Source organism: Heterocephalus glaber, unplaced genomic scaffold (assembly GCF_053883595.1).
Source record: "Heterocephalus glaber isolate CG9 unplaced genomic scaffold, H.glaber_assembly_v1.0 deba00001497, whole genome shotgun sequence".
Taxonomy (NCBI): domain Eukaryota; kingdom Metazoa; phylum Chordata; class Mammalia; order Rodentia; family Bathyergidae; genus Heterocephalus; species Heterocephalus glaber.
The window spans coordinates 66,916,450-67,204,807 of NW_028258320.1; the positions used below are offsets into that span (position 1 = coordinate 66,916,450).

At 42.3% G+C, this 288,358-nt stretch overlaps 3 protein-coding genes and 1 long non-coding RNA gene across 6 annotated transcripts; 1 reads left to right on the forward strand and 3 right to left on the reverse strand.

The window, feature by feature from the left end:
* Positions 1 to 55,109: 55,109 nt before the first annotated feature.
* Positions 55,110 to 57,340, reverse strand: LOC110347825 (uncharacterized). Its single transcript, XR_002392681.2, has 2 exons — positions 57,261 to 57,340; positions 55,110 to 56,074 (listed from the first exon to the last, which is right to left on the reverse strand). It is a non-coding gene; the product is annotated as an uncharacterized LOC110347825 (long non-coding RNA).
* Positions 57,341 to 79,168: 21,828 nt separating this feature from the next.
* On the forward strand, positions 79,169 to 190,448 carry Pdzd8 (PDZ domain containing 8). The gene is made up of 5 exons (XM_004838847.4): positions 79,169 to 80,261; positions 119,850 to 119,972; positions 137,100 to 137,202; positions 181,658 to 181,820; positions 187,658 to 190,448. The coding sequence occupies exons 1-5, from the start codon at positions 79,393 to 79,395 to the stop codon at positions 189,859 to 189,861; spliced, it is 3,462 nt and encodes a 1,153-aa protein (XP_004838904.2). The 5' UTR covers positions 79,169 to 79,392; the 3' UTR covers positions 189,862 to 190,448.
* A 3,253-nt stretch (positions 190,449 to 193,701) lies between these two features.
* Positions 193,702 to 225,213, reverse strand: Slc18a2 (solute carrier family 18 member A2). 2 transcript variants are annotated; one of them, XM_004838848.3, is made up of 16 exons: positions 225,109 to 225,213; positions 224,758 to 224,897; positions 222,831 to 223,185; positions 214,155 to 214,213; positions 213,796 to 213,879; positions 212,986 to 213,078; positions 212,204 to 212,293; positions 212,049 to 212,092; positions 211,904 to 211,964; positions 209,829 to 209,924; positions 202,666 to 202,744; positions 202,432 to 202,483; positions 201,779 to 201,842; positions 200,015 to 200,134; positions 199,744 to 199,877; positions 193,702 to 195,918 (listed from the first exon to the last, which is right to left on the reverse strand). In XM_004838848.3, the coding sequence occupies exons 2-16, from the start codon at positions 224,876 to 224,878 to the stop codon at positions 195,814 to 195,816; spliced, it is 1,557 nt and encodes a 518-aa protein (XP_004838905.1). In that variant the 5' UTR covers positions 224,879 to 224,897; positions 225,109 to 225,213; the 3' UTR covers positions 193,702 to 195,813. The 2 variants fall into 2 exon arrangements, with proteins under 2 accessions (XP_004838905.1, XP_021109008.1); XM_021253349.2 differs by lacking the exon at positions 200,015 to 200,134 and having other exon boundaries at positions 195,620 to 195,918; positions 225,109 to 225,208.
* Positions 225,214 to 248,914: 23,701 nt separating this feature from the next.
* Positions 248,915 to 263,199, reverse strand: Kcnk18 (potassium two pore domain channel subfamily K member 18). Of its 2 annotated transcripts, none has more exons than XM_087185247.1 (3): positions 262,810 to 263,199; positions 260,370 to 260,492; positions 248,915 to 252,733 (listed from the first exon to the last, which is right to left on the reverse strand). In XM_087185247.1, exons 1-3 carry the CDS (start codon positions 263,081 to 263,083, stop codon positions 251,934 to 251,936), a joined length of 1,197 nt encoding a protein of 398 aa, XP_087041373.1. In that variant the 5' UTR covers positions 263,084 to 263,199; the 3' UTR covers positions 248,915 to 251,933. The 2 variants fall into 2 exon arrangements, with proteins under 2 accessions (XP_087041373.1, XP_087041372.1); XM_087185246.1 differs by having other exon boundaries at positions 260,370 to 260,495; positions 262,810 to 263,192.
* Positions 263,200 to 288,358: the final 25,159 nt, after the last annotated feature.

Consider the following 288,358-nt stretch of genomic DNA (forward strand, 5'->3'; position numbering starts at 1 on the left):
GCTGGCACTCAGTGAAGCCTTACCAAAGACTGGGGCTACAGCTCACTGGTAGAGCATTTGTCTAGCAAGCATCAGGTCCTGGGTTCTGTCCTCAGCACCATAAAAAAGTGGATTTACTGAGAAGCCATCGGTGAGTGAATCCCATGGGCCTCGGAGCCCTAAGTGGGGCCCTTGGTGCCTGAGTCAGAATTCCATTGTACTTTTTTTTCCCCCGGTACCAGGGATCAAGCTCAGGACCCTGTGCTTGCAGGCAGCCACAGCACCACTGAGCTATCCCCCCAGCCCCTCCATTGCACTTCTGCAGAAGCACCAATGACAGAATGGAGGAGGCAGAATGCAGGAAGTTAGAGTATCTTTACCCGCCCTCTGCCCCAGGGACTCGGAGGGCCCTGGGCTCCAGGCTTCATGAGCTCAGGCCACTGCTTCCTCCATCTCACTGCTCTAGGAGAAGGTAGGGAGGAAGCGGGCAGAGGCAGGGGGTTCCACTGCAAGTGGAACATGGAAACAGTGATTTAAAAACCCCCAAGGTCAGGCTGTGGAAAGTGAATCCCCACCACCAGCGCCTAGGCCCCCAGTTACCTGCCTCAGAAGCAGCTTCTCTCCCTGATGTCCTGAGGGGCCTTGCAGAGATGCTCTGTGCCTCCATAAGAACCTGCATCTGTAGCATTTTTACCCAGATGTGCATGCTGTGCACACTGTTCTGCACCTTGGTCTTGCTGTTGACCATTGGTTTTGCTTTTTAACCAAGTATATACTGGGGCTCATCTGTATGAGCCACCTCATTCCTTCTACCCCAGAATCACACTGGAGTTGTACAATTGATGTTTCACCCTATCAAGGTGGGCCTCTGAGCTATTTCTCAGTGAGATACATGCTGCACGCTTGTAGGAATGTGTCAGATAGACACTCACATGTGGAGTTGCGGGCCAAGAGGCACATCTCTTTCACCTTCTGAGCTACATGGAAGGCCCTCTGAAGAGGCTCTGTCAGCCTGGACTGTTATGCAGGACACCTTCCACAGAGAGCCTGAACCCTGGCTGCCTGCACGCTGCCATCTGCTGACTCATTCCCTCTGGCCTTGGTGGGCTGCTACCCACCCCCCAGCCCACTCCCCTTCCTCCCTGCAGTAGGCTACTAACTGCCCTCTGGCTCTTGCATCCTAGAAGTCTTGGTGTCCAGTCCACATACTCAGTCTGGGACCAAACCCAACACCAACCCCAGGAGGCCCAAGAGTAATCAGGATGCTGCTGCATGAGGGACCGGGCAACCTCACCAAGTAGAAGATAAGGTGTTCCTTTTAGGAAGTGGCCCCACACCCAGGAAAAGAAGCTCCGTGAATGTGTTCAGTGAGGAACACTTGGGTCCACATGGCCCTTTATGGCACGAACACGCTCCTCTGCCATCCCCCAAGAATCGGGGTGGGGGTGGCATCTAGGTTATAATTCAGACACTGGCTTTCAACCCTCACCTCTTGGTGGAGACAGAGTCTTCTTTGCTCATCCTGTACTCAGCTGTGCCTTCCCTTCACCACCCTCACTTACAGTGTGGACGGCACCCTGATGGAAGCCAGCTCCAGGGTCTGAAAGCCGCTCAGGTTTCACATGCCCAAGTGACCAAGGAAAGTCTCTCCCTCCCTGGGCCTCAGATCTTGTTCCTGGAACAGGAGGAATGGCCCCAGGATGGGCCCTGGGCTCCAGTCTCTCAGGGGCCTTTGCAGGGGGTGACAGTGAGGGCCAAGGGAGCCCAACTTCTGCCTTGCCAGGCCTCAGGCCACAGCCAGTCACTGGGAGCTGGGGTGGCTGCCCTGCCTGCTCAGAGGAGCTGATTGGCTCTGCTCTTCTCTATGACCTTTAACCTCTGCAAAGATGCACAGGGGCTCTCCCTGCCCCTGCATGACAATCTGGGAGGGAATCTCAGGTGGCCGAGATCCATCTCATGAAGGGGGCACAGCCTGGAAAGCAGCTCAGGGTTCAGCCAAAGACCCTCAGGATTCCTTAGCCCCTTCTGGCTGCAGAGGGGACTGCATCTTTGGACTCAGCTTGGAGAGAAGGGAGCAGGTGTGCACTCTCTGGGAGTGACTGGGACTGAGGTAGGGCCAGATTCCTAAAGGCCAGCTTCGTAGCACCTGGGAGGTTATGTCTGGCCAGGAAGGAAAGATGCTGCAGTCAGAGGCAACTGGTCTGCTGCAGGTTAATGTTGTGCAAACCTCCATTTCTTTATCTGTAAATTGTGCATCTAATCTTTAGCAAGGGCCTTCTAGTTGCCTGGCCAACCACCAAGCATCCCATGTACATTCTCTCACTGACTCAAGAGTCTTTTGCAATACTGGGGATCAAACCCAGGGCCTCTGACACCTAGGCAACTGCTCTACCACTAAACCGCACCCCTAGCTTTTTTTATTTTTTGAGTTCCTCACAGATTGCCCAAGATGGGTCCAAAGTTACAATCCTCCTGCCTCAGGCTCCAGAATTGCTAGAATTACAGGTGTGCACCAGCACATGGGGTTCTTGCAAGTCTTCTGAGGTTGGCACCATTCTCCAGCTTGTTTTGCAGAAAAGAAAACAGGCCAAAAAAAAAAAAAAGTGAAAGAGACTTTCCTGAGGCCAAGTAGCTTGTTCACAGAAGGGCTTGGATTTGAAAATTGGCCAACTTGATTCTGAAGTCTCACTTGCCCTGAGAAGAACAATGACTGAACTACTTCACGGAGGACTCAAGAATCCCCAGAAAGGAAAAGAATACGTGAGGCAGGAGGAGCGTGTGCAGAACACCTGGTGCAGAAGAGCACAGTCGAGGACATGAGTCATTTGTGTAATTCTGGAATCAAAGAGGCTTTCAAGGTAGCAGTGGGAGATGCAGCTGTGAACGGAGGCAGGTGCAAGATTATAAAAAGCTTTGAATGGCAACTTAAAAAGTGGCATTTCTGCAGGCGACAGGGGGACTTGAAGGTTGTTAGGCAGGAGAGAAAACACCTAAAAGATCACAGAAAGCTGCATTGTCAGTGAATGGTGGCTGTGAGGGAGGTGAAGAGCCTAGGTGAACCAAGCCAAGAACTTTGGGAGGCAGGGCACTGGACCATACCAGTTACGCTCCATTCCGGGCTGAAGGGACCAGGTTGATGGAGGAAAGGTGATTGTCAGAGTAAGCCACGGACAAGGCACATGAAACCTGGAGCATTTTGAACTCAGTTCCAGTTTTGCCCGCATCAACCTCAGCAGGGGGAGTTAAAACAAATAGAAACCATCCAGTTTATTAAAACTGCCCAGGCTTGGAGGCTCTGACTTTCCTGCTATGTAACTAGCTGCTCCATTCAGGCACCCTGCACACCCTCAGAAGAGGGCTCATGCTTCCTGGGCTCCCCCAGCCTTCACCAACCCCACTGAGCTTCCTGACTGACCCCAAGGCCCATCTTCTGACCAGACTTTGGGGTCCTCCCACTCACAGGCCCCTCTTCTCCCTGGGTCTGGATTCCACAAAGAACCACTTGGAACTTGGTATTCTCCTCTTGGAGAAAAGAAAGACTCAATTCTTTCTTTGGCTGGGTTTTTCACCATGACTGGTTTTCATTAGATTTTCCAGGGGAAAATGAAATTTTCCCAATGGAAAGTTGCCACTTATTTGCAAAGAATTATTGTTCCTTTAATATTTTTTATGCTGAATGACCCAAGCCATAATCTGCTGGGACTCTGTTCTGGGTCCCTAGGGAGTATAATTTAGAAACCTTTCTGATAGGCACTGTTGGAAGAGATGGTATCTAGGAACCTCTTGTTACAACTTCGGGGTTGAGGAAACCTGGGAAACATCAGGAATCAGCTCTCTGGTGCCCTACCCTCTCTCCACCCTAGCCTTTCCCTACCAGGCCCAGTCCCAGTATCCCTGGTAGAGAAGCTTAAAGCTGAGGGGCAGTGACTAAACAGGAAAAGGAATCCAGCTGTTAAACTCCAAGCCATGCTGCAGCATACAATCAGAGAAAAGTCCATCTGGGCACAATTCTGTCTCTAAGGAGCCACCTCTGTAGGGACTGAGAGCAAGGATGGTCTGGGCTCCCAGGCCAATCATGGGCCGCTGACCAGCCAGTTCAGATACCCATAAGAAGAAGATAATAGAAAAGCAGTAAGTAGAGAGACAGGAAGTGGAGAAAAAGCAAGTAGAGACAGGAAGTGGAAAGGTGTCCAACAGAGGGCTAATGTTGCTGAACCCTCCTTTGCCAGGTGGGCTCCCCGTGCACACACATACACAAACACATGCACACTTATGCAGAAGGCACTTTCCAAAGGTGAGGTGAAACAGAGAATCACCTACTAGGATGTTCTGCTTTGACCCTTAGAAAAATACCAGGCATCCACAAAGCCCCAGAATGTATTCCCCACTGCTTAGAATGACAGCTCCTCCTCAGAGTAAGTCAAGATTTTTTCCTACTTTTATGTAGATATGAAACCAAAGAATACCATGTATAAAATATTGTATTGGTGTATATATATATATATATGTTTAATTTCCTGATTCCCCCCCTTAATCCCACCCTCCTGAGGATTACTATATTGTTGTATTGGGGGTGGGGATTCCAGGGATGGAACTCAGGACCTTGTACTTAAGAGGCAGGCGTGGTGCCACTGAGCTAGATCCCTGGCCCCACTGTATTGTTGTATATCAATGAAGGATTTTTTTTAATGCTAATACACATTTACCTACTGGGTTTTCCCCCAGAAAAACTAGGGCATCTATTATCCCTAAGTTTGCTTTTTAAAAAATGTAACAATATTTCGCAGCCATTGTTCCAGCCCGTGTGACCCATGTCTGATTCATCCTTTTATCAGTTGTGTCACCCCGTGTGTTGGGTGCCATGACTCTAGTAATCGGTCTCCTGCTGATGGACATGCAGATTGCTTCCAGGTTGGGTTTCAGTTTGGTTGGTTGGTTGGGGATTTTTTGCTATTATCCTCAGTGACCCTAAATAATCCCCATTCATTGCTCCTGCTGTACAGTGAACCCTGCTTTTACAGGACAGAGTCCTACAAGTGAGATTTCAGTGCCAGAGGCGCCGAGAGTTCAAATTATAGTAGGAGCCACAGCTCGGGACTCAGGATGATCTTGTGATTCACACCCCTCCAGAATGTCTTAAGCTTATTCTGTTGTATCCAAACTGGAAGGTGAAATTTCTCAGGCAAAGCCTTTTGTTGTGGTAGTGGTGGTTTGTTTTGTTTTGTTTTACTTCTTCTTCTTTTTTTTTTTGGTAGAACATGTGAAATTACTTTACAAGCTCTAAAGCATTTACAGCTGATATGTCAGCTGGGGATGGCTTGCTCTTAAATTCTGCATTATAATGCTTGCGATCCAGATCCACAGACAGCCCAAGGCAGTCCTCCTCCAACTTTCTGGAAGTTCCTGTGGGAGGGGGAGGAGTTTGCAGTTTTACCATCACCTCTAACTCTTCACTCTAGCTGAGTCCGAAATGATTCCATCTGGGTTCTCCCTGTGTCCCATGTCACATTACCCCAACTTGAGTCTGAGCCTTTTGCTACAATACACACATGAGTGTGCGCCTGTAAACACACACACACACACACACACGCACACCTCATACCTAGTTATTCCTAGTGTGAAGACTACTGACGCTCTTGAGGAGCTGGAAGAATTTACAGCTCAGGATACACACAACTAATACTTCAAAGTTCAATAAGCTCATTTTTTAAAAAGGCCTCCTAACATTTCCAAGACACAACTCTCCTCTTCTGATCTTTACTTGGCCTGTTTCTCTCTCCCCACATCCCTACCTACTCTCTCAGAAGAACAATTGCCAAAAATCATAATAAATCCTTCCCTTTTCTTGTACACTGAAATTCAGTTCTGCCAGCCTCTGCTCCCAGATTTTGCCAGTGCCAGACAAAAAGGTCTTTCGTACAATGGGATCCACCCTCCTTAAAAAGAACCAAGAGCTGCAAGTAGCAAAAAGCTTTCCCTCCTTTCAACACCCAAAAGCCTCATTCATTTAATCCATTCCCTACCCTTAGCAGAGTGGTCTTGAAAGACGTAACTCAGACTTTATCACCTGGCTCTGTCCCCACCAGCTTCCCCCGCCATTAGAATAGAATTAGAATCCAAATCCTTCTCTACCTGAGTGGCTCCTGTCCATCTCTGGAGCTTCATCTCCCTCCGCTCTCTTCCTTTATGGCTGACCTTAGCGTCAATGATTGGCTCAAAGCAGGTGACCTCAGTTGGTCCAATCAAACTTTGCACAATCACGGACCACTCACTAACTCCTCTACCTTCTCCTTCATGAACATTCTTAATCCTTAACCCCCACCCAAGAAGAAATGCTAATTTTAGAGATGAGGAAACTAAGGCTTGGAGCACTTGACCTTCATGCTGAGACCACCAAGCTTCAAAGGCAGAACGAGTTTTAAAGCCAAGCCTATCTGAAGTCCATGGTCCTTCCAACATGCCAAGCCACCAGCTCAAAGGTGGAGAGGAAGTGCAGTGATTTATCTGCATAGAGCAAGAGCATCTTAGCCCAAGTTATCCCAGGACCCCGAGGACAAGTAGTTTTGCTCCTGGGATAGAGTCAAGAAGATCTAGAAAGACAAATGTTATGTAATTCTACTGACATGAGGTACCTAGAGTGGTTAAATTCATAGACAGAAAGCAGAATGGTGACTGCCAGGGCTGGAGTGGAGAAATTGGAGCTTTATGGGTACAGATTCAGTCACGCACGACGAAGGAGCTCTGGTGGTGACTGTTGTACTACAACATGATTATATGTACTGCTGCTGAACTGTGCACTTAAATGTAGTTGAGGTTAAATGTTGTATTTGTGTATTTTACCACATTGTTATATTGTTTAAAATCATCCAATTAAATTACAGGACTCGTGGAAAAATGGAGTTAAAGAGTAGCATTCAAAAATGTTGTCAATCATACACTGAAAAGAGATAAGATCCTCGTAAAAACAGTAGCAGAGTTTTACATATGGTAAATGATTAAGAAATACATAAATATTGCAACAAATCTGGCACTCTGCCTTGAAGAAAAAAAATGATTTAGAACAGAGATTCTCAAATGTTTTGATCTCAAGATCCCTTTACATTCTTACAACATAATTAAGAACCCCAAAGACCTTATGTTTACATGGTTCATATCTCTCTCCATTTTCTATATTCAGAATTAAAACTGGAAAATGTTTAACAAACTAGAATATCCAGGCACATATCTCATCAGCCCCTATGATGTTCAGGCTGTGGAAAATTCCACTGATTCCTTTGCTCCCTGATGAGAGAAGGAAAGAGGAAGGGAGAAAAGGTCATAATGTCCTTGTGAAAGTAGCCTTGACCTTGTGGATCTTCTGATAGGCTCCCAGGGGATACCTAGACATCCCAGAAAACACTGTGGGAACTGGTGATTGATTCTCGGATGAAGGCAGGATCTCAGTAACGCCACTGGGAGGTGGGCAAGGGGCAGCAAGGTCACCCCAGTGGGAGGTCCCTGCCATAGAAAGGCTGATGGCTTCAGAGAGGACACTGAGCAAGGCTTGCCCATGACCTCCCCGAAGTGTTTCCAGCAACTTAACCATGGACCCAAGGCTGCCCAGGTAGCCGCTCGGGGGGCCATGGCTTTGGACCTCCTCCAGGGCCCAGGACAGCAGTGAGTCTTTCTGGATTATTCTTGAATTTGGAGCAGGCAGCAGCAGTTATGTGAAAGCAGCTTTACTGTCTGCAAGCCCAGGAAGTCACAGCCCTGCCCCGTGACGCTCCCGCGGATCCCATACGAGTGGCACCCAGTTTTTAATAAGGCTTATTTAAAAACAAAAACAAATCAGCTTATTTTCGGTGTGAAATGAGTTGCGTTCGGCCCTAATCCCCTGTGGTCAGTCAGCATTCGGCTGTGAAGCCAGCTGGCCCAGTCCCCACAGACCACCTTAGTGAAGGTTACGTCCCCTTTCTAATGACAAGAAGCAGAAATCCAGTAATGCATTCAGCGCAGTGAAAACTTAATCCCAAATATAATTTTTACTCACATGAGAACAGTTAACCCACTGAAGATTCAATTCAACAAACACTCTCCAAATTGAGGTCATCTCTTCATTTCACATCGCTGCTTCTCAAAGGGGCCTCTGAGCAGCAGGGAGTCAGGCTGTCCGGTGGGTTTAACTGTCGGATTTGCTGGTCCTTCCCGGGACCAGAAGCCGGGAGGAGTGGGTACGGCTGTGTGCTCCCATGATGCCACACACAGTTTCCAAGATGCCTGTGCATTTACAGGTGAGGGGTCACAGGCCCAAGGGAGTCTAAGGACATATGTCCCTTCATCCTAAGATTTTGCAGAGGCTCATGAGGACAAAAAGAGTGGTGCTCGCTCTGAAGCCAGGGGGAGCTGAAAACTGGGTTCCTCACCTCTTGCTGGTGGGCATGTCCAGGGCCGGGGCTGAGGAGCTTTGCTGTGGGAGTTCTTCCTGGGGATCAGGACTGGAAGAAAGGCCAGCTCTGTAGGGCCTGCAGGGGCTGTGACAGTGAGCAGGCCAGATGTTGGGCAGCCACCTCACTCTCAGGCCCAAGCCCAAGCAGGGCTGCCCCAGCTGCAGACTCTCAAGAGGAGGGCACATTGCAGACCAACAGGCTCCCCTCCCCATTACACTTCTATGGTTTTCTTAATTAATGGTGAGTCTGTAGACAAACAATAGGAGAAAAGAACTTTCACCACGAGAAATGGAAGCAATGAGAATACCAAGACCAGCTCCAGACCCCATACCAGGCAGAACTTTCCAAGTATCGCCTTATTTAACAGATGAGAAGACCCAAGGTCATGGGGATTTCCTGTAATCATAAGGAAATATGACATTGTAATCAACATAACTGAGGGCCTATGATAAGGCTGACCCTGTGCTTTATGTTAATGACATTAATGGAACAACCCTCAAGATGGGAGCCATCATCCTCCCTATTTCAGGGATGACAGAGTAAGGCAACCTGAAATAAGTCACATTGCCTGGGGCCATCCAACCACTGCAGGGTGAAGGTAGGGTCTGGATCCAAAGAGGCCTCTGGAAATGACCATTCCACTTTTCCTGTGAATGGATCACATATGCGGGGTACCCTGGGTTTGGATTATACCCAGGGCACCCAGGAGCTGGCCCAAAGGAGGTAAAAGCCAGCTTCCAAGGCTGAAAGGAGCTGACCAGCCTGGCAGCTGGGAACTCTCTGGCCCTGCATTCCTCTCCCTGGCTGCAAGATTTGCTAGGAGAGGATTTCAGCAATGGGGGTGGGAGCAGGTGAATGAGGCCAGGAGAGGGTGACCTGCCTGCAGGGAGCTTACCTGCAGGAGTGGAGGGGGCACAGGATGCCCCTGTCTGGCCATGCTTCAGGTTCCCACCCCTGCAGATGCCCACAGGGGACATTTGTGAAGCCCACGTGACCGCGACCGAGACCCTGTCACCTCTCAGGTTACAGCAGACAGTCATCACCCGCAGACCCCATCCAAACTCCTCCTCTGCCCAGCCTGAGGCTTCTCTTTTTCCCTAAGGAGAAGAGCTAAGTCTGCCTTCCAATCAGAACAAGCTTCACATTTTAATTCTGAATCTAATTCCATGGGCTTAAGCCAGGAGCCACTTGGAGATGGATTACCAGCCCTGACTTTCAGCCTCTCATCTTTGGAAAAGCAGCCTAAACTGGCATCCACCAAACCCAGTCCTCCCTGAGGCTTAGGTGGGGTTCCACGGACTGATCCTCTGAGATGTATCACCCCCTTTTGGGGAACACTCAGCTCAGCCTCCACCCAGATGGGGACAATGTGAGGGGAGAGCAGGAAGAACACAGCACATTATCTAAGAGGTTGGAAACCAATGGCCACAGCTTTCTGAGATGGGAGATTTTCTCCTTTTGGTCCTTGCTGGGCCCCAGCATATCATCCAAGGAGAGCAAAGGAGGCTGCAGAGCTGGGGCTTGCAACAGCCAGAGTTGTCCAGAAATGGAGCCAAGAGGAGACATGGGGTATGGGGCGGATTATAAGGAATTAGTTCGCATGATTACAGAGGCTGAGACAACCCCTGATCTTCAGCTGCCAAGCTGGAAATGGTGCTCTAGTCAGAGGCCAAAGGCCTGGGAGCCAAGAGAGCCAGACTGGACATTCCACTGCTCTAGCTAGACCTCGGACCAAAGGACAGTCGACCTTTCAGTCAAAGGCTGTAAACAGGAAAAACTGATGTCAAGGCAGGCACGCAAAGGAAGTTTCCTCTTATGCTTGGGATGGGCAGACTTTGTGATCTATTCAGGTCAACAAGGGGATGGGACACCTGAGGGAGGGCAGTCTGCTTCCCTGGGTCTACTGATGCAACTGTGAATCTCACACAAAACACAGAAATACACCGAGTACTGTTCGAGTGAGTATCTGTCACCTCATGGCCCAGTCCACATAAAATAAGCTATGTCAGCACTCAAGGTGGAAAAAGAGGGGACACTTAGCACAAAAAGACATAAGGGCTGTGCAGGAGAAGGGGCTGGAGAAAGGACTGACTGTCCTGAAACTGTCCCAACTGAGGCCAGGGCAGGTGCAAAGGCAGGTGGCCCTGAGTATATGTACAAGCCAGGAGACAGCCTGGGGCTATCACTGATTAATAGAGCCATCAGAATTTTAAAGAATATGAAAGTATGCTGAAATTGCTTGGTTTTGTTTTTGTTTCTTTTTTCTTTTTTGGGTTTTTTAAAAAAAACTTTATTATCATTCACTAAACACACATATACACAAAAATTAAAATTATTAAAGAAAAGCAATGCAAAGGAAAAAACTATAATAATATTCAAATATAATAGAACTCACCCAAAGCAAAACTGAAAAGTACTTAAACATTTTTCCATATAATTAAAAAAACATTTCAAGCATTAATAAGAAAGACATCAAAGGATGTGATTTGTTTTAGAAAGATTTTCAAACTAATACTGAACAAATAGTGGTCTGGAAAAAAATTCTAATAAGCTAATAGACTCCACATAGGCCAAATTTTTTAAATTTAAATTTCAATATAGTCATGTGACACGTGATGGAAATATAATCTGACAAATATGTTATTAGGCAATTTCATCCATGTATATCACAAAGTACCACACAGAGTGCCAACTTCTAAGTGCCAACTGAGAAGGTATACGTCAATCACCTGTGATGGCCCCTTGATATTATCCAGATACGCAGTTAAACACGAGATGCATGAGGCTACCACTGGCAAAGCAGCACACTGTCTTACAGTAAACTTTTATATAAGTAGGATTATGCTCTAAAGGATGAAAAGCACAGCATGTTATGACAAGGACCTAAAACAGTAACAGTCGTTTATCACACTATCCAGTACTGTGTACTGCACATAGTTGTATGTGCTTCTTCTGGAAACACACCCTTCTCTCCTTTGATCTCAGTGACTCTTCCTTCCCAACCCACTGATGTGCTCCAGCTTAGTCTCTATCTACATCTCTTCCTATAGTTTTAAACACAATCTATATATGGACTTTTTCCAGATTCCAGCCTGTAACTCTGATATCTCCCCTTACCTTCGTGCCACCTCTACCGCTTTGAACCTTTTCTTCCTATTTCAAATTATCAATTATTCATTTTAATCATTTTAATCCTTAATTACACTTTCAGTTTCTCACACTAGAGAAACTATTCGGTATTTACACATGTGTATCCTATTTATTTCACTGAAGAGTATGGCCTCGATATGCATCCATTTAGTTATAAGTGTCTCTAGTTTCTCATTCTTTATGGCTGAGTAGTACTCCATTTAATTAAAAAAACCACATCTTCTTTATTCAGTTTCCAGTTAATAAGCACTTGGGCTGTTTCCAAGCTTTAGCTATTACAAACTGTGCCACTGTAAACATGGGTGCACATATATCGCTGTGGTATGATTTTTTAAATTATTTTGGGAAGATCCCCAGCAGGGGAATAGCTGGGTCAAATGGGACCTCTAGCCCTAGTTCTTTGAGGTATCTCCATACTGATTTCCACAGTGGTTGCAACAGTCTACACTCCCACCAACAATGGAAAAGGATTCCTTTCTCCCCACATCCCCACCAGAATTTGTTATTGAATGATTTCTTGATAACAGCCACTCTTTCTGGGGTGAGGTGGAATCTCAGTGTTGTTTTCATGTGCATCTCTGGAATGACCAGTGATGTTGAACATTTTTTCATATGTTTATTTGCTGCTTTTACTTCTTTGTCTGAGAAATGTCTGTTCATTTCAGATGCCCATTTTTGAATTGGGTCTTTATATTTGGAGGGTCTGCTTTTTTTGAGTTCTTTATATGTTCTAGATAGTAGACCTTTGTAAGAGGAACAGCTGGTAAAAGTTTTTTCCCACATTGTAGGTTGTCTCTTAGCTCTGTTAGTGGTTTCTCTTGCACTGTAGAACCTTTTTAATAAGATGAGATCCCAGTTGTTGATTCTTTGTGCTAGTTCCTGTGCTTCTGAGGTTTTGTTCATAAAGTCTTTACCTATGCCAATGTCTTCAAGAGTTCTACCTAATTTATCTTCCAGAATATTTAGTGTTTCTGTCTTAATATTTAGATCTTTAATCCACTTCAATCTTAGTTTAGTGCATGGTGACAGGTATGGGTCTAGTTTTAATCTTTGGCAGGTTGAAATCCAGTTTTTTCAACACCATTTATTAAATAGGCTATCTTTCCTCCAATGAGGGTGGTTGGCTCCTTTGTCAAAGGTGAGGTGGCTGAGTATGTCTGGAGTTGTTTCTGCATCGTCTAATCTATTCCACTGATCCTCAGGTCTGTTTCTTTGCCAGTACCATGCTGTTTTTATCAGAGTAGCTTTGTAGTATAGTTTCAAGTTGGGGATTGTGATGTCCACAGCCATGTCTCTGTTGCCTAGAATTGCTTGTGCTATTCTAGGTCTCTTCTGGTTCCAAATGAAATTTTGGCTTGTTTTCTCTAGTTCTGTGAAGTATATTGTTGGAATTTCAATTGGCATTGCAATAAATCTATATAGCAGTTTTGGAAGTATGGCCATTTTCACTATATTGGTTCTTCCTACCCAGGAACAAGGGATGTCTTTCTATTTTCTTATATCCTCCTCAATCTCCTTTTTTAGAGTGCTGTAGTTTTCAGTGTAGAGGCCTTTTGCTTCCTTTGTGAGACTGATTCCTAGATATTTCTCTTTTTTTTTTTTTTTTGGATGCTATTATAAAAGGAATTATTTCCCTAATTTCTCTCTCAGTGAGTCTATTTGTGAATAAGAAGACTATTGTTTTTTGAGCATTAACCTTATATCCAGCAACTCTACTGAATCTGTCAATTAAGTCTAGAAGTCTTTTGGCAGAATATTTTGGGTCTTCTATGTAAAATATCATATCATCAGCAAATAAAGAGAGTTATTCTTCCTTTCCTATCTTTATTTCTTTTATTTCTTTCTCTTTTCTAATTACTGTGGCTAATGTTTCCAGAACAATATTGAACAGGAGTGGTGATAGTGGGCATCCTTGTCTTGTTCCTGATTTTAGCATGAAAGTTTTCAGTTTTTGACCATTTAGTATGATGTTGGCTGATGATTTTTCAGATACCCTTAATCTTGAGATAAAGACCTTCTATTCCAATTTTCTGTAGGGTTTTTATCATGAATAGGTGTTGGATTTTGTCAAATGCCTTTTCTGCATCTATTGAGATGATCATATGGTTTTTGTCCTTGTCTCTGTTATATAGTGTATTACATGTATTGATTTTCGAATGTTGAACCATCCCTGCATCCGTGGGATAAATCTGACTTGGTCAGGGTGTATGATCTTCTTGATGACCCTCTGTATTCTGTTTGCCAGTATCTTGTTGAGGATTTTTGCATCTATGTTCATTAGGGAGATTGGCCTGTAGTTCTCTTTTTGAGTTGGGTCTTTCCCTGGTTTTGGAATCAAAGTCACACTTGCTTCCAGGAATGAATTTGGAAGCCTTGCTTCCCTTTCAATTTCCTTGATGAGTTTAAAGAATAATGGTGATAGTTCTTCTTTAAATGTCTTGTAGAATTCAGCAGTGAAGCCATCAGGACCTGGGCTTTTCTTTGCTGGTAAATTTTTTTATTACATTTTCAATTTCACTCATTGTAATTGGTATGTTTAGAATTTCTATATCTTCCTCATTTAACTTTGTCAATTCCTATGTATCTAGGAATCTGTCCATTTCTTCTGTGTTTTCCATTTTATTAGAGTACAGCTTCTCAAAGTAGGTATTTAGGATCCTCTGGATTTCTGCTGGGTCTGTTGTGACTTCACCTTTTTCATTCTTAATTGCATGGATTTGAGCCTTTTCTTTCCTTTTTTTGATAAGGTTGGCTAAAGGTTTATCAATTTTATTTATTCTTTCAAAAAACCAACTCTTTGATTCATTAATTTTCTGTATCATTCTCTTAGTCTCTATTGCACTGATTTCTGCTCTGATCCTTATAATTTCCTCTCTTGTAAGAGCTTTGGGTTTGTTCTGCTCTTCTTTTTCTAGGAGCTTGAGGTTCTGCCTTAGGTTATCTATCTGAGTTCTCTCTGTTTTCCTAATATGGACATTCACTGCTATCAATTTCCCACATAGAACTGCTTTCATTGTGTCCCATAGATTCCTGTATGTTGTACTGGCATTATCATTTACTTATATAAACTGTCTAATTTCTTCTTTAATTTCCTCTGTGACCCATTGGTTATTCAGGAAGGTGTTATTTAACTTCCATGTGTTTGTGGGAGTTTTGAAATTTCTTATGTCATTGATCTCCAATTTTATGCACTATGGTCTGATAATATACAGGGAGTAACTTCAATTCTTTTACATTTACTTAGACATGTCCTATGAACTAACATGTGGTCTATTTTGGAGAATGACCCGTGTGCAGCTGAAAAGAATGTGTATTCTGATTTTATGGGGTGGAACACTCTGTAAACATCTATTAAGTCCATTTGTTCAATAGCTTGGTTCAGTTCTAGAATTTCGTTGTTAATTTTTTGTCTAGATGATCTGTCTATTTGTGATAATGGGGTATTGAGGTCCCCCACTACAATTGTATTAGTGCTTATTTGGTTTTTCATGTCCATTAATATTTGTTTTGTATAGTTGGGGGCATTCGTATTTGGTGCATATATATTTATGATTGTCATCTCTTCCTCTTGTATTGTTCCCTTCACAAGGACATAGTGACCATCTTTGTCGCTCTTAATTAATTTTGGTTTGAAATCTACTTTGTCTGCAAATAAGACTGCTACCCCTGCTTTTTTCTGGGTTCCTGTGGTGTGGAGAAGTGTTTTCCATCCTTTTACTTTCAGTCTATGTATTTCCTTTTGAGTTAGGTGTGTTTCTTGTATACAGCATAGTGCTGGATTTTGCTTCTTAATCCATTCTGTCAGTGTACTTCTTTTGATTGGTGAATTGAGACCATTAACATTGACAGATATTGACTCATGCTTGTCATGATATTTTACTGTTGTTGGCTCTTTTATTTCTTATTTTTCCCCCTTTCCTTTTAGTGTCTTACCTTGCCTGGTGGCTTCCCTCTGTTGGGCCTCATGGAGTTGTGACCTTCATTGTCTTTTTCCAGGATATTGCTTAGAACTGTTTGGCATGCTGGTTTTGTGTTCATGAAATTTCTCAGGTGTTCTTTGTCATGGAAGTATCTAATTTCCCCATCAATTTTGAAAGATAATTTTGCAGGATACAACAGTCTAGGTTGGAAGTTATTTTCTTTTAGGGCTTGAAATTCTTCGCTCCAGGGTCTCCTTAATTTGAGGGTTTGTGTTGAGAAGTCTGCCATGATTCTGATGGGCTTTCCTTTGTAGGTGACTTGTTTCTTTTCTCTAACTGCCTGTAGGATTTTGTTCTTCTGTTGGGTTTCTGGGATCTTAACTATTATATATCAGGTGTAGATTTTTTTTAATCATAGCTAGTTGGAGTTCTATATGCCTCACTTACCTGTATGTCCAATTCTCCACCTCTGTCTGGGAAGTGTTCTACTATTACTTCTGTGAACAGTTTTTTTATGTCAATTGTACTTTTTCCTGTTTTTTCATGGACTCCTATCAGTCTTACGTTATTCTTCTTTGCATCATCTAGCAGCTGCTGGATTGATTTCTCGTGGTTCCTTACTATTTTTAAGAAATCTCTGTTTCCATGGTCCTTAACTGCAATCCTGTCTTCTATATTTGATATTCTATCTGCACATTCCCTTAATCTGCTGTGAATACTTTCAATGGAGTTTTTAGTCTCCTGAATATCTGTTTGAATCTGTTTCATGGGGTCCATTTCTTTCTTATGTTGGGCATTCATGGCTTCCAACATGTTTCTGAGCTCATCTATTTGTTTTATCAGTTTCTGTTCTAGAGCCTCTAACCATGTCTTTCACTCTGCTCACCATCTCTGTGATTATCTGGGAGATTTTTTCTGCTTTGTATTTTTCTAGAGCCTCATTAATCTGTTTTGCTACTTTCTGTGCTATCAGTTCAGGGTGTCCAGGTGGTTGATTATCAGACTTTTCCACCTTGTTTCCCACAGAATTTGCCTTTTCTGGGGTGAAAGTCTGAGTTTGTGACTTGCTTAAATGTCTTCTCATTTTTGTTTTTGGTACTGTCCTTGGTTTAGTTCCTGGGTTGATACTTTGAAGTTGCTTATTGTAAGTATCTTTGTTGATGTATTTAGAACCCTTATGGAATGATTGCTTCTCAGAGGTGTCTTCAGGTATAGCTGGTCTTTAGATTTTGAGTCTCTAATGGCTCTGAGGCTATCTCATTTTCATTATACCAGGAAGGACAACTGATTAGATCCATCACAACACCTGAGCCCAAGTGATACACTCAGCAACACAATAGCATCAAGTACCTCTTAGAAAATGACAATTTGTGGTAGTTATTAACCTATCACCTTTAGCTGTGTGAATTAAATCAAGATCAAAGACCAACCTAACGTATGTTTATAGTGAATAAACTCTTCGATATAGCAACTTTACCCTTTGCGATGGGGAGTTAAAAGGACTTGGGGAGGGAAGAATAGGTAGGAAGAGGGATAGGGGAAGGTTAACAGTGAGGCCAGAGGCCACAGGCAAGAGAAGGAAAGAGGAGAAAAGACAAATAAAGAAGAAATACAAATTAGGGCCAGAAGAGGAACACAAAAGGAAATGAAGAACAATGTGGGACAGCAAGGGAGCGAGGAAGAGAGAAAGAAAAGAGAAAAAGAAAAGTTTTAAAAGAGTAGAAAAAGAAGAAAAAAAATAAGAGAAAAAAATAATGGCAATTTTGAAAATAACAAATAAAAGATAAAAGTGAAGGGCCTCCTTCAGGATATGTCTCTGCTGTCACAATAGACAACGTGGGCAGCAGTATGCAGTTGTAAGTCAGTGAGTCTCAGTAAGCCTGTCACAGACCCGTGAGATTCAGGCAGATTTCTGGTTGCAAGACCCAAGTTGAGCTCCCTGGCCTCATGCAGGGTTGTACTCTGCAAGGTTCTATTGCAGGTTCCAGCTGCCCTTCCCCTGAAGGTACAGGTTCTGATGGGAGCTGATGATCCCTCCAACTTATCAAGCACGGTGGTCTGGTGTGCCTTTATTGCAGAGATTCTCTTCACTTTTCCAGTGGGCTTCAGTTTTCATCAGGGAGCCTGAGAGAGGCCCTCTCTCTGTTGTTCACTTCTGCAGCTCAAGACGATGGCCTTTATGTCCCCCTGTGCCTCTGTAGTGTGGAACCAGGTAGCTGCAAGAGGCCAGAGGCAGGAGGAGGAGGGGTCTGTTGTTGCAGGAGCCCATGCAGCTAAGCTGGTGGCTGGTGGGAGTCTCAGCAAGTAATTTTTAAAATGTGAGTCTTAGTATTCATTCTTGTCTCCGGCTTTCAGACATGTCCAAAAGCCTGGCCCCCTTTTTTTTTTTTGGTTTTTTGAGACGGGGTCTTGCTATGTAGTTCAGGCTGGGCCTAAACTCATGGCGATCCTCCGCCTCTGCCTCCCAAGTGCTGGGATTACAGGCTTACGCCACCACATCCGATTGAAATTGCTTGTTAATGATAAACATTGTAGCACAAGTCATTCATTAAATCCATGTAAAAATCAACATCTCACTTATAGGGTGATTTTTATCCAGCTGAGAGGCCCCATCTGAGCCTCATTTGGCTACAGGGACTGCCACAAAGTCTTCCAAGGGCAATCCCATAAGTAATGGTCACTGGGTTCCAGATCCCTGGAACTCTGTGCAGCTACAGCTGCCTGGAACCCTGGCCGCACATCGTTGCTGGAACACAGATGCTTCCTATGTGGTCCGAACCGCTGGCATAGAGCTGCCTGCCCTACCAGCTGTGTTGCTCCCCGACAAGGTTAGCTGCTCTGGAGCAGTGGCTAGGTGTGGCAGCCATCCTTACTGCTGCCACCCACTTGGTTCCTCCCAGGGCTGCCAACAGTCTCTCTAACACCACACAGCCCTGAAAACCTCTTAGAGGCTGCTGGGGACAATGCTATTAGGTGATTTAACTTGCACTCTTTACCATCTGGTAGGAGATGATTTCAATATTTTAATCACAGTGAAGCCTTGGCAGTATATCCTCACCAAGGAGCAGCCGAGTGCGCCAGCCCTGGGAATCCAGAACAAAGCCACCCATACTCTAGAGTAAGCCAGAAAGAGAAGTTGGAAGTACAGATGTGCTTTGAACATGTAGACTCTATGTTCTTAACCCCCAATGGCCAGAATAAAGGGTAGAGTGCTGGGCATATATATGATGCTATACATATCATGCTATGTTCCATCCATTCACAGCATGCCAGGCCCTAGGGACAGCATCTCATAACAGTTTCCTTTAAAAGTCTCAAAAACACCTCTCCAAAGAATATGTTATTATCTCACACTTCATTTGAGAATTTGAATTTGTTCCTCACCCATTGAACAGATGAGCATACAGGCACTGTGCTGAGTCCTGGGTGGTAGCTGACCCCTAAGACATGGTTCCCTCATTGAGCTTAGCATCTGGCATTAAAGGAATGCCCAAAAATAAATATGCAATTATACATCATCATAAAATGCAACAAAGGAAGAGCCAAGAGCACCATGTGAGACGATGAGATGGGTCCTAAATTTGATAGGGGACACAAGGAAAGTTTCCTTCTGGGGAGCCTAATGCCACCGAGCTAGTGAGCTCCAAAGTCAGATTCTAACCCAAGACCTGGCTCCTCCCACCATGGCCACCTGTGTCCCATTTCTAGGCAAGTGGGAGTGGAGAACTCATCAACTTCCCTCCACTATTCAGTCAGCATGTCTTGAACGATCTCAGGTCACCAGGGCCCAGGTTCCCACTGCTTCCGTGTATGGGGTTGTCCCGTCACCCATAAGAAACTGGTGATGAGCCCATACAGATAATGTATCTTAGGTGTAGCAAGATTCTCTGAAGCTCAGATTCTATCCCTAACTCTAGTATTTAACCAGAATGAGACTAAGACATGTGCTTTGCACAGACTGCAGGGGTCATCCAATGACCATCATTGCTATTTCGTAAGCCCCTGCCACATGTCCGGAGCTGAGTTCTATTTTCCATGAGCACTGTCATGTGTGGTTGATGGAATAAGCAGCCTGATTTTCATCTCTCATCTCCTCCCTGCATCCACTGTCTCACCATGAGCTAAATGTGGGCAGAGTACATTCCCTATCCCTATCATTGGGCTCAGCCATGTGACTTGTTCTAGCCAATGGGATGTTAGTAAATAAGATGCAAATAAGCGCTTGAAATGTGCTTTGCAGTGGGGTTTGCCCTTTTCTGTGCCTTGTCAGTGCTGTCAGAAGAGCTGTTGCCACTCCTGCCTGGATGCACAGTGAGATTCAAGGAGTAGACATGAGTCAGCCAGACCTGCAACTTGAAGCAAACTGGATCCAGAGAAACCCAGCTACATCAGCTGGTTCCAGACAACCCTCAGAAGCATTAGCAATAAACACTCATTGTTGGATGTCACCAAGGTGTGATGGCCACTTGTTACCCAGCCATAGCTGACTGATACCATTTTAAACCTCACAGCTCCATGAGATGAGCATTTTTCTCTACCATTTCACAGATGAAGAATCTGGAATTGATGGTTATATAATGGCCTGTGTCATGTAATTAGTAAGTGCCATAGCTGAGATGTAAATTTAGCACTTTGTGGGGTTAAAGTCCAAAATGTAGGTGTTGGCGCTGCTCCAGCAAAATGTCCCAATCATCCACGCATGACAATGGAAATTTGGATGTGACATCAGTGACAACTGGCCCCAGAGCCTGGAGCTGCCCAGATGCACAGACTCCCCCAAGGTATTCTGTAAAGTGTTCATCGTATGCCCTCACCTTGCCTGCATGGGAATTTTCAGTTCCGATTTAATAGTGTCACAGTAGACCTTACCATATTATAGCTAGCTAGAAGTCAAGAGCAATGTTAGTACAAAAAAAAAAATCAGTGTATGCTGGGAAAGAAGAAAAAGAGAAATGAAGGAAATGAACTGTATTTGAGAAGAGTCCCAAAGAGAAGAGGAAGGAGAAAACTATTCTTCTTTAAATCAAGGGGCTGGAGTGGAATCCTTGTCCCCGCGGGAAGTCAGTGAGGTGACTTCTGTAGCTAGTCGGGAACTGAGAGTGGTGACTGGGCCCACGTGGAGAGTTTAGTGAGGACCTGGAAAATGAAGCACATGACCCGACCGAGGTGCCCCAGAACCACACTCTGAAGGAACTAGTTGGTAACCCCGGCAATAGTTCTCTGTTACCTGGGCTCCTCATATGTTCCACCCTGGGTCAGGGACCTTTAAGTGAGCTGGGCAGAGGGCCAGGAAGCAGAAAGAGGGTCCCCATGTCTTTGCCGCCTCCAACAGCAGGGTGACCTCCTGCCCGCTGGAGCACCTCAGGCCCCTCAGGCTCTGCTGTGCCAGCTGGGCAGAGGTGTCACTGTTACTCCATCTGGGCCACTGGGGTAAGGAGGCTGGGTTTTCACAGAGGCTCGTGGAAGGAAGAGGTAGTGATGGGAACAGGAGTTCTGGTTGAGTTTTTCTGGGTCCAGGCTTGGACTTCTGCTTTCATTTGAGGACCGGGAAGCTGGGCAGAAGCTCTGTCCACCTGTCAGAGGACCCACCTCCTCCTCCCCTTCAGGCTTAGTTTCTAAGGAGGACCTCGGGGATCAGTTGCCTTGGCCTGTGTCAGGCTGTCTCAGATGGCAACAGCCATCTACTTCCTACACCCTAAAAACTCAGAAGTGAGACCTGGGAAAAATAAAAGACAACAGCCTGTTCACCAAAGTGCACCAGGCCACAGGCCTGCTCATCCCAAGTGCAGTCCCTTGGCTCTGGAAGCCGTCTCCGCCGAGGGTGTGGTGTGCCTTGCTCAGCTCAAGCATCTGGGTCACGGCTTTGCTATGTGTTTGTTTCTGGACAGGCTGACTTAAGCAGTGACTCAGCTTGGAAGTCATAAAGCTGTCAGTGAGGCTGGCAGCCCAGCCAAGAGGCAGACCCAGGGTGTCTTCTGCAGCTGGGCAGACCTCTTGCTTCTAACTCCAATGAGGGCCTCAGGCAACCCTACCTGAAGCTCCCTGCAATCCTCGGGGCTCACAAGGTCCTTTGGGATGGTCCAGAGCATCCAGCTTAACTCAGTTCAACAGCAGGGCCATGCCAGGTTGGGGGAAGGCCAAGGTCAGTGTGGCTGCATGGCCTTAGCTCAGGCATTCTCTGAGACCCCTCTTGAAGCCATTGCTAGAAACCGTGGGATTTGACAGAGGAGCTGCCCCTCTGGGGATCTGTGACCTATGAAGATTTTCACAGTGTCCATGTAGCCCAGAGTAGAAACAGATCTCATCTCAGCCGGGCCATGTAACTTGGCCAGGAAGCATCTTCTAAGTTTCGTTTTTTCTTTCAGCTATAAAACGGGAATGATAACACCACTTGCCCTGTCTGCCCTGGGCACTTGACAGGGCTCAGATGAAATACTGTGTTCAGAGGCTTTGGAAAAGTGCCAGGTGCCACGTACCCATGAAGACTAGCAAGCCTGGAGTTCAACCCTCTAGACTTTTACCCTCACCAGCCTCCAGCCAGCCAGCATTCGGGCACCGGAGATGCATAGATGAGAGGGACAGTTCTCACCCTCTTGGGCCCACCACTCTGCAGGCTGCCTAGAGGAAACAGAAGTCTATGGCAATAGTGACGCTAACGTGGTATCCCTCACAGAGCACTCCCCAAGGCCTGGGCTTCACCAAGGAGCTTCACATACATTTAACCCTTGATCAACAGTGCAAGGTGGGCATTGTTATTTCACTTTGCAGATGAGGAAATTGAAGCTTGGTAGGATGAAGTCATTTTCCATGACCACTCAGCCAAGGAGTGGCAGGTCACGTGCTCCCAAAATCCCCTCTCCAAGTGCTCACCATCTTGTGCGCTTTCAAGCACACACGCTTTGTAGCTTTGTACAGTGTTTCCTAACTAAAGGGCTCTGGCATCAATGCAGCAGTAGATAAGGGGATATGTGCATGTGTCATCTTGCTGTCACATCCTTGGTCACACCACAGCACTGGCCATATGAGGTCAGCCCTCTCTAGGTGTCCCCAGCTAGCTCAATGACCCGGCACGACCCTCTCTGCTCCTCAGCCCACTCATCTGTAGAATCAAAAGACTGGAGGAAGGGATCCCTACAGGGCCCTCACTCTTCTAAAAACCTTCAGTAATGGTCATGAAACACATCTCTCCTTGAACAAGAAAATGAAGAATTTAAAACACCTGTTCCAGCTCACCTTCCAATTGGCTGTGTGATATTAGGAAAGTTACCTCTGACCCATCTGGGCTTCAATTTCTCCACCTGTGATCTAGGGACAAAATGTATCGGTCTCACCAGTGCACAGGCTTGCAATAAGAATCAAGTTAAACAGAGGCCCTGAAAGCAGTTTGAAGTTGCTCTACCCATACAGGCAGGACATTATTAATGATATTAATTATGATTGAGGGAGGGGAAGAGATGCCCCAGAAGGAGACTGGAAGGAAGGCAGCAGCCAGGAGGGGACCTTGGCTTCCCTTGGCATCGCTCTGTGCTTCCCTCCACTGTTCCTGTCAGGGAGTTGGCTGTTTTCATTCTTTTCCTGACAGTCATTGGCTGCCTACCATGCACAATGCTCAACCAAACCTATGTGTAGCTGCGGCCGTCTAAGGTCAAACCAAAGCAACTCCTGGTCACTGAAACTGTTTTTTCATCTAATTAGGTCAAAAGAGTTTATGGGAGGGACCAGACTTAAGAACATGAGTCAGGCAGCCTTCGCCTCCCATCTCAGCTGTTACTAGTCAACATGACCTTGCGCAGCATAACTTTCAGGCCTCAGCTTACCCATCTGAGAATGAGGGTAATGCCAGCAGTCTCCAAGGGATATTGTGAACCAAGCTCCATGGACAGACAGACACAGGCTAAAGCTTATGTGCTGGCAGCCACCCAGGTGTGTTGGGGACCAGCATGGGTTGCTTATATGGGACAGAAGTTTTTCACCCTGAAAAAAGAGAGGTGCCGTGAAAGCTCTCTAGTACCCAAATCCAGCTGTTCTGTGAGTCACCATCTGCAGCATCATCTCCACCTCCTGGACCAAGATAGCTGCCACGTTCCAGCCATCTCATCTACTTTCAAGCCAGCAAGAAAGAGAAGAGAAGGAAAAAAAGGCCACATTACCTCCCTTAAGGTGACTTCCTGAAAGTTGCACATTATGATTCCCTTCGGTCTCACTGGCCAGAACTTAGTCACAAGGCCACACCCTGTTGCAAGAGAAGCCAGAAAGTGTAGGGGTTTTTTTGTTTTGTTTTGTTTTTTAATATTTTTTAAACTATGCACCACTATACAAGCAGATGGTGTTATTTTTTTTGTTTTGTTTTGTTTTTGGTACTGGGGATAGATCTTGGGTCCTTGCACTTGTGAGGCAGGTGGCGGAACTACTGAGCTAAATCCCAGCCCCAAAAAGTGTAGTTTTTATTCCAACTGATCCTGTAATCAGGAATCACCATCTAAGGAGGAAAAGGAGGGTGAAACTGGGAGACACCTGTAATATGTGCCACATCACGACCTTAGTTAAACAAAGACCTTAAATGATTGAAGATGCCACTTCTTTTTTTAAAGCCTCTTTCTGTGTATTAATTATACTTTAATGAAATGTATGCAAATACCAATGCTCAGTAAATTCTCACAAATAGATACAGAGCGCTTCAATTACAAAACAGGGTGAGGACAGCCTGAACTACACAGCGAGACCCTCTTTCAATAAAATAAAATGGGGCCGGGGATTTAGCTCAGTGGTTTCGCTGCCTGGTGCGCAAGTGCAAGGACCCGAGTTCGATCCCCAGGTACCAAAAAAAAAAATTAAAAATTAAAATAAAATAACATCCCAGGCCAGTAACTGTCAGATTCCTTGCTGATTCTTGAGGCTTGGTCTGTGCCACTCTGCGGCTTGAGTGTTGAGTGCCCCTCCCGAGGAACAGGCAGACACTGCAGCGAATGTCCCTCAGGAGACACCCTGACCACTCAGGGCCACATCCTGGGACTCAGCGGTGCGATCAGACCGACTGTGCGTCTTTCAAGGGGCAGCTCCCGCTTTGCATGAAGCTGCTGCTCTTGAAAACAAGAATGGAGCTCGCATTGCCATCTCTGCTGTGCCCATCCCTGGGTCTGCGGTGGGTAGGGCCTGTGCCCCATCACCGGCCCTGAAGTCAGGAGGCCCAGCTTTCCCTCGGTTTTCTCATCGCCCAAATGGGGAGAATTTGGTTTTGTTTTGGTACTGGGGATTGAACTCAGGACCCTGCACTTGCAAGGCAGATGCGGTGCCACTGAGCTAAATCTCCAGCCCTGAATGAAGAGAATTGTGTGATGGCTGAGACCAGAAGATGCCTTCAGAGCAGTCTGTAAACGGTGACGCACCCTGCCTCAAAGACATCGCTTCCTTCCCAAGGAAGATGAGCTTTCTGACCACGCTCTACTTGCAGGATCGTCGCCGACAGCTCCATGTGTGGGCTGCCTCTCGGCTGCTAAGTGCATGGAGCCAGGAGCCCCGCAGCCCCTTCCCAGAGCTGACAGAGGAGCAAGACTGCAACATCCTCTCCTCGCCCAGGCCCCTTCCTCTCTGGATCTCGGCTGCCACAGCCTGGCTCCGTCTCTGCCTCCCTCCTTCCGTCCCACACCAGCCTGTGTAGGGTGGGCTCTTTGAACCATGCTTCATAAATCATCCCACAAGTCACGACCCCAAAGGGCCTGCAAACGTCTGCAAATACCGACCTCTGATAAATGCACCCTGGCCAGTCCCGCCTCTGAGCCATGGTCATTACCAGGAGGAGGACGAGAGGGAAACTGTGGAGCCGCAAAGACAGTGCCAGTGCTCTGTGTAGCCCTCTGCACCCCCTGCCTTTGAAAGATGCTGCACTCACGTGGAAAGGCCCGGGAGGCTGTGGCCTTGCAGTCTCCACCCTCAAGGTCTCACATGGCAGTTAGACATCTGGGCACCAGCAGCCGAAGGTCTGGGTTCAAATCCTGACTACATCACTTATTTGCCGTAATATTTTGGCTAAGTTATTCCAGTTCTCTGGCACCGACATCCTCAGCTGTAAGATGGGAGCGATGATGAGTGTCTCCCCAAGTAGTTATGAAAATTAAGTGAGACAGTGCTTGAAAAGGGCTTAGCAAGGTGCATGGCACTTGGCAAATGCTCACTAGAGTTAGTGCGTTGCCTGGCTTTTCCTGCGTTCTATACCATACCCACTCTTTTCATCAGTATCATTTACAGAACCTGGATTTTGTGCTAGATGCCAATATGCTCTCATTGAAAAAGTAATAGGGAAAACTTTTTCTGCCTTCTCCTGCAACAAAAAGTTGTCATAGGACACAATTCTTTCCAAAGAGGTAGTAACTGGAGATATGGGTAATACTCCCAGAAAGCTTTTGAAAGATTAACTGCCCTGTGTCTGTCTGCTTTTCTCCTTCTTGTTTAGAATGCGGTGTGATGGCTGGAGCTCCAGCAGTCATAGTGACCGTGAGTCCAATGTGAAATTGGTTATCTTGCACTCAGGACGATGGAACAGAAAGAGATAGGGAACCTTGGGTTCTTCGGCCAGATAATGCTGTGGTGGTTCTGGCCTTTCAATTTCTTGTTACCAAATATATGAATAACTAATAACCCCCAATTACCTTAAGCCCCGATTTGTCCAATTTCTACTAGTAGCAACCACACATAATTCCTACTACTAAAAGCATTAGGCTCTTTCTCCTGAGCAGCAGTGCCAATCTGCGCTGAGTAAGATCCGGAAGCGGAGCTGAGTGAGATGCGGAAGTGGTGAGTGCTCTGCAGGAGCAGAGGGGCCAGGGGTGGGGAGAGGGTGGAGTCTGGGTGTCTCTCCTCACCCCATCTTTTTATTAACTTTTTAAAATGTATTTTAGGGGGAGAGGTGGCCCATATGGGTTTTGTTTCAAGAACAGATTCTAAGACCAAAAACATAAAATAAAATAAAAGGTTTGGAAACCACCGTTCTTGTCCAAGTCCCTCATTTTCCAGATGAGTGATCCAGAGCCCACAGTGCTTCGCCCCTGTCTACGTCAGCCAAGAGGAGAACCCAAGTTTCTGCTCTGCCCGGGGCCCCTGCCAAGTGGGACTGCCAGAAAAAAGCAGATGCAAAGCAGTTCCAGTCAGTCAGGAAGCCCCGGAGCCAAGGGCCCAGAGAGGCTGCCTGGGAATTTGGATGGGGCCCTCTGGGAATGCACTTCAGGGCCTGGGCAGCCCATCTCCCTCCTGCAGGGACCAAGTTGGACCTGCTTCCTCTTCTGGCCCTACACTAATTCATTAGCTGCTTGTTTATTTTTTTTTTTAAGTACACACACAGTGGATGTGTGGGACAAGGGGGAGGGGTGAGGGGGGTGTGAACTTCTCCACACATCGGGCTCTTTGTCCCAGCGCCCTGGTAGCTCTCCTTGGCAGAATGCTCGCTCAATTCGAGATCAATGGCTGCCGAGCCTCCACTGTAAACACCGCTCCATTCAGTCAGTGTCCATTAGAGAGCAGCCCTGCGCTCTGGGCAGGAAGTCTCTCCTGGGCGGGGCTCCAGCGGCACTTAACACCCCAGGCCTCTGCAACTGTTTGAGGCCCATTGCCCTGGGTCTGGCCTACTTGGGCACAGTGGCTCCACTCAGTGGGAAACACACGGCTGCTTGAGTAGAAAAACCAAGTGTTAACACAGTTCAGAACGTCTCACTCCAGGCCTGTAACTAGAAGCTCTTCCCCATACTTCTATTCCATCCATCCGTCAGTCTGTCCATCCATCTCTATTATTTATTAAGCAATTCCTCACAGGTCTAGCACCAAGAGAGAAGAAAACATGCAAGGTCCTTGAGGGAGTGGGAGGAACTGAAAACCAAATGCGAGCAGCCAAACAAGGCAGCCCATGGTCAGCTGTTGTTGGCAGCAGGGCGAGCTGCCTTGAGTAGGGCACACGGCACCCCTGGGGGGCACAGGAGAGGGCAGCCCCACCTCACCTCCAACCCCTCTCCCCCACAGCTCAGACTGAGAGCTCTGATCAGTGTTGACTGAGGATCACGGGCTAGGCCCAGGGTTAAGACTCCCCAGTTCTTCTGCTTAACTTCTTTTGGAAGTAAGCTTTCTTCCCAGCCCTCTCCTAGTCCCCCACTGAGAGAAAGGGGACCCTGAGCTCTCAGAGAAGCTCAGTATCAGGCTGAGTTCAGGATCACTTGGCTTTATGAGCAATGAGCAAGAGCCAGGCTACTTACGGACTCCTATTTATGAACTCAGATATTCAGAAGAGCCCCAGGATCCAGTCACTGCGCTCTTTCATGAGCTCACTTAGCTACTCTAAGGCAGGGGATGGGAGTCAGAGCCCAAACTAGACTTAGAATGGGAAACCCAAGTTCAAATCCTCTACCTTGGGCCTGTGCCCTCGAGCAAGCTCTTAACTTGTTGCAGCTCAGAGCAGTGATAATACTGTCCCACTCCTGGGGCTGTCAGGAGAATTTTTAGAGTGATGTTAGGTACATTCTGGTGTAGAGTGGGGGCTCCGTAGCTGGTGGCCAATCTACCTCAGAGGCAGACTTATTAGAAGGTTGGGGAGGTAGCTTACTGCCAGTGGACCAAGCATGGGACCCAAGGAGGGAACATTGCAATGAGAATAGGGGTTGGAAGATGGGAGTGGGGACACACCTGTGTAAGGGCAAGGAAGATGGGAGAGGCTGGGAAGGCTGGGGGGGCGCGGGTGCCACTGACCAAGAGCACACAAGAGAAATGCTCAGCTGGGGAGACCAAGCAGAGCAAAGTAGGCATCTGCTAGCTGGGCCGTGGAAACCATCCACACCATGATAGCTGCAGAAGCCAAGGGCATGAGTGAGCCCTTGTAGGAGTCATGCACTGCTAACTGGCACACCACCCCTCTGACAACTCTCTTCTATGTCCACCATGAGTATGGGTGGACCCCAGGACTGACCTGCCCAAGATGTGCCTCCCAGCATGCAGCTCCCTTGGCCACATGATATCCCTGGGGTGAGAATATGTCCTTCTGCCTGAGGGACACCCGCTGAAAGCCCCCCCAGGCGAGAAGCACCTGACTCACCTTTTTCCTGTGCAGGAGAGGAGGGTGTGGTTGGCCAACAGCTGTCACATTGCTCCTCCTCCCTTCCCTTCCTCAGGGTCCCCCGAGGAGGGGCTGGGACAGCTTGCAAAATGTCCTCCCACCTCGACTCCCAGTGTAGTATCTCCAGATGTACCCCCAAACCACTAACTGCTGCCACACCCCACGCCTACTCGGAAATGTCACCCTCACTGCAGAGGAGTCAAATTTGAACAAAGACTTGAGTTCAAGTCAATTTGCATCAATGGGCAGACCTGATGAATCACAGGCCTGCAGCTGCTTTACAAGCAGCACTCCTCTTACGCTGTCGGTCTAGGAGGGCTGTGTGGCATAGCGACCCCTTTGTGCTGTAACACAACGCCTTTCAAATGAAGCCTCACTTCAGAGGCCTGGTAAATCTATTGATAATTTATTTGTTAGATAATTTATTTGTAGTGTGGGTTCAGAAGGTCCTATATGTCTTTTTGGGATCCTTAAGCCTGAGTAGTGTGGAAAGGGGTTACAAAGGCAGAAAAGACAAAGAAATGCTTTCCTGTGCTCAGCACCCCCAGAAGGAAATGCTGCCCTGCTGACACCCAGATCTTAGCCCTGGTACATGTGCATGCCAGACTTCTGTCCTCTAGAACTGTAAGATAAGCTTGTATTTCTCTAAGCCACTAAGTTTTTGGTAATCTGTTACAACTGCCATGATAAGCAGTGGAACATTTCAAATACAGGAATGATTAAAAGCAGCAGGAAGCCCATTGGATAGGAGACAGAGGGGATGTGGGAGAACACTGGCCCAAGAGCCAAGTGATGTGTGAAACCCCAGACTGCCTATCACGGAGCCATCCCTGCCTGCCCTCCTTGAGCTTTAGCATTCCCATCTGTGACATGAGGGAGGGAGCCATCTGAGGGCTCTGGCACCCTTGGCACTCTGACTTCACAGGCACTCTGACTCCCTGGCTTTGCAGCCATACCATCAAACTGCACACCAAGTCTGCCTCTGGCAGGTCCCACAAGGGGCACTGGCTTTGTCTTTAGTTTGTCAGAGTCTGTGCTGCCTGAGGACAATGGCAAAGGAAGCTTAGCTGCTTCCACCACAGCAGGAACATGGAAGGGGTTTAGGATTCCATCTACCACAATCAGCGCAAGACCTCTCTCTCCTCTGTGAGGTTCCCCTCTGAGTGTAGGGATAGAGAACATCCACATGGAGGGGCACTGCCACTCTGTCGACTCCTCTTGGCAGACATCGATTGCTAACAAGCTTGCACCTGCAACACCACCAACTGAGGAGAACTCAACAGCAGCCTCAGGTGAGGCATCGCTGACACCAACCTTCTCCTTGAAACCGTAAACACCGCAGGGTTAAGTACGACCTCAAAATGGTTTCAGTCATAAGGAGCCAATGGTGGGTTAATTAGTTCACCAAGGTGCCAGTCAAGCTTCCTGGTTTTAGATGACAGGAACCAATGCTGGCCAAGTGAAGGGAAAAACACCAAATCCTTACTGAAAATATTGGCTTGCTCACAAAATTGTACAAGGACCAGAGAAAAGAGGCAAGACTATGGAAGTTAACAGAGTTAACATGGTGGTGTTCCATGCCACAGGAAAAATTTGATTGAGACATCACAGTTGCCATCACCCACCACTCCCCATCTGGGCACTACATTGGCAGCTCGGCAGCTGCTACCCTGAACAACCTCTTCCTTGCTGTGTTACTCTCCTTATTCAAAGCCCAAGAGAGAACGGGGTTGCCAGGGTGTACATTTGGTGCTGCTCCCTGGTGGCCCTGGGCAGGGAGACAACCCCAGCTCCACCCCAACGGGTGCCCATTTTAACCCACACTATGGGAGAATCCCTCATCCAACACCAAGTGGTTTCATATGCCATGTCTCCTTAAAAGGGCCTAAGACCCTCTGCACTCAGATAATTTACCTTGGGATGTTCCTGTTAGAAAAGACACAAGCTCAGAGGAGCTGACTCGTCAGCACTGGAGCAAAGATCAGCACACAACCTCCGGCTTCCCCTCCTGCCCCACTGCACTGTCCTGAAGTCTGCAATTAGCTTGCTCCAGTTTAGGATCAGGAAACAGAGGACTGAATGTCACTATGCCAACCAAAATTTCCAATTCGTCCAAGATTAGATGAATTTCTTAAACTTTTACTCCTTTGTAAGGGGTCATAGCTCTATGTTAATCTTTATCCCTTTGTAAACATAACTTTGAGATGAATACATTTATGCTGCTGAGAAACTGCCTTTTCCAGGTTCTGTATTACTGCGTGTTTTTCCTGAGAATATGATTGCAGTGGCAATGGGTTCCTAGGGGAGCAGTTCTGTTTGCAGACCCCCAGTGGGGGGCTCTGGGTAGCAGAGCAGCAGGGGAGCCTGAGGGTCTGGGAAGAGTAGAGCAAGAGAAAGCAGGAACCCAGGCCGACATAGCTGGAGCTGGAACTTCTTCTAGTGATTTCATTCTCTTTCAGCAGGCTGGCACAGCAACATGGTGTCTTGGCTGGACCCAGCAATTAACAGCTCCCCAAGCTCCTAACAAGTGGTTTTCTTGAGGTTTAAGCGGCCTGTGAAGTTTCCCCAGGGAATCTATTCCTGGATGCTAACTCCTCAGAAGTGACCTCCCCTGGTGCACCCAGTCAAGGGCTACTGAATTCAGTCCACTTGGTTGAAAACTGGGACTTCACAGCCTGCAGTCTGTATAGAAGGGGAGCAATAGCAGAGCTCAGCCCTAACCCCAGCCTTCTAATACTGCCTGCCAGGGACATGTCCCTTTCTGGGGCAGCTCAGAGTTCCTGCTTCCTCCAAGCCTCTTCGGAGATCCTTTCTCCACAAAGCGTCCACTTGCTTCATATCTGCTTCACCTAGGGATGGACACAGCCCCCCAAGGCAGCAGTTGATGGTTGGCTAAGAGCAAACACTTTGTCCTGTATCAGAGTCTAAACTCTCAGACTGTCTCCTGGAGAACTTGAACTTGAGATATGATTGATAGTGATATAAAAAATTGATATAAAAAATCAATTACCAGGTGGCAGCAAGAGCAGTGGAAACAGAAGCTGAGAGGAGCCCAGTCTCCGGGGGAGAGGAGAAGCCTCACACCCTGTGGAGTGCAGTTTGCAGTCCTGCTGAAGCACCTTGCAATGGGCCCTGCGACGTGAAATAGGCTGAGTTCATCCCTCTCCTCTGTGACCCAGAGGATCCTCATGAACACACTCAAACACATGAACACGTAGCCAGGTGAACAATGGCACGCACTTGCCTGACTAACCCAAGCCCCAAGGATTCCACTTCCACCCGATACTGAGCGCTAGTGTCATTCACAAAATGTCTTCAGTTCTGTACTTTAGTCTCTCTCTGTATCACGGACAGGGTTAAAATCTAGGAGCAACTGATCCTTCGACAAGGAGAAATCTCAGTGGAATATCATTCTTTAAAACAGCAAGGTTTAGCCATTAAAGAATTTCCCTCCGTTCTGAGACAATGGAAGCGGGTGGGAGGCTTCTGGTCCCATGAACAGCACAGACCAAGGTTCCGAGAGCCACATGGCCCTGGCCTACACACTTGAGCATGGACTGCAAAGCATGCTAGTCTGTGTGGCCCTGCAGGGCACCCCACCTCCTACATGCAGCTCCTGCCACAGGACGGTGTCTAGGGTGATGATGCCTCACGCCTCATTCAAACGGTTCTTGCCACTCTGATGCCCTCTCAGGCTTCATATTATGTGGATTAGGAGTCTTAGGGTTGTGAGATATGGAAACTGTCTCTGGATTACTAGAGGCTTTGGGATGCCTCACAGATACAAGAGTTGCACCACCGTATCTCAGTAAAGACAAGGAAAGGGCAGCTTATGAATGTTGGGTCTGTCAAGCTACAGAAATGGTTCCCAACCAGGGGTGATTTTGCCCCTCGGTGCACACTTGGCAAAGTCTAGAGTTATCTACTTGGTGGTTGACAGGGATGCTGCTAGACATTCTGTGGCTCACAGGACTACTCTCCATCCCAGCAAAGAATGAGCAAAGCCAAATGTCACAGTGTCAAGGTTGACAGACCCCTCTAGATGGCTGTTGTCACCATGATTTGAGTCCAGCCTCTGAGAGTCTACATTTCAAATTTCAATTTACTAGGAGAGAACACTTGAATGGCCCACCTTGAGGACTTTCTCACCCCTGGATCTACTGATGATAGCCAGGAAAAGAGAGTCAACTAATATAGACCTGGCCACTTTGGTCTCTTCTTGTACTGTGAGTGTGTGCAGGAAAAAAAAAAGATTTCTTGTAGATTGTACATCCTGGAGCAATGGGGCCAGAGGCTAGACAGACACCATGCCATTCAGGGAGGCTTCCCTATCCCTTTAGGGTTGCATGCCCCACCTGCCCCCTATGAAAAAAATGTGGATCATGAGCCCGTCTCTCCCAAGAGACTTGGAACTCTCAGGATTGAAACTGGTCTTACTCATCCCTGAAAGCCCAAGTCATTGTTCTAGTTACATAATATAATGTTGCTACATAACAAACACCTCAAAACTTAGTCACTTCCAGTAACAATCTTTTCACTTGATTTTGTGAGTCAGAAATCTAGGCAGAACTGAAATTGGTGATTTTTCTGTCCATGTGGACTCAATTGTGTGACTCAGTGATATTCAGCTGGCAGCTGGGCTCAGCTAGAGGGTCCAAGATGGCTTCTCACATAGCTGGTGCCGTGGGGGCTTGGCTGGAGGGCTAGACTCAGCTGAGCCCCTTTCTCCAGCCTCAGGACCTCTCCACATGATCTTTTCAGAAGGATAGTATTTCTTAAGGGGTAGATTGGGGCTCCAAATGCAAATATTTCAAGAAGACCTAGACTAGTGGTGGCGAACCTATGCCACGTGTGTTGTTGTATTTTTCTTTTAAGACAAAAGATGTTAATGTACGAGTTGTTTTGTCTAAACTAAAACTTCAGTATTCAGGTTTAATTGCAGTGTTGGCACTTTGTAATAAATAAGTGGGTTTTGGGTTGCAGTTTGGGCACACAGTCTCCAATAAAAGTTTTGCCATCATTGACCTAGACTGAAATTGGAAAGCTTCTTAAGACCTTGTATTGGAAGGCACCTGACTTATTTCAGTTGTATCCTGTTGGTAAAGCGAGTCACTAAGAACAACCCAGATTTAAGCAAAAGGGAATTAGGCCTCATTTTTAATTTGAGGAACAGTATGCATGAACAGAAAAGGATGTTACTGGTAGTGATCACACTTAGTGATCATCTTCTACAGCCTGATACAGTAACTAATAAACATCTAACAGGTAAATCAATAGGAAGACAAATTAGCCCTACTGGATTTACCCACTTAATGTAATGGTTAAATAAAAATAAAGCTCATGAAAAATGCTTTTGCAACTATCAAATGCTATAAAAAAGAAGTCTCTGTTGGGAGAAAACTTAGTGCAGTGTATATAGATGAATGGTTTCCTCTACCCCTCTCCCTTGCTGCAGACACAGGGCCCTGACAGACATCACTAATCAATCACAGCTCTCTTCTTTACATTCTAGTCATGGTCTCAGAATCCTTTTCAACAAAGTACTTCAGTCTTCTCTACTAATTGTTCAAAGCTGACAAGGGAGTTGATACCTACTTGTTACCCTATTCTTGCCTAAATTCCTATTGCTAAACCATCCCCCAAAAGCCCAAGCTTTTAGTTGCTTTAAACGTACATATAAGCCACTGCTAGTTTTTTTGTTTTTTTTTTGTAAAAGAAAATATAAAGTTGAGGCCCCAAGGAAGATGAAATGACACCATCATCACCTTCCAAAATTGGATTTATAATGGAAACAGAAACTGATTATGGCAGTGAGCTCTGCCATTATGAATTATTTTAAAAGAAAATAACTGCATGCGCGAGTAGTCATCTGACATCTCATAAAGGAGAGAATCTGTCTACCTTGACATATTTTCCTCCATGAAAACTCCAATTTCAAGGTGAGGCAAGCCAAAACTTGCATCTCTAGAAGCAGAAAAGCCATTCTCCATACTTTACACCCACCCACAGACCCCCTCCCACAGTCCTGCTGCCATCCCGCCTTTTAGGGATTTGGAAAATACATCTAAATACATACTCAACCAAAGCCCTCAAGGGAGGACAGAGGACAGCGACACAGGCATCCTGTAGCTCTACAGGGGCTTTCTGCAGTCTGATGGTGGAGGACCCCTAGCCCACTGCCCCAAGAACTGCTTCTTATTCTGTCTAAGCCTCAGAGCCCCACCTCTGACCTCAAGTAAGAAAGCAGCAGGCTGAAAACAGCCAGAAGAGGTTGGAGAGAATAACTCTATGGCTGAAGGCTACAGAATTTAGCAAGTGGTGATATAGGAGATGAAATATGAAAATATTATAACTCCCGACCCATTAGATGTCTGATATGCCGAGTTCATGGTCTCTAAAATCAAAGAATGAATTCTAGGAATAACAGAGGTTCAGGGTAGGAAAATATTTATTGAGAGGATAGCTCCTGAGAGGCAGGAAAGGACCTGAATGGCTACCAAGGGACTCCACTTTGAAGGGAAGTTGTATAGAGCAAAACCCATGTGAGTACAACGTGGGTTACAACTATGATTAACCAATAAGGTTACAAGTATAGTTGCTTAGGTAATAGTGATCCAATGGAGAAACAAGTCATGAAACAAGTATGCATGGAAAGAACAAAGACTTTTTTTCTAGCAAATGATAGGTCCGAAGGGAGGTCTTGGTCACCCACGGGGGTGACTGATATCTACCTAGGCTTCATTAGGCCTGATGTTTTCTTTTGAAGAAGTATGCAGTCCTGATCATTTCATCTGTACCTTGAGGCCTGGTCTCTAACACGTGTGTCTCCCGCCTCAGTTGCAGTGTGCTTCACCTTTGTCTGACTCTCTCAAGGGCCTAGCCCTATCTGACTGCCTGGAATATTTCTACCTAACTTAGCTGCCTATGGTAGTGGGGCTTGAGTCTCAGGGGTGCCATCTAGTATCACAGATCACCTCACATCTCTGAGCCTGTTTACTCATCTGTGCAGTGGGAGCAGTAACAATGACAGAGTTGAGAAAACCGGGCAGGTCCCAGGCCGTGAGCCTGGAGGAACTGGGAGCCCTCTCTGCACAGCTGCACCAGAAGCCACCTGCAAAATGCACAACAATCGGACAATCAACATTGCAAATTTCCAGCTTGGTCAAAGGCGGGGGAAATCCCAGTTGTAGACCTTCCCTTCCCTGTGTGGTACGGATCAGGCCCTGGTGGGTCATGCTTCCTGGATCGGCACTCCAAACCAACTACCTAGCTAAACCTGCTAAGTCTGCATGAAAAACCAGCTCCTGCACTGAGTCCTTTTGCAAACAATCCTATGAGGAAGGTATGAGGTCATACTGCTCTCATGGTCCAGACAAGGAAACTGAGGCATAGAAAAGTTAAGTGGTCAACCCAAGTTTTGCCAGCTATCAAGTAGCAGACTTGGGACTTAACAGATTCTTGACTACTGGCTACAATGTCTTCCCAGAGGATGAGGACAGCTGGAAGAAGCCCAGGCCAAGCAGTTAAGTCAGAAAGAGTCTCTCCCCCTCTACTTTTTATACTTTGGGAGCAGGACTTTTAGCCTTAGGCTCCCGGGAAATAAATGAACCAGAGCAGCAGGTAAACACTTGAGTAAATAAATCTCCCATTTGGTGTCAAGCATTGTGTTGAGTGAAGAAAGAAGAGCGGTACACTATGATGTCATTTAAAGTTTAAAAACACGAAAAGACGATATTACCTAGCGATTCATACATATACAGCAATGGCACCAAGATATCCCAGATAACAAACAGTGAACAAACATCACCTTCAAGACTCACCTTGGGGTCAGAGGAAGGGTTCACAGAAGGCTAAATATATCTGTAATTTTTTAATGCTAAATCAAGGTACACTTTTAGATATCACTGTCCATGATGGATTATAGTAATTTTTTTTCTTTTTTTCCTCTCGTCTGTCTTTTATGTATTAGTAATACAGTTCTTTTTAACTCAAGTTGAATAACAGGAACACAAATGTTCAGAAAAATACTCGTTATGCCTTTCTGTATACCTGAAATGTTTCCAAATTTAGAAAATAATCTTGCAATGCTAACAACTCAACACTGCCATCTGGATCACGTTTTGTCCCTCGGTTTACAGCGGCTCCCACTCCTTCAAGTGAGGGGGCCTTAAGCATCAGCTGTTAATAATAGCTAACAGTTGCTGGGAGCTTACTATGTACTAAGCACTGTTAAAGGCTTTACATCCATCAACTCTGTAAGGTAGAGCCTATTATGTCTTCATGTTACAGATGAGAAAATAGGCTTGACAGAGACGCGGCGACTTTCTATGGATCGTCAGCTAATAGGTGGCAGGGCTGGGATTTGAATCCTTGTCTGTCTGACTCCCAAGTTTGAACTCAAGGAAACTTTGGGTGGAGGGAGAGGCAAGCAGGAGACATGACCCCTTAAGGGGCCTCTAGTCCATGGTGGACACCACAATGCCCACATTTGCCAGCTGCTGAGACTGCTGCCAGCTCTCAGCTAAGTTCCTCTGCAGCCTTTGCCCTGGCCTGGAGGGAGACAAGTTACCCGAGGGCATGGCTCTTCCTGGGACAGCTCTGTCTAGTAGCTGTTGGCCTTGACTGTTGATAGCTCCAGAGTGGAGGTTGGCTGAGACCTTTGTTGCGACTGTGTTGAAGTTCATCTTCTCCTGCTGCCCTCTTCTGTACCTATCACTGCCCAACCCCAAGTTAGCCCCAGGTGCTCTTGCTAAGAAACTGCTGGAACACAAGTCCTATCTCTGGTCCTGCATTCCAGGGTTTGGCCTGTCGTAATCTAATGGGGAAGAAAGAAGGCTCTGGAACAATCTCATACTACATGGTAAATACCCCAGGGAGAAGTGAGGAGGGCCCAGGGCTTCCTGAGGGCAGTGAGGATTAAACTGAACCTTGAAAGACAGGGAAAATTGAATATTATTCAGTAGTGAAAAGAAATGAAGCATTCATACATCTACAACATGGGTAAACCTTGAAAACATAGTGCTAAGTGAAAGAAGCCAAACATAATAATCACAGATATGATTCCATTCACATGAAATGTCCGGGACAGAGAAATATATAGAAACAAAAAAATGAATTAGTGCCTGGCTAGGATTATGGGGCTGGGGGAGTTAGGGGATGACAGCCAAAGGGTACAGGTTTAGGTCGGGGATTTAACTCAGTGGTTCCGGCACCTCCCTCGCAAGCACAAGGTCCCCAGTTCCATCCCCAGTACCCAAGGGTACAGGTTTGTTTCTGAGACAATGAACATATTCTAAAATTGACATGGCAAAGAATGAACATATCTGTGACTATACTAAAAACCACTGGATCTTGTACTTTAAATAGATGCACTGTATGGTATATGGATTACATGTCAATGAAGGTATTTTTTAAAAAATACAGCAGAGAATGTAGGGAGGTTGACAGGAGATAATAAGGAGAGAATCGCAGATTGGCCAAAACATGAGTTAAAGTGTAAGACCTAAGTGTGTGCCTGTGTGTGTCTGTGTGCACGTTGCGGGTGGAACCAGAAAACAGCAGAGTTGGCTGGAAGCTGTGGCCAGGAAGGAAGGCCCAGAGAAGAAATTTGTCCTGGAAGACCTGGGAGTAATGAGAAGAAAGTGGGGTTTTAGGTGAATGGATTTGTGCAGAAAGGATAACAGGGAGAGTGGAGAGGCAGAGCTAGTGGCTGGGATACTATTCTTGTCACAGCAAGACACACACACACACACACACACACAATCACAGTGGTGTAAAATGTCTTTTTATGTCTTTCTCAACTCATTGAGCTCTTTTCTATGTCTCTCCCCCCAGTCCACCTATTGCACAAATTTAACACTCAATCACATCAATTCTACCAGGTATGATGGCACAGTCTTGGAATCCCAGCACCCTGGGAGACTGAGGCAGGAAGATCACAAGTTCAAGTTGAGCCTGGACAACCTACCAATTTAGCAGGATCCTATGTTGAAATTTAAAACAGGCTGGATATGTAGTTCAGAGAAAAGACCCAGGGTTCAATCCCCAGTACCACACTGTGGCACTTAAGAGGGAGTATCAATTTGATTACCTTTGGGATCTGCCCAGGGAATTGGTGGAACACATTCCTGGGTGTGTCTGGGTGGTAATGGAGGCATGGTCTTGGGAATCTATGTCTGGTTCCTGGACCCTTCCTCTCGGGCACTGCTCCTCTGCTCTGTTTTCCAGCTGCCACAAACTAAGTAGCTTTACTCCACAACATCCTTCTACCATGATATATTTACACTGGAGCCAGACCACCATGGACTGAATCCTCTTAAAACATGAGCCAAGTTAAATTTCAAGTTGTGGGTGCCAGCAACAGGAAAGGTAACTAACAGAGAAAATTGGTGCCAGAGAAGTGGGGTCACTGCAGTGACTATACCTGATTGTGTGGATTAGAGGCCTTTGGAAGTAGTATGTGGGCTAAGTTTAGAAAGGTTTGGAGATGTGAGCAAGAGAAGCCCTAGAATACTATAAACACAGCATGATGGGTGTCTCTACTCAGAGATCATAGGATCAGAATGCAAATAGGAATGCTGACAATAAAAGCTAGGCTCAGGAGTTTTCAGCTGGAAACAAGGACTCCATTGGTATTTGGACTATAGGCCATGTGTGTTACATGTTGACAGACAATTGATCTGCATTTTGCCTATGCATGAGTCTCTACAGGAAACTGAGATTAAGAACAGTGCACTAATGCATCTGGTGGAGGAAATTTCAAGGTAATCCAACATTCATCCTATGGCATGAGTGCTGCTGGCTACTTTTAGCTAGATTTATAGAGAATCAGAGCAGAAAAATTTGAAAAACTTAAATGATCCCAGAAGAGACCACATGTAAAATTGGGACCAAAACAAGTATGGTTGCTAAAGAGATTAACACCATTAAAAAAGAAACCAAGTACTTCATACAAGAGCAAGAAGAAAGATCCCTTGAAGGCATCTTGGAAATCAACAAGATCCTATCCATCACAGACCCAGGGATGCAAAAGTGTAAACCTTTTATTAGAGAAGAGATCCACTAGGCTCCCTCTGCTTGAGAAGGACCTCATAGAGAATTGGCCCCTGGAATTTATTTCTCCATGCTCAGCAATCCAAGAACTCAGAGACTGCTGCAGCCATGGTCCAGTGGGGGCCTCGTTTGTGCTCCTGCTAACAGCAGATCCTGGCACTGTCCACATGATGCTGGTTTTACCAGCATGCAAAGTGTAAGAGTTGTGGGATCAGGGAAGCTTCCACATGGATTTCAAAAAATTGCCTGAAAGGCCAGGCAAGGAGCTCCTAAGAGAGCAGTGTGTGAAGCTGTGGGAATGAAGACAAAGGTGAAGCAAAGACCCCACAATATTGATGATGCCAGGAACATGGAATGCCTGCTGAGGAAAGCTGCAGCTCACAAAAGCAGCCAGCCTGAGTGAACTGCAACAAGCAAGGCCATATGGATGGGGCTGCCCAGGACCTTGGAACTCAGATTTTCCCACTTTGTGCCCCAGATGCCCAGTATGAAGTTATAAGACTTAATGTTTGCCTGCTAGATTTTGGTCTTGCTTTGATCTGATTCTTTTCTATCCTTATATTCATCCCTTTTGGAATGGGAATAGTTACCCTGTGCCATTGTATCTTGGGATTACATAATTTTTTTTTTTATTTTTTATAAAGGTTATCAGCTAAGAGTTTGTCTTGAGTCTCAGGAGAGACTTTGACTAGGGCTTCTGAAAAATGCTAGAACTATTGAGACTTTGGAGAAGGGATTGTTGTGTTTCTGGTTGTATCCAGTACAATTGTGTTAGGTGAATTATGAATCTGCTATCATCTTTATTTGGATATTAAGTATAGTTTCAGGAGATGTGTTTAAGTATGAAGTTGACAGGGGGTGGGATGTGATAGGGTGTAGTGTCAACTTGATTGGCTTTGAGTTCTACCCAGGGGATTGGTAGAGCACACTCCTGGATGTGTTGAGATGTGTCATAGAGCCATGGCCTTGGAGTCCATGTCTGCTCCCTCACCCTTTCCTCTCCAGTATTGTTCTTCTGCTCTGCTTCCTGGCTACATGGGCTAAACAGCTTTGCTCCACCATAATGTTTCTGCCTTGGATCCAACTTGCCATCGAAGTGAATCCCCTTAAAAGGTGAGCCAAATTAAGCCTCTCCTTTAAGTTGCCTGTGCCAGATATTTTGTCCAGCAGTGAGAAAGCTGACACACACAAACTCCCACCAACCAAATTTATGTTCCTAAAAAGTCCCACAAGTCTGCCTGGAAATGGCCATGATGCTGGTAGAGTACCCAAGCTCCCTATAAATCTGGTCACTCATTTTGATGATGCTGTCTCACTCCCCAAATCAAAACTTGATTTGGAAATGATTTTTGTTTTTGTAAAGGCAGGGTCATCTCACCCTTCCCCCAGGACTTCATCTACCTGTCATCTTGAGTCTTCACTATTTCACTTTGACCCACTGGCAGAGTGAGCTGAAGTTCTGTCCACCTCTGTCATCATGAATGATGTCAGCTAGTGAGACTACTCAGGTCATGTCGCAAATTTAACTTACCTTAGAAACACAGAATATTGGCAGTCGGTGGCTATGAAAGGTCTCCCAACTCCATCTTGCCATTTGACCAAGGAGGAAATGGGGGCTTCCACCTATCACAGACCAGGAGACTGAGGACCCTCTCCTTCACTTCCATGACAGAGCAGTTTGAGGAAACCTTCTATGCCCAGTGTGGTAGTCTCCCACTATCTCAGAGTGAATAGATCAGAATGCACTTGGTAAGCAGTTTCCAAGGTCCACACTTGCACAGACCATGAGCAAAAGGCTCCTGTTCATGTGCATATCAGATTGTAAGGCCTGGGAGCCTGCATTGAACTGAAGCAATTCCTGAAGGAAGGGAGCTGGATGACAAGCATCATCTGCCAGCTTGGAGCTCAGTAACCCTAGAGTAGGGGTGCAGGCTACAGGAGGGAAGGCAGCAGAGTTCCACAAGTATGAATCATCCAGTGGGCTGGCTGCAGCTGTGATGATGGGCTGATGATCCTGGCTTCCCTCTCCAGAATGGCTGCTTCAGCTGCTAGGGCTCCTCCCAGAGACACAGTGAGGAAACTGGCCATTGGTCCCACTTCCTGTGGTTGTGTCACAGACCTGTGAACAAGGCTCAATGAAGCCATGACAAAAACATTTGAGACAGTTAGGAAACCCCAATACTTAGTCTCTCCCTGCTCTACTTCCCTGTCCTCAAACATTGTGTGATGTTGAACAAGTCCCTTAACTCAGTTCAAGTGGGCAGAGGTGCAAGGAGTCAGGATCAAAAAGCATAATAGATATTCTGAAATAGGAAGAAAAGGTCCAAAGGGGAAGGAGAAGTGGGAGAGATTGGGGAAAGGAAAGAAGGGAATGGAATTAGTATTAGAAAATGAAAAAATGGAAACAAAGTCTTTGTAAATAGGGAGGGATGGAGGGGTTGAAGGGAGGGCAGGGGAAGGGGGAAAAACAAGAACCAAGAGAGATCATGTAAAGGTACAAATTTCCAGTGATGAATGTCATTATATTGTATACCTAAAATGTACCAATAAAATTAATTTTTAAAAAAGGAATGTGAACTCTGGCCATGCATGTGGGTACATGGCTGTAAATCCCAGCTACGGGGGAGGCTGAGGCAGGAGGGTTTCAAGTTTAAGCCCAGCCTTGGCAACTTAGTGAGATCCTGTCTCAAAAGAAAAAAGAAAAAGAGCAGAGCATGTAGCTCAGTAGCAGAACACCCCTTCCACTCAGAAAGAATGAGCTCTGGAGTCAATGAAGCCTCGGTTTGAAATCTAGTTCCACAACTTACGGACTAATCTCTTGAAAACTCAGTTTCCTCATCTAGTACTGTTAGGGTTGCTGGAGGGTTGAAAGAGGGGTGAATGGGTAAATACAAGAGAAACTTCTAGCTCAAGGTCCCCAAAACTCTGGCATCCAGTGTCACTGTGTCCAGCCCATACGTCCACCCTTCCTGCTCTTCTCTTTCCTTTCTTCCACGCATAGCGGCTGCTTTTTGTCACTTTTTTGTTTCTATTTTTACTCACGCTACACTTTCCCAGAGTATAAAGAATCACACAGCTCCCCAAGGCTCTCTCCTCCCGATTTTCCCCATCTCGGCTCTTCCCTCAAACCACTTCAACTCTTTGCTTTCAAGCACTTTCGATGTACCTCGAGTGGTACCATCAACTAACGGAGAGGCTGTTCTAAGCTATGTTTGAAATACTGGTTCTTCTCTCTCATTCCTGTTGATCAGGTCTAGAATAGCTACAACAAGCAATTAGAGGAAGAATCCAAGAACAGAGATGAGACAGGAGAATCCCAACTGTTTATACACTTTACTTTTGGCTAACATATCTCTCTGATTCCATTTTTAACCCTAGTGCCGATAGCTCTGCCTGGCCTGGGAAGAGGCTCAGTTATCAAGCATAGATCAGCACTGACATCCAGTGGTCATAGTGAGTTATCTGCGGGAAGCGCCTCATCTCTCCTCAGAATCCAGTGGGTGTTCAAATAAAGGAGTGGTGGAGGGTGAGAGTCACTTTGGCTGTTAACTTTGGGCATCTGCATTACTGTAGCCAGAGACCAAGCAGCTCAGGACTAGGCCCTACCAGTTTGCAAGATGCCCAGGGATTAGTTGAATGCCGAGTGCAGAGTCATAGGAAGAAATGGAGGCCATTGCTAGCACATGGGGTAAGATCATAAAGAACAAAATGCAAGAGAAAATTTGGGCCGGGGATTTAGCTCAGTGGTTCCACCACCTGCCCTGCAAGCGCAAGGATGTGAGTTCAATCCCTGGTACCAAAAAAAACACAAAAAACAAAAAAACACAAGAGGCCATACAGCCTTCTTGAAAACACACTGGACTTTGAGTTAGAAACCTTGATTCAAGACTTAGAGTTGCCACTATTCCACCTTGAGCAAGTCCCTTAAACTCTCTGTGCTTTGGCTTCCTTGTCCATGAGGTGAGCCTGATGGACTGCTCTACTATCCTCCAAGGGTTGTGGTAATCCCAGTGGCAATGAAGTGCTGCACACCAGAGGCTGCGTGGATGGAGGTGCTGACTGATAGAGCAGGGCAAAGCGGAAGTGGTGAGGAGGTGCTAGGAGGCACTATCACTCTGGGAGTTCAGCCAGATGACAAATAATATATCCACTTTCCAATTTCCCTCAACCTTTGGAGACAGCCTTGGACTTCCAGAGGCACTTTATTAAGATAGACGTGCCTCGTTTTCCTCTGCACACCAGGCTCTGAGATAAACATTGGTAAGAAACTTTGGGGGCTACCAAACTTCAAAAATTAGTACCAACCCAAGGTTGTAAGAGGCTCTCACAGAGGACTCTGAAACCCCAGGGAGTGGTCAGAGGGCTACAGAATCATAACCCAAGGGAAACATATGAGTTGCTATTTATTCTCACATTAAAGGAGGCTATTGTTACTATCAACTATACAGTAGACTACACCCTCTTTCATTTCCTTATCATTCTTTTCCTTGTTTTTCCATTTATATTTGGCCTAGAAAGACTAGTCTTGGAAAGTGGCTCTAAATGAAATTATGGGGTGACCAGAGATAAAGGGTTTGTGCCCAGGAAAGAAAATGTAAAGAAATGATACTGGAGGCCCAAAGGCCTCTTCATTCTCAGCTCTTCATTTCTGTTGGCATCATCAGAATTCATAAATCACTAGAGTGGAATACTGTGAAGTTAGGTCTCCCTAGTTGGGCTTAATTACAACAAACAAAGCTAATTTTCTCATACTTCCTAAGGGTATCAGGGGGCTTTGAAATCAAAGAAATATTATACTGCTTTTTCCAGATTTTCTGATGTGTATCCATCACACACACACACACACACACACACACACACACACACACACACATGCTAGTATAAACAGAAAGGGGTTTTATTACAAAAAATTATAGAATTATAGGAAGGGCTGGAAAAAGGTACCAATCCCAGTCACATGGCAGAACTAGGCTCCCCGGGGCAGTGGGCTCTTCTAACACTAGAAAGCTACCTGCTCAAGCAAAATCCTCCCACGCCACCTTGTGCCACTGCAAACCAGCACATAGTGCCCCATTTGATGTCCCCACAGAGGGAGTCATCAGATGTGAGACCTCAGCCAGCACTGCCTCAGGAAAGCCCAGTTTCCCCTGGCAGTGCTGGTCAGCCCAAAAAACAGCAGAGCAGCTTCTATCTCCCTCACCCCATTCCAAACTCACAGAAAAGGTGTCCAGCAAAATCTAAATCACTTGCAGAGCAACTGCTGCAAAGGACTCAGAAAATTCATTTTGCAGTTTCTAACTTCCATGGTATGGAAGGCACACCAGAAAGAGGGTGTAACAAATGACCTGCACCAACCCACCCTGCCCACCACAATGGCTTGTTTTTATTTTGAGAGTTATTTTAATTTCTCTTTTAATCATTTTTTTCCAGTACAGGAAATTGAATCCAAAGCCTCATACGTGATAGGCAAGCAGTCCATCACTGATTTACATCTCCAGCCCTGTTTTGATCTTTTTTCTTTGCAAAAGTAATACATGCTTGGCCGGGGATTTAGCTAAGTGGTTCTGCCGCCTGCCTCACAAGCGCAAGGTCCCAAGTTCAATCCCCGGTACCCCCCCAAAAAAGTAATACATGCTCATTATCAAAGGTAACAAACAATGTAAAACAAAGTAAAAGAATGAACGTACTCTGCTGCAATCAGAGTCTCCAAAGTGAATTACTATTAACAAATTAGAGTGTAGCCTGTCAGTCTTGTGTATTAATTTAGTGTTGTTCTACAAAATGTTCTGTAATTTTTTTTGTCACTTGAATATATATCCTGGACATCTTTCCACAAGAGGACATGTGACTCTAACCCATTTTTTAAAAAAGAGCTGCTAAGTATTCCAACAGAGAGGTACCCTGCCAAATGATATTTGGGTTGTCTCTAATTATTCCCTGTTACACATATCCAAAAGGAACAGCTGGGCAATTGGAAAGGTCAGATTTCTGGAAATGAAAAATTTAGGCCATATTTTGAAGCTGTATCTTCTAATTAGCACACCACCAGAAGAATCCATTTAGCTATTTTTTTAAAACTCAAAAAATCAGCCTAAGCCCTGAAGATTTTGAAGCAGCTGACAATTGTTTCCTCAATTTTCAGAATGACGGGCTCACACTGGGGGCCTGTTTCCTAACCTTAAGGGGCCTGCTCAGCTAGTTAGTGCCTGGTTCAGGGAAGGAAGGAGCAAAGGGCTAGGAGAGGAAGAGAGGGCATGGCTTTGGCCCTGATTGGCAGTAGAATCTGGACATATTGGAGATCCGGGGTTAAGAATCCTTCTGTGTCACACGGGGGAAGGGGTCAGCAGGAAGGCTGTGTCACACACCATCTGCTAGCTCCTCAGGTGGAATGAAATGAGTGAGCTGTTTGGCGAAGCAGACACCAGCTGCTACAGATCACCCCAAGGTGTATTTCCTGCATAGCCATTTTAAAACCTTCATTTCTGCTTGTCACCATACAAGCTAGGCTGCCCTCTGCAGGTCAGCCAATCCCAGCCTGAGCTGGATACACAGTGACCATAGCAATGACAGTTGCAGGAAGTATGCTCTGCTGTGTCCACTGCCTCCATCTCTGTTTCTTTTCCCAGTAGGATATCTTTTCCCTACTCAGCCATTGTTCAGTTAGTATACCTTCTTTATTGCCTAAGCCAGTTTAAATTGGAGTTTTCTGTCATTTGCATCATAAAGAAGTTTGATGACTAGAGAAGCTTTTTTGTATATCATTCGCAGAAACTTTCCCTTCATATAATTTGTTGTTGTTGTTGTTGTTTTGGTACCGGGGATCCAACTTGGGTCCTTGCGCTTGCGCAGCAGGCGGCGAAACCACTGAGCTAAATCCCCGGCCCCTTCATATGTTTTTTTAGCACAACCTATATACAGCCACTAACACTCTTTGTTCCCACGGAAGCTGGTTCCTCCCGGCCTGTCAGTGAGACCTGTCTGAATGCATGTCCTAGAAGCTAACTCAAACTGGAGGGCAGGAGGAATCAAAAGAAGAGCCTCCAATCCTTTAGGATTGTACATTCTCTCTTGCGTACCTGGCTTGATTCTCCCAAACCTGTTTTTCTTCAAGACTGGAACCCCACACCATCAGCCTGGGCTCTCTCAGAACAGTCACCACTGGAGAGGAAATGGTTCTAATCTTCTAATTCAAAGTATCAGATCCCCTGAGAATGACTCTGATTGGCCATATCTACATTGCTCGGCCAATTGCTGGAGCCAGAGGAAACCAAGATTGGTCCTACTATTTTTATTTTATTTTTCAGTGGGGACCAAGGTTCTTATGACCCTAAAATTAATTCATTGAAGAAGGTATCACTCCTTGAAAGAGCAGAGCAAAGCTGAGAATGAGGGAAAAGGTACTGACAAGCCATAATAAAAATTTCCACAGCATTACATGAGCAGTTGTACAGATCCATTGATAAGGGGAGTGGAAGTGCTCCTTACAATGGCTTTGATTAAAGCACGCTGGGTAACACCTATGTGGACAGAGTCACTGGTGGAGAGGCTAAGTGGCGAGGTGAAGTGAAAGACCCAGGACTTAGTAGCAGTTGCACTTGTGTTGAAACAGTTTCATGACCTAGGCTAATTCACACACCCTCTCCAAGCTCAGTTCCTCTTCCCAACATCTGGATTCTCTTGGCAGCAAATTTGTTAAGCTCAGCTATGGTAGGCTTTTCTGAAGATACCTGCAGGAAGAGACTCCAAGTCTGCCAGACTGAAAAAGGCCCAATTGTCCAAAGTAAGAGCAGATACCAAATCAGTCTGGAAGGTTTTCAACATATTACCCAAAAGCAAAGAAATGCCAATGGGAGGAAGTGCACACTCAATGTGGAGCTGTTTCCCCTCCTTGTGCCATTCTTCATTTGGCACATTTATATTTTTTTCCCTTAAGGCTTAAGAAAAGTTAAGTCTGGCTATCAGTTCTTTGGGTTGCTGGGCCCCAAACCAGCCAGGCCTGAGCTATTCACACATATCTCTCCTTGGCCGTGGCCTGTCACCAGCATGCTGCGTGTATGACCTAATGACATGGGCTTATATTTATGGGTACCATGTGCCCCAGATTTTGTACGACTGTCCCAGTTTCAAATACCCAGTCCTAGGGGCCAGGGATTTAGCTCAGTGGTTTTGCCGCCTGCTGCACAAGTGCAAGGACCCGAGTTTGATCCTCAGTACCAAAAATAAATAAATAAATAAATAAATAAATAAATAAATAAATAAATAAATAAAATACCCTGTACCCTGCCCTACTCTCCTCTCAAGTGAACATCCCCATTTGTTTTCTTCACAGGCCTTCTCTCTATTCAATGTATTTTAAGTTGCTCACTTCTTGGTTTACCTGTTTGTTTGCTGTTATCCCCATTAGAACATCAGATACTTAAGACAACTCTCAGCTTTCCTACTCATGGAATCTTCAGCTCCCAAAATAGAACTGACACGTGGTGGGCACTCATCAAAAGTTATTGCATGGAAGTGGATTGAATCAAATGACCTAAGAGCTGTCAGACCATATGATCTGCTTTTGTTTCACAAGATAGCGTCACTGCTGTGGAATTCAGAATTCACTCTCCTGTGGGCCTCCTAAGGAATTTGAGTTAGGTGATATTCTTTTCCCTGTTTTATAGATGAGAATACAAACTCTCAGAGAAGCTTAGTAGCTTATCTGACATCATGGAGCTGGGAAGGGACAGAACCAGGAATTTCAATTCCATGATCCTCTATCCCAGCACATGCACGTCAAGGTCAGACGATGGACAGCACAGCGGACGTGGCAATGAGGACATGGCAATGAGGAGGTTTTGAAAACAATGGTTAGAGAACGTCAAAAGTTGCGTTTTGTTTATTCATGAACATTTTCCAATGAAGTTAACGTAATTTTGACAGACACTATGAAGTTGCTGAGCTCTCTCATGACATCATCATATACAGAAACAATGGTCTTTCTTAAGGCACAAGTGGGGGTGGAGGGTTTAGGAATAAATGGTGCCTGACATGGCAAATGCCTGACAGGGTTTTGTTTCTTTGAGTCAGAGTACTTTGATCACAAGTGACAAAAATGTGTCTCAGAAGTGAAGGAGATGTCTCACCTAAGCACAGAAAGGATAAGAGCTACAGCTGGCTGGAGGAACAAATGAGATCAAGTACTCAAATGCCGCTTTTCCTCTCTGTTGCTTTCATTCTGTCTTGTTGTGGGCTACTTCTTCCAAGTAGTTGAGAATACGCCATCCCACAGCTTGTCTCACATCCTAACACCTTCCGTCTACAAATGGTTCTGATCTGAAAAATTCCCAGAGAAGGACTCTATTTGGGTTGGCTTTGGTCAGGTGCCTACCAATGAGCCAATGAATTGCATGGGTGTGGCAGGGACATGGGGTCACATGGCTCAGACTCAGTCTTACTTCTTTGTATCTGAGCCTACCAGAGAAGGAGCGGCTGCTGTGATCTGCTGTGATCTGTGATCTGCTGTGATCACCTATATGAACCACTACAATTTGGTGCCTGATCATTTTGACTGTTGTGTAGCCACGTCAGTTACATCCATAACACTAAGAGATTCTTCTTCTTTATAGATAAAAGCAAAGAAAACCCCTCCACACTCAGCATTAGTGAGTAGTAAAACAGAAATGGGCTGCTTGACCCCCCCACCCACACACACATACACACCAAGTTTCTGCCAACTCCTATCCATTTCCAATTTCTGGATGGCAATCTCTACTATCTCAACATTCTCCCCAGACCCGAAGGAGGGACCCAGAGAACCAATGGGAGTGGAGAATAAATTTGGCTGAAGTGGTCAAAATCTGGTTGCACTGTGACCAGAAAGAGGAAACTACTGGCCTACAAATACATCCCTGGGCAGAGTGGGGATCATTCAGCTCCCATTCCAGTGGGACTGCCACCCTTATGATCCCATAGCCTCCGAGGCCTCACTGCCCTAGAAGAGGCATTTGAATGTGTAAGACCCATCTCTTCCAACAGAGGTATCAGTATCCCCTCTCCAGGGAGGCCCAGGGTCTCCTCCAAACACGTTCTTTTTCAGGATATTGGAGCAAATGTGCAAAAGGCTCCAGCTCCACAATGCTGCCTCCCCTTGGCTGAATGGGATAGGGAAAACAATGAGGCAGTTCATGCTCCCCGTCAACAGGGGGCAGCACTCTCAGCAGTTACTGCTGGGTTTAAAATGAAGGCAAATGAATAAGCCCAATTGCTTCTAAGGAATAACAAAAGATGAAAGAAAGTCTGGTGCCTCTGTAACAGATTTTGGGGCCAAAACCAGATGCAGTGCTCACTACCCCTAAGGTGTACCTCTATTCCCCAAATGTTGCCCGAAGTGATACACTACTATCAGACCTTTGGTGTACAGCACTAAACTGGATTTAGCAGTATACTGTGCAGCAGTAGAAAGTGACATTTACCTGCTATTGATAGGACAGACAGGGCAAGATGTGGGGATTCCATCAAGGAAGCCCTTATGAGAGCCAGACAGGAGATGATGCTGGAGCTAAGACTTAAGGGAGGAGTAGTAACTTTCCAAGTAAAGGGAGAGTGGGGGTGAAGTTGCTTGAGCATGGGGCATTCTGGAAAATTCTCCACCTGAGCATAGGATGTAAGGTTAAGGGTAAGATCATCAGACCACGGAGATCTGGATGTCACCTGAGGAGTTTATTCTGTACCCCAAGAAGTAAGCAGCCACAGATCACTTTCCAGGGAGGTCTGTGGCCTGCAAGAGGAGGGATCTTGGGAGGTACACACATTTGGGAGTGCAGCCCGCCTGGACCTCTCTGCCTTCCCTCAGAGCAGCTGCCTCCCTCCTGGTCCCCAGCCTGCCCACTCCCAGCTCCTCACCACAGTCAGCTGCTGGCAGAGGCAAGAGATAAGAAGCCCAGGAAGGACACAGTGTGGAGATCCCCATGACACCCAGCCAGAGAGATGGCAGATAGCAGCTTGGATGCTGGCTGCGGCGCATCAGCCCCAAGTTAGAGCTGCTGGTGGCAGGCCAGGATTAATGGAAGGGGCTTCTTTTGGCCCAGAAAGATGGGTGCCTCCCCAGGGGAGACTGTAGGGTAAGGGACAAGCCCCCAGCTGATCACACTTGGACCAGAGAGACTCCCTGCCAATGCCACCGCTCAAGGAGGAAGAGAGACAGATGTGGTCAGAGCTGCCAGCACTCAGGCAGCCTGGACAGCCACGGGGTGCTTCCTACTCCTGGGAGCCACAGGGACCTCAGGAGAAACACACACAGTCAACAGGAGTTGCTCCTGGTGGCTGAACGCTGCTCTCCCTCTCTTCTCTCCCACCCTTTAGTGAAAGGCAGCCCTCCTGATTAATTTCTGCTTGCCTGTCATCATTCCCAACTTGCAGTCTATCTCCAGGTGTGCCGGGATGCTTCCTGTTTCCTCAGAATCATTGCCTAGGCCTGCTGAGCTAGCAATCCTATTAGCAGAATTTTTTTTCACTGTGTTTGTGAAATGAAATAAAACAAAAAAGGCCCTGTCTCCAGAGAGTTATTTCTGACCCGGGATCTCTGAACACCGCCAGACTCTGGGCAGATCACGAGGCTTTGGGGGCGAGGCCTTCCAGTGCTTATGTACCTTAGTGCTGAGGCGGCCTGAGAGGAGATGTTGCTGGCTTCTCCACCCAGGGGCAGGCAGGTAAAACCCCTTCCTGCCTTCAGTGACAGGATCTTGGCGGGACAGAAGAAGAGATCTGTGACAGGCAAAGTGAAGACACCATGCAGCTAAAATCGTGGCCAGAAGCTGGGATGTAAATCAGGGGATTCCAGGTGGGGAGACAATTTGGTCCCAGTTCTGCCCCTGTTATCCATTAACCTTGGGCAAGTGAGTCAAGCTTTTCATGAGTCCCCTGTGCCGCACTTGCAACGTGGAGAGACAAACTCCTGACTCATTAGGGGGGCATGAGAATTAAATGAAATCTTACCCCCTCAGTCAACACCTCCTCCCCCCAGTCCATGAAGCCCTCCTTTTGATCCTAGAAAGGAACACAGCTTGAAAACCTTACAACAGTCACCAGGCCCATCATATGCAGAACAAAGAAGTGGTTTGGGAAATACGGTTTTGCTGAAAATCTATTTCCATTCAAACAGCCCCGCCCCATCCAGCTGTTTTAGAAACAACCAATAAAGATGTTTTTTACCAAACAAATACATCCTCCGGAAAGAGTGTAAGGTTTGATTTGTGAATACATTTAAGTCTTTGACCTGTCTAGTTGCTACAGGGACCTTACAATTTATGAGAAAATAAAGTTGTGATCATGAGAAGTTGATTCAGCTTATAATAGATTATTTGTTCCTGAGGAGTTTTATGCTGCTATTCAAGGGGGAAAATATACCCTTTTTGATTTGTTTCTACCTAACTGCGTCCTACCTGGAATAACAGGTTGCTATGGGTTTTAGTTTTCTTTTTTGTACAAATGTGAGTTTGTGTATTATTAGAACTCATTTGCAAATATGATCTGAAATATTAAAGGCATGTGTCAGTTCTGTGTTTTGATGATATGACTCTGCTAGGCAACTTGCTGAAGTCTAGATGGTGCTGAATGGGAAGCCCTCAGCAGCCTTCAAACACATATGCGGGGCTCCATCTGTTGGGCCCCTGGGGGCTGAATGGTGCCTTTCTTCTGCTGCAGAGAGAGGCAGCCAAGGCAGCAGGCAGCACCCATCGGAAATACTGGTGCTAGTAAGCACATACAGGGTGCCCTTGGGAGCCCAGCTGAAAACAACCACATAGAGAACGAGAAAGGGTCAGCTGAGATATAGCCTTTCCTGTTTTCCAGGGAGCCAAAAGCCCTGCTGGGGACCCTCTGTGGATGGGTCCACAGCAGACACTCAGCCCCAAAGGTACAGACTCAGACAAAAGACTGCTGGCTTCTCCGTCTATTTCCTGGAGCAAGTTCTTCCTCCTCCTTGAGTCCATCCACTCATTTTTGAAATAGAAATGATCATAATAGCTTGTTTTGATGACCTTTTACATACCACAATGGTATTGTGCGTATGTAAGAAAATGCTTGTCACTTGTAGAGATACTTACAGGATGTACAGAGAGATGAAAGCATCCAAGATCTGATGTTTGCTTTAAAATAATCCAGCAAAAAATAAAGTACAGAATGAGTCCATTTACGTCAAATTCAGGAACACGCAAATCTAATGCATGGTGATAAAAATAAGAGCATTGATTGTCTTTGGAAAAGGGCACCTGGGAGCTTTCTGGAGTACAGAAAATGTTCCACAATCCTACTTGGTTTGAGTGATGATAACATGGGCAAAAACATTTCTCAAAATCATCTACCTGCAAATGGTTCAGAAAGTAGATAGCATTTGTGTATACAGAAAAATATTAACAACAGTATGTATCTATAAAGTATGATAAAATGATGAAACAATTGTGTAAAAATGTTAATATGTGGGGAGTTTTAGTGAAGAGGATGCAGGAATTCTTTGTATTATTTTTGCTTCTCCCTCTATGTAATTATTTCAAAATAGTAAAAGTTTAAAATTCATCAATCTGTTCACTTAAGATTGATGCATTTTACTGCATATATTTACTCATATTTTACATCAGAATAAAAGTTTAAAAAGAGACGTTAGGAAACATTATAGCAAAATCTTGATAAATACCAAATCAGTGATAATTTATAGAAGTTTGTTACACTGTTCCTTCTATTTTGTGTATTTTGATTATGTAAAAATAACTTTAAAAATTAAAACAATCAAAGATATTTGTCCAGCCTCAGTGCAGTACCTGGTACAGGGTGGCTTCCCCTCTGCAAACAGTCCCACCAGGGCTGCCCTGGACCTTCTACCTGGGATGGTTAGAGGTGACATGTAGAGACCTGTCTTGTAGGTTATGCTGCTGATGTAACATTACCTATGACTGTGCTTGACAAAAAATGCTCCCCAAGCTGCTCTTCTCTGACCTTGAGCAAAGGCCAAGGTGAAGCAAATAGGAGATAGATGTGCATCCTTTCCGAATGCCTACTTTGGGCAGTCCCTTTGCCTGGGTGTCTTCCATTTGCAGAAGCTGCTCTGAGGCAGCTGCAGCCACAGCAAGACCACAAGGAAGTCACAGAGAACAAAGACAGAGACGTCTACATACTGGGTAAGGTGAGGAGAAACCATTCTAGATCTAATTTCAGTTGTGTGAGGTAAATATTTGCCGTGGCTAAGGCCAGAGGAAAAAGGCAAGACTTGATGATGTCCTTTGAGGCAAATCCAGCACATTTCTGTGGAAGCCTCGCTCTCTATGAAGAAAATGGCAGCTGAACAGAAGCCCTGAACCACAGAGAGACCTGAATTCTTTCCCCACCCACATCAGTGATCCGTGTGACCTTGGCTGAATCACCTCCTCCTTCCTTGGCCTCTTTATTCTACTGAAAAACAAAGGTTTGGACCAAAAGAACCATGCAGACAGTCCAGCTTTGTGGTTCTTCAGAACAAACACTGAGCCTTCGCTACGAAAGGACTCCAGGGCAAGGAGTGTGCAGCCACTCTGCCCCATGGAGTCCACTGAGACTCAAGAACCCAGAAAGCTTTCAGAATCTGTCTAGCAGGATGGAGGAGGACAGAGGCAGGTGAGGGCTGTGGGGAAGACACCCGGTGTGGTGGAATCTCCAAATCTCCAGAGAAGTTGTATTATCTAGGTTTTTAAAAATCTAACCCCTTCATTTTCAGATGCTAGTAACTAATTCAAAAAATTGTTATGAATGCTACATGCCCCTAACAAAAATATCTGTTAACAGAATTAGGTCCCCAAGCTGTCTTTGATGTGATGTCATTCTCCCCCTGGCTGGGGACTAGAATTGGGGGGGTCTCTGATCTTTCCAACATCAGGGTTTTGGACTAAGTCTCAGAGATCAGCACCTCAAAGCTAAGATAAATGTCAATGAGAAATAGTTTCATCCACATAGCTCTTAGAGAAATGTTTTTCAAACTTTTTTATCATAACCTACTGTAAAGGTCCATTTTACATTGCCAGTGATCACACACACATGCATGCACAGAGTTATATGAAACTAAGAAGACATGTACACTCATAATCCCAGCTACTTGATAAGCTGAGGCTGGAGGATTGCAAGTTTGAGGGCAGCTCAGGCAACTTAGTAGAGCCTGTCTCAAAATTTTAAAAATTAAAAACAAAAAAAGAGTTGGGATATAGTTCGGTGTTAGAGCATCCCTGGGTCCAATCCCTAGTGCTGGGAGAAAGGAAAGAGATTTGCAAAACAGAACTTACCCCTACTCCATGCACTTTTTTTCTATTCCACTTTATCCTATTTCATTTTAATGCTGGTAGCAACCCATTAAACTGATTTCATGCACCATAGTTGAAAAGTATTGCTTTATAGTTCACATTTACTTAATTCCCATTTAATTCTCCCTGTTACCTTCTGAGATAGGAATTATCATCTCCATCTTACAGAAAATAAAAGTGATTCTCAATCTTCATTCTCTGGATCCAGTTTCTCTCTCTTTTACTCTTTTAATCAAGAAGGACAAGAACAGGAAGAATTAAGAAGCTCCAAAAGGCTGGGTCAAAGGGGAAAAGTCCCAGAGGCAAAGCAATCAAGGAGAACCATGGGGAAAATAGAAAAATCAACCAATGGGACCAAGGCTGTATGCTGGGGATTGTGTAATTTAAAGACGCCCTTTGTCTCTCTTGTGCAACCGGCCATAAAATCCTCATGGGAGCCATGGTGAGGAGCTTCTTCTGGGAGGAGCCGGATTCTTCATCCGGTGGCCAAAGCAGACTTGGAGCAAAAGTTGTGCTGGAGCCTTCTAAGTTGCTAATGTCTAGATCACAACCATGAACTTGAAACTCCAGCTTCCAGATTTGTGGGGGTATGTACCTGGCATTGCAGAAGGAAAGAGTGTGGCTAAGACTCAAATCCACATCCAACTGGATCTGCCCAGGCTGGCCTGTGAAACCTCATTACTGAGGATCACTGTTGTTCAACTTGTCGCAAAAGTTCCATGTCTCCTCCACTGGCACAGATCAGAGAGGACAAGAAGACACAGAGGCTAGCCCAGGGATATCAGCTGAGAACAGATATGGAGCAGATTTGGAGATTTAAGACTGATGAACTTTGCTTCTACTTGAACTAATCACCTGAGTCTAATTGTATCATTTCTAATCAGTCTTGTTGCAGCTTTATGGGCTGGGGCAGGGAAGCTAGTTGCAGCCTAGACAGCCCAGCACAGCCCAGTGAGGCCTTCTCTCATCCCACCTCTGGGCTATATTCTCCAATGGTTCAGTCTGTCACTGTCTCTTGTCTCTTTCGCTTTGTGTTCTTTACCTCCAGATTCCTCAAAAGAACTAAGACAAGTGCATAACTTTTTACAAGGCCTCCAGCAAAGATTTCAAGCATCTGCTTTAGTGGCTTTCTGCTTTCTCTGAAGGCAGTTGTTCCTGTGTGATACAAACACAGTTGTTGCATAATGTTGAAAGCCAGTGAGTCTTAGATTAGCATCGCAAAAGTCAATTAACGAGGCAATTTCTTCCCTTGATTTGTATTTGTATATTATTAATGAATTACAGGATCTCCTAGAGCAGTAAATTAGCCTAGGTAACTGGGGAGCAGAATACAAATATTTTTCCCCCTTTAGTGGCCCTAAACATTTATCTCATTCAGAGAAAGCTATACACAAGCCCAGGGAGGACTCCCCACTCCTACAGCTAAGGAAGCTCATCGGAGCAGCTCTGATAAATATTGATGTTTGTTTATCAAAATGCTACAGGCCATCCTGGCTAGCTGCCACCCCCTCCCACCCTGGTGCAGTGCAATCTTAACTGGCAGGACTCGTGATGCAAGGAAGAGATACAGGAACCTCAACTGCCTTTGCCGAAGGACTTCCAGTCCTTGTTTCCTGAATTTAAAAAAATTTTTTTAAATAGTGGAACCAGTGTTCTGACCTACAAAGGTTAGTTGCAAATGATAAGCCCATGTTCTCCTTTAATGAAGGGGCAGAATGTACACTCTTAAGTACAAAGAGAATAGTAATTAGAGCTGTCTGCCTCACTGAAATAACTAGTTTAGGGAGGTCTCAATGCTTCCCCACTGTGCTGCTTTGTTTCAAAATCAATGCCATTAAGAAAGAAACAGTGCTACATACAAGTCGCAGGGCATTAACATGGAGACATCTACAACCATCCACTCAGTAAGACACAACTGAGCACCTACTGTGCATAGGCATGTGAAGAATACCCTTAATGTAATAATTTTGTTCACCTCTTTCTAGGTAGCCTGGGTCAGTCTCAAAGGTTCAGAGACTGGAGTAGAGTAGAAATCAATAAGCCTTATGCATTTATTCTTTCAACAAATATGTATTGAATGCTTATCTTGTAGAGGCCAGGTGCCAGGCACAAAATAAACACTGAAAACACAGAGCCTATCAAGGAGCTTTGTGCCTTGTGGGGCAGCGGACTGGTAGAAAAAGCTATGGGCTGAGATGAGGACAGGCCCCAGGCTCCTGGGACCCACAGGAAGGTGTGGTCCAGGAGAAACAGTTGATAAGGTGTCCAGAGAGAAGTCAGGTGCCTTCTCCTCACACCCACCCCTTTCCCCTTTCTTCCTGCTCTGGGGAGATGAGCTTACCCCTCCAGGTGCATTCTAGGGGACCAGCAGGCTTCACAGGGGCAGATATCAGATGAGCAATCACCCTGGGCATCCTTTCCTGACAAGATACAAGGACACAAAATAGCTCCTTTATTCAAAACTAAGTTTCTTTCTGACAGAATCTCTTGTTTTCTGATTGCTTAGGCCCTTCAGACCCAATGTCCTCATAGATGAGGATGACACAGAGGGAGCTTTGGGGACACTCAATAGAGCCCAGGATTCCAGGGACCTTTACCTTCCAGGGAGAACTACATGGGGCCAAGACCAGGTGGAGAACCCAAGCAGCCTCTTCTGCCTGCAGGTGGCAAAAAAAGGCAGAGCCTATGGGCTGGGGACTTATCTCAGTGGTTCTGGTGCCTGCCTCGAAAGCGCAAGGACCTGAGTTCGATCCCCGGTACCAAGAAAAAAAAAAAAAGGCAGAGCCTAAATGGCTGCTGTCCATTTGGTCCCAAGCCTGTGGGGCTGTGGTGTGCATATTTACATTTGACGTGTTTCTGCTTGGAGGGCATAGTTAACGCCCTTATGCAATGTTCGCTTGACTAGAACATCTCCCCTTCCCCTACACGTCACCCAGTGAAACACCCACTCATCCTTTAGATCTCAGAGAAATGCGCTTCCTCAGAGAAGCCTTCCCTGACCCTTGGCCGAGTTCTATGCTCTCACCTGCCCAGGCGCCTCTCTTTCAAGGCCTTTTATAGCTTGCAATTGTGCATGCATTTGTGTCACCCTCTTTCATCTCTGCCTCCCTCTCCCAAGGTCATAAGCTCCATTTGAGCACAATATCCAGCTTGCTCATCTCTGGAATCCTCACTCTAGCCCATACTCAGCCCTTATAAACCCTCAACAAGTTCTCGTTGACAGCAGAATAAACATTCTGAAAGGGGACTCCCCCCAGAACCCACTACTCCGGTTATGCCCACCCCTGCCTAGCTTCCTTTGCTATTTCCATTGAGGCTTAGCTTTGCTCATGCAAAATACTACAGTCAAAGGTGAAGCCCTCTGACTTCCAATATTTCACGTACACCTGTCCTCAAGGAACACATGAAGACAATGGGAAAAAATAACAAACCAGAAATTGTGTTAAGGTTTGAATCCAAAACAAGGCAAATATTAGGCCAACAGCAGATTCTAGTAGAATCTAGTAGATCCTACTAGTATCTACTAGTTCTAGCAGATTAACTTCATGTTTGGAACGGGAAGAGAATCTAAATGGAAAGATTTTCAGCTGTTCTTTCCCCCTGGGTAATACGACGAAGTTATATTGCTAGAGAAAAGAGTTTGAGGAAACTGAAGGTTAGAAGGCCAAGGACATCATCTAACACAGTGAGAAAGATATGATTAATTCTCCCTGACTTGTCCACCTGGGGGAGAGAAGGAGCTCAGTTTGTTGGTGGTCTGCCCTTCAAGACTTTTCTTGGGACTCAAGTAGAAACCACCAAGGACACTGATCACGACCTCCTGACCCCCAGAGGAAGGCCCTGGACTCAAGAAATGGTCCCCTGAGAATAACTGATTGGCCCGAGGATGAGTGATCCATATGCACGCTCTCTCTCTCTCTCTCTCTCTCTCTCTCTCTCTCTCTCTCTCTCTCTCTCTCTGTCTCTCTCTCTCTTGAATTTGGACCAGGCCACAGAGCCATTTGTTGACCCATTTGACACTGGGAATGGGATAGCAGGACAGGTCAGGTTGAAGGTTTGGCAGCATGAAGAACCAGAAACTCCCAGCCTGTACATGAGGAAGGAAGAATGGCAAGAGAGGGGAGGTTAGGGGTCCATGAAGGAGAGAGTCATGCAGACCATTCCTAACTGTCTGGTCTTGGACTTTCTTCCTTATGAGGCCAGTCGAACTTCCTGTCCTTGGAATCCATAACATTCCCTCAAGTTCTCCTTCAAAAACCCCTCCCACTACTCGCTTGTAGTCAAAGTCGATTCCAGTGCGTTCCTAGTCTTTGAAAATTCATTTCCTGTGGTTGTCATAACAAATTACCATAGATTGCATAGCTTAGAACAGAAACATACCCTGTCACAATTCTGGATTCCAGAAGCCTGAAATCATAACGTTTCCCCAAAGCCTCCAGGACAGAAGCCTGCTTTGCTTCCTCCAACTTCTGGTGGCTTCACCTATCCCTTGGCTTGTGGCTTCATCACTCCAATCTTCGCTTCCATCTTCACGTGAACCTGTCCTTTCCTCTCTGTGTCTTCCCCTCTTCTTCTCTCATAAGAATCCAAGCCAGATTTACCTCATCCTGGATTTGTGCACTGAGCCTGATATTCAGTTCCTTTGGGCCTCACTGCAGGCTGGAGCGAGAGACATCTTTAAGGAGCTGCACAGTGACTACCTCAAGTACCACAAGGCTAAGCAGGAAGGAGAGAGAAGATACACCGCCTAGATGGGCTGCAGGAGCACCACTACTGAGGAGCTGTGCAGTGTCTACCTAACATACCACGAGGCTGAGCAGGCTGAGAGGGAAGATACCATCTAGCTGGGCTATAGAAACACAACAGGGCCACTTTCCAAGGCTTGGCATTGCGGTGAGAGCCTTGGAGGGTGAAGACCTCAGATGCTCTGGTGCACAGAGCTGACCCATGTGGGAAGCCCTTTGGAGCTTGTATATTTCTATAGCATATTTTCCTCACTATTCCCTAATGTATCTTTTTTAGTAATCATTTTCTTTTAGGGTGCTAGGGATTGAGCCAAGGACCTTGTGCCTCCTGAGCATATGCTTTACCCCTTGTGCTACACCCCTGGCCCTAGTATATCTTTTTATAAGTAATTATGAATTAGAATTCTGAAACTGGACCCTGGGATGAGAATTGTTGGCTCTTGTAACTGCCCTGTGTGGCTCTTGGCCTGGGTCAGTGGGCTGGTGTCCCTCTCTCCTGGCTAAGAACAATATAGAACTTGGCATTTTGCTTTCAGTCTACAATTAAATCCCACTTAAATACCTCTGACCTTTAAATTCTTAAGGAGCACAAGAAGCATTCTCAAGATGCTGCGTTTTTTGCCTTTGCTGTGAGACTCTCTGATGGTGCTGGAGGCAGCTCCCTGGCTCTGGGGCAGCTCAATGCTCTGGCCAGGTGGATGCTCCTGGCAGTGGTGCTGGTGCTCCTGCCTGCTCGCCTGCTTCAGTCTATGAAGCTTGTTTTGGAATTTTTTTCTCTTGGGTTTAAGATATAATTTTAATCATTTATTTTTATTACCTAAGCAATGTATTTTAATCATAGCAAACCTGAGAAAATAAAAATTAAAGGGGAAAAAAAAAAAGAATCCAAGCCAGGGAACACCTGGTCAATCCAGGACGATTAGATCCTTCACCTAATTATATCTGCAAAGATCCTTCCTCCAGATGAAGTCACATTTATAAAGTCCAAATGTTAGGATTTATACATTCTTTTGGGGGCTACTGGTCAACTCACTCCATCCTGCAGCTCACTGAACCCTAAGATGAGTTTATCAAATATTGCTCATTAGCCTTGCAAGCTATGTGTGACCTGTGGCTACACAATCCACAATATAATTCATAAATTATAAAATTGATGAATTCATAAATTCTAAAGAATGGATAAAACAATAATGCATTTTTAATTGGTAAAATGTTTTGTGGCACTTTGGGTTTTTGTTGCTGTTGTTGTTTGGTTTTTTTGTGGTCCTGGGGATTGAACCCAGGGCCTCATGCATAGTGAACAAGTGCTCTGCCACTGAGCTATTTCCCTGACCCTTTTTCAATCTAATTTTGAGACAGGGTCTTACTAAGTTTCCCAGCCTGGCCTTCAATTTGTGATCTTCCTGCCTCACCTCCCAAGTACAAGCCCTCATATTCTCATCAGCAGTGCAGAGGAGAGAGTTCCAGCTGTTTCACATCTTTGCCAAGACTAATACTGTCTTCTTCTTTATAAAAAAATTTTTTTTTGGTACCGGGGATCGAACTCAGGACCTTGAGCTTGCGAGGCAGGCGGCGGCACCACTGAGCTAAGTCCCGGCCCCCTCCTCACCTTTTTAATGATGTCTTTGTTGAACAGAATTCTCATTTTTTAGTAAGTTAATTACATATTAATACATGCTATTAATGTTAAAAGACTAAATTGTAACAGGAATTATTTCCTTTAGATTATTTCCTAGATTCATTTTTATCTTTTAATCCTAGAAATTTCTTAATTTTAATCAAGTACAATATAGTAATCTTTTCCTTTATGATTATTGCTTTTTTGTCCTAAGAAGAATTATTTTGCCACAAGGATATTCTCTGTTATCTTCTAGAAGATTCACTGTTCAACATTCACATTTATGTCTATATTCTGGGGACTTTTTTTTCTGGTACCAGGGATCGATCTCAAGACCTTGCACTTGTCAGGCAGGCGCTGTGCCACTGAGCTACATTCCTGGCCCTGCAACTGACTTTTATGTAACTGAGATAACAGGTGTGCACCACCATGGCTGGCCAGCAATTGGTCTTAAATATTCAGGAGTGGAGTCCAGCCTTGGTCTGTCACATTAGTTTGTCTTCTTTAGGCTCTTGGATTTGTATTGGTGAGAACAATTATAGTTAAATGACTTCCACAATCTATTGCTACATGGCAGGCACTGTATGTACTTGGCTGTTTACATGAGACATCATATCAAATATCATAACAAACTTTTGAAAGTCGGATTATCGCCAGGAGTCACACCCCAGTCTCTTCACCATAGGGTGGCCTTTTTGTAGATCTAGCACATCTGAGGGCTGTGGTACTACTGTTTTGGCTTCTCCAAAACTCATATTGAAATTTGATTGGCCATTGAGGTAGTTATATCTGGAGGTGGAGCCTTAAGAGAATGCTTAGACTCTTAAAGAGACATCCGTATGTCTCACAGGACTGGATTACACAGAGCAGGTTGTTATAAACAAAGCCACCCCTCATGCTTTGTCTTTTCTTCATGTGTTCATTTGCCCTTCTGATTTCCATCATGCCACGAAGTGACACAAGCCAAGAGGAGACCTTTCAGTCTTGAACTTCCCAGTTTCCAGAACCATGAGCCAAAATAAACCTCTTTCCTTTACAGATTTCCCAGCCTCAGATATTCTGTGATAGCAACAGAAAATGGACTAAGACATATGGATATGAGAGGGACAATGAGGACTTAATGTGGGCAGAACCCATTATATACCAAGCTTTGCATTTGCTGGTTCGTGTCTGTCCTTTCATTTGCTCACTGCAGCTTCTCTGTAAAGGGGGTGGTGCAGAACTTCACAGAAGCTGACCAGACTAAGCAGGAGCAGGCTTCCTGTGAATGCAACCTGAGCAGGACAGCAGGCCAAAGTCCCAGTGGGCCAAAGTCCCAGGCTTTCTAGCTTCTCAGGGCTCAGGGACCAATCCCTCCAGATCTATTCACAATAACTTAAGGCAACATGACACAGACAGACTCCAGAATGGCTCTTCTCCCTCTTTCCTCAGTTAGGTAGCTAAGCTGATCTTTGTTTTCTTTTCTTTTTTCAACAGATTGTAGCTCTAAAATTTCTCCCTGTGTTAAATGTCATAGTAGGAAATTGCCCTTGGTCAAAAAGACAATTCATCTCCTCCACCTTAAGAAAGGGATCCCCCTTCCATCCCATCCCCATGGACTTTTGGGGCAATTGAAGAACATGGAAGAAGAAAGCTCTGCCCAGCTATGCAATTTTGTGGAGAGGACTCAACATGCATCAGTCTAGGGATGCTCTTAACTACTCCCACGTGGGTACAGTGACTATAAAAAGGCACATGGTCTAAAATGGGCAGGATCGATGTCTTTAGGCCAGCATTTGGTCTGTCTGCAGCCCAAGGATATTTTGATCTAGGAGTCAGGAAGTGAGACAGTGAAGATAAAAACATCTGAAACCCACGAGCATCTTCCGCTCATTGATCCGAAGGTAACAGGATATAAAGAGCCCAAGTGTGGGTTGAGGAAAGTGGCTTTTGTGCAACTGAGAGCAGAACTTCCTGCGGGTTGAATGAGAGTCTAGGTCAATTTCTGTAGAGTTCCGGGAAAAGAGCAGTTTTGACAACCATGAGTTCATTTAATCAAGGTATTCAAGCATTTGAGATCACTGAGGTCTTCAAATGGATTTCTTTTAAATATACCTGTATAAAGCCCTGAAAGATTTCCTAATAAACCAATACCTGTTAATAATCTAATAATTATCAGTGCTCTTCTTTAGTCTGTAAAAGAAAAACTTGCCCAGAGATTTCCTTTTGGGATTAATGGCTAGAAAATTTGAGTGTGCTCTTCTCCCCACAGGAGTTCATATCTAGCAAACGTATCCAAATCACTCATTTGACACACTTTGAACTTCTGAGCTAAGAGCTATAAATATAGATAAGATTATAGTTCCTGGCTCAAGGAGCCCAATCTAGTGGAGGACAAGCATATTAGCAAATTAAAGGAACTTGTTGAGTGACAGATGCTAGAAGCAGTCACAGAGAACAATGAGGTCCAAAGCAAGGGGTGGTTGGAAGGCCTGGTCAGTAAGGGAACAGCGCATCTTCAAAACTAAAGGAGTCTGCCAGGAAGAGAAGGGCACTCCACTATGAGGCAACTGCTTGTGCAAAGGCCCTGGGGTATAAAGTCTCAGCATTCAGGGGATTGCTAGTGGCTAGGTATGAATATAGAAATAGACAGAGAAGACATGTTAGATGCAGGTGAAGAAATACAGGAAGAAGCCAGATCTTTCACTCATTGATTTAGATATTCCTGAGTATTACTTACGTACCAGGAAGGAACAGTTTGATATCGTAGTGAGCAAGATAGATACTGTTGCTTCTGTCATGCAGGTTGCATTCCAATAGGATGAGACAAAGATTAAAAAAATAAATAAACATAATTTCAGATGATGACATGTTATGAAAGAAATAATCACAGAGATGGGAAAATGGAAAGGAGCTTTGAAAGCATGATCTGGGAAAGCCATTCTATGATGATGGTTTTTGAAAACCTGAAGGATGGAAAGGGCAAAGACGAAGACTCTGGGCCAGGATCTGGAAATTTCTGTCTTTAGGAAACAAAGAGAGAAAGAGGAGGCAGCAAAGGAAATGAAGAAGAAACCGAAATTTAAGACACAAGTTAAAAGACAACAGAGTAATGAAATTCAAAGGAAAAAAGGACTATGATGGGAAAAAAAAAGGCTTCTACTATAACCATTCACATTTTACTTTGTATTTTAAAGTATAGATGGTCATCAGATTCCCAGGTAAAGATAGTAAATTTACCCCAAGCATCTACTTTTTCTCCTTATAAATGTTATGAATGCAGAAACAAGTTGTATATTCATACAATGGAATATTATTTGGCCACAAAAAAATAATCAAGTGTTGACACACACTACAACAGGGTGAATCTTGAAAACATCATGCTAAGTGTGAGAAGCTAGTCACAAAAGACCATATACATATATGGTTCCTTTTACATGAAATACCCAGATTAAGAAAGTCCATAGGGAGAGAAAGTGATTAAGTGATTCTCGGGTTGGAAGGAAATGAGGACTGACTATTACTAATGGGTATAGGTTTCTTTTTGAGGAGATGAAAATGTCCTAAAGTTAGATTGTGGTGATAGTGATACAATGCTGAATACATTAAGAACTAATGAACTGTATAACTTTAAAGGGGTGAGTTTTATGAAATGTGAAAAATGTCTCAAAGCTGTTTAGCTATCGCATTAATCATAAGAATACTGCCAAACATAGAGATATTGCCAGTGTGTTGTAGGACTAGAACAAGCTTCCCCGTCTTGTGACTCATGGAGTTCCTGTGAGCACCTTTTCAACTTGCAATAACCCTGTAACATGTGTCGGTCTTGAAAAGATGAAGCAAGCCAGCATTTGGTAATTAGAGGTTCTCCACAGCTTCGTGGTCAGGGTTTTACTCAATCAGAAAAGTAGGTCAGGAAATGTTGCTTTACAGTGTTTTACAACCTAACCCTAACACATGCTTATTAACTGTTTACATGAGCTTATTAGAGCCCACTTGTCTTTTGGGGTGAAACTAAGAAGTGCAGGGAAAGAAATGGTCAGTTGACTGAATTTTTCTTTGCTACAGCTGACTTCCTGGACCCTTGGATGTGAAGTGGAAAGGGGAGCACAGAGCCCATGTGTCACATGACTGGAGGGCCAGAATCGGCCCACAGATGAGCCTGGGTTGGAATACTGTCCCTGCCGCTTAGCAGCTGGTGACCCAAGTCACAAAGCCCCTCCGTACCTCCGCTTCCTGCTCTCTAAAATGAGAATTCTATACAAACCCCAGTTTTTATTTGAGGGCCTAGCCTGTTGTAGCATGCCTATAAATGGTACCTCTATATTTTTGAAAGATTGTTAGTAGGCATTCAGAGTAGTGTATCTTGGTGACTTTTCCTGACTTAAAAAAGGGGGTTGGCATTTTTCGCAGTACAGGGTCTTATTCTTCTTTGCTATTAGTTCCGTTTCATTTTGATGTGTTTACTATTAAGTTACTCATGAAAACACTTTTCTGAAACTCTGCTATTGGTCAGGAAATTAAGAATGAAAGTACTTGATTGCCAAGTATGAACTTTCTAATCCAACATGGCTCTGCTTCTCCTTAGCTAAAGTGTATAGAGTGCAGGGTCAGAGTGAGCTGCCAGGCTGCTGAACTCCATCCCTCCGATGAGTGGAGGGCAGATAGGAACACGATAAAAAGGAGGGGTTGTGTATCTCCTCTGCTCAAAATTGCCTTTGAAGGCCCTGTTCATCCTAGAGATTCCTTGCAGGCTAAGCAGAAATGTTTGTTTACAACGGAAATATCCCAATGACCTATCACTCACACATCCATGGGATTCCCTTTTGTATTGCCCTCAGATTTGGACAAGAGACAAGAGGCCCCTAACCTCAAGGACCACACCATATCACACACACATTAAACAACATGTGTGTGTGCTGGTAACACTGACCCATCACTGTCCCCAACCCTAAATATCCAGTCTCAGGTCCAACACTACTCAGGCCTCAGAGTGTATTTTCCCACATTTCTGCCCTTTTGATCTCCATCCGGTCCAAATAGATTTCTTCTGCCACCATCAGAGATGGGCACTGCCTCAGAGTGCAGAGAGGGCTGACGTGGCAGAAGGCACTAGTAAGAAAAAAGGCAAAGTAATCAACTTGTCAATTCCTTCCTCCCAGAGAACATGAATGAAATAGATTTGGTATAGCACTGTATCATTCCCTGTAATGCTGAGCATCTTTTTTCTTTTGTATTCTATTTGTGGTTCCTGAAGTACAAGTGAATTACCATACTCATGCCCAAAATCCACACAGGTAGCTCAGAAATATATGCTAATGTTAAAAAATTCACATTACTCAATTTTACTTGTAAGGCTAGACAGAACAGAAGTGAAATGCGATCCTGATTTTTTCCTCTCTCTCTCTCTCTCTCTCTCTCTCTCTCTCTCTCTCTCTCTGTACTAAGGATTGAACACAGGCCCTCTCCAATGGCAGCCATGCACTCTGCCTCTGAGCTACATTCTCAGCCCTTTTTATTTTATTTTGAGACAGAGTCTCACTAAAGTGCCCAGACTAACTACAAACTGAAGATCTTCCTGCCTCAGTCTCTCAAATGGCTGGAATTATAAGCATGTACCACCACACCTAGCCATAATGATTATTTATATTGGCAAGGGAATGAACACTAGGATTGTGAATAGCTTTTTTTCTAAAATTTATTCCATTGTCAAAATTTTAAATAAAAATCACAGCTTTACTCAAATAATTTTTATTTGCAGTACTTGGGATTAAATCCAAGACTTTGCACTGAGCTATATCATAGCCTTTTATTTTTTACTTTGAGACAGGGTGAGACAGGGCCTTGCTAATTTGTCCAGGCAAGACTTGGATTTGCAATCTTCCTGCCTCAGCCTCCTAGACTGCTGGGATTACAGGCATGAGCCACATCTGTCTTTTCATTTATTTATTAATTTTAATTCCTACTTTGCCTTTAATAATAATTTTCATGCTTTAAAAAAATTTTTTCTTCTAAAATATCAAATTTTATTTCTACATTTATATTCATTTTATACTTTTGATGGAAATATATTTAAATTTGATACTTTTTGAATACAATAATTACATATTTTGTAATCCTTTAGGTAAGTATTGTCAATATATAAATTATTTATATATTCTGATCATAATTACATAGCCAGTAATTTTTTCTACCATGAAAGAAAAAATTTATGGAACAGGTGATCATTCATAAAACACATATGTATCCACTAATAGTACATACTTAATAGTTAAATTTAGCTACTTTGTATTTTGTGGACTTTCAGATATATTAATAATATAATTTTCCAATTTTTAAAAACTACCCTTATAAGTGGTTCTGCTGCCTGCCTCACAAGTGCGAGGTCCCAAGTTCAATCCCTGGTACCAAAAAAAAAAAAAATCAAAACAAAATAAAAAAGCTACCCTTATAAAGCCATACTTATCAGTGTAGGAATAGAAGACAAATATTGTTTAACAGTTCAATTTATAATTTTTAAACACGTAGTCTATTTTTCCCCTCTACTTTGCACACCAGAGATGTTAACAATGGGCCCAGGTGCTTTAATCAGATCATCCTTTTTCTAAAATTTAGCTAATAGTGATTAACTTGCTGAATTGAAACATGTGCCAGGCCTTGTGTTGAGTACTAGCTACATAGTATCTCATTAGCTCCTCTCTTGGGCCCTGTCTCATTGTCTCGACTTTGCAGAGCCAAAAGTGAGGCTTGAGCCATTCATATACCTTGTTTACAGTCATACAATAACCAAGTCTTGGAGCTGGAATCTGAGTCCAAGAGGCTTGAATTCCTCTGAGCAAGGGGCCTCGGGGAGGGAATGACCTTAATGGGCACCCATGGGCTCAAGGAAGACAACAAATAAGAGGCTGAGTATTGGGGAAAAGAGCTGCAAGGAAAAGCCCACCCTGACTCCACAGCGTGACCAACGAGCAGATGTCACATCCAGGGAATATCACTCGGGCACCGGAGGCTACTAATTAATTACCTGAATGGCCAAGCAGGAGCACCCGCTGGTCAATTCTGTATGTTCACTGGAGTTCGACAATGGTCAGGCAAGAAAAATACCCCATTTATTGTTGTAAGGCTTTTTTTTTTTTGGTAACAGGGATCAAACTCTGGTCCTTGTGCTTGTGTGGCAGGTGTCAAAACCACTGAGCTAAAACCCCCGCCCTGTTGTAAGTCTTGAATGCTCTCTCTCTCTCTCTCTGTCTCTCTCTCTCTGTCTCTTTCTCCCTCCCTGTCCCCTTTCTCTCCCCATCCCTCCTTCTCGTCTTCCTTACCACCCTCTCCTCCTCCTTTCTTCCCTCCCTTCCTTCTTCCCTTCCTTCCTTCCAGCAAATATATATTGAGCTACTATTTACTGAGCACTATGATATTAGTGAGGTGATATATATCGAGCTGCTATTTACTAAGTACTATTTACTAAGCACTAGATACTGAACAAAACATACAAGGTCTTATTCTTATAGAGTTTACCATCTAGGTGGGAGATAAACTGCAAACCAACACAAACATAATGAAAATTATAATGATAAAGGCTATGCAGGGAAGGTAGAGAGTGCTTGGAATCAGGATGTCAGGAATGTGATGTGTAGGGTTGACCACACAAAGAGAAAGAAGACCATGTCAGGCTGAGAAGGGACCTTGGGTAGAAGCCCGGTGAAGGAAGGGTGCCTGTTGGTTAGAGCTTAAAGATTCCAGGAAGTCAGTACAGTTGGATGTACAAGGGGGGAAAGGTTCCAGACCACGTTACAGCCCACCAGCCAAATCCAGCACACGGCCTGCTTACACAAGTAGTTTTATTGGACCACAGCCATGTCCATTTGTTTATTGCCTATGGCTGATGCTTTCAGCTGCAACAGCAAGGTTGACTAGTTGCAATGAGGCCATTGGGCCTCAAAAGCCTAAGTATTTATTCTCTGCCCTTTCAGAAAAAGTTCACAGATACCTGACCCAGACGGTGGAGATGATTCAGACCTTTCCAGCCTATCAAAGGTGTGGCCTTTATCCTAACAGCAGTGGGAATCCAGCAAAGTGTTTTAAGAGGGAAGAAGACAGGAAATGGTAGGCTTCAGCTTTACAAGAAGTAATTAGAGGGCCGGGGATTTAGCTCAGTGGTTCCACCAACTGCCTCGCAAGAGCAAGGACCTGAGTTCAATACCTGCTGACAAAAAAAAAAAAAAGAAGTAATTGGGAGCCAAGTAAATACGTACACTGCCAGGATACCCCCACTCAGGCCTTCCGAAGATCTCTTGAAAGAGGCGGGTTGTGGCATTAATCTCTGCTGGCATGAGCTCTAGGTGCCTTCTTGCTTGTGGCAGGGGTGCCCTGTCATTGTCTTTTTACCTGACCTTCCATATTAGTCAGATTATTTGGGGGCCAACTGACAAAATATAAATCAGCTATAAAGCAAAAGACGAATTGAGAGGGCAGTAGGGTTGTTCAGAAAATTCAAGAAAGAGCAATAGAAAGCAGAGCCTCTGGCAAGAACTCACCATATTGAGAACCATCTGCCTCTCCACTCACCTCTCATCTTTCCAAGAGGCCCATTTGGCCTCCTGTTCAAATAGACCTTCTCCAATGAGTGACTCCAGATTCATATTCTCCCAGAGTAGGCAGCCAGCAAAAAGGGAGAACTTACTTTCTACAGTCACTGGTAGATTCTGACTGGCCACTCTTGAGTCTCATGCCCAGCCTCTCTAGAGCAATCCCTGCAGTCAGAGGGACTGGGTATGAAAATTAGCCAGACCTGCATCAATCTTATGTCTCTCTTAAGTCCAGGGGGTGGGCCTAGAACTGAAAACCCTAAGAGAACAATATAGAAGAGAAAAAGAGAATGGTAGGGCCTATAATCCCGGCACTCTTGCAGGCTGAGGCAGGAGAATTGAAAATTTGCCCCCAGTCTGGGAACTTAGTAAATTAGATCCTGTCTCAAGCCCTGGGTTCAGTCCCCGGTGTCAGCAGAGTCACATGCCTTCTGGAGGTTGTGGAGAAGCCACTTCCTTGCCTTTTCCAACTCTCAGAGGCTGGATAGTCCTTGCAACCAGACCCTTCCTTCTTCAAATCCATCAATGGCCAGTCGAGTCATTCTCATATCATATCACTCAGACTCTCGGCCTCCCTGTCTACTTCTAACAATCTTTGTTACTATATAGGGCCCAATTGGATAACCCATATTAATCTTATCGGAAGTTCAGCTGATTAGCAAACTTAATCCCACTTTTATTAATACCCCTTTACCACATAACCTAGCATACTCACAGCTTCTGAGGATTCAGATATGCATCTCTTTGAGAAGTCATTATAACTGTGATCACAAAATACGGTAAATATTTAAAGTTTTAAAAAGTTATTACTGTAAAAGACACATTGTCATTAATCCCCCTCAAAATACCCTCCCTCACTTCAAACAAATTTATCCCATGTTCTTGCCACTGTCTAAAACAGTTCTGGAAGTCCTCTTTGGACAGTGTCTTTAGTTGCATTGTCACGGCTGCCTTTATGAACAAAACCGATTTAAAACATTTAGCTTTCATGGTCATTTGGACTTTGGGGAAGAGCCAGAAGTCACACAATGCCAGAATCAGGGGTGGATGACAATACACTATCAAGTTTTTATTTGACGGAAATTTTCATAAACAGTTGGTCAACAGGATGATAAAAATACAGTGAATGTGCAAATTAAAAAATTACTACTGTAAAAGATGCATTGCCATTCATCTCCTTCAGAAGATTCCCCCTTACTTTGAACATCTTTATCGTAAGCTCTTGGCAATATGTCTTTTACTGTAATGCTTTTTCAAAATTAAAAATTCACTAGATGTACTGTATTTTTATATAACCCCTTATATTTATCCATCACAGAAACAATTGGTGGGTTTGGAACAGATGGGCAACACAATCAGATTTGTATTTTAACACAATCACTGTGGCTGCTGGGTTGAAACAGATATCAGGGTGGCATGAACAGAAATAGAAAAGCCAGTTAGGCCATCATGTAAGTCAACCATCACATCTGTTTCCTAGGGAGAGACGAAGGAGAGTGAAGGAACAAAAACATGGAGCATGATAATTCTGGGGTAAATGTAAAGAGCTCCTACCAAACAACTTCTGCTTATATCTCACTGGCCACTCTTATCTATAAGGGTTGTAAATATTTATTTTTAAAGGTGAACACTTTGCTGCTTTCAAATTCTTTGAAATGAAAGACTGAAAAGATATGGGAGAACAAACCAGCATTCTCTGCTACAAGCATCAGAGTAGGGAAGAAAAAACATGTTCTATGAGCAGATAGCCGTGGTGAAGCCTGCTCTAGAGCCAGGGAAAGTCTCCTGGAGAGGAATACAATGGATCAAATTACAACCAGTCTGACATACGAACAACTTGTGCTACGACCTGGATTTTAGTTTTAACTTCTGACCAAAGTCTTGAGTTACGACCCGATTGCTGGCTGCTTGTGCTTCCAGATGGTCTCAGATACAGATTTAACCCTTAAAGAGTTCTTGAAGGAACAATACAACATCTTCTCCTGTATGGGGTTGAGAAATCCTGGGTCAATGCCTCTCTAAGGTACTGACATCTTCCTGTATGGAGGTGAGAGATTTTTGAAGGCTATGTAGAGGACCCTGAGCCTTCAGTTGACCAACTTGAGTTACAGCCAGCCCTTGTGGATAAATTCAGTTTGGAGGTCAAGGGTCCACCATACTTCAGTCTGCACTTGAAGGACACAGATGCCTATCAAAGGAAGAGCAAGAGTGGGAGTTTCTGGTAGAAGAAACAGCATGAAAAAGGCGAGAAGAGAGAGAAAGAAGGCAGAAGAAGGAATCTCAAGAAGTCCAGGAAGGCTAAAGTGCAGAAGGGAGCAGAGGAAGTGTGAGGAGATGGGCTGGAAGAGTAGGCAGAGGCTGGATGGTGACAGGGCTAAGGGATCAGACTTGGGAAGTAGCACTTCACCCAGAAGCCTTTGTGGAGCTGTTGAAAGACTGCAAGCTGGGAGTAGCTTAATTTGGCTTTGGCAGCAAAGCTGTAAAGGAGGTGAGGAAAGTTGGAGGTGGTTAAATCAGAAGAAAATAGTAGGAATTTAGGCTCTGGATGGCAGTAGCCCAAACTGGAGTAGCATTAGGGGAGGGACACAAGTGCAACAGCTTGGAGAAAATTTAGAAGAAATACAGAGGGTAGAGGACCTGGCTCAGTGATAAAGGACTTGCCCAGCATGTACAATGCTCTGGGTTCCATCCCTAGCACTGCAGTGCAGGGGAGGGGGAAGGAGAGAGACAGAGACAGAGACAGAGAGACAGACCCAGAGGGATAGAGATAGAGACGGAGTCAGTCCTCAGGATACATACAAATGGTACTGAAGGCCTGACCTCCTTAAAAAGGATCTGATAGCCAGGCATAGCAGTCACACTGCAATTGTAGCACTCTGGGAGCCTGGGACAAGAGGATTGTAAATATGGTCCCAGCCCAGGCAACCTGCTTCAAAATAGAAAAGTAAAAAGGGGCTAGGGATGTAGCCAGGGAGAAGGCTCTCAGTTCAATTCCTTGTACTGTAGAAAGAAAGAAAGAAAGAAAGAAAGAAAGAAAGAAAGAAAGAAAGAAAGAAAGAAAGAAAGAAAGGAGAAAGAGAGGGATTATCACGTCCCAGGAAGGGAATGGAGCAAAATGACAAAATGACCTTCAGAGAAGACACAGCTCCAGGATTTGGTTTAGTTTCTGATTTGTAATGAAGGAGAATTGAAACTGGCAGACAGACTAAAATGAAAGATAAGATGTTTTGAGTTTGACAAGGATAGAAATTAAAGTGTAAACTAAATAGAATTTAGAGCTATTGTTAGAGTCTCCTGTGTGTATTACTAGCAGTTTTTCCTTTCAATTGAGAAAGAGAAAATAACCATTACCATTCCTCCATTCCTCCATAAAATGTTGAATGATTCCCCCAGAAGGATCAGAATCAGCTCACCCATCATCTTCATTCCTAAAAGTACCATCGATGTAAGGTTACCGCTTGTACCAGTTCCCTCAGAACTTTTCTAATTTTAGCATTGAAGGTCTTGCTCCAGGAACTCCCTACACTCGGGGGTTTTTTTGTGGAAGATTTTTCTCTTTCCATATTAGTCTTCTGTCACTGAGACAAAATATCTGAAACCCAAAACTTAAAGGAGGAAATATTTATTTTTGACTCATGGTTTCAGAGATTTCAGTCCAAGGTCAGAAGGTCCAAAGCAGAAACATCATAGAGGAATGGCATGGCAGAGAAAAGCTGCTGAACTCACGGCCTCTGGGAAGCAGATAGAAGGGGAGGAGTCAGAGAGGAAAAGGCTTGGAATCAGATAGGCCCCAGGGCCACGCCTCCTTGACCCACTTCCTGCAACTGAGCCCCACCTCCTAATAGCCCACTGAGCTATGAACTCATCAATAGGTTAATCCATGGATGAGGTGAGTCCCCTCACAATCTGATCACCTTTCCTGGAGTCTCTTAATCCAGCCAAGTTGACGAGATTAACCAGTATACCATCTCTAGACACAGTGGAGACAGGCAACTTTAAAATGAAAATTTTTCCTGTTAACAACCTAAACAAGGAAGTACGTTTAAAGCTTGACCTTACTTAGTGTCCTTTATGATGTTGTCCAGGAAGAAAGGGTTTCAATAAAGAGAAATGATCCATATTGTCAGAGGATCCTCAGAGCTCTGCCGAAAACTAGAACTACAAGGAAGTCACTGGCAAGGATAGGATCATGGAGGGCCATTTAAGCAGAAGTTGGATCACTGTGGGTTAAGAAGTGAATGGATGAGAAGGACAAAATCAGAGAGAGTAGGTTACCTCCTTTAAAAGGCTCAACTCTTTAAGAAAGAGAAGAAAGGTAGCTGTTGAAGGACTGGGAGAGGTTGTTCTTTGGCTGATTTTCCTTCTGTAAGGATGGAGACAGTGGTTTAATGTGCTGGAGAGCAGTGGGATCCATAGCACAAACAGGCTTTTGCTTTATTTTGTTTGCTTCCCTCCTCTATTCCTTCCTCCTCCCCTTACTCCTTCTGTTTTTGGTCTGCTTTGTGCTTTTTGTTATCGTTGTTGCCACTGAAGAGAAGCATGATAGGTCAGGAGTGTCCTGCAGGTGAGCTTGGGCCAGGAAAGCAAGGAACTCAGGCCAGGCCACATATGGGCCTCTTCGTCCTCCCCGAAGTGGGAGGCTAGGTCCTCTCTTGAGCTCGGTGAAGGGCAGGTGAGGTCGGGAGGCCTGAGACTGGTCAGGGTTTGATGGGACTGTTGTGGAAATGGGAGAAGACATTGGCTGGAATATGGAGAAAGTGTGGCGGGGTGCTGTGAGGGTTTTAATGAGGAAGCAGACCATCAGTTTACAGATGCAGAGAGGAGGAGGAGGTAGTTGGATTATTCTAAAGATTTTGAAGGTGGAGGAGACAGAAGGGAAAGTGTTAATGACAAGTTCTTACTTAAACACCTTTAGAGACTTTACAAAGGTCGAAAACTTAGACTCCAACCTTACCCTGACATGCATCCCCTCCGTAACTTGGCTCGTGTCCACTTTGCTGGCTTATCTTATCTTCCTCCTCCCTGAACCAACCCTATTCATGACACCCAGGAGAGCCATCCTGTGCTCAGTTACTCTAAACTGTTGGATTTCCAACTTCTGAACTTTTGCTTCCTTCTGATTAGAACACCTGTCTAATCATCAGTGGTTAGAGCAAATTTCCGTGTTCCCCAAAAGCCTCCTCCCCCACCTTACCCAGGCAGAATCGATCTCTTGTTCTCCATCAGACTGAAACTTTCCTTCACATTTCTCTATCCTTCTCTACAGAGAACTTGTCTCACCTAGTAGCAACTCAGAAGCAGCAAACCCTCGGGCATAAACAAGTGGTTATTGTGACCAACTGGAGATTCCCTCCCAGTACCTGGGATTGAACTAGCAGGATGCCAGAGACATAGGACCCTCTCGATTTTGGTGCAGAGCTAATGCCTTCTAAACTGCCTGATTGCTTTCCATGAAAGCCCCAGCTGAACATCTTGCAGCTGAGTTCCTGGCAGGATACCAGTACCTTAGCATGAATCCAATTTCAGTTAAGTTACCCTGAGGCAGTTTCTGTTCCTAGCAGTCAACTGTTCCTTTGAACCAGAGGACTCTGCTCCCACAGTATTTCTAGCATGCCTGTTAGGGCAGTGACTGTCTGTCTCATTAGAGTTCCGGTGGTGTGTATCTGCTTCCCCCTGGCTGGCACCTGAGAGGGCAGGGACTGTGTCCTATTCATTCAGTACCCCGGGAGCCCGATATGCTTGGGTGCTGAAAAATAGTTTATGCTCTTACAATTCACAAAATGATTTGATGTATCATTTTTAATAAATACTCTAAACCTCTCTTATTTTCCTCCTATTTTGCTATACTTGCATTATCTATATAATTTTTATCAAATTGGCTTTCACGTACTCACAAACTCCCTCCATTCACACGCTTGTTTTCTCCTCTTATTTGGTAGTCACCAGGGGGGATTCCAGGTTGGGCAGCATCAGAGGCCCACGCCTCTTTCTAGCTGATGAGACTGCTTTACATGAAACTCATCTTTCAGTATTCAGTATATCCTTTGGAACAGATCTTTCTCATGAAGGCTGTTGGGGCAGCTTAATCTTAATGATGTAATTTAAAACACATTAAAAGAAGTACAACTCCTTCCTTCAAAAACCTATACAGAATCATAAACTTTCAGAGCCAATTGTAGCAGTTCTCAGACTTTTGAGTTCCTATGAACCAGCATAGATATTTTAAAAGGGAGGCAGGTGCTAAATTTATATTCTTCTTTCAAAGAATGGTATTAGGAACACTAAGCTGAGGCAAGAGGATAGCAAGTTCCAGCCCAGCCTGGACGACTTAGTGACTTAGTGTGACCCTGTCTCAAAATAAAATGGGCTGAGGATGTAGCTCAGCATGAAAGCCCTGGGTCCAATCCCCAGGACCCCCAAAACAACAACAACAAAATCATTAAGCTTCTATTAACTGTATCATTTCATTTAAAAAGTTAACACCAAAATTATCATGAGCATTACCAATTTAAGTATCAAATTCATTTTACTTTATAAAAACGCATGCATTTTAATTTTCAAATTATCTTTAAAATAGGTAGATATTTTTAAATAATAAAGTACTTAACACTGTGCCTGGCATATGTTAATTCTCTATTACTATTAGTGTTTTGGTTTTTTTTAGTACAGGGGAATATATTTTTCTTCTATCTTTCCAAAAGGCTAAGTTCCCTCCTGAATTTGAGTAGACCCCTTAAGGCACAGTTGTGTCCAAACCACAGAATGCAACCCTGGACAGCTATTAATTTGGCACCACAAGGTCACAAATGCTTAACATTATTGTATAAGTTTTAGTTACATTTTTCATGACTCAGTTGTGTGGTGCTAAAGAATGCTATGTAGCAGAGGGTGCAGGGCCTGCTAACTCCACCTCCTGCACCCCCGGCCGAGTCAACTCAGAACTCGCATGTGTCAGGTGTTCTCACTTGTGCAACTTGCGCAGTGAAACACAGGTGTCACCGATCATATGACAGCATTTCAACCCAAAACAAGTGTTTGTTGTGATTAAGCGGACACATAAGTTTTCTTTAATTATTAAAATGGGCCTGTGTTTTTTCATAAAATAATTTATTTTTGGTACCATGGATTGAACTCAGGACCTTGCACTTGCGAGGCAGGTGCCGAACCACTGACCTAAATCCCTGGCCCTTCATAAAATGATTTAATAAAGTTAAAAGATTTTGAGCAGCTGTGGCCTAGAAAGTACAAAAATGTGTCAAATAGTTTTTACTTGTGAGTTGTTATAATTACATATACAACATCACTAAGACTATGAAAATAAGTGCCTGCTTATTTATTAATTTTTGGAATTACAGAGTTGCCCTCAGACATTGAACTCAAAGAAAACTGATCATGTCTCTTTACAGACTTTTAAAGGCCAGTTTTCCCAGAGAAAAATATCACGTTTCACAATCGAGCCTTATTCACATCATCTCTTGGGGCAGTATGTACACTGGTGAACAACTATTTTTAAAGCTGAATCATATGAAGAATAAGACATCAACAATTTCTGATAAGCACCTTGAGAACTCATTAAGAATAGCAACCACTTCCATTGAACCAGACATAGATGCATTATTTTCATAAAAACAAGGTCAAATTTTACTAGTTTTATGTTTATGTTGCTCTTTTTGTAATGTTGTAATAAGAATACGTAAAAATAAATGTTACTTTATAGCTTAACTACCGTATATTATATATTTTATATATACCTAAGACAATTTCTCTTCACTGAGGCCCAGGCAAGTAAAAAGGTTAAACATCTGTGCCCTCAGGGGAGAAGTTTTGCTGGGGAACTGAATGACTGAATAATACATTAAGACGATTTGGAGTGTTTGAGCCTGGTTCCTCAGCAGATACCTGTGTTACGGCTTCTTGGTAACAGAACCATTCTGTTCTTAGACCTGGGAATGAAATCATACTGATTGCAACACTCTGTAGCTGCCCCAGCTAGATCAGAACTGTTGTTGTTCTAGAATCACCAGAGTCAAGAGAATCCTTGACTTGAAGATTTTAAGGGCTAGAGAGGAGCCCTGTCCTGGTGTCTCAGGGCCAGGCCAAATCAGCCTAACTGTTAATATGAAATTTGACCTCTGTAGGACCAGAAGTGTTGTAGTGTCCATGTGGTTGGAGGGACACAAGCGTTTATGATGCAACAACTAAGTAGAGGATGCAAGAAATGGCATTATTGCTAGGCAACTTGGCTCATTAACTCTTACGGCTTTGGTCAAGGCGCTACCCTGTGCAAACTAGCCCTCCCCCCTCTTCCCTGACACCCGGGATGGTTGATTTTGATTGTCAACTTGATTGGCTTGAAAGCACCTAGGAGATCAGTAAAGCACTCTTTTGGATGGGTCACAGGATGCGATCTTGAGGACTGTGTCTGGTCCCTGCCCCCTTCAACTCCTGCTCTCTTCCTGCTTCCCAACTGCCAGGAGTTGAGCAGCTTTCCTCCGCCACACCACTGAAACCTATGAAACTGAGCCAAATAAACCCTTTCTCCTTTAACTTGTGTATGTCAGATATTTTGTCCCAGCAGTGAAGTGATGAACACTCCCTCCCGTTCTCCCTTACAAGCTTAGCAGTCCTAGAGTAGTGGCCAAGAGCTTAAGTTTTGTGCTAATTCATTTCATCCATCATACCCCTCCCAGCTCATTTAAACTTCTCATTTACATTTTGAATATCCGCTTTGTAGGGAAGTTAGTCCGTACTTTACACCCTTTGCCTGTGTCCCTCCTTCCCAGGGCCACCCTGCGCCGGCGGTCTTTGAGGCAGTCACGTCTCTTTGGTCGGCTTGGCAATGTCCCAACAGCCTGCTCAGGTCCTCTGCGCAGGGAAAGCCGCGGCCGCCGGCCCAGCTCTCAGGGAGGCTGAGAGGAAGAACCTCACTGCAGGAAGAAGAGGCTGCTGCAGAGGTAACAGCGGGGACCACGGCCAGCGCAGGGGGATGAGCGCGTCCGGAGATAACGGGCGGACTGCGCCAAGCCCTCTCGGCTGGACCTCCAGCGCTCCGACTCGGGCCTCAGTTATCGTCCAGGTCCCCCAGCACGGCTCCAAAAGTGACAGCCACGTGGATCCCCACGCGCGCGAGGCGGGGGATGGAAGGTTGGAGGGGTGCGGGGCTGGCAGAGCGCCCTAGAGGGTTAACCGGGGCCCGAGTCCGTGCCCGAGCGCCGGCTGCCGGGCGAAGCTGCCGGGAGCGAGCACGCGCTGACGTCCGCTTCGCTCGCCCAATGAGAGCAGGCCTGGAGGAGGCGCCGTTCCCGCCCTCTCCGCCCCCGCCGCCGCCACACAGGTTGCCCCCGGGAGCGTCTGAGGAGGCGCGGGCCGCCGCAGGCTCAGGCTGGGCAGCGCGCCGACCCGAGTCGCCGTTCGAGGCCCAGGCAGCCACTCACCCCGACCCCACCGCCTGATGTCCTCAAGATGGAGGCAGCGGGGGCGGCTGCGTAAAGAAAGCGGAGCTGTGGGCGCGGGGGCCCCGGCGGCCCGGGCGGCGGCAGTGGCGGGATGGGGCTGCTGCTCATGATCCTGGCATCGGCCGTGCTGGGCTCCTTCCTCACGCTCCTCGCCCAGTTCCTGCTGCTGTACCGCAGGCAGCCCGAGCCGCCGGACGAGGCAGCGCGCGCTGGCGACGGCTTCCGGTACATCAAGCCGGTGCCCGGCCTGTCCCTCAGGGAGTACCTCTATGGCGGCGGCGGGGCTGAGGAGTCCGCCGGAGGGTCGGCGGAGGGCGGCGCGACCCCGACCTCGGCTCCCGAGACCCCCGCCCCCCCGACGCGGGAGACCTGCTACTTCCTCAACGCCACCATCCTGTTCCTGTTCCGGGAGCTGCGGGACACCGCGCTGACCCGCCGCTGGGTCACCAAGAAGATCAAGGTGGAGTTCGAGGAGCTGCTGCAGACCAAGACGGCCGGGCGCCTGCTGGAGGGGCTGAGCCTGCGGGACGTGTTCCTGGGCGACACGGTGCCCTTCATCAAGACCATCCGCCTCGTCCGGCCCGTTGTGGCCTCGGCCACCGGGGAGCCCGACGGTCCGGAGGGAGAGACTCTGCCCGCCACCTGCCCGGAGGAGCTGGCCTTCGAGGCAGAGGTGGAGTACAACGGAGGCTTCCACCTGGCCATCGACGTGGACTTAGTCTTCGGCAAGTCTGCCTACCTGTTCGTCAAGCTGTCCCGAGTGGTGGGGAGGCTGCGCTTCGTCTTCACCCGCGTGCCCTTCACCCACTGGTTCTTCTCCTTCGTGGAGGACCCGCTGATTGACTTCGAGGTGCGCTCCCAGTTTGAAGGGCGGCCCATGCCCCAGCTCACCTCCATCATCGTCAACCAGCTCAAGAAAGTCATCAAGCGCAAGCACACCCTGCCCAGTTACAAGATCAGGTGAGAGGGAGGCCGGGCGATGGAGGGGGTCCACAGGGCCGGGGGCCCACCTGCTGGTAACTCAGGCCTGGGCGGCCCTGTGCTGGCCTTCGGTAGGAAGAGCAAGGGCTTATTTCTATCCCTAACCTTTGTTTCCTACCCTGGACAGAGCATTAGGTAAAGGAAGGCAAACAGTGGACACTTTTCTTTGCTTCCCGTCGGCACTGAGGTGAGCTAGAAACCTTTGCGTGTGCTCCTGGGCACTGAAGTGTGGTTACCTGGGTAGAATCGGCTCCTAAGAAGCATATTGATAACGGAAGGGAGGCCCCTCCTCATCCTCCGCAATCGCTTCTTCCGAGTCACTTCTGGGACTGTTAAGCTTGTCCTAGGTTGTGGTTGCTGCATGCAGGGTGGCAGCCGTGTCGCTGACTGCAGCCTCACCTGGGCCACGTTGAGAAATTGTTACTGGAGACAGTGGTGTGAAGAATGCCCTCATAGTCCGGGTCTGTGCTGTTTTGCCATAGCGGGCCCTTTTTTTAACGCTGGGGCAACTTTCGGGCCAGAGGTAATAGTAGTTATTGCAAAGCAGTACTTTTTGCAGCGAATTGGCCAGGCGTTGGGGCCTGCACATAGTATACTTTTCTGCACATTTTGAGTTGTCATCTGCCCCTTTTGATGTAGTTTCTGTAGCATAGATAACAGACTTTGTCCATCAAGCGTCTACTCTCTATGACTAAGTTTCTTACCCAGTACCTGAAGTCACCCTGCAGATGGTATTTAATGGCAAATAGTAATTTTAATTTTTTAATGCCCTCCTTCATCTGATGGCTTAATTTTACATATTTTTAATGTATGAGTTTTCTTTTATTATCAGAAGAAATAGAAAAGGAAGTTTTGTAGGGCTAGAGGCTTCATCCACCTTGGTCTGGGAAATCTTGTAGAATAGAAAGGGTTGTACATGATTGTTTCTTTTAAAACAGCTAAATTTTAAATTTCTCTTTCTATCTTCTTTTAATTTTGTGTAGCTCACAAAATGTTTGAGCCCTATGGATGTTATCCTTTACTATGTTTATGTCCGTCTTGTATTAGTCTTTTCGTGGACATTAAATATTTCTCAGTCACTACTTTTTACCACAATCTCAAGCAAGATAATCCAGAAAGATTGAGAATTTGGAATGAATAATCGATTTATATGTGTGCCAGATGTACCTTACTAAATATGTTTTCTTTAGGCTAACAGCAGAGTGACAGCTTAAAACTATTGAGCGGCAGGGGAACTAATATGACAATATTCCTATAGATTTCTAGAGGATGGTGAACTGGGTTTGCTTTATGGTTCTGTGATGTAGTGCATACTTTTTGAAATGTACTTTCTTAAGGCTCTAGAATATGAGTGACTAAATTATAAATTAATTCTTGTGTTTAAGAGGTGAGATGTTTATTTATAGCAGTGTATTGCTAAGAAAGTCATGAGAAAAAGTTGTTACAGATTTTAATAATCTACCCCAACTTCAATTCTGATGTTTTTCTGGGTAGCTTTCAAGTAATAAAATTTAACTAGGTTATTATTTGGGGGTTATTTTCAGAATAGTCAGTGGCAGTGAGGTTGCATATCATTTTGAGTTTTTCTTTTTAATGTAGACTTGGAATTCAGTTATATCTGAAAGATTTTATGAATTAGGATGCCATTGAGAAGTTTATACTTTGAATAAATCTGTAACATCACCATTTATTTAAAGTATGGCAAAATTGCTTTTCACTTACCATGTTGGAAGGGATTTTGAAGAACATGCAGCATGTTTGATTGTTGTATTGACTTCTAAATCTTAAGCATTAAAGGACGACCTCCAAAAATGTACACATCTGTGGTCTTTATATTAGAGGGCATCTCACTGGTCAGTCAGTAAAATACTGCACTGAACATGTCACTCAGCCTGCTAAATGCTTATCTCTAGGTAGGACTTTGATACTAAACAGAAATAGACTACCTCAGCCCTCATGGAGCTTAATGTCTAGTGAAAACTGAATTACTCTTAAGAAGATTTACACTATAGTAGGGTTGATGGAGTAGAAGTAACAAGGAAGCTGAATTTTGCTTAGTAAAAGAAAAACAGAAGTGTGGGAATGAAAAAACCTGTCTCAGGAAGTGACTTTTCTTGTCTGTGTAGCTGTTCTGCCAGAAGTGTTTTAAACTGGTGATTCAGTTTTCAGATAAGAGAATGAATTACAGCCAATCAAAGATATATCAGAATTCTCAGAATGAGAATTAAGATAGATGGTGTCCATTCCATTTTATAGATGGAGTGGAAGTCAGGTAGTTAAATAACTTGCTTAAAAGTCACACAGGTGTCAAGTGGTGAAACTCAGCTCTAATAAAGTCAGGCTGCCTTAAAAAAAAATTACACTGCATTGTTCGTAAGAGTTTTTTCTTAAATTGTTTCATCAATGTAATATGTGTAAGTGCCTGTAAAGCTGTTTTTCTTTTCTTAAATCAGAAATTTCGAGAGCATGCTTTTAAAGTTAAATCAGGTTAAATCTTTGAGTACTGCTCCACATAGAATTTTTTTTTAATCCAACAGATTTTGTTTCCACATAGAAGGTCTTGCAAGTTTATCCTAAACGGCCGTCTAATCTACTTAGTAGAGCTAAAGCAGTAAAGAAAATTGTATTGAATCTTGAGTCCTTTGGCACTTTGAAACATTACATAACAAATATATCTTACCAGTTAACATTGTTGTCACTACTTCTTCCTTTATTTTTCTTTTCATGTTGCTAAAGTGAAGTGGACTATCAGGGACTGCAGATTCCTGATATTTCAGGTAGAGATACTAAGTAACTTAAGTGGTTGCTTCTTAAAGACACTTAATTTTACACAGTTGAACACTGGGAAGCATTATCTTTTTTAAAAAAATGAATAAATAAATAATAAACAAAAATGGATATATGAAACATCTTTTTAAAAATTGTAATATGTAGAAAATGTTTGCTAATTTATTGAAGTTAGAAATTTGATTCAACCATCTGTTAATTGTTCTGTTTTTCTTAAAACATTTGCTTTAAAATAGTATGTCAAAGTATTTTTTAAAATCTACCCTCAAATTCATCTTCAAGGGAGAAAAAAATACCACTGATGTTCTTTTCTTATTTAATTTTTATTAGTACCTGTTTACAGTATGTAATGATTATGTTCATCGTGGGGAGTTGGTACATGTACATAACATTCTTTTTATGTCCTCTTCTCCCTTCCCTCCATCATTTGATCCTCTTCACATTTGCAAAAGATTATCTCCCTGTTTCCTACTATCTTTTATTTTTGCTTTTATTCATACATTGGGTTTCTCATATAAGAGAAACCAGAAGCTAGTGAAATTTGTGTGTGATTCATTTGACTTAACATGGTCTCAAGGTGCATCCATTTTCTTACGCATAACTCAAGTTTATCCTTCTTTATGTCAGAATAATACTCCATTGAGCGTAAATACCACATTTTCTTTATCCATTCATCTGTTGATGGATGTAGGCTGCTTCCAAGATTTATCTATTATGAGTTGTGCTGCCAAAAACATGGGTATGCATGTATCACTGCTATATGATTGATGTCTTGGGAAATACGTAGAAGGAGTATAACTGGGTCAAATGGAATTTCTTTCTTTTTTTTTGAAGCAGAACATTTATTGATATATTTGAGATATACATAATGATAAAATAACATTCAACATACGGAATTTGTACCTGTACATGTTATATCTTGCTTCTTTTTTTCCCCATTCCCCTCCCCTCCCTTCAACCCTTCTTCCCCTCCTTATTTACAAAAGCTTTGTTTCCCCTTTTTCCTTTTATTCACTTTGTTTTTCTTGTCCTTTCTTTCCTTTTCCCCTCCCTCCTACCTTGTTCCCCTTCTCCTTTGAACATCAAATGTAATTTCTAGTTTTAGTTTTTGAAACATCTCCATCTGATTTCCATAGTGGTCATATGAGTTTACATTCCCACCAATAACATAGAAGAGTTCTTTTTTCCTATAGCTTTGCTAGGATTTGTTATTATCTGATTTCGTGATGATAGCCATTCTTTATGGAGTAAGATGGAATCTCAGTGTTGTTTTACTTTGCATTTCTCTAATGGCTAGAAATGCTGAACTTTTAAACATGTATTTATTGGCAATTTATACTTGAAGTGTCTCTTCATTTTAGTTGCCTGTTTTTGATTGGGTCTTTTATTTTGGGGGATCCAATTTTTTAATATATTCTTCATATATAAGTTCTATATAATCTAGAGTTCTTTATATATTCTAGATATCAGTCCTCTGAGGAATAGCTGGCAGGTTTTTTTTTTTCCCATCCTGTAGGTTGCCTCTTCATTCTGTTGATTGTTTCCTTTGCTGTACAGGTTTTTAATTTGATTTGACCCCATTTGATGTTATTTCTTGTGCAGTGGGGGTTCTGTTCAGAAAGTCCCCACCTATGCCTGTGTCTTCAAGAGTTTTGCCTATTTTATCTTCCAGCAGATTACATGCTTTAGTTTTAATGTTTAGATCTTTGATCCATTTTGATTTTAGTTTAGTACATGGTGAGAGATAATGGGGCTAGCTTCACTCTTCTCCATGTGAATAGCCAGTTTTTCCAGCACCATTTGCTAAAGGGGCCATCTTTCCTCCAGTGTGTTTTTGGCTTCCTTGTCAAAGATCAGAAGGCTGAGAGTTCCTGGGGTTGTTTATGCATCCTCCTTTCTGTTCCACTCATCCACATGTCTGTTATTATGCCAATACTATGGTGTTTTTATGACTGTAGGTTTGTAATATAACTTGAAATCTAGTATTGTAATGCCTCCTCCTTTATTCTCGTTGCCCAAGTTTGCTTTTGCTATTCTGGACTCTTTATGTTCCATGTAAATTGTAGAATTGTTTTCTCTAGCTCTGTAAGAAATGCTTTGATTGGCTTGTGTTAAATCTATATATCAGTTTTAGAAGTATAGCCATTTTGACAATATTGGTTCTGCCTATCTAGGAACAGGGGATATCTTTCCATTTTCTGATGTTCTCTTCGATCTCCTTTTTTTAGAGTACTGTCATCACAGAGGCCTTTCATTTCTTTGGTTAATTACTAAGTATTTCATTTTTCTTGGTGCTATTGTGAATAGTATTGTTTTCCTAATTTCTTTCTTGGTGAGTTCATTATTGTACAGAAATGCCGTTGATTTTTGCATTGACTTTGTATCCTGCTGCATTTTTGAATTTGTTTATTTATTCTCGGCGTCTTGGTGGAATTTTTTAGGTCTTCTATGTAAAGGATCGTGTCATCTGCCAATAAGGATAATTTTACTTCTTTCCTATATGTATCCCTTTATTTTTTTTCTCTTGCCTGATTGCGCTGGCTAATGTTTCAAGTACTGTATTGAACAGGAGTGGTGATAGCAGACATTACTGTCTTGTTTCTAATTTTAGAGGAAAAGCCTTTTAGTATTTCCCCTTAGTATCTAGAGAGTTTGTCTTCAAAGTGAAATTTGAAGAATAATCTTCAAATGAGGGCTGGCTGTTTAGGGATTAGGAGTCATGCATATTAGATTCTTACTGATACTTCTGTTCCTGGAATATTCTTGCCCTGTAGCTAGCACTGGTTGGATACTGGAAGAGCACGTTCAGTTTCCAGGTACTTCTCACTTGACCTGTTCTGTTTTTGTGTTGACTCTTTAATTCCCAACAATAATAAATGGAAGATTTCATATGAACTGGTTTTCTGACTCTTGTTAGGAAAATAATGAAATATCTTGTAGTTTCACCTTTGTACAGTATTCTTCATAGCAACAAATGAATGGAAAGAACTGTATTAGCAGCTTTGGTGGTTAAAACTTGGTGTATAACCTCCCACAGGTAGTCTTCAGTTCCCACATAACTTGCCCGGTTTGACTGCTGTTACCTGCCTGGCCTAGAGTCATATGAATTTGAGACCTTGACTTGAGTAAATGGGGATACCTAATAGCTAGATAGGAAAGCATGGTCATTTTTACACCTATTCAACACTATATCTTTGAAGGCAATTTTATTGAGAAGTTTTATTTTTAAAAAGATGTTGTCTACATAATGGAGAATTTTTAAAAGTTATTCAGGTAGAAACAAAATCCCTTGAAATATTTCCGCTTCCACTTGATGGTAAATAGGTGTAGATCGTGGCTGCCTTTCACAAGTTTGGTAGATATTTTGGTTTAGTGGGATGATCATTAATTAACTATATAAGCACTTACTTCTTAACCTACTAAATGCATCTGTTTATTGACTCTAAATTTGAGTTTAAGGAATATGAAAGGCATCAGGGGAAAGCTTCACTTTATAGGTTTATTGGGTATCTGAACATGACTGTTTTTTCGTAACTGATTAATTTATCCTTTATGCCTGAAAAACATTTTGAAAAATATTTGTGCAAAAATTTCAAATATCTTTAGTGATTGGAGAGCAAGGAATATGACTGTCTTCATTAAGGGTGGGGGACAGGCTGTTAGCATCATTTTATTAATGTGTATGCCATTAATTTCAGAGAACTAAATTAGGTATAGCCTGGAAATCCTTATACTCTCTACCATGTAATTTGTACATAATTTATTTCTCCTTTGGTCTTCTGAGATGAGGAACAAAAAGTTTATTCTTAATATTAATTATAGCCTTTTATTTTATTTATTTTAGGTAAAGTTGGTTTTAAATAATCCTTGTCTTCTCCAAAGCTTTCAAAGTAAATTCACTGAAAGCTGACAATCATTTGTGAAGTTAATATATTGTATTTATTCACTCACTTGATTTTTTTTTTCTATTTATAGACAACTTTTGAAAGGTTGGAAAATACTTGGCTACCAAAATTCCCTAGTGATTATAATAATCATAATTTTCCTAATGTGAGTAGGAAATGTAACTAACCTTTGATACTTTGGGATACTGGAGCCATTGACGTTAGTGTATTATTCTAGCTATTGTGAAATAATGAAATAATGTAGCTACTTTTTAATCTTGTGTACTTTTTCTTGTACTACTGCCCAGAGACAATCTGTTTCTATATGTCTTATAAATAGAATTGCAAAATTATTTTCTTAGAGATGAATAATATAATCATTTAAAAGACATTGTTAGTAAGTGCTTACTCCAAATTATCAGTATGGTGGCCATGGTATGGGTGATAAAATTGTTATAAAGTAGTTCATGCTGCATGCTGCTTTATTTTCTAAGGAAAACAAAGAATAATTAAAGCCATAATGACTTTTGGATATACAGTGATTCCTTGGTTTGTGAACTTAATTCTTTTCATGATTCTGGTTGCAGAATTCATTCCAGCGTTCTAGTTGCAACCCAATCATGAAACAAATTCTGTGACCAGAATCATATTTTAAGATGTTAAGTTTTGTCAGAAAAATGAATGGGAGAAATCAGTATCTCTGCTAAGACCATCAACTGATTATTGTTGTATACAGTGTGTGGAGAAAAAAAACCCATATATTATATGGTTCAGTAGTATCTGTAGTTTTAGGCATCAATTGGGGGTCTTGGCATGCACCCCTCCCAGACAAGGGAAGAATACTGTACAATATATTGTGACCTTAGTTGCATTAGTAAACTTAAGTGTGCTTTACTTTGGTGCTAATTTTATTTCTTGCAAGTTGGATTTCCTGAAGCTGCATCAGATAATTGTGATTTAGTCTTTTAAAACAGTTTAGATGGAAAATAAAGTATTGATAAATCTTTGCTCTAGAAATTTGATTTATACATGGAGGGGACGGGAATAATTAGGAAGTTAGGTTCCAAGCAGTCAAAGTACAAGTGTATTGGCTATCCCATAGAGCCACAGTTTATTCCAGGAAATAGCCAAAGCAGATTATTATAAAGAAGATTGTTTTGGAGGAGTATGCTTGATCAAACATTTAATGTTAACTTACAGATATTATTCACAATCTATCAGATAAGCAGAGGTAATAAAATAAGTCGTTAAGTATGTGTATTGGAGGCACTGCATGGGCAGCCCACACCCTGGTGTCTTGCTTCTACGCGGAAGAGGTGGGCCTTTCATTTTTGCACATGTAGAAACTTGAGTCTTTAGAGGGGTTAGAGGGGATTGATGACTTTCTCAGAGTATCTTGCTCTTATGAGAGATAGTTGGGTCTTTTATTTTTACACAAGTAGAAACTTGAGTTTTTAGAGGGGTTAGAAGGGATTGATGACTTTCTCCAAGTCCTAAATAAAATAAAAGTTCTAGACTCTGAAAGCCTTTGGTGTATTATTCTGTAGAGAGAAACCATTTATTACTCTAAATCAGGTGACTGCAAACTAGATACTGTTAGGTCTACACATTAAGATTGATTTTTATGTTTTAAACTTTAAAGTTCTTTAAAAGAAAGGATGTGACAAACTATACCTGCAAATTCTAAAAAATTCGCTGTCCAGCCTTTTACAGAAAAGGTTCACAGATCCCTGCTTTTATCCCTTAAAAGGGGAAAAAAACCTTAAAACATGCTGACCCCCCCCCAAAAAAAACCCCGTTTTTAAATCCTTGTTAAAAAGAGAGCATATATGTATATACGTTTAAAGTACTTGACCATTTTTGAAGGTCCTTTTTGGAAAACCATGGTTAATTTCAGTAGAAAAATGCATAAACAATTTTTTAGGTAATTTTACAAAATTCATAGTCGCCTTGAAATCTGTGTAGGATTCTTAGATTTGAAACGTAAACCTAGAGGATACAACATTATTGCTTTGTTGCCATAAATATAACTAAAACTAATAACCGGCTAACATAAATATTAAATACTTTGTCAGGCTTAGGCATTTCTAAACAACCTGGATGCAGAGGTAACCCTCTCCCTGATTAATTGTAACATGTCTCTTCCTCTCTCCCCTCATCTTATCTCTTGGTGAGATTCCCTAAGGCAGGTTGAGGTACTCTGAAGCAATAGTTCCGTGAAAGTATCTGACATTTCAAGTTGAGTTCTTACCACTAAATACCTTGTTTAAAAGTTAGGTACTATACTGACCCAGCATTTCCATTTCTTCCCATCACATTCTCCATTTTTTCAAAACAGTACCACAAGGAAATAAATGCTACTAAATCACTCTTCCACCTCAGAGTCTTGGAACATGACTGATTTTTTTATTGGCATGGCATCAGAGAACACCAGACTTTACTAGAAAATCATAAAGCTAAGTACCTGGTCATTAGCAGACATTTTATAGAGTACTTATAAAATCCCTCTTGCCAAATTTCTAGTATTGACATAAAACTGCTACTTACTGTATTTGACTAGGAAAAAGTGAGGCGTGAATATTGTTTACCTTCTGATGTATAGAACTGCAGGTGATAAGAGAATGCTAGTACTGTGAAATTTTTTAATTCTTTTGGATTAAGGCTAAAGAGAAATATCTAGATTACCTCTTCAGTAGGTAGAGCTTTGGAGCAATGCAGACCTGATTTTCAAGTATCACTCAACACTGCCCCGAGCTAGAAACCTAGGACAAAAGACGTTAATGTTCCTTGTCTCGGTTTCCTTATTCATTCTAATTGTCACATGTGTGACAGATATTGAATAAATTTTCTTTCATAACTAACTGAATATATATTTGTTGATTACCCTATATTTGTCAAACATTTGAGATATAGCATATATTTTCTAGGTGAAACATTAAAGTTTTCCCCTTTCCAATGAAAAACTTATTTTAAAAATTCAAGTAGTTAGAAGATAAGTAATATCAAAGTGAAAATCTCCTGTAATACATTTTCTTAAAGAAAACTGTTAAATTTGGAAACTATTCTTCTATTTCTAAAAATTTTATTATAATTTGTTATTAATTTATAAGAACAAGGTGGCATACTCAGTTTTCCAGTTTTAGCATCTTCCCTTTTCCCCTCTTACTGCGTCTTGGGTTTTCTGAATGTACCTGCTTCACTTAACAGGAGCATGGTCTTAACACTGATCAATAGTACCATAAGTTACTCACTTCCTCGTTAAGGTTTTTCCCCTCTAAGCTTCTTAGTAATCTAATAATGGCACCATAATCATCCTTCTACCTCTTTTTTTTTTTTCGTACTGGGGATCAAACTCAGGACCTTGTGCTTGGGAAGCAGGCGCTGGAACCACTGAGCTAAATCGCCGGCCCCTATCTCTTTGAATAGATGCTGCAGGGGTTTTTTTTTAGGGGTTTTTTATTTTGTTTTTGCAGATGTTCAAATAGTATTGAGTAGTTAAAATACGTAAGTGAATAAAATACATTAAAATAAGTAAAACATCTACTCTCCATTTTAATTTTGTCCCCGATGTATCCAGTGTTAAATTTTAGGTCTACACCTAACTGTTCACACCAACATAAGCCTCTTATCCAGTATATTGAAGACCTGCCTAATTCCTCTATTCCCTTCTTTCCTTTCTTCTCATCCTCTGTCCTTTGTAATAAAATAGGAGTATAATATAAATATGATCCTGCAAATTGGTTTATGTGTAACATGGACATCTTTCCAGACAGTGTGTATGAATCCAGCTCATTCACTCTTTACTCTTGGACATGCTGTCTGTCTCTGACCTGTCTTCCATCTCTTTCTTCTCAGACTATTTATGCCTTCTAGGTATTCTTATACTCCCAGCATGTTCTACCATAGGGCCTTTGCTACTCCCTTTTCTGGAACAATTTTTCCACAGAAAATTAAAGGGTCACTCCATCACATTTCAAGTCGCTTAAATATCACCTTTCAACACTGAGTGAGTTAGCCCTTTAAATGATAATTTTTTTTCACAAACTTCATACTAAAGTATGATGTGTTTGTGTGTCTAGTGATAAACTTTCACAAAGGGAATTCGGCCATGTAACTGAAATGGTGTGATTTTGAATTCAGTCTTTAAAGAACATCTGTAGTTTTTTTGACTGCTTAAAAATAATGTATGGAATGTATATTTTTTTTCTTAAAGGGTGTAGTTGGAAACTGGCTAATAACATGTAACTCAGTTCCATCATACAATCAATATTGACAAGGAACCCGCCCTCCCTCATATAAGGATATATGTGTGCACACATATTTGCACTGTTAGCCTATTGAGGTCTCATGCAGTTCATGGTGACTTTGAGGTCTGTCCTGGTATCATGTGGGTACTGTCCTCTCATTTTCACACACGCAAAACCAAACACAAATGTGTTTGCAACCTTCTCTGACACCCTAGAAGCCTTAGTTTTTAAATTTCACATTCTTAGAAAAGTAAATATTGAGAAACTAGATTATACTTTCTCTGGACTGATATAGAATAACAATGAAGCTCGTTTCATTATTCTGGTGCATAATTGCCAATTTTTGTGAAATCAGAATGCTTAAGAACACATTTCTCTTTATTCTCTAATCAGCACATTGGGGTATTGATGCCCAGTAACTCTTCATGTATTATAACAAGAATGGAACTGATAATATGGTTAGTGGGGTCCTGTCCTGAAATATCTGGGCTCTGATTTGTCTAATTTTGATAAAGGAACTAGGAATTATCTCATTTCCCAGCATAATTAGTTCTTGTTGCTAATATACTTAAAAATGCTGTGATTAGCAGGGGAGTTTATTTTTTTATATTAAGTACCTATTACATTTACTTGGATTATTGGTAAGATGTACCAGTTAAACAGATGTTTGCGACCTGTTATGTTTAGAAATGGTATTTTTCCTAGTATCAACTCTGTTAAATACCTGTAGAATCAGCAATTATAAGTGACTCTTGTTTTTTGCTGGTAAATCTTAAGTACCAAAGAGATACCATTTCTGTTTCTGGCTAGATTTATTTATACTTTGACTTGGATCCTGTCCTTAGGTACAACTATGCTATGCAGCCATCAGTAGCTACTAAATAGTATATCTGGTGTTTGTGCTGTATGCTACCTTTTTTTTTCATTTTCACGCAATAGCTTTTTAAAAAATCATATTAGATTATACTTATGCTCATTACTAAGGATGATTATGGTTGGTGACTATGCAGTCCCGCTACCTTAGTCATTTGGTCATGCAGGTAAATAATTCAAAGCTTTTAGTTCTTTGCAACTTGCTGTGGCTGAGATAAGCCATTCTAATGTTTGTATGATAATTATTTAGTAACACACTGAAAATCTTGTTTTTTTGTGATTATTAAGTATAATGTTATTCTCTGTAAAATTTAGGGCAAATGATATCTGCCCTTCAGTATTTGGAAAGATTAGTTGTCAATGTTTATTTAACTGTTTGGATTTTAGTCAGGACCAGAATGGCAAACTCTTGACATGGAAATAATTTAACTAAATGTTTATAGCAAATTTTTCTTTTTGTTTACTGATAACTAGCATGGTAGGTAGTACAAATTTAATTTAGTTCAGATATTTTAATATTAATAAACTATGAAGAGAAAATTCTTGACAATCTGAGTGTAATAAAGCCCATAAATAGATCTAAATGATAGCATCTTTTTTAGTAAATTGTTTATGTAAAGTAACTGGCTAAATTTCCCAAAATATTTGAACTTTTTGGCCCCACAGGGTTCTAATAATCATGGCAGTCAACGAGTCAAGAATTTATCAAACTACACTTTAGTAATAATTGTTGGAGTTTAGGGAATATCTGTGCTTTGAAGGTTTCTCTTGAAAGTAACTTGGCCTGTTGCCCTGAAACAGTAGAAGTAAAAAATAAGGAATTTTTTCTATTTTTGTAATTAGCAGTAACTTGTTGGTTTAATGTGTCCTTGACCAAGTAATGCAACTTGTTATTTTTGCAACTAAATGAAATAAAAATCTAAAAATTTTAAAGTTCTAGAGAAAATAATTATGCAAACATGGGTGGCATTTTTCAGTCTTCACTTCCTGATAATTTCTGCAGGCTGAATCTTATCCTAGCATAGGTCTAATGTAGATTTCTCTCAGATATGCAGATACAAAGTGTTATCTTCATTTAATAAATTCCAACCTGAGTGAAATAATTATAAACATGTAGATATACATGTAATAATAAAATTATTTATACTTTAGAGGATGTCTTGCTTTTATTAGATTAGAGAAAAATTAGGAAAAAGCTGTATAGTTAGAACTTTAAAGTATTAACTTTCTCATTTGTCTTGTTCAGATCTTTCTCTTTTCCTCCATATCTGGAATGGAGTGGTCTATTTGATACATCTGACTGGCTTAGGAGACCAGACTTCTGTATTATCTACCTCAGGGTTCATGTCTTTCTGCAGTAGAGTATGGTAATTTTACTGTAAGGGTTTTTTTCCCCTTAATCCACAAGATTTCAATTTATTCAGTAAATGATTAATACCATTTTTGCCCAGGATACAATGAATGCAGAGAATTCATGCTAAAAGGAAATAAATCAAAGTCCTTTCAAAGATTTATTTTGCTTTTAATCTAGTGCTGAGAAACAATGAACTTAAAATAAGGTAGTAGTTTGTGACTTATGATTTTAAGAGGTTTGTCATGATTACGAGTTGTTACAGTCTAATTCAGTGCTTTTCAAAGCGTGGTTGGGGCACCCCTTTAGGTCTCCTAGACTTTTACCAAGGGGTCTACCAAGTCAGAACTGTTCAGTAACAATAAAATGTTATATGCCTTTCTCACTGTCGTTCTTTCACAAGTATAGGGTGTTTTTCAGAAGCTAAATATGTGATGACATCATCACCCTGACAGTTAATGGAATTTATTTATTCTTCTATTTGTACTAACTGCTATCATTTGATAATTATATGGTAAATATTTATATAATCAACAGGTCTTTGGGGTCATCAGTATAGTAATTTAAAAGAGTATATAGGGACTCTAAGAATAAAATGTTTAAGAACCACTAGTCTAGTCTGAGTTTATTTTTGCCGTATGTGAAGGAGCGACCTCTATTGCTTCACTTTCTCAGTCACCTTTAATAAATGTTAGTTACATATATTATTTTCAGTTGCTTTCTTCTATTACTTGTCCATCTTGGTATTGTAAGACACACAGGGTTGAGTGGATCTGCTGTTTTGACTGTACTATTTACTGTGTGGTCATGGACAAATCACTTGAGCTTCCTTAGCCTTAGTTTCCTCATAGGTAAAATTGTGGTACCATACATTGTTATGAGGAGTCATGAGGCTTAAGGATGTCTGTGAAAGTATTATATCACTTACAGAACTCCTAGAAATGTGTAAAGTGGTAGGTTTTATATTCTCTTATTCAAAGATATTTGTTGGGGAGAGGGTGCCGATAGGAATAAATGTTTGGATTTGCCCAGTTTTTAGCTTTGTAAAGGCTGAGAATTTTTATTTAATTAATCATAGACTATGGTAAAGGACTCTTATTTTGTGTTGAACATAAAAGAATATGAGATTTAGCAAATGCAGTCAGTCTCACCTGATACCTTATCTCTCCAGTGCATAGGATATCAATTAACACTGATTCACCTTTGAGTCACCAGCTGTTTGACTTCTTTCATGAGGGACCTGCACTCTCTATTGTCACTCTTTTGTTCAGCATATATGTAAAACCATTTAAGAAAATTGTGAGGCATTTTTAGATCTTAATTATTTTTTTACAGAATCAGGAACTTGAATAAAAGTGAGCATTATAAGAAAGAAAGATATATGAGTGAGGAGAATTTTTTTTAACTGTGTTATTCTTAGTCTTAGTTCCATAACTATTAGGAATACTTTTTTCTCTACAGAAATTAAAATAATTTTTCTCAAGTATAGACTTTTTTCGACAATAGAACATACCGAGGAATTCCATAAATAGAACAGTTCTCCAGGGCTGTTCTTATGTCAGTTTCTTAATGTATTCAATTTAAGCTTAGTTATAAAACTGTAACACAGAAGTTTAGAAAGGTGATACCTAAAATAGAAGGCATAGTGACTGTTGTTAATTTGCTTTCTTGCAATTGCAAGGAAAGTATCACAGAGGACACAGTTTAAAAAAAATAAATTCATACGAGGACTGAAATCGTGGCTATGTGGAAATCTGAAGCTAGAAGACAAATAGCCATGAGCTTAAACCTTGTCTGTGAATTCTGAGTCCTGAAATGGTAGTTCTTAGCAAAGGGAAGAAGCTTGTTGTCTGACATGCCTGTAGGAGTCCAGCCTTGTATAAAAAGAAAGTTTGACAGATAGAATATTTAGAGCACCTTATTGTGCCAAATGCCTTATGAGAAATTTCTCATCTTGTCTTTATAATAATTGTACAAAATAATTGCTATTACTATTTTCCTTCTACAGATGAAGAAACTGGGGCTCTCAAAGCTGAAGTAATTTGCACAAGGTCTCAACGCTAGTATTAGAGCCAAAATTCAGGACTAGGTTTTGACTCTCAACACCATTTTAAACTTCTTGTAAAAAAGAAGCAAAGAGATGAGGAAGAAATAACAGAAAATCTAAGAGAAGATAGAGAAAAGGCAAACATCAGGAATGATGGGTATAAAAATTGGGGTGGGGGCCAGGGATTTAGCTCAGTGGTTCTGCTGCCTGCCTTGCAAGCGCAAGGTCCCAAGTTCGATCCTGGTACCAAAAAAAAAAAAATGGGTGTGGAAGGCAGCAGTGTGATTAAGTGTCGAAAGCAGTGAAGAAGTGGTAGTGGAGACAAAAGAGAAAACTAAGATGACTTTATTGAGCATCTTCTTGGGCCAGGACAATACTATATGTTTTATATGTATAATACTTACTGCATCATCATAGTAATACCATAATAGTGATATGATAGTTTTTAAATAAATAGACATGGGTTTGAAAATGCTAAATGAGTTACTCAATTTGAAACCTAGGTCTTTGGGATTATAGAGATCATGCTTTTATATATATATCTCATGTAAGAAAACGGAACTTTTTATTGTGATTTTTTACTAGGAAAAATAATAGTACAATGAACTCTCATGTATCTGTCACCTAACTGTTGTCAGCCCATGGCTAATCCTGTTTTATTTCTGATCTCCCTCCCCCAAGCTTATGGATTATTTTGAGCATATCTCACATATTTTATCCATAAATACACATCTAAACACATCTAAAACAAATTTTAACAGTAATGCACAATTCATTAGATATCCAATAAGTGTTCAAATTTTTCAGATCCTGTAGGTTTTTTAACCACAGTTTTGTGTTAGAAACAATCACACAGTAATCAGTAATGTGTCCTGATTTTCCAGATATCATTTTAACTTAAGTATTATTATATGTTTTAACTTTTGTAAGTTATTTTAATACTTGAATGCATTCTTTTCTCTATAAACATTTTGCTGTTTTATTTGGATTTAGGTAGAAGAAAGTTTAAGTCTGTATGAAAGCTGTTTTGTAAGCTAAAATAATAGCATGTTAGAGTTGGTGGAGGAGGCTGAGGCAGGAGGATTCCAAGTTTGAGGCCATCCTGGGCAAGTTAATGAGATTGTGTCTCAAAAATATGATAAAAAGAGCTGGAGATGTAGCTTAGTGGTAGAGTGCTTGCATGAGGTTCTGGTTTCATTTCTCAGTGTGCGTGGGGAGGTGAGAGAGAGAAAGGCTATCTGGGTAGGTTATGTCCAATTTTCTCCTTCCTTTTTATTCCTTCTTGGTGCCCCCCCCAACCCTCTCCCAGAAAGATACCTGCCTTAGTAATTGATTAATAATAGAGTATATATTACTGTTACCACATTGGTCTAATTTAAATTTTGTGAATGATGTTAAGAACAAGAATAACATGGCTCCCAGCAAAAGCAGCTAACATTGGTAGTCTAGTGGGTTCAAACGAACACTGACCTGGGTATCATTTTAGGGTTTTGGGATACCTTTAATCTCTTTAAGTTTCTAATTTTCTCATCAGTAAGATCAAAGGGTTTAAATTATTAGATATATATGGAATTATCTTTCACATTTAATATTCTATGCAATAAATTAATATTTGGAAGTTTTTGTTTTCAAATGTTCATGATAATCTTCAAATTGTTTTTCTTTGAACTTGATTAGATGGATGATAAGAATATTTAACTTATTAAATGATGTTAAGATGGAAAATTATGTTAAATACTAGGCAGTTTCAAATTCAACACCATTATCTCTAAAAATAGAATTTACAGGAAATTCACTTAAAAAAAAAAAAGGAACAACCACAGAATGAGCTGGTTGGTAGAGTTCATTATTATAATGAATGAATAAGATCCACATCCTATCTTCTCTAAGACATAAAGGTTTTTATGGTCTTAGAAAAGATAAAAACATGCAATAATTAAATATTTGAAAATAGATCATAGTTGTTTTAATACAGCAGGCCAATGAAATCTTCATGCAGTTTCTTCTAGAAACTTTTGAAGATTTTCAGAAAAAAGTATTGTAGTATAATTAAAAGTTATGCTATTTTATCATTAAGTAGCTTTATTTCAATGGATATCCGTATGTTAAATGTCAATTAATATGCCCAGTGCTTTAATGCCAGGAACTGAAGCTGAACAATAATATTTATTTGGTAGCACGGTGCTAAATTGCTCATTATGTCATGCTATCCATATAACAGCGCTGTGAGGGAGGTGTAATTATTATACTCGTTTTGTATTTGGGGAAACTGAGGCTTAAAGTTTGCTCAAGATTATGTTTCAGGGAAATGACACAACAGGATTCCAAGCCAAGCTGTCTGGCTTCAGGCTCTGCTCTTAGCCACTGTTGCATACTGCCTATAATACATGCTTTTTTCTTAGGCAACTCACAATTTAGTTGAGTGGAGGAAGCCAGACAGGAAGAGATAGGAAGACAGAAATAGTCACATAAACAAGGTGATTGGTAGCACAGTAAAAGTGTTCATAAAGTGCTTTTAGAACACACATGAGGAAGCAATTACTACATGGCAAAAGAGGGGACAGGTTTCAGAGAAGAGGTGCCTTTAAAGAAGAACTTGAAGAGTGAGAAAGGGTTTACCATATGGGGCTAGGTATGGATCAGAGTGGTTACCAGGTATGTTTGTCAGGAACAGTTGTACACTGCACTAACCATGGTAAGTGTAGAGGAGCTTGGTGTTATGATTGTCTTTTTTGGTACCAGGGATTGAACTCAGGACCTTGCACTTGTGAGGCAGGTGGCGGCACCACTGAGCTAAATCCCCGGCCCTTGATTGTCTTTTTAATGTGATACCAGTAGACATACTTAAGTAAAATTAAAAATTTGAAATTTAGGTTTTTCTTTTTAATAATACAGAAAATGAGTGTTTTGAACCATTTCTACTTTGTTTTCTTTCTAGCTTATACATGAGTTTTGTGGTAGTATACCATTATTTGCATAATAATGTGTACTATAAAAGTTATGACTGAGATTTTGTAAATTATATTTTAAATGCAGGAGAGAAACTATTTTAAGGAGTACTCCCTTTGAAGCATAAATATTTTGAAAATGGTCACTATGATTTATGTAGTTTAAATTTGATTTAGGAGAAGTTAGAATATGCATGTGTTTGCTTGTTTTTAATGTGAGAGGGCAAAGACTGTCAGATCAAAAGGTAAATACCACAGGAGCCCCAATTGCCTATGTGTAGCTATTTGATCTACTCTCTTCCATAAGCAGGAAGTTTATATAACATACAGTTTTGTGTGTATTCCTGAGCTTGAACTGTATGTAGTCTTTTGAGTACTGTATCTGATTTTGATACATGTCTCCATTTCTAAGCAAACCTATTTGTTGAAGGGATGAGATGACATTTAAGCTGTTAAAGAACTTACACTTTAGACATTGGAAGATAGAATGGTAGGTTAGTACATTGTAAGTAGAAAAAAAATCATAGATGATTAGAATCAAGACACTGTAAAGTATCTTTAGGGATTCAGTGAGAGAGGTGATTTGAAAAGACTGCAGCCCAGGGCCGGGGATTTAGCTCAGTGGTGCTGCCACTTCACAAGCTCAAGTTCAATCCCCAGTACAAGAAGAAGAAGGAGAGGGAGAGGGAGAGGAGGAGGGGAGGGGGAGGGGGAGGGAGGGGGAGGGGGAGAGGGAGAGGAAGGAAGGAGGAAGAAGGAAGAAGGAAGAAAAAGAAACTGCAGCACAAAGTACTAATGAAGTATGTGTCTGTCATTTGCCAGGATTCTTCTGAGTGCCACAGATGTGTGAACTGTAAATCTTTGTAATACTTCTGTGAGGTAGCTTTTTATTTTAAAAGAAGGGAGGAGAAGGGCTTTGGCTTAAAAATACTCTTTTTAAGAAAAGGAACATAATTTCAGAAATCATTTTTAATGATTTAAACATTTTAAATAATTTAACATTTAACATTTAAAATAATCATTGAAAACCTGAACTAGGCCAGCTTGGTTATATAATACATAATGATATCGAATGCTTAAAGAAATATCAGCACTCTAGTATTCATTCAGCTTTATACACAATAGCCAAGGTGTAGAATCAACTGGTGTCCATCAGTGGATGAACAGACAAAGAAAATACAGCATATAAACACAGTATATTCAACCTTTAAAAAAAAATCCTATCCGTTTTGACAATATGGATGGACCTGGAGGGCATTATATTAAATGAAATAAGCTAGGCACAGAAACATAAATACTGTATTATGTCACTTAATATGTGAAATCTTAGAAAGTTGAACTCATAGAAATAGAGAGTAGAATTGTATTTATCTGGGGTTGGGTTGGATTGGATGGGGAGAGATGTTGGTCCTAGGATAAAAAATTTGGCTTACGTGAAGAACATGAAACTAGAGACATTTATAACTAAATGGATGCATATTGAGGCCTTACTCTTAAGTGAAATAAATAGGACACACATATGTAAATACTGAATAGTTTCTCTGGTTAAGAACTGAAAGGGTAAATAAGATTCCAAATGTATAATAGATAATGTGAAATAGGAAGAAAAGGTGCAAAGGGGAAGGGGAAATGGGAGGGGTAGGGGAAAGGAAAGAAATAAATAGAATTAATATGAGAAAATGAAAAAATGGAAACTAAGTCTTTGTAAATAGGGAGGGATAGAGGGGGTGAAAGGAGGGCAGGGGAAGGGGGAAAAGATAAGAACCAAGATACATCATGTAAAGGCACAATTTTCCAGTGATGAATATAACTATTTTATACCTAAAATGTACCAATACACTTAATGAAAAAAAATTTGGCTTAGGAGGAATAGGTTCAAGGATCTACTGCACAATAGTAACTATAGTTATGATGATATATTATATTTTTGAAAATTACTAAGAAAATAAATTTTAAGTACTTACCCCAGAAATGTTAGCTATGCAAAGTAATGCCTTAGTTAATTACCTTAATTTAGCAATTCCATAACATTCATATATTTCAAAGCAGGATGTTATTCATGATAAATATATACAACTTTTTGCCAATTAAAAATTTTTTTAAGAAAGGAAATACTCTTACATCCATTTGTAAGAGTTAAATTAGTTAATAATATATGTAAAGCTCTTACAATAATGCCTAGCACATAAATGCTAGGTAGGTATTACTATAGGTATATAAAGAAATAAGGGTCAGGCTTATAGTTGCAGTGATAATAGTCATTGTTAATAACTAATTTTGAGGGCAAGTCACTTCACTTCTCAGGGCCTTAGTTTCCTTATTGAAAACAAGATTGGCCTAGATAACATCTAAGATTTGAGGGATGTCTTTCATCTCTGGTTTGCTGACTAATTGATGAAATTCATGTGATTATTCATGTTACGAATATTCTTACCCATGTGTGTTTTAGTGAACATCTGTGCACATTTTCATTGGATAGGACTAGGATTGCTGAGTTGTAGTCTATGCATCTCTTCATGTATTGACTCTACAATATATGAATTTAATCCATGTTAATCCATCATGTACAAAAAAAAGCTGCTTTTAGATAAAAAGAAATTTTTTCCTTAAAGCCTTAGTGTATTTTACACATGCCATAAACTGAGGTTTCAGTGTATTGAGTGTGGAGGAGAGAATCTGTGGTCCTAAATATGGAGCAGACTTGTAGACTGTTGAGAGGTACCTCAGAAGTAATACGAAAACTTTAAGAATTCTGCTCAGCAAGTAACACTTATGTGGTATCTGTTATAAAGGGTGTGTGTGAAACCAGAGACAGACTTTGTGAGGAAGACAAGATTTATTCCAGTGAACAGAGATTGAAATCGGGGGTAGATTTCAGCAGCTAGCTGAGAAAAGCCAAATCTGTTACATCCACATGTGGATGGGCTGACATCAAGAGATAGATATCAGCAGCTAACTGGGAAAAGAATTATGCTTATATAGGTATTGAAAAGGGGCCTATGATCATAAGAAAATATTTATGACTGAATGTCTAATGTGTAGAAAAATCACTGGAGTTCTTGGTGCCAGGGGGCTTGTCTTGTGGCCATCTGTCCTGTTTACTGAGAAATAGCCTGTTGTTTGCTGAGAGCAGCCTGTTTGCTTTATGAAGGTCTCATTTAGGCCAGCCATGACATTCCTGTCTTTTCGTTGTTATATACAGGAGGGTGGGGGGGCAGGAAAGTGGTCAGACTGTATGGCTGCTTCATGAGTGACAAATGGGCAGTGTGGACAGCCTAAACTGGAAAAAAATCTTGAGAAACATATCTGGGAGTGGCCAGGTCAGCATCTCAAATGTGGTCCTGTAAGAGAAGTCTGATAAAACATGACATTGGTTTAGCAGGGAAAAAGCTAACTGTAAGATTTTATGGAGGAACTGTTGAGAGAAGCTTTGGGGTGTGATCAAGAGGCATTGTGAAAGAAACAGGAGAGCTAACTGGGTGACAGGGCATGGGAAGAGGGAAGAGAGGTGTTTAAGGTCCTTTTTTTAATCGATTATTGAATTTTGGAGGAGGGGGTTACCAGGGATTGAACTCTGGACCTTGCGCTTGCGAGGCAGGCAGCAGAACCACTGAGCTAAATCCCAGCCCTAAACAAAATTTTTTTTTGGTACCAGGGATTGAACTCAGGACCTTGCACTTGCGAGGCAGGTGTGGTGCCACTGAGCTAAATCCCTGGCCCTTTTTTCATTGATTATTGTTTTTTCTTTTTTGGTACTGGGGATCGAACTCAGGACCTTGCACTTGTGAGGCAGGCAATGGCACCACTGAGCTAAATCCCCAGCCCCTTTTATTGATTATTGAAGAGGAGGAGGGCTAAGAGGATGAGAAGGAAAGAAAACAATTTGGTCTTTTCTGGGGAGAAGTCACACACAGTGCCTTGAAAGAAAAGATCTTTTCTCCAGCGAAGATAGGATTCAAGAGTGGAAATATGAGGGTGAGACCAAATAATAAGAGTAAAGGAGACTGAACGAAGGAAATGGGTGAAACAGCAAGAGAAACAAGAGCAAGGCTTTTAATTTTAAGTATCTTCTGGAATTTGAGTCAGCCTGATTGGAAGTAGGGAAGATTACTTTCGATTTTTACAAGGAGTGGTCAGGCAAGTTGTCAACTGGACACAGCTTCACCCTACATCAATGAATCTATTGAGGAGGATCCCAGAGTTGAACAGCAGTCATGTTGTAGATAGCCAAAAGGGTTCTTTTTTTAAAACTTAAGCTGTAGAGACTGGGGATTTAGGTTTTTATTAAAATCTGTTTATTAGCCAGGTCATCTTCCTGAGGCTGGGTGTCAGGGAAAGGCAGGAAAAGGTTCGCATCGCGTCTTATGTTTTTGCATCCCGTTTTACTTTTTTTTGGACTTGTTGTAGGACAGGGGAGATAGTCTCCAGTGGGGTTAGTTTCTCAGCTGAAGTGTGGCCCAAGCAAAAAGGTGCAGCTGTATAAAAGCTCAAATGGACTATACCGTGTAGGTTCTCTAGGAATGGCTCTGACTCAAAAGAGAGTAATGAGAAGCAAGGAAACCCAATCTTTATGGAGTTGGAGCTTGAGCCTGGTAAGGCAGGCCTTAAGGAAGCCATTAGCACATTCTACCTTCCCAGATGACTGGGGTTAGTAGGGGGTGTGAAGGTTCCATTGTATACCAAGTGACTTAAACACCTGCTGGGTAATTTGACTAATGAAAGCTGGGCCATTGTCTGATTGAATAGTGGTGGGAAGGCCAAACCAGGGGATAATATCAGGTAGGAGGGAGTTAACAACTACCAAGGCTTTTTCTGAGCCTGTGGGAAAGGCTTCTATCCATTCTGTGAAGGTGTCTATCCAGACCAGGAGCTATTTTAACTTCTGTTCTTGTGGTAGTTGAGTGAAATCAATTTGCCAGTCCTGAGTTGGAAGAAAACCTTGAGCTTGATGTGTAGGGAAGGAAAGGAGGGAGCCCTGAGTCATGGTTACCTGGCAAACAGAGCATTGAACAGTGATAGTTTTGAGGGGGGTCTTCTAGGAGGGAAAACAGATAAGAGGCTCAAGCAGACAGGTTAGGGGTTTATAGCCTACATGAAAATTGTCATGAAGTGAGGAAAGAATGCGTAGGCCTGTGAGGTGAGGAGGAGGAATTTTTCCTAGCTTAGGAACCATCCATCTTTGGTGGAGAGGTCCTGATATTATTGTTGGTGCTTAGAAGGAGAATAGGCAAAAGTGAAGTGGTAAAGGGAAAAATATCGACTCTTGGAGTAGAGGGAGAGATTAGCAGCTCCCTTTGTAGTTTTATCTACAAAGGCATTTTCGGCAGCTATGGGATGTGAAAGTTTCTGGTGTCCCCAGCAGTGAAGCACAGCTAACCATGTTGGTAGCAGAGCAGCCTGAAAAAGGGCTTTAATGATTGGGGCATTAATGATTGAAGACCCTCGGGAGGTAAGGAACCTTCTTTCTGCCCAGAGGGCAGCATGATTATGTAATAAATGAATACTTTGTGTCTGTATAGATGTTAACTTGTAAGGCCCTAGTAATATAAGAGCATGGGTCAGAGAAGTTAGTTCAGCCTGTTGAAAGGTGGTGGGGGAGGGGCAGTGCTGTGGCTTCTATAATAGAGTTTTGGGAGGCAATAGCTTATCCTGCCCTGGCAGGGAAGTTGGGGGTGGGCTTGTATGTATAAAACAGGGGTGGTTAGGGCTGGGAAGGGGGAAGGTGGAAATGTGAGGAAAAGGAGAGGTTGCTAGGCATATCAGAGACATGCAGTCATGTGATTCAGGCTTTTTAGAAAGGGGTGGTGGGTTGATAAAGTGAGCAGCTGGATTAAAATTGGGGCCGACAGCAATTGTAACCATCAGAGTCTCCATGAGAAGTTCATAGAGTTGAATAAGGTGAGGGGCGGAGAGAAAGTGTGAGAAGTAGGATGAAGGCACAAGTCCCTGAAGGTTGTGGAAAGAATAGAGGATGAGTGGAGCATGTCTAGTGATTTTGAATGTCTCTAGGAGTAGTAAGGCTGCAGCAGCTTGGGGTAGGGATGGGGTCAAGCTGTTTGGACAGAAATGCAAATGTGGGACCTTGTGTCAGAACCCCTACTGTATGTCTGCTGTACTCTGCTGTAAAAAGCCTGCAGAGTTCAATGAGGTGTGGGAGGGCCAAAGTGGGGCCTGTTTTTAGGGCTTCTTTTAAAGTGTGAAAGGATGAGGGAATGCTTTGTGATCTGAGGGCTCAGCAGGATGTCCCTTTGTAAGTTTTTAGAGGGGTTTGGTGAGGAGAGCAAAGCTGGGAACCCAGAGGCACAAATATCCTAATATGCAGAGAAAGGAAAGAACTATTGTTTAATAGTAGGAACTGGAATCTGGGAAATAAATGGATATATGATAGTTGCTTGGGTATGTTTATGGAGAATGATGCCCAGATAGATGGCAGATGGAGAAGAGATTTGGGCCTTAGAAGGGGAGACACGATATCCCTTGGAGTCCAGATGCTATAATAATAAGAGGCTATCTTTATGGGACAATTCATAGGAGAGGCTACAGAGGACGTCATTTACATACTGTATGAGACAAGGAAGGGAGAAGGGATGAAAGGGGAGTAAATCACTGGAAAAGGCCTGACCAAAATAGTGGGGACTATCCCAGAAGCCCTGAGGCAACACAGTCCAGGTCAGCTGTTGGGACTGACAGGTATCAGAGTTTGTCCAGGTGAAGGCAAAGAGAGGCTATGAGAAAGGGTGGAGGAGAATAGTGAAAAAGCATCTTTTAGATCTAAAACAGAGTAATGAGTGGTGGTTGAAGGGATAGAAGATAAGAGTTGTAGGAGTTTGGCAACACAGGGTGTATCGGAAGGACAGTCTGATTAATGGCATAGAAATCTTGTACCAGCCTATACCATCTTGTACCATCTGCCTTTCATACTGGGAGGATGGGGGTATTGTAAGGGGAATTGATAGGAATTAATAGACCATGCTGCAATAGGTGAGAGATAATAGGTTGTAAGCCCCTTAAAGCTGAGTCAAGGATGGAGTATTGTCTTTGGGAAGGTTAAGGTTGGCCCAGCTTGAAAGGGATGGTAAGGGATTGTTGGGTTGAGGCCAGAGATGGGCTGGAAGTATCCCAGAGTCTGGGGTTAAGGTGATGGGAGATGATAGAAGCCTTGGGAGGAGGCAGGGAAAGAGAGACTGGAGAAGCTATAAGCACTGGCTGTGCCCCAGGGATGGTCAGAGTGGCTGATAGCTTAGCTGTCTCATCCTAAAAGGGGAATGGGACAGGTAGGGATAACTAAAAATGAGTGTTGAAGAAGGTGTTGACCCAATTGACACCAAATAGGGGACCTTTTAAAAAGTCTGGAGACTTTGCTGTTAATCCCTGCAACAGTAATTGGGGCCAAGGAGGTTGGTTGGTCCTCGGAAGGAAGGCAAGGTAGAATGTGTAGTGCCTGTGTTGAGGAGGAATAGGATAGACTTACCCTCCACAGTAAGAGTTACCCAGAGCTCAGCATCTGAAATGGTCCAGGAGGCTGTGGTGGCCTCCAAATGGCATCAGTCTTTGGTGGCCAGGTCAAGAAGGTCTGGGAAGAAGCCAGTCAGGAGTCCCTGGGGTTGTGACCCAGAAGCAGCAGGGGTGGCTACTAGCCCTGGACAGTCAGACTTCCAATGTGGACCCCCACACGAAGAACACAGCTTGGAGGGAACCCCAGGCTATGGACATTCCCTGTTACAGCGGCCATTCTGGTGGCATTTGAAACATGGTCCTTGAGGGGCACCTCGATTCTGGGGAGCCTTTGATCCTTTATTGACTACCTTGGCAGCAAACTCTGTAGGGTTTCTTATGGTGAATGCTAGCATCTGCAGCTCAGAAATATAGTTTTTGAGCACATTCATCCCTATTAAAAACTTTCAAGGTGAAATTTAATAATTCCTTTTGTGGAGTTTGAGGACCAGTCTCCAGTTTTTGTAATTTTTTATGAGTATCTAGGCCAGACTGAGTAATAAAATGCATCTTTAAAATAAATTGGCCTTCTGGGCCCTCTGGATCTAGGGCTGTCTAACACCTGAAGGCAGCAGCCAAACGGGCTATGAATTGGGCTGGATTTTCATCCTTTGGGTGGTTTAAGTTTATCATAATTAACTGCCCTGTGTACTGCTTTGCAGAGTCCCTCAAATAAGCAAGTAACCATACACTGACAACTTTTACAAGCTGGGGATTGTCCTTCCCCATCTAGCTGGTTAAAATCCTAATTTGGATTGGCTTGGGAACCGCCACAGTGCCCTCCTGAAGATTAGGCTCAAGGCATCTGCAGTTGTCCGCAGGGGCCTGGGCCAAAGACCCAGACACATTCTTGTTCTTTGGGTGAGAGGGTTGAGGAGAGGATAACGTTTAGAATATCCCAGGTAAGGTCATAAGACTGAGTGATTTATTGGAACTCTTGAATATATAGTAGGATCCATGATAAAGGAGCCTAAGTCCTGATTGATCTGAAAGAGATCAGATAGGGAGAAGGGAACATGGACCCGAATTATTCTCTCTGCTCCTGCCACCTCTCAAAGTGGGAACTGGGGAGTGGGGCTAGGAAAGGGGTTCCAAACTGCTGTCTGAACCAGATATGGGGTGGGGTTGGATTGGGCACAGCATACAGGGGACATTCAGGTCCAGAGGGCAGCATTGGGTAGATGGGGGCTTTGGCAGGGTGTGCAGCAGCAGTGACAGGAGGATCAGAGAGGGAGGGAGAGGCACCTGTGGAGGAAGGGAGAGTCTGGGGGAGAGGGAGCAGCAGTCCATGCAGTCACAGCAGTAGGCTCTGGAGAGGAAAGGGGAACAGCGCCTGCACCTGGGGGAGGAGACACAGGGCACAGCCAGGTCAGTTGGATCTTTTATTAGGGTGTTCTTGTTAGGTAGAGGCAGTTTAGACAGAAGGGAGAGAAGGATCTGAGAAGATTCACAGGAAGTGCACAAAATGGGAATGTTACAAAGTATAAAGAATGCCTGAATATAGGGAACTTGCAACCATTTGCTCAGTTGTTTAAGTCCTGCAGGATAGAAAAATCAAAAGTGCCTCTGAGATATTGTGGCCATGCAGTGTTAAAGAAGATTATCAGACATTTAGGCTTCAGATCAGGGTATAGGTGGAGAGATTTCAGATTCTTTAATAGGCATGCTAAAGGAGAAGAAGGAGGAATAGAAGGAAGGTTGTTCCTTAGGACAGAAAGAGATAAGTTTTAACACACCTGATGTGACAGGACAGGGGCAGGGGTCAACAGTTAGACATTTCTAACTGCGACCAAGGCTGTGAAAGCATGTGGGTAGTGGCCAAGATGGTCCTCACTGTGATTGGTCCACTACTAAAGGGAAAAGCAAACCTTCTTTTCCCAAGATTTCTGTGACCAGTGCTGGGTTTAATACAGAAAAGCAGGAAGGACCTCTTTCTGACCTGGTGGGTGAGGAGAGAGAGAACCTAAGGAGAAGAGAGGGCTGAACTACTGAGCAGTTGTAGTTGCAGTGGGAGTGCCAGCCAAGGCAGCCAAAGCAGTAGGCTAGGGGAGGCGGGGCTAGTCTTAAAGTTACCCTGAGAAGAGAGACAGAGAGATCTTAAAGCTGCAGAGACCATAAAAGGCACTTGAAGTGGAAATGCAGGGCTGAGGTGGCTAGGGGGTTAGGAAAAAAAGCCTTACCTGGTCTAAGCCTGTGTGAATGGCGGAGCTGAGTAGCTTGCCTGGAGAGCTGAAACAAAATTCAGAGACCTATGTTGACGAGTGCCTTCACTGATGTTCCAGATAGGCTATAAAACTCCAAGGAGAGTACCCTGTCATCCAAATCACTGCACCTAAATGTTGTAAGTGGCACATATGAAGCCACTCGGTAGAAAACAGACTTTGTGAGAAAAAAAATGATTTATTCCAGTGAACAGAGACTGAAAATCTGGGGTAGATTTTAGCAGCTGGCTGGGAGAAGCCGAATCTGTTACATCCATGTGTGGATGGGCCGACATCAAGAGATAGATAACAGCAGCTAACTGGGAAAAAGGGATTATGCTTATATAGGTAATGAAAAGAGGGCTGTGATCATAAGAAAATATTTATGACTGAATGTCTAAGGACAGTCAGTGCAGATGTGTACCCAATCATTGGACTTCTCAGCACCAAGTATGACAGTACCTTATAGTTTATAAGGCACTGGTATATGAATTAATCTTGCTTTATTCTCTAATAGTGAGCAAAAAAGAATATATTACCTCTCCTCCTTTGAGTGAGAAATTGAAACCACAGGCTTTGTAAAGTGGTGGAGTTGAGTCTATATATTTGTATTATTCTAAATTTTGTGTTTATTTCACAGTACCTTGTCTCCTTGATAAATTCTAATCTACGTATGCCTGAGTATTTCTAGAGATAGAATCTTGCTCTGCACTGAATGGACTGTGTCCTTTTCTTTTTTTACTACCTCTGTTATAAGGTATGGTTTTTATTGAACTGAAAACTCTACAGATTGATCACTTAGACAAGGGCACAATAAGCTCAGTGGGGAGGGGAGGAGGGAAGGGGAACATAAAGAGATTTAAGATGCGTCATGTACATGTACCAACTACCCACAGGGAATGTAATCATTATGTGTCACAAACATGAGCTAAAAGAAAAAATGATGAAAATGGAGGAAGAGGATCTGGAGACTGAAAGAGGGAAGAGGAAGGAGAATAAAAAGAATCAAGATACTGTATATTGCTGGGCATGGTGCTGCATGCTGTAATCCTAGCATTTGGGAGGCTGAGGCAGGAGGATAGCCAAGTGTTCAAGGCTGGGCTTTGCTCCACAGTGAGTTCAAGGCCAGTCTCAACTACAAAGATAGTGAGACATTGTCTCAAACAAACAAACAAACAAAAAAGATATGTTAAGTACATGTACCTACTCCCTAGGATGAATGTAAACATTATGTACCGCAGACATGTACTAATAAAAAAAATTTTTTAAAAGAGAGAAGATCTAGACTTCAGCATATTTTTATATTGAGTTTGTTGTAAACCTTTTTTCTGTAATGATCACAGTATTTACAACAGTTTTACTGCTGCCATGTAATCGAAATGTCACCAGTTGGCATTTAGGATGCTTTATAGAGAAATCTTGAAAAGACATCTTAGAGTGAAAACATATTTTAGATGAAAAGATTCTCTCCAATCCACATATGAAAAGGTTTGGCTTCTCTTATAGGTGTAAACTTTAAAATATAGGTTTTAAATTTTAATAAATAATGCATATTTTAAAATTTCCTTTAAATTTATATTAAAGTATAATTTACTACTTGAAAAGTATACTAGTTGTAAAGTTCAGCTCAGTGAATTTTGACAGAGGCAACAGACCTATGAAACCAGAATTCAGAACAAGCAACAGAATGTTAGTAGCAGCAACCAAGAAGCCCCTCATAAACTACCCACTCACGTTTTTCCCCTATTCTACCTAAAAGTTACTATTCTCCTGACTTAGAGCATTGTGGCTTTTGTTGTTGTTTTAGCCTGTTTTTAAATTTATATAAATCAAATCACCCTGTGTCTATCCCCTTTTTTTTTTTTTTGGTCTAATTTCTTTGGCTCTACCATATGTTAGATTAATGCATGTTGTTTATATATAGAGAGGTAGTTTCTTCATTATATTTCCTATATTTGAGTATTCCACTGTGTGAATTACAGTACCTCAAGCTAACCATTCCACCAATGATGAGCAGTTGAATAGTGAATAGTTACACATGTGTGTTTGAGTGAACATTTGTGCACATTTCTGTTGGTTAAGACTAGGAGGATTGCTAAGTCATGATCTGTGTATCTCATCAGGTTTAGTAGATACTGACACAGGTTTTCAAACTGCACTAGTTACAGTAGGCTGTACCAGTAGTTTCACATCATCTCCAGCATTTCGTGTTGTCTATTTTTGTTTTATTTAATGTCCATAATTTTAAAATCACATTAAATAGAAGCTTGATAATAGAAATCATCAGTTACCTCACTAAACTGTATTTTTCTACCCAATGTCACACTCTTGAGAAGCAGTCATTTGTAAAATATTTCTCCTTTTAACAACTGCTGAGAGACATTGGTTGAGAGTGCAGGTTCTAAAGCTAGACTGCTTAGATTCATGACTCTGCCACTTACTAGCTGTGTATGTTTGAGCAAATTATTTAAATATTATGCCAAGTATTCAATAAATGTTACATATAGGAATATCCAAATTATGCTGAGTATTCATATTAGCTATAGGAATAATCATAGTATTACTTCTGTATTGCTGAAAAGTGTCATACAGCTATTTTTAATTCAGCCACTTTAGACATTGTCTGTCTATTGATTTCCTAAGAGAGAAGATTTAAAGTAATACCCTCACTTTCTGTTCTGCTTTTTCCCAACATAATAGCATCACTATTTTCAGTTCATTCAGAGAACTACATCCTTATTTTTATATAATTGATAACAATTTTGTTCTGTTCATAGGTAAGCCTTCCTTGATTCGTCTGTGTATTTTTGTTATTATGTCTACATAAATGCTGTTTATTACAGAGCTGCCTAATATGCAGGCTTATGTTTTCTTCTCTATCATTCAAAGTAGAGTATTTCTTGAATCAAATTTGAATTATTTTACCAAATTGCTGTAATCATATTTTCATGGTGCCCTTCTCATTCCTTCTACCTATTGTATTTATTTTCCTAACTCCATTCTGTCATCTTTGTTTAGGACATCATTGATTTCTTGGCTTGGATCTGCTGTTTTCTGGATTTTTTTTTTTTTTTGCACCAGGGATCGAACTCAGGACCTTGCACTTGCCAGGCAGGTGCTATGCCACTGAGCTAAATCCCTGGCCATTTTTTTATTCTTCCTTTATACGCTCATTAAGTGGGTGTATATCTTCATGTAAGTTTTTAATAAAGGGATACAGTCTTAGCAGGGTTTTTGTTCTCCCAGAATCTGTTTCCTTATCTGTGTTAAGTGAGGAAATGATTTGCAGCCCTGGACTCAACATGTTACTGTGAAGGTCAAGCAAAATAATGTTGTGAAACCATTAGCCTCTTTCTCAGGTACCTTAAGGATGGGTTTAAAGCATGTATTCCACCAGAAAACAGTATAGTGATCAATCAACCTCAGGGGCTATAGAGCAAGGTCTATAGTTATATTTATGTTCTCTTATGGACTTAATTATGTTTCTTCTTCTTCATCCTCTCCTTAACTTTGTATGTTGAAGCCTTAATCCTCAACGTGACTTTATTTGAGATAAGGCCTTTAAGAAGGTAATTACATTTAAATGATATTGTTGCTAATAAGTTGAAGATTCTTTTTTTTTTTTCGGTACCGGGCACTGAACTTGGGTCCTTGCGCTTGAACTCAGGTCCTTGCGCTTGCGAGGCAGGCGGCGGAACCACTGAGCTAAATCCCCGGCCCAAGTTGAAGATTCTTTTGCTCAATTCAGATAGAAATCATGAATTGGCAGAATACAGCTCTACTAGTAGCCCTGATGTGACTAGTCAACACGAGTTAATGCTAAATGCCATGGATGACACTGCCAACTGCTGACCTCTGCCACTGCTGGCTGCTGGCTGCATTGGATAATACCAGATGCCACTAATTGACTCTGGTTGGTGTTCTCTGTTGCTGATCTAGGTTGGCTGCTGATCTCTGCAGTGCTTCACGGCTAACAGTCCCTAGTGTTTATTACTCTTTCTTCTAAAATAACTGCCATGTCAACACTGTTCAGGATAAGAGTCCTAAGTAGATTTACAGGACCTTTTGAACCCACACTATCTGAGAAATAAACCATGAGCAGATTTACAGGACCACCACAGTGAGGCTTTAACAGGACCCCTGCAGCAGGGGTTGAGCGGATGTATAACACCAGAGGGAGCCCTCCTAGACTAACCTGAGAAGTGCATGGGGAATGCTGCTTACATGGCAACTGCAGGTCTGTGATTAGTGCAAGTATAGGCCTGTGATTAGTTCAAATTAGGCCTTCTGATTGATCCAAGTACAGTCCAGTGATTGGTCTAAGTGAGTGTAGGGCATCCAGGACTGCCGTAGCTGTTATGGTGGTAGTTGAACAAAACGTCAAGGAGATATAGGTTGTTTGACAGCTCTCCTGTCTCTATGAAAAACGGTAAGACTGGAACTGGAGAATCTTCAAGAGGGCTAACTCTGTTTATCAGAGTTTATTTGGGATGTTGAAGATGTTAATAATCCATCCAGATCCCTCCCTCCATGATGTTGGCCACCTTAGGTGCCACACCTTCGAAGAGGCAGCAGCAGTGTCTGCAATGGCAACAGTAGGGGAGGGGCACTGTAGCTGATACCTGAGCTGATACCTGCCAAAGCATCTTGGAAGGGAGGGGCCACTAAATAATCAGTGAAGACACAGAGACAAGTTGTCCCAGTCCATTTTGCATGGGGGTGTTATACTAAATTGGGAGAGATTATAGAGTATTGCCACACTCTGAGCCAAATCTGAGTCCTTTTATTGCTGGCAGTTGAGAGCAGCTTGAGCTCAAAAACTCTCAACGACAAAAAGCAGTTTGTGGGTTTCTTTTAAGCAGCTCTTCTAGTTGGGGAAGGCTCAGGGAGAGAGGGAGCGCAAGTGGAATTTCACAGAAGCAGAGCTTTGCTAAGTTAGTCGGGGTCAGGGGAAATTTCACACAGTTAGTTGAAGCAAAATATAACACAGGTGTGGAGTATTCTGTTTACAAGGTCATAAAGATAACATACAGTTGCAGACTGCTCTACCAAATGGAATGCATGGCATCAACTGAGGGGACTCCCAAGAGGGGAGGGTGAGGCGACCACTCAGAATCACTGGGCTTTACATGAAATGAGATTAATGGTGATGAGGCACAAAATGGAGGCAGGTTGGCTATCATGGGGTGGGGGTGGGGGCTGCAAAGGGAACTAAAGGGAAAGCAAGGGTGAGGGATGTATCAGCCATTGGCCAAACTATCCCCACCCGCTCCAGCCAGGACTGTCTTAATATTGTACAGTAGGTACCTCATCCAATAAAAGTAGTGTCCTTATAAAAAGAACAGCCACCAGGAATATGCATACAGAAAAGGCCTTGAGATAATTTAGCCATCTGCAAGCTAAGGAGAGAGACCTCACTGGAAACCAGTCCTGCTAGCACCTTGATCCTAGACTTCCAGCCTCCAGAACTGTGAGAAAATATTTATCTATTTAAGCTACCCAGGCCTTGGTATTCTGTTATAGAAGTTGTAACAGAGGGGTCCACTTTAAGCTCTACCATTTACTAGGTGTGAAAGTGGTAAGACTGTTTCCTTAGATACTGCATGCTAGAATAAATGCAAAGACCTTTGTATAGCCATTACCTGGTATGGTAGCCATTCAATAATTGTTTGCTTTTCAAATTTGTTTTCAGTGCCACTGTGTCCTTTTGGTTTTATTATTTAATCAGATAATTCTAGTGAAACATTTACATATCAAAGCAGTATCAAGAGAAACTTTTTTACCAACCTTATTGAAATACAATTAATTTCCTGTAAAATTCATCTATTTAAAGCTTGCAATTCATTGTTTTTAATATGCACATATATGTGTGTGACTATCACTACAGTCAATTTTTTAATGTTTTTATCACTGTAGAAAGAAAACCCTAGACTTTAGCTGTTTACTATCTTAATCTCTTATCTACCGCAATCCTAAACAACCATTAATATACTTTGTCTCTCTCAATTTTTCTAATCTGGATATTTATATGAAAAGAGTCATATAATATGTGTTCTTTGTGGCTTCAGGGCCTACTGACTACCTCTCTTATTTCTTGGAATATTTTTCTGCTCCCCTAACTCTGCTTTTAGTACTTGCATTATCTGGTTGTTGGTGTGCTTAATAATGTCATACATTTCTCTAAAGTTCAGTTCATTTTTCCTCATTCTTTTTTGTCTTTCTTTATTGACTTATATAATCTCTGTTAACCTGTCTTTTAATTCCCTTCATTCTTCCTTCTGCCATTTCAAATCTATTTAGAGCTCCTCGGGTGAATTTTTTTTTTTAACCTCAGTTATACTTTTCAACTCTAGAATTTTCATTTCTTTCTTTTTTTATAATTCATATCTGTTGCTACTCTAATGTGATGCTGTCATACTATTTCCTTTAATTATGCCCCCTTTTTCTGTGAACATACTTATTATGGCTATTTTGAAATCTTTTTCTATTAGATTCAACATCTATTCACTTTCACAAGCAGTGTATGTTTCTGCTTTTTTTTTTCCCCCCTGCTTTATGGGTCACATTTTCATGGTTTTTTGAATCTCTCTTATTTTGCTCATTCCTTGCAGATTTCCTCAGACACCCCATGTTCCTGGCTTCTTTATCATCCCCAGCCTGATATTTACCAGCTCTACTTCACTTTGAGCTTCATTCTCAAAACTTTATACACAGCCCTCTCAGAGCACCCTACCCAGCCTCTTGTTCTGAAATCTATGTTGAAGCCTCCCTGATCCCACAGCTGTTGCAGTCTGCATGCATGTGAGACCAGCCCCATGTGGATGATGCCAAGTCTGCTGCCAGCCCAGAGAGTAGCCAGGCCTTCTCGAATCATGGCTACAGAGATCTCCAAGTGCTTAAATGTTTGAGCACTTTTAACCACATCTTGGAGAATGTGCCAGCCCTTCTGTAGCAGGGGTCCCTGAGGCTCTCTTAAAGCAAAGTCTTTCACCTTTGCAATTTTGAACCTGCAGAGGGTGGAATCTTGCTTGTTCCTGCCATGCCCTGAAGCTGTTTTTCCTACTGTCCTGATCAGAAGTTTTTGGCTTCTTTTTAATGCTAATCTTTTTAGCAACCAAGCTGTCCTGGGCTCTATATTTTCAGGCCTCAACTTTACAGGAGCTTCCTTTCTGATGAAACTTGAAACTTTAAATTACTCAGCTGTGTGGTTTGTTCTTGATTTTCAGTGTAGAACTGGCTAAAAGCCCCTATCATTGTCAGTGCCACATCCTGAATGTTGGGTCACCTTGAAATTTCCTCTACCAGATTAGTCCTGTGCTCTTAATCTCAGTCTTCCACAAAGTCTCAGGACATAAGCAAAATGTAGACAAATTTTCTGCCAGATCATAACACAGTGCCTGGAGTAAAACTGCCAATGAAGTCCTTGTTCCCAAATGCAGCCTCCTGAGCCTGGTCTTTATCAACTGCACTACTCTCAGCATTCTTGTCCTCTGAGCTCTGATCAGAATCCCTTATCAAGCTCACAGCATTTGAGGGCTGCTTCTCTAGCCAATATCACCAGACCTTTTCAAACTCTTCCTGCAAACCAGTTCCAAAGGCCCCTGAACCACATGGTCAAGTACAGTCCCAACAACAACCCCAGTGCTCTGGTATCAGAATCTGGCTTAGTCACTTTCTCATTGCTGAGATTCAGTACCCAACTCCAACCAACAAATTAAAGGAGGAAAGGTTTATTTTGGCTCACATTTTAGTCCATGGTTGGGTGGCTGCAAGGCATAATAGCATAGCAGAGGGCCATGGTAGAGGAGAGCTGCTCACATGGTGGACAGAAAGCACAGTGAGTGTTGAGCTGGGAAGGGAGATATCAGGTTTCACAAGAAAAATGGATTTAATATAAAATGTTTATATGATTATATAAAGGATTTAAAAGGTAGGCGTACAGTGGCTGCCTGTGGAATCAGGAGTAGAAGAATACAAAATGTTCATCTGCGCACTGGAGAGCCAGAGAATCCAGTTGAATCTCAAAAGTCTTGAGCTCACTGCAGAATCCAGTACGAGTCTGTATTGGAAAGCTACAGGCTGAAGAGTCTGCTCTGGAAGCCTGGAGGAGACAACCAAATGCAATGGTGAAGACCAGAGCTCCTCTGAAGAAGAAAAAAGAAAGATGTCCTTTTTCATTCCCTTTTTATTCCATCCAGTCTACAAGCCTATTGGTTGGTGCCACCACATCCAGCATGGGTCTTCTTCTATCACTTTTCAGCCTATGTGTCAAAAATCTACAGTCATACTCAGAGCTTCACTAATTTGCTAGATAGTTTTGTTTTGTTTTGTCAAGTCCACAAATAACAACGTCAGTCCACTCCTTGTCAGCTTGACAGCCAGACACATATTCTTAAACCCTACTTAATCTCCAAATACAATAGCAAGTTTATAATGATTCTTAATATGATATAGCTATCCTAAGTACAACTGAAAACACAGTAATTCCCTTAACAGGATAGCAGTTTTTATTTGGGTAATGTTTCCTCTCCCACCATTCTATAATTTAAACATTATAATACAGGTTTAACAGTATTTGAGAACCAACATTAAATCTACTGACTTTATGTTACAAAGAAAGAAAACAAAGATACTCAATATATTTAAGTATATAAGTACAAGCATATTGTCAAAATAGGAAAGAAATACCTATGATAATTATAGTCTATGATCTGTAACTGGTTATGTGATCTTAGCTGGTATTTGTAACTACCTTCTATCTCTTCTATTCCCTTGGCCTTCAGCAAACATCTCAGCAGGTATTGGTTCTTTACCTGGTGAGATGACCCATACCTTCATTTTGAAGGTTCTAGGCCATTTGTCATCGTGCTTGGATTGGGTTGTTGTAGTTTCTCAATGACCTTAATAACAGGACATGGTAATACCAGAAAGTGCCCTTAGAGATCTCCTGAACTCCAAAATATATTCTTCCTTACCTCCAGTGTGGAGTAATAGTCCAGTTTCCCCTTGGTCATCTGGATCAGTCACCACTGCCAACATCCCTTGCTAGGTTGTTTACTCAGAGGCATGAGGAGCCCTAAATGACCAGGAAGTCTTAGCTTCCAGTTCAGTGGAATCATTGTTGCGTTTTCTGATACAAGTCTTCTCCATTCTGGAACTAAGGCTTTTAAGCCAGAAATGCGTAAGGTACAGGAACAGGGAACAAAAAGTTTGCTGGTGAACTAGAGAGCATCCAGTTCATGATGGGCAAGCTCAGCTCACATGGTGTCCTGTAGTTATACATTTCAGTTTCCACTAAAGGCCCAATATCAGGCCAGGAGCTATTTTTCAAAGGGAGAGGAGTTATCTGCAGATGATGACAGAGCCTTGCTCTAATTGGGGTCTCCACTGTGATTCACCAGTAGGGGCCTGCCAGAGGCTCCAAACAACATTTCTTTCTGCTGTTGACACCTCAACTACCATTGGATCTGCTGGATCATATGGCCCTTGTGGCCGAGAAGCCTACACAGCAGCTTGGACCTACTGCAGATCCTTCTTTTGTTCTGGACCCCACTCAAATATAGTAGCTTTTGAGTCAGTGAGTGAATGGGCCAGAGGAACACAACCAAGTGAAGAATGTGTTGCCTCCAAAATCCAAATAGGCCCATTAGGCATTGTGCCTCTTTTCTGGTTGTAGGATGTTATGGCTTATATCTAGATGTCCTTTGATGCTTCACACGTGTTGTTCTTAGAGAATGGTAATGTGTGGGTTTTATGTACTGTATTGGCTTACTGAATAGCTTTATCCTATTGTTTAGTGTATTCATTTTGAATGGAGTATATTTTAAGTTTATACTTGACAAGAAAAGTTGATTCTTGGAGCAGCTAAATAACTTGGATGATTAAATTCAGTATCCAGTATATGTACTGATATTTATAATTTTTGGAGTGGCAGTTCTGTGTTCTTCAGGAGCCGTAAGCCTTGTGCATTTAAAGCACTTAGCTATGGCATTGTATTAATATAATAAATTTAGTTCCTAGTCTTCTTTTTTCTTTACTTCCGAAATTTGGTGCCAGTCTGTCTGAATCCAATGACTTCAAATGCAGATTAGTGTAGTATTTGGGAGAAACTGAAGAGGCTTTCTGCTTTCTATACTAGTTCAGAAACAGGAGAAAGCACTGAGAATTGTCTGTGTCTACTCCATTTCCTTTAGAAGGTTTTCCCTTTAATCCTGTTTACTGGGAAACTATAAAGCATCATTCTCCCCACACCCCTAACCTGTCAGTATTTTCCAGTGTAAGCTGTAGTGGATTCTTGATATTTTGGTGTTGAAATTTTATAAATCACCTCAATATGTACTCAAGTTTTTGAGCCTGAGATCAGGTATTGAGGGCTACAGAGAATTGTGAGACTAAGTCATATTGGCAATTTCAAGACATAAATAAATGTACATCTGTTTAAAAGACTGGAGGACAAGGAGAAGAGAATCCAGCAGATGTCATCTGCTATGATCTAGGACCTGAAGCCAAATATAAAAGGAGCATCAGAGTTGGACACACTTTGCAGTATAGGGAAAATCTCCAGTACCAAAGGAACCAAAAGGCCTGGAAGATAAGAATATGCATAGTGTCTTGTAGGTCCATGAGGTAGATTTCCTAGATTGAAAACTTTGTGTTGGACTTTGAATATGAAACTAAGACCTTTTACTTTTTTTTCTTTTTTTGAGACAGGCTGGTCTTGAACTCAAGGACCCAAGTGATCCTCCTGCCTCAGCCTCCTAAGTACCTGGGACTATAGGCATGTGCCAGTGCCACACCTGGCTGACTCTTTTTTTGTGATCAGTAAGAAGGCATTAAATTTTTTTGAGCAGGCAGATGTCATGGCTAGTGACTTTGTAGGGTGAATTGAAAACAACAGGCATAAAGTCCAATTTTCTCTCATTTTCTTTTGCTTTAATGGGAGAGTATGAGTTCTATTTTGAATTAAAAGTGTTTTAAGCCTACAGTTTCTAACCTAGCACAAGCATCTCCCTAAAGTCAAAAGTACTGATGATGAGCACAAAAGTTCTGTAATAATTCATAAGTAACTGAGGTATTATGTAGTTTGGGCTTTGATGGAGTCAGACCAGCTTGAATTCTGATTTTGCCACTCAACTATCTTAGAGTTGAATCAATTCTTATATCTTTCTAATCTTTGCTCCTCATCTGTAGAGGGGAGCTAGCAGAGTACCATCCCAAGGGTCTGAGCATTACATACTTGAACAATAATGCATGTGAAGCACGTTGCACCTGCCTGACAAGTAAGTAGTAAACATTTGTGATAAATACTTTTTATGCCATTAGTTGTTGCTGATATTATTATCATCATCTTATACTAATCATTATTGTTTCCATGGAACTATGTATTTTGAATTTTGATCTTATACCGTACGAAAACTCTGTTTGGTCCAAAGATCCTGTCTCTCCTCCTCCACGTAAACCTCTGGCCCTACTGGCATTGCTGCCTTATATTTCCCTTTGTTCTATGTGTCCTGCTTTGTCAATGAGAGCATGACAAAATCCAGGATTGCTGGGTGCTACAGAAAAGGTACCACTTGCACCAGTTACAGGGAAGTGTAGTAAGCTTTGATTTTATAGGGAACATGTAGCATTAGGTGTTTTGTTTTGCTTTGTGTTTTTTTCAATGCAGGTAGGTTTTGTTACACTTTAAACTGTGTGTTTATTCACAAATTTATACTTACCTTTACTTTTGTCAGGTTTAAGCCATTTTTTCCATACCAAACATTGCAAGGATTTGGAGAAGATGAAGAGTATATCCACATACAACATTGGGCACTTACTGAAGGCCGCCTTAAAGTTACATTGTTGGAATGCAGCAGGTATGTCTCTTTTTTTGTCATTACTACATTATGGGAAACAAAGTATGGTGAAAATGTACTTATGCACTATTTGTGCTTATTCCCCTTTGTGTTAATTTATAGTATATTATTTACTTGTATGTTCTTTAATCATAAATTTAATACAAGTCATTTCTAGCTTATAAAATATGAACCATATTTTAGAAAACACTCTAATGGAGGGAGTATTTGTTCTACAGTAATTCCCAAACTTTCTAAGTGCATAATGTTATTGTCATATTTTTAACTTAATCTGTTGAGTTGTTCCTAGCATAACAGTTTTGAGAATTGTTATAATATTCAGGAAATTTGCTTAACCAGACTTTGAACCCGTGTGGGTTCAGAAATAATCTTGCCTCACCTCTTTATTTCGCCCCCACTGCAGGCCAAGCCGTCTTCATATCTTGCTTGAACTGCTAAACAACACTAGCTTTCTTACCTACTAACACTCTACTTCCCAATATGACAATCAGAATTATCTTTTCAAAATCCAAATCTAATTTATCTCTGCTACTTAAAAGTCTTTAATAGTTTCACCCCTGCTTTTAGGATGTGGATCCAAATTCCCAGACGATAAGTCTCTCATTACTTTTTTTTCTCACCATTGTCTGCTCAGCCTTTCATTCATAGTGCTTTAACCACATAGACCTTACTAAGAGAAGGGATTGACAGATTTTTTTCTGTATAGGCTCAGATAGTAAATATTTTAGGCTCTATGATTTACATGATCTCCGTTGCAGTTACTGAACTCTGTGGTGTAGTGCAAAGGCATAGACAGTATGTAAAGAATGGGGGTGACAGTGTGGCAGTAAACTTTATATATAAATTGCATAGTTTTCATGTGTCATGAAATATTCTTTTGATTTCTTTTTTTTCCCAGCCATTTAAAAACATAACCACTGGGAGTCTATGGGCCATACAAAATAGGCAGTGAGCTGGACTTGGACCATAGGCTGTAGTTTGCTTGCTGTTCCCTGCTTAGACATTTTAAAGTACCAAGCTCCTTATGTCGACTCTCACTTTTCCTGGCCTACTCCATTTTATGTTTCTTGACCAACCTTTTCTGGTTTGGCTCAAAAGCTACTTGTTGCTAATCCTGATTGCTCTCCTAATCATTTCAAGTATATATACACTGTCTGTATGCTACATTTCTATGACCCTTATTTTCCCACTTACTTGGTACTTATCACTTTTAATTTTTATATCTAACCTGTAATAAAATACTTGGGTACCAAGGTTATATTTAAGTCCTGAGGAGATTCAGGATTGTACATCATTGTCAGAAAGCCTAGTTGATAATTCTTTTATCAAAAATGTCCAGATGTGCTGTATTTTTAAAAGAACTGTAGTGTACAATAAAATAGATGTAATAGGCACTATGGTCAGTGTTTAGAAAAGACTAGTTATTTTGCCTTAGTGATGCTGGTGGGGTTAAGGATTGATTAAATGTCTTTTAGCTTGTAGCTGACTGTTAGCTTTGTTATTAACCTTTGCTTACCATTCTCTTACTTTACCTGTAATATCACTCACTTAAAGCAATACTGTTTGATTTTTTTGTACCATGTCACCTGGTCAAAAAATAAAGACAAATATTGCTTGAAAGTACACAACTGAGTTGGCGGTAAAAGCATGAAAAATAGACTCTTTTATCAATATGTTCTTGTATTAGTCCATTAGTATTATGTACTTACATTAGTCCTGTAAGTTTGGGTTATGTAGCCAGCACCTTTACTGAGAACACTATTGGGCATTCATATTTTGCATCTTTTTCTTTCGCTCCACTAGATTTTTATTAGTGCCTTCTCTAGACTTGCTGATCATTTATTTCATTAGGGTCATTATCTGATTAGTTACATTTTCTCTGTATTCCCCAGGCACTTTATTGAACTGTTTCAACTCCATTGGTACCCTTTCAGACCTTTCTGCTTTGTGGCTTACGATTTCCTCTACCTCACTGTCCCCTGAACTGGATTTGGGGGAATTGGGAGCTTTTGGAGGCATTTTATTGCCTTGTCTTTTCATATTTCTCTTTTTGTTTGTTTTATGTGCTGGGTTTGTGGCTTCTTTGGCCCAGTGCCAAGTTCTTTGCATATGAGCTGCAGTATTGTTTATGACCCCCAGGCAGTCTAGATATTGGCATACAGAGAAAACCAATTGACAGCAACAACTATGACATCTTGACTCTAGTATTAAAGTCAGTGACAACAGTAGCATCAGATATCAACTGGATACTGACAAACCCTAAAAACCACTCATAAACTGCCCTTAACCAGAGCAAAGAGATTTGTGATTTTAGTGAAGACACTTAGGCCCCAAATATTGACCTATAATAGTTCAGACCACTAATTTCTGCTGGATGTGGGCAGCAGTGCAAGAGCTCAAGGATACTAATGGACTAAGTGCCATCTCTCTCCGGTCCACCCCCTCTGAAGATGCACCCACCAAACCTGGCCTCCCACCACAGTATACAGACGCCATGATCCTCCTCCTTCACTTCTAAGCCTCCCAGGGGGCCCCCAAGAGAACCCTGTTTAGTACAGGGGTCCTTGGTTCCTTTGTGCTCCTGTCTCCCAGGAGCAGGGCACAGGGTTCCCCTTGGAGATACGTTATCTCAAGGTCTTTGCAGGCACTATCTTTATAAACCTAATCACGTAAAAGTTACCCATGTTGTGGTGCCGTGCTTCTGTCTATGTAGTTTAAGGATCACTTAGCAGTGTGTATGAGAGAGGGAATAAGTTACTATTCTCAACTCTTCCTAGCTTTTTTATGTTTATGTTGAAGTCCAAATAGTCTTTCCATATTCTTATTGAAAGTTTAAATTACTGTTTTTCTCATAAACCTTTTCCTTGATATAAAATCATAGCTCAGTTCAGGTAGATTTTAAGTTTGTAGGATTCATATTAAAGATATGTCGCTAAGCATCTCAATTATTATCCTTTTTTAATATAAATTCATCTTGTGTGACTTATTTTCATTTCTGAAGCAGAGTGATACTAGAAAAAAATGGTAGGACAAATAATAATAGCTCCTTTCTTGGAGGAAGGACCAAAAAAACCCCCAAAACAAAAACAAACTAGTTTTACCAGATCACATTTAGCAAACAAAGACTTAAGTCCTCTTGAGATCATTTTTACCTTAAGTGTTTAGTAATATAAAAAGGTTTGAAACACATAAGAGTGGTCAGAGTTTTTAAAAGAGCATATACCAATTAAAATGAAGATGTTTCTGGCTTAATCTGCCGGAAGATGGAATAGGTAAAAGTCTTGAAGTCATAGGCAAGGACTTGCTGAACAGAACCCCAATTACACAAAAAATAGTATCAGGAATCAACAAATGGGATCATATCAGATTAAAAATCTTCTGCACATCAAAGGAAACAACCAAAAGAGTGAAGAAACAACCTACAGAATAGAAAAACTTTGCTAGTTATTCCTCAGACAGAAGATGTTATGGCTTATGTCTAGATGTCCCTCCAAAGCCCCATGTGTTCATTGGTGGGGCATTTCTGAGGTGGCTGGATCTAGGCTGTGTAATGCTGGGATCAAGGATGTGAATCTGGGATTGATTCATGGTGCAATGGTAGGATTAAGGGTGTGAGCGCCACCTGCCTAGTGGTGGGTAGGCTGGATAAGACTACAGGGGACAGAAAAAGCTGCTGTTAATGTGTCTTGTCACTTGCTTGCTGCCTTTTGCCTGCCCTGGTTTGTCATGAACTGTTTCTCCTCTGTGATCGTCTTCTGCCATGCCACCCTGCCTTGGAGCCAGCTGACTATGGACTGAAACCTTTATGAACTGCAAGCCAAATAAATGCTTCCTCATTTAACTTTGGGTATTGAGTATTTTGTCTCAGCAACAAGAGAAAGGTAACTAAGACAGAAGACTAATATCTAGAATATATAAAGAACTCAAAAAAAAAATCAGATCCCCCCCCCCTTCAAATACAAGACCCAATTAAAAAGTAATGGACAGGGCCGGGGATTTAGCTCAGTGGTGCTGCCACCTGCCTCGCAAGTTCAAGGTCCTGAGTTTGATCCCCGGTACCAAAAAAAAGAAAAAAAGTAATGGACAACTGAAATGAATAGATACTTCTCAGAAGAAGTACAAATGGCTGCTAAATACATGAAGAAATGTTCAACATCTCTGGCCATTAGAGAGATGCAAATTAAAACAACACTGAGATTCCATCTTTCTCCAGAATGAATGAGTACACCAAGAAAACAAATAATAGCAAATACTGGTAAGGCTGCAAGAAAAAGGAACCCTTCTTCATTGTTGGTAGGAGTGTAAACTGATACCACCGCTATGAAAATCAGTATGGAGATTCTTCAAAAAGCTAAAACTAAAAATTCCATCTTCTGGAAAGAGTCAAAGACATCATATTACAGTGATAGACTTGTGTTATAGCAGCACAATTCCTAATTGTTATATCTTGGAAGCAGCCTATATGTCTCTCCACAGATGAATGGATAAAGAAAATGTGATATTTATATACAGTGCAGTACTACCTTACCATAAAGAAGGATAAACTTGAGTCATTTGTAAGGAAATAGATGCACCTTAAGACCATAATGTTTAGTGAAATGAATTAGACACATAAACTTAAATATCACATGGTTTCTTTTATCTGAGAAATCAAAAGTACAAAGAACAAAATAAAAGATGTTAGGAAGTAGGGAGATAGATCTTTTTCAAATGGGCAAGGGATCAAGAGATAGGGAGAGAAGAGGGGAAGGGAAGGGGATAGAAAAGAGTTAAGATGTGTCATGTACATGTACCAACTCCCCACGAGGGTATAATCATTGTATGCTGCACATATGCACTAAGAAAAATAAAAATTAGAAAAAAAATTTTAAATAAAATTAAGATGCTTCTGTAGACTTGTTTTTATGTAAAGTTGTTTTTAATTAGCATGCTGTCCTAAGTTGACATTTTCTGGGTGTTTAATATTTATGCATGCATACTCACATCTCTTCCCATTGAATAAGACTTATTAAAACAAATTCAAATTGCTGCAATACCATATGGATCTACCATAGTTGTAGTTTTGTCTTAATGTTTTTATAAATGTTCATTTCTTAAGCTTTTCAGAACTTGACCTTGCATCAAGTAAAATTCTTCTAATTTCTTCCCCAGTTCCATGAAATGGAATATTGAATTCATCATCCACAGATAGAACTATGGTTCTATGTGAGGACTTTTTAGTTTTTAAACCGTTCAACTTGAAATAATGAAAGTTTTGTGTGAGGACTTTTAAATATTTAAAATTTTTATTTTGAAGTAATTTCAGACTTACAGAAAAGTCTGTGTGAAGATTTTTATTGAATTTATCTGTTTAAGATTTTGAGAAACAATGGACTTTTGAGTTGCAGAAAACACTGAGTTCACATCTTAGCTTGTGCTCTTACTAATGTGTCATAGTGTAAGTTACATAAAATGGATGAGTGCTACCTTGCTAGTAATTGTGATCAGAGATAGGAAACTAATCCAGACTGCCTATCAAACAGTAAGCCTACACTACATGTGCCTTCTATTATTATGTCTTAAAAAAAATCTCTAAGCAAAACTGTGGGTTTTTTTTTCACATTTGGTTGCAAGAATGTGAATTTTGTTAATTTAAAAAGGATTTGATAATGTAAAGGGAGGTTCATTTCTAATTATCTGAAATATAGTTTTCAATTTCCCAGGCTTTGGAATTTGAAAAAAAATCTTGTTTATAAAAATTGGTTCTGACATTTTGCTTTTGACATTTAAAAAAATATTTATTTCAATGTAATACAAGTAGATATTAATAAAGAAAATATTTTTTAAAAAGTCTCCTTATGTCTATGAAAAAATACAGCAAAATTTCATAACTAAAGAATAACAGTTAATACACTGTGTACTATAATCTTAAAAGAATGGCTGGAATGTTAAGAGTACAAGTCATAGGAAAAAAGACTCTTACAAAAAAGAAACAAATAGATAATAGCACAAAACTTTCTTTTCAATGAACTAAGGACCAAGTGGTATAAATGAAACAAATTACCATATGTATTGAAATATTTTTGAAACCATGCAATATATAATTTGGGGAATTATTAGAACTTCTCTCTACTTCCTATTTCTCTATCTTCTTTTTTTTTAATGATTTCTTTAATTTTTAATAGAAACTATGTACATTGAATTTTTGCTGTGTTTTACATAAGATAGCCACCACAGAAATTTACATAGATTAGCAAGAAGACAGACGGTTAAGGAGGGCCCAGTCCTGTGGGATATTTTCTCAGAGCTTGAAAGTCAGAGTTCAGTTGGGGGAAAAGGTTCAGACTGCCAGAGTAAGTGGATGTTAAAAAACACTAAATTGCAGGCCCTTTGGGTAGATAACTAGACTCTGGGACCACCAGTATTTCAAAGGCACCATTCTTAAACACAGCCGCTATCTAGTCATCTATGTGGAATCTTGCCCGTGACTTAGGAAATACCATTCCAAAGATGTCTTTCTCATTAGGTAAAGTCTCAAACATTCATTCAGTCCTGGACGTAGGGATGACCTCTCCTCCTTGCCCAGAGTAGGAAGAAACACAACTTTTGGACACCACTGACCCAATCTCCCCAATTTTAGTCCTTATTTCCACTTTTGATTTCTCACACCAGAGAAACAACATGGCATTCAAACATGTGTGTCCGATTTATTTCACTTAAGAGTATGGTCTCAAGGTTCATCCTTTTAGCTATAAATGTCTGAAGCTCATCCTTCTTTAGGGCAGAGTAGTATTCCATTGTATAAAAAACCCACATCTTTATCCACTCGTTGGTTGATGGGCATTTGGGCTGTTTCCAAGATTTAGCTAAAATTATTTATTAAATAAATTTATTAAAATTATTTTTTAGGGCCGGGGATTTAGCTCAGTGGTTCCGGCACCTGCCTCGCAAGCGCAAGGTCCCAAGTTTGATCCCTGGTACCAAAAAAACAAATTACTTTTTAAAAAGCAATCATTCTGAATGGTTGCATGCTTTCTTGAGTTGACTGAAGCTGATTTTTTAAATCACAGATAAGCTCAATTGCTGTATTTGTAGTTTTGCTATTAAGAGGCTGTATTATTTCATCTTATGTGTTACAGTCATATTCTCAAGATTGTTATCTTTTACTTTTATAGTTTATCATCTATCTTAAAGAATTTAAGATATTTTCCAAAGAAAACATATACCAATATGTAAACAGAAGATAAATTAAATGAAAAAACAACAATGTAAAGAAGAAAAGATCAGTTTCTGAAAGCAGCAAAGGACTATTGGATTACTTAGTTTTATTATTTAAAACATTATTTTTTGTGTTTATCTGGTACAGCATGTTTTGAACTATGTATACATTGTGGTACGGTTAAGCTGCTTCTGTGTACTCATGATCTGTCTTTTGTTTGTTTGTTTTCTTGAGGGCGTTATTACTTTCTGCTATCATAAGCTGTTAGATATTTATCCTACCTCTACCACAATCCTAGAATCAACTTTTTCCAGAGTCCAGATTTTAATAGAAAATGGTATTAGAGGCCACGGTTTGGGTGTTGGATGTGTTCATTGCTACTTCACATACTGTGTTTGGAGATCCCTTCAGCAGGCAGGCAGTCAGTCATGTGAATATATGCATACATAAAACATATATGCATATGAGTAATTTAGAAATCATGAGTTCACTTAATGTGTCCAGTTCCAACTCATCCTCATAGGGAGTTGTTCCTTACCTTGGTTCTTAGCTCATTTTATATTTCAGGGCTCCCAGCGACATCAAAACTTTTATTTATTTGCTCAGTCCTATAATGCATCTCAAATAGTTTCAAACTTGTTTTGTCTATACAAGTACAAAAAGCATACTTAATAGGAAGGAGTGTGAGATCTATTTTCAGTTTTGCCCCTACCCACGATTGAAGGCATTTGGTCAAGTGTTATGTTCACAAATTAGCTCTGCTAGTTTTGCATTATCTTCCATGTGAAGCGCCTGAAGCTTCAGGTTTCTGCTGCCCAAACTGCACCATTTCTCTGCAGCCTTAGCCCTGAGCTAGGCTCAGGTTAGACAGTGCTGTTAGACCAGAAAACCACAAGCTAGCAATTCGTTCTTTCAGATGCAGCTTTTTAAGATTAAATATTAATCTCAGCCTATGCTTCTGTCTGCTTTTAGGATGTTTTTGTTGTTTTTAAGTGTGTCTTAAAAATTATTTTTATCTAGTTTATATCATTGCAGTTTGTGGAAGAGTTTGAGTGAATACTGTTGTTACCTAAAGTACTGGTCACCTGGTTTTGATTGATGTGTTTTGCTTTTATTTTCCTATTCACTTGGTGTAATTTGGGGTATTTGGGGAGATTCAAACTATGCCATTGCCCTAACACCCTTCTAGAATCAGAAGTTAGTTACAAGATTAAATTCTTTTATGTTATCACCTGCCTTGTTTCACATGTTAGGTAAAGAATTTTCAAAATGCAAGTTTGATAGAAGGGTAAAACAAGGAATTAATTCTTTAAATAGCATTATGTTCGTACTTTATAGTGAAATGTTTAGCTCTTCTTATGGAAAGATGTTAATATTATGGACTTTTCAAATTCATTTATAAGAGGAAATGGTTTAGGTGTTAAAACCACAGAATATCTCTAGCTTGCCTTTGTGAATCTTCCATTTATTTTAGTTTGATTAAATTTCTTTGATCTTTTTGATCCAAGTAGTAACTTTAATTTTTTTTCTGAAGCAGATGAGCCTAAATAATAACATTTGTCTTTCTATGTCTTTTTATAATATCACCTGTCATAATAGTTCTGGGAAATGAATGGGATAATAAATGTAAACATCTTAGAGCTGCCCATATGGTAAATGTGAACTCCTGCTACTATATATATTTGCCACCACCACCACTACTACTAGTTATTCTACTACCATCAGTAGTGAGAACATTTTGTCCATGTAGTATGGCAGCAGTCCTCAACCTGTTTTAGTACCAGGAGCCAGTTTTGTGGAAGACAGTTTTTCCACAGGGTGGAGGAGACAAGTTTCAGAATGATTCAAATGCATTACATTTATTAGTACTTTGTAATGTATAGTGAAATAATTATACAATTCACCAGAATACAGAATCATTTGGAGCTCTGAGCTTGTTTTCCTGCTGGGAGTGATGGGACATAGTGACACACTAAGTGTGTTGCTTATGTCCAATCTGCTCCATGAGCTTGTTTTGGTTACTGTCACTGCAGAAAACCCTGGCTCACAGAGATAGGATTTTGGAAATGAAGATAGGTTTTTCAGTGCTTTTGTGGCAGTCTCAGGATTTAATCTCAGGACTTTAATCCAGAATGTATAGAGATTTGAAGTTGTCTCAGACATGCTTTTCAGGCTACCATCATTTGCAGTCTCAAGCAGTTGATCATGGTCCAGCACAGATAAAGTCAGTTTACCTGGCTTATTCACAAATAGGTCCTGGATCCATCCCTTTCCAGTTCAGGAGTCTTTTGTGATTGGGAAGTAGTCCTCACACACTTTTGAAAGCTAAGATAGGTGATCATGCACCAAGTAGGAGAAAGAATGCCCTTGCCCTCTCTCTTCCTAAATCTCTGCTAATGTTTGAATCATGTCAAAAATCCCAAAGTTCAGCCCTTGCCTCTATAATTTCACTTTGGCTTTCAATATAGCCACTTTATCTGACAACTTGAATGCAGTTGTCATTCTCCCCTGAAGTGACAGATTGAGTTCATTGAGCAGGTTGAATATGTCATGTGAGCAGGCAAGTTTTATGACCCATTCTGTATCACTGAAATGTGCTGCCAGTGATGATTGTTTTTCTAAAAAAAATCTTTGGAGCAGCTCTTGTAATTTCAAGACTCTGGCCAGTGATCTACCTTTAGAAAACCATTTGACTTCTTTGTATAAGAGAAGACATATGTGCTCTTCATCCAACTCCTCACAGAGCTGTATGAACAGATGTGCAGTAAGGGCATGTACTTAAATGTAGTTGATAATTTTGATCACATCCCTCAAAACATTGTTAAGTTCAGGTGACATTTTTTTTTTGGCTAGCCAGCATTTTTCTATGGATGACATTATGCATAGACTCAATTCAGAAACGACCTCTTAGATACAAGTAGTGAAACCAGAAAATTGTCCGGTTGTGATAGCCACTCCATCCCTGCATATACTAGCACAAAATGACCAATTCAGTTTTCCTGATGTATCATTCATTCTGAGACTTGAGTAGTTCTGCACCTGTGGTGTTGGTTGGCAACAAAAGCGAGCATAATATAACAAGCTTTGTTGCCTTGTTGTATATAAGACTCATCAACCTGGATTACATACCACAGTGACTCATTAATCCTAAAAATTATGCCTTAATATCCTCTGTTATTTCATCAAGTTCCCTAGTTACGGTGCTAGCCAAAAGAGGCACACATACCTCCTTTTGAACTGTAACCTCTCATAAAAGTTCATATAACAAATGTCCTTATTATCAGGCAGGATCAACTCTTCACTAGTAGTAAAAGGTTTCTTAGTTTTAGCAATGCAATTAGCCACTACGAATGATACTCTCAGTGTAGACACATTTGATGAAGCAGTGGCCTTCAATAATTGGCTTCTGTTTTTTGTGTTCACATTTTTTCTTTTGAAAAACTCCAAAAGCTTGTTTTAAATGCAACGTGCTTGGTCTCATGTGGCAAAGTAGTTTTGAAGGTCTTGTGGCTTCATTGCCACATACCCAAAACGGGCTTGGAGGATGTGAATTATCTGTTGCAATGACCTCATAATTTAAGTAGGAGTCTCAGTATTTTTTTGTTTTGTTTTGTTTTTGGTACCAGGGATCGAACTCGGGTCCTTGCACTTTTGCAGCAGGTGGTGAAACCACTAAGCTAAATCCCCAGCCCTCAGTATTTTCTTTTAAATGCACTTTCTTTTTGTTTTAGTCTTACACTATCTCAGCTTTTCAAAGAAGCTCTCCAGTGATGTTTACTTTTTACTAATTTTAGCAAGGGTTAGCTTGTAGGCCTCCGCTTTGAATTAAGGCTTAGGTAATGCAGTACAATACTGAGACCAGTGCACAGTGCAGAAAAGCAGCATGGACAGAAGTGGTAAATAAAATAATGGGTGGACCACTCATGAACTAAAATAAGTGTCAGGTTCTGATTTAAAGCTTGTCACCAGATGCATCTGTATAATTAAAGTACCTCAACTCACTCACCACTATGAAACCTTTTACTAGATTCAAATTGTCACTTGTTACTTACTGATAGGGTTTTGGTATGAATCTGCAAGCAAGTGCTATATTTGGTAACTATGCAGGCAAACCTCTTGGTAATGTTAATCTGTATTTGCAGCCACTCCCCAATGCTAGCATGACCCCCTTAGCTCCTCCTCAGATCGTCATTCTCTTAAGGAGCCTGGAACCCAGATCACTCACATGCACAGTTCACAGTAGGGTTTGCACTATAAGAATCTATTGTGTTTTTTTTGGTACCGGGGATCGAACTCGGGACCTTGTGCTTGTGAGGCAGGTGCCGGAACCACTGAGCTAAATACCTGGCCCAAGAATCTATTGTCACTGTTGATTTGACAGGAGGCAGAGCTCAGGTAGCAGTGCAAGAGATGAAGAGCAGCTATAAATATAGATGAAGCTTTGCTCACTTGCCTCTTGCTGATTTTCTGCTGTGCAGCCTGGTTCCTAACAGACCATGGACCAGAATCAATCTTTGGCTCCCAGACTGAGGGTCCTGCTGTACTATGGTGAATACAAAAAAGCATGAAGTCCAGTGCCTTCTCTCTAGAAATTTAAAATGTAGTTGAGGTCGACAGACAGTAACAAATGCATAAACCATAAAAAGCTCACTGATTTGAACTGAGGCTTAGATAATACAATACAGAAATTTAGTACAAAGTACTTTTTCAGTTGAGGCTGCTATAGATGTGGCATAAGCAGGCAGGTGCATCAAGATTTTAGGTAGTTGGAAAAGGACCCAATAAAATAAAAGAATTGTGAAGTACTTTCAAGGACCTTGCTGAAGTGTAAATGTGTCATGTGAAAAATCAGGGCCATATTTGTTGCAAAAGAAGTTAAGATAGCAACCCTTTAATTGGAGAAAAGTAGAAGATAGCATTACACAGCTGCTTTCAGAAGATTATTTTAGAGTGTATTTCATAGAGATTGAAGATGCTCTAGAGACTAAAAGTATAAGAATGAAGAGATAAATGCTTGAAAGACATTTTTAGTAAGAACAGGGAGGGACAGGTAGGATCACTTGAATAGGGTTGAATGAGTATTGGTTTTGTGGATGGGTACAGGCAGGGGAGGCCAAGGAATGTTAAGGATTTGAGTATAGAATTATAGTATTGTTGGCATTGATTTAGCCTGTGAGTGTTATTTTCTAGATTTTGAAGGTATATTTATATAGAGCAGAATATAGCTTCTGCCTTCCAAGACTAGTTTGGGAAGTAGAGGTGCTTGTTTCAGAAGCAAATGAATCTGATTTTATATATCAGAAGTAGAAGGGTTTATTAGATTTCCTGTAGAACTGTTCTACAGATTCCTGGCATTTTAGAGATGGTGAAGATGAGGCCTGGAGATTTGTTTTGGAAGTCATTGTCATAGATGGGAGAGTTGAATCCTATGTGAAGATGTTTCTGAGTGGGAGAGGAGTGTTGAAAGGAAGGGAACATGTATAGGCCAGCAAACCATGATTATTTTAACAGGAGATGAGTTGTGACCCCCTTCGGGTGCAGGGTTTTCCTTTAAGTTTAACACCAGAAGATAAAAAGGATTTTTGCCCCCACATTCCTTTAGTGATACTGGAAAATGAATAGAGTTAATTCCCAGCCCTTTTTAAATTTTTAATTTTGAGACAGTATCTTGCTAAGTTGCCCAGTTGCCAGGCTGGGCTCAAACTTGTGATCTTCCTTCCTCTCCCTCCTAAGGGACTGAGATTACAGGAATGCACCACCACCATCTGCCCCTTTTTTTCCATATATGATTGTAAAACACTGTCTTAAATAGGAGAGCATTGAGAATTACTTTACTTTTCTGTGTTTTGGACTTGAGTAGGTAAATTCTCTTTCCTTGATTCATGATAGATCTTACTTGTATTTATGTTTAACGTAAGTTTTCCGGATAGCTTTTCATTTAAAAAATATTTTGACCTTTATAAGGAACTTTCATAGAGCTAATATCTCTTTCAACAGAGGGATCTAAAGATAATTTTCTTTGTCTTTTGTTGTTTGGTAATATTGACTCCTCAGCTTTTAGAAGTAGTAGTAGAAATTTATTTATATTTATTTCTTGCTTATTCAGTATATGTTCATTGTGTATTTTACTCAAAATGTGGATTAGCCAGTGATTGACTAGGTTCTAGGGATTATACGATTTGAATGGAAAGACTTTGTTTACTTGAGATTGAGTTGTAAGAACATAGATGTGTAGGGTGAAAAGTTATCCTTGGCTTAAAGTAAGTTTTTGGAATAAAATGGATTGTTAAAGTGGCAGTTTTAACAAATGCTTCTGTGAAATTACCGTAGTCTGTTTTCTCTTACTATAGCAGAATGTTAGAGGCTGGGTGATTTATAAAGAAAAGAGGTTTATTTAGCTCATAGTTCTAGAAGTCCAAGAATATGGTGCCAGCATCTACTAGTCCTCCAATGAAGATGTTATTACAGAAAACATTGTGCTTGCTGAAGAGAAGTCACATAGCAAAAGGATTGACCATCCTAGCTCAGGTCTTTCCTCTTCTTACAAAGTCAAAAACCCATTGGATTATATCTCTACTCTTTTGGCCTCAGTTAACCGTACTTAACTCCCAAAAGACCCACTTCCATATACCTTAGTTGTTTTAAGTTTCTATTCTTTTAATATATCACAAAGAGTATTAAATTTCAGCTTGAGTTTTGGTGGGCACATTGAACACAGCACTAGAAAAGTTAACTGTTCTAGACAAAACTGGTAGTACTTTCTTGATACTAATACTGATTGCTAGTGTTTTCCAGTATTTAATTATTCACTAAAGAGTGCAATGGAGTGCAAAGAAAATATGTGAATATTTTTTCCTAGTGTTGTGATGAGAATCAGAAACTGATCTAAAATCTATTAGTAAAAACAGTATATAATTAGAAGGCAAAACCAAATTCTAAATAACCAGACAAAATATTTTCATCATTGAAAAACAAAATAAACTTATCTGAAGCAGAGTGTTTCCTGCCACCCAAACTAAAGATGTTTTAGGTAATACATTTGAGCATCCCAAATCTGAAAATCCAGAATTCTTTAAAAACTAAATTTCTGTTTAGACTTGGCAATTTTGACAAATGCTTTTGTAAAATTGTGTTAGTCTGTTTTCTGTTGTTGTAACAGAATACCTGAGCCTTGGCAATCAAAGCCAGTTATTTGCAAATATTCCAAAATCTGAAAAACAGTCTAAAACTTTTCTGGTCTCAAGCATTTTGGGTAAGAGATACTTAGCTATACTGATAATAATTAGACCAGTCAGTATCAATGCAAAAACAAAATCAATTTTAAGGGATATTTGCCTCCCCCACAAAAAAAGATCAAGGCTTTTAGATAAGACAAATACTGTTTTATGTACTTTAAATTTTCATTATTTCTTAAGTATGACAAATATTAAATATTTGTGATATTATCTTTTAACATTTGTAATGATTTTCATTTGAAATTTATTGGTCTTCAAATGTTTGTCAGGTAAAAATCATTTTTACATCTTTCTGAAATATATAGTCTTATCAAAATATTTTATTCATAGTAATAGTAAACCAAACTTATGATCATCTTTTTAGTATATCTTTGAAATTTATTATCATATGATAGGATATGACCCTATCATATGATTATTTGTTACTGTTAATATTTGTTTTATACAAGTCACTCAATTAAAGTGTGCAGTTCACTGTTTTTTATTGTATTTACGGGGTCAGCAACAATCATCACAAACTAATTATAGAATATTTCTTCTCTCTCCAAGAAATCATTCTGTAGTTCTTCCTCCAACCTTAAGTAACCAATTGTCAGAAAACAAAATTATGACAAATATATAGATCCAATTGACATGTATTTTCAATTCATAGATCTGTACAGCATCCATTCTACAAAATGATTGCTTCCACTGGGCAGTAGCAGAGCACGAGTTTTGTAAGCTGAGTAAAAAGAAACAGGGAAGTAATGGGGGAAAGCTGACCATTTATTTTTAGGTTACTTTTTTGTAAAGGTTAAAGCAAAGGAGACTTCTTATTACTACTCAGATAGACCGAAATCTGTTTTATTCTTTTTTTTAGGAAAAACTAGCCTGAATCTATCTCCTTCCTTAACATTTCAAGTTGATTGTGTTCTTTTGAACAGGAAGGGCACCATTTTGGTTTAGTCTGTTCTGTTGGTGCCTAGTACAGGTGCTCAGTCCAAAACAGTGGCCTTCCACAATTTTTATTTTATACACTAATCTATATAAATTTGCCTATTGCAAACTGTTCATATAAATGGAGTTGTGTATTCTTTTTTGAGCTTCTTTGACTTAGTTTCTTTAAGGGTCATACATATTACAGTATGTTCTAGTATTTTATTTCATTTCATTACCAAATACTCCATTACCAATGTGTGACTGCCACATTTTATTTAACCTGTTTATCATTTGATGGACATTTGAGTTGTTAACATTTTTGGCTGTTATGAATAAAGTTTCTGTGAATATATGTGTGCAAATTTTATGTAAATACATCCTTTAATTTCTTTTGTTTATATACCTGAGCAGAGTTACTTGTCATGTTAATTCTGTTAACTTTTTAAGCAACTCCCAAATTATTTTCCAAATTGACTGCACTGCTTTACATTCCCACCAACAATGTGTGGCGATTACAGTTTCTTCCTATCCTCATCAATATTTGTTGACCCTTTTTTATTATAGCTATTCTGGTGGGTTTGAAGTAGTTTTGGTTTGTATTAATACCCTGATATTTAGTGTCTTTTCATGTGCTTATTGTCATTTACATATCTTTGGAGAAATGCCTTTCTTTGCTTCTTTTAAAATTGTTTTATTTGACTTTTTATTGTTAAGTTGTAAGAGTCTTCATTTTTTGTGGATGGTAGGCCCTTTTCAAGTATATGATCTGCAGATATTTCCTCCCATTCTGTGTGTTGTCTTTTCATTTACGTGGTAATGCCCTTTGAAACGCATAAAATTTTAATTGTGATAAAGTCCAGTTTGTCTGTTTTTCTTTTTGGTTCTTGTGCTTTTGGTGTCCTATCTAACAAACCATTGATTAGTTCAAGTTAAAAAAAAAACAAAAAACACAAAGATAGGATTTTGTTTCTTGTCAAAGTTTCATAACTGTAGCTCTTAGGCCTGTGGCCATTTTGGGTTAATTTTTGTTGTCTTTTGTGTTATTCTTTTTAAGAGCATTTAAAAACCAGTTTAAAAAGTATGGAATAACTTGTGACTTTAGAGAGAGCTCTGCTTTCTCATTCCTGACTCCGGAGCACTAGTCCCTGTCAGGAATAGGAGCTCTGACCTGCTACACAGCTTTTTTTGCATGTTAGCAAAGGTCCTCAGGTTAGTTTGGTCTCTGAACAGATGGTGGCAGCAGAACTTTGTTAATGAAAATTCTAGTTATTCTTAATTTGATATTTTTAAATTATAAGGGTTCTTAATGTTTTTGGCCTGCCTTCTTTTTGGTAATAGGTTGTTAAGCACTAAGGTTAAAATTCATTTTGAGATTCCTTAACAATTATTTAAATTTAGGAATTTTTTTCCCTTATGAGTTTATTCAAGCTTCTCAGTCTATAATGCCAGTTTGTGATGTATGGACATGATCTACCCGAAATCTCCAAACTTAGAACACAATTTTCTCAAGATTTGGTCTATTTCTTTACCTTATGAGTATAAACAACTTTCAATTTGTTTGACTTAGCTGTTGAAAACTGCATGTCCTATAATCTCCACTAATTTTAGCTTTACTTCACTTTTCCACTAGAGGGTGTACCAAATGTTTTATTTAATATTTTCTGTTCCTAAAACCATAATGGTAATGGAATAATGTATTACTTCTTATACTAATGATGAGAAGAAAAAAATTGATGTCTGTTACTAGTATAATTCTGTTTTATTTTTATACTACAGGCTACTCATTTTTGGATCCTATGACAGAGAGGCAAATATTCATTGTACACTTGAGTTGAGCAGTAGTGTTTGGGAAGAAAAACAGAGGAGTTCTATTAAGACGGTAAGACAGATTTGCATAGTTTTACATCTATATAAAGTTTTATTCTGTAAGCATGCTTTTATTAATATTTCTGTATTCCTAGAGTTATTTTTAGTCATGAGTTCTAAACAGATCTTATTTATTGTTCTAGTTGACAGTACAACATTGATAATAAAATAAACTACATGAAACTGGTTAATATTCAGAATGTCTACATAAGAAACAAAGTCTGGCAAATTTTCTTTCCAGACCTTTAAATGTGTTCCAGTTATGAGATTAGAAGGAAAATATTTTTACTAAACACCTTAAAAGGCTGGTAAATCCAGAGCATTCATTTATTCAGAAGATATTTTATGAGTATTTACTTTGTGGTAGGCAGAGTTTTAGATGCTGGGAAGACAGTTCAAGACAGGAAGAGACCGTGTTCCTCAGAGCTAACGTGAAAAAGGCATGTGTGGGTTAGGTAGGAGGCAGTGCATTACACATTACAGGGTAGAAAGAATGTAGCAATAAACTAGTAAGCAAAACCAGTGAACAAGAATTTCCAGGGATTGACAAAGACTATGAAGAAAATAGGATCATGACAAAGTAGGCTTTTAGATCCACTGGTAACAGGTAAGGTCGCTAATACAAGACATTCAGTTAAATTTGAATTTCTGCTAAACAAATAATTTTTTTTGTATGAATATGTTCTTATTATTTCATGGCAATAGTCAAAATGCTGCTAAATCTTTTTTTTTTTTTTTTGGTACTGGGGATCGAACTCGGGACCTTAAGCTTGCAAGGCATGCGGCCGCACCACTGAGCTAAATCTCCAGCCCAAAATGCTGCTAAATCTTTAATGGGCAACTATGAAGTATTTTTATGAGTTTCCCTTTGACTTTTAAATTGATTTCAGTTTCTCTGTACAGTAACTAATGTCTCTACAGTAACTAATGTGAATTTCTCTTTACATAAAATTTGAGCAGTGTGAAATTCTCCTGGAATAAACAGTAACTTTGATAAGAGTGAGGGAATAGGGAGAAATAAAACTAGAAAGGGAAGATACGAGCTGTTGAAGATTTTGAACATGATAATGACATGATCAAAATAGAAGTTTTAAGGAAGGTTCCCTTTTTCCTGGAAAAACATTATTGTCTTGTCTGAGTAAATTTTTGGTATTAGTTTGAATTGGTCATGACTTGCCATTGCTGTTGACATTTTCAGTTCCCTTCATTACGTTTATTACCTTTGTAAAGGTATGAGATTAGACAGCTTTAATATTCCATAGCTAAGATTAGTAAGACTTTAATCTTGAATCATTATTTTGAATCTTAGCATGTGTCATAAGTAGTTTTCAAGAGAATTCTAGGTTACTAATTATATCTGGTGTTGAAAATGTCAACAGTCAATGTCTACAGACATTAAATTACATATATCTGAATGTAATAACTTTAGGGAGAATTAGTTTGTTTTTCAAGACAACATAAAACATTAGGCAGTAGCATTTTATAATTGGAATATATTGCAAATATAGAACATAGAGCATCATGAAAAACAAGTGTGCTAAATTATTTGATGAATTTAGGGAGCTATCTTTGTATAAACACAATTTTCAGGTTTAAAGCCATTTTTTAAATATTAAAATTTGGTGAGTTTAGGCCACTAATTGTGATGAATATGTAGAATTAAAGAAACTTAATTTCTTTCATATTGTAATGTGCTTTAAGTTTTTAAAGCATAATACTATAATGCAGGAGCCTGGCCTCCTCTTCCATCATCCTTACATAGGGCTTTGTTGTTCCTGTTGCAGGATGTCTAATGTATCCCTAAGTGTACATCTTTCAAGAAAAAGAGTGAGGTTTAAGGCAAAAGGCACATGTGAGCCTGATTTTGTCCTTAAATGCTTTAGTAGAACCTTCCCCTAGGAATTTCCACTTATATCTCATTGGCCAGAACTGGGTCACATGGCTTCCCCTAGCAGAAAGGAAGTAGGTACCTATTTTAATTTTTTAGCCTTTATAAAAGTAGAAACTAAGGGTAAAGGGAGTTATGAATGGCTTTCTGGTGGCCAGTCCACAAGAAAACAACTCAGATTTATTTGATGGCTTTTTATTTTTAAGAGAATTTTTTATAAATTGGGATATAAAGGAAAAATGAAAAGAGTAATTTAACAAATAGCCTGCATAGAGCCTATTTTAGAAAAAACTTAAATCCAAGGAAAGTTTGGCACAGTCTCAGACACTCAGATCAGGGACTTGCTCAGCTCATTTGCAAAATAAAAGAACTCATCTAATAAAATGAATAATAGATGGTTTTGTTTTTTCTTTAACAATAGGAATGATGGAGAGATTTCTCATGAGAATCCCATAATGCATATGTGATGACTGAAATACAATTAAATTAGATACTAGGCTTTAGCAAAAATTATAAGGTCACCCTGTAAGAGGCAACAGAGACAATACTAGAAATATCTTTACACCAAGAGACAATGTAGTTTGTGATTTATTTCAGTCTAGTCCAGTTTTCAGGCTTGGTGATAATCTACTTCTCTTTCACTGAAAAACAGAATTTTTTTTTTTTTCACTACTTGCAAAAGTATCCCCCCCCCCTTTTTCCCATTAAGTTTATTGGTACATTTTAGGTATAAAATACATTTACATACATCATTGGGATCTTGTACCATTACACGAGTATCTTGGTTCTTATTTTTTTTCCCCATCCCCTGCCCTCCCTTCACCCCCTCCACCCTTCCCTATTTGCAAAGACTTTGTTTCCATTTTTTTCCTTTTCTCATATGTTTTCTTTTCCCTTCTTTCCTTTCCCCTACCCCTCCCACTTCCCCTGCTCCTTTAGACCTTTACTTCCTATTACACAATATCAGTTATACATTTTTAAAATTAAAATATCAAGACCTAGGAGACATTACCACAGGTTTTATAGAATTTAAAAGGATATAGAAAGCATATTACAAAAATCTGTTTTGAAATAAATTTGACAACTTCTAAGAACTACCTTGGAAGACAAGTAATGAAACTAACTCTGGAGGAAATATAAAATTTGAATAGCACCTATTAAAGAAAGTATATTCCTAGCTTGAAAACCTACCTATATGACAACAACAGGCTCATATACATTTTAACTGATAAATTATATCAAACATTTAAAGCTGGGAAAAAAAGGAACACTTCTCACCTCATTTTAGGAAATCAACATTGTGCTAATCCTAAAACTGGATAAAGATCATAGAAGAAGAAAGTATGAACATAGATAGAAATTTGTTTGACAAAACAAACTCTTAGAAGTCAGATCTGGCAGTATGTAGAAAGTGGTTTTGTTATAGGGATGGCAGTGTTGGTTCAGCATTGGAAGATCCACCCCCAAAAGTCATCATTTTAACAGAGGAAAGGAAAAAGCGTTATGACCCTGTCACTAGTTGGAGAAAAAGTATTGGACTAAATTCCACAGCTGTTCATGGTAAAAGCTATCAGGAGACTAGAAGTAGAACAGAACCTTCTCAACAGATCAAAGACATGTACTCTGTACTTCCAGCGAGAATGCCTTATATGAATGGAGAAGATATAATGCTTTCTCTTTAAGGTGGGGAACAAGGGCAGATATGCTTACTCTTCATCTGTCCATTAAACTTTGAAACCTAGGCCCCACCAAAACAGTCTGGTAATAAAATGACACAGGATAGGATTGGCAAGGTAGAAGCTAAATCTTTGTATGTAGATGAAATGATCATCTACAGAGAAAATACTAAGGAATCTCTAGGAGGCCCTAGAACTTGTACTTGAATTTAGCAGGATTAGAAAACACAAGGTATATATAAAAATTCAGGTCTGTGTATACTTGCTATAAATGAAGAATTGAATATTGAAATTTAAAAGTTATGTAGGAGTACAAAGGACCTAGAAAAAGTTAAAAAAAAAAAAAAAGAAAAGAAAAAAACAGTGTTGGAAGACGTTTAGTACCTAATTTTAAGACTTCTTCTAAAGCTACAGTAATCAAGGCAGTGTTGGTGTAAGGAAAGACATATAGATCATTTGAATAAAACAGAGAATCTAGAAATAGAACCACACATATATGGTCCACTGAGTTTTGAAAGATTATTTAACATTAACATTTTATAGAATATAAACTCAATTCAAGAGCTGAGGAAAAGATAGTGTTTTCAGCAAACAGCACTAGAACACCTGGTATCCGTATATAAAAAATTAACCTCAACCCTTTATTTCCATACATAAAAATAACTTGAAGGGATCTATGAACCTAAATATGAAAGCCTAAAAGTATAAAACTTTAAGAAGAAATTATAAGGGAAAATGTTTATGAATTTAGGGTAGTCAAGAACTACCTAGGATACAAAAAACATGATGTATAAAAGAAAAAAACTGATAAATGAGATTCCATCAAAATTTAGAACTTTAAATGATATCATTAAAATGAAAAGTAGTCCTTAAACAGACCATATTTACAATGCATATAACCTATGACCAGTATATATAAAGAATTCCTACAGCTCATTAATAGACAACCCAATTAAAAAGTAGACATAAGATGCTAAATAGCCAGTACAGCACAAGGAAAGGTGTGCAACACTAGAATCAGAAAAATACTAATCAGTACAATAACAAGATTGAATTATACACTTATTAGGGAGATGAAGTTAAAAGTTTTAAAAGCCTTGTCATGACTTTTTCTTTTTGTTGGATTCTCCCCCTTTGTGTTTAATTTGTCACTCTCAATGGATTCATTCTGCTGGGTTTCCTGGGGTTGTGATCCTCATTGTCTTTTCCTAGGATATTGTCTAAAATTTTTTGGAGTGCTGGTTTGGTATTCATGAAGTTTCTGAGGTGCTCTTTATCATGAAAGTATCTTATTTCTCCATCAATTTTGAAAGATAGTTTTGCAGGGTACATCAATCTCGGTTGGAGGCTGTTTTCCTTTAGGGCTTGAAATATATCACTCCAAGCTCTTCTTGCCTTGAGGGTTTGCATTGAGAAGTCTGCTGTGATTCTGATGGGCTTTCCTTTGTATGTGATTTGTTTCTTTTCTCTCACTGCTTGTAGAATTTTGTACTTTTGTTGGGTTTCTGGAATCCTATTATATGCCTGTATGTAGATTTTTTTTTTATCAAGACTAGCTGGAGTCCTGTATGCCTCACTTATGTGTATGTCAAGTTCTTTTCCCCTCCTTGGGAAGTTTTCTGCCATCACTTCTGTGAAGTTTTTTTTTATGTCATCTGCACTCTCTCCTTTTCTTCATTGACTCCAATTAGTCTTATGTTATTCTCCTTTGCATTGTCTAGCAGCTGTTGGATTGATTTCTCATGTTCCCTTACAATTTTAAAGCAATTTTTCTTCTCCTGGTCACTAATTGCAATCTTATCTTGTATATGTGAAATTCTATCCTCACATTGGTTCATTCTGCTGCGCAGACTTTCGATGGAGTTTTTAATCTCCTGGAAATCTGTTTGCATCTGCTTTATGGATTCCATTTGTTTCCTATGTTGGGATTCCATCATGTTCCTCAGATCCTCTATTTTTTTATCTGTGTCCTCTGGATTTATTAATCATGTCTTGCACTATGAGCACAATTTTTGCTGTTATCTGAGTATTTCTGATTTCATTTTTCCTAGATCCTCTTTTGTTGCCAGTTCAGAGAGTCCAGGTGGTTGAGTATCAGAGTGTTCCATCTCGTTTCCCTTTGGGGTTGCTGTAGGTGATCTGGAAGTCTGTTTTTGAGGCTTGTTTACATGTCTTCTCATTTCCACCAGGGGTGGGGGTGGGAGTGCTTCTGGCACCCAAGTGGCTCACCTTCTCTGCCCTAGGAGCATGGAATCTGAAAAACAAATTTAAAGAGTTTAGATTTTAAAGTTTGAGGTTGTAATATTTCAAAAGTAAGCCTTGAAAACAGCTATATATCTACACAATTTATAATTCGTATCAAAGTTCACAATAAATTAATTTGACATATATTAAAATACTTGTACAGCACTCCCTATCTGAAGTTTCTATTTCTACAGTTTGTTATATACAGTCAACAGAAGTGAATACAATACAATAAGATATTTTGCAGTATATAGTCATTAATTGCTCTTATTAGTTGCTGTTGTTAATCTCTTACTGTGCCTAATTTATAAATCAGATGTTATTATAGATAGATCTGTATATGAAAAACATAGTGCTCTCTATATAGTCAGGTACTATCCATGGTACCAAGCTTTCACTGGAGGTCTTGGAATGTGTCCCACATGTGTAAGGTGGGGGAGAGGTCTGCTGTAGGCACTATATTGTGTGCACAGTAAAACAGAGCACATGTCACAGTAGCACACATTCTTTTAAAGAGGGACATCTTGAATATTAATCCTTCCAGTATTGGAGTTTCCTTGCTAAAACTGGTCTTTGAATGATATTTTAATAATTAGGAGACAGACTCTTTCCCTATCCAGATACATAATGGGTTATTAGTAAATATTTTGTTCTCTTTCCCTCTCTGTTTATATTTTAACTTTTCTTCCTGTTCCTGTGTCTTGTCTTCTATTGTTCATCCACAACTGACACTTGATTCTTAAGATTTTTTTGGTCTTGGAATGTTTGAAACCATTTGGGGAAAAGAGAAGGGACCATGAAAAATGAGTTGTAGAATATCTAAACTTGGGAGTTCTGAGGTAGATGAAAAGGCATTGAAAGCGAGTGCAAACATCCTGTCATTCTGAATAAAAGGATATAAGGAGTTCTGATTTTAGAAACAAACTTTTATATGCTTTTTTTCCTTTTTCTGTTTGTGGTACTGGAAGTCAAATCTAGGACTGCAAATATTCTAAGCACACACTCAACTGGTGAACTCTGCCTCTAGTCCTGACAGTATTCCCTCTCCCTTCTAGCCTGCCGGAATTTACACTTGGTCACTTGAGAACAGTTGCTTTTCTTAAGAGACCAAGTCTTCTTCTATAATTAGAGATAGGTTAAAAAGTCCAGACAACATAGGTATAGCTATGCCACTATAAAAGAGGTAGGACAAATATGGATTTCTTCCTGTTTTGAAATGAGAAAGAAAATTCTAGGTCTCTTACTGTAGAGTAGACGGGTAGAAGAGAGATAATAGAATGCTCATTTGCTCAGTATAAATGAAGACTAGAAGCAGCTCATGTCAAAAAAAAAAAAAGAAGAAGTACCTCGTGTTTTAGCCCTAGCAACTGTTAGGAGAAAGCCTTCACATAGAGTCACCCTTATTCAAAATTATGAGGTTGGAAGATTTTATTGTTCAGTTTGACTTGAGTATTACTTTTGTTCCCTCTGCTTCCTTTTTACTTATTAAAGCTTCATTTTTTTCTAAAGAATCTGAATCTGGGAGGCAAACAATTGATGTCATCCTCCCTTCAATTTACTTTTTAGACACACTGATTACAATTAGAGAGATTTGAGATGATGCCAACAAAGAGCTGTCAGAAAAAATAAGCATATCTATCATATCTAATGCTTGAGTCTATGAAACACTTTCCCCATCTACAAAGAGCAAGAAAGTCTTCTACATGCATTTACCCAGAAATGTCTCAAGTTTATCCTTCTTTATGCAGAGTAGTACTCCATTGTATTAAAAAAAAATCTTCTTTATTCAGTCATCCATTGATGGGCATTTAGGCTGTTTCCAAGATTTAGCTATTGCAAATTGTGCCACCATAAACATGGATGTGCATATATTGCTATGCTATGATGCTTTTAATTCCTTCAGGAAGATATCAAAAAGGGGAATAGCAAGATGAAATGGAGCCTATAGTTTTAGTTTTTTGAGGAATCTCCACACTGATTTCCACCAGTGATGTTGAACATTTTTTCATATATTTAATTTGGCTTTTCTACTTCATCTGAAAAATGTCTATTCATTTCAGATGCCTATTTTTGGATTGGGTCTCTAAATATGGGGAATCTGATTTTTTTGAGTTCTTTACATATTCTAAATATTGGTTCTTTGTCTGAGGAACAGCTCACAAAAAAAATTTTTTCCGCACTGTGGGTTGTCTTTTTCACTCTATTGGTGCTTTCTTTTGCTATGCAAAAGCTTTTTAATAAGACGAGATCCTAGTTGTTGATTCTTTGTGATATTTCCTGTGCAAATATGGTTTTGTTCATAAAGTCTTTACTTACACCTGCGTCTTCAAAAGTTCTACCTATTTGATTTTTCCAGCAGTTTTAGGGTTTCTGTTTTAATATTTAGATCTTTGATCTATTTCAGTTTTAGTTTAGTGCATGATGAGAGATATGAGTCTAGTCTTTGGCATATGGAAAGCCAGTTTTGCCAGCACCATTTATTAAAGAGGCTATCTTTCTTCCAGTGAAGATATTTGGCTCCTTTGTCTAAGATAAGGTGGCTAAGTGTATTTGGAGTTGTTTCTGCATCTTCTCATCTGTTCCATTGACCCTCAAGTCTGTTCTTTTGCCAGTACCATGCTGTTTTTATCACAGTAGCTTTGTATTATAATTTCAAGCTAGAGATTGTGACGTCCCTTGCCTTGCTTTTGTTATTCTAGGTCTCTTCTGGATCCAAATGAATTTTAGGATTGTTCTCTAATTTTGTGAGGTGTGCTGTTGGTATTTTGATGGGGTTTGTATTAAATCTTTAAAACAATTTTGGGAGTATGGCTATTTTGACAATATTGGTTTTTCCTACCCAAGAACAAGGGATATCTTTCCATTTTCTGGTATCCTCTTCAATTTCGTTTATTGGAGTACTGTAAGTTTTCAATGTAAAGGTCTTTTATTTTCTTTGTTAGATTGATTACTAAATATTTCAGTTTTCTTGGATGGTATTGTGAAAGGTGTGATTTCCCTAATTTCTTTCCCAGTGAACTTGTTATTTGTGTACGGGAATGCTATTGATTTTTGAGTGTTGACATTGTATCCAGCTGCACTACAGAATTTGGTTATTGAATCTGGAAGGCTTTTGATGCAGTTTTTGAGGCCTTCTGTGTCATCCACAAATAATGATGACTTCTTTCTTTCATATCTTTATTCCTTTTTTTCTTTCTCTTGTCAAATTGTTCTGGCTAATGTTTCCAGAACTATATTGAATAAGAGTGGTAACATTGGACATCCTTGTCTTTTTCCTGATTTTAGAGTGAAAGCTTTTAGTTTTTGTCCATTTGGTGTGATGTTGTTGGTTTGTCATATGTGGCTTTTATCATATTGAGATAAAGACCATCCATTCCTATTTTCTGTAAGGTTTTTATCATGCTTGGGTGTTGGACTTTGTCAAATGCTTTTTCTGCATCTATTGAGATGATCATGTGTTTTTGTCCTTGGCTCTGTTAACATGGTGCATTACATGTATTGATTTGCATATATTGAGCCATCCCTGCATCCCTGGGATGAATCCTACTTGGTGATGGTATATAATCTTATTGATGATTTGCTGCATACTGTTTGCCACTATCTTAGTGAGAATTTTCGCATCTGTGTTCATTAAGGAGATTGGCCTGTAGGTCCCTTTTTTTGGTTGGATCTTTCTCTAGTTTTGGTATCAGGGTAATGCTTGCTTTCAGGAATGAGGTTGGGAGTTTTGCTTCCCTTTCAATTTCATCAAAGAGTTTGAGGAGTAGTGGCAATAGATCTCTAAATTTCTTATAGGATTGACCAGTGAATCTGTCAGGACCTGGGATTTTCTTTGTTGGTAGGTTTTTAATTACATTTTCAATTTCATTGTTATTGGATTATTTAAAATCTTTATATCTTCTTGATTCAGCTTTGATTTTTCGTATGTTTCTAGAAATCTGTCCATTTCTTCTGTGTATTCCATCTTATTAGAATACAGATTCTCAGAGTAGGTATTAATAATTTTCTGGATTTCTACAGGATTCCTTGTGATTTCATCCTTTTTGTTTCTTCTTTTTTTTTTTTTTTTTTAATTTTGAGACTCTCCCTATGCAGTTCAGGCTGCCCTTGAACTCACTGTGTAGCCCGGCCTGGCATTAAACTTGCAGCAATCCTCCTGCCTCAGCCTCCCAAGTGCTGGGATTACAAGGATATGCCACTATGCTTGGCACCCTTTTCATTCCTAATTATGTGGATTTGAGTCTTTCCCTTTTTTGATAATGTTGGCTAAGGGTTTGTCAATTTTATTTAATCTTTCAGAGAACCAACTCTTTGATTCATTGATTCTTTGTATTGTTTTCTTAGTCTTGATTGTATTAATTTCTGCTCTGATCTTTATAATTTCCTCCCTTGTACAAGCTTTGGGATTGACTTATTATTTTCTAGAAGTTTAAATTCAACATTAGGTTGACTGAGTTTGTTCTAGTCTTCTGTCTCGCTAGATCTCAACCTTTTCAGAACTAAAAACTGGTCTAAAGTTGTCTGTTTCTGTCTTAACACTGTTCTGTAGTATAACATGACATTGACATTAAGCAAGTGAATGCAATGATTGGCTTTTTCCTCTGTCTGGGTGGGTCTTCTCTACAAATGTTTGCAGCTCTGTCCATTTTTTCAGGATTTCCTTTATTTCAGAAGAAGAACTTTGCTGCACTGATTGTTGATACTCCCCCTCCTCAGAAAGCTCTTGAACTCCCATTCTCTGTTGCTCAGCTAGAAGTTACTGAAGTTCCTCCGTAGTCGGTTCTTCTGAGTGTTCCTCCACCAGTTCCTCAACAACACCACTGCCTACCCGCAGGCCTATGGACTCTGCTATAGTATCATCAACCACAGGGTCAATTGAGGGCTCAGGCTCCACTACACAGCCTTCACAATCTTTCTTCTGTATAATTTTAGACCACACTTTCTTCCTGGCAGATCTGTGTCCTTAGAGAGACATTGGCCCAGGATTTCACAATTAACCTCACACAGGAAAGACAAACATTCGAGTCTTAACTCAAGACTTCGGTCATAAATTAAAACTAAAATTCCAGTTGTAACCCAAGTTGTTCGTATGTGAGGCCGGTCATGACTCGAGGGTTCACTGTACAATTAGTAATACCAGTAGCATCAAGTATACCCTAGAAAATAAGAAACTGTTAACTGTTAATTTCCTACCCTTAACAGTATGAATAGGATTTGTAGTTATATAGCCAAATCTAAAACCAGAAAATTGTGAACAGTAAGTATTCCCTCAATACAGCGATTTTACCCTCAGGGAAGGAAATTTAAAAGCAGGTAGGGGAAAAAAATAGAGAAATCGAAGAAGAGAAAGGGATTAAAAATAAGGCTGGAGGACAAAGGAAGTTTACAGAACTTTGGGAACTGGTGAAGAAGGCAAGAGGAAAAGAAGGAAGAGACAGAAACAAGAACAGAGCAAAACAAACAAAAAACTAGAAACAGTGTTCTCAATCGTATAAAAACAAGAAAAAGGAAAATAGAAAATTTTAAATAAAAGCAAAAAAAAGGAAGAAAAGCGGGGGAATAAAAAGGTCACTTCAGGGCATGGCTCTGCTGTCACTGGTTGACAGAGGGGACACATCGAGCCCAGACCTGTGTTGATTAATCCCAGCAAGCCAGCGGTAGGATTATGGCAGTGGTGGATAATCCCAGCAAACCTGGGCCTTTAGTTCTGCTGAAGTTCAGGCTGCTTCTGGTTTCTGGCTGTGTGGCAGGAACTTGAGTTTTTCAGCCTGAAGTATTCTTTGAGTACCTCCTGCCAACTTGAACTTGTTTGCGCCTCACCCTGACACTTGGAGCTGCTAGATGAAGCCAACCTGCAGCTGCTCTGAGTTCTAACTTCCTTTGGCCTCTTTCCAAAATGGCTACTGGCCAATTGCCCTCTCCTGGGGGAGGGGTGGATTGGGCATCTGAATCTGAATTACACACCAGCCACTGCAGTCCACAGTGTCTACTATTCTATTCCACTAGTGCATTTCTCCATGGATGCCTCTGGTGTTGCCAGTAGTCACCGTGCCTCTGCAGCTTCGAGCTTCCCCTCCCACGCCATGAGCAGTGACTCAGGGAGACAGCTCCGCTTGCCACCTCCCTCTTCAGCACCATGGTCCCTCTCTTTGCTCTCCCTGTGGGCTCTAATTCTCACTTGGTCCCAAGGACCCACTTTCCTCCTCCTCCTCCTCCTCCTCCTCCTCCTCCTCCTCCTCCTCCTCCTCCTCCTCCTCTTCCTCATGTTGCTATATTCCAGCATCTGGATTCCAAATATTAGAGAGGCTCTTTGTCTGCTGCTCACCATTCTGCCATTTCTTTCTACTCATTCTAGAACCATGAAATTCTCACAGAATTCTGTACATTTCAGGTTCCTATAAGAAATTTTAACAGCTGGATAAAGTGAGGGAAAAGAGAATTAAAATTAACACAGAAATGTGATAGCCGTATAATGATAAATGGATAGGAAAATATGAGTGTTCTTTAGCTGAAAATACCAAGGTGAGTGAGTGATTAATGAACAAATATAAATACAAAAAGTAAACAGTAATATAATCAACAAATTTACTGAGTAGGGAACTAAATCAATGGAGCAATGAAGATAAATCTCATGTCCCTGATGTTACTCAGATGATTAATGCTAAAAAGAATACTTAAAAGTCTTGACAACATTGCAGGCTACACACTTGCTGTTAGTCATCACCGGGGGACAAATATGCTGTATTCTTTTTGTGATGTCTATCCTAAACCTAGTAGAATTTCTGGCATATTGCAGTTCGGTAAATATCTTGGAATCAAAGGGGAAAGATAAATGATCTTTTGAGACAAAATCAGAATTGGAGACAAATCCAATTTTGTCTGTTTAAATCCCTCAATTGCCTGTATCCCCTAATTAAGGACAGATTCCTTAACTTGGCCAGTAAAGTCCTGCCTGGCTCATCCCTGTCTATTTTTCCTGCCTTCTTTTTTGCCCTCCCATTCTTAGCTTTAGCCATGCTGACCATCTTTCCCTCCTCTGTCCACTTCACAGTGGTAGTGGTGAAGTGGGACTTCTTCCAAATCATTTCTCCACACACTCATAGGAAATGGGATTGTCCAGAGGAAGCCAGGTTGTTCTTCCTCTTCTCTGCCTTGGACAACATTTCTTCATTATCCTGCTTTTTCTCCTCCATAGGTCCATGCTTCTCACAGCACAAGCCCACAACGCTTCCAGCCCAAGATTGGTGGTAACTTCATACTGTTACTGATGTCCTAGTTTCCTTACTGTCTCCTGTGGTATTCAGCTCTTCAAACATCAAACAGCCATTTCTGTTTTAAAATCCCATACTTTTGAGTATTCAGGTGTTTTCTTTTTCATCATAGCCTGACTGATACACCAGTCATCATTTTCTGTGGGAAGCTCTTCCTAACAGAAAACTTCTGGTAAATGTCACAGTTGGAATTTTACACTTAGGTTTGTATGATAAATTTTATCAGTGTTATATCTAGCAACATCTTCCATTACAACAGGTACCATGATTATTTTTGCTGTGAGGATTCAATAAATATTTCTGGGAAGAATGATCCTGGCTCTCTGGCCATAGTCTCCAAGGACCCTTAATATTTTCTCTTCCAGACATTCAGGGTTTCATTGTGACTTTTAGTCACATTTTAGTCTCCTTTCTCCTATTGGGGCTAGTTCTGATCTGTTTTAACCAAATAAAAAATGTTTAGGGTGAGAAAATCCAGAAAATGAGATTTACTATTCAATATTACTTTTGTGACATGCCTAGGTCTTAGAGTAAGAATTTTAGTTTATAAATGTAGCACCTAATGGTATAGATGTTTTATTTCTGACATTCTAAAGCATCAAAAGAACTTCTTATTCTATGTGTGATATTAAGAGTAGCCTCAATACTATGATTAAGTGTGATCTAAAATTTTGCCCGCCTTCCCTTTTAGTTTTGGAGAATATAATAAGCCTTGATAAATGATACTAATGAATCTTCAACTTCCAGATCTACCCATATATTGTTGAATGTTCATACAAAGAATTTAAAAGAGCTTCCTGAAGGAGTGTAATTTCAAAGAACATCTGAGACAGACAAGCTTATAAATATATTAGGACAGATGCCTCAGAGTTGGCATTTTAGTGTGTTTATTTAAGACAGGATGCCTTGAAGGTAGCATTTTGGTATGCCTTTTTAACCATTTGCCATTTACAGTCTTAATCTTATCAAAAGGAAGAGAAAGATTAAAGCAAATAAAGCTTTTTTGAAAATGTCAGTTTTTATGAAAACTTTGGTTTAGTTCAATTTGATAATATCTGTGAATACAGTAGGGACTCAATGCAATTTTCACTATATATAATATTCTATAATTTAACTTCTTAAGTAAACTAAATGCCTTTGAGCTTTAATAGCAAAACTTATGAAACATTTCCACTCTCAGAGTTCATCCTTATTAAAAATAAAGGATGCAATTCCTTGTCTCATGTTTACTTACTGTTTAGTATGATTATGAAATCCTGAGGAAAGATTAGGAACTCATGTTAAAATTTAGAAGTATGAACTGAATCAAATCAGCATAAGGCACTGTAAGTATATGAAGGAAGAAACTGAGTATGAGAAGTAAGTCATTTTATGATCCTTTCCTTTAAGAGAAGTAAGATCAATATTACTTTGTGTATCAGTACTGCTATTAGCAAATAAATGCAGTAAGAGTTTCAGAATAAAGTACTATGACCTTCCAGTGAAGGGAAAATTGGAAAAGAATATATTAAGGAGGTGACATTTGAGCCAACCCTCATAGTATAAATAGGATTTTGAGATAACAAAGGAAATGTTTCAAGGTAAAAGACAGCATAAGCACCAAAAAAGTGAGATTGTGTAAGTCTCCTTAGGATACAATGAATTGCCCAAATTGGCTAAAGTCTGTGGTAGCATAGAAAGATTATGCAAGATAAAGGCAAGTTTGGACCATATTATAGAGTACTCAGTGGTAGGATGTTTGCCATATAATGAAGTAAGACAGAAAGCTACACAGACTGGATGTATGAGGAAGAAGGAGGAAATACCAGACCAAGCAGTTTAGCTGTTATTCTCCAAGACAGTAGGAACTATGGTTTTTAGAATAAAAGTAGTCTCATCAGAATCTTACTTTTGGGAGATTTGGAGCTGGATTTGAGTCTTAACTAGGCCACTTAGCACCATGACCTTAATCAAAGTCTCTAAACCCATCTCATCCACAAGTTCTTCATTCTTCTCTAAAATGGGACTGATAGTGCTTCTCATGGTTGTGTGAAGGCTAAATGAGATTGTCTGCAAATGTCTAGCACAGTACCTGGCACCTAGTAGGTCATATGTTTATTGAATCTGGTAGCAATAGGTAAAGTTAAGGAAAACACTTAAAATAGTAGAGATGAAAGGTAACGAAAGTTTGAACCAGGATGGTAACAATAGAAAATAGAATCGATAACAGTATGTGTTACTTATGGGAATGGAGTTTGGAGTGAGACAGGAAGCTAGAAAGATGGGACATATTGAGGATAATGAAAAAAGAGAAAGAGGATCTCATTCTGAACAAGTTGAATATGAGGGTACAAGTTAGTATCAAAGGGCAGTCCAGGGATGGGATTTTCTTATGTATTTATTTTTATTTTTATATTTTTTGATGTTGTTATTTCAACTTTGAGTGAACTTGTAAGTTGAACACTTTGGGGTTTAAGCTATATTTTAAACTCTCTCTTCTTTTTTTCCAAATAAAAAAACAAGAGTTTGTAGTATAGTAGTAAGAATCTAAATTTTATTCCCCCTGGTGCTGGGGATCAAGCACAGATCTTACACAGGCCAGGCAAGCCTACCTCTGAGGTATTATTTTTAAAGAGCTTTTTTGGTACTGGGGATCAAACTTGGGTCCTTGCGCTTGGGAGGCAGGCGGTGGAACCACTAAGCTAAATCCCCAGCCCAAAGAGCTTTTGAAAGAAAAGTAGGAGGTAATAATCATAAAACTTAAACATTACTTTTAGATTCTGTTATCCAGGACCCTGCAATTTACTGTAATCCAAGCAAAACTGATTGATTCAGTCCATAGTTTCTCTCAAAAGCAGCATCTTTCTATTAAAACTCAGCCAGATAGCTAATTTTCCAAATGATTGTTTAAAGAACACATACATCCTTATGTGAATAGTGTGTTCATAAATGTTTTTCTGGTAAGTTAACAGTTGTATCCAGGTAGGGGAATTCTGGGTGACTTTTACAATCTTCTTTAAGGCAATTTGATTTTTTTTAATAGGAAAAAACATCCCATACTAATTTCCAAAAATATGTAAGTTTTATTTTACAGACTGCTTATTTGATTGTTAAAATATGCAGCATTCCTCAAATTTCATGAATGTGTATATCATTACAGAAATTAAAATTCTGTTTCATGATACTTTATTATGCTTAGTGTTTTCCTACTGAACTACTGACAACATTCTCAGTGTTCAATTTATGATAGATAATTACACACATCATTTATTTAGAAAACAAGCCATCTGTCCAAACTCTAGGAATCACTACATAACCTTTACAGAAATGTAATGAATTATTGAAGTAGTCTTATTTACAATTTTTAAAACATTCTTATTTCATCCAGCGTTATCGTATGCTGTTTGTATGTACACAACTTTCAACTACAGCCACCTGTTTGTTTAGTGCAATCCAATATCAATGTAAATCAGCATGAGTACAAATGAAAAACTCAGCTGTTCCCAAACCCAGTATAAATTTTATTCATGTTCAGCATTTATGTGGAGGCATATACAGTACTTTATGGACTACTAAAAAGGTTGATATAGAACAAATGAATTAAGTGTTGATGTTGCTTGCCCTTCCCTTTCCACTTGCCTGTTTGAAGTTAAAAAATGAAAACTTCAACCTCGTTTTACTTTTAGCCTATTCATCTTAAAGTACCTTCAAGTACTAAGTGACAAAACTTCACATCTACAGCAAAATTCAAAAATGGTTAGTGTTAGAAAACTCAAATGGCTAAGTATCATAAACTCCCTAAATGTTCTAAAATTATTATTAATTACAGATAACTAGAAGTTTTTCCCTATGCTTTGATATTAATGATCCTAATGATCCTTACTCCAAGGAAGTTCTAAATTTCTTATCTTAAACCTTTCTGGAATTTAAGTGTCTGTTTATATTTTGTCCTTAGCTGGAATGGGCAGTAGCTAGTTGACTGCCATCTTCCATACAACAGCCCTTAATAAAAGTGTTGTTCCCAAGTCTCTATTTAGTCCTCTTATCATAAGAAACACTGTCCCATGATTGAGGAAGAGATTTCTCCTGTCCTCTTACCTTGTTACAAAAATGATTTAAAGGGAGTAGGGGAAGGAGATTTATAAAGATACACAGAATATTATCACTAGAAATATGGGGATAAACAAGGTGGCATTTAGGTCAAGTTCAGTTGTAAGAGCTTCTATGTGTGCCAGGTAGTGTGCTGAATGTTTTAAATAAATATCAATATATAAATCAATACACTGAGGACATGTTTCTGTGTCCTTGTACATGTGTCATTGTTTTTAGGTATGCATATTTCACTGTGTATCTTAATACCTCACCTACTGATTAACATCTGGGGTTTTAATTTTCTTGTTGATGTTTTAAAAAAATCTTATGGTTTGGCACACTTCTGTAAAGGACCCAGCAGTAAACATTGGAGGCTTTCCTAAACAGTTATTGTCTCAACTACTAAGTTCTGCAGTTTTAGTACTAATGCTACCCTAGACAGTATAGACAAGTGTGGCTGTTTTATAAGAAAATTTCTTTAAAGTCAGCCCATAGACAGTAGTTTGCTAACCCCTGATTTAAGTAATTCTTTTTTTATGTAAAAAAAATAGGAAAGCCTATTGGTATATATTTCAAAATTGCATTCCAGCTAGAGTAATGCCTAGATGATAGTATTGTGCAAATGTTAATTTTCTTACTTTAATAATGTATTATGAATATATGAAAACGCGCTTGTTAGGAAAAGTATACTTAAGTATTTAGAGATAAGGAACATCGTGTCTGAAACTTATCTCGAAATAAATTTGGGAAAAAATACACAGAGAGAGAAAATATGCTAATCAAGAAATACAGGCTCAGGATAAATGGAGAATTTTTGTTTTATTTTTGTAGCTTTTCTGTTAGTTTAAAATTATTTCAAGGTAAAAAGTTATTTCTTTTTTAAAAAGCCAGGAAAAATTATCTCTAAGGCCCTCTCACTTCCTTAAGATATTAATCATCCTGCAGAAGTATAATAATAATACAAGCTGTGATCCAAATATATGGTGAATGTTTAAATTAAAATTTGTTATAGTAAAGAACACATTGCTATTTATCTCAAAACATGCTCCCTCACTTCAGGCATTCCATTATTCTTGCCATTTTCTGAAGCAGTTCTGGAAGTCCTCTTTCCTGAGTGTGTTTATGAGGTCCTCTTGTGAATGTCTTTGTGATGTATGACCTAAAATACTGTGTGAGACCAGGGATTTAGCTCAGTGGTGCCGTGCCTGCCTGGCAAACGCAAGGTCCTGAGTTCGATTTCCGGTACCCCAAAATGTATATAAATAAGTAAAATACTGTGTGATGAATACTTCTGCTAAGTGCTATCTAATGGAAAGCAGGGTCATAAAAAACATTGTAGTGTGTCCTCGTCTACCTTATTCACTAGATCTGATACCATGCAACATCTGGCTCTTCCCCAAAGTCAAAATGACCATGAAAGATAAACATTTTGAATTGATTCAAGGCATTGAGGCAGCCACAACAGCAAAACTAAAGACAGGTGAACAAGGACTTCCAAACTGTAAGAACAGTGGCAAGAGCAATGGGATAAGTGTGTTTGAAATGAGAGGGGGAGTATTTTGAGAGAAGTTAGTGGCAATATGTCTGTTACTGTAATAAACTCTAAAAATTTAAACATTCACTGTATGTTTTAGTCAAACCTTATGAAGGTGAAGATTAATTTGATTAATCAGAATACGAGCTTTTTTTAAAATTTGACAAAGTAATTAAAAAGGGCCAGGAGTATTCTACTCTACTGTTTCCGTAACAACCTCAGTCTTTGCCTACTTTGTTAGTTGTTTTGTCTCAGTGGAATGGTTGTATAAAATTTAAATGTGTGTCAAATCAAAACATTAATAGAGACTTCAGTCAGATTTAAAAGATAGAAAAAGAAACGTAAGTAGTAATCGTTCAAATGTAATTATTTTCTTAACAACCTTTGAACCTAAGCAAAGGCTCATATTTATTCCTTAGATCTCTTTGGTCAATTGTAGTTGTATAACAGAGTTTACTTTTTCAGCTTATTTCTACATCTTTGTTGTCTCTTAAAGGATGCAGTTCTAATTTACCAGGCAGTTGTTTAGACACCAAGTTAGCCGATGACCAACCTGGCATTCTGTTTTGAGGGGCTTCACTGATATTTTCAGTCATAAATAAGTCTGTCTAAGGGACAATAATGGAAGTGCCTCGATTATGCTAGACATTTATGCCCGTAATTTCATTCAATCTCAACAATAACTAGTATGGTAGTTAGTAGTCTTCTTTGTTGTATTTGGGTATGGTTTATGTTCCTCAGTTTCATGTGTTGGAAGAATGGTCCCCTGTTTGGCATGTGACAGGTGATAAAATCTTTTAAGAGGTGGGACCTGTTGGGAATTCCTTAGGTCACAGGGAGGAGGAGTTCCCTTCAGGAAGGGATTAGGGTAGTTTTTTTCATGGGACCACAGAACTCTTGCAAGAGCAAGTTATAAGGAGACCAGCCCCTGAGTTGCTTTCTGGCTTCTTGTCTTGCCATGTGATCTCTTCCTCCACCACATGCTCCCACTGTTGTGAGGGCACCCACCATGAAGTCCTCACCAGAGCCTGGCCACAGCTGGTGCCATACCTGTGAGCTAAGTTAAACTCTGTTTTTCATAAGTAGCCTCCCTCAGGAATTTTGTTATAATAATGAAAAATGAACGAATGTACCCTTTTTACAAATAATTCTCACAGTAGCTAAATCATTTCTCAAGATCACAAAAAATTCTGGCTTATAAATGCAACCGGAATCCAAACCCAACTTTGAGTACAAAACTGCCCCAGACAACATTATAGTTTTTCTGCAGAACGTTTTGAATTTGCTGTCATTCTCAGGGAGGGCTGATGCAAGGTTTGTTTTAGAGGACAGGGCAACAGGGAAGAATGAAGAGGGGAGGGAAAGAGAATTCATATGACAGGAATATATGTTTCTCTTTATGCATGTTTAGCTGAGTATTAATGGAGTTGACAGGATCATCAGTTACACTTGTGAGTTTAAAGGTGGTAGACAATAAAATAGGAAATGTAGCCCTAGATCCTTATCAACCTTGTTTGCTTCCAGTTGGGATGGACAGTAAAGCTATTAGTCACCAGTATGGTAGTAATTTGTGCCTCATAACGATAAATAATTTGAACTGACACCTTGTATTCAATAAAATTACCAGAAAATTACATTTCTAACACATTCTGCACCATTTGTGTTGTACATAGAAGTTCATCTTGTAAACAACTCAAAAAGTAAGTTTGGAGATAAATCTTTAATATGCTAGCCATAATTGATTGAGTCCCTGATATCCAAAATTGAATTACCAAGCCCCAAAAGCAGGGTAAGCAAAGATAATATAATATATACATTGGTCCATCAAATACAATGCTTTTTAGTCACAGTGTTAGTCCATTTGACAAAAATCATGTAAATTGGGATGGCTCATAAACAACAGGAATTTATTTTTCACAGATCTAGAGGCTGGAAAGACCAATAGCAAGTTCCAAGCAGACTTGTATGATGGAAGCCTGCTTCTTGGTTCATAGAGGGCCATCTTTTCCTTGTGCCCTGCATGGTGGAAGGGACAGGAAGACTCCTCAGATTTTTTTTTATAAGAAAGATCCTGATAACCACTCTACGACATAATTACCTCCCAGAGGCCCACCTACTATCATCATTTTTGAGATTAAAATGTCAGCATACAAATTGAAGAAGGGCTGGCCTAGATATATTCAGTCCATAGCGCTCCACTTTTTTTTCAAAATGTTACTTAGCATGTAACATTTTGGTTACTTTGACCAAAGGAGTTTTAAATTCTCATGAACACAGTGACCAAATTTTACAGGCCCAAGGAGATTTCCTAACACATTTGAATGGTTTTTGACGGCCATTTGTATTTGAATAGTCCCAGAATAACCAAGTTATTTGTGGGAATAATCAAATAGTTCTACTTTCAGAAATGTTTGGGTTTCCAAAACCTCATTTTATATGCAGATTTTGGGGGGAATCTTTCTACTTGTTACTCTAATTCTACCTTTGCTTAGAATATTTACTCAGCCAGAGGGGTTCTGAAGCCAGAAGGGTGTTTTCCGGGGTAATAAGAATTAAGACAATAAGAACCCTAGGTAGAGGTAGTTATAAAAATGAGGGGAAAACCTGATAAATCTTTGTAACCTCTGAGAAAGTAAGGCACACTGGAGAACTGGTCTGGTGGTCCTAAAAAGAGATTGGGGGAGGAGAGAGAAGAGGGAGGATGGAGGGTGTAAAGATGTGGATTTAACAGAAATGGGGCTTCCCGTGTAACATGTACTCTTGGCCGGGCTACAGAAATCCATGTTATAACAGAAAGAATATATGTTTCAATTCTTTAAAATTGTATGCAGCATAGGGCTGGGGATTTAGCTCAGTGGTGCCACTCCTGCCTCGCAAGCACAAGGTCCTGAGTTCCATCCCTGATACCAAAGAGGGGAAAAAAATGAAGCAAACATTGCCCACAAAATTGTATGCAACAAAGTCACTTCATATAGATACATTAGTACTTGAGTAAAATAAAGTCCTACAATGAGTAAGGAGTGCTCTTGCAGAGAATATTAAATGATGGAGATTGAACTATGTACATTGTTCCTTCCTCAAAGCTCCTCTCTTCTGTAGCCAGTTGCTATTTGTCACTTTGTCATCTCTCATCACCATGCTTCTCATAAAAGAAAGTTCCTGCAGGGAGCATTTCTGTTGCTGGGCCATCACTGCTGTCCACTTCCTGGCTATCTGCAAAGAGCCGTGTTAAGTATAATTTCTTTTCCCCATTTAATTTTGTTGTTCTGGCTTTTTTTGTCCTGGCTGGTTCAGAGCCTTTAAGAAAGAGATAGTGAGGAATTAAGTTGTGGCCTGTCTAGATAGGTGGGAAAGAAGTAATTTTTCCTCTTCGACCCTGGCTTGGACAGGGCATGCAGTCAGGCTGGCCTGAGTTAGATCCAGACCTTGGAGTTAACACTTGTACTGCTGTGGTGAGACCTGTTGTGGTACTTTGCACCATGTTACCCATTATGTTTAGGCCTTCGGAAATTGGATGTTGTATTTTTTGCAACTATCTGTTAAGGATGAATCTGCGCATTCTTTCCAAGTCACGAGTGTCAGCTCAGCTGCAGATTTCCCTGAGAAAAACAGACTTTGCTAATAATTATATTTTTAGGGCCTCATCTTTCATTTACAGATTTAGTTTAGTCTTTGAGCTGTATGAATATGGATAATAGAGGAGTGGTCTATAAAAAGAAACATTTAATGGTTTAAAAATACATATTTCTTTTTGTTGTTGTTGTTGTTGTTGTTAAATTCTTTTATTGGTACATTTTAGGTATATAACACAATTACATTTCTCATTGGGAACTTGTACCTTTACATGATGCATCTTGGTTCTTATTTTTTGCCCATTCCTAGCCCTCCCTTTACCCCCTCCACCCTTCCCTACTTACAAAGACTGTATTTCCATTTTTTACATTTCTCAGCATTTTTCCTTTCCCTTTTTTCCTTTCCCCTGCCCCTCCTACTACCCCTACCCCTTTGGACCTTTTCTTCCTATTTTGCATTATTGATTATTCATTCTAATCATTGGTACATTTTAGGTATACAATATAATGACATTCATCATTGGAAATTTGCACCTTTACATAAACTCTCTTGGTTCTTATTTTTCACCCTTGCCCAGCCCCCCCTTCAACCCCTCCATTCCTCCCTATTTACAAAGATTTTGTTCCTATTTTTCCATTTTCTCATATTAATCCCATTCCCTTCTATCCTTTCCCCTATCCCTCCCACTTCCTTCCCCTTTGCCCCTTTTCTTCCTATTTCACATTACCTATTATACATTTTAGTCCTTATTTACACTTTCAGTTTCTCACACCAGAGAAACTTCTGAATTTATACATGTGTGTCCTATTTATTTCACTTAGGAGTATCGGCTCAATGTGCATCCACTTAGCTATAAATGTCTCTACTTTCTCATTTTTTATGGCTGAGTAGTACTCCATTTTATTTTTTAAAAACCACATTTTCTTTATCCAGTCTCCAGTTGATGGGCATTTGGGCTGTTTCCAAGTTTTAGCTATTACAAACTGTGCTGCTATGAACATGGGCACACATATATCACTGTAGAATGATTCTTTTAATTCTTTGGGGAAGATCCCCAGCAGTGGAATAGCGGGGTCAAGTGGGACTTCCAGTCCTAGTTCTTTGAGGTATCTCCATACTGATTTCCACAGTGGTTGCACCAGTCTACACTCCCACCAGGAGTGGAGCAGGGTTCCTCTTTCCCCACAGCCCCACCAGCATTTGTTATTGGTTGAGTTCATGATAGCAGCCATTCTTTCTGGTGTGAGGTGGAATCTCAACATTGTTTTCATTTGCATCTCTCGAAAGACAAGTGATGTTGAACATTTTTTCATGTATTTATTTGCTATTTCTACTTCTTTGTCTGAGAAATGTCTGTTCATTTCAGTTGCCCATTTTCGTATTGGATCTTTGAATTTGGGAGGTCTGATCTTTTTAAGTTCTTTATAGATTCGAGATAGTAGACCTTAGTCTGAGGAAAAGCAGGTGAAGATTTTTTCCCGCATTGTGGGTTGTCTCTTCACACTGCTGGTGGTTTCTCTTGCTGTGCAGAAGCTTTTTAATAAGAAGAGATCCCACTTTTTGATTGTTTGTGATAGTTCACGGGCAACTGAGGTTTTGTTCATAAAATCATTTCCTACACCGATGTCTTCAAGAGTTCTACCTAACCTCTGTTCCATCTGGTTCAGCGTTTGTATTTTAATATTTAGATCTTTAATCCATTTCGATTTTAGTTTAGTGCATGGCGAGAGATACAGATCTAGTTTTAATCTTTGACAAGTTGAAACCCAGTTTTTCCAGCACCATTTATTAAAGAGGCTATCTTTCCTCCAGTGAGGATGTTTGGCTCTTTTATCGAAGATGAGATGGCTGAGTGTTTCTGGCGTTGTTTCTGCATCTTCTAGTCTGTTCCTCTCGTCCTCAGGTCTGTTTCTTTGCCAGGACCATGCTGTTTTTATCACAGTAGCTTTGTAGTATAATTTCAAGTTGGGGGTTGTGATACCCCCTGCCATGTCTCTGTTACCTAGAATTGCTTTTGCTATTCTGGGTCTCCTCTTGTTCCAAGTGAATTTTTGGATTGTTTTCTCAAGGTCCATGAAGTATGCTGCTGGGATCTCAATTGGAATTGCATTAAATCTATATAGCAGTTTTGGAAGTATGGCCATTTTCACTATATTAATCCTTCCTATGCAGGAGCAGGGGATGTCTCTCCATTTTCTGATACAATCTTCAGTCTCTCTTTTCAGAGTGCTATAGTTTTCAGAGAAGAGGTCTTGGATTTCTTTTGTTAGGTTGATTCCTAGGTATTTCAGTTTTTTGGATGCTATTGTGAAAGGAATTGTTTGCCCTATTTCTCTCTCAGTGAGTCTGTCATTCGTGTAGAGGAAAGCTATTGATTTTTGTGTGTTGACCTTGTAACCAGCTACTTGACTGAATTTGGTTATTAAGTCTAGAAGACTTTTGGTGGAGTTCTTGGGGTCTTCTATATAGAGTATCAGGTCATCTGCAAATAATGACAATTGGACTTCTTCATTTCCCATCTTTATTCCTTTTATTTCTTTTTTCTAATTGCCGTGGCTAATGTTTCCAGAACTATATTGAACAAGAGTGGTGATAGTGGACATCGTTGTCTTGTTCCTGATTTTAGTGTGAAGGATTTCAGTTTTTGAACATTTAGTATGATATTGGCTGTTGGTTTTTCATAGATGGCTTCTATCAGTTTGAGGTAGAGACCATCTATTCCAATTTTTTGTAGGGTTTCTATCATAAATGCATGTTGGATTTTGTCAAATGCTTTTTCTGCGTCTGTGGAGATAATCATATGGTTTTTGTCCTTGGCTCTATTGATATAGTGTATTACATTGATTGATTTGCATATATTGAACCATCCCTGCATCCCTGGGATGAATCCCACTTGATCAGGGTGTATGATCTTCTTGATGATCTTCTGCATTCTGTTTGCCAGTATCTTATTAAGGATTTTTGCATCTATGTTCATTAATGAGATTGGCCTATAGTTCCCCTTTTCGGTTGGCTTTGTCTGCTTTGGGGATCAAGGTGATGCTTGTTTCCAGAAATGAATTTGGGAGTATTGCTTCCTTTTCAATTTCATTGAAGAGTTTAAACAGTAGTGGCAGTAGTTCCTCTCTAAATGTCTTGTAGAATTCAGCAGTGAAGCCATCAGGACCTGGGCATTTCTTAGTTGGTAAGTTTTGAATTATGTTTTCAATTTCATTAGTTGATATTGGGTTGTTTAGAATTTTTAGGTCTTCTTCGTTCAACTTTGGTAATTCATATGTATCTAGGAATCTGACCATTTCTTCTGTATTTTCCATCTTATTGGCATATAGGTTCTGGAAGTAGGTATTGATGATCCTCTGGATTTCTGCTGGGTCTGTTGTCATTTCACCCTTTTCATTCCTAATTGCACGGATTTGTGCCTTTTCTTTCCTTTTTTTGATAAGGTTGGCTAAAGGTTTGTCAATTTTGTTGATTCTTTCAAAGAACCAACTCTTGGCTTCATTGATTTTTTTGTATCGTTCTCTTAGTCTCCATTGCATTGATTTCTGCTCTGATCTTTATAATTTCCTCCCTTGTATGGGTTTGTCCTGCTCTTCTTTTTCTAGAAGCTTGAGGTTCAGCATCAGGTTGTTTAATTGGGTTCATTCTGTTTTCCTAATATGCATATTCACTGCTGTGAATTTCCCTCGTAAAGACTGCTTTCATCGTGTCCCATAGATTCCAATATGTTGTATTGTCATTGTCATTTAATTGGAGGAACTGTCTGATTTCTTCTTTAATTTCCTCTGTGATCCATGGTTATTCAGAAGTGTGTTGTTCAATTTCCACGTGTTTATGAAATTTTTCCAGTTTCTTTTGTTTTGGATCTCTGATTTCATCACACTATGGTCTGATAATATACAGGGGATAACTTCAGTTCCTTTGCACTTACTTAAACATGTTCTATGTGTGAGTATGTGGTCTATTTTGAAGAATGACCCATGTGCATCTGAGAAGAATGTGTATTCTGATTTTGTGGGGTGGAAGACTCTGTAAACATCTGTTAAGTTCATTTGTTCAAGAGTTTGATTGAGTTTTAGTATTTCATTACTTATTTTTGTCTAGTTGTTCTATCTATTTGTGACAGTAGGATGTTGAGGTCCCCCACTACAATTGTATTAGTGCATATATGATTTTTCATGTCTGTTAGTATTTGTTTTATATAGTTGGGTGCACTAGTGTTTGGTGCATAGATATTTATGATTGTCATCTCTTTCTCTTGGATTGTTCCCTTTACAAGGATGTAGTGTCCTTCTTCGTCTCTCTTCATCAGTGTTGGTTTGAAATCTGCAAAGAGGATAGCTACTCCTGCTTTTTTTGGGGTTCCTGTCACATGGAGTATTGTTTTCCACCCTTTAACTTTCAGTCTATGAGTTTCACTTTGAATTAAGTGTGTTTCTTGTATGCAACATATTGTTGGATTTTGTTTCTTGACCCATTCTGCCAGTCTGTTTCTTTTGACTGGTGAATTGAGACCATTAACCTTGATGGTTATAACTGATAAGTATTGACTTGTCATTGACATGACTCTTTCTTTTTGTTGGGTTCTCCCACTTTACATTTAATTTCTTGTCATGCCAGATGGGTTCATTCTGCTTTGCTTCCTGGGGTTGTGATCCTCAATGTCTGTTCCTAGGATATTGTGTAAAATTCTTTGGAGTGCTGGTTTGGTATTCACAAAGTTCCTAAGGTGCTCTTTGTCGTGAAAGTATCTTATTTCTCCATCAATTTTGAAAGATAGTTTTGCAGGGTACATCAATCTGGGTTGGAGGCTGTTTTCTTTTAGGGCTTGAAATATGTCACTCCAAGCTCTTCTTGCCTTGATGGTTTGTATTGAGAAGTCTGCTGTGATTCTGATGGGCTTTCCTTTGTATGTGCTTTGTTTCTTTTCTCTCACTGCTTGTAGAACTTTGTTCTTCTGATGAGTTTCTGGAATCTTAACAATTATATGCCTATGTGTAGATTTGTTTTGATCAAGGCTATTTGGAGTCTGTATGCCTCACTTATGTGTATGTCAAGTTCTTTTCCCCTCCTTGGGAAGTTTTCTGCCATTACTTCTGTGAAGAGTTTTTTTATGTCATCTGCACTCTCTCCTGTTTCTTTATTGACTCCAATCAGTCTTATGTTATTCTTCTTTGCATCGCCTAGCAGCTGCTGGATTGATTTCTCGTGTTCCCTTAAAATTTTGAACCAATTTGTCTTTTCCTGGTCATTAATTGCAATCTTCTATATCTGAAATTCTGTCCTCACATTGGCTCATTCTGCTGTGTAGACTTTCAATGGAGTTTTTCATCTCCTGGAAATCTATTTGCATCTGTTTTTTGGATTCCATTTGTTTCCTGTGTTGGGATTCCATCATGTTCCTCAGCTCCTGTCTAGATTTATTAATCATGTCTTGCACTAGGAGCGCAATGTCTCCTGTTATCTGAGAAATTATTTCTGATTTCATTTTTTCCAGATCCCCTTTTGTTGCCAGTTCAGTGGGTCCAGGTGGTTGAGTATCGGAGTGTTCCATCTCATTTCCCTTTGGGGTTGCTGTAGGTGATCTGGAAGTCTGGTTTTGAGACTTATTTACGTGTTTTCTCATTTCGACTCGGGGCAGGGGGGATGCTGTTGGCACCCACGCCGCTCACCTCCTCTGAGCTGGGAGAGGTGGGACAGGGGCCAGGAGTGGCGGTAGGGGTTGTGGCCCAAAATCCCTTCCCTCTGTGCTTGGAGCAGCAGGAGGGATGCTGGTCGGAAGCCCATTCTTCTGGACCAGGAGCAGCGGGATGGCGGCTCAGAAGCTCCTACCTCTGGGCCGGGAGCGGCGGTTCGGACGCTGGCCCAAAAGCCAAAAATCCATGTTTCTTAATGAAACTTTCTTGGTATACCAATTTTTTAAACGGTATATTTTACACCCAGCAATCAAACTTTAAAGCAATTTGAACACATTTTAAACATTTGATTTTTAAGGTTTCTTGTTGCATTAAAAAAAACAAACTACTGTGTTTTCTACATGCTGATATTCATGGAATTGGTATGATTTTTTTTAAGTGTTTATTTGTATATGTTTGCTGAATGTAATGATTACATTCATTGACAGATTTGATACATGTACATGTTTTAATTCCTTTCCCTTCCCCTTGCACTCCCCCACCCCGTCTCAGTTCCCCTTCCCATTTGCAGAGGATGCATGTCTATATGTCAAATTATCTTTTGTTTTGCTCTTTAAATTATTTATACTTGGGATTTTTTTACGTAAGAGAAACCATGCAATATTTATGTTTGTGTGTCTGATTTATTTCAGATAAGATTATGGTCTCAAGGCACATCTGTTTTCTTACAAATGACTCAAATTTATCCTTCTTTATGGCTGAGTACTACTCCACTGTAAATAGACCACATTTACTGTAAAATTGGGATGATTTTTTAAAGACTCAAATGGATCATCATGAATTAGATATTATTTGCATGTCATATTAGTATCTAGTCATATTATACATTAATACGTTCAAACACAATTTCTGTCACAGTTACCATTTATTACCGTTGACCGTCCTGGGCATAGAACTAGTGGTAGAATTGAAAGTGTTAGTCCACAGATCAAAATTATTTCCCTCCTCACATAGACTAAGCTTGTCAAAGAGCTGTTAATACTGAAGTTTCTTCAGTTCCTCAAATATGTCATGGGAGCCCTCACCTCGTGCCTTCAAAGCCGCTGCTTCCTTGATAGACTGTTTTCATTCCTGGGCTGGCCTGGTGAGACTTATCTTTCAGGTATCCCTTTGTTTTTCAGTGATGGCCCTCCTGCTTTGTAACTGATGGTAAAGTGGCTCCTGTTAGGTCACTTACATATGAGTTTAGTTACTTGTTTGTGCCCACCTTTTCACTTCCATGAGGCCAGAAAGCTGATCTGCATTGTTCACAGTTGTGTGGCGCCTGGCCCACACCGCGCCTAAACACTTACATGAATGCATCCGTGAGTGCACTTCTTCCCCTTACTTTTCTTCCTCTTTCCATGAAGTTTTATTAAACCAGTTTCTTTGATCAACATTGATTCTTCTGAAAATATGACAGCCATTTCATTTAGAGGGCAAAGTTATAAAACACATCAATATTTCTGCAGGTTGTGAACATTCTTTTTATTATAATGTGTTGAGAATTAGAATAGGTATTCATTTAAAGAATGGGCCAAAAGGACTGGGAATGTAATCTATATTTAAAAGTTCTGTGGAAAATTAAGTTTTATGCCAGTGTCATGTACATGTGTATACTGATTACTATATTTTATATTTTTTCTTTCTCTCACTGCTCTACAAAAAAAGCTGAGAAATATTTCTCATGATGTATTTTTCAGAAATTTATTTGAGAAAAGCATGTTCAAAATATACCTGGTTACAGTGATTTAGGAGCTTTCACTTAATTATCTTTTTTAGTTGGGTTTTTGTTGTTTACTCAGTGATGCAAGCGCTTACAGGAGAGAACAGTTTATGTAAGTTTTTAAAAGTTATATTGATGTGTTGTTGAAATATATCCTCTTCTTATCCATCATATAAAATTATGTTTGTGTTAGGAAAGGATTAAAAATCAATGTGTTGTTTTCCCCTTTACGGGAAAATAAGGCATCCCAGCTGGGTCCAAGAAAGACTAAAACGATGTCAGCATGGGAGAGCTCTTAAAAGCTGTCTTGGTGTTATTAAATTGCTCTCTCCAAGAGAGATACACATACAACTAGAATTTTTAACCTGTGACTGACACTATTGGTGAAGTTAAGTGCAGGTTGTCTGCAGTCTTGAATATATCGATCCTCATGATTCAACTCATACAATTACTGTTTAGTTAGCATGTGTGAGCAGTTCTTGATAATTGTTAGACATTAAGGGGGAAAGTAATGGCCTAGAAACAGTCTTTCTACTCAAGTAGAAATCTACATCAAATATCAGGCCAGTTGACATAGCCTAAAGCCACAATGAGTACATCCTACCTTTATTATTTATTTGTAGATTTCCACTTTGATAAATACAACATTTTTATTTTAATGAGATATTGTTCATGACAATCTGTAGCTCAATCCCTGATAAGCTAGAATCTATGAGAGAGAAACAAATGCTCATTAAAGCTAGTTCAAGCAAAGAAAGGTACTTGTACTAAGGATAGCAAGGCGTTTCTTAGGCTCCTAGAACAGGCATAGGTTGTAAAGGTGAGGTTCTGCAGAGCTTTTAAGCAGGAGTGCAACCAGGCCTTAGAAACTAACTAGAATCAGTGACTAAGATCAGGCCAGTGTGTGTGTGTGTGTGTGTGTGTGTGTATGTGTCTGTCTGTCTGTCTGTCTGTCTGGTTCTCTGGCTCTCTCCCTGTTTTCCTCTATTTTTCTCCTCTTCCTCTCCTCCTCTCCCTCTCCCAAAGCTGGAGAAGGCTTAGAAAACATTGGTGCCAATACTGAGCATATAGCAGGTGTATAATAAATACTACCAATTTTATTTTTCTTTCTCTTATAAAATATCAGTTATGCCACAAAGAGTACAGGTTTCAGAACATGCTTAAATATATATTAATAGATGTCGCAAACTCCATATGTGTGTGTTAAAAGATAACATATTGTAGGATGTTATGTTTGATAATCAGATATGTAGAATTCTGTAATGGATTTATGAAACATTGCTTCTTTTTCCAAGTAAAACATACTCTATTTAATCAGGGTAGGAGTTTGCTCCTATATTAAATATCAACTGATATCATCCTGATGATTTTAATTTCCTGATGTGCCTCTGTCACCACCTCTTTATTCTAACAGTGCTACTCCATAGCCCAGAATAGTAGCTTCTCCCATTCCAGCTCCTAGACTGTCTGTTCACATTCTTCTTGTTCCTTAAGACATAATCTAAATGCCATATCCGTAAGCAGTCTTCCCCCAGTCACTTAGCCAGAGGCAGTCTTTGCTTCCCTTAAATTCCTGTCACAGTTTGTTCATGCATATGAACAAAGCACATCATGCTTCAGTCTCGGACTATTGCTTGGAAACTCTCAAAACTAACCACTGTTTAGATATTGACCACAATGCCACCAATCTCTTGACAAGGATAGGGTCCTTGTGGTCTGAACAGACTCAGGCTCTGAATCTATTATGTAAAACTTGCATCACCTCATAATTTGACTTGGACAGTTTGGCCTGCACTTTCCAGATATATTCCATGAATGTAACCCGTGACTCACAAAGAAGAAAAATAACCCAATTTTAGCTTTCCTGCCTCATCAGTCTTGATCCTTCCTTGGGATCATGAGGGAACCAAATTTCCTTTATTCTCCGGCAGAAACATAGAAAGCCAACTTCCACCTTCTACAGGGATTTTGAGTGAAAAGTTCTGTTTACTTCAATTGTAGCTAATCTTTTGGAATAGGGAAGCATCCAAATCTTGGTAGAACTTAAAAACAGCCAGTTTGTTAAGGAAATACTATTAGTGGTGATAGGAATTGATGGAAGCCTTCCTCCTATCCATAATCATAGACATTTTGTTCTTTAGCACCTCCATTCTCTTTTTAAATAATGATCTCATGCTTAGCTATCCAAAGGACAATGTAAAATTGTTCCATGTTTGTTTTTTTCTTTACTCTGCTATGAGGAATAATTTTCTTCTGCTGCTATTCCTTTAACCTCCTTTCTTTTTCTTTCATTTATACCTAACTATAATGTGTCTTTAGTCCCCTTGCATAGATTAAATACTCTGGTGGGATGAAAACCTAATAATTTTGTGAACAGGTAGATATTTACTACCATCAATATAATTTTTTTTAAATTCTTTTATTGGTACATTTTAGGTATACAACACAATTACATTTCTCATTGGGAATTGTACCTTTACATAATGCATCTTGGTTCTTATTTTTTCCCCATTCCTAGCCCTCCCTTCACCCCTCCACCCTTCCCTATTTACAAAGACTTTATTTCCATTTTTTCCATTTCTCAGCATTTTTCCTTTCCCTTCTTTCCTTTCCCCTGACCCTCCCACTACCCCTACCCCTTTGGAACTTTTCTTCCTATTTTGCATTATCGAATATTCATTCTAATCATTGATACATTTTAGGTATACAATATAAGGACATTCATCATTGGAAATTTGCACCTTACATAGTCTCTCTTGGTTCTTATTTTTCACCCTTGCCCAGTCCTCCCTTCAACCCCTCCAGTCCTATTTACAAAGATTTTGTTCCTATTTTTCCATTTTCTCATATTAATCCCATTCCCTTCTATCCTTTCTCCTAGCCCTCCCACTTCCTTCCCCTTTGCCCCTTTTCTTCCTGTTTCACATTATCTATTATACATTTTAGTCCATATTTACACTTTCAGTTTCTCACACCAGAGAAACTATTCGGTATTTATACACGTGTGTCCTATTTATTTCACTTAAGAGTATCACCTCAATGTGCATCCACTTAGTTATAAATGTCTCTAATTTCTCATTTTTTATGGCTGAGTAGTACTCCATTTTATTTTTTAAAAACCACATTTTCTTTATCCAGTCTCCAGTTGATGGGCATTTGGGCTGTTTCCAAGTTTTAGCTATTACAAACTGTGCTGCTATGAACATGGGCACGCATATATCACAGTGGTATGATTCTTTTAATTCTTTGGGGAAGATCCCCAGCAGTGGAATAGCAGGGTCAAATGGGACTTCCAGTCCTAGTTCTTTGAGGTATCTCCATACTGATTTCCACAGTGGTTGCACCAGTCTACACTCCCACCAGCAGTGGAGCAGGGTTCCTCTTTCTCCACAGCCCCGCCAGCATTTGTTATTGGTTGATTTCATGATAGCAGCCATTCTTTCTGGAGTGAAATGGAATCTTGGCGTTGTTTTCATTTGCATCTCTCGAATGACCAGTGATGTTGAACATTTTTTCATGTATTTATTTGCTATTTCTACTTCTTTGTCTGAGAAATGTCTGTTCATTTCAGATGCCCATTTTCGGATTGGGTCTTTAAATTTGGGAGGTCTGATCTTTTTAAGTTCTTTATAGATTCGAGATAGTAGACCTTTGTCTGAGGAAGAGCAGGTGAAGATTTTTTCCCACATTGTGGGTTGTCTCTTCACACTGCTGGTGGTTTCTCTTGCTGTGCAGAAGCTTTTTAATAAGAAAAGATCCCATTTGTTGATTGTGCTAGTTCACGGGCAACTGAGGTTTTGTTCATAAAATCTTTTCCTACACTGATGTCTTCAAGGGTTCTACCTAACCTCTGTTCCAAGTGGTTCAGAGTTTCTATTTTAATATTTAGATTTTTAATCCATTTCGATTTTAGTTTAGTGCATGGTGAGAGATATAGGTCTAGTTTTAATCTGTGGCAAGTTGAAGCCCAATTTTTCCAGCACCATTTATTAAAGAGGCTATCTTTCCTCCAGTGAGGGTGTTTGGCTCCTTTGTCGAAGATGAGATGGCTGAGTGTGGCTGGCATTGTTTCTGCATCTTCTAATCTGTTCCACTGGTCCTCAGGTCTCTTTCTTTGCCAGTATTATGCTGTTTTTATCACAGTAGCTTTGTAGTAGAGTTGCAGGTTGGGGATTGTGATACCCCCTGCCATGTCTCTGTTACCTAGAATTGCTTTTGCTATTCTGGGTCTCTTCTTGTTCCAAGTGAATTTTTGGATTGTTTTCTCAAGGTCCATGAAGTATGCTGCTGGGATCTCAATTGGAATTGCGTTGAATCTATATAGCAGTTTTGGAAGTATGGCCATTTTCACTCTATTAATCCTTCCTATGCAGGAGCAGGGGATGTCTCTCCATTTTCTGATACAATCTTCAGTCTCTCTTTTCATAGTGCTATAGTTTTCAGAGAAGAGGTCTTGGATTTCTTTTGTTAGGTTGATTCCTAGGTATTTCAGTTTTTGGGATGCTATTGTGAAAGGAATTATTTACCCTATTTCTCTCTCAGTGAGTCTGTCATTCGTGTAGAGGAAAGCTATTGATTTTTGTGTGTTGACCTTGTAACCAGCTACTTGACTGAATTTGGTTATTAAGTCTAGAAGACTTTTGGTGGAGTTCTTGGGGTCTTCTATATAGAGTATCATGTCATCTGCAAATAATGACAGTTTGACTTCTTCATTACCTATCTTTATTCCTTTTATTTCTCTTTCTCTTGTCTAATTGCTGTGGCTAATGTTTCCAGAACTATATTGAACAAGAGTGGTGATAGTGGACATCCTTGTCTTGTTCCTGATTTTAGTGTGAAGGATTTCAGTTTTTGAACATTTAGTATGATATTGGCTGTTGGTTTTTCATAGATGGCTTCTATCAGTTTGAGGTAGAGACCATCTATTCCAATTTTTTGTAGGGTTTCTATCATAAATGCATGTTGGATTTTGTCAAATGCTTTTTCTGCGTCTATGGAGATAATCATATGGTTTTTGTCCTTGGCTCTATTGATATAGTGTATTACATTGATTGATTTGCGTATATTGAACCATCCCTACATCCCTGGGATGAATCCCACTTGATCAGGGTGTATGATCTTCTTGATGATCTTCTGCATTCTATTTGCCAGTATCTTATTAAGGATTTTTGCATCTGTGTTCATTAATGAGATTGGCCCATAGCTCTCCTTTTCGGTTGGGTCTTTCTCTGCTTTGGGGATCAAGGTGATGCTTGTTTCCAGAAATGAATTTGGGAGGACTGCTTCCCTTTCAATTTCATTGAAGAGTTTAAACAGTAGTGGCAGTAGTTCCTCTCTAAATGTCTTGTAGAATTCAGCAGTGAAGCCATCAGGGCCCAGGCTTTTCTTAGTTGATAACTTTTTAATTACATTTTCAATTTCATTGGTTGATATTGCGTTGTTCAGAATTTTTAGGTCTTCTTCGTTCAACTTTGGTAATTCATATGTATCTAGGAATCTGACCATTTCTTCCGTGTTGTCCATCTTATTGGCATATAGGTTCTGGAAGTAGGTATTGATGATCCTCTGGATTTCTGCTGGGTCTGTTGTCATTTCACCCTTTTCATTCCTAATTGCATGGATTTGTGCCTTTTCTTTCCTTTTTCTGACAAGGTTGGCTAAGGGTTTATCAATTTTGTTGATTCTTTCAAAGAACCAACTCTTGGCTTCATTGATTTTTTGTATCATTCTCTTAGTCTCCATTGCATTGATTTCTCCTCTGATCTTTATAATTTCCTCCCTTGTATGAGCTCTGGGGTTGTCCTGTTCTTCTTTTTCTAGTAGCTTGAGGTGCAGCATCAGGTTGTTTAATTGGGCTCGCTCTGTTTTCCTAATATGTGTATTCACTGCTATGAATTTCCCTCATAAGACTGCTTTCATTGTGTCCCATAGATTCCAGTATGTTGTACTGTCATTGTCGTTTAATTGGAGGAACTGTCTGATTTCTTCTTTAATTTCCTCTGTGACCCATGGTTATTCAGAAGTGTGTTGTTCAATTTCCACGTGTTTATGAAATTTTTCCAGTTTCTTTTGTTTTGGATCTCTGATTTCATCGCACTGTGGTCTGATAATATACAGGGGATAACTTCAATTCCTTTGCACTTACTTAAACATGTTCTGTGTGTGAGTATGTGGTCTATTTTGAAGAATGACCCATGTGCATCTGAGAAGAATGTATATTCTGATTTTGTGGGGTGGAAGACTCTGTAAACATCTGTTAAGTTCATCTGTTCAAGAGTTCGATTGAGTTCTAGTATTTCATTACTTGCTTTTTGTCTAGTTGATCCATCTATTTGTGACAGTGGGGTGTTGAGGTCCCCCACTACAATTGTATTAGTGCATATATGATTTTTCATGTCTGTTAGTATTTGTTTTATATAGTTGGGCGCACTAGTGTTTGGTGCATAGATATTTATGATTGTCATCTCTTTCTCTTGGATTGTTCCCTTTACAAGGATGTAGTGTCCTTCTTCATCTCTCTTCATCAGTGTTGGTTTGAAATGTACTTGATCTGCCAAGAGGATAGCTACTCCTGCTTTTTTTTGGGTTCCTGTCACATGGAGTATTGTTTTCCACCCTTTAACTTTCAGTCTATGAGTTTCACTTTGAATTAAGTGTGTTTCTTGTATGTAGCATATTGTTGGATTTTGCTTCTTGACCCATTCTGCCAGTCTGTTTCTTTTGACTGGCGAATTGAGACCATTAACATTGATGGTTATAACTGAAACGTATTGACTTGTCATTGCCATGACTTTTTCTTTTTGTTGGGTTCTCCCCCTTTACATTTAATTTCTTGTCATGCCAGATGGTTTCATTCTGCTTTGCTTCCTGGCGTTGTGAGCCTCAATGTCTCTTCCTAGGATATTGTGTAAAATTCTTTGGAGTGCTGGTTTGGTATTCACGAAGTTCCTAAGGTGCTCTTTGTCATGAGTATCTTATTTCTCCATCAATTTTGAAAGATAGTTTTGCAGGGTACATCAATCTGGGTTGGAGGCTGTTTTCTTTTAGGGCTTGGAATATGTCACTCCAAGCTCTTCTTGCCTTGATGGTTTGTGTTGAGAAGTCTACTGTGATTCTGATGGGCTTTCTTTTGTATGTGCTTTGTTTCTTTTCTCTAACTGCTTGTAGAACTTTGTTCTTCTGATGAGTTTCTGGAATCTTAATAATTACATGCCTATGTGTAGATTTGTTTTGATCAAGGCTATTTGGAGTCCTATATGCCTCACTTATCTGTATGTCTTTTCCCCTGCTTGGGAAATTTTCTGCCATTATTTCTGTGAAGAGTTTTTTTATGTCATCTGCACTCTCCCCTGTTTCTTCATTGACTCCAATTAGTCTTATGTTATTCTTCTTTGCATCATCTAGCAGGTGCTGGATTGATTTCTCATGTTCCCTTATAATTTTGAAGCAGTTTTTCTTTTCCTGGTCATTAATTGCAATCTTGTCTTCTATATCTGAAATTCTGTCCTCATATTGGCTCATTCTGCTGTGTAGACTTTCAATGGAGTTTTTCATCTCCTGGAAATCTATTTGCATCTGTTTTATGAATTCCATTTGTTTCCTATGTTGGGATTCCATCATGTTCCTCAGCTCCTGTCTAGATTTATTAATCATGTCTTGCACTAGGGGCACAATTTCTCCTGTTATCTGAGAAATTATTTCTGATTTCATTTTTTCCAGATCCCCTTTTGCTGCCAGTTCAGTGGGTCCAGGTGGTTGAGTATCAGAGTGTTCCATCTCATTTCCCTTTGGGGTTGCTGTAGGTGATCTGGGAGTCTGGTTTTGAGACTTATTGATGTGTTTTCTCATTTCGACTTGGTGGGGGGGACCTGTTGGCACCTGCACGGATTACGTCCTCTGAGCTGGGAGAGGTGGGACAGGGACCAGGAGCAGTGGTAGGGATGCTGGCCCCAAATCCCTTTCCTGTGGGCTGGGAGCAGCAGGAGGGATGGTGGCCGGGAAGCCCGTTCTTCTGGTCCAGGAGCAGTGGGACAGAAAGTGGCCCAAAAGCCCTTTCCTCTGGGCTGGGAGCAGCGGGAGGGATGGTGGCCAGGAAGCCCCTTCCTCTGGACCAGGAGCAGTGGGATGTCAGCTCAGAAGCCCTTACCTCTGGGCCAGGAGCAGCGGGACTCAGTACCGTGGTCTGATGGTCCGGTGTCCTCTGCGTCTTTGTAGTGTGGAACCAGGTGGCTGTACAGAGGAGCGGGGGGTGGAGGGTCCAGTGGATTGTTGCCAGGGCGCGGGCTGATTCGGCGTCTTCCGTGGAACTCGGGACCTCGGTAGGGCGTGCGCAGACCTGCCTGTCTGCAGCGGGCTGATTCGGCATCTTCCGCGCAACTCGGGATCTCGGCAGGGCGTGCACAGACCTGCCACCATCAATATAATTTACTACTTTTTGGAAGTACATTATTTATAGTATATTTGAATTGGTTGTTTTTCCCCTTACTAAATGTTGACATGTCAGTCACCATCTTTGTCTCTTCTAAGACAGCTTTTGAACTACATGATTGTAAAATTGTTTTAGCTTTCCAATCTTAATTCTGTAAAAGTGTTCAAACACTTAGGTTTGAACAATGTAATAAATTCTAATGCCTTGAATTGATGTTTGTTTCATAATATGTTTGCCTAATTTCTGAAGCTAGATACTGTGTTCGTTTATAGCAGACTGGTATGAATTCCTTATTTTTGATTAGTTGCATCAAATATTACTAAGAACAGCAGTAATAAATACTGAGTCTTTTCAAAACTTTGTACCTAAACTGACTATTAGCCTGTTTTACCAGTGAAGTTCAGAGAGATTAACAGTTGCCTAAAATTATAGGCAATGATTACCTGCCCATCATATTTCACCCTAAATTTTTCAGTATGACACTTCAAAACCAAATGTTTTACGTAACCACAGTAACCATTATGACATATAAAAAGTAGTTCCCTGATTTCACCTAATTTTCAGCCTGTGTTTAAATGCTCCCAGTGTACCATGTGCCAGAAATGTTTTTGGTAGCTTTTTTTAAAAACTAGGATCTGAAAAAGATTCATATGTTACTTACCTTGTGGCCGGGAGTGCAAAAGTGTAGTATTTTTCTGATCTGATCATTCCTTCTATGTTTTTTCATTGGCTTGTTTTTGGCAAGAGTGGAGTGAAGGAGTAAAGTAAGATTTTCAACTTGGTACTAAATAATATGCAAACAAATGAATAGATTAATTTATAAACATGCTCGAAAGCAGGATTTCCTGCTAAAATTAAATCCTAGAATTAAAAAAGCAACACTGAAAGAAAAAAACTCATCCTAGTCTGATTTCCACTGTGATAACAGAGTATTACAGATTGAATAATTTATAAACGATGGAAATATATTTGACTCAAGGTTCTGGAGGCTAGGAAGTCCAAGGGAATGGTGCCAGCATCTGCAGTCTCCTTTATGCTTTTTCCTAACATGGTGGTAGGGCAAGTAAGCATCTGTAAGACAAAGAGGGGGTTGAGAGGGAGGCAGATTTATACCACTTTCTGTATAATGAACCCACTTTAATTCATTCATGAGGGCAGAGCCTTCATGAGCCAATCACTGAGGTCCAACATTTTAAGACCATCAAGATGGCAGTTAAACTTCAACATGAGTTTTGGAAGAGACATTCAAACCACAGCAACCTCCATGAAAAGTAAAAGCTATACAAAAAAGGGAATGTAATCATGTCCAGCTTTGTAATTAAAAAAATAGCATATTGTAAGCACTGTTTGCAGATTTTTAGCTTTTATGGTCAACCTTTGATTGCTTAATTATATTTAGAAAATGAAAAAATAAATAGAAAATGAATGTAATAGTTACCAACTTTGGTAGAATTTAGAAGGTAAAAGCTATAAAGAGGAGAGGGGAGAAAAGGAAGAGTGAATATCAAGATAGATACTGCCTATAGTTGATGAACAAGAAATTGGGCTATAAGTATAGTAAAGTTACAAGAACATTATGTAGAACTAAAAACAGTACTGTAATTACTTGTCTGTTAATAGTAGGAAGTCAGCATATTGTCTAAAATTTGATAGGAAATGATGTATACATATTATCTAGAGAAGGAAATCTCTGGAACGATAAAAAACAAATGAGTTTTAAAATACAGTAGTCGCTAGATTTTGGTGGAGCACATAGACAAGATTGTTCTTTCTGTGTTTTTATTTTGTAACCACATGCAAAAATTTGACAGAAATTGGGCCAGGGATTTAGCTTGGTGGTTCCACTGCCTGCCTCATAAACACAAGGTCCCAAGTTGGATCCCTGGTATTAAAAAAAAAAAAATTTATAAAAATGTATTCCATTAGCAGCCCAAGTGCCCATCAACTGGAAACTGGATAAAGAAGATGTGTTTTTTTATAAAATGGAGTACTACTCAGCCATAAAGAACAAAAAACTAGAGTCATTTATAGCTAAATGGATGCATATCGAGGCCACACTCTTAAGTGAAATAAATAGGACACACATGTGTAAATACTGAATAGTTTCTCTAGTATGAGAAACTGATAGTGTAAATAAGGGTTAAAATGATTAAAATGAATAATTGATAATTTGAAATAGGAAAAAAGGTCCAAAGACCTAGGGGTGAAGGGAGGGGAAAGGAAAGAAGGGAAAGGAAAAATTATGAGAAAAGAAAAAAAATGGAAATGATGTCTGTGTAAATAGGGAAGGGTGGGTGGAGGGGGTGAAGGGTGCACAGGTAATGGGGAAAAAATAATCAAGATACATCATGTACAGGTACAAACACCCAGTGATAAATGTAAATGTATTGTATACCTAAAATGTACCAATAAAAGAACTTAAGAAAAAAAAATGTATTCCTTTAATAGTAATAAAATAAAAAATTTTATTTTACTTTGTGGGGTTTTGTTCTTTTAAACACACTGTTCTTGCATCTAATTATATCTGGTTTAATCATTTATCTTCATTGTAGTAATTCCAGTTATCTGTAGTTAAGAGTTACTATGTTATTTGATTGAAATGATTTAAATGGGAAAATTGTCCAAATGTTGCTCTTTCCAGTTGACTTAAGGATCATATAAATTCATCCCAAGGTGTTTTATTAAATTATGTAAATTGAAAAACAGCTATCTGAAGTACTGATCGGAATATTTAAGACAAAAAGTGGCATGTTTCTTGGGACTATCCATGTACATGAGCATGTTATCTGTGAATAGACAGTTTTTCTCCTCCCATCCCAATCTTTTTGCTTTCCCTTTTAAATTTATCATACTGTAAAACCTCTAATAAGTGTTGAAGTGGTAAAAGCACAAATCCTTTCTTGTTATTGATTCAGGTAGAAAACATTGACTCATTTAGCTCAGTGGTGCCGCGCCTGCCTGGCAAGCACAAGGTCCTGAGTTTGATTCCTGTTTCTGGAAAAAAAGAAAAGAAAAAGAAAACATTGACTCTTTCCCCTTTGAGTTTTATGGTATTTGTAAATTTTTTTTTTTTTTTTTTGGGTACCGGGGATCGAACTTGGGACTTTGTGCTTGCAAGGCAGGCGGCAGAACCACTGAGGCCCTGGTATTTGTAAATTTTTGTAGAGCCCATAATCAGGTTTAGGAAATTCCCTTGTGTATATAGCTTGTGATGGCTTTTTTAATAGTTTTTGAAATATTTATATGACTTTTTCCATTATTTTGTTAATACGGTGAATTACATTCATTGATTCCTGACTGCTAAATTAACCTTGAATTCCTAGAGTCTACTCCATTTGGTTATGATTATTATCCTTTTTTCATGTTGCTGGATCTTTATTTTTCATTCATGTTTGACTATTACAGATATTACTCCAAAGCTGTGTTTTATTGTTTTATGTTTGCCTGGATTTAGTATCATCACTGGGACATTGACTGTAATGTATGATTTGAGAAGGGCTTCTTCTTTCTCCATTGCCAAAAATTTCAGGTAACATTATTATTTCTTCTCCAAAAATTCACCCATAAAGCAATCTAGACCTGGAGGAATTTTTTGTGTGGAGAAAGAGTTATAATTATGAATTTGATGTATTTAATTGATATAGAAATATTCAAGATTTCTATCTTTTGAGGTCAGTATTTGTCATTTGTATCTTTGAAGGAAATTTTTCTAGTTCACCTAGGTTGTCAGATAATGCTGGCATGAAGTTGTTTGTGCTACTGCCTTACTCTGTAATAACTGTAGGATCCATAGTAATATCTCCCTCTTACTCATCATTTTAGTAGTATATGGCTCTCCTCTTTTTTCTTCCTTGGTCAGTTTAGCCTAAAGGTAAATCAGTTTTTTTTATTAAATCATTGTTTCTGCTGTTTATTCTCTCCTTGTTTCTACTTTGAGATTAAATTTTCTTAAGATGGGAACTCAAATCACTAATTTTATACTTTTCTCCTCAATTTAAGTATTTAAAGCTATGAATTTTCTATAAACATTGCTTTAGTTGTGTTCCACAATTTTTATTGGTTGTCACTTTCATCATTGCTTCGAAAATATTTTGTTTCCCTTGTGCTTTCTTTACTCAAATTATTTATAAGTGTGCTGTTTCATTTTCTAAGTATTTGAGGTTTCCCTGATTGTCACTGACTTCTTACTTAATTTTATCATGGTCAGAGAACATATGAGTTCAATCTTTTTTAAATGTATTGATCCTTATTTTAAAACAGACATACTCTTAAAGAACTTGAAAGAATATTCTCTTATTGTTGAGCATAGTGGTCTATAAATGTCAGCTAAGTTAAAATTAATAATGTTGAGAGTGCCCATGTCTGCATTTTTTTTAGGGTATATATTGTTTGCTGAGAAGATGTTAGAGAAATAACTCATGCCTCTAATGGCAAGTTTAGTAAAGCTACATTGCAAAGAGACAGCGTGCAAGGACAACAGAAATTTGTGAATGTATCTTTTGATCTGCCACAGGGTTCAGTTTTCTCTTTTCTGTGATCTTGTATATATTTGAAATTTGAAAACCTTGGTAATGATATTATATTCCAGAGAGTGCATGCTACATGCTTCACCAGACATAGAAAAAATATTTAAGATTTCTATTTCTATTCTTTTGTCACTTTAAAAGTTATATTTGGAAGTATGTTTTATAATGTATACATAGGGCAAAGTATAGCCAGTAGTCTTATATTTAACTTTTACGATACAGATATAGATATATGGGAGACAATTACATATTTTTTCACTATTGTTTTAAAAACAGTAATTTCACCTCATGGAGGGTCAGTTTTGTTCTAAAAGTCATGTACCATTTGGATGGTCTTATAAACTGTATCTTAAACAATAAAATAGCATTTCTATGTGGTATTCATTTTTTATTACTGTATGTTTGTAATGCACGTCTGCATTCCTTGTAAGGAATTGGTACATGTACTTAATACATCTTTTTTTTTTTTCTTTTTCCGTACCGGGGATCGAACTCAGGTCCTGGCGCTTGCGAGGCAGGCGCAGTGCCACTGAGCTAAATCCCCGGCCCTACTTAATACATCTTAATTCCTCCTTTCATCCCCTTTCCCTTCCCTCTTTTCCCCTCCATCCACCTCTTGATCCCCTTCTTCTTTTCTTCTTGTACCTGTTGCAGTATGTAATGTTTATGTTCCTTGTGTGGAGTTGGTATGTGGACATAACACACCCTAATTCCTTTTTCACCCCTTTCCATCCTCCCCTGCCTTCATCTCCTGACCCCTTTTCTATTTGAGAAACATCTATCCCCTTGTGTCCTATCATCTAACTTTTATTTTGTTCTTCATTTATATTTTGAGTTTCTCATATAAGAGAAATGATCATTATATTTAAGCTATGTATCTGATTTATTGCATTTTTTTTTTTTTTTTTTTGGTACCGGGGATCAAACTCAGGTCCTTGCGCTTGCTAGGCAGGCGCCGGAACCACTGAGCTAAATCCCCGGCCCCTGATTTATTGCATTTTTAAATGTAGTCAATGATGAGAATGAGAACACATAGCATGTTGTTGTTTTAATTGGCAGATGGTGTTAATATTATATATATTCTTGATGAATTGGATGACATGACCTTTCTTTAGGGGGAAAACATCTTGATGAGTTAGCATCTCATTAACAAAGCAACTCCTAGAAAAATCTAAATGTAAACTTTTTTTTTTGTCTTTCCCCAAAAGAAAGTTCAACAATACAGTCTTCCCTTACTATCTGCAGGGGTTTGATCCCCACCACCACCACTCTTAGATAACACAATCTGCAGATGCTCAAGACTGTTATTTTAAATGGCATAGTATTTACATATAACCTACATACATCCTCCTTTAACCAACCAGGTCAACTATATTCCATAAAAATTGGAATTTAAAGCACATTTAATGATATAGGTCATTTAAAGAAAGAAATATTCAAAATTATATTTATAACATACAGTTATATGTTAATAGTGTGTCAGTTTATATCCAGTGTCTCACTTTTGAGACAATTCTCAATTTTGTAAAATATAATTAGAAAATACAAAATGTTGACAATTCTGGATAATATAATTAGAAGTGGATTTTTTTCACTTAGCCTTTGTGTTTATTTACAGATGGATCTTTAATGAGACATATTGAAGACAAAGTATTTAATTTTTTCATAACTTAAATGTGTAGTCTGAGAATGTTAATTTATATTGTTAAAATAGTGATTTCATCCCTCCTTTATTTATCTGTAATTATAATCACCATGGTACAAAAGCCAGTCAACTGCAGTCAGTGTGTTACTGTTAATCTTACCCTGCTATGAATACATTGAATGTGTTTTTGGTTTTTTGTCCTTTATCAAAGGTTGAATTAATAAAAGGGAATTTGCAAAGTGTTGGACTTACACTTCGCCTTGTTCAGTCAACTGACGGATATGCTGGGCATGTCATAATTGAAACTGTGGCCCCAAACTCACCTGCTGCAATTGCAGATCTTCAGCGGGGAGATCGACTCATTGCTATTGGAGGTAATTGTGCTAATATGCAATATACTTTACATTTATAGAGAAACTAGAAAATAGATGTAAAGTTTTTCATTTCTTATTTCTTCCTTAGTCCTATAACAAGCACCTGTTACTTTTTAAATGGAAAAAAATAATAAACTTTATTAAAAATAAAAATCTGAAAGGATATCTTTTTTTGGTTTTTTTTGTTTTGGTACCGGGGATCGAACTTGGGACCTTGCACTTGCGAGGCCGGCTCTGGAACCACTGACCTAAATCCCTGGCCCCTGAAAGGATGTCTTGAAGAAATGCTTTAAATCTTAACATAAAATGCTTCATCTTTAAACTACTTTTATATATAACTTCTCTAATTTTCATTCACTTACCACCTGTATTTCTCTTATTTATTTGAATCTGAAGGTAAGAGCAAGTCAAAAGTTGCTTTCCTGCACAACCACCCTCATTACTATTCTTGAGCCTAAAATTTATAATATTGGCTACTACCCTATTAGGTAGGACTAGGAAATGAACAAAGAGGAGCTATTTATTATTCCTTGTCCGGGAGGGTACACCTACACTGTCCTGTGGCCGCATGTTTTCTGAGTGGCCAACCATTTGTTAAGATGCTGTTATTCAGCGTTTACTCCAAGTGCCTGGGAAAAATAATGTCCCCTGTGTACTACACACCTTCTTTCAGCTGGGTTATTATCAACAATAATGACAGAAACTCTCTGATAGGCAAATTGTTTGCTTGAATGTGTACGCCTAAGCCTCTGCTATGCACAGCACTGGGGGCAACATTCAAGCTCCTTCAGACCTTGTAGTACTTGGCCATTATAGGCTTGTCAAGAAATTTCTTGAATACATGGTTGGTCACAGTTACTCTTTTAAAGGCAATGTTTGTATTTGTCAGCATTGCCATCATTGGACACAATATCTGATACCCACAACTTAAAGGAGGAGAGGCTTGTTTTGGCCCATAGTTGTCAGAGGATTCAGTCTGGTTGGCTGACTCCTCAGCAGAAATGGCGTGACAGAAGGGCATGGTGAAGGAATGCTGCTCAACACATGGCAGCCAGAAAGCAGAGAGAGAGAGGAGAGGAGCCAGGGACAAGAACGCGCCTTTCTAGGTCACGCCCCCGAGTGACCCATTCCCTCTAATCTGGCCCCACTTTGTGCTTGCTTCAGCAGCAAGTATACTAAAATAATCTGGCCCCACCTCTAAACTTAAGACTTTTGGGGGACATTTTAGATCTAAATCGTAACACTAGTGCATAAAACTGTGAGAGTGAAGCCAGAAGCACAGTGGAGACCCCAGGAAGTCAGAGATGCTAGGAATGTAGACTGTCTGCTGAGGAAAGCCCAGGAGAGAGCCTTTCGGGCTGCAATAGACAAGGCCATTGGGGTGGGGCCGCTCAGCCCTCTGGAGCTTACATCTCACCACAACCTGCCTTGGGTGCTGTTCATGGAGCTACAAGATTTAATGTTGGCCCAGATGGGTTTCACTCTTGGTTTGGTTCCATTCCTTTCTGTCCCCTGATTTTTCCCTTTTGAAATGGACATGTTTATCCCATGTCATTGTATGCTAGAATTATCTAACTTTTTTTATTTTTACAGGGACTCAGCTAAGAGTTTGCTTTAAATCTCTGAAGAGACTTTGGATTTGGACTTTTCAGCAGTGCTGGGACTGTTGATTCTGACAACTCTTAGAAATGGACTAAATATGTTTTGCATGATAAGATAGATATGAGCCTTTGGGGCACCAGGGACGGAGTGTTACGGTTTTAATTTAAAATGCTCTCCAAAAGTCTCACTGCATTAAGACATAGGCTTTTAGAGAGTGATTGAATCATGGAGACACTATACTGATCTGTGGATTCATCCACTGATGACTTCATAGCTAAATGTACTGATGGGAGGTGGTACCTGATTGGAGGAGGCAAGTCGCTGGGAGTGGGACCTGGAAGGGTGTATTGTTATCTCCTGCCTCCTCCCTTCCTCTACCTCTCTCCTTCCTGGCTTCTATGGGGCCATCAGCTTTCCTTCATTCCCTTCTGCCATGCCATTTCTGCCTTGGAGCTAACCATGGGCTGGATCCTCTTAAAAACTGTGAGCCATAATAAACCTCTCCTCCTTTAAGGATGTTGCGTATTTTGTCCCAGCGATGGGAAAATGACTAATGGAGTGTGGTATATTCTCTCACAGTTAAGGCAATAGCAAAGGTAGAGCAGTTCCTAAGTCAAGGAGCTGATTACATGTCAAAGAAACTCTGCTTTGATTCAATTCTATCACAATGAGAAAATAGTGAAAATTATTTAGTTGCATACCTGGCAGCCCAACTAAGTTAGCATTTGCACATCAGAATCCCTCTAATCATTTCATATGCAGTGCTTCACACACTTTTTTGTGTATCTCAGTCACCCAGAGATGGTGTTCCAATGTGCATCAGATTCAGTAGTCCTGGGCCATCGTGTCTATCAGGTAACCAGGTGATGCTGGAGCTGCCGGCCCACTCTTTCAAAGTACATGAAATAGACCTCATTCTGTGTGTTATACATTATATAATTGTGTAACAAACAGTTTTCCTCTGCTAAAACTACAATTCTGTATAAATGTTTTTATAACTTTTTCCTGTCCCCCTTTAAAGCATTTTCAGTTACATACATAATTTTGTTTCCCAAAACAAATCCAAGCAGTACAGACATATGCAGAGTAAAAAAGCAAGTTATTCCTCTACTTCTAACACTTGTTTTAAAAAAGTATTTATTAAGATGAGAATAGGTTAATACACATAATAGAAAAATATATCTCCTTCCTAGCTTTTTTCTTGCATATAAATATATCCCTTGCTACAATTCCAGGAAACAAACTGAAATCCTACAATATACTTTTTGAAAGAGTCTTTTTTTTTTTCCTCCCCAATACTGGGGATTGAACCCAGGGTCTTTGCACTGAGCTATATTCCCAGCCCCATTTTAAATTTTTATTTAAAAACAGTGTGTCACAAAGCCCCTAAGTTACCCAGGCTGGACTTGAACTTGTAGTCCTCCTGCCTCATACTTTTATTCTTTTAGTATGTTATAATCTTTGCCCTGTGACAACAGGTATTTCTCAAAAAGATTTTTATAGCTATAACTGACTCATTTTTATGGACATAAAGTCATTTTAAAAAATATTTAGTAACAAGATAGGTGATGGTTGAAATAAGTTTGGCAAAAACATTATAGTTAGGTCCCATAATAGAGTTCATTTCACTGTTTTTTCAACTTTTGCATATGTTTAAAATATTCCTAAAGAAAAATCCAGACTTGGATGGCCCAGCCCTGAGAGGTACAGTGGCCATCTCCACAAAGCATCTGATGATTTAGAGAACAGAGATGAGGGCAAATTTTTAAGTCACAAAAAAGAAATGAATTTAGATTAAGTTGAAGTTTTTCCTAGTACAGATCACTAGATGGATTTATTTTTCATTTAGGCATATGTGAAATAACAATTCTTGGGAGTGAATTTAGAGGGAAGTAGTAGCAGTTAAGGCTAAATAAATCATGAAGAACCATAATAGCTCTAAGTTCAGGGCAGGTTTATAGGCTAGCAGCTTTTGAACTGAAACATTAGGAATATCTGACAGCAGTGTGCTTAGTGATTGAAGTACCAAAGGTCTGAGTGAGCACTTACAGCTAGAGGCTGTTTTTTACTGGAGTTGAGGCCAGTGATCAGGAGAATTGGAACACTGAAGGCGAATGGACCAGAGCTCTGAGTTAGAATGAATGACAGCCAAGGGAGTCATCTGTCTCACAGACTCACATAGTTTCACTGGGAAGTAGGTAGCAGATTGATTCACAATAGTCAGCACAGGAGAATGAGAGAGTCAAAATGCCAAAAATGTAGTGCCAATGAAAGAGCCAGGTGGTTGATGTCCACAAGTAGCTGGGCGTGTAGTACTAGAGTGAAGAAAGGGGGAAATCAACCAAAGACAAAGATGATAGTTTTTGAACTGTAGTTAAAACTATTGGAGTGGATGTTGAGTACTAGGCAGGAAGCATAAGGTTCAGTGAAATAATGAAAGATGAAACCATGGGAATGTTTGCAGGTGACAGTCAAATATAAGTGGAGAAAAACTAAAGATAACCACAACCAACTTAGTACAGTGCTGTGGAAACCAAGGGAAGTTTTAAAGAAAAAGGAGGGAGAGAGGGAAGGAGCAAGATAAGATGAGGATAACTAATGAAGCAAAGTCTAAAGGAGGCAGACAGGATCCAATGTGATATAAAGGGATATGTCACCCCTCCAAAACAAGACTCACAATCCCTGGCAGGGAGTAAAAGCACTTTCATGTTGGTGCTTTTGGAAAACAAGGTGATAGCATCTTCAGAGTGAGAGGAGGTAGGAGGGTCTGCTCTAAGGAATTGGAAAAGTCTGAAGCTGTTCATTTGGAGACTTTGTGTTTAGAGACTTACTCTAAAAGAAAGCTAAGCAGCACTGAATGCTCTGCCAAAGATGGATAACATGACTTGATGCTACATCCAGCATCAAGTAAGCTCAGGACCAGAAAGGGATGGGGCTAGCAAAGCTGGAGATCAAAAAGACAAGTATACAAAAGAAGAGGAAAGGGCCAGGACAGCAGAATCACAAATATTAGTGAGAACATTGTTGTAATCTTGAGATTTAGGCTGGGTAGAAAAGCAAGTGCTATCAGAAGACCAAGGGGACCATGAGAAGGACGAAGGAAAGACTGGGCTGCAAAATTGCCTAAAAACAAAATCAGTTAGCAGGATTGCCAGAGGTGAAAAATAAAAAGGCAGTGATGAGAAGTATTTTTGGTGTGGCTAAGTTCTGCCTGATGAGCAAGTCTACAGCATGATCCTGCAAGGTGGCTGAAGTGGGAGAGCACACAGGATGAGGAACCTGTGACTGTGAGGTCAAGTCATTAACTGCTGTTACTTTGATTTATTGAGTATGGCCCTGACTCCTCTGGAAAACAAAGACCTTTCCTTACCTTTTGACAAGCTCAATATAAAGGGTAGTGTGGGTAAGTGCTGTTTGGGGAGGGTGGGAAGAGTGGAAGGAAACAAGGCTTTAAATAATAGCACATCAAGTATCACACAGGTACCTCAGGGAAGGGAAATATGCCTGGTAGGTAGAGATATAAAGCAATTTTTCACTGTACATCCTTTTGTACCTTTTGGATTTTAAACTATGTTAGTATAACAAAATATTAAAATTTAAGATAAATAGTACAGATGCAGATATTAACCAGCTTTTTAAATTCTAAAGCAATTTATCCTTTCTTTGTCATCCTGAAAAAGATGAGCTTAATGATTATGCCTAATAAAAAGAACCTATAAAAGAGTGAATTATTAATATTACAGTATTTTGTTACATTTATGTCAAGCATTGGTCTCTTAATTTGAATCATCACATAGCTTCCAATCCATGGAATATTTTGGAATTTCCTTCAGTAGAGTCACAGCTTCTCATCACTCTTAAGTCTAGTTTAACTATAATAAAATCCTTTTGAATATAGGTTTCTCTCTACTTACTTCCTCAGTTCAAACTGAGAAATAATGTCATTTAACCTAAGACGGATTGGGAAGCAATTAGGATTAATAGCTAGGCAGGCACTCGTATGGACTTTGTGTCATCTAGGTTGAAAATGTAAGTATTCTCAGGGTTTCGGCACCTTCAGGTTAAGAATCAGGACATAATTCATCCGAAAGACATGTAAAACATTTTTAAGGGTTCCCTGTTACTCTTTCCATTAGTTAAATAATCATGAAAAAAGTAATGGCAATTATATTTAACAAGCATCGGTAACTTTTATTGCAGTAATTGATGTTTTCCCTTTTAAATCTTAAAACCAGGTGTGAAAATTACCTCGACGTTGCAAGTGCTGAAGCTTATCAAGCAGGCTGGTGACCGAGTTCTGGTGTACTATGAAAGACCCGTTGGCCAGAGTAATCAAAGTGTGGTGCTACAAGATAATTTTGGCCAGTTGGAAGAAACCTTTTTGTCAAGCTCATGCCAACCAAGTTATGAAGAGGAAGCTGCTGGGTTGGCAGTAGATGCTGAAAACAGAGACTTAGATTCTGAATATGAAGACTTGGCAAGTGATGTCAGAGTACAAAATGAGTTCAAAGATGAGGGGCAGTCATTAAGTCATAGTCCCAAACGGACTCCAACAACACTTTCTATTAAACCCCTTGGCACTATATCACCAGTTTTAAACCGTAAATTAGTTGGAGGAAGTCACCCACCACCACCAAAAATTTCATCCAAAGAAGGAACTAAACCATCAGCCCTAAAAACTTCTGAGGTAACAGACCCAGTACAAGTGTCAAAACCCACCCAAGGATCCACTTTCAAACCACCCGTGCCACCACGACCACAAGTGAAAGTCCCTTTGCCTTCTGCTGATACCCCAAATCAGGCAGAACCAGATGTTCTTGTTGAAAAGCCAGAGAAGGTGCTGCTTCCTACTCCTGTAGACAAATCTGCTGAAAAGCAGGCGAAATGTGTAGATCATATAGAAGATTTGAGCACATCAAAGCAGTTTTTAGCAAAGCAAGAAGTGGCTAAAGATTTTACTTCAGAAAGCTCCTGCCCTACCAAGGACAGTACAGATGACCATCAAACATGGGAGTCATCGGAAATTCTTTATCGTAATAAGTTAGGAAAATGGACAAGAACCAGAGCATCCTGTTTGTTTGACATAGAATCCTGCCACAGATACCTAAATATTGCACTATGGTGTAGGGATCCTTTCAAGTTGGGAGGTCTCATCTGTTTGGGACATGTTAGTTTAAAACTTGAAGATGTGGCCTTGGGATGCCTAGCTACATCAAACATGGAATACCTTTCCACATTCAGACTGGAAGCTCCTGCACCTAAGGCCATGGTCACTAGAACTGCATTACGCAATCTGAGTATGCAAAAGGGCTTCAATGACAAATTTTGCTATGGTGACATTACTGTTCACTTCAAGTATTTGAAGGAAGGAGAACCAGACCACCATATAGTTACTAACATAGAGAAAGAGAAAGAACCCTATTTGGTTGAAGAAGTTTCTACCGTCCCTAAAGAGGAGCACTTCACTGGACAGATGAGCTCCCCAGAAAATAAGCATAGTTTCCAGGACACTCAGTTTCAAAACCCAACTTGGTGTGATTACTGTAAGAAAAAAGTTTGGACAAAAGCTGCTTCCCAGTGTATGTTGTGTGCTTACGTTTGCCATAAAAAATGTCAAGAAAAATGTCTAGCCGAGACCCCTCTTTGTGGAGCAACTGAGAGGCGGATAGACCGGACTCTAAAAAACCTCAGGCTGGAAGGACAGGAACCCCTCTTGGGCCTGCCTCCTCGTGTCGATGCTGAAACTAACAAGTCAGTCAATAAAACAACAGGTCTGACAAGGCACATTATCAATACTAGCTCTCGTTTGCTAAATTTGCGTCAAGTCTCTAAAACTCGCCTTTCTGAACCTGGAACTGATCTTGTAGAGCCCTCACCAAAACACACACCCAACACATCAGACAACGAAGGCAGCGACACAGAGGTGTGTGGTCCAAACAGTCCTTCCAAACGGGGAAACAGTGCAGGAATAAAGTTAGTGAGAAAGGAAGGTGGGCTGGATGACAGTGTTTTTATTGCAGTTAAAGAAATTGGCCGTGATCTGTACAGGGGCTTACCTACAGAGGAAAGGATCCAGAAGCTAGAGTTTATGTTGGACAAACTGCAGAATGAAATTGATCAGGAGTTGGAACACAACAATTCCCTTATTAGAGAAGAAAAAGAGACAACTGATATAAGGAAAAAATCACTTCTGTCTGCTGCTTTGGCTAAATCAGGTGAAAGACTACAAGCTCTAACACTTCTAATGATCCACTACAGAGCAGGCATTGAAGATATTGAAACTTTAGAAAGTCTGTCTTTAGACCAGCACTCCAAAAAAATAAGCAAATACACAGATGAGGCAGAAGAAGACCTTGATAGTGAAATCAGCCAGCTGATAGACTCTCAGCCATTCAGCAGTATCTCAGATGACTTATTCGGCCCATCCGAGTCTGTATAATGGACATACGATTTAAACTTTCAAATGATTGGGGAAAAACATGCATCTAAATTATCACGGATACAACCACATTTCAGACCTCTCATAATGCACTTTGGCCTGCTTCTCCAATTATTTGCTTGTGTAAGAATGAAAAAGGTTTTCCCGCAAAAACATGACCAGCTCACTAAATCAATTGTTTCCGGTTGCATTTATAGCTATGATTTCTTGGATTTATACTGGGAATTTATTTTTACTAATTTATTTTTCACTTTTTCTAATTATGTAATTATGTAAGCTAACTTTTCATGTTTATGTATGTGATGTCTCACTGTGTTATTTTTCCTTCCTCTTCTTTTTGAATTAATGTTAAATAAGATACAGTCCAGATTGTTGAAATACTTTTATTTCCATCACGGTTATAACAACAAATTTGCTGGATGCCCAAATTAACAACATCAATCACTGGGGAAACAGGTTGTGAATCTTTTGTGTTACATTTTGGGGTTTGAGGGATTGCTTTTTGTTTTTGCCAAATGTAAAATGAAACCAGATGCTGCAGCTTTAGTCTGTTATGCTGATTTAGTAAAAACCATTTTTTTTACATATATTGCTTGCTTTCTATGCTTCTGTGAAATTTTTTTCTAAACCTTTTGTGAACCTGAAGTACATTAAAAATAGTGATTTTACAAGCTTGTATTGAAAAACAAAGTGTCATAGGGAACATTAAATACATTTGGTCAAGAATCTTATTAGAGAAAGGGGTAGCAAGATTTAATTACCACAAAACAATAGGCAGCAGGATTTTTTAAATATCTTTTGGAATGTCACTGCTTTCCTTTTAAATGGAAGTTCTAAGCATTCGTGACGATTTTTTCATCTTCCGTTTTCCCATAGGAAATAAAGCATGTACAAGGATATTTAAAGTTTCAGAGGACTGTTCTTAAAATGATGGTTTTGATAACTAGTTTTGTTTTAAAAACATTTTCCCATAGGAATATATTGTGGAGGAGAGGGATCACACAAAATATATTTATTGCTTCATCTGGGGTCTTACAAGCTTAAGGGAATCATTCTGAATGAGTGATCATTCTGGATGCTTCCATAGTTCAGAATGTCTTCATTCATTAAAAATAAAAGAAATAACAGTATACATAGGACTTGAGACCAGTTCTCTGAAAATGAAGATCTACCCCAGTATTGGATCCATCTTATGGATGCCAATGACACATGTCTGAGGGAAAATACATAAGCTTGACCTCTGTTACACCTTAAAAGTTTGGGCCTGTTATTCGCCTACAAAATAGGTATGTGTATGTTTTTCGCTTTTGTAGGTAATGGCTCTGATAACTTGATACATACATAAATCAGCATGAGTTTAAAACTAGACTGCACAGCTTTTATGGTCGGTAGGAAAAGGCATAGTATAACACTAAGGCTTGGCCCAGTCTGTAGCCAAGACTCCATACAGGAGCTCTTCCATTAATGAGCTGTATGACCACAGACAGGCAAGTCACAAAAGGGCTCAGTGCAGCAGTTTCCCTGTCTCTGAAGTGAAGGTGGTACTACTTCCTCTAACTACCTTGCAGGATTGTGAGGAAAGTAGTAGCATAACTGTACAAGCGCTTTGAACATAAAAGTTATACAAATAAAAGGTATTATGTGAGTAAAACATCTTTGAGTGCAGAAGTTATTCCAGTTTTAACATCAATAGCCAACTCTCATTCCCATTATTTTATTAAGTGAAATATTAGGACAATAAATACCTTCCTGAAAGGTCAGGTTTATAACAAAAATATATGTGTACCCCTTGCTCACTGTTTATTTAAGCATGCTCACATTTTAACAGAACACTGGTATTGAAGGCTTCCTACACCAAACTCCCTGAAAGCTAAAATATTCTACAGCATATACTTGAAACAGTCCCCCCAGTGTATAACCATGTTTCATCTAGTAAAAAATACCTTGCCATTGTTAATCTGGGAGGTAGTTTCTGTAACTGGCAGGTGCTTATGGATTAAATCATGATACCCAAATGTGCTTCTGAAACTAAGGCATTTGAAAGAGCTGTAGAAATAATGCAAAACTTTGGTTTCATAAGACTCTATTCATGTTTTAAGATATTTAACTGTAGATCTACAATTATGGAAAGCTCAGTAATGCTGCTATTTGTAAAATAATACTTTTAATGTAGCACAGTATTTTTCTATCTGCTAGCAGAAGCAGTAAATGTGTCATGGCTGTACAAGGAGGCGACACTTCCAACAGCCTAGAGTATAGTGAAGTGCAGGCTTCAATGGGAAAAGCTGTATTGTATTACATTATTGATGTAATCTTGCTGCCATGCTATGTTATCAATAGCTTAAAAGTAATAAAGATTACTACACAAAACAATTATCTTCATTTGATGACATCTAAGCAAAAAGGCAGTCGCCTACATCTCTGGAATTATTGTCTGGTCTGATTCGGTCATACAAACAAGCTAACAAAGTCCACTTCTAAACAAAACTGCAAAAGTATTAATTTTTTACAGTTGTTTATAAAATATATGTATGGATGTGCTTTTACTGGTTTTTTAGATAAATTACTGGGTTAGAGAAAATGAGCAATACTTTAAGCATTTTCCCATCATTAATATGTTACATTTCTTAATATCAAGCTTCATATTCTTAAATATCATAACTAGTTGAAATATTATGGATATTTTGTGATTCAAAGAAAGAACACAACCTAAAGGGTGTAATGTCACGTTCTAAACTAATACATGAATTTTTTAAAGACAATTGGAAAATATTTCACTCTTGCTAATAGTAACATAAAGAATAAAATTTTAAGTTCCCTAAAAGTAAATTTTAAAATATTTTGTCCTAATTTTTATATTGAGATAACAGTTTTTCTTACCAAAAAGAAGAGTGGAGATTCCTCTCATGCTTTCTGAATCCCAGATACCCTTTAACATCTAATTAGAATTGTGTAGACCCTTAGCCCTGGCAGCTGTATGCACGCACACCACTCAAAATGCCCCTAGTTTTAAGGGTCTTTCAGAGCTGCCAGGCCCTGGCTGGACATTTTAATTATCTTCATCAGATAGTTATTTGTTCACAGCAATCAGAATAGTGAATTAAGAGATTCAAGGATAACTTTTTCCACGTTGACATGTTACAAAGAGTGATTAAAATATACTGTGAATATTTCAATTAAAATTTTTCAATAAAACACATTGCCATTAATGCCCCTCAAAATACTCCGCCTAACTTTGAACACACTTATCCCATCCTTCTTGCCACTTTCTGAAGTAGTTCTGGAAGTCCTTGTTTCTGAGTGTATTTATGGAGTGTGGTAAGAAATATGTTCAATGTTGCTGCTGAGTGTCATCCAGAAGAAAGGCTCATAAATACACTATGATGTGTCCTCATCCACTGTGTGACTTCTGACTCAGCCCCAAAGTCAAAATGACCATGACAGGTGAATGTTTTGAAATGATTCAGGACATTGAAGCAGCCACAGCAGCACAACCAAATAGACTCATGGAAAAGGACTTCAAGAACTGCTTATGACAGTGGCAAGAATGATGGGATGTATTCAAAACAAGGGAGAATATTCTGAAGGGATTATGGTGATGTCTTTTACTGTAATCGTTTTTTATTTAAACACTGTATCTGTCACAGCCCATACATAGTTCAGTTTTAATCAAAATGTAGAAAGCCAAAAAGTATGGTTCACACTGGCCCACAGTGACCTTTACCTGATGCCTGCCAGCACAGAATAGTTTTTAATTTTTTTTAATATCCAGGCAAAATGATACCTTATGCACTTCACTCCAACAACAGTTGGTTTATGAAAGAATACAGACAGGCACAGTACAGTGTTCAGAAGGTTTATTAAGTAAATTAGCTAAAGCATGACTAGCACAGATACACTTAGCATTCAAAAGAAAGGTGATATTCATGGCTACCTCGTTAAAATTTTTGTGTGTGTATTACCTGGTGAAAACAAAACCATTTCTATTCAAAAAATAAATGTTCAGAGAGCTGTTTTTTGTTTTGATACATAATTATAAAATTTTCAGTCCTGCTAATGCAGAATGTTAGCATATAAAAGACCTTACCATTTTTTCCCCCTCAGATACAACATAACTTTTGCTCTCCAAACAGTTCTGAAAAATTCATCTATCAGTAATCCTAGGGATCAGTCAGCAGGCATGCCTTTGCCAGTCATTCTTACAGAACCTGAAGCCTTAAAGGCAAAAATAAAAAGAGAAATAAATTATACAGTATTGGGGGCAGGCAGAACCACAAACCATCTCCAATTTATAGCACATTATTTTTTAAGACCATCCTGTAGACAGAAGTAAAAAAAAAATCCTGCTTTTTTATTTTAGCCATGTAAGAGTTTTTTAGAGTCATCTTTCATACTTGTAATTGTCCCATGTTACTAAGCAAGTAGGAAGCTTGTTTGCTTCAAACACACTGCACTTGGAAATCACAGAAAAACTTCATAAAGCAAAAGTCAATAAAGCAAAATTAGTCACTTTCCATAATAGTAATAAGATTAAAGAGTATTCTAAAGTTCTTTGCTCCTTGATGTTCAAGTTAATACAAACACAATTTTAGCTTAACAAAACTGACATTAGGTGATTTTTGTTTATGAATATGGAACTGCAGAATTAAATATTATGTCAGACATATTCCACACTATTCACATTCCAATCTTATCTCATACGAAACAATGTAAACTGACTATGTTCACTAACAGTATTTGCTGGTACACTGAAGACATCAATGTTGTCATGCCTGGAAAAACTACACTACCCAAGTAGCACACAAGATGACACAATAACATGTTTAGATGTTTGGTTTTTCTCTTCTGCCTGGGAAAAGAGGTATGTCCTGATCACCTTTTTATCTGTTTTGCTAATATGATTAAAGACTATTTCATTCCTTCATCCTTCTTTAAAATTTGTTTTCACATTTATGTGAAAGACTTTCAGGAGTTTAGAAAATAATAGTTTCAGACAACCCAAAATTCTAGATCTCTAGAAAAAACACTTGGATGACCTGCAGACAAGTCAGGTTATACTCTGATTTCTTCAAGTTACGGTAGCTATTATATTTGTAAACTTTTTTCCTAAAACTTGAACTACGTGTAGGTAACCTTTACCACCCTTAACCTTGACAGTGTAAGATATATATACTATTTTCATCCAGTAAGATGATCGGATGTGCATCCTAGAGGGAAAGCTTTTCATATCTATACATTTGGTACTTTACTCTGCTTTTGCAACATTTACTGTTTTCCTCCTGTTGCTGCCAAACATATGACCTGTAAACATGTAATTTACCACTATCCCTTTCCAGGTAGGTGATTACATAGAAAACTGATGCCAGTGAATATCTGTGGACAAATCCAAAAGATGACTGACTTGTGTTTTTGTCCTCTGCACTTGAGATAACTTGCTTTTAACTCATAAATATATTGATAGTAAGTACAAGTTAAATGACATGCAGTGTCGCTACATAACGTGCTGTCTTATGTGATTCTGTTTTTCAGATTTCTTTCTAGTTTCTTGTTGGAAGAGACAGATAATGTGTGCTTTATCACTCATTACCAGTATTCAGAAAAAAATATATTTTTGTCCAAGTGTTTGTGAATGTAAGTTAAAAAATTATATTTGATTTGGATTCAAATATTTATAGATTTACAATATACCTATTTCTTCAAAATATATTGTATGATATTTAATAAAATCAAACACATAAAATAAAGTTTTCAACACTATACAAACCCCTAGAAAAGCTTCTTTTTCTTTATAAGGCTGTTGGCAGTCAATCATAACCATGGAAAAGAAATAATAACCTTTGGTTGTTGCACTCTTTTGCCAGGGATGGATGGTATGACTAAGACAGCTCCGAATGAGTCATTTCACTGGAAACACTTTTACACAATTAAACACTTTGATGATTTTTGAGGGTCTCAGTCACTTTCAGATTCTTCATCATCTCCTATTGGATATGACTGGGTATTATTCTGAGTGTACATTTTTGTTTTCATGGGACAGTTGTGATCCATTAGAATAGCCTGTAAGAGAGCAAATTGCAAGTACATTAACTTGTAACGATAAGACAGTTTTAGCCTATTGTCTTGAAGGATTACTACTTTGAAAAGTCTGTGTCATTATCTGCCATTAACTAGCTATTGAAGCCATTGCCAAGTGCCTGACCTAGAAGACCTGGAGTTGTCTGCTAAATGAAAATTCCAGGCAACAAGAAGATAGCAGAATTGCCCTCTGCAGTATTTTCATTGTACCTGTTGCGGGGGCAAGAGTCAGTTACTCTGGAGCAAGAGGTATGTTAGATTTAAAGATAGTTATACTTACAATTTTGGAAATAGGGTGGGGGAGAGGATCCTAGAGGTCATCGGTCCAACTTCTGTTTACAGATTTTATTGCTGCCGCACTTCATGAGGACGTGTGAGGAGAGCCCTCACTTGTCTATTTACAGCCTGCCCTTAAGAGTATTTTAAGACCATATCACGATGCCCCTTAGATATTTCCCTGAGGAAATATCCTGGGCCTTTGTCTTTTCTTAAATGTGTTATCTAGACTTCCCAGATACTGGCTGTCATACTCTAGTTCAAAGGTATGACGTGTGATTTAAAAGTTTGTAAAAAGTTTATTATAGAGAACATTGCCATTAGTCCCGCTCACTTTGAACACACTTATCTCATCATTCTTGCTACTTTCTGAAGCAGTTCTGGAAGTCCTCTTCACATATTGAGATGCACTGTTGTACCTCCCTTGGTGTTCTGAACTGATTCAAAACATGTACCTTTCATGGTCATTTTGACTTTAAGGAAAAGCCAGAAGCCACACAGTGCCAGAGCCAGTGAATAAAGTGTGAGAACACAAGTGTGAGAACACACTTTATGAGCCTGCCTTTCTGTTGGGTAGCACTCAGGAGCAGCATTCACTGAATTTTTTTCTCATACCTTGTAAGGACATGAAAGACAACATACAGAATTGCTTCAGAAAGAGGCAAGAATGATGGGATAAGTGTGTTTGCTGTGAGGAAAGGTATTCTGAGGGAGATTAATGACAATGTCTTTTACTGTGATAAATTTTTAAATTTAAACATTCACAGTATTTCTCAGTCACCCCTTGTATGCTCTTTTATAAATACACTGAGAAACACAAAAGTCTGATGCCTTCTTTTGTTACTGAAAATTAGAAAAGAAATCCAGCATCTAGTCTGATACCTCTGACATTTATCTTGCCGGGAATATGCAAAGCGTTTTAGATAAAATGCCTCAACTTCACAAAAACCCTGGGTGGTAAACTGAGAAAACACAAAGGGACACATGTCTACAAATGGACTGCAATGTGTAAAAGGTGTCTGGTCTTATCAGCCTCCAGCCACAGTACCCTGGCTGGAAGATCTTGCAAAATCACCAGCAGAGCCATCCAGGAAAAGGAAGCTGTGATCTTCAGGCTACCTTCTTTCCTGCTCTGGGAAGTCGCGCCCTACCTGTAAAGATAATTCTTCAAGCTAGAAAAGCAGCAGCCCTGCTAAAAGTCAGCTATTCGCTGGGTATTTTGAGGGCTAATGGCTGCAATGTAATTGCCTTATCACAGGAACAGTTGTCCTCAAATGGCAGGGTTGGTATTTCTTATACTTGCAAAGGGACTTGAATAAAAAGGGAGTTTTTCTGTCTGTATTGATAACCTGATTATAAAAAAAAAAAAATCCACCAAACCAAATAGGAGAAACACTCAAGTGCTCACAAACTAATTCATGATTCCTTGACTTGTGATCCATGAAAACAGCCTCATGTCTTTCCATATCAAACAGCTGAAGTGCAGACACCTCGCTACCAGGATGCTCCTAATGAAAGAATTCTTTGCTCAGGGTTGCACGCCTTCTTCTGGCTCTCACATCCCCGCACTTGGCCACTGTTAATCCCAAACACCAGTGCTTTCCTACACTGAGTTTCTCAAGTGCGCACTGATCAATTCTCCATGGCACACGCTGTCCTGCCTGCCTGCCTCCTTATCAGGTGCCACTGGATTCCACTGGCTTTCTTCCTACTCTGCTTGCACAATGAGCAGGCAGCAGCGGCTGCCTGCCACCCTCAAATGTTACCATTATGCCAAATAAATGGCATCCTTCAATTATGAACAGCAATTATGGGCAACAAGATGCACATTTTCTCAAGATTTTAATGATTTATCTTTCTAGGCACCTATTAAGGATTGTGACATTTTACAGTGGAAGTGGCTTTCTGGCTTTCTGTCATTCTGCCTCTGCCTTTCAGGATTGTCTCTTCTACTTCCTTCAGCATTTTTTTTAAATGAACTAAAGTACTGGTTTCAGTGGAGAAGGAGGGGTACTGAGCCTGCCTTTGACCATCACTTTGTGCAACACAGTGGTATCTGGCTGGGCAAGTAGCTCCCCGGCTCGTCCTCTGATCTCATTCCTTTCTTGCACTACCTCAGATAGGCCATCATGCTGCCTGCCACCCACAGACAGATAACCCTCCACCCCTGACATCTGCTGCCCTGGTGAGCAGTGCTGGGCCAGCAGTTCTGGGGTCTGGACAGCAAAAGGAAGCTCTCATGTTGCAGAGGGAAGATGGGGAAACTCAGGTGCTGCTGGGCAGACAGAGTGAGTCAGAGCATGGTTAAAGCAGGAAGAATAAATGGGTGATTCTGGAGAGGGCCACACATTTACTAAGCCAGACATAGGCCAAACACTCCGCTGGGACTCTACCATTTAATCCACACTGCACCTCTGTGAGGAGGAAGCAGACTCACCCAGCCCTGTGTAGGGAGGGAGTTGAGAAAGCAGCTGCTGCCAGGACTGTACTGGCCCTTCGCTCTCCATCCCCCAGAGTCCTGAACAGCCCCTGGGAGAAGCACTTGCAGGTGATTATGTGTATATATAATCTATCTTTAAAACCACTTTTGGAGAAAAGCATCCTTTGCCGGACTGTTCAGGAAATGCCAAAGCATTAAAACCCCTTCAGTTCAGCTGTCAGATAGGACTTCTGATGTCCTTCCAAGAGACCCAGGAGCAAGCCTTACATCTCCTCATGAACACAAGCACCATTCCCCAGGCTCATCTCATTCATCCTTAATCTATGACCCTCTTCTGTCAGCTGGACGAGTGTATGTCAGCATTTGGTACTTAAAAAATCAGCAACACCACTCTAGCAAGTATGAACAATAAACGGAAACACTGCAATTCCTTTTGCTGGTCAGGTAAAGGCCTAAGAAATGGTAAAATGATTCATACATGTCAAAATTCAGATTCAGAATCAACAGGTTTGAACCTATTCAAAAGAGGAATACTTTATTCTCTCTATCTATGTGATTCTCGTTATGCAGTTATGAATTCAACGGTTTACATCCCCACACGTGAGCCCCAGGGTACATGTATGACGGTTTTCCATAAAAATTTAAAACAAGCTCTAGACTCTTACATGCACTGAGGAACAAGACATCAACCATTACTAACTGTTGTAAGGGTGAGAAGAAAAGCAAACAGGACTACAAATGACTAATGTTGAGAGGCAGAGAAATGATGCTCAAAGTTTTCAATAACCATAGAAAATTAAATTGAGCTATCCTAGGTTCATACTTAATTGACAAAGAAGAGCTATACTGATGCTAATCTGTGAACAAAAATAATTGCATCCTTCAAGTTTAAAACCAATGCTTGAAAGACAGTAAAAACAAGTAACTGCCCTATGTGGTACAAATTAAACACAAACTCTCACCATTTATATCTGGGGGTTTCTGCCCAAAAGGAGAAGAATATATTCTAATATTGAGCCAAAAGAAAATTACCCATATGACCCTACTAAAATAATCAAGAAACGCTTTGTTGCATCCTAAATCTTTCTCACCATTTTTTCTTCCTTGGCGGGTGGACTTCGAAGAAAAAGACAAAGTGGAGCAAAAAGAATATCAATGATCCCGATAATTGTCATGAGCCATGGAAAGCCAATTGCCTTTGCAATAGCACCTCCAGCTGAAGGACCTTTTGGGAAACACAGAATTAGACAAAGCTCTTTCCAAATGTCTTGTCAACAGAAAACACAAGGTGCAATATTTTTTTAGGATGTATCGTCTGTCCTGCATTGAGGTAAAAGGTTGCTTTGAAACCAACATTCTTACCTATAGCATACCCCATACAAAATGCCACATCTGCAATGGCATACACACTCCCATAGACAGACACGTGCCGAAGGTCCACCAGGTAGCCCATGATAGGCATCATCGATGAATCCACCATCCCTGTAGGCAGTCAGGAACACAGCACATAGGAAACTGATGTAAACCAAGAATGGGCTGCTTGTCAGGGAATGTCCTAAACTCACTGCCCTGTCAGCTCTTCCCCTTTGTCATCACCACCTGCCAGACTCCTGGCAGACCCGTGACAGCAAACCTTTCACTGAGGAAAGTTGGTGGAAGGTCTCTGGAGATTGGGAGTAGAACCTGAGACCATGTGCTGAATCCTTGCTAGGGCACCATTTGCTGCTCTCTGCTTTGCCTCACCTTGTCCTCCATTGTTGAGTGGCCTTAGGTTTAGGTGAGGGTGCCCAGTCCTCTAGCAACTCATCTTGCAGTTCTTCAGATGCAGCAGGGTTGCAGGCTACTGGCTGTGTGGGTCCCCGGGATGCTACCTGCTGGTGCTCTACTGATTCTCCATTTTCTCACCCACTTGTCCCTTGCTATGGGGCACCTCACACACCTCATCCAGCCCCTTCTACACTGGCCTCACAATTAGATCATGAGAGTTACCAATGTGGAAAATGCTAGGGAGGATCAGAGAACCAGAACACAAAAGAGTCTCAGACATGATCTGGCCCTACTCAGGAAAATAAACCTAAAGCTGTTGGCTCGTTTAATTGGCTAAAACCAACAACAACAGAGACCATTATTAGAATCTCTTTAACAGCAGGGGGCGGGTAGCATAAAAAGTAAGTATGCATGTTCAGAGTTCTGGGTTCAAATCCCTGGCTGGGTGAACATGCTCATGCCTAACCTCTCCAAACACTGCTTCCCCTCTGTAAAGAATGCTGAGTACTGGCTGTTTGGCCAGACCTGCAAACACAACCAGTGCAAGACTTAAATGTTAGTTCCCTCCCCTCTTAGGTAGCAAAGACAGGTAGATGAGGAAGATTTCTTTCTCTCAAATAGTATTTGCTGAACACAGTGCTGGGGACAAAGGAGTAAACAAAACATGGGAGTTGAATGATAACCATAGACTTGAAGAATGAATCACTGCCGGGACTGATACTGAGGTGTGCGGCCTGGGCACACCAGGAAATCCTAACCCCATCTGGGAGTCAGAAGAGGCTCTGTTTGTACTCTCTGCAGTACCACTCCAAGATTAAATTCCTGCCTTTTTGGTGTGGCAGATTTGGCATTTACTTTTACCATGATCAGTCAGTATTTTGTAAACGAGAAACAAAACTATACTATTCATCCAAATAATAACAAGATTTTTCCTAACATTGAGACCCATCTCCTTTCCCTGTGAAAATTCCTGCAGCACAGTGGTCAGCACTATATTGGTCTGATTTTTCTTTACCACACCCTATAAAAAAATAGGTGATATCTTTGTTCACTGAGCTGGGCCTCAGAAAATGGGCTTCACACGAGGAAGTACTATTTGCCCAAGCTTGCCAGCACCACTTCATTTAGCTTCTCTAAACACCAGGGTTTTTTAAATACTTGTTTTCAGGAAATAAATGAAGAGTATGTAGAAGCAAGTATTTTTATATGCATGATCTATAGGCTGTCACTGATCTACACAGCTGGCTTCTAGAAATCTGGGACAAGTAACTAGAGTCTATTTACTCTAACAGAGGAAAAGAAAATCTCCCCTAGAGGGAAAGCAGTTTCACAGTTAGGCACAAGGTTCAGGGGACTCACCAATTGCAAAACCAACTCCAAAGTTGGGTGCGATGAGACCATAAATGTTCTTTGCAAAAGGAATCTGTAAAAGGATATAGATGTTACACTAAAACAAGATATCCAACTCTAAATAATCTTGAAAAAGTCTTTAAAATCTGAAGGCTTTGAGGAGGGGGGTGATCTTAGTACACTTGTTCCCTTCTGAGGGAAACAGGAGCCGGAGGAAGGATGGGGTTTGCAATCCTAGTTTTTTAAAGACCAAGCTCAAAACAGATAACTACTATGAAACCTGCCATCTATGAAAAATCAGCCCAGACCACCCTCAATTTATGGACAAGAATCCTCACGTGGGGCAGGTATTGGCCACTGGTTGAAGATGTTTAAATGTGAAGAACATCTTGCTACTATCTTGGGCTAGTTGCCCCAAAAGTAAATTATGTAATAAAACATCTTAAATAGTTTCTGACATAGAATACAACTACATCCACTGGAGAAGCTTGTCCAAAGGTGTTTAAGAGTGATAAAAAGCACTAAGATAAAATGAAAGACATAATAAAATTAAATATCAACGAACTCACACTGTTGTAAAATGTTGCTTGGTAAGTCTTTACCCAAAACAAGTTTTAGTCCCACATTGTTCCTACTTGTCAAATACCATCATTTTTACTTACACATAAAATGCTGACTCCAACAATTATCATTCCTAGAAGAGCACAAAGCCACCTATCAAAAGAAAAAGCACATCAGTAAATGAACACTTAGGGGTTTTTTTTTCTCTGTCCAAATTTTCAATGGAAATCAAAACAATTACTTGTAGCAGCTAAGGAAGAAATACTTCAAATATTTTAAAAGAAGTACATTATTATCAGCATAACAGAAAGAATGCTGTTTTCATTTAATCTTACCTCCCCATTTTGTGTGCAAGTATCCCAAAAATATTGGTTCCAATGAGATAAGAGATGCTTGCCGGCAAGAAAGCAATGCCTGTAAATTTATGAAAAGGACACCTTATCAGTACTGATAACAGTCACATGTTAGAAAAACTAATAATCATAGACACCACTGCGTTGATTACAGCAGATGAAATGAAGCCCTGGGGCCAGCTAATATCCGGCGGCTGACAGCTCCAGTCTGGACCCCACACCTTTTGTCCATCCCACAAAGCTGCCGAGCAGCTCTAGAAATGAAAACTATTTCTCTCTCAGTGGCTTCATCTCACTCCCAGCTCTGTCCGTGGCAGGCTTTACACATGAACCAATGTGTGGTCCCCTTCCCACAGCTCCTAACTGGGAGCCCAGCAACCAGCACACCTAAGTGTACCAGGCATATCCGTGTCCTCCTCCCCTGTATGTCCCTGTGACCGGAGTAAGACAGGGTCACTGAGAGAATTAGGGGAAATTAAGATAAGCAAAAAGAAAGCAGTTGAAAGCATCCAAAGCCTACCACTCAGATAATCATTGCTGTTATTTTCCCTTGTGAGTTTATACATATGTGTGTGGACAGACATGCTTTTGTGCAAATGGGATTACTGTATGGGATACTTACTTCTCTACATCTGCTTTTTTTCAGTTAACTCTTATAAACATCTTTCCATGTCAAAAAAACAAAAAAGTCTCCACGGCGATTTTTTTTGTGGAAAAGTCATATGTAGCTCAGTTTCATGTCCAAGGTTTGATGGTCTCCCAGGGAGGGAGCTTGCATCCCCTGGGTTCTGATAAGCAGGGAGCCATTTCCTGCTGGCTGGGGCAGCGGCTCCCTTGAACAGTTCCCACACTGAATAGAAAGGCCTGGCTGAATCAGACTAGGCTTGGCTACCAGGAATTTGTCCACCTCAGCTCCACTGTCTTTTATTAGGACAATGGGACAATCTCTTTAGGAGAAACTTTTTCAAACTCTTAGTAATTTTAGTATTTTTTTTCTTGAAATCAGATACAACCAATTGGATTCAAAGATGCATGGTAGCTACTCGATGGTCAGCAAGTAACTGCTACACTCAAAATGCAGAGGACCTGGGGCCTTTTTGGTCCACAGCATACAAAGGGACAAATGTGATCTTGTCCCTTTAAGGATAAGCCATCAAATACAGAGAAAGGTCAAGCCTCCAGGAGGGCAGGGACTTCAAAATGATGGGTTCCATCGCAAAATCCAAAACCAAATCTTTCTAGATCTGGAAATTCTGGGAAATAATAAAGAGCAATCGCATTTCATGTTCTAGGGAATCATTTCCATCACACTTAACAATACGTAGTAGCCAGATAATTACTCAGTCTAATCTGATTCAGCAAACATTTACTGACAGCCATGTGCCCAGCACAGCACTGACGTGCAGCAGAGACAATGACAACGTGACTCTTGTCACCATGGAAAGTGCCTTTTTTAAAGAAAAAAATCAGACACTATTTGAACCAAGACATGGCCTCCTTAAGAATGTAACAAAAGTCCAGGCACCGCACTCCAGGAACCCTGAGCCTACAGCTGGCAAGCTTCCCTGAGAACACAGTATTTAAACCTGAAGGGTGAGTAGCAGACCTCCTGACTCTAGAGACAGAGCTGGTCCGGATAGTAGAAATCAGGTGGACCATGTCTCACAATGAGAGACTCGAGGGGGCAGGGACTCATAAATGAATGAAGAAAGCAAATCATACGGAAGATAACCATGCTGGTGCACGATGAAGAACTACTGACATTCAGCCTTAGAGTCAGGGAGACAAAATGAAAACTGGAGTGGAGTGGGGTCTGTGGTGACTTCAAAGGCCCAAATCTCATCTGAGAAGGCAGCTGCCACTCTCTCTAGCCAACTACTGCCCAGGGGACTGCAGTTCCAGTATTAGAAGATCTGGTTTTTCTACATAAGCTGGAACTCTGGGTTCTTGTATGAAATCTCTTGATTTTTAAATGTTGGCAATTCACTCTTTAAAAAGATAAACCCTATACCGGTCAACACAATTATCAGCCAACCAAAAAAAAAAAAAAACCTTCATAACGGCTGAGAATGTAGCTCCGTTGTAGAGGGTTATAGAGCTGCTGCTTAACATGCATAAGGCCCTGGCTTAAATCCTAGTGCTGAGAAAGAAAAATAAATAAACTGCTTTGGAGCTGAACTTGGCCCACAGACAGCCTGGTGGCTTAAGCTCTGGCTAAAGGAAGCAGCTCACAGAGAGCCCCTTGGAACTCCAGGCCTCCTGCTGAGTCCTAACTCCAGGGTTGAGCCCAGGCAGTGGCTCCAAAGCCGAAGCTTCAAGCAAAGACACAGTCAAGCTCCAGTGGAAGCCACACTCTTCTACTCTGAGTGGGGTGGCGAGCTCACACACGGAACCCAGAAGCAGGCTGACCTTGCTGTCCACGGACTGCAGGGCTCTATGGGCTCCAGCTCCATCTCATGATTCTTCAGCAAAAAGCACTGGATTAGCAGATTTGAAAAACTTGCTACCTGCGGCCTGAGGGGATCACTTTCATCCATAAAGCCCAAGAAATTGCCTTGGCTCCCACTGTGCACACCTCACAGGGTACTTTCGAGGATCAAACAGTAAAACGCATCGTAAGGCCCTTAGCAAACAGCACTTCCAGTTCAGTCTCAGAGCTGTCACGATAGGCAAGCCTACCTCCTCATTCTCACCCTGGTCTGCTGACCTTGCCCAAACTGCAGTGGGCTTCCAGTGTGCAGGGACTCCCTCACCTGCCCCCACAGCCCCTCTTCATGCATGGACTCCCAGAGTACAGCTGGCCATCCGGAGAAAAGATCGTGTTTGAAGACACTCACTTCATGGAGCTGCAGGTGCCCAGAGAGGCCACCATCCCTTGATAAGCACAGGATGCTCACCCAGTGACATCAGGCAGCCTGCTCTGCTATCTTACATGTGGCTCAGACTCCTGACTGACCTTAAAGACTTTATAAAGGAAGCCTCAGGCTCTGTCTGCAGAGGATGAGCAGCTTAAGTACCCTGTACATGACCAGGACATATTCAATTAGGATCGTAAGTCGGTTAAGTGGAGACACCAGAGACATTAGAAAAGCTTTGCAGCCAGGAGGGTGCAGGGAGCAAATGCAGGGCACCTGGCTGACCTGTGTGCTCCACCTGGACTGACAGGCACCTCTGAGAGCACCTGAGGCCAGGTTACTGAGGACCGGGAGGAAGGAGACACTGGGAAACACTTCCTCAAGGGGCAGCTGCCGGAACTGGCAGCAAGACCAGGAAATGTCCTACTCCTTTGCAAAACTGCTCCACACTAACCAAGTGATAGGAAAAAAGCACCCTTCCTGGAAAGCAGTGCGCTTTCTGCAGCAGCTCCCAAGGTTTCCTCTTCTATCCTGACTGCCAGGAAGTTCAGAGCTGCCTTTTCCACCCAAGAAATAGCCTTTCATTTAGTTCCAAGAGTCCTTCCTCCTTCTTACTGGAGGTTTGCTTTTTGTTTTGTGACATAATTCACACCCTGTAAAATTCACTCTTTCAGGGTACAGTTTGGTGGACTTTATTGTGTTCCAAGGTTGTGTGATCATCACCACTAACTGAATCCAGATTTTCATCACTCCACAAAGAAAAGTCATACCCACTAGCAAGGGGTCTTTCCCCATATGCACCCCATACCCCCAGGCCACTGGGGCTTTTTAAGGATTGTTTGAGGAAAGAATGCAAAATCAATGCAGAACTGGAAGGGAATGATTGATACTCAGGCTGGACCACATGCAGTGAGGTAGGCACAGCAGGGGAAAGTCTAAACAGGAGGCGCTTCTGACCAGGCACCCTGCAGAGGGCTAATGCCAGAAGGAAATGCAGGTCACCTGCAGAAAAGTTAGGGGCACTAAAAATGCCAGAGCAGGTCAGAACTGAGAAACTCCCTACAAAGATAGCCATACGTGCATTGCAGGAACTGTGAAAAGAAAATAAATCTCTAGAACAGATAATCGATAAATTCTTAAATAAAAAGGGGTATGTGTGGGGACCGGCATTCTGGATATTATGCAGTCTTCTAAAGGCACAGTGATTAATTACTGAGGTCCTGACAGAGGAAAGACATGGCAGGTCAGTAGGACAGAAGAGAGAATCCAGAAACAGGCCCACATGCTCATCCAGGGAATGACAGAGATGGGAATATCGGATGTTCTCAATAGGAAATGGCCCTGGGATGAAAGCTGGTCATATAGAAAAAACAAACAAAACTTACATCCCACACACCTTGGAACGAAATTAATGTCATAGAAGTCCAAAATTCTAATGTAAAAAAAAAATGTACTGTCTTAGTCACTTTCCTTGTCTCTGAGACACAGTATCCCATTCCTACAACTTAAAGGAAGAGAGATTTATTTTAGCTCACCATTCTAGGTCACAATGGGCTGGGTCCAAGGAGAAACAGGATGGAGGCAAGGGTGCTCAGCCAGGAGGCACAGAGTGAAGGGAGGAGCGAGGGAAGGAGATGACCCTTCCGGGTCACATCCCGTGAGCTACCGCTTCCAACCAGACTCCACCTGCTAACAGCACATCCAGCTCTGCATCTGTCAGTGGATCAGTCCACTAAATGAGGATCCCATGATCCAATCACCTTCCAAAAGCCCAACCTCTGAACACATAAGCCATCCAGGGAACATTCTAGATCTAAATGTATTGCAGGAAAACATATTTTTTAAAAAAACCATCTTGGGGGTTGGGGATTTAGCTCAGTGGTTCCGCCACCTGCCTCACAAGCACAAGGTCCCGAGTTTGATCCCCGGTACCAAAAAGAAAAGTAAAAAACAATCTTGGCATGGTAAAGACCTTTCTGAGCTAGATCTGAAAGGACAAAAGGGAAGACTGCTATGTCTGACTAATGGCATTTTACGTGTTCTTAGTATCAAACCATACCATATATAAAGTCAAAAGACATAGGAAAGAGCAGTATGTGTAAAACTTCTAGAACATAAAGGATCACGTTATATACACTGAACACTTACAATCAACAGGAGAACACTTACAATCAATAGATCATGTTATAAACATAAAGGACCATGTTATATACAAAAAAAACTTACAATCAATAGGAGAAATGCAGACAACTTGATAGAAAAATGGGCAAAGTATATCAATATGAAATTTACACTAAACAAAATATACACAGCTGATAAACTCTACAAACAGATGCTTAATTTCATTCAGTTATTAAATAAAATTAAAACAAGACCTCCTGAATGCATAACATTTCAGTCACTGGGAAAGACTGATAATAGCTGTATTAGTACACTAACAGCAGGTACTGACCGTCCCCTGCAGATCAAATCCCCAACTCCAGGAGGAATGCACAAGAAGGATATCCTCTGCAGGACAGTTTCTAATGGCAAACATTGGAACGAACCCAAACACCCAAAAGTAGGGATGGTTGAAAATTTATGGCAAAACCTTACAAGAGAACAACATATTAACTGTGAAAAATGAGTGATGTGCTCTGGTTAAACAAGGGAGACTGAATCTAGAGGTTTTACTCCCCCACACCAAACTCAACTGCAATGTGATAAAAGAGTAAATGGAAGTTCTAGACTCACATCCCACTCCCTCTCCACATGCCAGCACAGACTGACGGGGCCAGGAGAAGCACGCAGAGGGGACAGACGGGGGATGAACAGATCAAGGGCAGTAAGGGCAGACAGATAAGAAAATATAGAGGTCTGACATCCAGCTAAGTGGAGTAGAAGAAAATGAGGAAGGAGGGAGTTAAGTAATAATACCAAAAGTTTTCCTGGATCCAAAGAGATCCTCAAGTGAAAGGGCCGAGCCAGTGGACCAGAAAGACCACACTGCAGAGGAAGGCAGACCCCATTGCAAATCACCATGGCAGACACTCATAATTCAGAGAGGAAGAAGGTTGCCTGGGCTCCCAAGAAGGTCAGCAATGAGAACACCCCTGGGCTCCTCCCCTGCACCCCTGAATGCCAGAAGATGACAGAACAAGGTCTCCAAACTCTACAGGGAAATGATTTCCAACCAGGAATTATTCACGCAGTGTAGGGGATGTGCCTCAGTGATAGAGCACTCGCCTTGCCTGTGCAAAGCCCTGGATTCCATCTCCAGCACCACTAAAGAAAAAAGAAAAACAAAATGTATACAGGTAGCTAGATGTGGTGGTGCACACCTATAATCCCAGCTACTCAGGAAACGGAGGCAAGAGGATCAAACATGTGATCCTTGGCCAGCCTGGGCAACTTATGAAGACCCTAATTCAAAATTAAATTAAATTAAATTAAAAGAAAAGAAAAAAAATGGGCTGGAGAGGTAGCTCCATGATAGAGGACGCCTGGGTTTGATTCCCAACCCCCCCCACACACACACAAATGCAAACTAAGTCAAGCAAGTGGAAGGTGAGGGTAAAGTTATTTGGTAATATGCAAGATTTCAGAGAACTTCGTTGGACAGGCACCCTCCCCAAAGCTGCTGGAGGGCATGGTCACTCAGGTTCCTTTCATCTCTGCCCAAGTCCGGGGGCTGGACCCATTAGTGCTACACAGAAAACTAAGAAAATGAAAAGACAAGGCAATGACTAATTCATTTATTAATAAGCCTGTAAAAAGAAAGGAAATGAATCACAGTATCTTACAAAGCCCTGTTTGGAACAATATTTACAATCACAAGCACGTCAATGCTGAACATCAAGGTAACAAAAACAGAGACCCATGGTCCTACTTATCTGTGGGGGATGCGTTTCAAAATCCCCAGTGGATGCTTAAAAATGCAGACAGTTCCCAACCTACACAAACTTATGATAAAATGTGATTTGTAAAACAGGCACAGTAAGAGATTAACAATGAATAATGAGATAGAAAGTAATTTAACAATATATTGTAATAAAAGGCAAATTCTGTGTGTGTGTGTGCCTGTCTCTTTTTCTCATGGCAATTTTACCTTTTTGCTTGAAGCATCTAACACAAATGATACAAAGCATGGAGCCCAAACAGACCCCAAAGCTGCCCTAGGCACTCTCCCTGAGAGCCAAACAGAAGTACTCACTTTACCATCCTGGCACAGCCAGCTCAGGAGGGCTACCTTGACAGGACCCACCCTGGGGACAAAGCTCCTAGAGTGAGAAGAGCCGCTCTGCTCCTTACCCAGCTGCCACTTCCGGGAACACATGGTCTCCATCATCCAGATGGGCAGGGCTGGCTCCAGCATGGCGATTCCCATGTTCGCAAAGCAGATAGAGCCTTAAGGAGAGGAAGAGGTTAGTGTACTTCCACTGCCCATACCCAGGGTCCTCAGCCATCTCCGAACACGATCAGACTCCAGGTGCCCCAGCTCAAGTATCCGGAGCTTCTCTACCTCCATAAGGAAAAAATAAACACCAAGCCAAAGGGTTGGCAAGGGGTGTGTTTCTATCATTATTATAACTTTAAACAAGTGGAATTTCAAAGTCATATGGTGTGGGACTAGAAGGAGCCTTAGAGATCGTTTGGTCTAATGCAACTAAGTTATTAATGAAAAGAGGGGCTCCAATTTATTAACGAAGTAAGTTGCTTGAGGCACCCAGCATCGAGGCAATTTCCAGACAACACATGGTGCTGGAACAACCTGAAACCTTGGGGATTAGGGTTCACTGTGCCGTGAAAACGGACATCTCTGACGCCCTGAGATGCCAGGGAATCCAAGGAAAATCACAGTGCTCTTGGTCCAGGTGTGCTGTGGAGGGATCCTTTCTAAATCAGCCCTCCATACAGGGTATCTATGCAAACAGCCACTATCACCCTGTTAAGCAGATGCTTTGTAAATACAGAACCATCTGGAAAAAGACACACGGCTGGTCCTCCATCCGTCATTCGGGAGTGTCCTGTGTTGTGCACCTTGAAACCTGTAATTTGCTAAACAAACTCAGGGAACACTGTGACCTTGATGAAGATGCAGGCATAATGAAGGGAGGTTTTTTCATTCTCTGTGACATTTACAGGCACAACACAGAAACGATTGGACTCCTCCCACAGCCCTTGCTTCTGAACCCCTCCCTCCCGAGAACTGGGGATGTTTGACAGAGTGTGGGATAGATCTTGCTATTCCCTTCTGTCAGAGAGCTTGCAGCCGGCACAGTCCTGCCCAGACTTATCCAAGCTTCAGGGAGTCGCATCTCTGGGACGTCATCCCCACACACTCTCATGACCTCCTAAGACCAGGGCTCTGAGGCATCCCAGCCCCAGTGCAAGAAGAGATCTGTGCACCGACTTTCCGGCCCTTGGGCCACATACATGCAGTCCTCACCAAATCCGGCAGCGAAGGGTAGAACCAGACCGGCCTGCAGCTTTGGAAGAGCCTGAATTTAAACGCCCAAAGGCAGGGTAGCGCCCCCTTCTCCTAAGCTCCCTGACCCCTCCTGGAGGACCTGACCTCTGCTTTGATAAATGCACCCTCACTGGGTCTGATGCCAGACTGCAGAGCCGCCCAGTGAGCAGCACCCAGCCGTAGGGCTCCCAGCCTCACACCAGGGCCACCGCTGACCTCAGCACGCAGGCCCAGGCAGTGGCTACACGAGGCTGGTCCTTTGGGTCACAGGGAGGTGGCCTGCTGCCTCCAGGATGGTCTTTGGGGACAGTTGCTTGGATGAATATGACTCATTCCCCTTCCTTCCCAAGAGCGCAGAAACCCAAAGCCCTCTTGTAGCATGTTCAGGCCAAGAACCCAAAGACATGACCCTTCACCAAAGGGTGCTTCCTGTAAGCCTCCCCACTGCTCCACAGAGGCAGGCTCTCTGTAAGAGGAGCGGTGTCCTCTGAGCCCTCTGGGACTCTGTTGTCAGTCTTTATTCAGACAGGCCAAGAGGATTCAGAACGCCCACATAAGACCCTTGCCATGTGGCCACCAAATTCAAGGCCAAACAATGATGGGCTCTGACTCTAAAGCAGCAAGCCAGACTCCAAGCAAGCCTGTGAGGCAGGGCATCACGGTGGCATCCTGTGACCCTGGCCCTCTGAGGAGCAGGGTGCACACCATTTAGATTTTCCCCAGGTGAAAAACAGAAGACAACCTCGGCTGAGGTCAGAAAACAATGACAGAAGACCATTTCCTGAGACACGGAAGCTGTCTGCCCTTTATGTTCTCTTCAGCCCTACATTTCTGGCAACAAAATGGCCACTGGCACCCACCACTCACTGCCACCTCCCTCAAGTGGCCTCATCTGAGAAGGACCCGGGAGCCCCACCTGCAGCAATGAGGATGTAGGGGTCCTTCAGCAGAGTGGTTAGGGGCGTCCCCTTCTGACTCTGTCAAGCAAAAAAGAAAAAAGAAAACAGGTTAGAATTGTCACCATGGCCACTGGAAGCCCTCATTCCCAGGTGCTTACTTACCTCTGGCTGCACCCGGGATGGCTGGAGCACGAAGAGTTGAATCACTGCAAGGGAAAAGCACAGATGATCTCCCTTTCAGAAAGCAAGCATGGCAGGAGTCCATGCCCTCAAGAACGCCAAGGTCATGGCCACAGTGCCCACGGAGCCTCACTCACCTCCATCCAAGAGCACCAGGGCTGCCAGCACCAGGAAAGGAGCCGTCTTCCCCACAAATTCGTAGAGCACACTCCCAAAGGGGGGGCCCACTGCAGAAAGACAGGGGCCAAGCCAGTCCCGGTGGATGCCTCACAACACTAGAACCTCCATCTGTTTCTTGTGTTTCTCTTCACTTTGCTCAAAAAAAGTGGGAGGGGTCACCCTACATTCTTTTTAGTTAGCAGTAAATTGCTTGGCAACTTCCTCCAGGTGGGCTTTCACTTGAGGAACAGCCAAGGCGTACAGAGAATTCCCCTCTCAAAGGTGAGGTCCCAAAGAAATGAGATCCAGGTCACAGGGATGTGCTGCTTCTGGGGCTTGGGAAAGGCCCACTACGGCACAGGGGGAACCACAGGCTCCAAATGAAGGGAAAGGATCAGAATCTCCCCTAGGGAAGACATCTGTCCCCTGGCCTGGGAGATCTTCCAGAGCAGGTGGATGAAAAGTGGGAAGGTTCTCTCAGATCATAACACAAGAAATGTTTGAGAGGAAGGGCTCCAGCAGACCAATCCACTCAGCCCTTTGTTTCACACAGGGGCCCAGCGAGGTTTGGAGCAGAGGCCAGGGAAACCCAGGTCTTCCCAGCTGAGACTCCTTCTACCATTTTCCAAAGTCTCCATGAAGGTAAGAAATAGAAAGCAGACACAGCTCCACCATGGCCAGGGCTGCCAGGTGAGCGCCACCACTGCCCGATAGCAGCCACCCCTCCTGTCTGCGCGCCTACCCAGTGGCCCTTACCCACCTAGGACCCCCATGGCCAGGCCTCCCAAGGCGATCCCCATGGCATTGCCTCTCTCTTCGTCATCTGTGTACACACTGGCAAGCATGCCCATCCCTAAATTGAAGACACAGTTAATAGCTAGGCCCTGGGGAGCACCCTCCCTCCCCAGCCAGACTGGTGATCTTCCTGAGTCTGGGACAGCAACTGAGGATGGGACCAAGCAGAACCCAAAAGGAAGGTGGGCAGCTTCTCCAAGAATCCCCACCACCACCACCACCGCCGCCACTACCTTGAACCCTTGAACTAGTCCAGCTAACTGCCCAGAGGGCAATGCTGGGGGTTATAGTTTAGATCTAAACTATCTCTCAAAATCTCATGTGTTCAGGGGTAGGGATTTCAGAAGGTGACTGGGTCATGAGAGCTCTAACTTCAACAGTGGATTAAGACCCTGATGAGATTATAATTTGATGGTGCTGTTGGGGAGTGATCGTAAGAGGCGGTGGGGCCTTGTTAGAGTGGATCATGGCACTGTAAGTTTGAGGTTTTTATCTGCCCCCAGCCCCTTCCTCTCTGGCTCGGCCCCCTCTCTCTGCGTCCTGGCTGCCGTGAGGTGAGCAGCTTTCTTCCACTATGCCCTTCCACCAGGACGTTTCTGCCGCAGCACAGGTTAAAGGCAATGGAACGGCTGCCCATGGACTGAAACCTCTAGAACTGTGACCCAAAATAATCCTTTCCTCCTCTAAGTTGTTTTTCTCAGATATTTTGTCACAGTGAAGGAAAGCCAACCAACACAGCCCCCCAATCTGCCCACACAGGTGTTTCCATACCTACCAGCTACAGATGAGCAGGAAGAGCCGATGCCCTGCAGGGACCTAGCGATTAGCAGGAAGGCATAGCTGCTGGAAAAGGCGAACACTGCCAAAAGAGGAGGCCCCAGCCAGCACATCAGGGCCATGCCCCTGCCAGTGGGATGGCACCATCCCAACAGGGGCATTTCCAAAGCCATCTCTAACCAGGGGAGCATTTCCACATTTACTGCACTATGTTTTTGCTCTACAAAGCCTTTCTCTCCACTCCTTTTTCCAATACACAACCCCTACCTTCACCCCTACCATATTCTGATTCTCAGCTTGAGAACAGCAGAACTCATTCCGACAGCCACACTCAGAAGGCAAACGTGAGGCACTTACTAACTGTTGAAATAAACATGATGCAGAATCCCGCAAACATGGGCATCGGATAGCCGATTCTGCAAAACACAAACAAAAGGAAAACCTGGTGACTGGTGGGTATTTTTTTAAGGCTTCATATTGATTGTCTTTTAGCTACCCTTTGGGATCAGATGGATAAGCGTTTGGTCAACTTTTCTAAAAATTCATATTCTTAGGGCTTCCTACATGACCTTTTTGTGTTTGACTGTCTTGGAACGTGAATACATTTATGGACTGACACTCGGAACAAAAATTTCTCTGGAATAAATATGAACGCAATATTGGCAAGTAACCGAGAACACATCCAAAACACAGGAACAATATTTCCATCAATTTCTGTATTCCTTTAAGTATAGTCTTTGCTAGATCATCCCCAAGGGGACAGTCACAATCAACCGATTCTGTCTGGTAAAACACCATCAAGTGCTTCACTCAGCTGCAGAGACAACCCCTCTGTTATCTAAGAGGCATTAGGAAGCACTGTTTTAAAACCTACCTTCCTGTTGACCTGAGCAAGGCCAGCCGAAGAAGACAGGCCTCAAGTTCTATGCAAAAATTCAAAATCCCTATTTCCTGTAAGACCACCCAGGGCTCTGACACCAGGCCAGGGGCCTTCTGGTATCACTTATCTGGCTGGACACACAGCCATGGCCTGAACCCAGGCAAGTCCCCAAGCCCCACCGCCCACCTCCTAGGACCTGAATATAGAGAGCTATGAATCTTAAACCATCTACCAGTGCAGCTGGAGCACAGAAGGTGCTTCGGAAATTTAATTTCCTCCCTCACTCTGCTCCTTCTCTTCCCTCAGTTTTGGTGGGATTAAACAGACAGTTCAGTCCCTGCTATACAGGTGATGTAGGCGGCTTCATTTCCCATTCTGCTCTGATAAAGAGGGGACAAGATGAGCTGAGCAACTGCCTTATTGTAGGCTCGCTCCAACTCAGAGCAGCCAGGAGCATCTCCAGGACTCTTTTCCACTAGCCCTGGACCCCAGAAATCTGGAGAGGGACCAAAGAATCCAAGAAGCCCAAAGAGCCAAGCGTGCTGAGTCTAGGAACTCCTGGAAGGGCTCTTCTATTTAACGCTTTCTTCAGAAGTCACAGTCACAGCACCTTTACCTACAGGTTATACCCAAAGCCCCACGCACTTACACTCACCAGCTCAATGATTTCACACAGGCAATTAGCTCCCTATTTTACAGCTGAGGAAACTGCAGAATGAAAAAGTGACTTGCCAAACTACCCAGATAATTTCACATGGGCCATTCCCTCCAGTCCAGGGTTTCTCCTGGTAAATTGTAATACTTCCGCAGGTTCCCAAAGGGCAGGTGTAGCTTTAAATGGAATCTCTCTGTAAGTCTCCTGACCATATTCATGTATCGTTTGAAAACAATTTGACATGCATTATGAAAACAACTACCAAAAATACAAATTGCACCTGAAATTAATGAAAGATTCTCAGATACTCAGTCCCCCTTTCACAAACCCTGTGACACTGCCATCAGAGAACAGCTGTTCTTGCTTGTCTCAGGCAGCCGAAGGTGACTGTCCGGGGCTCTTTAGTCATGAGGACAAAACGAAGCTCATGCAAGGTCCTACACGGCGCTGCTGGACACTGAATAAGGAAAAGTCCAGGAAGCTCACAAAGAACTTGCAGGCAGCTTACTGTCTACAACCATGGCGCATCTTGTGGAAGAACAGATGCATGCCAATTTTCCCAGCTACACTGGAATAAACATGGGCTTCTCACCTCTTTTAATACGGATTTGGGAAACGTAGTAGCTGGAATGCTAATACAATGGGTAATCTGAAAATAAAATGATAATATAATTTTTTAATGTATTATAGTAAAAGACACATTGTCAAGAATAATGGGATACATGTATTGAAGCGAGGCAGAATGTTTTGAGGGGCCTAATGCAATGTGGCTTTTACTGTAATAAAGTTTTTAAATTTAATCCTTCACTGTATTTTTTGGTCACCTCTCACTGATCAACTGTTTACAGCAATTTCTGTCCGATAAAAACAGTACAATGTCTCCTCATCCACCATTATTCTGACTCTGGCTCAGCACAACTAAAGACACTCCGGAAGGACTTCCAGCACTGCCTCAGGAAGTGGCAAGAATGCAGGGATGAAGGAAGTGTGTTTGAAATGAGGAGGAGTATTTTAAGGGGGATTAATGGCAACGTGTCTTTTACTGTAATAATTTTTTTTTTGGTACCGGGGATTGAACTCGGGGAAAATCCCCAGCCCTACTGTAATAATTTTTAAGTTAAATTTTCACTATATTTGTTATCACTCATATACGTCAAAGCTGATGGGATCGGGGGATTAAACTCTCTTTCTTTGCTTTGGTTGAAAGCTTTAAAAGGGACATCCTTCAGCCACATAAAACATCTGCAGTCCCTCTGCAGACACAGGCAGAAGCATTGAGTGGTTTTGGGACAAAACATGAGAAAACGCAGCAACCCCAGGTGTGGTCCCCAAGCCAGCAGTGACAGTTTGCCAGGTGTGCAGTCTGGCCAGTGGCCAAGTCATTTGTCGATGCACAGTTAGGGTGGGCTGGAAGCCACTGAGGCTCCTTCTTCCCAAGAGACTCTGGCATTCCTGTGACCACAGTCAGGGAGATGGTGTGCAGGTGGCCTGGGATTCATTCCCACTGCAGTTCTGTGCAGAGCTTGGGTGAGGTCTGCTTTTCAGACAACCAATACTGGGCTCAGAGAAGGTAAACCACTTGCCCCAAATTCAGGTGGTGGACGTACTGCAAGTGTGTACTGTGTGCCAGGTCTGGCTGGCACACATTTTGGTGCGAATGCCAGCCCCAAGTGCAGAGGTTCCCCATGGCATGTGGATGAAGGCTTCAGTCTCACTGAAACCTACAGGTTGTGCATTACACAAGGGTTTTTCCACCAATACTTTTTTTTTTAATTCCTTTGGGATTTTAACAAAGCATGTCTGGAATAATCAAATGGCAAAAGCTAGAAGGAAACACAAAGGCTGGCCAGTCCACACCCTCACCTTCCATGAGATAGAGTGGCTCACTGGCAGCTGCAGTACAAGTCAAAAGCTGCAAGCACCTGAGCACGGGTGCTGCCTTCTCATAGCAGGGCACACACATGCCTGAATCCCCAACACTGGCCAACCCACAGGCAAGGATGCCCAGGGGTCAATGCCAGGCAGCATCTTCCCCTGGTGCTCAACCCCAAGGAAAATAAGACATCATGGGTAGCTCCTGGGTCTCCACCCTCAAACTTTTCCTATCTCAGAACGACGGCTGTCTATTGTCCCTGTGTCACTGAGCAATGGGCAAAACGCTGATGCCTTCTCTCCTTGCACAGTTTTTCCAAATGGGCAGAAACTCAGCCGACATTAGTCATAAACTTCTGAATTAATCCTCCTGCCTCAATCCAATGCCATCTCAATTAACGTATTACTTGCAAGCTAGATCTGATTCAGCAAACCTTTATCTACACATCCATTTTCATCTCGTGAGTCATCCAATTGCCCATAGTCATCCTCTACAGAGCAGCAGGGAGCAGTTAATCTAGTTCAAATAAGACTAAAAATCACATAATGAATCCTTAGGAAAACAAGTAAAACAATAAAAGTTGTTCTAAAATTACACCTAGTCAGTGGAGACACCCTTTGTGTCCCTCAATAGTCACTGGTGATTGATAATTATTCTCCAATGTTAGTAAGTAGCTCATCTTTACCACAGAGACTACCCAGACTATTCTTAGCTACAGTTCTCTCTCTACCACGCCAAAAGACAAAAGGAAGGACACAAAGTAGGGCCCAGTAGGGTGCAAACCATCCCCAGAGGCAGGGCCATCTCCCTTTTAGTTATCTCAGCACACTCCTGAAAGTTAGATGAGGAAATGAATGTTTTAGTTACCGAATATTTTAAATTGCTCAGATATAAGAGGAAGCTTGCCAACCATTTAGTAAATGAAACAAAATTCTTAGGTTTAGTCCTTGGGTCCAGTGGTGGATGGTTGTTGTTGGCTGTCAGATGCATACAAGGAGCTGCATGGGTCACAGATGTCTGACTTTCCTGAGTGTGAGCCCCATCAGGACCGGGACACATTTCAGGTGGAGACTTTGCTCCCATGAGAACTGCTCTGATTCTACTGCTGGATTCTCCTGATTTCAGAAAAGAAGACTCCATCATCCCCGCCCCTACCACTCCATCCCTATCACCCCAGAATCGTCTAGGATGGAAGATCCTTTTCCAGAACAGCTGGTTGCCTTGTCCACAGAGAAGCTGAAAAGGTCACTGCTTATTCCTGCAAAGCCTACTTCAGACCAACTGACTGGAGCAAGAGGGAACAAATAATAACCCCAGTAGATTTCAGAGATCTCATGCCCTATGGCTCTTTCCTTGTCATTCAGATGTTAGTTAAGATTTGTGTGTAAAAATAACTGCTTTCAAATATACTAGGTAACTATGGAAATAAATTAAGCCAGTGATGCGGGCTTGATAAAAAGCAGACCACCCAGGCAATGACAAGCTAAAGAGGAAGCTGAGGGAGATGGCCTCCAGCACCAGAGTTAACTCTTTCCCAAGCCAGCTGGTCGGCCTGCAGTATCAACTTTCCATTCTCAAGACACAGCTACTACTTAATCCGTTACACAAAGCAAGTGAAGACCAGGATGCAACATCTTGTAATGAGAGTGTATAGCTCCCTGGTAGAGCAAATGCTCAGCATGCACAAGGCCCTGCGATTCACCTCCAGCACAAAAAGAGAAAGGCGAGGGCCGGGGATTTAGCTCAGTGGTTTCGCTGCCTGCTGCACAGGTGCAAGGACCCGAGTTCGATCCCCAGTACCAGAAAAAAAAAGAGAGAGAGAAAGGAGAGAAAGGTAGAGATATCTGCACCTTGTTTTGCTGCTTAGGCTCTTCCTTTTACGCACATCTATGCCTAAAATTCACTCACTGGACTCAGTTATGACAGGAGTCACTAGTGTAACTCCTGCCACCTCCTGTTACACACACTGAACTTGTGGAATGACCAGTTAAAGTGAATTACAAAAGAAGTCACACCTGCTGCCAAGACGGAAATCAAGTCAACCGAAGCACCCTCAGGCACTGAAAAGTGTGTTATCGGATATGGGACAAATGCACGTACCAAAAGCAAAGGTCCTTCGTCCTTATTCGGTCACATATTTTCAGTGAAAATATAGTACCCTAGCAGTAAATAAAACAAGAATGACTTGCATCAAATTACCAGTCAAATAAACGCTTAAGTGCTTCCCAAGAATTGTTACTTTGTGTTTTCAGGATTTGGATAAGATCTTATCCCAGTAATTAAAACTCTTCTTTGTATCACCTAACAGAAGCCAGTCAGGTATCTTAACCATCAATACAGGGCCTAGGACGGGAACTGTACCATTCCGGGTACCTCATCTAAGAGTGGGTTCCCTTAAATTAATGCAAGGGGCTTTAAAGAAGAGTGGTTCCTACCACCTGACTGGGCGGCTCCCCCATGTGTCTCTGGGGATATATGAGCAGACTAGCTCACATCAGGAGCTGGAAAAAGATCATTATTTTTCTGGGGCCTAGGAAGGTCTAAGTCCCAAAACAGCAGGCTGATTGCTTTCTAAATTATTTGCCCATTAATTAAAACTCACTGTGCCTTTACCTGTTCAGACTGGTGAGACCAGGAAGGGCCCAAGAACATACAAGAATGACAGATTTTTAAAAAAATCTATGTTGTTTATTTTTAGTAGCTAAAAGTACAAACTGTATAATAGCCACAGGGAAAAGAACAGGACAGGGAGGAATGGAGCCTTGGAGCCAGCATGGAGCCTGGACATGGCACTAGCCCTGCTGTGGGGAAATGCTTTCTCCTCCTGCTGCACAACTCCTCTGCCACACAATTCTAGGAGTGACCCAAAAAGTCTGGGTAAAGTCTCTGCGAGCTCTAAGGCTCCGTGTTTTTAACTTCTCTCTAGTCAGGAATACCATGCCTCTTAAGCACACTCATTTACAACACGGAAAAGACTGGGTGATACATGATGTTTTAATCCCTCTTTAATCACAAATATATAAATCATCTTTAAAATGCTGTTTTAAACACATTTGTTTATAATACCAAAAACACAAGTCAACAACCTCTCGTTGGTAATTGAGGATGAGATTGGCATAAATTACGTCAAAATTGGCACAATTACGCCAACTGACTGTTGGTAATGGCTCATGGGGGAAGACTGCACGAACAATGCCCTTGTGCCTTCTCCGCTGGTTTCCATCCGAACCATGGGAGAAGCAGTGTCCTGGAGGGCCTGAGGAGCTGCAGATCCCCAAGTTCATGAATACCGGGCTTGGAAAATACTAGCAAAATTACAAATCATGATCATTTTGAAGGTACCACAGTTCACTCCACTGTTTTGCCTACATCTGTATTAAAATTTGCACTTCCCCATTCCCAGGTAGGGCAGATACTGAAGATCATTTTTAAGCTTGCTGGGTAGCTGGCAAAACCAGGTAGGGGTTAAAATTCTGCTCTAGATAACCCAAAGTGGTTCACTTATCCTAAGAATAGACTAAATTTCACAAGTCATAAAACAAAATCAGAATTCTCTTGGAAGACAATTTTTCGGAGCCCCAAACATAAGCTCTGGATGGCTGCAACCACACAGATGTAAAATATTTAATAGGGGAAAGGTCTCACTGGTTTTAAACAAGTTTCTTCCCTGTGGCCTAAGCAAAGCATTAAAAACAAGAATGAAATTTTTTTAAAGCTGTTCATTTGCTATTTGCATTTGGAAGACTGGAACCCTCCCATCATTTGGGAGAATTTCTAAGTATTACACACTACAGCTAGTAACATTCCCACCCAAGTGATTGGCAAGGCATTATTACGATAATGTCCTCAATTTTCACATACAGTATCCGAGCCGTTTGCTCTGTCAGAATACAAAACCCTGCACCATTTTCTGTAATTATACCAGATGCATTTTAAGAAGTGCCCTTAGTTTTGAAAAAAGGAAAAAAAAACCAAACCCGCGACTCTGAAGGTCTGGTCTTTTTGTTTGGTCTTTTCCGGGAGAATAGAGGAGCTGCAGCACGTCACCTCCGTAATGGCGTTTCTTGGTGGTCTCACAATCAGCCCTTCGCTGGGTTAATTTGCTTAGTGTATTTTGTGTGGCAGCCATATAATATTGCTATGCACAGACTGGAAGGCTGGGCATGCATGGGAGGGCTAACATATATTCAATGGCAGCACTCGGTCGAGAAAATCAGACTGCAGCAGGAATTCTGCTCCTGTGCACCTCACTGTGAGGGCAGCAGCAGCAACCCCAGGTATGCATCCAAGACAGCCGGTACTGGGGAAGGGGGGAATCTGTCATCCCCTCTAGGAGGCCCTGCCACTACCCCATGCCTCCTCAGCTCACAGACCCTCAACACCAGAGAAGCACAAGGCCCCGCTCTCAGAAAGGCTCTGGCCTTGGCTCAGTGCTCTGCTCCTGCCTTGCTGAAATCCACCCTAACATCTGAACAAGGGGCTCACGCTGGGTCCCACAAATTATGTAGCCGATCCTGATCTACATCTCCGCACCACACTGCTTGGCTCCCCTACTCTTCCATAAGGCTTTGGAATGTCACATGGATCCCAAACGCTGCCCATAACAAAACCCTTTTCTTCTGGCCAAGCCTCCTCCCCAGCCCTGCCCTCCCTCTTCGGTGTACCTTTCCTCCACCACAGCCTCTCCCCCACAGTCTTTGTCCTTCTTACAACTCTGGCCTGGCTAGAAGGCAAGACTGGACACTACCGTCCCTACCATTTTTGTATTTCTACTTGTGGGGCTGCACATTTCACCTAGCAGCCCAATTCTACCAGCTCCCACTCCCTGCAGCTGACACCTTTGGGGACTGCCCAGAAATCTGTGTCCTGTGCTTTGAGCTTTCATGTATCAGGCAGAACCAGCCCATCTCAGCTGTAGAAGAACAAATACTTGATGGATGGTCAGTGTAGTCAACAATTACTCCAAATAATGCAGGTCCAAAATAATCTAGAACACCCATTTAATACTCATAAAGCTAGTTTGGGCAGCTTGGATTCTCTAGAATAGTCTCGATTCTCTTCCCTTCGAGCACATGGACACAGATGACTAACCAGCAGAAGGAAAAGAACATGGCTCAGCACCTCAGCATCAGCTCAGGCTCTCATCTGGGAAGCAGGAGCACCCATCTGCCCCCGACATTCCCACCTGGGCAGCTACTAAATCTTCTGCCATGATAGCCTTAAAAGAAACCACCACAGCATTTCATAAGCAGGTGCACGACCAGAGGAGGAAACAAGAGAAAAGCACATCGGGCATAGAATCTGATGGCGGCCACTGCAAAGTTCTTGCTGCCCCAGAACGATCGTGACAAAAGCACTCATGAAACCCAGTGTTTAGACAGAAGCAAAGGTGTATTCTCTTTATTCTGTCATCTTTCCTATTTTCCTACTTTCTGAGCAACAGGGGAGGATGGAAAGATGGGACAAATGGGAAATTATAGTGAGCTGAGGCATGAGCTGAGAAGACTAGGTTTTCCCCAGCTCACCCATCCGATTCTCCAGATCCTGACAAATGAGTAAGGGGAGCTGCAGGTAGAAATGAGCTGGGGGAATATAAAACCCTCTCCCCCACATCACACAGCCTACCTGTTGGTCAGCAGTCCTATGAAAGGGTTGGTGATGAGCTGGACGGTGGCTTTGGAGGCAAACAGCAGGCCAACCTGCACGTTCTCATTCAGGAGGTCTTTATCTTCACTGGGACAGTCGGAAGGGCCGGCAGACATGTTGGTCACCATGTGCTGTGTGGTGATGGCCTTATGCAGCTGCCCCCCCGAAAGGCCTCCCGTGGTGTTCCCCGTGACCATGGTGGAGTTGTCATAGTAGGAGAAGATACTGTGGAAGCGTCCCGAGGTGGAGGGTGTGAACACTGGCCGGGTGGTCTGGGTCTCAGTAGCATTTCTCTCGTGTTCAATGCTGTACAAGTAACTGGGGATGATGGGAACTGGGCAGAACAGGAAGGGGATGATGACACTGAAACGTTCCTTGAAACAAGAGTCAGCAAAACTAAGGTCACATCAGAAGCCAAAGGAGGCCCAGAGAGGCGGCACATCTCTCCTCGGTGCGGGACACCCGCACTGATGCAAGCTGGGACAATTTCACACTGCTTAGTACACTGGGCAGAACAAACTCCTGAGATTTTTTGTCACTTGTGGGGTTTCTTAACACAGCATTCCTACACAGGAATGAGAGGAACAAAACTCGGTCTACAGTCAAGGCAGTGCTGACCTGGGGTCAACTGCTGCTTCTCAGGGAGGTTCAAAAGACTTCTAACTAAATGAAACAAGGAAATGGAAGTCTCGATTTCATTATGGATCTTAGAAAAGAAAAAAGCAAATCAAACCTGCAGGAAATGATAAATGGGAAACTCTGAAGCAGGCTAACTTCATCTTTCTATTATGTGAGTGGGAATCTGCACTTTTCCATACCACCTGTAAGGTTTAAGAATTCCTCAGATTTCCGTGAAGGAAAAGCAAAACTGTTGAATATAACTGAAGTCTTGGGCACACGAGAAACCACAGGGCATTCAAGACAAAGGGACTGGAGGCCCTTGTTCCTGAGCCAGCATGAGCCTAGCCCTGTGGTCCTGAGCTGAAAACCTGACTCCGATGCTCTGAGAAGCACCCTGAGAACCTGAAACAGGGAGACGGAAGTGTCCCACCACTTAGATCTTAACAAAACATTGTATTTTATTCGTTGAAAATTGGGATTTTTTTTTAAAAGGAAAAACATCCCAAATACTCATCTATTAATGGGGCTAATTAAGAGGCCTGGATCTCAATTATTTAGTTTTTCAAAAATCCATTATAGCAACAATATTACAGTTGTTCTCTCCCAACTTGTCCCTCCCTCCTTCCCTCCTTCCTCCACCTCATACTGGGGATCAAACCCCCGGGGTGTTCTGTCTCTCAGCCAGGTCCTCAACCTCGGTTCATTTTTTAATTTTAAGACAGCGTCTCCCTAAATTGCCAGGTGGGGGTTGAACTTGTGATTCGCCTGCCTCAGCCTCCCGAAGTGCTGGGATTACAGGACTGCGCCGGGCTCCAATCACTCTCACACGGGGTCCTGAGATGTTTGTCTCAAGTCACTGCCGCTTCCTTTTTCAAGCGAGGGATACGACTTGTTCTGCAGCTGTTACACCAACTTCTTAACCCACCTTTTGGGGTGGCATAACGTTTATTCTAAAGCACTTTTTGAACTGAGAATTGTTCCTCTTTAATAGAAATCTTTTTCATCTTGGTAGAAGTGAGCAAAGAGAGGCAGAAAATTATCAGGAGGAAACATAAGTGCTGGGTCTTATCCGAGGTCACCGTTTTTGACCTGACCATCAGGAAAGCGAAGCCACAAGCGCAGCGCCTCCTCCGAGCTCAGCTCGGGAGCGGCGGTTCGGAGAGACGCGGCTTCTGCAGAGTGCGCCTCCGCTTCCCGGGCCGGGCCGGAGCTCCCCGAAGCCCTGGGGTAAGCGGGGCGCCCAGGGAAAGGGGTCCCGGGGAGAGCACGCCCAGATCGTACGTACCCACGACGGTGAGCAGCATGTTGTCCAGCAGCAGCGCGAGGAACACGATGAACAGGATGAGCTTCCGCGAGTGGCGGCTCTCGTGCAGCCGGCGGAGCAGCGCCAGCTCGCCCAGGGCCATGGCTCGGGCTCGGGCGCGGCTGCGGGGCGGCGCGCAGTGAGGGCCGAGGGGCGCCGGGACCCCCGACCCCGAGCAGCTCCCCACCCACAGCGCCCGAGTGGGTCCGGGAGTCGCGGCCGTCGGGGACCCGGCCCGGGACCCCGCCAAGCTGTCCGCTCCCCGCCCGCCCGCCCTGGCCCCGCTGTCCCCCCGCGCCGCGCCCCTCGTGGGCAGGGAGCGGGCGCGCGCACCTCGGGTCTCCTGCGGGTCCTGCCTGCCGGGTCCTGCGCTCGCGCCTCGCCCGGACCGCCGAGGGCTCCGTCGGTCCGCGCGCCCCGCTCGCAGCCTCCGCCCCAGCGCGGCCGCCGCCGCTCAGTTTACCCCGTCCGGCTCTGACGTCACGGGCAGCGCGGGCGGGGGGCGGGAGGCTGGGGAGCCCCGGCCTCCGCCCACCCAGGGGCGTCGCTGGCCCGAGGCCCCCGCCTCCTGTCCCCGCCCAGATCCCGCGCGGACTGTCGTGGCCCTCGCAGGTGCCCGCGCCGGGGCGTCTGGGCTGGGAAAGCGGCGCAGGACGGGGTCCGAGGGTAACGAAGCTGGGGCCAGAGCTTTGTCGTACCCCCAAGGAGGGGCTGGAGCAGCTCTGAGCAAGTTACGTGGTTCTTGGACCCTCAGTGTCCCTCAGCTGTTCCCGGAAAAGGAACATCTAAAGGAAGGCGGCGGGCTGAGCGCCGCGGGAAGGGGCGCGAGGACGCGGGCAGCCGGAACAGGCCTCTCCTGCTGGGGCCGCCCTTTCATCGCACCGTCCCCGGGCTGCTCCCCGGGCTGTGGCCTTGAGCCCTGGGCACCCCCAGGCTGTCGGTGCGCAAATGGGAAAGGGGGGACCGGCCCAGGGTCAGGCCCAGTGGGTGTGAAGGAAGGTGACGGCCCGGCCCTTTGACCCAGGTCTCAGAAAGTGGGAGCCCAGGGGCTTCCGTGCTGGGCAGGTGGAGACAGGTGAGCCCCGGCCGCTTGGTAAAGGCACCCTCTACACCCTCTGTGCTGTGCCTGTCTAGAGGTCGGTATGACAGACACTGCCAGTGTGTGCCTGGTCCAGCGCCTTCTTACCACAGAGGGGGAAGAGTCCTTTTGGCTTCCAAGTCCCCTTGATAAACATGGGGGAAGCACACAGCCCGCTCCCATCCCCGCCAACGCGCTCAGCCGGAGCCCCGGAGCCCCGGAGACCCTTCTCCCGCACCAGAGGACCGGGCTTCTTTCTTGGAAAGCCACCCCCGGAAGTGAGTACTGGTCGTGTGCCAGCATTACGGATGATGCTGGGGAGACAGTAATGGCTCACACAGGCTGGCCCTCGGGAGCTCCTATCTAGTAGCCACATCACAGTGAGGAATGCAGGAAGCGGCATCATCAGATTCCAGCCCAGCCAGCCCGAGATAGATGGCCCGGGGAGGGTGCCAGTCCCCTGCTCCTGCCTCCTGGTCTCTGCTACCACTCCCAGAGCACCATAGCCTACCACAGGGGCTCCAGACTCTTAGCTAGTACCAAGAGTCCAACCTAGGGCTGCCCTACCACTTTTCATTTTAAGACAGGGTCTTGCCCAGGCTGGCCTCAAAGTCCATCCCCCTGCCTCAGCCTCCTGAGTAGCTGGGATTATAGGATATACCACCACACCTGACTTCAAAGTTTTTTTTACAACCCCCTCAAAATAACTGTTGTTTGTTGAGACAGGGTCTCACTGTGTATCCCAGGCTGGCCTTGAACTTACTATGGAGCCCAGACTGCCCTAGAACTTGCAGTGATCCTCCTGCCTCAGCCTCCTGAGTGCTGTGATTCAGGTGTTCACAGCTAGAATTTTTTTTTAAATGTTTGCCTTACATTTTTAAGTTGGTATCCAAAATGGCTTTTTTAATCATAAATTTAAGTAATTTCGGGTATATTGTATGTTAACCTTTACATATAAAGCTATTGTATCTCTTTTTTAAATGTATCTAAGGGAATATAATATGATAAAAATGCAAAACTACCATATTAGGATTAGAAATACACATTTCTCCCTAACAATCAAATTTTACATTGTGTCCTTTACAACTTCGAAGTATATTTCCATTCTACTTTCAAGGGAATTTTATCCTGCTGTAATATTTCTATCATTTAACTTCTTTATTTTTCACCTCATCTATTATGTGAAATGCAACTAGTATATGAATTACTTTTAATTTTTCTTATGACCATAGGGATTCTTTCAATGTCCTTGTGATTGTGTTATTTTAATATTTTTGTGGTATACAAATGGCCAAGACATTTTGCATATAACTTTTTTTTCCAATACTGGGGATAGAACGCAGGGTCTTGACACTGAGCTACACCCCCAGCCCCCCTTTTTTATTTTTCATTTTGTACCAAGGTGTCACTAAGTCACTAGGCTGCCCAGACTGAGCTTGAACTTTGTAGTCTTCCTGCCTCAGCCTCCCAGAGTATAGGATAACAGGCAAGTACCACCATGCCCTTCTTAGGAGTTAGATAATTATTAAACATACAAAGAAGAGGCAGGCCTGCGGACGACCTACCAAGGTCACGAGTTGGGCAGAACACGCGGAATCAGCCCGCGCCTTGGCAGCAATCCACTGGACACAACCCCCGCCCCCCGCCCCGCTCCCCTGTAGAGCCACCTGGTTCCACACTACAAAGACGCAGAGGATACTGGACCACCAGACCACGGTACTGGGTCCTGCCACTCCCGGCCCAGAGGTAGGGGCTTCTGAGCTGCCGTCCCACTACTCCTCATCCAGAGGAAGGGGCTTCCCGGCCACCATCCCTCCCACTGCTCCCAGCCCAGAGGAAGGGACTTCTGGTCCACCATCCCTACCGCCACTCCCGGCCCCTGTCCCACTTCTCCCACTTCAGAGGAGGTGATCCTCACAGGCGCAATAGCACCCCCTGCTCCCCCAGTCAAAATGAGAAAACACATGAATAAGTCTCAAAACCAGACTTCCAGATCACCTACAGCAACCCCAAAGGGAAATGAGATGGAACACTCTGATACTCAACCACCTGGACCCACTGAACTGGCAACAAAAGGGGATCTGGAAAAAGTGAAATCAGAAATAATTTCTCAGATAACAGGAGAGATTGTGCTCCTAGTGCAAGACATGATTAATGAATCTAGAGAGGAGCTGAGGAACATGATGGAATCCCAACACAGGAAACAAATGGAATCCATAAAACAGATGCAAATAGATTTCCAGGAGATGAAAAACTCCATTGAAAGTCTACACAGCAGAATGAGCCAATATGAGAACAGAATTTCAGATATAGAAGATAAGATTGCAATTAACGACCAGGAAAAGAAAAATTGCTTCAAAATTATGAGGGAACAGGAGAAATCAATCCAGCAGCTGCTAGGCGATGCAAAGAAGAATAACATAAGACTGATTGGAGTCAATGAAGAAACAAGAGAGAGTGCAGATGACATAAAAAAATCTCTTCACAGAAATAATGGCAGAAAACTTCCCAAGCAGGGGAAAAGAACTTGACATACAGATAAGTGAGGCATATAGGACTCCAAATAGCCTTCATCAAAAAAAAAATCTACACATAGGCATATAATTGTTAAGATTCCAGAAACACAACAGAAGAACAAAGTTCTCCAAGCAGTCAGAGAAAAGAAACAAATCACATACAAAGGAAAGCCCATCAGAATCACAGCAGACTTCTCAACACAAACCATTAAGGCAAGAAGAGCTTGGAGTGACATATTCCAAGCCCTAAAGGAAAACAGCCTCCAACCCAGATTGATGTACCCTGCAAAACTATCTTTCAAAATTGATGGAGAAATAAGATACTCATGACAAAGAGCACCTTAGGAACTTCGTGAATACCAAACCAGCACTCCAAAGAATTTTACACAGTATCCTAGGAACAGACATTGAGGATCACAACCCCAGGAAGCAAAGCAGAATGAACCCATCTGGCATGACAAGAAATTAAATGTAGAAGGGGAGAACCCAACAAAAAGAAAGAGTCATGTCAATGACAAGTCAGTACTTATCAGTTATAACCATCAACGTTAATGGTCTCAATTCACCAGTCAAAAGAAACAGACTGGCAGAATGGGTCAAGAAGCAAAATCCAACAATATGCTACATACAAGAAACACACTTAATTCAAAGTGAAACTCATAGACTGAAAGTTAAAGGGTGGAAAACAATACTCAATGCAACAGGAACCCAAAAAAAAGCAGGAGTAGCTATCCTCTTGGCAGATCAAGTAGATTTCAAACCAACACTGATTAAGAGAGGCAAAGAAGGACACTACATCCTTGTAAAGGGAACGATCCAACAGGAAGAGATGACAATCATAAATATCTATGCACCAAACACTAGTGCACACAACTATATAAAACAAATACTAACAGACATGAAAAGTCATATATGCACTAATACAATTGTAGTGGGGGACCTCAACACCCTACTGTCACAAATAGATAGATAACTAGACTAAAAATAAGTAATGAAATATTAGAACTCAATCGAACTCTTGAACAGATGAACTTAACAGATGTTTACAGAGTCTTCCACCCCACAAAATCAGAATACACATTCTTCTCAGATGCACATGGGTCATTCTTCAAAATAGACCACATACTCACACATAGAACATGTTTAAGTACGTGCAAAGGAATTGAAGTTATCCCCTGTATATTATCAGACCATAGTGCGATGAAATTGGAGATCCATAGCAAAAGAAACTGGAAAAATTTCATAAATACATGGAAATTGAACAACACACTTCTGAATAACCATGGGTCACAGAGGAAATTAAAGAAGAAATCAGACAGTTCCTTCAATTAAATGACAATGACAATACAACATATCGGAATCTGTGGGACGCAATGAAAGCAGTCTTAGGAGGGAAATTCATAGCAGTGAATATGCATATTAGGAAAACAGAGCAAGCCCAATTAAACAAATTGATGCGGAACCTCAATCTTCTAGAAAAAGAAGAGCGCAACAACCCCAAAGCTCATACAAGGGAGGAAATTATAAAGATCAGAGCAGAAATCAATGCAATGGAGACTAAGAGAATGATACAAAAAATCAATGAAGCCAAGAGTTGGTTCTTCAAAAGAATCAACAAAATTGACAAACCCTTAGCCAACCTTATCAGAAAAAGGAAAGAAAAGGCCCAAATCCATGCAATTAGGAATGAAAAGGGTGAAATGCCAACAGACCCAGCAGAAATCCAGAGTATCATCAATACCTACTTCCAGAAACTATATGCCAATAAGATGGAAAACACAGAAGAAATAGGCAGATTCCTAGATACATATGAATTACCAAAGTTGAACGAAGAAGACCTAAAAATTCTAAACAACCCAATATCAACTAATGAAATTGAAAATGTAATTAAAAACTTATTAACTAAGAAAAGCCTGGGCCCTGATGGCTTCACTGCTGAATTCTACAAGACATTTAGAGAGGAACTACTGCCACTACTGTTTAAACTCTTCAATGAAATTGAAAGGGAAGCAATACTCCCAAATTCATTCCTGGAAGCAAGCATCACCTTGATCCCCAAAGCAGAGAAAGACCCAACTGAAAAAGAGAACTATAGGCCAATCTCATTAATGAACATAGATGCAAAAATCCTTAATAAGATACTAGCAAATAGAATGCAGAAGATCATCAAGAAGATCATACACCCTGATCAAGTGGGATTCATCCCAGGGATGCAGGGATGGTTCAACATAGTAAATCAATCAATGTAATACACTATATCAATAGAGCCAAGGACAAAAACCATATGATTATCTCCATAGACGCAGAAAAAGCATTTGACAAAATCCAACATGCATTTATGATAAAAACCCTACAAAAAATTGGAATAGATGGTCTCTACCTCAAACTGATAGAAGCCATCTATGAAAAACCAACAGGCAATATTATACTAAATGGTCAAAAACTGAAATCCTTCACACTAAAATCAGGAACAAGACAAGGATGTCCACTATCACCACTCTTGTTCAATATAGTTCTGGAAACATTAGCCACGGCAATTAGACAATTAGAGAAAGAAATAAAAGGAATAAAGATAAGAAATGAAGAAGTCAAACTGTCATTATTTGCAGATGACATGATACTGTATATAGAAGACCCCAAGAACTCCACCAAAAGTCTTCTAGACTTCATAACCAAATTCAGTCAAGTAGCTGGTTACAAGGTCAACACACAAAAATCAGTAGCTTTCCTCTACACGAATGACAGACTCACTGAGAGAGAAATAGGGCAAATAATTCCTTTCACAATAGCATCCAAAAAACTGAAATACCTAGGAATCATCCTAACAAAAGAAATCAAAGACCTCTTCTCTGAAAACTATGGCACTCTGCAAAGAGAGATTGAAGATGATATCAGAAAATGGACAGACATCCCCTGCTCCTGCATAGGAAGGATTAATATAGTGAAAATGGCCATACTTCCAAAACTGCTATATAGATTTAATACAATTCCAATTGAGATCCCAGCAGCATACTTCCTGGACCTTGAGAAAACAATCCAAACATTCATTTGGAACAAGAAGAAACCCAGAATAGCAAAAGCAATTCTAGGTAACAGAGACATGGCAGGGGGTATCACAGTCCCCAACCTGCAACTCTACTACAAAGGTACTGTGATAAAAACAGCATGGTCCTGGCAAAGAAACAGACCTGAGAACCAGTGGAACAGATTAGAAGATGCAGAAACAACGCCAGACACACTCGGCTATCTCATCTTCGATAAAGGAGCCAAACACCCTCACTGGAGGAAAGATAGCCTCTTTAATAAATGGTGCTGGAAAAATTGGGCTTCAACTTGCCAAAGATTAAAACTAGACCTATATCTCTCACCATGCACTAAACTAAAATCTAAATGGATTAAAAATCTAAATATTAAAATAGAAACTCTGAACCACTTGGGACAGAGGTTAGGTAGATCTCTTGAAGACATCGGTGTAGGAAAAGATTTTATGAACAAAACCTCAGTTGCCTGTGAACTATCACAAACAATCAACAAGTGGGATCTCTTCTTATTAAAAGGCTTCTGCACAGCAAGAGAAACCACCAGCAGTGTGAAGAGACAACCCACAGTGTGGGAAAAAATCTTCACCTGCTTTTTCTCAGACAAAGGTCTACTATCTTGAATCTATGAAGAACTTAAAAAGATCAGACCTCCCAAATTTAAAGACCCAATCCAAAAATGGGCATCCGAAATGAACAGACATTTCTCAGACAAAGTAGAAATAGCAAATGAATACATGAAAAAATGTTCAACATCACTGGTCATTCAAGAGATGCAAATGAAAACAACGCTGAGATTCCACCTCACTCCAGAAAGAATGGCTGCTATCATGAAATCAACCAATAACAAATTCTGGTGGGGCTGTGGGGAAAGAGGAATCCTTCTCCACTGCTGGTGGGAGTGTAGACTGGTGCAACCACTGTGGAGATCAGTATGGAGATACCTCAAAGAACTAGGACTGGAAGTCCCATTTGACCCCACTCTTCCACTGCTGGGGAGCTTCCCCAAAGAATTAAAAGAATCATACCACAGTGATAGATGTGCACCCATGTGCATAGCAGCACAGTTTGTGATAGCTAAAACTTGGAAACAGCCCAAATGCCTATCAACTGGAGACTGAATAAAGAAAATGTGTTTTTTTTAATAAAATGGAGTACTACTTAGCCATAAAAAATGAGAAATTAGAGACATTTATAGCTAAGTGGATGCACATTGAGGTGATCCTCTTAAGTGAAATAAATAGGACACACATGTAAATATCGAATAGTTTCTCTGGTGTGAGAAACTGAAAGTGTAAATAAGGACTAAATGTATAACAGGTAATGTGAAATAGGAAGAAAAGGGGCAAAGGGGAAGGAAATGGGAGGGCTAGGGGAAAGGATAGAAGGGAATGGGATTAATATGAGAAAATGGAAAAATAGGAACAAAATCTTTATAAATAGGGGGGACTGGAGGGGTTGAAGGGAGGGGTGGGCAAGGGTGAAAAATAAGAACCAAGAGAGACTATGTAAAGGTGCAAATTTCCAATGATGAATGTCCTTATATTGTATACCTAAAATGTACCAATGATTAGAATGAATAATTGATAATGCAAAATAGGAAGAAAAGGTCCAAAGGGGTAGGGGTAGTGGGAGGGGCAGGGGAAAGGAAAGAAGGGAAAGGAAAAATGCTGAGAAATGGAAAAAATGGAAATAAAGTCTTTATAAATAGGGAAGGGTGGAGGGGGTGAAGGGAGGGCTAGGAATGGGGAAAAAATAAGAACCAAGGTGCATTATGTAAAGGTACAATTCCCAATGAGAAATGTAATTGTGTTGTATACCTATAATGTACCAATAAAGGAATTTAACAAAAAAAAAAAAAGAAAAGAAAAGGGAAACAACAGCCCACGCACAAGGCAGCAAAGGTTAAAAAAAAGAAATACAAAGAAAATTGTATTTGAAACACACAGTGCAGCGAGTGGGCAGAGGATTTGGGGGCCTTGATAAGGGGAAGCCAGACTTGTCCCTTTGTTTAGTACCCAGAGTGCTTTTGTGCCCTCGGACACTGTGACAGTGAGATGACCTGAGTCGGATGGGGTGCGAGGTGAGCCTTTCTGTGGAGCAGGGGGAGACAGGAGCGGGTAGGAGGGGAGACAAAAGGGTGGAATTGGTCTCTGCCACATCAGTTCTTAACTAGAGGATGCGGACACTGAGGCTTTCCAATGGCTTGAGAAATCTCCACGTCCACTCAGCGCCCTGGCCTGGCCTCTGATCCTCACAGCCTCCTCTTGCACGGCTGCGGCCCTGCCTTCCCTCAGCCACACGGGTCCGCTCGGTCTCGGGCCTGGGTACAGCTTTCCCCTCTCTTACTGGGAAGCCCCCCCTCTTCCTGCTTGTCTCATTTTCCACAGCTAACCTCACATCACTCCTTGGGGGAAGCCAAGTGTTCCTGGATGGGGCCGGGTGTCAGACAGGTTTCTCCCACATAAACCCTCTTCCCCCATAAATCTCTCTGCTGTCAGGACTGGGACTCTTCTCGCTCCTGCCTCCTGCCTCCTGCCTCCTCCTGATGCTGAGCACAGCCTTTGAATGCATGCATGGAGGCTGCGCATGGCAGGTGGGCCCACTTCCCAGGCAGAGCTGTGAGGAGCAGGGAGCGCGGCACCTGTGCAGCAAAGGGAGGGTCTCATTCCTGCCTCTGCGACCCTGAGAGGCCATTCCTGGAGGAGCAGGCTTGGAGGACACCACCCGCACTCTCTGGTCTCCGTGGGAACCCAGAGGGGTGGACAATCACCATCCAGCCCCCACCTCTACCCACTTGTTCCCTCGTCAGGCACTGGGGACTGAGAAGGTACAAAGGGACCCCCAGGGATGGCTTTTTTGTTATATTTCAATATTTAGGGACAAGCAGGTACACAGCTGCCTGGACTTAGCAGTTCTTTGTGATAGAGAATATTTGAGTTAAAGCCACAGACCCCATCCCAGCTCATCACTCTGACAAGTTATATGGCCTTGGGTCTGCTACTAAACCTTTGTGTGCCTCAGTTTCTCATTTGTCACTTGAGGGTAATAACAGAGGGCAAGTGAGGCGAGCCTGACACAGAGCCTGACACAGAGGCGGCCCCCTCACCCAGAAAGATTGCTCTTTCTGAAGTGTTGAGTATTGGAAGGGGCAGGCGTTCCGGGTGTTGGAGACCAGAGAACTTAGGGAACAGGGAAAAACGAATCCATCCCCAAGCATTGAGCAGTGAAGCAGAAACAATGGATGAGAGCAGAAAGAACAAGGCGTTCTGAGGAGACACTGTGGTCCTGAGGAATGCAGGTGGCAAAGCCAGCAGAGAGCGATGTGGGATGGGATCAGGCAGGGGCAGAAGGGACCACAAATGGCCATAAGCTCGAGAGTAAAGAGAAATGACAGTGACAAGGAGACACAGCACTGAACTCACTGACCAGCAACAGCAGGAAGTGGGGTGAAGGCAATTGTCGGTGGTGAGGAAAGAAGGCCCTTTCCTTGGGCTGGGGTGGGGCTTGGCAGCCCTTCTGGAGAATGACCGGGAAGTATATGGTGGGATTGAGGCAGCGCCCACCTCTGGTCCCCCAGTTCCTCTCCTGAGCTTTTCTCTACTCAGGGACACCGGCCCAATAGCTCCCGGGGGAGGGGTGCTGGTCCGTGGTAGAGCATAGGCCTCACACAACGCGAGGCTCTGGGCTCGATCCCCAGTATGTACCACTGCTAGAACTACTACTACTAATCCCCCAGAACGGCGTCCTGTGCACCAAGAGCTGTCCTGGGAGATCCAGGACACACAGTAGGGCAGTCCAGCTCACCAGGGACAGACTGCATGGCACCAGAGGGTGGAGGGAGACCCTCCCCATTTGTGCAGGGTCCCCACTGGCTCTGTGGCCTGCCCCTCAGCTCCCTGATCCCCCAGAACTGGTGGCCTCAGCTGCACTTTCTGAAAAATGAAGCCTGTGCTACAGGGGTCCTGTTTACTTTGTCCCCGGTGTGTGCAAACAGACTGAGATGTCCTCAGGGGCTCTGCTGATCCTCCTGGAGCACAGACAAGAGGCGAATGACGGCATTGCTGGATGGCTTCAGGGCGGGTCCCTTGGCTCCCTGAGCTGTGGTACAGGCTCAGGCAGGAGAGAAGTGGGCCAGGGCCCAACCAGGGCCCTGAGGCAAGACACAGCCCCTAGCCTGCAGTCTCTCTCCCGCCTGTGTCCTGGACAATTCCTGCCAGGGCCCCAGGGGACAAGGGCAGTGGCTGCTGTGTGGTCCATGGGAATGGGGAGTTGAGGCCACCTCGGTTTCCATCACTAGGAGATAAATGCACTCGCTCCCCTTTAGGTGAGTTATTTGCTTTCTGAGGCTTCAGTTACTAATGGCCAACCATGGCCTAAAAATATTAAGTGGAAAATTGCAGAAGTAATTCATAAGTTTTCAACTGCAGACCTTTCTGAGTAACCTGATAAAATCTTGCGTCAGCCACTCTCTGTAGCCCAGGAAGTGAATCACCCCCTTGGTCCTGCACACTCGATGCCAGCCCATTGGCCAGTTTCCATCTCAGCCAGCGCATCTGCTGATGTGGCCTCGCAGGGCTCAGTCTAAGCAACCCTTTTTTTACTTAATAACTGACCCAGAGTGCAGGAGCAGCGGTTCTGGCAACTGGGATATGCCAGAAAAAGCTGTGAAGCGCTTCATTAACTATCATCGCAAGAGCAAGGGCACATGCAACACAGTAAGATGTTTTGAGATTATTCATAATCATTTGTAATAATGGTTCTACTTTATCATGTTGTTAATCCCTTCCTGTGCTTAATTTATAAATTCAACTTTATCATAGGGTATGTAAAAGAAAAAACCAGTATGTGCAGGGTTCAGTATGGGCTGTCGTTTCAGAGATCACGGGGCTCTAGGAATGTATCCCCTGGAGGTGGTGGGCGACTGCTGGGAGCGACGTGGAGGATTCTCGCTGAGAAACGCCACACAGCCATCGGAGGTGACGCACACAGCAGACACATCTCCGCAGGCGGGTTTTAAGAAGTCTTGAGGAGGAAGAAGAGGAGGAGAAAAGTAAGATCAATATGGACATTCCAGATGGGCTCATGAAAGCACACAGGACACAGCTACACATTCTGGATGCCCCCCTCCTGTCCCAGGGCACGGCCACACACATGGTGGCATATCCTTGTGGGGAAGGAGCCCGGGAATGGGGACCTGGGGTGAGGCCAGAGCGTGGAGGTAAATGGAGGTTAACCAAGAAACGGATCTGACAAGGACCATTGATCATCACCTGCTCAGAACTGGGGCAGACTTCAGCTCTCTCTGTAACCAAGGTCACCCCGCCATGATGTGTCCATTCAAAGGGGCTGTTGCCGATGAGTATGTAGCAAAGCTTTCTATCCTGTACTAAACACGGGGCCACACGGGGAACACCTGTCCCGGGGCAGGCAGGGCTTTGCTCTTCTTCGAGCCAGACTCAAGGGAAAGATAGCAGGTAGGAACCAGCCCCTCAGAAAACCAACAGGAGTGCAGAGAAAGGCAAACACCTGGCAGAAGACAAGAGACTCTTGGGCAGATTGTTTTGTTTTGCCTTCTCTGTCTTAATTTTTTACACATTTGTAACTATTTAAAATTGAAATTATCACATTGTCTTGATGGTTTATGGCATGTGTAGCTATATCACTTTAGAACAACTGTAACTTAAAGAATGGAGTGGTTTGGGACTAAAACATACCCAGATTTTGTTAACTATAAATTAACTATGAAAAGTTATGTAATCCATAGGGCAGCCACTGTAAAAATAATACAAAAAATACTAAACCAACAACAGAAAATTAAAATTAAATGGAATACCTAAAGACATTTAAATAATTTTAAAGGGTAGGACAGAAGGAATAAATGAACAAAAAATAGAGGATTCAAACAGAACACCAAAATAAAATGATATCCAAAGACCAGGTATATAAAAAATTATATTAAGAGTTATATATTAATTGTACTAAAGGGTAATGCAATTAAAATAGAATGGATTAAAAAGAGTCTCAATCTATGATGTCTATAGGAGGCATTCTCTAAATAGAAAGACACAGAAATTGAATGGAAAACATACAATACACGCAAACTATAACAAGGCTGAGGTTACTATATCAATTTCAGATAAAGTACATTTCAAAACAAAACATTCAACAAAATATAAAGAAGAAGCTTCATAATAATAAAGTGTCAGTCAATAGGAAGACCTGTGAGTCTTAGTGTATATGTACCAACAATAGGGCGTTGAATATATGAAACAAAAATGGATAGAATAGAGAGAGAAATAGACAGTCCCATATCAAGTGGGGGACTGGAGCAGTCACTTTCTCAACAATTAGTGGAACACCTGAACAAAAGGATCAGCATGGCACAGCAGATGGAACAATAGTATCAGCCTCATGACTGATGTTTCTTTGCTCTGAACAATAGTAGCTTCACACTCTTTTCAAGTGTACCCAGAAGGTCTCCACCAGCATCTGTCTCCTATAATTAGAGGGTTTTTTCCCTTGACACCAACTCTAACTGTTGTTTAACATACATACAAATAATGAGACTACAATTTTTTTTTAAAAAATGCATTTCATTCCCATGCTTTTCTGAGGGCTGCATAGGCACTGCAAAAAAAAATTTTCTGTATAAAACTTAACCCAATCAATTGTTCTCATTTTAAGAGAGAGGGAATGGCAAAGCAAATGTCAATTTGTGTGAAGGATGCCTTGCCGATGGCCAATGAAATTAAGTCATAGCTGCCCTAACTTAATAATTCAATCACTGAATTAACTGGCTTCATACAGCATTGTCTGTGAATGTGGGTCCCCAGGTTTGGCCACTTTAATGGAATCACTAACCCATCTGGGGATCATCTAACCTTACACCTCTGTCCTCCGCTCCCACCTGGACTGGCGTGATGCCCTCCCGGCGACTGTCCCGGGGCCACCCTGGCCTCCCACAGTGCATCCTGCTCTCCTCACAGCCAAGAGAGCTCCCCGACGCCGTGGTGGCAATGCCACTCTGCCTAACCCTTCAGAGGCCTCGGGCTCGGGACAGTGTCTAAGGCCTGCAGTGTGGCCCCAGTGGGACATGCCGGGCCCGGCCCTGACCACACTCTCCATCTTCACTTGTCATGTCTGTCATTGTCCTCTCACTTAAGATCAAATCCCCTCATGATTGTCTAGGCTCTTGCTGGACTTCCGCTGTCTCTGTTTACCCTCAGGGCCCTGGCATCCCAGCCTGGGGAGCCCTGGCCTGAGAGCTTCCGCCTGGCCTCTTGTACCACTCAGCCAAGCCTTCTGCCTGGGAGGCTCTCCTGCCCTATCTGATTATCGAAATCTCGTTCCTAGTTTTGCATCTGTTTACATACCCTGTGCTCCTTCCAACCCCAGGGCCTTTGCTAAGGCCATTCCTACTGCTTACAACATCCTTTCTGCTTCCCCCTCTGGTTCCCGCCTTATCCTTTCTGTCTTCGGTCAGGACACAGGAGATCAACAGTAAACAGGTGGGAAAGCATTCTTCTCAGGAAAGCTCTCCCTGACATCTAGGCAGATGACCCTGTGCCATGTTGATAGGCTCCTAAACCTTCCGTCCTGGCTCTTCCCGACATCACTGAAAAGTTAATACTGTAGCTGATTACTGCCTAGCTTCCAGGTCCTCCCACTCCCAAAGGGCTGGGCACTCTGAATTGACCCAAATAGCAGTGACCATCTCTCCCATCTGGCTTCTGTGCCAGGGACTTTGCCCACCACCCATCCAAGGGGGACTATCCAAGCCCATACCTCTTCCCACCTGGCTTGGTTTTGAATCCTTCCACCCACCACCCCCTTGTCTGACCAAATGCCTGCTCAATTTAGGATGCAGCTGGAGGCTGTTTCCTCACAGGCTGTTCCCCCCAGTGATGGAATCATTCATCCCCTCCTCCCCACAGTTCCCTGCAGCACCCCATGCCCCACCTCTGCTCCTAGCTGACTCTGAGCCTCTGTGGGGGCTGCTCGCCTTTCCAGACTCCCCTTCCTGCCAGTGGCCAGGGGACCCCAGCCGGAAGCAAAATGCCTGATGTCATTGCATGGTCACAGTGTCACCATCAAGCTGAGGGTCCATGCCATGGCAGGCACAGGCTTCCTCTGGTTCTCTCGGGTGGCTGTCCTTCCCTCTGTGTCCCAGGGACCAGCTCCAGCAGCCTTCTAACTGGCCTGCCAGCACAGGAACTGCCTCCAGTCCACCAAGGACGTAGTTCGTGTGCAGAAAGCATGACTTTCTTTCAACAAACTCCCACCCAACTCAAAAGCATAAGGTAACACCTCATGTCTAAACTCTTTTGCTGGTTTTTGAGGTTGTTTGGAATGCAACCCATGCCACCCCTAAACTCTACCCTCTGCTCTATTGGACTGATCCCCCTCAATGCCCCAGAAACAGTCATCATTTGTGTTGATTTCCTCCTTCCTCTAAATTTCCATATCCTAGTCCCAGCCCCCAAGTCACACTCAAGTCTTCTTTTGGGAGCAAAAGTCAAACTTCAGATACCCAGAGTCTGGCCTGGGCTCCCACCTTGGGGAACACAAAGGCCCTGCTAAAGCTCCCACTAAAGCACTCGCCAGCTTGCAGTTCGCAGCAGGTTCCTCTGGGCTCATTCTCTTCCTTTCCCCTTCGCTCTCCCCTCCCTCTCCTGGCCCCTGAGAGCAACGTGCAATGCCACCCACAGCCTAGACTCACAAGTGCCCAGGGCTGCCAAGGCACTGGCCTTTGAAGCCCTGGGGCCAGACCAGTGTCTGTGCTCGGGACAGGGACCTCCTTGCTGTCTGATCCCACAACCACCAGGCCCCTGTGGCCATGAAGCCCTTGGAACACAAGCAGACTGAACTGAGATGTGCCGGGGGTGCTGCTCAGGCTGGATTCAAAGACAGTATGAAAAGCTGCAGACTACTAGTTATTGTTGTATTGTTTAGATGCTGAAGTAATAATATTTTAAGCATGTTGGGCTAAATAAAATACATTATTAAAGTAGTTTCACTGGTTTCTTTTTGCTTTTTCAGTGTGGAAGTTAGAAAATTCTGTATTACCTATGTAGCTTACGTCTGTAGCTCACATTACGTACTGTTAGCTTGTGCTGAGATGGGATATCAGTGTCAGGAGGCCCCCACGGGCATGAAGGCTGACATCTGTGTGGAACACAAGGAGGCAGACCCAGTGAGGGACAGTGCTGTGCCCAAGGTCACACAGGTGTGAGGCCAGGCCAGTGGGGGCTGGAGCTCTCTACCTGGACCTTCATGGCTCAGGGAAGCTGATGTCCCACACTGTGGGAGCCACGGCCCGGTGCTCACAGGTGGTCCTGAGCAGCATAGGACCCTGGGAGGGACCTCAGCCTCAGATGCAGCTCCTGGGAGACTCCCACTCAAGCTGTCTTCGCCCACTTGCTATGCCAGATGCACATCCAGACATCCGCAGGGCAGGAGATGTTAGTGGATAATCAATAGTCCAATAGGGCAGGCTGCAGAGACCCAACCCAATTATGTTGTTCAGATACGTGTCTGTAACTAAAAGGCATCTGAGAAATCTCTGTCACCGTCTCCAAGGGGGAGAGAAATCCAGTCATTATGTCCAATTGGATTTACATTGACTGTTGTCTTGTGGAAGATGCTGTCTCCCTGAAAACTGTCACTTGGGTGTTGCAGACACACGCACACACACAAGCACACAGACCCTTTCCTGGGACCCCTTGGGGAAGGTTCTGGTCTGCCCTTTTCTGCACAGGTGGCCCAAGATGCCCCTGACAGGACAACTTCCTCAGTCTCACCTTGAAGTTCCAAGTCTCACAACCTCAATTCATCTGAATCATCCCAGACAGAAGCAATGTCGCCTACAATGCTGGCATTCAGGAAACCCCTCCAATAGAAGCAAATAGATAAGGTGAGAAGTCTTTGAAATCAGCTAAGATACTTGTATGTCACGTCACTTGTATGACTTCAGAATTTCACTAGGACAACCCCAGGAGCCTCCCAAATGTCAGCAGATGGTCCCACAAGGGTAAGTGATTGTCACCTGCACTGTGGACACCCAGGGACTGATTGAGAAAATTAAGTAGTTCAGGGTTTACCATGGAACATTTTGGAGGCATACTCCGTGAAACCAAAGTTCACAAAAGAGCACGTCTGGGATGATCCAATTTAGGAAAGCTAATTTATTCACAAATCTATACCTACAAGGCTCAGTGCAAAATACCCTTGGGCCAGCTCTGAATGGTGTTGTCATCCACCATGATGTTGACAGCAATCAGTGCTAGGGAATGGAAATGGTGTGTGCAGGAGGAGCACAAAAAGGTGAAGATTGTTACTTTCAGTTGTAATTTTCTGCACTTCGGTATTTTTTGAAGACATCTCTAGTACAATTTCCTGTCACTTTGTTCTCATACTTCCGTTGTGAGATAGATCATGCATACAGATGAGGACACACATGTGTCTAGCATGGAACAATAACTGCAGTGACCCCTACCCCAGTGAAGATGTGAAACCTTGCTGGAAGCCACCAAGCCGTGATGTGCCCGGTACAGTTGCTGACCATGGAGTTGAATTTTGGTAGCAATATATTTTTGTTGCAAATCATCTCGATAATTAAAATAACATTTTTTGGCTTTTGCCTTCCCACAAAAGTAATGTATGTTGATTGCAAATGGTTTCACTTTCAGTGGTTCAAAGGGGTCCAGTGTGGGAATGCACAGGAATTCACCTAACTGCTGTCTGGAATGGACGTGTCCATGGTTTGTCCCGATAGATAACACCATGGTAACATGCCCATCTCCTTGCTTCTTCTCACCCATGCAACTGTCAATTATCAGAAGCTCCTAGGAGTGGCATTAGGTAGGTGAAAGGCCATTTTCCATGGTAGACAGAGCTCTCTCCAAAGCCCACTTCCCCACATGCCTGCTGTTTCCTTGTGGAAGGCAGCGGAGCACAGAGGCTTCAGGGGCGGGCAGGCCTTTCTTGCCTTGATGTCCTTAGGCCCATGCTCACCTCCTTCCTCCTCTGAGCTTCCGTGCTCCATCCCCAAAGGAAGTGAAAACTCCTACCTGCCTCTCAAGAGGAGAGCTGTAGAGGTGGTCCCACCTTCCGTATGCCGTGGCCCACCGTCCCCGAGCCCAGAACCTTGGTCACTCAACCTTGAAGATTCTGGAAGGACATTGGCGTTGAGCAGAACACCCAGCACAGAACAAGGGGTCTGTGATCTATTATATCGGTGTCCTCCCACATGTCTCCCCCGTGGCAGTTGGTGGCCCTTTGGACCCGACCCTGGCTCAGCCTCCAGCCTGACCACATGGCTGTGGCTAGCACAGGTTGAGGGGCTTCCTGTGTGCTGTAGTCGGGGTACACAGCTTAACTGTCGCATGCTATCAGTGGTTTGTTCACATTCATTGAGCACCTACCATGTCCTAAGACTTGTGCCAGGCTCCAAGACACAGCGGTGAGTCAACCGTCATCCTGCCCTCATGGAGGTGACAGGGAGTAGGGCCTGACCAGTAATCAACTTTCCCACTTAGAACTGGGAAAATCCCACATCCAAGTCCATGGAGCTCCGCAGTACTCTGTGGGCAAGGCAGAGGGCTCCGAGTTCATGGGGCAGGGACATAAAGCCCACACTGGGGCATCCTCTGGCAGAGGCAGGTAGGGGCTGAGGTGGGAGAAAAGGGCCCAGAACAGTCTCCAGCTCTAGGAGGACTGGGATGGGCGAAAAGGAGGCAGAGTGGGGATAGTGAAGCCCTGGGTCCTGAGCACAACGGGATGGGCACCCTCAGGCAGGGGGCCACGTAGGGCGAAGGCACCAAGGCCCAGCCAGCTCACAAGGCTGGGAGCCAGTTGCCTGCAGAGGCCCCAGGTGGGTGATCAGGTCCGCAGGGCTTCCCGTGCTCCTCTGAGGGACAGGGCAGTCCAGGTGCCCAGAGGGCCACATGGAAGGAAGTGGAGGCCGCACTGTGGCTCCTGGAGTCTCCAAGTTCTGGATGAGAGCACAGGGGAAAACTTGAACAGCCCTGCACAGTGAGGCACTTTCAGGGTGTTGGATATAAGCTGTTCTCCAAGCCAGAGTCTTTGCATTTCGCATTCATTGGGCTTTCAGAGAGAGAAGGTATTTGTATCTCAAAGAAAGAAATATGAGAAGACTCAGCCCAGGGGTCAGAATGACAGCCAGGGCGCAGAAAGATGGCCAGTGCTTTCCTGCAGCGCCCCAAGACGGAGGGTGGCAACACCCCGGCCCAGATCCACTTCTCTTCCCTCCTTAGGGAGTGTCCATGGCCTTGGGGGAAAGACACAGGTGCCTTCGTCATCCGAGCCTGGCGACCCTCAGTCCCTTGGGGAGGAAGAGGGCGGGCGCCGAGTAGGGAGAGGCGGGACCAGCAGAGGGCGCGCCTGCCCGCTGCCCGCAGCCCTCGGGTGTGTGTTTCTAGAGAAAACCCAGGAACAGCCGAGTGGAGAGGCAGTGCCCAGGGAGCCCGTGCTATCAGAAGGGCTCCTGCGCCTTCTCTGGGGTCCTTCAGCAAACCTGCTCCGGGAAGACACTGCCAGGGGAGAGAGAGCAGACCCCAGGTCCCCACGGGGCGGACGTGGCAAAGCAGCCTGGCGCGGGCACCGGAGTGGACCCTGTGCCTGCCGGCTGCTGGCCTCTGAGAGGTGGGGCAAGGGCGGGCCACAAGGTCCGGGTGCGAAGGGAGACGGCTTTTATAGTGAAGCTCTTCAGCACCTTGGGGAGAAGCCGAACAGGATTTGCCGTCCCTCCCACACTCTCCCAGTCCCTCGCTCTGTTTCAAATGAAGTCCGCATGTCAGCCACCCCAGGCAGCTCTATTCCTTCATGGCCTGAGCCTCTCTTTGCAGCCCTCCTGGCTGTCAGCATCACAGAACATTTCATTTGGAAAAATCTTTAGTTAGGGAATCCTTGGCCAGGTTTTGCATTCCAACCCCACAGTTTATTCTTAAATTATGGACTCTGGACAAAATGTTAGAGAAGTTCTGTTTAAAACAGAACAGGGCAAAGCTACTCAGGCCAAAATAGAGATGAGAGAAAGATCTTCAGGTAGTCTTAGAAAGCATCCTACCAAAACTCCCCGGCCAGTTCCATACCCTTATTGTAGGTGGGGGAAACTGAGGCAGGGGACATGGCCCCGAGAGATCAGAGATCTTGTCAGGCTTGTATCACACTAAACCCCAGCCCCCACCTTGGTCAGTCCTGGCATGTGACAGGTGCACAATAAAGGCATACAGCCTTTTCACAGGCATCTGCTTTCCGACAAATACAGCTGCTTTTTGAAGAGACTAAAGGGGTCTTGAACTTCAGAGAGGGTCCTTAATTGCCTATGTTTTAACTTTATTGCACTTGAAAGGATTTTATTCTCTGATCCTAATTGCAAGAACAAAAGCAGAGCAGCAGAAGGCCAGGGAGGATGAAAAGTGGCCACATTTTCCATTCAAGACTGAGCGGGTGCCCTTTGTTCTCCTGTGTCCAAGTCACCTTCAAAGTTCTCTGCTAAACAAAGATGCTCATGGGTCACCATGGCAACAACTACGACTGATCCTGCATGCCTGCTGCCAGCCAGGGTGTGCTTGGCTTCCAGAGAGCTGGGTGGGGATACAGGGTCAGGAAGGGCCCAGCCAGCTCCACAGTCAACCGGTGTGTGGTATGGGGAAGGGCAGTCTGGTCACCATCTTGGTGGCTGTCTCTTCCCCTGCAAACATGAATGAGCAGCCCCTGTCCCCCCCGTATAACCCAGGTTCACCCCTCAGGGCTCTGTTCCAGCGCTGCTGTGCAGCAGGCATCAGCACAGGCAAGTGCAAACCAGGGTCACCTGGGAACTTCTGAAACCATCTGCTTCTTATTCTGGGAGAGAAACCCAAGCCTGGGGTCTCCTCATCAGGTGAGCAGGGGCTCCCCAATAAGAGTGGGAGGGGAAGAGAGTGAGTCCTCCAGCCCTCCAGGCATCACTACGCTGCTGGAGACTGGAGTTGCCATCACCGGGCTGGGGGTCCCTGGAATGGAGGTGCTGGGTGGGCACCAGGAGTCCGGAGTTCTGGGGGAGATGGCATTTTTAATTTTTTTAATTTTTTAAATTTATTTATTTGTGGTACCGGGGATCAAACTCGGGTCCTTGCGCTTGCGCAGCAGGGGAGATGGCATTTATATCCCACCCCCCACCCCCCTGCAGTGATGGGACTGGAGACAGCAAGAAGCAGAGGGTCCAAGCCGCAGGGCGGGAGCAGCAGGTGAGATGCAGAGGGAGCCAGTGAAGCAAAGGAGAGAGCCAGGCGGGAGTGGTGCTTTGGGAGCCCCGAGAAAGTGACAGGCTTCGGCCCGGGGCGGGGAGCTGCTCCAGGCCCAAGGTCCCTGGGTGGGAAGGGCAGAACGCCTCTCACCGAAAGCGTGCTGGGGACCAGTGGGGCTGCCCATCCAGCTGAGCCTCGGACAGCGGGGCCTTAGTGTGGGTTGTATCCCGTGAGGCAGTGCGAAATACGCTGGCCTGGGGCTCGGGCCTTGCCTCGGGCCTCTTCCTGTGTCAGACCCTGTGGGCTGCTGGAGAGAGCTGTCATGCGCCAGTATTGGCCTTCTAAGCACTATGACGGGGACAGCTGGGTGTTTCTAGGACTCGCAGAGCTGGGCGCAGTGCTATGGCACTTCTGGGGCATTTATCTCTTTTGAGCTTCACTACAGCCCTTCGAGGTGCTACCATTTCTGTGTTTGTGCAACGAGTCAAGAAACCTTGCAAGATTCGAGGCTGATGAGGCAGCCTGTGTCCACAGGCAACGATCTTACTGGACCACACCACCACCTCCTGCCTGCAGGATGTCAGGGCTGCTGCAGGGCGTTTCTGGGACAGCAGTCTGACTGGCTTCCTCTTCGCCCTTCACTTTCTCGCCCGACATCACTGGGCAGGGCATGGGGTTTTGTCCCTGTCAGGCCCACTTTCTGACTCCTGTAGTTTGTGACTCAGCCCTGAGGCTATGTTCCTGTGAGTGGATGGCTGCCGTGGCAGGAGCAGGCCCCGTGGTGACAGAAAATGTGGCGAGACCTTCATCCTCGCTGGGACGCTGGGAAGGCCGGTGGGACTGGCTCCAGGGGACACAACCCCGGACAGCGTTCCCTCCTGCTGAGTGTCCCTTGGCCAGGGTGGATTAGGTTTGGAGGACACCCAAAAAGTACAAAATTACTCGCTCAAAATTATTCACGAACTTGGGCCGGGGATTTAGCTTAGTGGTTCTGCCACCTGCCTCGAAAGTGCAAGGTCCCTGAGTTCGATCCCTGGTACCAAAAGCAAAAGAAAAAACTAACAAAATTATTCACAAACATGAATATTTATTTAGAATGAGAAAAAAATAATAAGCTATGCACTTCACAATGCTGACAAATACCAAAACATACCACCGTTCCAACACATTGTCAGGGCTCCCCTGGCCGTGCAAGGTCCCAAGTAAGCAGGAACTCTGGCCTTAGGCTGCCTCAGCTTTCCAGGCAAATGACTCTGCCCTTGACAGCAACTTAAGGAGAGTCAGAAGTCTGGTCCTTGCTCTCAGGTACTGCCTTCTGCAGTGTGGCCAGGCCCACTCCAACTGGGGGCAGTGTCAGGCGAGGTTCTAGCCCTTCTGGGCAGGGCCCACCCCAGGGTCCGGCACAGCCTGTAGGGGCAAAGGCTCTGACCCAAGAACAAACACTGATCTTATCTGTATCCTGGTGACAGTGATTCAAGTGAGCAACAGATGTTTACCAAGTACCTTTCAGGTGCCAGTGGTGTGTCCAGGCCTTGGTGTATCGCTGTGAGCTGCAGGGACATGGCCAGGAGGATTGGCTGTGCAAATGGGAACAGAGCCTGGCACACATTAGCTGCTTTTTACTATGGGTTTCCTTCCCTTCTTCCATTTGCCAGGCAAGCTCAGAAGGCAGTAGCCAGCAGAGCAATCCTACAGCAGTCCCTGTGCCAGTGTCCTGGTCTTGGATACCAGGGCATCTCCTGCTCCCCACTTATCAAAACAGCAGCTATTCTTTTGGTGACAGGGCAGGATGCCCAAACCCTAGAGGTCAGCAAGACCATAGGACTGACTGTCCAGGCCAAGCCCGGGCTCTCTGGATGGAGCCAGAACCGGCATCTTCCCGGCTCCTGGGCACAGACGGATCTCCTGGGTCCCAAATGCCTCCCAGTCCCAGCCTGTCTGTCCCCAGCCCTCCCCTAACGCAGTGGGATTCGATCCCACAGCATGAGGGCCACCCAGCAGTGTGGGAAGCAGACAGCAACGCTGAATCCCCAGTAGCCAGCCACCTGGGGCCTGGCCCACAGACCCCCCCCCCACACACACACTGGTTTCCAGCGGCCCGCCACTTCCGGACGCGCTCCAAGCTGCCAGGTGTCTCCGCCCAGGTGCCCAGAGGGCCGGCCCGGAAGGGAACCCAGTCAGGCGGCGATGACTCAGGCGGTGAGATCTCAGGACTGTGGTTTGAGGGACAGGGCACAGCGGTTCGAAGCGCCCCTTCTCGGGGACGGAGGTGAGGACAGCCCGAGGCGACCTCCCTCAGGGGCCACAGCGGAAGATAAGGGTCGGAGGACCCGGGCGCCGACGTTTCCCTCCGCGTGGGCCCCCTCGGGTGTGGCGGGGGAGCCACCGGGCCGGAGCGGCCTAGGCGCCACCTGCTGGTGCCCGAAAGCAGAGTCCACGCGGTCTGGTGGCCCCACCTGGTGGCACCTTCAGGAATCGCAACCCGGCCGCGCTAACCCGCGCGACGGAGACCGCGAGCGGCTGCGGCCAAGGCTTCCTCCCTCCGGGGCCGCGGCTTAGAGCCCCGCCTCGCAGGCCCCGCCGAGACCCGCTGGCCCTCTCTGCGCGGAGCCGGCTCTCGCAGCCCCTTGGGTCCCGGGGGCCTGGCCTCTCAGGGAAGCTCCTTTCATCCCTGTCCCCATCTCTTTGGCCTAACTCCCCGAACTTCCGTTTCTCCCGCTGAAAGGGCGACACTGACAATACCTCGAGCTAGTCTGGGGATCAACGGGGCAGGACGACCCCGCAGCCGCTGGGCCTGCGCCCCCCACGCCAGGCTTCGGTCCGGGTGCTGGGAGGTCAGAGATGAGCTGCGCGAGGGGACGGGGCGCTTTGCCCTCAGTGGGCGACGCAGCAGGTGCCCACCAGACGCCCCCTCCCCTCCAGAGCCCCGGGGCTTCTGGGGCAACTTCCGGGCCCCCTGACCGGGGAGAGGGACTTTAGCAAAGTTGAGCCCATGCAGCCCTCCCCTGGAGGCCGGGTACTCCCGGGCAAGGCGATGGGGGTCCTTCAAGCAAAGCCCTGCCAGGCGCGGGACAGCCCCGTCCCGTCACCAGCCACCGATGACTGCCCCTGGGACAGTTCCGTTCCAGTCTGCGAAGGCCTGGCAGCCAGAGCCCTCTGCCCCTCACCGCCCTGTGTCTGTCCAGGACCCCTACCCTCACCGTTCATTCCATGTGGGGACCGCCGCAGAGTGGGGGTGGGAGAATTAAAACGGAGAGAACGACGATGAAAAGACACAGTTGTTTTATTTGGGCAGCCCAGGGTTCGGAGCGGGGGCAAAGGCAAGAACCTCATAATCCTCTAGCAGAGCGTGCGGAGGGAGCCAAAAGGGACAAGCGTGGCCACTTCCAGGGCCCAGACCGCACCTGAGACCAATTATTTCTGAATCTTGAGGGTGCTATGTTTGTGTCCCGCAGTCTAACTCCCGACGGAAGTGAGGCCTTGAGACGTTATTGGGTATAGAGCAGGTCAGGGGGCGGGGCCCTAAGGATGGGATCAATGCTCTGATCAAAGGAGGAAGCATCAGAGAGCTCTGAGCGTGTGCATCTGGGGCACCAGGAAGGGGGGCTCTCCCTGTGAACCCCACCGTTCTGGCTCTCCATTCTCAGGCTTCCAGCCTCCAGATCCATGAGAAATACAGGTAGGTTGATTAAGGCACCCGGTCTATGGTAATTTACTATCATGGCATGAACTAAAACAGGCAGTAGCGGGTAGAGGAGACAAGTAAAGAGTTTGAAGCTCCCAGGTGTCAGCATGCAGGCAGGGTTGAGAACTACTAGGCAAAAGCTTGGAGGGACGAACACACACACCTGCCAGGAATGTGAAGGACAGGAGTCAGGGGCGAGAAATGAAGGCCAGCAGGTCACACTGGGCCATTTTCTCAGAAGCATGGTACAATTCTTGCTAACAAATAAAATAAGCTAAGGAGCAGGACTTTTAGCATGCATAATGTGCCACTCTGCCAACCTCCTTGTCTGCATTGGAACAGAAGGGAGTGATTGAGAGGTCAACAGACCCTGGAAGGAAATCGCTTCTGTGTTTCTGAGGATGTACGTGGTTCATCTTTGAATGCCCTGAGCCTGGGAGCCAGCCAGTACTCAACGTTCCTGGCACTGAACGTCAGCCGAATTACACACTCTCATTTGCATGGCCAGTCTTGATTGCTTCTGGGGTTGAGGTAGCTGGGCCGATGTGGTTGAGGAATGTCAAGAAAATCTACAGAAACTTCAGCCTCTGGGACAGTTGCCTTGAAATCCCATGACTGGTGTTTTTTGTTAGTCCTTGCTTACCCCTTGTCAATTCTATGGCCTGAGGTAGGTGTTGCAAGGGCTGAAGAGACAGAACACCTAATATCTGTGGAAAGAAGGGAAAGACCCACAAAGAGATACCGACAAGCTAGTCCTTGACACTGGCCGGAACCAAAGATGGCACCATGAAGCTCTCAAAGATGGGAGTGTCCTTCCTTTTCAAACCAGAACCTCCAGGCATTTTTCTTGGGTTCTCCCCTGGAATATCACACACCATTTTCCCAGGGACTAATTTTGCTAATCACAGGACCCAGGTTGATTTTTTGCAAGAGGGACTCAGAAGACACTTCTAATAAGCAATGAGGGAAGTAGTAAACAACTCGTGCTCTTTGGCAGTCATCCAAGCAGCTCACACACTACCTTGCTACTGGTATATCCTGTTCCAGGCTAGGGCCTCTGGAGTGACTCTGAGACAAAGATTTGAGGTCAAGTGAGTTCTCTGGGCAGTGGTCTCAGGAAGGCCCAGTAGAGGAATGGGGAAGTGGCCTGGAGCTGAGGCAGAAGGGCTCTAGCTGGCCTGGAGTAGGGGAGGCAAAGGGAGCTAGTGTGCCAGGGCATAGGGATGGGACATCTCCCACATCTGCCACCCAGAGCAGCATGTTCATATGTCAACCCACTCAGGAACAGCTCAGGACTGTGTGGCCCAGTGAGTGCCAACCCTGTCCTGAACCCATCCATTCATCAGCCACCCCACTCAGGAGCACCATCCATGTGTGGGCCAGTGAGAAAAGCAGTCTACACAGCATCTTGCCATCAGGAAGTCTCCCAGAGCCCTGTGAACACAGGTGACAGTCCTACTGAGTAGCATCAGGGGCTGGGATGGGGCTGGCCTTGCATGCATTCATGGAGTCAGTCAAGAAAGTGGTTGCTTAGATTAGCTCTATCGGGGATAGCAGGGAGCAGCTTGGGAAGATTTTAATTTAGTGGAAAGTACATATTCAAGTACAAAGAAAAGTACACAACAAAGGTGATATGGCTTGTATCTAGATGTCCCCCACGCAAGCCTCATGCACTCATAGGTGGGGTTTTTCAGAGCTGGATGGATCTAGAATGTGTGATACTGGAATTAAGGGTATGTGGCACTAAATTAGTCCACTGCTTGATTTAACATAGTTCTGGATGTGGATAACGTGAAGGCCCACCCTGGGTATGGGTAGCACCACCCAAAGGCTCATATCCCGGATGGCATAAAAGGGAAAGGGAGGCTTGCTTCTTGCCTGCCATCCCATGGACTGTTTCTCCTCTCCCATGCCCCTCTGCCACACCACCCTGCCTTGGAGCCAGCTGACTATGGATCAAAACTTCCACAAACTGGGAGCCAAAAGAAACCTATCCTTCTTTAACTTTGGGTGTCAGGTATTTTGTCTTAGCAAAAAAAAAGGAACTAAGACAAAAGGTAATTTTTTTGCTCATGTCACAAAAAAACAGGGACATCATCAGATTTTCTCACCTTCATAAGTTGGTGATTTTTTTTAAATGGGAAAAAATGGCATTGTGATGCATGCCTGTAATCCCAGCACTAAGAAGCTGAGACAGAAGGACTGAAAATTCAAACACAGCCTGAGCAATTTAACAACTTAGCAAGACCCTATCTCAAAATACAAAATAAAAAAAGGTTAGGGATGCAGCTCAGTGTGAAGGTCCTGGCTCAGTAAATCCCGAGTGCCACCGCTACAAAAAAAAATGCAGACAGGAATATTAGCTAGATTTTTGAATCATAGTTGTGGATTTTCCTGCAGGTCCTGGTACAAAGGGCATTGGCCAGATTTCAGCAGGGTCTCAAGACTGACCTCAGCGCTCATACAGGAATTCTCAAACCTCAAGGTTTCAGACAACAGGCTTCAGTCCCACTGGTTTTAACCACATCACCCAAAGACAAGGTGAGAAAACCATCTCAGCCTGTCAGTCACTTGAGAGATATGGAGCCTTCACTTTTTAACAAGGTGGTAAAACTTCCTTTTGGCAAAGAACAGCATGAGATTTATGTAGATTTCAATGATCCTATTTTGCATCAACTTGAAAGCAATACACACGATCTCCATCCCAATGATGATATAAATGGAGAAGAACAAGAAGAAGTGAGGGTGATTTAACTTAATATCCCCAAAGCCGATGGTGGTCAGTGTGACAAAACAGAAATAGAAGGCCTCCTCAAAGTTCATCTCAGTCTCCCAGCAGGGCAAGATGGCAGCTGCACAGGAAATGTAGGCAAAGATCACAAGGGCGATGACGGGGAGGGGGATGTCCAGCCTCTCCACTTCCTGTCCCACCTCATCCAGGTTGCTGATGATGGAGCAAGAGAGTCTTCCCAGCCTCAGCTCAGGACACGAGCTGCTCTTCTCCATGGTACGTGGGGGCAGTTGGAGCAAGTTCTCTTGCTGTCTGGTGACAAATCTCTCAAACAGCTCTGCGTTGGAGCCTGGGGCTGGAGGACGCTTGCCAGAATTAGGGCCAGGGAGCTCTCCATCATTAACAATGATCTGCGGGATGGCTTCATCCACAGGGTGGGAGTCAGACTTTCTTCTGCGGTGCAGTAGGGAGCACCACTTGAAGGGGGAACAGTGGAAGAAAGGGACTGTCCGTAGCCCATTGTAAGATTTGGATAAAACACTTGCCAGGATGTCACCTATGTCTGTAAGGACCAAGAACATCAGCGGGATTCCAAAGAGGGCGTACAGCATGCACAGGTACCTGCCAAGCCTTGTGACAGGAAACATGTGGCCATAGCCTGAAAAAGAAGACAGAACCTAGAGTAGTTGTCTGTTTCCCAACCCCCTCAGAAGTTTTAAAGACGCTTCCTGGTATTGCTCCTACCATGACATTGTACACAATGTATTTAAAAATATGCAACATGAGCTACAGTATGGATTGGTGGTAAAGCGTGTGCTTGGCATGCATAAAGCCCCAGATGCAATCCCTAGCACCAAAAAATGAATACATAAAAAATGAAATATTCATCTTGAAGTTTTCACCACTTGTGCAGCATTAGGTCTGGCTCAGCGGAAGGATGGTATGATAGTTAACTGTTGTGTCAACTTGAGAAAGAAACATCCAACTGATAGGCTTTGCATAGTTCCAGGTGTGGATGATAGACTTACTGAAGAGGGAAGACACAGCCTTGAGTATTGGTGGCACCAATCAATAGGCTTATAGCCTGGATGGAATAAAAAGGTAAAGAAGAAGGGAGGTGCTGTTTCCTGCCTACCATGTCATGGACTGTTTCTCCTCTGCCATGCCCCTCTGCCATACAGCTTTGCTTCGGAGCCAGCCGACTATGGAGTAAAACCTTTACAAACTCTAAGTTAAAGTAAACCTTTCTTCCTTTAACTTGTGACTTTTGGGTATTTTGTCTCAGCAACAAGAGAAGTAACTAAGACAGATGGGAATGAAACCAGCTTCTCTTTAGAATAAGGAGCAACTCCTATCCAGATGTTTGACTTCAGCTGCTCTTGGCAGGGGACAAACACACATTTTGGGGAGAGATGATTGCGTTTCATCCTGCTGAGGCTGTTTCTGAGTGTCCTTAGGAGGATGGGCTCAACTCATCTGGATGGACAGGAAGAACACAAGTGACAGGCAGTCATATTCACCACCTTCTTCATCTTTCACAGACTCTGTTTTTTAAGAAGCCACCCTTGACCTCCCTGGCATGTCTGAACCTCTTGCTTTCCTTGTTTTTATATAGTAGGCACTTATTCTATGCCAATAGTATGTGTAGTATTAGGGACAATAGACAGAAGAGACAAGCTGCCCTCAGAGCCATTTGTGGTTTAGATGAGATAGACATGTTCATAAATGACAGGGAAGCTGTTAGCCTCCAGCATCCAGAAGCTGACAGCCTTGGTTCAAATTCTAGCTCTGCTATTTACTGTACTGTTACTTGACTGCTGACATTTGGAGGTTTCATATCTGTAAAGTAAGAGGTGACAGTCTCTACTTACATAGTGACAACCTGGGAGGATTCCACAGGGCTGGGAATTGCCATACAGTAAATGACTGAGTACAGTGTCTTCACCTTCTGGAGCCAATAGGTGCCTACCGCACTTGCTGTGGTGGGTATTGACCAACCTTCTTAGGTCGGTGTCATTATTACAATTGACAGATGGGGAAACTGAGTCATGGGAAAGTGAAGTCCCATGGCCAAGTATACATGTGACAAGTAGCGGTCTGATCCACAGGGCCGCTCAGGCCCACGCCATGCTCCCAACCTCAGGGGCATTCTCAGAAATGGGCCCTGCAGCCAGGGAGACCACTGAGCAAGCAAAGGAAGTGGCAGCCTGGCGTCTCCATCTCCACTGGGGGCTGCTCCTTCCGCCCTCCCCATGCCCCGCCCTCTGCCGACTGAGGGAGGGGCAGAGACAAAGCAGCTCTACCATGCAGGTGCTTGCAGCCTCTGGGGTGGGAAAGCTCAGATGACTTCAATAAGCAGAGGAAGAAGCTTTTGTGTTTCGTGCCTGTTTAATTTTTGATGTCATAAAGGATAATGAATTCAGAAAATGCCACCCAATTATTTAAATTAATTTGAAGGCAATTCCTACGCTGGCCAAGTGCCAGCCTGCCCAGGACTGCTGCTCCCTGTGGCAAAGTCCTGCCCAGGCTATCCTCCTGGGGGCAGGGTGGCGCTCAGGATGCCCGCATCACCAGGGTCCCCAGTGCAGGGGGATATGTGGCCCTGGAAGGGGTTCTCGGTTTGCATCTGGGGCACCACTGGTGGTGGAGCTGTTAAACTCAGTGTGTGCATTCAGTGAGAGTTTATAGGGTGCATGCTGCCTGGACTGGGGACATGGTAGTGAGAAAAGTAGATACAGGATCCTATCTTGCTGGGCTTCTGCTTTAGTGAGGAGGTAGGTATTAACAAAGCAGCCACATTTGTGAGAATCCCATTACAGAGGTCAATAACAGAGGGTAAGGCTGCAGAGTGTTCTCTATGAGGTTAGAAGAAAGGCACCTGTCCTGGAATTGGCCTCTGGAACAGTGACTCTGAGCAGAGATGGAGAAGGGGATCAAGAATTAGACAGGCCAGGAAGCAGCAGCAGCACATGCAAAGGCCCAGTGGTAGGTATGAGAAAGGGCTGTTCACACAGACTGACTGAAAGCTGAAATTCAGCCTGCTGTGCACTCACAGAGCTATGGGCCCAGGGCTCAGGGCACAAGGCCATGTCCGCCTAGCAGAGAGGTGGCTTTCTCAATGTTTACTCAAGCTTTGCCCTGAGTGAGGAACCAAAAGGCCAGTGTGGCAGTGGATACAGGAGCGGGGAGAGGCTGGGAAGATGGGCAGGGTCTAAGGACTCACAGGACAGAAGGGGGGTGGGGGGCTGAAAACCACCCCTCCCCAGTCTTCATTCACGGATTGGAAAGAGAGTCTGCAGATGTGGTTAAGGAGCCTGAGAGGAGGAGATTTTATCTGTGTGGGCCCTGAAGGCCACCGTGAGTGAGCTATCAGGGAAAAGCAGAGGGACACTTCACACACAGAGCATACGGCAGCCTGGCATGGTGGCCAGGCATGGTGGCACATGCCTGTAATCTCGGCTACTCAGGAGGCTGAGGCAGGAGGATTCAAAGATCAAGGACAGCCTGGGCAACTTAGTGAGATGCTATTTGAACATCAAATAATAAAAAGGGGCGGGGATGAAGCTCAGCAATTGATGGGCCCAATCTCCAGTACTGGGGGGAAAAAACTGTTGGCAACCACCAAGCTGCCTGGAGACTCTGGAGGGCTTGTGGCCCCACCCATAGCTTGATCCTTGATGTCGGTGCAGTAGATTTCACACTTCTGGCCTCCAGAACCGGACACATTCTGTGGCTTTAAGTGGCCAAGTTTGTTACAGCTGCCATAGGAGATGAACTCTTTCGGGTCTGCACCCTGAAAAGATGGCCTGGGCTGCAGGGAGATGGCGGTGCCATTGCAGGGCCAGTGGCCCCAGGAAGGCCAGCAGGGAGGTGCTGGTGCCCATCCCAGGCAGAGGCTGTGCTTGGCAGAGGTGGGAGAAGCGCAGAAGCGTGTGGTCTGGCTGGACATCAGTTTGGGCAGAGATCTCAGCAGGACAGAGGGCAGGCTTGGATCTGGGGTGTCAGAAAGGAGCTGGGGATTTAAGCACAGAGCAGGCAGGCCTGAGTCCTTGGTCAATAGACTGAGCCATTGATGAGTCCCCACCCGGAGAAGTTTTGCACACAGAATCCAGAAACCCACAGATGAGAGGCAGCAAGGCATGATGGTTAGGAATGTGCGCTCTGAAGCCAGGCATGATGGCTTGTGCCCCTAATCCTAGCACTCTGGGGAGCTGAGGCAGGAGGATCGCAAGTTCAAGCACAGCCTGGAAACTCAGCAAGACCCTGTCTTAAAATTTTTAAATATGGTAATAAAGAAGGGCAAAGGGCCGGAGATTGAGCTCAGTGGTTTTGCCACCTGCTGCGCAAGCGCAAGGACCTGAGTTCGATTCCCGGTACCAAAAAAATAAAAATAAAATAAAGAAGGGCTAGGAGGTAGCTTGATGCAAAGACCCTGAGTTCAATCCCCAGTTCTAGAAAAAAAAAAAAAAAAAAAAAGAATATGTATTCTGGAATCAGGCATGAAGGAAGGAACTAGGCAGCTTGCTCTGTGACTCCCAAGATCTGTGACTTTTTTTTGTTTTGTTTTAAGATCTGTGACCCTGACCCACGGGCTTTATTGCTTGCTGCCTCAGTTTCCTTGCGTATGAAAGGAGAGAACACTGGTCCCCAAGTTACTGGGTAGTTGAGGGAATTAAATGATTATTCCACGTGAAGGGCGTAAAACTGTGCCTGGCCGGTAGTAAGTGCTCGGCCTTGTGTGTTTTCAGGAGACCAGGGTTTCTGAGCCCTGAGCAGGACGTGTGGTCGGCTTAAGCACAGACGGTTCTGCTGGAGTGGGGTCACTTTGCAATTCCAAGTTCAATGGGAGAGAGTTTTGGCTTCTGTTGTGCAACAGCCAGGAGAGGCGGGGTCTCAGCGGTGGGCGTGGCTAAATCCAGAATGAATGCGGGGATCCCAACCACCTCGGCGGCCTGGAAGGCTGAAGAGGACGCGGAACTTCGCTGCTCAGTGGAACACGTCTGGATGCCCACGTGAGTTGGGGCCACTCTTTTGGTTCATTCATTCATTGTCTTTTCAGACAGAGCAATCCCTTTCAATGGAAGGTGGGTCTGATCACAACCCTCCGAAGCTTCCGGCTCACTCAGGGTAAAGCCCGACTTCAGCCCCAACTTGACCTCTACCCTCCCCTCGCTGGCTCTGCTCCAGCCACACTCACCTGCCTACTTGCCCTCAGAAAGCCTAGGGCGGCCCCCAGCCCAGGGCGCTGCACTCACTGCGCTGCGCCTGAAACGTGGAACTCCAAATACCCCACGGCTAGCCCCTCGCTCCCTCAGGTCTGCTCGCTTGCTCCTCAGCAGGGGCTGTTCCCTGGCACCCCACTGAGTCACAGCCTCTGTCCCCCCACCCCAATCCCTTCCTTACTCTGCTCCCTAAAATCCATGACTTTGTAATCGACTCGGAATATTTATTGTCTCTCACCACCTGGGTGGAGAGTTTTGTCTATTTTATTCCTACACATCTGTCACTGTGTCTAGAACAGTGTCCTGCATATCGCTGAAAGTTGAATGAGCCCCTTTATCGAGTACCTATTTATGTCAGGCACGTAGGGGTGGGATTGGGGCACAAGAAAGCGCAGGGAGAGATTGCTGTCCCTCTGGGGCGTGGGGCGGCTCTCCGGCAGTTCCGTGAGCTGGGCTCTGGATGTCGGCCCTGGCCCCAGGCCTGGGTGGGCATCGGTGGGCCACCAGCTTGGAGGATGGCAACAGCAGCCATAAACAGGGAGCCACCGTCTTTCCCAGGCAGTGCGCAAGCCCCACAGTTGTCATGCACGCCTGGGGAAGCCAGAAGAGGTGCTCCAGCGCAGCTAGTGGCCGCTCAGCCTCCAGGGTGGGGGCCAGGGTTAAACATATTTTTATTTAGCAAATTTCTTTCTTTCTTTCTTTCTTTCTTTCTTTCTTTCTTTCTTTCTTTCTTTCTTTCTTTCTTTCTTTCTTTCTTTCTTTCTTTTTCTCTCTCTCTTTCTTTCTTTCTTCTCTCTCTCTCTCTTTTCTTTCTTTCTTTCCTTCCTTCCTTCCTTCCTTCTTCTTCCATGCTACTGGAATTGACCCCAAGGCCTTGCACTGAGCTATACACCCCCAGCCCCTTTAAAAATGGTTTTTTAAAAATTTTTGGACACTTGGGTCAGGGATTTAGTTCACTGGTTCCACTGCCTGCCTCACAAGTGCAAGGACCTGAGTTCAATCCCCAGTACCCCAAAATAAATAAAATAAAATAAATTTTGGGACAGTGTCTCACCAAGTCTCCAAGTCACTCAGGGTGTCCTTGAACCTGTGACCCTCCTGCCTCAGCCTCCCTGAGTGCTGGAATTAAAAGCATGCATCACTGCACCCACCTAAGTATCTAACACTTCTTGCAGGATTTGTACCTTTTAAAGTCAAAATTCCCTGCACAGCCAAACCCCTAATGCTGGCAGTCTCCACTATTACTTGCATTTGATAGACAAGAAATAGAGAAATCTGGTGACTGTTCGGGTCACACAGCCCGTAGTTGAGAAGGCTCTGCGCCCTTCCCTGAAGACCTTGCCTGTGGCATGCCCAGCCCAGGGGTCCCCCCAGCAATTAGGGGTTTGGTGAGTTTCAGACCAAGAACCCCATGGCCACCTCCGAGTGAGGTGTATTTACGTCCCAGAAGACATGCCGCATTCCAGAATATGTCCGGAGAAGCGAGTCTCCAAGAACACACAGCTCCTATTAAGGGAATGGATTAACCCAATTACTGAAAGCCAAAATGCGTAATGCAGGACCGCATTGCTCCCTATAATGCATCCACACCGATTCCGATAAATCAGCCCACTGCACTTAGCATGGGACCTTTTAACAGTCAGGCATCTTCTGTTCTGCTCCAAAGGGGCCCCACCCACCTCACCCTCTCTTAGCATGGGGCCCAGGTGCATTTCAGGTGACCCTGAGATGCAGGGCAGGAAGCAGTATCATCAGAGGGCCCTTCAGGCACCATTATTGATTACAGACCACGTAGCACATGCTCAGCATCCCCTTCCAGGGTAATTATCAGCAATATGATCTCGTAATTCACTTGGGCAATGGGTAGTAGCTTTGCTTTCTTGAGATTTAAACCAAGCTAATGCAGTTCCATTAGATCACTGATTTTGAGCCTGGACTGCCATCAGAATCATCTGGAGGGCTCTGAAAAATGCTGATGCCTGGGTGTGGCCCCGAGGTCCTGACTTGATTGGTCCCAGGCAGGATCCAATCATGGGAACTTGTAAAAGATGTACACAGGATTCCAATGTGCAGCTGGGCTGAGAACCTGGGCACTCAGTTAGTGCTTTCTCAAGTGTTAGCTTGCATCAGAATCATGTGGAGAGTTGAACATGCAGATTGCCGTGCCCACATGTGCAGCTTCCAGCTCAGCAGGTCTCAAATTGGGCCTGGAGTTTGCGTTCCTAGCAAGTTCCCCAGAGATGCAGAGGCTGCTGCCTAGGAGCCACACTTCCCTGTCACTTCTGCAGATCCGTGGTCTGGATCAGGGCATATCTGGAAGGCTCGGGAGACATTTTTGGCTACACAGCGGATGAGGGAATGGGGGAAGAACTCGTGCATACATCAGGTAGAGGCCCGAGATGCTGCTCAGCTTCCTCCAGTGACACCCCCCACCCACCCCGGCCACCCGGTGACAGAGAAGCATCCAGCCCGGGAGGCCACAGGGCTTGCGCTCTCATGGGCCCAGAGTGCGGCTTTTGTACCGAATTCCCACCCTACTCACTCACCTCCGAGGCCCTTGAAATGTTTTCACCGCTGGACTCTCCACCCCCGTGCAGCTCCCCCAACTCTGCTCACAGATCCCCTGAGCCCACCATGGTCACACACAAACCACACTGGTTGCCTGCAAACACTTCCGTCTTGCCTAAGAGGCTGTGGGCCTCCACGAGGGCTGGGACCACGTCTGGCCTGCTTCCTGTGCTTTGTGCAGGAATGCTCAGGAGAGAGGGCAACAGAGGCCAGCAGCCAGCCTACACCAGCTTGTGGGGCCTCTGCCCATGCAGGAAGGGTTTGCACAGTGGTGTGGGTAGGCCTGGGGCAGCCCTGCTCTGCTTGCCCTGACTCCTGATGGGAACAGTGCCTGCCTACACCCCACAGGCAGGCCCGGCACAGGGGAGGCGATCACAGTCAACCCTTCCCTGCATTTAATGGGGTGAATGTCCAAGCATCCTGCCCAGAGACTCCTTGCTCCGCCCAGTCTCTCCCTGGCAGGCTGTGGGCGGTGGGCACGGGAGGACCTGCCTTCACACTTACCCACCGTGCTCAACACCGTGCAGCAGAAAAAGAGTGCGCCAAGGAAGTTCCAGTCTTCTGCCGTCTGGGGCCACCACTCGGGCTTCACCTTCTGTAGAAGTTTCAGCACTTCCAGTTTTTCATCTTCTGAGGTCGGAGAAAGAGCCTGGTGAGGCAGATGCTCTGCGCATCGAATGGCGACAGTTCGGCCCACGCCGAGGGGACGGGGTCTTCCTGCGGACCAGAGGCTCCCCGCTCTGGGGTCCCCCTCAACATCAATGCCATCAAACGTTTCTGCAGCTCAGTTCTTGTCCCCATTCCCTTCACAGATGGGAGGCTGGGTAGCCCGGTGAGAGGAACCCCTAACACGTGGCCCTGACTGTCACCCTGAGCTCAGCCCAGAACTGCGGCATGGCCTCTGGGGGCTCCCTTCACTGTGAGAATTTCTTTCACCTTTCAAAAGGGGATAAAAAATTATGCTCTGTCTCTCTCATGGGATTCCTAGGAACAGAAAGCAAAGTGGCTTTTAGGAAATGGAAGCCATAAAATGGATGCAAATCATACCCACAACTGGAGGGCAGTAGGCCCATGGGATGTGGTGGTCATACCAGGTTCCTAGCACTGGCTCCTAAGGCTACGTCTTCCAGGCTAGGAAGCAGTGGCTTCAAAACACAGACCCCAGCTGAGAAGGGAGAGCTGGGAACCCTGGTTTTCCACAGAAGTTCCCAAGTGGTTCTGTTGACCTGGGCAGCCAAGGGGCTGGCTACCCCAGAAGCTGCCCACCAGGCCCTGGTGTGGAAGGGAAAAAGATGGCACCCTGCCTGGCACATAGGGGAAGTTGCCACTCCTTTGGATGGCGCCAGCTGGGAGTTCATTCTAGGCTCAGCTTTGACCCTGGCTAGTTCCTGTAACCATGGACGGGAGGTTGCTCTCCCGAACTCAATTTCCCTATCTGCAAGGCATGACATGGCGGCAAAAGACTCAGACTCTGGAGTCTAGATGCCCAAGTTGAATCCCTGGCTCTGTTTTTCCAGTTTGTGAATTTGGACCAGTTGTTTAACCTCCCTGTGCCTCAGTTTCCAGATCTGAAAAAGGAGGACAATTTATATCTAACCTGCAGTGTTCTTGGGAAGATTCAGTGGGGTACTATGTGGAAAGGGTTTGGCCCAGGATCTGCATTTAACTAGTATTTAAAAATCATGTTAATCTTCAACAAAAATCAGTACAAAATGGAGTTGTAGTCTCGTGCCCTACTTTACATTGAAATCACTCAGGAAAATTAAGATTTCCAGCCTGCCATTGAGATCTTGACAAAATGGGGCTAGGAAGAGGGTGGGAAAGTGTATATTAGACAAACTCCCTGGATAACTCTGAAGTGTGGGCTGGTTTGGAGAGCTTTGAACTTGCTGTAGGTCAAGCTCCCTCGAAGTGGCTAGGGCACCTCCCAGGTGTCTGTCCGGCAAGGGGACACAGTACAACCTCCCCCAAGAGGAGATGCAGCCTCCCTGGACCCACCTTGAGCCAACCCCAGCTGAAAGAATCTGCTCCGGACAAGGCCAGCCTGGGGAGGGGGCCTAGCAGGGCCTGAGCCTGGCCACATCAGGGAGTGAGGGACAAGCTTCCAGCACCCATCCCTGCCCTGGCTTTGAGAGTCCGTTTATCCTTTATCTTTTATTCATGCACTTTCTCGCTTTCTGTTCCTCCATTGAATACATCTTCACAAACTTCCTTTGGTAGAAGCACGTGACTAAATACAAACGGACTGCAATATGGACAACTGTAAAGTGCCTTCCATCTCCAAGAGCTTTAGGTCCTCCATCTGCTGTGATTCCCACAAAGCCTGAACTCTGGGTGGCCTCCTTCTCTGCAGGAGAGGAATCACACAGCCAGGTGGGAGAGCAACGGGCATCAGGCCAGGCCCCTGAGTCCTTCTCACAGCCCCTCCCCTGCCTCTCAATAGACCAAGTCTTTGAAACAGGAAGTGGACAGCTCGGGGGCGGGGGGGGGGGTGGTGGCAGGCTGCTTGCTCATCCCGGGGATCCAAACCTAGTTTGGCCGATTCCTTAAATTCTACTCTGCAAACTGAATCTTGGGTCAGGCAGACCTCCCACATTCTGAGGAGCAGTCTAGGAAGCCGCTGGGCCACATCTTCAGCACTTAGCCTGGCCCTCCAAATCTCCAGCCCTCTGTCTGCCTTCCCTAGAGCCTGCCTACAAGGTGGGGTAGGGCTGGGAGCTGCAGCAAAGGAAAGGGAGCTAACCTTTCGGAGATTCCCAGGCTTCATGCTCTTCCTATGTTCTCCACAGTGCTCCTGAGAGGCCGATAATCTCCCCAGTTTCCAGAGGAGAAAAACTGAGGCTCAGAGAGAAGTCACTTTCCTAAGGTCACCCAGGAGTGGGAGGATGCAGGGAGACACCCACACGCAGGGGAAAGGCTCGCCCTGCCCCGGGGAGGCACCCACCTGTCGTGGTATAGTTCAGGATTCTGCACAGCTCACTCAGGAACTTCTGGAACTCGGGGTTATCTTCTGCCCTCTGGACCTGGCGGCCCTCAATCACTGAGAAGAGTGCGGCACCCAGCAACGCGTAGGTCACCAGGCAGCCAAGGAAGCAGAGGCCTGGCAGGAGCTTCCCCAGGCCCACAGGACAGCAGCCGCTGGCCTGGGGCGGCCCTTCAGCCTCCATCTCCAGAGTGCACGGGCAGACAGGAGGAGCTGGAGGAAGAAGCCAGAGCATCCAGGCCCAGCAGGAGCAGGAAGGTGGGAGTGGCTGGAAGGTGGCCAGGCCAGTGCTGAGTGGATGTACATTCACTTCCCCAAGGACTGGCGAAGCGGCCGGAACCCATCACGTTCACTTCATCAGAATTACTCTGATGGCACCCCTGCTATCACCCCAAATTGCTATTGATCCACTGCCAGTGCCAGAGCTGCCGGCAGGGGCTTTAGGAAGATGACGTGGTTATTGTTTTGTGCTGTGTTTGGGCTTCCTCACCCTCAAACTGCAGCTTCCGTTTCCAGGTACCAAGCCCTGTTTTTGGTTTTTAGTCCAGTGATTGTCCTTCCTATAGTTGCCCTCGTCCACCTGATCTCCTGGATGAGCAGTAATAATAATAACAGTACAGCCAGAGCCCCACTGTTTCCAAAGGTCCTTAATCCTGTGTGGTTCTAATAATTGGCCCCAATTCTTCACTCCCCCGTAGCATCGCACCTGCCCTGTGGTCTCACAGTGGACAGAGTATACTTCCTTGACTCTCAGCTTTGGGCAGGCCACCTGATGCTCCAGCCCATTGGATAATAGGAGGCACAGGGATTTTGTCAGCTTCACTGTGACCACAGGCTCTTCCTCCCCTTTCCTTTCACAGGTCTTACCTCCCAATAAACTTTTGTAGATACGCTCGCTCAGTATCTGCTTCAGTCTCTGCTGAAGTTGGCAACAAGAGTATCTGAGGAGCTCTAAGATGGACTTTCAGGACCGGGACACTCAGTACCCAAGTGGAAAGGGCATGGCTCGCAGACAGCGCTGGCACAGGGTGGCTGTCCCATTGTTCACCAATTCACCAGTGTTGGACTGGGGTGGCTGTGGGCTAGTGCAATGATTCCAGTATTTGAACCATACTGGGGCAGTGAAAAATTCAAGAGTAGTGAGTCTGAAAGGCCATTCCAAAGTTTCACTGGTCCCCAAGGGCAAACTTGGGTGAGGGAGGATTCGGGACAATGCATAGACCCTGTTGCTACGGTTGGTCAGAGCGACACCTGGGACTCATCATCTTCCTCCTTCCCCACCCATCCCAACCTCCCCTTGCCTTCTGGATTCTCTGACAGAAGCCAACTCCTTACTTCTGGGCGTCTGGCCCTCAGAAACCATCTCCTTTCTGCACTGTGGTGTCCATTCAGACACAGTGGGGAAAAACTACCAAGAGGCACCTTGGTTCCACCCATGTCCCTCACTGCAGGAAAGCAGTCCCACTTCTGGCTGCTGATCAGGTTGATGTCCCCTGACAGGATACTGAGATCCTAAAATATTCAGGCAGCAGGCATAAGATGTATTTCAATGAACCCATTGCTGGGGTTTTAGATATGTTCCCCTCAGGGACCAGGGTGTCTAGCCCCATAGAGCCCGGAGTCCTGGGGATGGAAGAGGGGGAAGGCATATGGTTGCATTGTCTTCAGTTGGGCGTGGAAAGCAGCACCACTTCTCTGGTCATGGCTCCAGTGACTGACCTTCTGATCAGGCTCCACCTCCTAACGTCATTTTCAGCTAGGATGCCTTCCAAAAGCTCCACTCCTGAACACATGGGGCATGGGGATACAATCTAGACCTTAACCATAGCACCTAGTGTATAAACTACTCCATTTTTATTTTCTTTTTCTTTTTTGAGACAGGGTCTTGTTATGCAGTTCTGGTTTTGATCTCACTATGTAGCCCCAGCTGGCCTCAAACTCATGGTAATCTTCCCGCCTCAGCCTCCTGAGTGCTGGGATTCCAGGTGGACACCACCATACCGGTCTTGTCTGAAGTATCCTGGACTCAGTTGGCCACATTTGAGCCAGTGTGATGGTGGCAGTAGGACTGTGAGAACCCATAACAGAAGGGGACTTTTGTGGGTAAAGTCAGGACCATGAGGGCCAGCTACTACACAGGTCCCCAACCACACAGCTGTCTAATGTGGCCTGAGTTCCTCTGTGGGAGGGAGGGAGGGAGGGAGGGAGGGATTCTCTAACAGTGCCATAGGTCAGCCAGCCCCATTTTCCAAGGAGGAAGGAAGATGGTTAGGGAGAGGCCTAAATCCTCTGCTAATGAGGCCTCAGATGGATGTCAGTCAGCCAGCCATAAAATACCCAGGGTCTTCTGAGGGCCAGATGGCTTGAGGGTAATAAAGGTCTCCACTGTCCCATGGACAGAGATGACATAGATACATGGGCTCATGCACCTAAATACAGTGAGGGGTGAATACAAAGTGAGCTGCAAACGTATTCTCTAGGCACAATAAAGGGATACCAAGGGCTGGGGCAGCCCAGGTGGCCACATGAGGAGATCAGCTCATAGATGCCAGGGGAGCAGAACAAGGGCCAGCTGAGAATGGTCCAGTAGTGTCAGGTCTCCCTAATGGCACACTTTCCAGGTCCTCATGGGGGAACTAATGGTAGCTTTTTCCTCTTGTAAGTGATAGACCATTTTCCTGACTACACAGGATCACAATATACAGGTAAAACAAAACCACACTTTATTTTTATTTTTATTTTTTGGTACCGGGGATCAAACTTGGGACCTTGTGCTTGCAAGGCATGCAGGGGAACCACTGAGCTAAATCTCCAGCCCAAAAACCACACTTTAAAGCCACCCCTGGAGCACCTCCCTCCATCCTGGTAGATGCAATTTGCACAGATAGTGGAGAAAGTGGATAGTATTATTCCAATAGCCAAAAATGAACCCTTCTGATCCATGTATACATCCTCCGAAAATTCACATGAAACCTAAGACCCAAAATGAGAGTATTAAGAGGTGGGGCCATTAAGGGTGGTTAAGTCATGAAGCCAGAGCCCTCGTGCCTGGGATCAGTAACCTTGTAAAGGGCCTGGAGAGAACAGCCTTCCACCCTGTGAGGATGCTACCATGAGAAGATGCCATGAGGGATGGGCCCTCACCAGACCCTGAACCTGCCGGCACTGTGATCTTGGACTTCCAGCCTCCAGGACTGTGAGAAATAAATTTTTGGTCTTTATAAATTACCCAGTCTGTGGCATTTTGTTACAGTAACGTGACGGGACCAAGACAGGAAGGAGAGCATGGCCTCAGCAGGCCTCCCCTCAGCAGCAGCACTAGCTCGTGTGAGCTCTCCTGCTGCCGGCTGCCCTGGAGACATGAGTGCCGTGTTCTTTCCCCTCTTCTCTTTCCTTTTCTTATAGTTTAGAACTAAAATGTCCCCCCCCCAAATCTTATGTGTTAGAAGGTGGTTGGACCAAGATGGGGGCACTATAGTCTAGGTGGATTAATCCACTGATGAGCTCATGAATGTGCTGTTAGGAGATGGGGCCTGGGTGGAGGTGGGGCACTTGGGGTGTGACCTGGAAGGGTTTATTCTTGTCCCCTGCTCCTTCATTTTCTCTCTTCTTTCTGGCTCTCATGGATTGAACAGCTTTCCTCTGCCATGCCATTTCTGCCTGCAGCCCTCCAGCCATAGACTGAATCCTCTGAAACATGAGCCAAAATAAAGCTCTCCTTTAAATTGAAGTGTCACGTATTTTACCTAGTAATGGCAAAGTGACTAGTAAACCCCCTCCCTCTCCCTTTTATGTCTCTTGGAAGAGGATAGGGATTCAGGGAGTGGGCTGCTTGGTCACAGGTAATGCACTGATTCTTTTAAAAAGAAGAGGGCAGTTAGCGTTTTGGCAACCACTATGTGACAGCTTGGACACCCCACTTGCTCCAGAGGCTGAAGTAGAAATCTGGTACCCCTGGCAGAAGGGAGAGGATCTCATACTGTAAGAATGTAGCATCTGGCCTCCATCTAGTGCTCCTCTCCTTGGCTCAGCCAAGCAGCGTGAAGCTTCTCGACTGCGTCCCGGTTCCTGGCCACACCACGGTGAGGTCCCAGGAGCATCTTGGAGCCCCACCTCCATCCGGCGCTCCACTTAGCTTCGAAGGTGCCAGCAAGGCCCAGTTCCACTGCCCCCCCCGCCCCCGCCTTCCGGCTCTCCTGCTACCTGGTCCCACACTACAGAGGCACAGGGGATTATACGTCACATAGTTAAATGTGATAGATTAATAACTACCACAAATTGTCATTTTCTAAGCTGTGCTTGATGCTATGGTATTGCAGATTGTATCATTTGGCCTAACATGTTGTGATTGATCTAATCAGTTTTCCTTCCTGGTATAAGCAAAATAAAATAGCCTCAGAGTCATTAGAGCCCAAAAACCTAAACACAAGCCATATCTGGAAGACACCTCTGAAAAGCAATCATTCCACAAGGGTTTTAAACACAAGCAACAAAGATACCTGCATTAAGCAATTTTGAAATATCAACCTGGGAATTAAACCAAGGACAGTACCAAAAACAAAAATGAGAAGACATTTAAGCAAGGCACAAACACAGGCTTCCATGCCACAAAAAGGAAATTCTGGGGGAAATGAGGTGGAAAAGTCTGATAATCAACTACCTGGACACCCTGAACTGATAGGACAGGAAGTAACAAAACAGATACATGAGGCTCTAGAAAAATTCAAAGCAGAAATAATCTCCCAGATAAATACAGAGATGGTGAGTAGAGTGAAAGACATGATTAGAGGCTCTAGAGCAGAAACAGATAAGAAAATAGATGAGATCAGAAACATACCGAAAGCCATGAATGCCCAGCATAAGAAACAAATGGAAACCATGATCACCCAACATAAGAAAGAAATGGAGCTGGGGATTTAGCTCAGTGGTTCCAGCACCTGCCTCGCAAGCCCAAGGTCCTGAGTTTGATCCCTGGTACCAAAAAAAAACAAAGTGACTGGTGATTTATTTTGGGCTGGGGATTTAGCTCAGTGGTTTCACCACTTGCTGCACAAGTGCAAGGACCCAAGTTCGATCCCCAGTACCAAAAAAAAAAAAGAAAGAAAAGAAACGGAATCCATGAAACAGATTCAAACAGATATTCAGGAGATTAAAAACTCCATTGAAAGCATGCAGAGCAGACTAAGAGAATCTGAAGACAGAATATCAGATATAGAAGACAGGATCATGGTTAAGGACCATGAAAACAGAGATTTCTTAAAGATAGTAAGGGACCATGAGAAATCAATCCAACAGCTGCTAGATGATGCAAAGAAGAATAACATAAGACTGATAGGAGTCCATGAAAAAACAGGAGAAAGTACAATAGACATAAAAAAATCTTCACAGAAGTAATAGTAGAAAACTTCCCAGACAGAGGTGGAAAACTAGACACACAGATAAGTGAGGCATATAGAACTCCACCCAGCCACGATAAAAAAAAAATCTACACCTAGATATGTAAATGTCAAGAGCCCAGAAACCCAACAGAAGAACAAAATCCTACAGACAGTTAGAGAAAAGAAACAAATCACATACAAAGGAAAGCCCATCAGAATCACAGTAGAATCTCAACACAAACCCTCAACTCAAGGAGAGCCTGGAGTGAAGTATTTTGAGCCCTAAAAGAAAATAACTTCCAACCTAGAATGTTGCATCTGGCAAAATTATCTTTCAGATTTGATGGGGAAATTAGATACTTTCACGACAAAGAACACCTGAGAAATTTCATGAACACCAAACCAGCACTACAAGCAATTCTAAACAATATCCTAGAAAAAGACAATGAAGGTCACAACTCCATGAGGGCAAACAGAGAGAAGACACCACACAAGGTAAGGCTCTAAAGGGAAAGGGGTAAAAATAAGAAATGAAAGAGCCAACAACAATAAAACATCATGACAAGAATGAGTCAATATCTCTCAATTATAACTATCAATGTTAATGGCCTCAATTCACCAATCAAAAGAAATAGACTGACAGAATGGATTAAGAAGCAAAATCCAGCAATATGCTGTTTACAAGAAACACACCTAACTCAAAAGGAAATTCATAGACTGAAAGTAAAAGGACGGAAAACAGTTCTTCACATGACAGGAACCCAGAAAAAAGCAGGGGTAACAATCTTATTTGCAGACAAAGAAAATTTCAAACCAAAACTAATTAAGAGAGACAAAGATGGTCACTACATTCTTGTGAAGGGAACAATACAAGAGGAAGAGATGACAATCCTAAATATTTATGCACCAAATATGAATGCCCCCAACTATACAAAACAAATATTAATGGACATGAAAAACCAAATAAGCACTAATACAATTGTAGTGGGGGACATCAACACCCCTCTATCACAAATAGACAGATCATCTAGGAAAAAAATTAACAATGAAATTCTAGAACTGAACCAAGCTACTGAACAAATGGACTTAATAGATGTTTAGAGTGTTCCATCCCACAAAATCAGAATACACATTCTTTTCAGCTGCACATGGGTCATTCTCCAAAATAGATCATATGCTACCTCATAGGGCAAATCTAAGTAAATGTAAAAGAATTGAAGTTATCCCCTGTATATTATCAGACCATAGTGTAATAAAATTGGAGATCAATAACATAAGAAACCGCAAAACACCCACAAACACATGGAAATTGAATAACACCCTCTTGAACAAACAATGGGTCACAGAGGAAATTAAAGAAGAAATTAGACAGTTTCTACAAGTAAATGATAATACCAGTACAACATACAGGAATCTATGGGACACAATGAAAGCAGTTCTATGTGGGAAATTCATAGCAGTGAATGCCCTTATTAGGACAACAGAGAGAACTCAGATAGATAACCTAATGCAGAACCTCAAGCTTCTAGAAAAAGAAGAGAATAACAAACCCAAAGCTTCTACAAGAAAGGAAATTATAAAGATCTGAGCAGAAATCAATGCAGTGGAGACTAAGAGAATGATACAAAAAAATGAATGAATCAAACAGTTGGTTTTTTGAAAGAATAAATAAAATTGATAAACCTTTAGTCAACCTTATCAAAACAAAGGAAAGAAAAGGCTCAAATCCATGCAATTAAGAATGAAAAAGGGGAAGCCACAACAGATCCAGCAGAAATTCAGAGGATCATCAACACCTACTTTGAGAACCTGTACTCTAATAAAATGGAAAACACAGAAGAAATGGACAGATTCCTAGATATATATGAATTGCCAAAGTTAAATGAAGAAGATATAGAAATTTTACACACCCCAATTACAATGGGTGAAATTGAAAATGTAATAAAATATTTACCAACAAAGAAAAGCCCAGGTCCTGATGGCTTCACTGTTGAATTCTACAAGACATTTAAAGGAGAACTAACACCATTACTCTTTAAACTCATCAAGGAAATTGAAAGGGAAGCAAGGCTTCCAAATTCATTCCTGGAAGCAAGTGTTACTTTGATTCCAAAACCAGGGAAAAAGAGAACTACAGGCCAATCTCCCTAATGAACATAGATGCAAAAATCCTCAACAAGATACTGGCAAACAGAATACAGAGGGTCATCAAGAAGATCATACACCCTGACCAAGTCGGATTTATCCCAGGGATGCAAGGATGGTTCAAAACTCAATAAATGTAATACACTATATTAACAGAGTCAAGGACAAAAACATATGATCTTCTCAATAGATGCTGAAAAGGCATTTGACAAAATCCAGCACCCAATCATGATAAAAACGCTACAGAAAATTGGAATAGAAGGTCTTTATCTCAACCTGGTTAAGGCTATCTGTGAAAAACCAACAGCCAACATCATACTAAATGGTCAAAAACTGAAAACTTTCATGCTAAAATCAGGAACAAGACAAGGATGCCACTATCACCACTCCTGTTCAATATAGTTCTGGCAACATTAGCCATAGCAATTAGAAAAGAGAAAGAAATAAAAGGAATAAAGATAGGAAGGAAGAAGTGAAACTGTCATTTTTGCTGATGATACAATACTTTACATAGAAGACCCAAAAAACTCGGTTCAAAGTCTTCTAGACCTAATTGACAGATTCAGTAGAGTAGCTGGATATAAGGTCAACACTCAAAAAACAATAGCCTTCTTATATGCAAACAGCAGACTCACTGAGAGAGAAATTTGGGAAATAACTCCTTTTACAATAGCATCCAAAAAAATGCAATATCTAGGAATCAACCTAACAAAGGAAGCAAAGGACCTCTACACTGAAAACTACAGCAGAAAAAGGAGATTGAGGAGGATATAAGAAAATGGAAAAACATCCCTTGTTCCTGGGTAGGAAGAACCAATATAGTGAAAATGGCCATACTTCCAAAACTACTCTGTAGATTTAATGCAATGCCAATTGAAATTCCAACAATATACTTCAGAGAACTGGAGAAAACAATCCAAAAATTCATTTGGAATCAGAAGAAACCTAGAATAGCAAAAGCAATTCTAGGCAACAGAGACATGGCTGGGTGTATCACAATCCCCAACTTGAAACTACACTACAAAGTTACTGTGATAAAAACAGCATGGTACTGGCAAAGAAACAGACCCGAGGATCAGTGGAATAGATTAGAAGACGCAGAAACAACTCCAGACACACTCAGCCATCTCATCTTTGATAAAGCAGCCAAATACCCTCACTGGAGGAAAGATAGCCTCTTTAATAAATGGTTCTGGAAAAACTGGATTTCAACCAGCCAACGATTAAAACTAGACCCATACCTGTCACCATGCACTAAATTAAGATCGAAGTGGATTAAAGAGCTAAATATCAAGACAGAAACAGTAAACTTGCTGGAAGATAAGTTAGGTAGAACTCTCAATGACATTGGCATAGGAAAAGACTTTATGAACAAATCTTCAGTAGCATGGGAGCTATCACAAAGAATCAACAACTGGGATCTTATCTTATTAAAAAGCTTCTGCACTGCAAGAGAAACTACCAACAGAGCTAACAGACAACCTACAATGTGGGAAGAAATTTTTAGCAGCTGTACCTCAGACAAAGGGCTGCTATCTAGAATATATAAAGAATTGAAAAAAATCAGACCCCCCAAATTCAAAGACCCAATTCAAAAATGGGCATCCGAAATGAACAGATATTTCTCAGACAAAGAAGTAAAAACAGCAAAGAAATATATGAAAAAATGTTCAACGTCACTGGTCATTCAAGAGATGCAGATGAAAACAACACTGAGATTCCACTTCACCCCACAAAGAATGGCTGCTATCAAGAAATCAAACAATAACAAATGTTGGTGGGGGTGTGGGGAGAAAGGAACCCTTCTCCATCGTGGGTGGCAGTGCAGACTGGTGCAACCACTGTGGAAATCAGTATGGAGATACCTCAAAGAACTAGGACTAGAGGTCCCATCTGACCCAGCTATTCCCCTACTGGGTATCTTCCCCAAAGAATTAAAAGAATCGTACTACAGCGATGTATGTGCACCCATGTTTATAGCGGTCCAGTTTGCAGTAGTTAAAGCTTGGAAACAGCCCAAGTGCCGATCAACTGGAAACTGGATAAAGAAGATGTGGTTTTTTTATAAAATGGAGTAATACTCAGCCATAAAGAACAAGAAACTAGAGACATTTATAGCTAAATGGATGCATATTGAGGCCATACTCTTAAGTGAAATAAATAGGACACACATGTAAATACCGAACAGCTTCTCTAGTGTGAGAAACTAAAAGTGTAAATAAGGATGAAAATGATTAAAATGAATAATCGATAAGTTGAAATAGGAAAAGGTCCAAAGGGGTAGGGGTGGCAGGAGGGGAAGGGGAAAGGGAAGAAGAGAAAGGAAAAATTATGGAAAGAAAAAAAAAGTGGTAACAAAGTCTATGTAAATAGGGAAGGGTGGTGGGGGTGAAGGGCACACAGGTAATGGGGGAAAAATAAGAACTAAGATACATCATGTTCAGGTACAAACACCCAATGATAAATGTAAATGTATACCTAAAATGTACCAATTAATATATAAATTAAAAAAAAAATAAGAGGGCAGGCCGGGGATTTAGCTTAGTGGTTCCAGTGCCTGCCTCGAAAGCGCAAGGTCCCGAGTTTGATCCCCAGTACCAAAAAGCAAAACAAAGCAAAAAATAAGAAGCCAATTACACACCTTTTACGCATTTTAACACAGCATAGGTTCCTAGAGTGAAATTGCTGTGTTACAATCAAGTTGTACAGCCAACTTTATATTTATGAACTACAGGCTTAGTGATGTTAGGGGAAAATGGGGGAATTAAAGAAAAAATGTCTTAGTACAAAAAGGTTGGGAGAGAGAGGGTGGCCACCCCACACATGCAGACTCCAGAGGGTGACTGCTGCCCAGGTAAACCTGTGGCCTTGCGCTGTGCTCTGAGGGGAGGTCCTGTGGCCTACAATATCAGGACTATGGGAAGAAAACAATGCTTTCATAAAATCTGGGCTTGCAGGGCCAATCCACAGAGAAACTTCATTGAAATTTAAGGTAGTCGTGGACAAATCCTGACTATGGATCCCCATTCCATACCTAGACCATCACCCAGTTAGGGGATGGGGAAAGGGGACTTACTTTAACAAAGGGTGACAAAATATGCATAAAATGGTGTAATACGGTTCTCCAGAGAAACCAGACCACTTTGACATATGCAGATATACAAGAGGAGATTTATTATGAGCATTGGCTCACTCAGTTTTGTGATGAGAAGTCCCACAGTGTAGCATCTGTGAACTGGAGACCCAAGAAAGCCAGGGGTTTGAAGCTCAGAGAAACTGGGAGTCATTGGTGTAAGTGTGAAGGCCCAAGAACTTGGAGTTCTGAAATCCCAACACTGTGATACAGAAAAATATGGTGTCCACCTCAAGAACAGAGAGTGAATTCTCCCTTCTTCCACCTTATTTTTCAGTCTGGCCATCAAAGGATTGAATGATGTCCATCCACTTTGCTGAGAATGGATCTTCTTTATTCAGTCAAGGGATTAAAATGCTGCGCTCTTCTGCAATACCCCCCCCACATATACACAGACACACCTAGAAATAATCTTGCACCAGTTCTTTGGGTATCACATGGTCCCATTAAATGAACACATAAAATTAACCATTGCAAGTGACTGGAGAGAAAAGGAAGTTGGCTGGTCTCAGGGTGACAGTCCAGAAGGAAGATATCCCTGCTGTTAGGCATCTCTGCTCTACTGGGGCATTAAGTGCCCAGAATCTGTCTCTGTGCTCCACCACATCCCAGGGCAGCAGTGTTCCAAGTATGGTCCCGAGGCCAACAGAAAGAACATTGGCTGTGAACATGTTAGAAATGGAAGTTCCTGGGGCCCACCCCAGACCTATTGCATCAGAAACTTCAGAGATGGGACCCAGCAGTCTCACCAAGCCCTTCAGGTGATTCCAAAGTGCATTTAAGCATGAGAACAACACCCTTGCACATTGTCCTCCTCTCCAGAGTTAAAACTGGAGTTTAAACTGGCATATCTCTATTCCAGTTCAAGGGAAAGGAACACAGAGAAATCAATTTCTTTTAAGCCAGTGAAGTAGAAATTGCACACATCACTTCTGCTCACATTCAATTGATGAGAATTTTGTCATAGCCACACCCAACCACAAGGTCAAGTGGAAAATGTAGCCTCTAGAAGGTGTCCACTACCCAGGAAGAAGGAACAAATGGATTTTTGAGAGCAAAACTGACCATATCCCATCAACACAGATAGAGCATCCTGAAACTGCTGCTGCAGTCACCACCCTTGCTGATGGAGGTGCACATCTCTGAGCCTTTGGCAAGTGCTCCACATTAGTCAGCTTTCCATCACTGTGACAAAACATTTCACATAAATGAATTTAAAGGAAGAAAGACTTATTTTGGATCACTATTTCAGAGGTTTCAGTCCATGGTCATCTAGCTCCATTACTTGTAGTCTTGTGGCGAGGCAGAAACATCATGGTGGAAGGACAAGGCAGAGGAAAGCTTCTCACTTAGGGAGTAAAGCAAAGAGAGAAGGAAGCAAAGAGAGAAAGGGGAAGTAGGGGCAAGGGACCAGATTGTCACATCCTCATGATCTGCTCCCTTTAACTGGGCTCCACATCCTGTTTTCATCACTTCCCAATAATACCATCAAATTGTGATTTCATCAGAGATGAATCCACCAACAAAGTTAGGGCTATGATGATCCAATCATTTCCCTAAAGCCCAAAAGCAACTGAGCCTTCAACACACTGAACCTTTCTGAAGGACATTCTGGATAACAACAATAACAGGCTTTAGTAAAATATTATTTTAGCTATGACTTCTTAAAGTTAGCTGTCTTACTTCTTGCAGTTAGTTGTCTTGGTTGGTCAGGGGCAGGATGAAGAAAGTCTAAAATACACATAAAAGGGCTTTGGGAACTTCAAATCCCTGTGTAAGCTCAAAAGGTACTGTTGTTGGCCAGGGATTTAGCTCAGTGGTTTTGCTGCCTGCTGTGCAAGCACAAGGACCTGAGTTCGATCCCCGGTACAAAAAAAAAAAAAAAGGTACCATTGTTGTCTTGTGATGATAGTGTGTGCTTTTTTTATTATTCTAGAACTTTGGGGTCTAAAGAAGCCCACCTTTTCCATATATGGCAGAGAGAGATATCAAACAAAGTTGGATTTGAGACAATGACTTGAACTTGAGGGCCAAATCAGATATTCTACTATTGTACTCTCTCATCCTCAACAAGCTGACTGTCACTATCTGAGGTGAGCCAATGGGAAAAGGGAAAGAAGAGAAGGATATATATCTTTGCTTTTAAGGTCAAAACCCAGAAATTGCAATTACTTTTCATCACATCTTATTTGCCAGAATCTGCTCACATGACCACATTCATCTACTGGTTCTTCCAGTAATAGAAGTTCAGGTAGGGACATGACTTAATGTAGTTTAAAATTACATTTCTCTTGGGGCCAGAGATTTAGCTCAGGTAGTTCCGCCGCCTGCCTCACAAGCACAAGGACCCGAGTTTGATCCCCAGTACCAAAAACAAACAAACAAACAAACAATAAAACTACATTTCTCAGCCTTTCTTGCAGCTGGATGTGACCATGGGACTTGCCTAGCACAAGTATAGCACAGCTAGAGTTCAAATTAATCACTGTTTGTTAATTAATTTTGCCAGTACAGTAGCCAGCACTCATTAGATGTTTGTTGGCTAACCTGTGTCTCAAAATTGTCCTCAGAAACAGTGAAGATGGGTTCTGGCATGAGATAGTTAAAAGAGGCTTTGTGGGTAGCCTGAGAGCCCTAACTAACTCAAATAATATGGGTCACAAATGAACAATTTATTACTATTATTGACACTTGCCATAGCTACCATATATTGAATGCCCATTGGATGTCATCTGCATGATCTCATTTAATCCTCCCAATAAGTGAGGAATTGAATGTATCACTCAGAGTTCAGCAGAAGAAATAATCCACTCTGGGCATTTCAATAGGAAGAGCTTTAATATGGGGTACTAGGTGCTCTTAAACATTGAAAAGTCTTGGAGGAGAAAGTTCTCAGCTGGACATCCTGGTATCACTCCCAGAACACTCCAGAACTGCTGCCCTACTAGAGACACTGAGTTCAAGGTAACTTCCAGCACCTGACATCTGAAGATCAGGAGGCTGGTATCAGTATGCCACATGCCCTACAATTCCTTTTAGATACTCAGGAGGCTGAAGAACATGCCCTGTGGTACAGCCCTGCAGGAATGGCTTGTCTCTGTGGCCCTCTTTCCCTGCTCCACTGGCTGGGCTCAAACATGATGACAGCCATTGGCTTGCTGAGGGTAGTAGGGTAAAAGGATGAATGAAGTCCCCTTTGCACAGAACAGAGCCACTCTGCCATCGCTGTACCAGACTGTGGGGTGAGAGAAGAACAGCATTCTAGCTTATTTTTATTATTTTGGTCAGTATTATGGCAGCTAAAAAGATATTCTAGGTGATATATACCGTATCTTTTTTTGCTACAATGATGTCCCTAACCTTAACCCTAACCCTAACCCTAACCCTTCATAACCATTTCAACAAAAATGTATTAAGTGCTTTCTATGTATCAAGATAATCGATGCAGTTATGTAATGACTTTTTATACACATATAATTAATGTTTGTCATCTCTCTTTAAACTGTTAACTCCTCTGGGGTGGGGACTATATCTATTTTATTTACCTTTGTAGCTTTAATACATACTGCATTTCTGAACTCAAGATGCTTCTTGTTGTTTCCACCAACCATGCACCAGGAAACATTTAGTTGACACTGCCCCTGTGTACAAGTTGGGTCACAGTTGTTCACATTTTGATACTTCCAATCAATTATTTTGGCTTTACATATGTTCATACTACATGCCAGACAATATAAGTGAAGTGGGGAGAAGTTTCTAAGGTCCTCAGAATAAAGGAAAGAAATTTCCAGTTAAAAGAGCCTGAAGTCGCTGGGCATACATAACTGATGCATACCTAACCCTACCCCTACCCCTAACCCTAACCCTAATCCTATAACCCCAGCCCTCTGGGAGGCTGAGGTAGAAGGATTGCAAGTTTGAGCCCATCTTGGGCAACTTAAAGACTGCAAAACCCTGCATCAAAATAATAAAACAAAAAAGAACTAGGGATGTACTCAGTAGTAGTGCATCCTGGGTTAATTGCCCAGTACTGAAAAATATTTTTTAAAGAGTCTGGTGTAACCAGTTTATGAGTGATGTAGGGTTATAGTCTTTGATTTGTCTGAACTTTCTTGCTGACTTGAAATAGAAGCTGATTAATTTCCAATAATGCATAATTGTGTCAATGGAAGAGAAAATAAATGATAAACTTGGTCAAATAGGAAGCGGGGAGGATGGAAGGGGAGCGGAAGGGGAAGAGGAGGAAGGAGGGCCACCAAGTCCCCAGCCCAGCCTTGGTCCAGCACCCAAGAGGAGAGTGAGAGCTTGTCGGCCACTGTGGCTGCAGATTACCTTATCTTGGGAGCTACCAAGATATTGCTCACCCTAAAAACCAGGTGACCAGTGATCCCAGCCGTGTCATCGAGGCCTTTGGAAAGTCTTCCTCCCTATAGGTCTGATGAAGTTAAACCACATCATTATTCACCAAGCAATAACATGTATGATGGAGAAATGCACATTAAACCAATGCTGTCTCAGCCAGCATATTCTTTTTACCCAGAAGACAAAATCCTTCACTTCTACAAAAGGAACATAATAAAAATGTGCCTGCATAACACACAGTTTTATTTGAGACGTACTGCTTTGCTTTTTCGATTAAAAGTGGTTTTCTCCTTTAGAAAAAAAAAATCTGTGTCTGCCTGTAGCAGGACTAAAAGCCTAGAGACCACAGAGGAGCACACTTTAAGATGCTGGAACACAAATGCTCTCTAGTCTCAGAAAGTAGGGTTGTGAGGGAAAACAGTGGCATTGTGATTCTTTTTTTTTTTTTTTTTTGGTACCAGGGATCGAACTCAGGTCCTTGTGCTTGCAAGGCAAGCAATGGAACCACTGAGCTAAATCCTCGGCCCGCATTGTGATTCTTATACAAAAGATTTGCAGACTTTTGCTTCTGGATAGCCAGGTGAAAGCCAGCTATAAGACCAATGCTTCAGCTGCAGAAATTAGAGGGAAAAAAGACAACTCACAAAAATCCTATCTTTTAAAATATAAGAGAGCTGTAGAATCAAGTATCACTGGATAGCATGAGTTCTTAGCTGCATGTAAGATGGAAAATATACTGGGCCAGTTTTAAGGGTGAAATAAAAGTTTGTCATAGTAAAGAAACACAGCTGGCCATAGATGGTGCAGCTTAATTAGGGGCAGCAAGGATAACCACTCCACAGGCAGAGCACCCAACAATTCCACAAACTGAGCAGCCCCACACAAAGGAGGGATTTTACTTTTATGGGGTCTCATCCCAGGTTCCTGCACCTTCTGCTTCTTTATCTCAGAGAAGACATTGACTTCCTCCTTTGATTAACCATTTAATTTCTTTCTCCCTCTTATCATCCCAAGATGCAGCTACCTGCTTGTTTCCTATCAGGCAGCTACTTCAAAATCCTGCTAGCTTCTTGTCTCCATTATATTCTGGACTCCAGAATCAGACCCCCTGGGTTTAAGTCTGTTTCTGTAGCTTGTTTACTGCTTGGATTTGAGCTAGTGACAGCCTATTTTAAAGTCTTGTTGGTTTCCTGACTTATGAGGAGAAAGTAAAACTAAATTTCATAAGTGGAAAAATGCCCTCCCTAGGAGAACTGCTGTGCACCATTTTTCCCTTTGAGTATTTGGTGATGTGGGCATTGCTAGAGGACAGGAACTTGGCTTCTGCCAGTGCCTCTACTTGGGGAAGGAAAAATCAAGAGTGGTCCCGGCAGTTGTTTTAGAGCTGGCACAATGAACTAAAGAAAACCAAATGCAAGTCTGATTTTTTCCCCATGGGATATTTGATATAGAGTCATGCATTGCTTAGCAATAGGGATACATTCTGGGAAATTCATCACTGGGCAATTTTGTCATTGTGCAAATGTCATGCAGTATTGTTACAGCCTATGGGTAGAGGCTATTGTATAGCTATGCTGTGAGATCTAGCCTATTACCCCTAGGCCACAAACCTGCCCATTGTGTCACCGTCCTGAGTACTGTAGGCAGTGCTAACGCAATGCAAGTACACATTTGTGTAAATATAGAAAAGGTGCAATAAAAATACTAGACAACGTGAAATTTTTAGGTTCATTATGATCTTGTGGGACCACTGATATACACAATCTGTCATTGCCTGAAACATCACTACACAGCACCTAAGTGTTTTAGAGTAATGAGAGAGGCTGGCGAGCTGGGCTATCTATAACGGAAGGGTAAAATCTCCCAATGCTTAGGAGACAGGCCTTGCTGGAGAGAAGAATTCTGTCTCATATGTATGGATAGACTCCAAACCAAAAGATAACTGCAGTATTTTGAGTCTTCATATGTGAAGAAACTAAAGACTAAACTCAATAATTCCTCTAAGGGGAAAAATCTCTCATGGCTGAGTAGAGAAAAAAACTCTAGCCTTTTACCCGAAAGCTAGGAGGATAATACTGAGGTGACCTGAAACATTACAAAGATTACATGATTCTTGTGTTAGATTCCTGTGGCTATAACAAATGCTTGACATAATCAATACACAAGGAGAAAAGGTTTGCTTTGATCCACAGTTTGGAGGTTCCAGTCCAAAACTGACTGGTTGGCCCCATTGCTTTGGACCTATGGGGGGTCCATCGTGGGAGGAGCATCGGGGAGCAACAGTGCTCACCTTATGGCCAAGGAGCAAGACAGACAGAAAGAGGAAGAGAACAGGCCCACAAGGTAACCTAAAGATCTCCCACTGGGCCCACCTCTTAGTTTCTACCACCTTCCAATGGCAGCAAACTGGGGACCCAACCTTCAACACATGGGCCTTTGGGGATGCTCCAAATCCAAACCACAGCAATTCTTAGTAAAACTGCAACTGCCCACTCGAGCTGTGATTCAACAGAGAGGGTCAGCGCTTCACCTTATCCATCAATGGAAGGAAGAAGGTACCTAAACTGATAAATGTCATCTGAAGCTGCTGTAGTTCTTTTATACTTTGTATTCAGCACGCAACAAAAAATTAACAGAAATGTTAAGAGGCACCAAAGTACAATCCTAATCAAGTGGGACAGGGGAGGCAAAAATATTCTCACAGATGAGCCAAATGTTAGAGTTAGCAGAAACATACTTTATAATAATTATATGTCAATTTAAAATAAAACAAAAAGAGCTTTAAAGTAACTATAAGTGATATGCAATAGAAAGTAAAGGAAAAGGTCAACAAAGAAATGAATGGACAATTTCAACAGAGAATCAGTAAGTCTGTAAAAGAGAATCAAAAGGATACTATAGATTTCAAAATTAAAATATATGAAATTAAAAAATTTACTGGATGATCAAGGGTATGAGAAGATGAGCCAAAGACTGAGAAAAAACATGTGCAAAAGACATACCTGATACAGGAACTGTTGTCTAAAGTACACAGAGAAGACTTAACACACAAGAAGAAGAAAAGTAACAGCTCAATTTACAAATGGGCAAAAGACCTAAACAGATACATCACCAAAGAAATACAGGTAGAAAATAAGCATATGAAAAGATGCTCAACAACATAGGTCATCAGAGAATCACAAATTGAAACATCAACGTGAGATATCACTATACACCTATCAGAATGGCTAAAATGCAGAACACTGACAAGGCCAAGTGCTGACAAATACAGGGCAGCAGGAAATTCTCTTTCAGTGCTGGTGGGAAAATAAAACGGCACATCCACTTTGGAAGAGTGTTTGGCAGTTCCTTAAAAAATGAAACATACTCTTGTAGAGACAGGGGGCACTGTAGGTAGGAAAAGATAGGATGAAGGCTTCATTGAGCTTTATTAAAAATTAATAAGGCAGTTTTGACCCCGGTAGCCAGGCTCCAGCAATTAGAAAGGCAAAGGCAGCAGGACTCTAAGGAATTAGAAAGACAAAGGCAGCTAAACTCAAGCAATTAGAAAGACAAAAACAAAGAACTCAAAACTGGAAAGGTAGTGTGATTAACAGAAGAATCCCAAACTTTCCCTCTACTTAAGGCTATAGCCTAAGCTACCTGTCCATAAAGCCCCCAACCCATACTCTTAACCTCCACCAAAGGACAGGGGAAGGTCACATGGCCGGAAGAAATCCAACATTAGGATGAAAGACAAGCCAGAGAGCCAATCTGATTCCGGAAGCCTACATGGGACAAAGATCTCAATAAAAAGAGCTGCAGACAAGAAATCCACTGGCAATTCACTCTCAAATTCTCCCTAATCAGTTACAGTAGCTTTCTGTCTCTTTTCCTCCTTCCCCATCTTCAAATAAATCTTCTTTTTTTATTTATTTATTTATTTTGCTTAAATTCTTTTATTGGTACATTTTAGGTATACAATACGTTTACATTTATCATTGGGTGCTTGTTCCTGTGTATGATGTATCTTGGTTCTTATTTTTTACCCATTACCTGTGTGCACTTCACCCCTCCACCCTTGCCTATTTACATAGACTTCATTTCCATTTTCTTTCTTTTCTCATAATTTTTCCTTTCCATGCTTTCCTTTCCCCATCTCCTCCCACCATCCCTACCCCTTTGGATCTTTTCCTATTTCAAAGTATCAATTATTAGTTATTAATCCTCTTAATCCTTTTTTACACTTTCAGTTTCTCACACTAGAGAATTCGGTATTTACATGTGTGTCCTATTTATTTCACTTAAGAGTGTGGCCTCAATATGCATCCATTTCGCTATAAATGATTCTAGTTGCTCATTCTTTATGGCTGAGTAGTACTCCATTTTATAAAAAAACACATCTTCTTTATCCAGTTTCCAGTTGATGGACATTTGGGCTGTTTCCAAGCTTTAGCTATTATGAACTGTGCCACTATAAACATGGGTGCACATGTATCTCTGTGGTATGATTCTTCTAATTCTTTTGGGTAAATACCCAGCAGGGGAATAGCTGGGTCAAACGGGACCTCCAGCCCTAGTTCTATGAGGTATCTCCACACTGATTTCCACAGTGGTTGCACCAGTCTGCACTCCCACCAACAATGGAGAAGGGTTCCTTTCTCTCCACACTCCCACCAGCATTTGTTATTGGTTGATTTCTTTATACCAGCCACGCTTTCTGGGATGAAGCTGAATCTCAGTGTTGTTTTCATCTGCATCTCTCGAATGACCAGTGATGTTGAATGTTTATTTGCCGCTTTTACTTCTTTGTCTGAGAAATGCTTGTTCATTTCAAATGCCCATTTTTGAATTGGGTCTTTGTATTGGGGGGGGTCTGATTTTTTTCAGTTCTTTATATATTCTAGATAATAGCCCTTTGTCTGGGTTATAGCTGCTGAAAATTTTTTCCCACGTTGTAGATTGTCTGTTAGCTCTGTTGGTGGTTTCTCTTGCAGTGCAGAAGCTTCTTAATAAGATGAAATCCCAGTTGTTGATTCTTTGTGCTAGAACAAAGCAGAAGTTTTGTTCATAAAGTCTTTTCCTATCCCAATGTATTCAAGAATTCTACCTAACTTATCTTCCAGCAAGTTTAGTGTTTCTCTCTTAATATTTAGATCTTTAATCCACTTCGATCTTAATTTAGTGCATGGTGATAGATATGGGTCTAGTTTTTATCTCTGGCAGGTTGAAATCCAGTTTTTCCAAAACCATTTATTAAATAGGCTATCTTTCCTCCAATGAGAGTGGTTGGCTCCTTTGTCAAAGATGAGGTGGCTGAGTATGTCTGAAGATGTTTCTGCGTCTTCTAATCTATTCCACTGATCCTCAGGTCTGTTTCTTTGCCAGTATCATGCTGTTTTTATTACAGTAGATTTGTAGTATAGCTTCAAGTTGGGTATTGTGATACCCCCAACTATATCTCTGTTGCCCAGAATTGCTTTTGCTATTCTAGGTCTCTTCTGGTTCCAAATGAATTTTTGAATTGTTTTCTGCAGTTCTCTGAAGTATATTGTTGGAATTTCAATTGGCATAGCATTAAATCTATATAGTAGTTTTGGAAGTATGGCCATTTTCACTATATTGATTCTTCCTACCCAGGAACAAGGGATGTCTTTCCATTTTCTTATATCCTCCTCAATCTCCTTTTTCAGGGTGCTGTAGTTTTCAGTGTAGAGGTCTTTTGCTTCCTTTGTTAGATTGATTCCTAGATATTTCATTTTTTTGGATGCTATTGTAAAAGGAATTGTTTTCCTAATTTCTCTCTCAGTGAGTCTGCTGTTTGCATATAAGAAGGCTATTGTTTTTTGAGTGTTGACCTTATATCCAGCTACTCTACTGAATCTGTCAATTAGGTCTAGAAGACTTTGAACCGAGTTTTTTGGGTCTTCTATGTAAAGTATTGTATCATCAGCAAAAATGACAGTTTCACTTCTTCCTTCCTATCTTTATTCCTTTTATTTCTTTCTCTTTTCTAATTGCTATGGCTAATGTTGCCAGAACTATATTGAACAGGAGTGGTGATAGTGGGCATCCTTGTCTTGTTCCTGATTTTAGCATGAAAGTTTTCAGTTTTTGACCATTTAGTATGATGTTGGCTGTTGGTTTTTCACAGATAGCCTTAACCAGGTTGAGATAAAGACCTTCTATTCCAATTTTCTGTAGCGTTTTTATCATGATTGGGTGCTGGATTTTGTCAAATGCCTTTTCTGCATCTATTGAGAAGATCATATGTTTTTGTCCTTGACTCTGTTAATATAGTGTATTACATTTATTGAGTTTTGAACCATCCTTGCATCCCTGGGATAAATCCAACTTGGTCAGGGTGTGATCTTCTTGATGACCCTCTGTATTCTGTTTGCCAGTATCTTGTTGAGGATTTTTGCATCTATGTTCATTAGGGAGATTGGCCTGTAGTTCTCTTTTTCCCTGGTTTTGGAATCAAAGTAACACTTGCTTCCAGGAATGAATTTGGAAGCCTTGCTTCCCTTTCAATTTCCTTGATGAGTTTAAAGAGTAATGGTGTTAGTTCTCCTTTAAATGTCTTGTAGAATTCAACAGTGAAGCCATCAGGACCTGGGCTTTTCTTTGTTGGTAAATATTTTATTACATTTTCAATTTCACCCATTGTAATTGGGGTGTGTAAAATTTCTATATCTTCTTCATTTAACTTTGGCAATTCATATATATCTAGGAATCTGTCCATTTCTTCTGTGTTTTCCATTTTATTAGAGTACAGGTTCTCAAAGTAGGTGTTGATGATCCTCTGAATTTCTGCTGGATCTGTTGTGGCTTCCCCTTTTTCATTCTTAATTGCATGGATTTGAGCCTTTTCTTTCCTTTGTTTTGATAAGGTTGACTAAAGGTTTATCAATTTTATTTATTCTTTCAAAAAACCAACTGTTTGATTCATTCATTTTTTTGTATCATTCTCTTAGTCTCCATTGCATTGATTTCTGCTCTGATCTTTATAATTTCCTCTCTTGTGCGAGCTTTGGGTTTGTTATTCTCTTCTTTTTCTAGGAGTTGGAGGTTCTGCATTAGGTTATCCATATCTGAGTTCTCTCTGTTGTCCTAATATGGGCATTCACTGCTATGAATTTCCCACATAGAACTGCTTTCATTGTGTCCCATAGATTCCTGTATGTTGTACTGGCATTATCATTTACTTGTAGAATCTGTCTAGTTTTTTCTTTAATTTCCTCTGTGACCTATTGGTTGTTCAGGAGGGTGTTGTTCAATTTTGAGGTGTTTGTGGTAGTTTTGCAGTTTCTCATGTTATTGATCCCCAATTTTATTACACTATGGTCTGATAATATACAAGGGGTAATTTCAATTCTTTTACGTTGATTTAGACATGTCCTATGAGCTAGCATGTGATCTATTTTGGAGAATGACCCTTGTGCAGCTGAAAAGAATGTGTATTCTGATTTTGTGGGGTGGAACACTCTGTAAATATCTATTAAGTCCATTTATTCAAAAGCTTGGTTTAGTTCTTGAATTTCGTTGTTAATTTTTTGTCTAGATGATCTGTCTATTTGTGACAGTGGGGTATTGAGGTCCCCCACTACAATTGTATTAGTGCTTATTTGGTTTTTCATGTCCATTAATATTTGTTTTGTATAGTTGGGGGCATTCGTATTTGGTGCATATATATTTATGATTGTCATCTCTTCCTCTTGGACTGTTCCCTTCACAAGGACATAGTGACCATCTTTGTCTCTCTTAATTAATTTTGGTTTGAAATCTACTTTGTCTGCAAATAAGACTGCTACCCCTGCTTTTTTCTGGGTTCCTGTGGTGTGGAGAAGTGTTTTCCATCCTTTTACTTTCAGTCTATGTATTTCCTTTTGAGTTAGGTGTGTTTCTTGTAAACAGCATATTGCTGGATTTTGCTTCTTAATCCATTCTGTCAGTCTACTTCTTTTGATTGGTGAATTGAGGCCATTAAGATTGATAGTTATAATTGATAGATATTGACTCATCCTTGTCATGATGTTTTACTGTTGTCGGCTCTTATTTCTTTTTCTCCCTTTCCCTTTAGTTTCTTACCTTGCTGGTGGCTTCCCTCTGTTGGGCCTCATGGAGTTGTGACCTTCATTGTCTTTTTCTAGGATATGGTTTAGAATTGCTTGTAGTGCTGGTTTAGTGTTCATGAAATTTCTCAGGTGTTCTTTGTCATGGAAGTATCTAATTTCCCCATCAATTTTGAAAGATAATTTTGCAGGATACAGTAGTCTAAGTTGGAAGTTATTTTCTTTTAGGGCTCAAAATACTTCACTCCAGGCTCTCCTTGAGTTGAAGTTTTGTGTTGAGAAGTCTGCCATGATTCTAATGGGCTTTCCTTTATAGGTGATTCGTTTCTTTTCTCTAACTGCCTGTAGGATTTTGTTCTTCTGTTGGCTTTCTGGGATCTTGACTATTATATGTCTAGGTGTAGATTTTTTTTGATCATGGCTAGGTGGAGTTCTATATGCCTCACTTATCTGTATGTCCAAATCTCCACCTCTGTCTGGGAAGTTTTCTACTATTACTTCTGTGAACAGTTTTTTTATGTCAATTGTACTTTCTCCTGTTTTTTCATGGACTCCTATCGGTCTTATGTTATTCTTCTTTGCATCATCTAGCAGCTGGTGAATTGATTTCTCATTTTCCCTTACTATTTTTAAGAAATCTCTGTTTTCATGGTCCTTTACCACAATCCTGTCTTCTATGTCTGATATTCTATCTTCAGATTCTCTTAATCTGCTCTGCATGCTTTCAATGGAGTTTATAATCTCCTAAATATCTGTTTGAATCTGTTTCATGGATTTCATTTCTTTCTTATTTTGGGCTATCATGGTTTCCATTTCTTTCTTATTCTGGTTATTCATGGCTTCTAGCATGTTTCTGAGCTCATTTATTTTTTATCAGTTTCTGTTCTAGAGCCTCTAATCATGTCTCTCACTCTGCTCACCATCTCTGTAGTTATCTGGGAAATTATTTCTGCTTTGAATTTTTCTAGAGCCTCATTCATCTGTTTTGTTACTTCCTGTGCTATCAGTTCAGAGTGTCCAGGTGGTTGATTATCAGTCTTTTCCACCTCATTTCCCCCAGAATTTGCCTTTTGTGGGGTGGAAGTCTGAGTTTGTGACTTGCTTAAATGTCTTCTCATTTTTGTTTTTGGTACTGTCCTTGGTTTAGTTCCTGGGTTGATATTTTGAAGTTGTTTATTTCAAGTATCTTTGTTGATGTATTTAGGACCCTTATGGAATGATTGCTTCTCAGAGGTGTCTTCCAGATATAGCTGGTCTTTAGGTTTTGAGTCTCTAATGGCTCTGAGGCTATCTCATTTTCATTATATCAGGAAGGACCACTGATTAGATCAATCACAACACCTTAGCCCAAGTGATACAATCAGCAACACAATAGCATCAAGTACCTCTTAGAGAATGTCAATTTGTGGTAGTTATTAATCTATCACCTTTAAAAATGAAGGGCCTCCTTCAGGGTATGTCTCTGCTGTCACAATAGACAATGTGAGCAGCAGTGTGCAGTTATGTCAATGATTCTCAGTAAGCTAGTCCCAGACCTGTGAGATTCAGGCAGATTTCTGGCTGCAAGTCCCAAGTTGAGCTCCCTGTCCTCCTGCAGGGTTGCACTCTGCAAGATTCTACTGTAGGTTTCAGCTGCCTTTCCCCTGAAGAAAGTCCAGGTTCCAATGGAAGCTGATGATCCCTCCAACTTACCAAGCATGGTGGTCTGGTGTGGCTTTATTGCAGAGATTCTGTTCACTTTTCCAGTGGGCTTCTTTTCATCAGGGAACCTGAGAGAGGCCCTCTTTCTGTTGTTCATTTCTGCCACTCAGGACAATGGCTTTTATGTCCCCTTGTGCCTCTGCAGTGTGGAACCAAGTAGCTGCACAGCCAAAAGGTCAGAGTCGGGGTGGGAGGGCTATTGTTGGAGGCGCCACACAGCCAAGCTGTCGGCTGGTGGGCATGCCGAGGTGGGGGGGTCCTCCTCACCCTGTCCTGGTCGCAAGCTGGTCTGTCTTCTTTTATTTTAAACTGTTTCTTTAGTTCTTGCCGCTGCTGGGTTTAGGATTGCTGGGAGCTGCATGTTCCAGCAAAGCAGAGGCTTGCTGTCCAACCCTGGACCTTACAGTGTGGCATAGTATGGCAGGGTGCACAACCCTCCCTAGACGTTATACTCTTACCATACAATCCAGCAATCATATTCTTGTATTTACTCAAATGAGTTGAAAATATGTCTATACAGAAGACCTACACACAGATTTTTTTTTTAGTACTAGATATTGAACCCAGCACCTTCACACTGAGCTATATCTCCAACTTGTTTTTTTTTGAGAGAGAGAGAGGGGCCTCACTAAAGCAGTAAGTTGCCTAGGCAAGACTCAAACTTGTGATCCTCTTGGCTCAGCCTCTCAGAATACTGAGGTTACAGGAATGCACCACTGCATGCTACCAACAGATGT

What these genes read in the sequence shown, in the direction of transcription:
- Pdzd8 (XM_004838847.4), top strand. Translation starts at nt 79,393, where the DNA reads ATGGGGCTGCTGCTCATGATCCTGGCATCGGCCGTGCTGGGCTCCTTC. An exon ending in AGAGGAGTTCTATTAAGACG is followed by an intron (nt 137,203 to 181,657) that starts GTAAGACAGATT and finishes CCTTTATCAAAG; the next exon opens with GTTGAATTAATAAAAGGGAA. An exon ending in TCGACTCATTGCTATTGGAG is followed by an intron (nt 181,821 to 187,657) that starts GTAATTGTGCTA and finishes TCTTAAAACCAG; the next exon opens with GTGTGAAAATTACCTCGACG.
- Kcnk18 (XM_087185246.1), bottom strand. Translation starts at nt 263,083, where the DNA reads ATGCTCTGGCTTCTTCCTCCAGCTCCTCCTGTCTGCCCGTGCACTCTG. An exon ending in CCTGAACTATACCACGACAG is followed by an intron (nt 260,496 to 262,809) that starts GTGGGTGCCTCC and finishes CTCCGACCTCAG; the next exon opens with AAGATGAAAAACTGGAAGTG. An exon ending in CACGGTGTTGAGCACGGTGG is followed by an intron (nt 252,734 to 260,369) that starts GTAAGTGTGAAG and finishes CTTCTTTTTCAG; the next exon opens with GCTATGGCCACATGTTTCCT.
- Slc18a2 (XM_004838848.3), bottom strand. Translation starts at nt 224,878, where the DNA reads ATGGCCCTGGGCGAGCTGGCGCTGCTCCGCCGGCTGCACGAGAGCCGC. An exon ending in CATCCCGGGTGCAGCCAGAG is followed by an intron (nt 211,965 to 212,048) that starts GTAAGTAAGCAC and finishes TTTGCTTGACAG; the next exon opens with AGTCAGAAGGGGACGCCCCT. An exon ending in CCGCCAAGGAAGAAAAAATG is followed by an intron (nt 195,919 to 199,743) that starts GTGAGAAAGATT and finishes GCTCTCTTACAG; the next exon opens with GCTATTCTAATGGATCACAA.